The sequence below is a fragment of the Gorilla gorilla genome, chromosome 3 (assembly GCF_029281585.2).
Source record: "Gorilla gorilla gorilla isolate KB3781 chromosome 3, NHGRI_mGorGor1-v2.1_pri, whole genome shotgun sequence".
In the NCBI taxonomy this organism is placed as follows: Eukaryota; Metazoa; Chordata; class Mammalia; order Primates; family Hominidae; genus Gorilla; species Gorilla gorilla.
In genome coordinates, this window is record NC_073227.2 from 2,429,575 (window position 1) to 2,717,932 (window position 288,358).

Here is a 288,358-nt window from a genome sequence, read left to right on the forward strand (position 1 = left end):
ATAAACATGGAAATATCTACACCGCTATCTGTATGAACATGGAAATATCTACACCGATATCTTTTTGAACATGGAAATATCTACACCGCTATCTGCATGAAAATGGAAATATCTACACAGCTATCTGCATGAAAATGGAAATATCTACACAGCTATTTGCATATATATGGAAATATCTACACAGCTATCTCTTTACACATGGAAATAACTACACTGCTATCTGTATGAACATGGTAATATCTACACCGCCATCTGTATGAACATGGAAATATCTGCACCGCCATCTGAATGAACATATAAATATCTACACCGCCATCTGTATTAAGATGGAGATATCTACACCTCTATCTGTATAAACATGGAAATATCTACACCGCTATCTGTATAAACATGGAAATATCAGCAACGTTATCTGTATAAACATGGGAATATCTACACTGCTACCTGTATAAACATGGAAATATCAGCACCGCTATCTGTATGAACACGGAAATATCTACACCGCCATCTGTACGAACATGGAAATATCTTCACCGCCATCTGTACGAACATGGATATATCTACACAGCCATCTGGATGAAAATGGAAATATCTACACCGCTATCTGTATGAGCCTGGAAGTATCTACACCGCTATCTGTATAAACATGGAAATATCTACACCGCTATCTGTATAAACATGGAAATATCTACACCGCTATCTGTATGAGCCTGGAAGTATCTACACCGCTATTTGTATAAACATGGAAATATCAGCACCGCTATCTGTATGAACATGGAAATATCTACACCGCTGTCTGTTTGAACATGGAAATATCTACACCGCTATCTGCATGAAAATGGAAATATCTACACAGCTATCTGCATATACATGGAAATATCTACAAAGCTATCTCTTTACACATGGAAATAACTACACCGCTATCTCTATAAACATGGAAATATCTACACCGCCATCTGTATGAACATGGAAATATCTGCACCGCCATCTGAACATATAAATATCTACACCGCCATCTATATTAAGATGGAGATATCTACACCGCTATCTGTATAAACATGGAAATATATACACCGGTATCTGTATAAACATGGAAATATTTACATCGCTATCTGTATAAACATGGAAATATCTACAAAGCTACCTGTATAAACATGGAAATATCAGCACCGCTATCTGTTTGAACATGGAAATATCTACACCGCTATCTGTACGAACATGGAAATATGTACACCGCTATCTGTATGAACATGGAAATAGCTACACCGCTATCTGTATGAACATCGAAATATCTACAGCACTATCTGTATGAACATGGAAATATCTACACCGCTATCTGTATGAACATGGATATATCTACACAGCCATCAGGATGAACATGGAAATATCTACACCGATATCTGTATGAACATCGAAATATCTACACCGCTATCTGCGTGAAAATGGAAATATCTACACAGCTATCTGCATATACATGGAAATATCTACAAAGCTATCTCTTTAAACATGGAAATAACTACACCGCTATCTCTATAAACATGGAAATATCTACACCGCCATCTGTATGAACATGCAAATATCTGCACCGCCATGTTTATGAACATATAAATATCTACACCGCCATCTGTCTTAAGATGGTGATATATACACCGCTATCTGTATAAACATGGAAACATCTACACCGCTATCTGTATAAACATGTAAATATCTACACCGCTATCTGTATAAACATGGAAATATCTACACCGCTACCTGTATAAACATGGAAAAATCAGCACCGCTATCTGTATGAACATGGAAATATCTACACCGCCATCAGTATGAAACTGGAAATATCTACACCGCTATCAGTATGAACATGGAAATATCTTCACCGCCATCTGTATGAACATGGATATACCTACACAGCCATCTGGATGAACATGGAAATATCAGCACCGCTATCTGTATGCACATGGAAATATATACACCGCTGTCTGTATGAACATAGAAATATATACACCGCTATCTGTTTGAACATGGAAATATCTACACCGCTATCTGTATGCACATGGAAATATCTTCACCGCCATCTGAATGAACATGGATATCTCTACACCGCTACCTGTATAAACATGGAAATATCAGCACCGCTATCTGTACGAACATGGAAATATCTACACCACTATCTGTGTAAAGATGCATACATCTTCACCGCTATCTGTATAAACATGGAAATATCTACACCGATATCTGTATGAACTTGGAAATATCTACACCGCTGTTTGAACACGGAAATATCAACACCGCTATCTGCATGAAAATGGAAATATCTACACAGCTATCTGCATATACATGGAAATATCTACAAAGCTATCTCTTAACACATGGAAATAACTACACCGCTATCTCTATAAACATGGAAATATCTACACCGCCATCAATATGAACATGGAAATATCTGCACGGCCATCTGTATGAACATATAAATATCTAAACCGCCATCAGTATTAAGATGGAGATATCTACACCGCTATCTGTATAAACATGGAAATATCTACACCGCTATCTGTATAAACATGGAAATATCTACACCGCTACCTGTATAAACATGGAAATATCAGCACCGCTATCTGTATGAAAATGGAAATATCTACACCGCTATCTGTGTAAACATGCATACACCTTCACCGCTATCTGTATAAACATGGAAATATTTACACTGCTATCTGTATGAACATGCAAATATCTACACCGCTATCTGTTTTAACATGGAAATATCTACACAGCTATCTGCATATACATGGAATTATCTACAAAGCTATCTCTTTACACATGGAAATAACTACACTGCTATCTCTATAAACATGGAAATATCTACACCGCCATCTATATGAACATGGAAATATCTGCACCGCCATCTGTATGAACATATAAATATCTACACCGCCATCTGTATTAAGATGGAGATATCTACACCGCTATCTGTATAAACATGGAAATATCTTCACCGCTATCTGCGTGAAAATGGAAATATCTACACAGCTATCTGCATGAAAATGGAAATATCTACACAGCTATTTGCATATACATGGAAATATCTACACAGCTATCTCTTTACACATGGAAATAACTACACTGCTATCTGTATGAACATGGTAATATCTACACCGCCATCTGTATGAACATGGAAATATCTGCACCGCCATCTGAATGAACATATAAATATCTACACCGCCATCTGTATTAAGATGGAGATATCTAAACCTCTATCTGTATAAACATGGAAATATCTACACCGCTATCTGTATAAACATGGAAATATCAGCAACGCTATCTGTATAAACATGGGAATATCTACACTGATACCTGTATAAACATGGAAATATCAGCACCGCTATCTGTATGAACACGGAAATATCTACACCGCCATCTGTACGAACATGGAAATATCTTCACCGCCATCTGTACGAACATGGATATATCTACACAGCCATCTGGATGAAAATGGAAATATCTACACCGCTATCTGTATGAGCCTGGAAGTATCTACACCGCTATCTGTATAAACATGGAAATATCTACACCGCTATCTGTATAAACATGGAAATATCTACACCGCTACCTGTATAAACATGGAAATATCAGCACCGCTATCTGTATGAACATGGAAATATCTACACCGCTATCTGTATGAACACGGAAATATCTACACCGCAATCTGTTTGAACATGGAAATATCTACACCGCTATCTGCATGAAAATGGAAATATCTACACAGCTATCTGCATATACATGGAAATATCTACAAAGCTATCTCTTTACACATGGAAATAACTACACCGCTATCTCTATAAACATGGAAATATCTACACCGCCATCTGTATGAACATGGAAATATCTGCACCGCCATCTGAACATATAAATATCTACACCGCCATCTATATTAAGATGGAGATATCTACACCGCTATCTGTATAAACATGGAAATATATACACCGGTATCTGTATAAACATGGAAATATTTACATCGCTATCTGTATAAACATGGAAATATCTACAAAGCTACCTGTATAAACATGGAAATATCAGCACCGCTATCTGTTTGAACATGGAAATATCTACACCGCTATCTGTACGAACATGGAAATATGTACACCGCTATCTGTATGAACATGGAAATAGCTACACCGCTATATGTATGAACATCGAAATATCTACAGCACTATCTGTATGAACATGGAAATATCTACACCGCTATCTGTATGAACATGGATATATCTACACAGCCATCAGGATGAACATGGAAATATCTACACCGATATCTGTATGAACATCGAAATATCTACACCGCTATCTGCGTGAAAATGGAAATATCTACACAGCTATCTGCATATACATGGAAATATCTACAAAGCTATCTCTTTAAACATGGAAATAACTACACCGCTATCTCTATAAACATGGAAATATCTACACCGCCATCTGTATGAACATGCAAATATCTGCACCGCCATGTTTATGAACATATAAATATCTACACCGCCATCTGTCTTAAGATGGTGATATATACACCGCTATCTGTATAAACATGGAAACATCTACACCGCTATCTGTATAAACATGTAAATATCTACACCGCTATCTGTATAAACATGGAAATATCTACACCGCTACCTGTATAAACATGGAAAAATCAGCACCGCTATCTGTATGAACATGGAAATATCTACACCGCCATCAGTATGAAACTGGAAATATCTACACCGCTATCAGTATGAACATGGAAATATCTTCACCGCCATCTGTATGAACATGGATATACCTACACAGCCATCTGGATGAACATGGAAATATCAGCACCGCTATCTGTATGCACATGGAAATATATACACCGCTGTCTGTATGAACATAGAAATATATACACCGCTTTCTGTTTGAACATGGAAATATCTACACCGCTATCTGTATGCACATGGAAATATCTTCACCGCCATCTGAATGAACATGGATATCTCTACACCGCTACCTGTATAAACATGGAAATATCAGCACCGCTATCTGTATGAACATGGAAATATCTACACCACTATCTGTGTAAAGATGCATACACCTTCACCGCTATCTGTATAAACATGGAAATATCTACACCGATATCTGTATGAACTTGGAAATATCTACACCGCTGTTTGAACACGGAAATATCTACACCGCTATCTGCATGAAAATGGAAATATCTACACAGCTATCTGCATATACATGGAAATATCTACAAAGCTATCTCTTAACACATGGAAGTAACTACACCGCTATCTCTATAAACATGGAAATATCTACACCGCCATCAATATGAACATGGAAATATCTGCACCGCCATCTGTATTAACATATAAATATCTAAACCGCCATCAGTATTAAGATGGAGATATCTACACCGCTATCTGTATAAACATGGAAATATCTACACCGCTATCTGTATAAACATGGAAATATCTACACCGCTACCTGTATAAACATGGAAATATCAGCACCGCTATCTGTATGAACATGGAAATATCTACACCGCTATCTGTGTAAACATGCATACATCTTCACCGCTATCTGTATAAACATGGAAATATCTACACCGCTATCTGTATGAACATGTAAATATCTACACCGCTATCTGTTTGAACATGGAAATATCTACACCGCTATCAGCATGAAAATGGAAATATCTACACAGCTATCTGAATATACATGGAAATATCTACACAGTTATCTCTTTACACATGGAAATAACTACACCGCTACCTGTATGAACATGGAATTATCTACACAACTATCTGTATGAACATGGAAATATCTACTCCGCTATCTGTATGAACATGGAAATATCTTCACCGCCATCTGTATGAACATGGATATATCTACACAGCCATCTGGATGAACATGGAAATATCTACACCGCTATCTGCACGGACATGGAAATATCTACACCGCTATCTGTTTGAACATGGAAATATCTACACCGCTATCTGCATGAAAATGGAAATATCTACACAGCTATCTGCATATACATGGAAATATCTACAAAGCTATCTCTTTACACATGGAAATAACTACACCGCTATCTCTATAAACATGGAAATATCTACACCGCCATCTGTATGAACATGCAAATATCTGCACCGCCATGTGTATGAACGTATAAATATCTACACCGCCATCTGTATTAAGATGGTGATATCCACACCGCTATATGTATAAACATGGAAACATCTACACCGCTATCTGTATAAACATGTAAATATCTACACAGCTATCTGCATATACATGGAAATATCTACAAAGCTATCTCTTAACACATGGAAATAACTACACCGCTATCTCTATAAACATGGAAATATCTACACCGCCATCTATATGAACATGGAAATATCTGCACCGCCATCTGTATGAACATATAAATATCTAAACCGCCATCAGTATTAAGATGGAGATATCTACACCGCTATCTGTATAAACATGGAAATATCTACACCGCTATCTGTATAAACATGGAAATATCTACACCGCTACCTGTATAAACATGGAAATATCAGCACCGCTATCTGTATGAACATGGAAATATCTACACCGCTATCTGTGTAAACATGCATACACCTTCACCGCTATCTGTATAAACATGGAAATATTTACACTGCTATCTGTATGAACATGCAAATATCTACACCGCTATCTGTTTTAACATGGAAATATCTACACAGCTATCTGCATATACATGGAAATATCTACAAAGCTATCTCTTTACACATGGAAATAACTACACCGCTATCTCTATAAACATGGAAATATCTACACCGCCATCTATATGAACATGGAAATATCTGCACCGCCATCTGTATGAACATATAAATATCTACACCACCATCTGTATTAAGATGGAGATATCTACACCGCTATCTGTATAAACATGGAAATATCAGCACCGCTATCGGTATGAACATGGAAATATCAGCCCCTATATCTGTATGAACATGGAAATATCTACACCACTATATATATGAACATGGAAATATCTACACCGCTATCTGTATGAACATGGAATTACCTTCACCGCCATCTGTATTGACATGGATATGTCTACACAGCCATCTGTATGAACATGGAAATATCTACACTGCTATCAGTATGAACGCGGAAATAGCAACACCTCTATCTGTACGAACATGGAAATATCTATACCACTATCTGTATGAACATGGAAATATCTACACCGCTATCTGTATGAACATGGAAATAGCTACACCGCTATCTCTATAAACATGGAAATATCTACACCGCCATCTCTATGAACATGGAAATATCTGCACCGCCATCTGTATGAACATATAAATATCTACACCGCCAACTGTATTAAGATGGAAATATCTACACCGCTATCTGTATAAACATGGAAATATCTACACCGCTGTCTGTATAAACATGGAAATATCTACACCGCTATCTGTATAAACATGGAAATATCTACACCGCTACCTGTATAAACATGGAAATATCAGCAACGCTATCTGTATGAACATGGAAATATATACACCGCTATCTGTGTAAACATGCATACATCTTCACCGCTATATGTATAAACATGGAAATATCTACACCGCTATCTGTATGAACAAGGAAATATCTGCACCGCTATCTGTTTGAACATGGAAATATCTACACCGCTATCTGCATGAAAATGGAAATATCTACACAGCTATCTGAATATACATGGAAATATCTACACAGTTATCTCTTTACACATGGAAGTAACTACACCGCTATCTGTATGAACATGGAATTATCTACACCACTATCTGTATGAACATGGAAATATCTACACCGCTATCTGTATGAACATGGAAATATCTTCACCGCCATCTGTATAAAAATGGATATATCTAAACAGACATCTGGATGAACAAAGAAATATCTACACCGCTATCTGTATGAACATGGAAATAGATACACGGCTATCTGTATGAACATGGAAATATCTACACCACTATCTCTATGAACACGGAAATATCTACACCGCTATCTGTATGAACATGGAAATATCTTCACTGCCATCTGTATTAAGATGGAGATATCTACACCACTATCTGTATGAACATGGAAATAACTACACAGCCATCTGGATGAACATGGAAATATCTACACCGCTATTTGTGTAAACATGCATTCAACTTCTCCGCTATCTGTATAAACATGGAAATATCAGCACCGCTATCTGTATGAACATGGAAATATCAGCCCCTATATCTGTATGAACATGGAAATATCTACACCACTATCTGTATGAACATGGAAATATCTACACCACTATCTGCATGAACATGGAAATATCTACACCGCTATCTGTATGAACATGGAAATAGCTACACCGCTATCTCTATAAACATGGAAATTTCTACACCGCAATCTGTATGAACATGGAAATATCTGCACCGCCAACTGTATGAACATATAAATATCTACACCGCCAACTGTATTAAGATGGAGATATCTACACCGCTATCTGTATAAACATGGAAATATCTACACCGCTATCTGTATAAACATGGAAATATCTACACCACAATCTGTATAAACATGGAAATATCTACACCGCTACCTGTATAAAATGGAAATATAAGCACCGCTATCTGTATGAACATGGAAATATCTATACCGCTATCTGTACGAACATGGAAATATCTACACCACTATCTGTATGAACATGGAAATAGCTACACCGCTATCTGTATGAACATGGAAATATCTACAGCACTATCTGTATGAACATGGAAATATCTAAACAGCCATCTGGATGAACATGGAAATATCTACAACGCTATCTGTATGAACATGGAAATAGCTACACCGCTATCTGTATAAACAAGGAAATATCTTCACCGCCATCTGTATGATCATGGATATATCTACACAGCCGTCTGGATGAACATGGAAATATCTACACCGCTCTCTGTATGAACATGGAAATATGTTCGCCGCCATCTGTATGAACATGGAAATAGCTACACCGCTATCTGTTTGAAGATGGAAATATCTACACCGCTATCTTCGTGAAAATGGAAATATCTACACAGCTATCTGCATATACATGGAAATATCTACACAGCTATCTCTTTACACATGTAAATAACTACACCGCTATCTCTATAAACATGGAAATATCTACACCGCCATCTGTATGAACATGGAAATATCTGCACCGCCATCTGTATGAATATATAAATATCTACACCGCCATCTGTATTAAGATGGAGATATCTACACCGCTATCTGTATAAACATGGAAATATCTACACCGCTGTCTGTATAAACATGGAAATATCTACACCGCTATCTGTATAAACATGGAAATATCTACACCGCTACCTGTATAAACATGGAAATATCAGCAACGCTATCTGTATGAACATGGAAATATCTACACCGCTATCTGTGTAAACATGCATACATCTTCACCGCTATCTGTATAAACATGGAAATATCTACACCGCTATCTGTATGAACATGGAAATATCTACACCGCTATCTGTTTGAACATGGAAATATCTACACCGCTATCTGTTTGAACATGGAAATATCTACACCGCTATCAGCATGAAAATGGAAATATCTACACAGCTATCTGAATATACATGGAAATATCTACACAGTTATCTCTTTACACATGGAAATAACTACACCGCTATCTGTATGAACATGGAATTATCTACACAACTATCTGTATGAACATGGAAATATCTACTCCGCTATCTGTATGAACATGGAAATATCTTCACCGCCATCTGTATGAACATGGATATATCTACACAGCCATCTGGATGAACATGGACATATCTACACCGCTATCTGCACGGACATGGAAATATCTACACCGCTATCTGTTTGAACATGGAAATATCTACACCGCTATCTGCATGAAAATGGAAATATCTACACAGCTATCTGCATATACATGGAAATATCTACAAAGCTATCTCTTTACACATGGAAATAACTACACCGCTATCTCTATAAACATGGAAATATCTACACCTCCATCTGTTTGAACATGCAGATATCTGCACCGCCATGTGTATGAACGTATAAATATCTACACCGCCATCTGTATTAAGATGGTGATATCCACACCGCTATCTGTATAAACATGGAAACATCTACACCGCTATCTGTATAAACATGTAAATATCTACACAGCTATCTGCATATACATGGAAATATCTACAAAGCTATCTCTTAACACATGGAAATAACTACACCGCTATCTCTATAAACATGGAAATATCTACACCGCCATCTATATGAACATGGAAATATCTGCACCGCCATCTCTATGAACATATAAATATCTAAACCGCCATCAGTATTAAGATGGAGATATCTACACCGCTATCTGTATAAACATGGAAATATCTACACCGCTATCTGTATAAACATGGAAATATCTACACCGCTACCTGTATAAACAAGAAAATATCAGCACCGCTATCTGTATGAACATGGAAATATCTACACCGCTATCTGTGTAAACATGCATACACCTTCACCGCTATCTGTATAAACATGGAAATATTTACACTGCTATCTGTATGAACATGCAAATATCTACACCGCTATTTGTTTTAACATGGAAATATCTACACAGCTATCTGCATATACATGGAAATATCTACAAAGCTATCTCTTTACACATGGAAATAACTACACCGCTATCTCTATAAACATGGAAATATCTACACCGCCATCTATATGAACATGGAAATATCTGCACCGCCATCTGTATGAACATATAAATATCTACACCACCATCTGTATTAAGATGGAGATATCTACAACGCTATATGTATAAACATGGAAATATCAGCACCGCTATCGGTATGAACATGGAAATATCAGCCCCTATATCTGTATGAAGATGGAAATATCTACACCACTATATATATGAACATGGAAATATCTACACCGCTATCTGTATGAACATGGAATTACCTTCACCGCCATCTGTATTGACATGGATATGTCTACACAGCCATCTGTATGAACATGGAAATATCTACACTGCTATCAGTATGAACGCGGAAATAGCAACACCTCTATCTGTACGAACATGGAAATATCTATACCACTATCTGTATGAACATGGAAATATCTACACCGCTATCTGTATGAACATGGAAATAGCTACACCGCTATCTCTATAAACATGGAAATATCTACACCGCCATCTCTATGAACATGGAAATATCTGCACCGCCATCTGTATGAACATATAAATATCTACACCGCCAACTGTATTAAGATGGAAATATCTACACCGCTATCTGTATAAACATGGAAATATCTACACCGCTGTCTGTATAAACATGGAAATATCTACACCGCTATCTGTATAAACATGGAAATATCTACACCGCTACCTGTATAAACATGGAAATATCAGCAACGCTATCTGTATGAACATGGAAATATATACACCTCTATCTGTGTAAACATGCATACATCTTCACCGCTATATGTATAAACATGGAAATATCTACACCGCTATCTGTATGAACAAGGAAATATCTGCACCGCTATCTGTTTGAACATGGAAATATCTACACCGCTATCTGCATGAAAATGGAAATATCTACACAGCTATCTGAATATACATGGAAATATCTACACAGTTATCTCTTTACACATGGAAGTAACTACACCGCTATCTGTATGAACATGGAATTATCTACACCACTATCTGTATGAACATGGAAATATCTACACCGCTATCTGTATGAACATGGAAATATCTTCACCGCCATCTGTATGAACATTTATATATCTACACAGCCATCTGGATGAACATGGAAATATCTACACCGCTATCTGCATGGACATGGAAATAGCTACACCGCTATCTGTAGGAACATGGAAATATCTACACCACTCTCTGTATGAACTTGGATATATCTACACCGCTATCTGTATGAACATGGAAATACCTACACCGCTATCTGTTTGAAGATGGAAATATCTACACCGCTATCTGCATGAAAATGGAAATATCTACACAGCTATGTACATATACATGGAAATATCTACACAGCTATCTCTTTACACATGTAAATAACTACACCGCTATCTCTATAAACATGGAAATATCTACACCGCCATCTGTATGAACATGGAATTACCTGCACCGCCATCTGTATGAATATATAAATATCTACACCGCCATCTGTATTAAGATGGAGATATCTACACCGCTATCTGTATAAACATGGAAATATCTACACCGCTGTCTGTATAAACATGGAAATATCTACACCGCTATCTGTATAAACATGGAAATATCTACACCGCTACCTGTATAAACATGGAAATATCAGCAACGCTATCTGTATGAACATGGAAATATCTACACCGCTATCTGTGTAAACATGCATACATCTTCACCGCTATCTGTATAAACATGGAAATATCTACACCGCTATCTGTATGAACATGGAAATATCTACACCGCTATCTGTTTGAACATGGAAATATCTACACCGCTATCTGCATGAAAATGGAAATATCTACACAGCTATCTGAATATACATGGAAATATCTACACAGTTATCTCTTTACTCATGGAAATAACTACACCGCTATCTGTATGAACATGGAATTATCTACACAACTATCTGTATGAACATGGAAATATATACTCCGCTATCTTTATGAACATGGAAATAACTTCACCGCCATCTGTATGAACATGGATATATCTACACAGCCATCTGGATGAACATGGAAATATCTGCACCGCTATCTGCATGGACATGGAAATATCTACACCGCTATCTGTTTGAACATGGAAATATCTACACCGCTATCTGCATGAAAATGGAAATATCTACACAGCTATCTGCATATACATGGAAATATCTACAAAGCTATCTCTTTACACATGGAAATATCTACACCGCTATCTCTATAAACATGGAAATATCTACACCGCCATCTGTATGAACATGCAAATATCTGCACCGCCAAGTGTATGAACATATAAATATCTACACTGCCATCTGTATTAAGATGGTGATATCTACACCGCTATCTGTATAAACATGGAAACATTTACACCGCTATCTGTATAAACATGTAAATATCTACACCGGTATCTGTATAAACATGGAAATATCTACACCGCTACCTGTATAAACATGGAAAAATCAGCACCGCTATCTGTATGAACATGGAGATATCTACTCCGCTATCTGTATGAAACTGGAAATATCTACACCGCTATCTGTATGAACATGGAAATATCTTCACCGCCATCTGTATGAACATGGATATACCTACACAGCCATCTGGTTGAACATGGAAATATCAGCACCGCTATCTGTATGCACATGGAAATATATACACCGCTATCTGTATGAACATGGAAATATATACACCGCTATCTGTATGAACATGGAAATATCTACACCGCTATCTGTATGCACATGGAAATATCTTCACCGCCATCTGTAGGAACATGGATATATCTACACCGCTACCTGTATAAACATGGAAATATCAGCACCGCTATCTATATGAACATGGAAATATCTACACCACTATCTGTGTAAAGATGCATACATCTTCACCGCTATCTGTATAAACATGGAAATATCTACACCGCTATCTGTATGAACTTGGAAATATCTACACCGCTGTTTGAACACGGAAATATCTACACCGCTATCTGCATGAAAATGGAAATATCTACACAGCTATCTGCATATACATGGAAATATCTACAAAGCTATCTCTTAACACATGGAAATAACTACACCGCTATCTCTATAAACATGGAAATATCTACACCGCCATCTATATGAACATGGAAATATCTGCACCGCCATCTGTATGAACATATAAATATCTAAACCGCCATCAGTATTAAGATGGAGATATCTACACCGCTATCTGTATAAACATGGAAATATCTACACCGCTATCTGTATAAACATGGAAATATCTACACCGCTACCTGTATAAACATGGAAATATCAGCACCGCTATCTGTATGAACATGGAAATATCTACACCGCTATCTGTGTAAACATGCATACACCTTCACCGCTATCTGTATAAACATGGAAATATTTACACTGCTATCTGTATGAACATGGAAATATCTACACCGCTATCTGTTTTAACATGGAAATATCTACACAGCTATCTGCATATACATGGAATTATCTACAAAGCTATCTCTTTACACATGGAAATAACTACACCGCTATCTCTATAAACATGGAAATATCTACACCGCCATCTATATGAACATGGAAATATCTGCACCGCCATCTGTATGAACATATAAATATCTACACCGCCGTCTGTATTAAGATGGAGATATCTACACCGCTATCTGTATAAACATGGAAATATTAGCACCGCTATCTGTATGAACATGGAAATATCAGCCCCTATATATGTATGAACATGGAAATATCTACACCACTATATGTATGAACATGGAAATATCTACACCGCTATCTGTATGAACATGGAATTACCTTCACCGCCATCTGTATGAACATGGAAATAGCTACACCGCTATCTGTATAAACATGGAAATATCTACACAGGTATCTGTACAAACATGGAAATATCTACACCGCTACCAGTATAAACATGGAAATATCAGCACCGCTATCTGTATGAACATGGAAGTATCTACACAGCCATCTGTATGAACATGGAAATATCTACACTGCTATCTGTATGAACGCGGAAATAGCAACACCTCTATCTGTACGAACATGGAAATATCTACACCACTATGTGTATGAACATGGAAATATCTACACCGCTATCTGTATGAACATGGAAATAGCTACACCGCTATCTCTATAAACATGGAAATATCTACACCGCCATCTCTATGAACATGGAAATATCTGCACCGCCATCTGTATGTACATATAAATATCTACACCGCCAACTGTATTAGGATGGAGATATCTACACCGCTATCTGTATAAACTTGGAAATATCTACAACGCTATCTGTATAAACATGGAAATATCTACACCACTATCTGTATAAACATGGAAATATCTACACAGGTATCTGTACAAACATGGAAATATCTACACCACTACCAGCATAAACATGGAAATATCAGCACCGCTATCTGTATGAACATGGAAATAGCTACACCGCTATCTCTATAAACATGGAAATATCTACACCGCCATCTGTATGAACATGGAAATATCTGCAGCGCCATCTGTATGAACATATAAATATCTACACCGCCATCTGTATTAAGATGGAGATATCTAAACCACTATCTGCGTAAACATGGAAATATCTACACCGCTATCTGTAAAAACATGGAAATATCTACACCGCTATCTATATAAACATGGAAATATCTACACCGCTACCTGTATAAACATGGAAATATCAGCACCGCTATCTGTATCAACATGGAAATATCTACACCGCTATCTGTGTAAACATGCATACATCTTCACCGCTATCTGTATAAACATGGAAATATCTACACCGCTATCTGTAGGAACATGGAAATATCTACACCGCTATCTGTTTGAACATGGAAATATCTACACCGCTATCTGCATGAAAATGGAAATATCTACACAGCTATCTGCATATACATGGAAATATCTACAAATCTATCTCTTTACACATGGAAATAACAACACCGCTATATCTATAAACATGGAAATATCTACACCGCCATCTGTATGAACATGGAAATATCTGCACCGCCATCTGTATGAACATATAAATATCTACACCGCCATCTGTATTAAGATGGAGATATCTACACCGCTATCTGTATAAACATGGAAATATCTACACTGCTATCTGTATAAACATGGAAATATCTACACCGCTATCTGGATAAACATGGAAATATCAGCACCGCTATCTGTATGAACATGGAAATATCTACACCACTATCTGTATGAACATGGAAATATCTACACCACAATCTCTACGAACATGGAAATATCTACACAGCTATCTGTACGAACATGGAATTACCTTCACCGCCATCTGTATGAACATGGATATGTCTACACAGCCATCTGTATGAACATGGAAATATCTACACCGCAATCTGTATGAACATGGAAATAGCAACACCACTCTCTGTATGAACATGGAAATATCTACACCACTATCTGTATGAACATGGAAATATCTACACCGCTATCTGTATGAACTTGGAAATATCTGCTAGGCCATCTGTATGAACATATAAATATCTACACCGCCAACTGTATTAAGATGGAGATATCTACAACGCTATCTGTATAAACTTGGAAATATCTACACTGCTATCTGTATAAACATGGAAATATCTACACCACTATCTGTATAAACATGGAAATATCTGCACCGCTACCTGTATAAACATGGAAATATAAGCACCGCTCTCTGTATGAACTTGGAAATATCTACACCGCTATCTGTACGAACATGGAAATATCTACACCGCTATCTGTATGAACATGGAAATAGCTACACCGCTATCTGTATGAACATGGAAATATCTACAGCACTATCTGTATGAACATGGAAATATCTACACCGCTATCTGTATGAACATGGATATATCTACACAGCCATCTGGATGAACATGGAAATATCTACACCGATATCTGTATGAACATCGAAATATCTACACCGCTATCTGTGTAAACATGCATACATCTTCACCGCTATATGTATAAACATGGAAATATCTTCACCGCCATCTGTATGATCATGGATATATCTACACAGCCGTCTGGATGAACATGGAAATATCTACACCGCTATCTGTATGAACATGGAAATATCTTCACCGCCATCTGTATGAACATGGATATATCTACACAGCCATCTGGATGAACATGGAAATATCTACACCGCTATCTGCATGAACATGGAAATAGCTACACCGCTATCTGTATGAACATGGAAATATCTACACCACTATCTGTATGAACACGGAAATATCTACACCGCTATCTGTATGAACATGGAAATATCTACACCGCTCTCTGTATAAACACGGAAATGTCTACACCGCTATCTGTATAAACATGGAAATATCTACACCGCTATCTGTATAAACATGGAAATATCTACACCGCTGTCTGAATAAACAAGGAAATATCTACACCGCTACCTGTATAAACATGGAAATATCAGCACCGCTATCTGTATGAACATGGAAATATCTACACCGCTATCTGTGTAAACATGCATACACCTTCACCGCTATCTGTATAAACATGGAAATATTTACACTGCTATCTGTATGAACATGGAAATATCTACACCGCTATCTGTTTTAACATGGAAATATCTACACAGCTATCTGCATATACATGGAATTATCTACAAAGCTATCTCTTTACACATGGAAATAACTACACCGCTATCTCTATAAACATGGAAATATCTACACCGCCATCTATATGAACATGGAAATATCTGCACCGCCATCTGTATGAACATATAAATATCTACACCGCCGTCTGTATTAAGATGGAGATATCTACACCGCTATCTGTATAAACATGGAAATATTAGCACCGCTATCTGTATGAACATGGAAATATCAGCCCCTATATATGTATGAACATGGAAATATCTACACCACTATATGTATGAACATGGAAATATCTACACCGCTATCTGTATGAACATGGAATTACCTTCACCGCCATCTGTATGAACATGGAAATAGCTACACCGCTATCTGTATAAACATGGAAATATCTACACAGGTATCTGTACAAACATGGAAATATCTACACCGCTACCAGTATAAACATGGAAATATCAGCACCGCTATCTGTATGAACATGGAAGTATCTACACAGCCATCTGTATGAACATGGAAATATCTACACTGCTATCTGTATGAACGCGGAAATAGCAACACCTCTATCTGTACGAACATGGAAATATCTACACCACTATGTGTATGAACATGGAAATATCTACACCGCTATCTGTATGAACATGGAAATAGCTACACCGCTATCTCTATAAACATGGAAATATCTACACCGCCATCTCTATGAACATGGAAATATCTGCACCGCCATCTGTATGAACATATAAATATCTACACCGCCAACTGTATTAGGATGGAGATATCTACACCGCTATCTGTATAAACTTGGAAATATGTACAACGCTATCTGTATAAACATGGAAATATCTACACCACTATCTGTATTAACATGGAAATATCTACACAGGTATCTGTACAAACATGGAAATATCTACACCACTACCAGTATAAACATGGAAATATCAGCACCGCTATCTGAATGAACATGGAAATAACTACACCGCTATCTGTATGAACATGGAAATATCTACACCGCTATCTGTATCTACATGGAAATAGCTACACCGCTATCTCTATAAAGATGGAAATATCTACACCGCCATCTGTATGAACATGGAAATATCTGCACCGCCATCTGTATGAACATATAAATATCTACACCGCCATCTGTATTAAGATGGAGATATCTAAACCACTATCTGCGTAAACATGGAAATATCTACACCGCTATCTGTAAAAACATGGAAATATCTACACCGCTATCTATATAAACATGGAAATATCTACACCGCTACCTGTATAAACATGGAAATATCAGCACCGCTATCTGTATCAACATGGAAATATCTACACCGCTATCTGTGTAAACATGCATACATCTTCACCGCTATCTGTATAAACATGGAAATATCTACACCGCTATCTGTAGGAACATGGAAATATCTACACCGCTATCTGTTTGAACATGGAAATATCTACACCGCTATCTGCATGAAAATGGAAATATCTACACAGCTATCTGCATATACATGGAAATATCTACAAATCTATCTCTTTACACATGGAAATAACAACACCGCTATATCTATAAACATGGAAATATCTACACCGCCATCTGTATGAACATGGAAATATCTACATCGCAATCTGTTTGAACATGGAAATATCTACACCGCTATCTGCATGAAAATGGAAATATCTACACAGCTATCTGCATATACATGGAAATATCTACACAGCTATCTCTTTACACATGGAAATAACTACACCGCTATCTGTATGAACATGGAAATATCTACACCGCCATCTGTATGAACATGGAAATATCTGCACCGCCATCTGTTTGAAAAAATAAATATCTACACCGCCATCTGTATTAAGATGGAGATATCTACACCGCTATCTGTATAAACATGGAAATATAAGCACCGCAATCTTTATGAACATGGAAATATCTACACCGCTATCTGTACGAACATGGAAATATCTACACCGCTATCTGTATGAACATGGAAATAGCTACACCGCTATCTGTATGAACATGGAAATATCTACAGCACTATCTGTATGAACTTGGAAATATCTACACCGCTATCTGTATGAACATGGATATATCTACACTGCTATCTGGATGAACATGGAAATATCTACACGAATATCTGTATGAACATGGAAAAATCTACACCGCTATCTGTGTAAACATGCATACATATTCACCACTATCTGTATAAACATGGAAATATCTTCACCGCCATCTGTATGAACATGGATATATCTACACAGCCGTCTGGATGAACATGGAAATATCTACACCGCTATCTGAATGAACATGGAAATATCTTCACCGCCATCTGTATGAACATGGATATATCTACACAGCCATCTGGATGAACATGGAAATATCTACACCGCTATCTGTATGAACATGGAAATAGCTACACCGCTATCTGTATGCACATAGAAATACCTACACCACTATCTGTATGAACATGGAAATATCTACACCGCTATCTGTATGAACATGGAAATATCTACACCGCTATCTGTATAAACATGGAAATATCTACACCGCTATCTGTATAAACACGGAAATATCTACACTGCTATCTGTATAAACCCGGAAATATCTACACCGCTACCTGTATAAACATGGAAATATCAGCACCGCGATCGGTATGAACATGGAAATATCTACAGCGCTATCTGTATGGACATGGAAATATCTACACCGCTATCTGTTTGAACATGGGAATATCTACACCGCTATCTGCATGAAAATGGAAATATCTACACAGCTATCTGCATATACATGGAAATATCTACAAAGCTATCTCTTTACACATGGAAATAACTGCACCGCTATCTCTATAAACATGTAAATACCTACACCGCCATCTGTATGAACATGGAAATATCTGCACCGCCATCTGAACATATAAATATCTACACCGCCATCTATATTAAGATGGAGATATCTACACCGCTATCTGTATAAACATGGAAATATCTACACCGCTATCTGTATGAAAATGGAAATAGCTACACCGCTATCTGTATGAACATGGAAATATCTACAGCACTATCTGTATGAACATGGAAATATCTACACCGCTATCTGTATGAACATGGATATACCTACACAGCCATCTGGATGAACATGGAAATATCTACACCGATATCTGTATGAACATCGAAATATATACACCGCTATCTGTGTAAACATGCATACATCTTCACTGCTATATGTATAAACATGGAAATATCTTCACCGCCGTCTGTATGATCATGGATATATCTACACAGCCGTCTGGATGAACATGGAAATATCTACACCGCTATCTGTATGAACATAGAAATATCTTCACTGCCATCTCTATGAACATGGATATATCTACACAGCCATCTGGATGAACATGGAAATATCTACACCACTATCTGTATGAACATGGAAATAGCTACACCGCTATCTGTTTGAACATGGAAATATCTACACCACTATCTGTATGAACATGGAAATATCTACACCGCTATCTGTATGAACATGGAAATATCTACACCGTTCTCTGTATAAACACGGAAATGTCTACACCGGTATCAGTACAAACATGCATACATCTTCACCGCTATCTGTATAAACATGGAAATATCTACACCGCTATCTGTATGAACATGGAAATATCTACACCGCAATCTGTTTGAACATGGAAATATCTACACCGCTATCTGCATGAAAATGGAAATATCTACACAGCTATCTGCATATACATGGAAATATCTGCACAGCTATCTCTTTACACATGTAAATAACTACACCGCTATCTCTATAAACATGGAAATATCTACACCGCCATCTGTATGAACATGGAAATACCTGCACAGCCATCTGTATGAACATATAAATATCTACACCGCCATCTGTATTAAGATGGAGATATCTACACTGCTATCTGTATAAACATGGAAATATCTACACCGCTATCTGTATAAACATGGAAATATCTACACCGCTGTCTGTATAAACAAGGAAATATCTACACCGCTACCTGTATAAACATGGAAATATCAGCACCGCTATCTGTATGAACATGGAAATATCTACACCGCTATCTGTGTAAACATGCATACATCTTCACCGCTATCTGTATAAACATGGTAATATCTACACCGCTATCTGTATGAACATGGAAATATCTACACGGCAATCTGTTTGAACATGGAAATATCTACACCGCTATCTGCATGAAAATGGAAATATCTACACAGCTATCTGCATATACATGGAAATATCTACACAGCTATCTCTTTACACATGGAAATAACTACACCGCTATCTGTATGAACATGGAATTATCTACACCACTATCTGTATGAACATGGAAATATCTACACCGATATCTGTATGAACATGGAAATATCTTCACCGAAATCTATATGAAAATGGAATTATCTACACAACTATCTGTATGAACATGGAAATATCTACACCACTATCTGTATGAACATGGAAATACATTCACCGCCATCTGTATGAACATGGATATATCTACACAGCCATCTGGATGAACATGGAAATATCTACACCGCTATCTGCATGGACAAGGAAATAGCTACACCGCTATCTGTATGAACATGGAAATATCTACACCGCTATCTTTATGAACTTGGAAATATCTACACCGCTACCTGTATAAACATGGAAATATCAGCACAACTATCTGTATGAACATGGAAATATCTACACCGCTATCTGTATGAACATGGAAATATCTACACCGCTATCTATTTGAACATGGAAATATCTACACCGCTATCTGCGTGAAAATGGAAATATCTACACAGCTATCTGCATATACATGGAAATATCTACAAAGCTATCTCTTTACACATGGAAATATCTACACCGCTATCTCTATAAACATGGAAATATCTACACCGCCATCTGTATGAACATGGAAATATCTGCACCGCCATCTGAACATATAAATATCTACACCGCCATCTACATTAAGATGGAGATATCTACACCGCTATCTGTATAAACATGGAAATATATACACCGCTATCTGTATAAACATGGAAATATTTACATCGCTATCTGTATAAACATGGAAATATCTACAAAGCTACCTGTATAAACATGGAAATATCAGCACCGCTATCTGTTTGAACATGGAAATATCTACACCGCTATCTGTACGAACATGGAAATATGTACACCGCTGTCTGTATGAACAAGGAAATAGCTACACCGCTATCTGTATGAACATGGAAATATCTACAGCACTATCTGTATGAACATGGAAATATCTACACCGCTATCTGTATGAACATGGATATATCTACACAGCCATCAGGATGATCATGGAAATATCTATAACGATATCTGTATGAACATCGAAATATCTACACCGCTATCTGTGTAAACATGCATACATCTTCACCGCTATATGTATAAACATGGAAATATCTTCACCGCCATCTGTATGATCATGGATATATCTACACAGCCGTCTGGATGAACATGGAAATATCTACACCACTATCTGTGTAAAGATGCATACATCTTCACCGCTATCTGTATAAACATGGAAATATCCACACCGCTATCTGTATGAACTTGGAAATATCTACACAGCTGTTTGAACACGGAAATATCGACACCGCTATCTGCATGAAAATGGAAATATCTACACAGCTATCTGCATATACATGGAAATATCTACAAAGCTAACTCTTTACACATGGAAATAACTACACCGCTATCTCTATAAACATGGAAATATCTACACCGCCATCTGTATGAACATGTAAATATCTGCACCGCCATCTGTATGAACATATAAATATCTACACCGCCAACTGTATTAAGATGGAGATATCTACACCTCTATCTGTATAAACTTGGAAATATCTACACCGCTATCTGTATAAACATGGAAATATCTACACCACTATCTGTATGAACATGGAAATATCTACACCGCTACCTGTATAAACATGGAAATATAAGCAACGCTATCTGTATGAACATGGAAATATATACACCGCTATCTCTACGAACATGGAAATATCTACACCGCAATCTGTATGAACATGGAAATAGCTACACCGCTATCTGTATGAAGATGGAAATATCTACAGCACTATCTGTATGAACACGGAAATATCTACACCGCTATCTGTATGAACATGGATATATCTACAAAGCCATCTGGATGAACATGGAAATATCTTCACCGATATCTGTATGAACATGGAAATATCTACACCGCTATCTGTGTAAACATGCATACATCTTCACCGCTATCTGTATAAACATGGAAATATCTTCACCGCCATCTATATGATAATGGATATATCTACACAGCCGTCTGGATGAACATGGAAATATCTACACCGCTATCTGTATGAACATGGAAATATCTTCACCGCCATCTGTATGAAAATGGATATATCTACTCAGCCATCTGGATGAACATAGAAATATCTACACCGCTATCTGTATGAACATGGAAATAGATACACCGCTATCTGTATGAACATGGAAATATCTACACCACTATCTGTATGAACACGGAAATATCTACACCGCTATCTATATGAACATGGAAATATCTTCACCGCCATCTGTATTAAGATGGAGATATCTACACCGCTATCTGTATGAACATGGAAATAACTACACAGCCATCTGGATGAACAGGGAAATATCTACACCGCTATCTGTATGAACATGGAAATATCTACCACGCTATCTGTTTGAACATGGAAATATCTACACCACTATCTGTATGAACATGGGAATATATACACCACTATCTGTATGAACTTGGAAATATCTACACCGCTATCTGTATGAACATGGACATATCTACACAGCCATCTGGATGAACATGGAAATATCTACACCGCTATCTGTGTAAACATGCATACATCTTCACCGCTATCTGTATAAACATGGAAATATCTACACCGCTATCTGTATGAACATGGAAACATCTACACCGCTGTCTGTTTGAACATGGAAATATCTACACCGCTATCTGCATGAAAATTGAAATATCTACACAACTATCTGCATATACATGGAAATATCTACACAGCTATCTCTTTACACATGGAAATAACTACACCGCTATCTGTATGAACATGGTAATATCTACACCGCCATCTGTATGAACATGGAAATATCTGCACCGCCATCTGTATGAACATATAAATATCTACACCGCCATCTGTATTAAGATGGAGATATCTACACCTCTATCTGTATAAACATATAAATATCTACACCGCTATCTGTATAAACATGGAAATATCTACACCGCTATCTGTATAAACATGGAAATATCTACACCGCTACCTGTATAAACATGGAAATATCAGCACCGCTATCTCCATGAACACGGAAATATCTACACCGCCATCTGTATGAACATGGAAATATCTTCACCGCCATCTGTACGAACATGGATATATCTACACAGCCATCTGGATGAAAATGGAAATATCTACACCGCTATCAGCTTGAACATGGAAATATCTACACCGCTATCTGTATGAACATGGAAATATCTACACCGCTATCTATTTGAACATGGAAATATCTACACCGCTATCTGCGTGAAAATGGAAATATCTACACAGCTATCTGCATATACATGGAAATATCTACAAAGCTATCTCTTTACACATGGAAATAACTACACCGCTATCTCTATAAACATGGAAATATCTACACCGCCATCTGTATGAACATGGAAATATCTGCACCGCCATCTGAACATATAAATATCTACACCGCCATCTATATTAAGATGGAGATATCTACACCGCTATCTGTATAAACATGGAAATATATACACCGCTATCTGTATAAACATGGAAATATTTACATCGCTATCTGTATAAACATGGAAATATCTACAATGCTACCTGTATAAACATGGAAATATCAGCACCGCTATCTGTTTGAACATGGAAATATCTACACCGCTATCTGTACGAACATGGAAATATCTACACCGCTATCTGTATGAACATGGAAATAGCTACACCGCTATCTGTATGAACATGGAAATATCTACAGCACTATCTGTATGAACATGGAAATATCTACAACGCTATCTGTATGAACATGGATATATCTACACAGCCATCAGGATGAACATGGAAATATCTACAACGATATCTGTATGAACATCGAAATATCTACACCGCTATCTGTGTAAACATGCATACATCTTCACCGCTATATGTATAAACATGGAAATATCTTCACCGCCATCTGTATGATCATGGATATATCTACACAGCCGTCTGGATGAACATTGAAATATCTACACCACCATCTGTGTAAAGATGCATACATCTTCACCGCTATCTGTATAAACATGGAAATATCTACACCGCTATCTGTATGAACTTGGAAATATCTACACCGCTGTTTGAACACGGAAATATCGACACCGCTATCTGCATGAAAATGGAAATATCTACACAGCTATCTGCATATACATGGAAATATCTACAAAGCTATCTCTTTACACATGGAATTAACTACACCGCTATCTCTATAAACATGGAAATATCTACACCGCCATCTGTATGAACATGGAAATATCTGCACCGCCATCTGTATGAACATATAAATATCTACACCGCCAACTGTATTAAGATGCAGATATCTACACCTCTATCTGTATAAACTTGGAAATATCTACACTGCTATCTGTATAAACATGGAAATATCTACACCACTATCTGTATGAACATGGAAATATCTACACCGCTACCTGTATAAACATGGAAATATAAGCACCGCTATCTGTATGAACATGGAAATATATACACCGCTATCTCTACGAACATGGAAATATCTACACCGCAATCTGTATGAACATGGAAATAGCTACACCGCTATCTGTATGAACATGGAAATATCTACAGCACTATCTGTATGAACACGGAAATATCTACACCGCTATCTGTATGAACATGGATATATCTACAAAGCCATCTGGATGAACATGGAAATATGTTCACCGATATCTGTATGAACATGGAAATATCTACACCGCTATCTGTGTAAACATGCATACATCTTCACCGCTATCTGTATAAACATGGAAATATCTTCACCGCCATCTATAAGATAATGGATATATCTACACAGCCGTCTGGATGAACATGGAAATATCTACACCGCTATCTGTATGAACATGGAAATATCTTCACTGCCATCTGTATGAAAATGCATATGTCTACTCAGCCATCTGGATGAACATAGAAATATCTACACCGCTATCTGTATGAACATGGAAATAGATACACCGCTATCTGTATGAACATGGAAATATCTACAGCACTATCTGTATGAACACGGAAATATCTACACCGCTATCTGTATGAACATGGAAATATCTTCACCGCCATCTGTATTAAGATGGAGATATCTACACCGCTATCTGTATGAACATGGAAATAACTACACAGCCATCTGGATGAACATGGAAATATCTACACCGCTATCTGTATGAACATGGAAATATCTACCCCGCTATCTGTTTGAACATGGAAATATCTACACCACTATCTGTATGAACATGGGAATATCTACACCACTATCTGTATGAACTTGGAAATATCTACACCGCTATCTGTATGAACATGGATATATCTACACAGCCATCTGGATGAACATGGAAATATCTACACCGCTATCTGTGTAAACATGCATACATCTTCACCGCTATCTGTATAAACATGGAAATATCTACACCGCTATCTGTATGAACATGGAAATATCTACACCACTATCTGTTTGAACATGGAAATATCTACACCGCTATCTGCATGAAAATGGAAATATCTACACAGCTATCTGAATATACATGGAAATATCTACACAGTTATCTCTTTACACATGGAAATAACTACACCGCTATCTGTATGAACATGGAATTATCTACACCAATATCTGTATGAACATGGAAATATCTACACCGCTATCTGTATGAACATGGAAATATCTTCACCGCCATCTGTATGAACATGGATATATCTACACAGCCATCTGTGTGAACATGGAAATATCTACACCGCTATCTGCATGGACATGGAAATAGCTACACCGGTATCTGTAGGAACATGGAAATATCTACATCACTATCTGTATGAACTTGGATATATCTACACAGCTATCTGTATGAACATGGAAATACCTACACCGCTATCTTCGTGAAAATGGAAATATCTACACAGCTATGTGCATATACATGGAAATATCTACACAGATATCTCTTTACACATGTAAATAACTACACCGCTATCTCTATAATCATGGAAATACCTACACCGCCATCTGTATGAACATGGAAATATCTGCACCGCCATCTGTATGAATATATAAATATCTACACCGCCATCTGTATTAAGATGGAGATATCTACACCGATATCTGTATAAACATGGAAATATCTACACTGCTGTCTGTATAAACATGGAAATATCTACAGCACTATCTGTATGAACATGGAAATATCTACACGGCTATCTGTATGAACATGGATATATCTACACAGCCATCATGATGAACATGGAAATATCTACACCGATATCTGTATGAACATCGAAATATCTACACCGCTATCTGTGTAAACATGCATACATCTTCACCGCTATATGGATAAACATGGAAATATCTTCACCGCCATCTGTATGATCATGGATATATCTGCACAGCCGTCTGGATGAACATGGAAATATCTACACCACTATCTGTGTAAAGATGCATACATCTTCACCGCTATCTGTATAAACATGGAAATATCTACACCGCTATCTGTATGAACTTGGAAATATCTACACCGCTGTTTGAACACGGAAATATCTACACCGCTATCTGCATGAAAATGGAAATATCTACACAGCTATCTGCTTATACATGGAAATATCTACAAAGCTATCTCTTTACACATGGAAATAACTACACTGATATCTCTATAAACATGGAAATATCTACACCGCCATCTGTATAAACATGGAAATATCTGCACCGCCATCTGTATGAACATATAAATATCTACACCGCCAACTGTATTAAGATGGAGATATCTACACCGCTATCTGAATAAACTTGGAAATATCTACACCGCTATCTGTATAAACATGGAAATATCTACACCACTATCTGTATGAACATGGAAATATCTACACCGCTACCTGTATAAACATGGAAATATAAGCACCGCTATCTGTATGAACATGGAAATATATACACCGCTATCTCTACGCACATGGAAATATCTACACCGCTATCTGTATGAACATGGAAATAGCTACACCGCTATCTGTATGAACATGGAAGTATCTACAGCACTATCTGTATGAACACGGAAATATCTACACCGCTATGTGTATGAACATGGAAATATCTACACCGTTCTCTGTATAAACACGGAAATGTCTACACCGGTATCAGTATAAACATGCATACATCTTCACCGCTATCTGTATAAACATGGAAATATCTTCACCGCCATCTATATGATAATGGATATATCTACACTGCAGTCTGGATGAACATGGAAATATCTACACCGCTATCTGTATGAACATGGAAATATCTTCACCGCCATCTGTATAAAAATGGATATATCTACACAGACATCTGGATGAACAAAGAAATATCTACACCGCTATCTGTATGAACATGGAAATAGATACACCGCTATCTGTATGAACATGGAAATATCTACACCACTATCTCTATGAACACGGAAATATCTACACCGCTATCTGTATGAACATGGAAATATCTTCACTGCCATCTGTATTAAGATGGAGATATCTACACCACTATCTGTATGAACATGGAAATAACTACACAGCCATCTGGATGAACATGGAAATATCTACACCGCTATCTGTGTAAACATGCATACAACTTCTCCGCTATCTGTATAAACATGGAAATATCAGCACCGCTATCTGTATGAACATGGAAATATCAGCCCCTATATCTGTATGAACATGGAAATATCTACACCACTATCTGTATGAACATGGATATATCTACACCACTATCTGCATGAACATGGAAATATCTACACCGCTATCTGTATGAACATGGAAATAGCTACACCGCTATCTCTATAAACATGGAAATATCTACACCGCCATCTGTATGAACATGGAAATATCTGCACCGCCAACTGTATGAACATATAAATATCTACACCGCCAACTGTATTAAGATGGAGATATCTACACCGCTATCTGTATAAACTTGGAAATATCTACACCGCTATCTGTATAAACATGGAAATATCTACACCACAATCTGTATAAACATGGAAATATCTACACCGCTACCTGTATAAACATGGAAATATAAGCACCGCTATCTGTATGAACATGGAAATATCTACACCGCTATCTGTACGAACATGGAAATATCTACACCACTATCTGTATGAACATGGAAATAGCTACACCGCTATCTGTATGAACATGGAAATATCTACAGCACTATCTGTATGAGCATGGAAATATCTAAACAGCCATCTGGATGAACATGGAAATATCTACACCGCTATCTGTATGAACATGGAAATAGCTACACCGCTATCTGTATAAACAAGGAAATATCTTCACCGCCATCTGTATGATCATGGATATATCTACACAGCAGTCTGGATGAACATGGAAATATCTACACCGCTCTCTGTATGAACATGGAAATATGTTCGCCGCCATCTGTATGAACATGGAAATACCTACACCGCTATCTGTTTGAAGATGGAAATATCTACACCGCTATCTTCGTGAAAATGGAAATATCTATACAGCTATCTGCATATACATGGAAATATCTACACAGCTATCTCTTTACACATGTAAATAACTACACCGCTATCTCTATAAACATGGAAATATCTACACCGCCATCTGTATGAACATGGAAATATCTGCACCGCCATCTGTATGAATATATAAATATCTACACCGCCATCTGTATTAAGATGGAGATATCTACACCGCTATCTGTATAAACATGGAAATATCTACACCGCTGTCTGTATAAACATGGAAATATCTACACCGCTATCTGTATAAACATGGAAATATCTACACCGCTACCTGTATAAACATGGAAATATCAGCAACGCTATCTGTATGAACATGGAAATATCTACACCGCTATCTGTGTAAACATGCATACATCTTCACCGCTATCTGTATAAACATGGAAATATCTACACCGCTATCTGTATGAACATGGAAATATCTACACCGCTATCTGTTTGAACATGGAAATATCTACACCGCTATCAGCATGAAAATGGAAATATCTAAACAGCTATCTGAATATACATGGAAATATCTACACAGTTATCTCTTTACACATGGAAATAACTACACCGCTATCTGTATGAACATGGAATTATCTACACAACTATCTGTATGAACATGGAAATATCTACTCCGCTATCTGTATGAACATGGAAATATCTTCACCGCCATCTGTATGAACATGGATATATCTACACAGCCATCTGGATGAACATGGACATATCTACACCGCTATCTGCACGGACATGGAAATATCTACACCGCTATCTGTTTGAACATGGAAATATCTACACCGCTATCTGCATGAAAATGGAAATATCTACACAGCTATCTGCATATACATGGAAATATCTGCAAAGCTATCTCTTTACACATGGAAATAACTACACCGCTATCTCTATAAACATGGAAATATCTACACCGCCATCGGTTTGAACATGCAGATATCTGCACCGCCATGTGTATGAACGTATAAATATCTACACCGCCATCTGTATTAAGATGGTGATATCCACACCGCTATCTGTATAAACATGGAAACATCTACACCGCTATCTGTATAAACATGTACATATCTACACAGCTATCTGCATATACATGGAAATATCTACAAAGCTATCTCTTAACACATGGAAATAACTACACCGCTATCTCTATAAACATGGAAATATCTACACCGCCATCTATATGAACAAGGAAATATCTGCACCGCCATCTCTATGAACATATAAATATCTAAACCGCCATCAGTATTAAGATGGAGATATCTACACCGCTATCTGTATAAACATGGAAATATCTACACCGCTATCTGTATAAACATGGAAATATCTACACCGCTACCTGTATAAACATGGAAATATCAGCACCGCTATCTGTATGAACATGGAAATATCTACACCGCTATCTGTGTAAACATGCATACACCTTCACCGCTATCTGTATAAACATGGAAATATTTACACTGCTATCTGTATGAACATGCAAATATCTACACCGCTATCTGTTTTAACATGGAAATATCTACACAGCTATCTGCATATACATGGAAATATCTACAAAGCTATCTCTTTACACATGGAAATAACTACACCGCTATCTCTATAAACATGGAAATATCTACACCGCCATCTATATGAACATGGAAATATCTGCACCACCATCTGTATGAATATATAAATATCTACACCGCCATCTGTATTAAGATGGAGATATCTACACCGCTATCTGTATAAACATGGAAATATCAGCACCGCTATCGGTATGAACATGGAAATATCAGCCCCTATATCTGTAAGAACATGGAAATATCTACACCACTATATATATGAACATGGAAATATCTACACCGCTATCTGTATGAACATGGAATTACCTTCACCGCCATCTGTATGGACATGGATATGTCTACACAACCATCTGTATGAACATGGAAATATCTACACGGCTATCAGTATGAACGCGGAAATAGCAACACTTCTATCTGTACGAACATGGAAATATCTACACCACTATCTGTATGAACATGGAAATATCTACACCGCTATCTGTATGAACATGGAAATAGCTACACCGCTATCTCTATAAACATGGAAATATCTACACCGCCATCTCTATGAACATGGAAATATCTGCACCGCCATCTGTATGAACATATAAATATCTACACCGCCAACTGTATTAAGATGGAAATATCTACACCGCTATCTGTATAAACATGGAAATATCTACACCGCTGTCTGTATAAACATGGAAATATCTACACCGCTATCTGTATAAACATGGAAATATCTACACCGCTACCTGTATATACATGGAAATATCAGCAACGCTATCTGTATGAACATGGAAATATATACACCGCTATCTGTGTAAACATGCATACATCTTCACCGCTATCTGTATAAACATGGAAATATCTACACCGCTATCTGTATGAACAAGGAAATATCTACACCGCTATCTGTTTGAACATGGAAATATCTATACCGCTATCTGCATGAAAATGGAAATATCTACACAGCTATCTGAATATACATGGAAATATCTACACAGTTATCTCTTTACACATGGAAGTAACTACACCGCTATCTGTATGAACATGGAATTATTTACACCACTATCTGTATGAACATGGAAATATCTACACCGCTATCTGTATGAACATGGAAATATCTTCACCGCCATCTGTATGAACATGGATATATCTACACAGCCATCTGGATGAACATGGAAATATCTACACCGCTATCTGCATGGACATGGAAATAGCTACACCGCTATCTGTAGGAACATGGAAATATCTACACCACTCTCTGTATGAACTTGGATATATCTACACCGCTATCTGTATGAACATGGAAATACCTACACCGCTATCTGTTTGAAGATGGAAATATCTACACCGCTATCTTCGTGAAAATGGAAATATCTACACAGCTATGTGCATATACATGGAAATATCTACACAGCTATCTCTTTACACATGTAAATAACTACACCGCTATCTCTATAAACATGGAAATATCTACACCGCCATCTGTATGAACATGGAAATATCTGCACCGCCATCTGTATGAATATATAAATATCTACACCGCCATCTGTATTAAGATGGAGATATCTACACCGCTATCTGTATAAACATGGAAATATCTACACCGCTGTCTGTATAAACATGGAAATATCTACACCGCTATCTGTATAAACATGGAAATATCTACACCGCTACCTGTATAAACATGGAAATATCAGCAACGCTATCTGTATGAACATGGAAATATCTACACCGCTATCTGTGTAAACATGCATACATCTTCACCGCTATCTGTATAAACATGGAAATATCTACACCGCTATCTGTATGAACATGGAAATATCTACACCGCTATCTGTTTGAACATGGAAATATCTACACCGCTATCTGCATGAAAATGGAAATATCTACACAGCTATCTGAATATACATGGAAATATCTACACAGTTATCTCTTTACTCATGGAAATAACTACACCGCTATCTGTATGAAGATGGAATTATCTACACAACTATCTGTATGAACATGGAAATATATACTCCGCTATCTTTATGAACATGGAAATAACTTCACCGCCATCTGTATGAACATGGATATATCTACACAGCCATCTGGATGAACATGGAAATATCTGCACCGCTATCTGCATGGACATGGAAATATCTGCACCGCTATCTGTTTGAACATGGAAATATCTACACCGCTATCTGCATGGAAATGGAAATATCTACACAGCTATCTGCATATACATGGAAATATCTACAAATCTATCTCTTTACACATGGAAATAACTACACCGCTATCTCTATAAACATGGAAATATCTACACCGCCATCTGTGTGAACATGCAAATATCTGCAACGCCAAGTGTATGAACATATAAATATCTACACTGCCATCTGTATTAAGATGGTGATATCTACACCGCTATCTGTATAAACATGGAAACATCTACACCGCTATCTGTATAAACATGTAAATATCTACACCACTATCTGTATAAACATGGAAATATCTACACCGCTACCTGTATAAACATGGAAAAATCAGCACCGCTATCTGTATGAACATGGAAATATCTACACCGCTATCTGTATGAAACTGGAAATATCTACACCGCTATCTGTATGAACATGGAAATATCTTCACCGCCATCTGTATGAACATGGATATGCCTACACAGCCATCTGGTTGAACATGGAAATATCAGCACTGCTATCTGTATGCACATGGAAATATATACACCGCTATCTGTATGAACATGGAAATATATACACCGCTATCTGTATGAACATGGAAATATCTACACCGCTATCTGTATGCACATGGAAATATCTTCACCGCCATCTGTAGGAACATGGATATATCTACACCGCTACCTGTATAAACATGGAAATATCAGCACCGCTATCTATATGAACATGAAATATCTACACCACCATCTGTGTAAAGATGCATACATCTTCACCGCTATCTGTATAAACATGGAAATATCTACACCGCTATCTGTATGAACTTGGAAATATCTACACCGCTGTTTGAACACGGAAATATCTACACCGCTATCTGCATGAAAATGGAAATATCTACACAGCTATCTGCATATACATGGAAATATCTACAAAGCTATCTCTTTACACATGGAATTAACTACACCGCTATCTCTATAAACATGGAAATATCTACACCGCCATCTGTATGAACATGGAAATATCTGCACCGCCATCTGTATGAACATATAAATATCTACACCGCCAACTGTATTAAGATGCAGATATCTACACCTCTATCTGTATAAACTTGGAAATATCTACACCGCTATCTGTATAAACATGGAAATATCTACAAAGCTATCTGTATGAACATGGAAATATCTACACCGCTACCTGTATAAACATGGAAATATAAGCACCGCTATCTGTATGAACATGGAAATATATACACCGCTATCTCTACGAACATGGAAATATCTACACCGCAATCTGTATGAACATGGAAATAGCTACACCGCTATCTGTATGAACATGGAAATATCTACAGCACTATCTGTATGAACACGGAAATATCTACACCGCTATCTGTATGAACATGGATATATCTACAAAGCCATCTGGATGAACATGGAAATATGTTCACCGATATCTGTATGAACATGGAAATATCTACACCGCTATCTGTGTAAACATGCATACATCTTCACCGCTATCTGTATAAACATGGAAATATCTTCACCGCCATCTATATGATAATGGATATATCTACACAGCCGTCTGGATGAACATGGAAATATCTACACCGCTATCTGTATGAACATGGAAATATCTTCACTGCCATCTGTATGAAAATGGATATGTCTACTCAGCCATCTGGATGAACATAGAAATATCTACAGCGCTATCTGTATGAACATGGAAATAGATACACCGCTCTCTGTATGAACATGGAAATATCTACACCACTATCTGTATGAACATGGAAATATCTACACCACTATCTGTATAAACATGGAAATATCTACACCGCTATCTGTATAAACATGGAAATATCTACACCGCTATCTGTATAAACATGGAAATATCTACACCGCTACCTGTATAAACAAGGAAATTTCAGCACGGCTATCTGAATGAACATGGAAATATCTACACCGCTATCTGTGTAGACATGCTTACATCTTCACGGCTATCTGTATAAACATGGAAATATTTACACTGCTATCTGTATGAACATGGAAATATCTACACCGCTATCTGTTTGAACATGGAAATATCTACACCGCTATCTGCATGAAAATGGAAATATCTACACAGCTATCTGCATATACATGGAAATATCTACAAAGCTATCTCTTTACACATGGAAATAAGTACACGGCTATCTCTATAAACATGGAAATACCAGCACTGCTATCTGTATGAACATGGAAATATCAGCCCCTCTATCTGTATGAACATGGAAATATCTACACCACTATCTGTATGAACATGGAATATCAGCCCCTCTATCTGTATGAACATGGAAATATCTACACCACTATCTGTATGAACATGGAAATATCTACACCGCTATCTGTAAGAACATGGAATTACCTTCACCGCCATCTGTATGAAGATGGATATGTCTACACAGCCATCTGGATGAACATAGAAATATCTACACAGCTATCTGTATAAACATGGAAATATCTACACCGCTATCTGTATAAACATGGAAATATCTACACCACAACCTGTATAAACATGGAAAATCAGCACCGCGATCTGTATGAACCTGGAAATATCTACACCGCTATCTGTATGAACATGGAAATATCTACACCGCTATCTGTTTGAACATGGAAATAACTACACCGCTGTCTGCATGAAAATGGAAATATCTACACAGCTATCTGCATATACATGGAAATATCTACAAAGCTATCTCTTTACACATGGAAATAACTACACCGCTATCTCTATAAACATGGAAATATCTACACCGCCATCTGTATGAACATGGAAATACCTGCACCGCCATCTGTATGAACATATAAATATCTACACCGCCATCTGTATTAAGATGGAGACATCCACACCGGTATCTGTATAAACATGGAAATATCTGCACCGCTATCTGTATAAACATGGAAATAACTACACCGCTATCTGTATAAACATGGAAATATCTACACCGCTATCTGTGTAAACATGGTTACATCTTCACGGCTATCTGTATAAACATGGAAATATTTACACTGCTATCTGTATGAACATCGAAATATCTACACCGCTATCTGTTTGAACATGGAAATATCTACACCTCTATCTGCATAAAAATGGACATATATACACAGCTATCTGCATATACATGGAAATATCTACAAAGCTATCTCTTTACACATGGAAATAACTACACCGCTATCTCTATAAACATGGAAATATCTACACCGCCATCTGTATGAACATGGAAATATCTGCACCGCCATCTGTACGAACATATAAATATATACACCGCCATCCGTATTAAGATGGAGATATCTACACAGCTATCTGTATAAACATGGAAATATCTACACTGCTATCTGTATAAACATGGAAATATCTACACCGCTATCTGTATAAACATGGAAATATCTACACCGCTACCTGTATAAACAAGGAAATATCAGCACGGCTATCTGTATGAACATGGAAATATCTACACCGCTATCTGTGTAAACATGCTTACATCTTCACGGCTATCTGTATAAACATGGAAATATTTACACTGCTATCTATATGAACATGGAAATATCTACACCGCTATCTGTTTGAACATGGCAATATCTACACCGCTATCTGCATGAAAATGGAAATATCTACACAGCTATCTGCATATACATGGAAATATCTACAAAGCTATCTCTTTACACATGTAAATAACTTCACCGCTATCTCTATAAACATGGAAATATCTACACCGCCATCTGTATGAACATGGAAATATCTGCACCGCCATCTGTACGAACATGTAAATATCTACACCGCCATCCGTATTAAGATGGAGATATCTACACCGCTATCTGTATAAACATGGAAATATCTACACCGCTATCTGTATAAACATGGAAATATCTACACCGCTATCTGTATAAACATGGAAATATCTACACCGCTACCTGTATAAACAAGGAAATATCAGCACGGCTATCTGTATGAACATGGAAATATCTACACCGCTATCTGTGTAAACATGCTTACATCTTCACGGCTATCTGTATAAACATGGAAATATTTACACTGCTATCTGTATGAACATGGAAATACCTACACCGCTATCTGTTTGAACATGGAAATATCTACACCGCTATCTGCATGAAAATGGAAATATCTACCCAGCTATCTGCATATACATGGAAATATATACAAAGCTATCTCTTTACACATGGAAATAACTACACCGCTATCTCTATAAACATGGAAATATCTACACCGCCATCTGTATGAACATGGAAATATCTGCACCGCCATCTGTACGAACATATAAATATCTACACCGCCATCCGTATTAAGATGGAGATATCTACACCGCTCTCTGTATAAACATGGAAATATCTACACCGCTATCTGTATAAACATGGAAATATCTACACCGCTATCTGTATAAACATGGAAATATCAGCACTGCTATCTGTATGAACATGGAAATATCTACACCGCTATCTGAACATGGAAATATTTTCAACGCCATCTGTTAGAACATGCGTATATCTACATAGCCATCTGGTTGAACATGGAAATATCTACACCGCTATCTGTATTAACACGGAAATATCTACACCGCTATCTGTATAAACATGGAAATATCTACACCGCTATCTGTATAAACATGGAAATATCTACACCGCAACCTGTATAAACATGGAAATATCAGCACCGCTATCTGTATGAACCTGGAAATATCTACACCGCTATCTGTATGAACATGGAAATATCTACACCGCTATCTGTTTGAACATGGAAATAACTACACCGCTATGTGCATGAAAATGGAAATATCTACACAGCTATCTGCATATACATGGAAATATCTACAAAGCTATCTCTTTACACATGGAAATAACTACACCGCTATCTCTATAAACATGGAAATATCTACACCGCCATCTGTATGAACATGGAAATATCTGCACCGCCATCTGTACAAACATATAAATATCTACACCGCCATCCGTATTAAGATGGAGATATCTACACCGCTATCTGTATAAACATGGAAATATCTACACCGCTATCTGTATAAACATGGAAATATCTACACCGCTATCTGTATAAACATGGAAATATCTACACCGCTACCTGTATAAACAAGGAAATATCAGCACGGCTATCTGTATGAACATGGAAATATCTACACCGCTATCTGTGTAAACATGCTTACATCTTCACGGCTATCTGTATAAACATGGAAATATTTACACTGCTATCTGTATGAACATGGAAATATCTACACCGCTATCTGTTTGAACATGGAAATATCTACACCGCTATCTGCATGAAAATGGAAATATCTACACAGCTATCTGCATATACATGGAAATATCTACAAAGCTATCTCTTTACACATGGAAATAACTACACCGCTATCTCTATAAACATGGAAATATCTACACCGCTATCTGTATGAACATGGAAATATCAGCCCCTCTACCTGTATGAACATGGAAATATCTACACCACTATCTGTGAACATGGAAATATCTACACCGCTATCTGTAAGAACATGGAATTACCTTCACCGCCATCTGTATGAAGATGGATATGTCTACACAGCCATCTGGAAGAACATAGAAATATCTACACCGCTATCTGTATGAACATGGAAATAGCAACACCGCTATCTGTATGAACATGGAAATATCTACACCACTATCTGTATGAACATGGAAATATCTACACCGCTATCTGTATGAAAATGGAAATATCTACACCGCTATCTGTATAAACACGGAAATATCTACACCGCTACCTGTATAAACATGGAAATATCAGCACCGCTATCTGTATGAACATGGAAATATCTACACCGCTATCTGTATGAACATGGAAATATCTACACCACTATCTGTATGAACATGGAAATATCTACACCGCTATCTGAACATGGAAATATCTTCAACGCCAGCTGTTAGAACATGCGTATATCTACATAGCCATCTGGTTGAACATGGAAATATCTACACCGCTATCTGTATGAACACGGAAATATCTACACCGCTATCTGTATAAACATGGAAATATCTACACCGCTATCTGTATAAACATGGAAATATCTACACCGCAACCTGTATAAACATGGAAATATCAGCACCGCTATCTGTATGAACCTGGAAATATCTACACCGCTATCTGTATGAACATGGAAATATCTACACCGCTATCTGTTTGAACATGGAAATAACTACACCGCTATCTGCATGAAAATGGAAATATCTACACAGCTATCTGCATATACATGGAAATATCTACAAAGCTATCTCTTTACACATGGAAATAACTAAACCGCTATCTCTATAAACATGGAAATATCTACACCGCCATCTGTATGAACATGGAAATATCTGCACCGCCATCTGTATGAACATATAAATATCTACACCGCCATCTGTATTAAGATGGAGATATCCACACCGCTATCTGTATAAACATGGAAATATCTACACCGCTATCTGTATAAACATGGAAATATCTACACCGCTATCTGTATAAACATGGAAATATCTACACTGCTACCTGTATAAACAAGGAAATATCAGCACGGCTATCTGTATGAACATGGAAATATCCACACCGCTATCTGTGTAAACATGCTTACATCTTCACTGCTATCTGTATAAACATGGAAATATTTATACTGCTATCTGTATGAACATGGAAATATCTACACCGCTATCTGTTTGAACATGGAAATATCTACACCACTATCTGCATGAAAATGGAAATATCTACACAGCTATCTGCATATACATGGAAATATCTACAAAGCTATCTCTTTACACATGGAAATAACTACACCGCTATCTCTATAAACATGGAAATATCTACACCGCCATCTGTATGAACATGGAAATATCTGCACCGCCATCTGTACAAACATATAAATATCTACACCGCCAACCGTATTAAGATGGAGATATCTACACCGCTATCTGTATAAACATGGAAATATCTACACCGCTATCTGTATAAACATGGAAATATCTACACCGCTATCTGTATAAACATGGAAATATCTACACCGCTACCTGTATAAACAAGGAAATATCAGCACGGCTATCTGAATGAACATGGAAATATCTACACCGCTATCTGTGTAAACATGCTTACATCTTCACGGCTATCTGTATAAACATGGAAATATTTACACTGCTATCTGTATGAACATGGAAATATCTACACCGCTATCTGTTTGAACATGGAAATATCTACACCGCTATCTGCATGAAAATGGAAATATCTACACAGCTATCTGCATATACATGGAAATATCTACAAAGCTATCTCTTTACACATGGAAATAACTACACCGCTATCTCTATAAACATGGAAATATCTACACCGCCATATGTATGAACATGGAAATATCTGCACCGCCATCTGTACAAACATATAAATATGTACACCGCCATCCGTATTAAGATGGAGATATCTACACCGCTATCTGTATAAACATGGAAATATCTACACCGCTATCTGTATAAACATGGAAATATCTACACCGCTATCTGTATAAACATGGAAATATCTACACAGCTACCTGTATAAACAAGGAAATATCAGCACGGCTATCTGTATGAACATCGAAATATCTACACCGCTATCTGTGTAAACATGCTTATATCTTCACGGCTATCTGTATAAACATGGAAATATTTACACTGCTATCTGTATGAACATGGAAATATCTACACCGCTATCTGTTTGAACATGGAAATATCTACACCGCTATCTGCATGAAAATGGAAATATCTACACAGCTATCTGCATATACCTGGAAATATCTACAAAGCTATCTCTTTACACATGGAAATAACTACACCGCTATCTCTATAAACATGGAAATATCTACACCGCCATCTGTATGAACATGGAAATATCTGCACCGCCATCTGTACGAACATATAAATATCTACACCGCCATCCGTATTAAGATGGAGATATCTACACCGCTATCTGTATGAACATGGAAATATCTACACCGCTATCTGTATAAACATGGAAATATCTACACCGCTATCTGTATAAACATGGAAATATCAGCACTGCTATCTGTATGAACATGGAAATATCAGCCCCTCTATCTGTATGTACATGGAAATATCTACACCACTATCTGTATGAACATGGAAATATCTGCACCGCCATCTGTACGAACATATAAATATATACACCGCCATTCGTATTAAGATGGAGATATCTACACAGCTATCTGTATAAACATGGAAATATCTACACTGCTATCTGTATAAACATGGAAATATCTACACCGCTATCTGTATAAATATGGAAATAACTACACCGCTACCTGTATAAACAAGGAAATATCAGCACGGATATCTGCATGAACATGGAAATATCTACACCGCTATCTGTGTAAACATGCTTACATCTTCACGGCTATCTGTATAAACATGGAAATATTTACACTGCTATCTGTATGAACATGGAAATATCTACACCGCTATCTGTTTGAACATGGAAATATCTACACTGCTATCTGCATGAAAATGGAAATATCTACACAGCTATCTGCATATACATGGAAATATCTACAAAGCTATCTCTTTACACATGTAAATAACTTCACCGCTATCTCTATAAACATGGAAATATCTACACCGCCATCTGTATGAACATGGAAATATCTGCACCACCATCTGTACGAACTTATAAATATCTACACCGCCATCCGTATTAAGATGGAGATATCTAAACCGCTATCTGTATAAACATGGAAATATCTACACCGCTATCAGTGTAAACATGGAAATATCTACACCGCTATCTGTATAAACATGGAAATATCTACACCGCTACCTGTATAAAAAGGAAATATCAGCACGGGAATCTGTATGAACATGGAAATATCTACACCGCTATCTGTGTAAACATGCTTACATCTTCACGGCTATCTGTATAAACATGGAAGTATTTACACTGCTATCTGTATGAACATGGAAATATCTACACCGCTATCTGTTTGAACACGGAAATATCTACACCGCTATCTGCATGAAAATGGAAATATCTACACAGCTATCTGCATATACATGGAAATATCTACAAAGCTATCTCTTTACACATGGAAATAACTACACCGCTATCTCTATAAACATGGAAATATCTACACAGCCTTCTGTATGAACATGGAAATATCTGCACCGCCATCTGTACAAACATATAAATATCTACACCGCCATCCGTATTAAGATGGAGATATCTACACCGCTATCTGTATAAACATGGAAATATCTACACCGCTATCTGTATAAACATGGAAATATCTAAACCGCTATCTGTATAAACATGGAAATATCTACACCGCCACCTGTATAAACAAGGAAATATCAGCACGGCTATCTGAATGAACATGGAAATATCTACACCGCTATCTGTGTAAACATGCTTACATCTTCACGGCTATCTGTATAAACATGGAAATATTTACACTGCTATCTGTATGAACATGGAAATATCTACACCGCTATCTGTTTGAACATGGAAATATCTACACCGCTATCTGCATGAAAATGGAAATATCTACACAGCTATCTGCATATACATGGAAATATCTACAAAGCTATCTCTTTACACATGGAAATAACTACACCGCTATCTCTATAAACATGGAAATATCTACACCGCCATCTGTATGAACATGGAAATACCTGCACCGCCATCTGTATGAACATATAAATATCTACACCGCCATCTGTATTAAGATGGAGATATCCACACCGCTATCTGTATAAACATGGAAATATCTACACCGCTATCTGTATAAACATGGAAATATCTACACCGCTATCTGTATAAACATAGAAATATCTACACCGCTATCTGTGTAAACATGCTTACATCTTCACGGCTATCTGTATAAACATGGAAATATTTACACTGCTATCTGTATGAACATCGAAATATCTACACCGCTATCTGTTTGAAAATGGAAATATCTACACCTCTATCTGCATGAAAATGGAAATATATACACAGCTATCTGCATATACATGGAAATATCTACAAAGCTATCTCTTTACACATGGAAATAACTACACCGATATCTCTATAAACATGGAAGTATCTACACCGCCATCTGTATGAACATGGAAATATCTGCACCGCCATCTGTACGAACATATAAATATATACACCGCCATCCGTATTAAGATGGAGATATCTACACAGCTATCTGTATAAACATGGAAATATCTACACCGCTACCTGTATAAACAAGGAAATATCAGCACGGCAATCTGTATGCACATGGAAATATCTACACCGCTATCTGTGTAAACATGCTTACATCTTCACGGCTATCTGTATAAACATGGAAATATTTACACTGCTATCTGTATGAACATGGAAATATCTACACCGCTATCTGTTTGAACATGGAAATATCTACACCGCAATCTGCATGAAAATGGAAATATCTACACAGCTATCTGCATATACATGGAAATATCTACAAAGCTATCTCTTTACACATGTAAATAACTTCACCGCTATCTCTATAAACATGGAAATATCTACACCGCCATCTGTATGAACATGGAAATATGTGCACCGCCATCTGTACGAACATATAAATATCTACACCGCAATCCGTATTAAGATGGAGATATCTAAACCGCTATCTGCATAAACATGGAAATATCTACACCGCTATCAGTATAAACATGGAAATATCTACACCGCTATCTGTATAAACATGGAAATATCTACACCGCTACCTGTGTAAACATGCTTACAACTTCACGGCTATCTATATAAACATGGAAATATTTACACTGCTATCTGTATGAACATCGAAATATCTACACCGCTATCTGTTTGAACATGGAAATATCTACACCTCTATCTGCATGAAAATGGAAATATATACACAGCTATCTGCATATACATGGAAATATCTACAAAGCTATCTCTTTACACATGGAAATAACTACACCACTATCTCTATAAACATGGAAATATCTACACCGCCATCTGTATGAACATGGAAATATCTGCACCGCCATCTGAACGAACATATAAATATATACACCGCCATCCGTATTAAGATGGAGATATCTACACAGCTATCTGTATAAACATGGAAATATCTACACCGCTATCTGTATAAACATGGAAATATCTACACCGCTATCTGTATAAACATGGAAATATCTACACCACTATCTGTATGAACATGGAAATATCTACACCGCTATCTGAACATGGAAATATCTTCAACGCCATCTGTTAGAACATGCGTATATCTACATAGCCATCTGTTTGAACATGGAAATATCTACACCGCTATCTGTATGAACACGGAAATATCTACACCGCTTTCTGTATAAACCTGGAAATATCTACACCGCTATCTGTATAAACATGGAAATATCTACACCGCAACCTGTATAAACATGGAAATATCAGCACCGCTATCTGTATGAACCTGGAAATATCTACACCTCTATCTGTATGAACATGGAAATATCTACACCGCTATCTGTTTGAACATGGAAATAACTACACCGCTATGTGCATGAAAATGGAAATATCTACACAGCTATCTGCATATACATGGAAATATCTACAAAGCTATCTCTTTAAACATGGAAATAACTACACCGCTATCTCTATAAACATGGAAATATCTACACCGCCATCTGTATGAACATGGAAATATCTGCACCGCCATCTGTATGAACATATAAATATCTACACCGCCATCTGTATTAAGATGGAGATATCCACACAGCTATCTGTATAAACATGGAAATATCTACACCGCTATCTGTATAAACATGGAAATATCTACACCGCTATCTGTATAAACATGGAAATATCTACACCGCTACCTGTATAAACAAGGAAATATCAGCACGGCTATCTGTATGAACATGGAAATATCTACACCGCTATCTGTGTAAACATGCTTACATCTTCACGGCTATCTCTATAACCATGGAAATATTTACACTGCTATCTGTATGAACATGGAAATATCTACACCGCTATCTGTTTGAACATGGAAATATCTACACCGCTATCTGCATGAAAATGGAAATATCTACACAGTAATCTGCATATTCATGGAAATATTTACAAAGCTATCTCTTTACACATGGAAATAACTACACTGCTATCTCTATAAACATGGAAATATCTACACCGCCATCTGTATGAACATGGAAATATCTGCACCGCCATCTGTACGAACATATAAATATCTACACCGCCATCCGTATTAAGATGGAGATATCTACACCGCTATCTGTATGAACATGGAAATATCTACACCGCTATCTGTATAAACATGGAAATATCTACACCGCTATCTGTATAAACATGGAAATATCAGCACTGCTATCTGTATGAACATGGAAATATCAGCCCCTCTATCTGTATGAACATGGAAATATCTACACCACTATCTGTATGAACATGGAAATATCTGCACCGCCATCTGTACGAACATATAAATATATACACCGCCATCCGTATTAAGATGGAGATATCTACACAGCTATCTGTATAAACATGGAAATATCTACACCGCTATCTGTATAAACATGGAAATATCTACACCGCTATCTGTATAAATATGGAAATATCTACACCGCTACCTGTATAAACAAGGAAATATCAGCACGGATATCTGGATGAACATGGAAATATCTACACCGCTATCTGTGTAAACATGCTTACATCTTCACGGCTATCTGTATAAACATGGAAATATTTACACTGCTATCTGTATGAACATGGAAATATCTACACCGCTATCTGTTTGAACATGGAAATATCTACACTGCTATCTGCATGAAAATGGAAATATCTACACAGCTATCTGCATATACATGGAAATATCTACAAAGCTATCTCTTTACACATGTAAATAACTTCACCGCTATCTCTATAAACATGGAAATATCTACACCGCCATCTGTATGAACATGGAAATATCTGCACCGCCATCTGTACGAACTTATAAATATCTACACCGCCATCCGTATTAAGATGGAGATATCTAAACCGCTATCTGTATAAACATGGAAATATCTACACCGCTATCTGTATAAACATGGAAATATCTACTCCGCTATCTGTATAAACATGGAAATATCTACACCGCTACCTGTATAAACAAGGAAATATCAGCACGGCTATCTGTATGAACATGGAAATATCTACACCGCTATCTGTGTAAACATGCTTACATCTTCACGGCTATCTGTATAAACATGGAAGTATTTACACTGCTATCTGTATGAACATGGAAATATCTACACCGCTATCTGTTTGAACATGGAAATATCTACACCGCTATCTGCATGAAAATGGAAATATCTACACAGCTATCTGCATATACATGGAAATATCTACAAAGCTATCTCTTTACACATGGAAATAACTACACCGCTATCTCTATAAACATGGAAATATCTACACCGCCATCTGTATGAACATGGAAATATCTGCACCGCCATCTGTACGAACATATAAATATCTACACCGCCATCCGTATTAAGATGGAGATATCTACACCGCTATCTGTATAAACATGGAAATATCTACACCGCTATCTGTATAAACATGGAAATATCTACACCGCTATCTGTATAAACATGGAAATATCAGCACTGCTATCTGTATGAACATGGAAATATCAGCCCCTCTATCTGTATGAACATGGAAATATCTACACCACTATCTGTATGAACATGGAAATATCTACACCGCTATCTGTAAGAACATGGAATTACCTTCACCGCCATCTGTATGAAGATGGATATGTCTACACAGCCATCTGGATGAACATAGAAATATCTACACCGCTATCTGTATGAACATGGAAATAGCAACACCGCTATCTGTATGAACATGGAAATATCTACACCACTATCTGTATGAACATGGAAATATCTACACCGCTATCTGTATGAAAATGGAAATATCTACACCGCTATCTGTATAAACACGGAAATATCTACACCGCTACCTGTATAAACATGGAAATATCAGCACCGCTATCTGTATGAACATGGAAATATCTACACCGCTATCTGTATGAACATGGAAATAACTACACCACTATCTGTATGAACATGGAAATATCTACACCGCTATCTGAACATGGAAATATCTTCAACGCCATCTGTTAGAACATGCGTATATCTACATAGCCATCTGGTTGAACATGGAAATATCTACACCGCTATCTGTATGAACACGGAAATATCTACACCGCTATCTGTATAAACATGGAAATATCTACACCGCTATCTGTATAAACATGGAAATATCTACACCGCAACCTGTATAAACATGGAAATATCAGCACCGCTATCTGTATGAACCTGGAAATATCTACACCGCCATCTGTATGAACATGGAAATATCTACACCGCTATCTGTTTGAACATGGAAATAACTACACCGCTATCTGCAAGAAAATGGAAATATCTACACAGCTATCTGCATATACATGGAAATATCTACAAAGCTATCTCTTTACACATGGAAATAACTACACCGCTATCTCTATAAACATGGAAATATCTACACCGCCATCTGTATGAACATGGAAATATCTGCACCGCCATCTGTATGAACATATAAATATCTACACCGCCATCTGTATTAAGATGGAGATATCCACACCGCTATCTGTATAAACATGGAAATATCTACACCGCTATCTGTATAAACATGGAAATATCTACACCGCTATCTGTATAAACATGGAAATATCTACACCGCTACCTGTATAAACAAGGAAATATCAGCACGGCTATCTGTATGAACATGGAAACATCTACACCACTATCTGTGTAAACATGCTTACATCTTCACAGCTATCTGTATAAACATGGAAATATTTACACTGATATCTGTATGAACATGGAAATATCTACACCGCTATCTGTTTGAACATGGAAATATCTACACCTCTATCTGCATGAAAATGGAAATATCTACACAGCTATCTGCATATACATGGAAATATCTACAAAGCTATCTCTTTACACATGGAAATAACTACACCGCTATCTCTATAAACATGGAAATATCTACACCGCCATGTGTATGAACATGGAAATATCTGCACCGCCATCTGTACAAACATATAAATATCTACACCGCCATCCGTATTAAGATGGAGATATCTACACCGCTATCTGTATAAACATGGAAATATCTACACCGCTATCTGTATAAACATGGAAATATCTACACCGCTATCTGTATAAACATGGAAATATCTTCACCGCTACCTGTATAAACAAGGAAATATCAGCCCGGCTATCTGAATGAATATGGAAATATCTACACCGCTATCTGTGTAAACATGCTTACATCTTCACGGCTATCTGTATAAACATGGAAATATTTACACTGCTATCTGTATGAACATGGAAATATCTACACCGCTATCTGTTTGAACATGGAAATATCTACACCGCTATCTGCATGAACATGGAAATATCTACACCGCTATCTGCATGAAAATGGAAATATCTACACAGCTATCTGCATATACATGGAAATATCTACAAAGCTATCTCTTTACACATGGAAATAACTACACCGCTATCTCTATAAACATGGAAATATCTACACCGCCATCTGTATGAACATGGAAATATCTGCACCGCCATCTGTACGAACATATAAATATCTACACCGCCATCCGTATTAAGATGGAGATATCTACACCGCTATCTGTATAAACATGGAAATATCTACACCGCTATCTGTATAAACATGGAAATATCTACACAGCTACCTGTATAAACAAGGAAATATCTGCACGGCTATCTGTATGAACATCGAAATATCTACACCGCTATCTGTGTAAACATGCTTATATCTTCACGGCTATCTGTATAAACATGGAAATATTTACACTGCTATCTGTATGAATATGGAAATATCTACACCGCTATCTGTTTGAACATGGAAATATCTACACCGCTATCTGCATGAAAATGGAAATATCTACACAGCTATCTGCATATACATGGAAATATCTACAAAGCTATCTCTTTACACATGGAAATAACTACACTGCTATCTCTATAAACATGGAAATATCTACACCGCCAACTGTATGAACATGGAAATATCTGCACCGCCATCTGTACGAACATATAAATATCTACACCGCCATCCGTATTAAGATGGAGATATCTACACCGCTATCTGTATAAACATGGAAATATCTACACCGCTATCTGTATAAACATGGAAATATCTACACCGCTATCTGTATAAACATGGAAATATCAGCACTGCTATCTGTATGAACATGGAATTATCAGCCCCTCTATCTGTATGAACATGGAAATATCTACACCACTATCTGTATGAACATGGAAATATCTACACCGCTATCTGTAAGAACATGGAATTACCTTCACCGCCATCTGTATGAAGATGGATATGTCTACACAGCCATCTGGATGAACATAGAAATATCTACACCGCTATCTGTATGAACATGGAAATAGCAACACCGCTATCTGTATGAACATGGAAATATCTACACCACTATCTGTATGAACATGGAAATATCTACACCGCTATCTGTATGAACATGGAAATATCTACACCGCTATCTGTATAAACACGGAAATATCTACATCGCTATATGTATAAACGAGGAAATATCTACACCGCTATCTGTATAAACATGGAAATATCTAAACCGCTACCTGTATAAACATGGAAATATCAGCACCGCTATCTGTATGAACATGGAAATATCTACACCGCTATCTGTATGAACATGGAAATATCTACACCACAATCTGTATGAACATGGAAATATCTACACCGCTATCTGAACATGGAAATATCTTCAACGCCATCTGTTAGAAGATGCGTATATCTACATAGCCATCTGGTTGAACATGGAAATATCTACACCGCTATCTGTATGAACACGGAAATATCTACACCGCTATCTGTATAAACATGGAAATATCTACACCGCTATCTGTATAAACATGGAAATATCTACACCGCAACCTGTATAAACATGGAAATATCAGCACCGCTATCTGTATGAACCTGGAAATATCTACACCGCTATCTGTATGAACATGGAAATATCTACACCGCTATCTGTTTGAACATGGAAATAACTACACCGCTATCTGCATGAAAATGGAAATATCTACACAGCTATCTGCATATACATGGAAATAACTACACAGCTATCTCTTTACACATGGAAATAACTACACCGCTATCTCTATAAACATAGAAATATCTACACCGCCATCTGTATGAACATGGAAATATCTGCACCGCCATCTGTATGTACATATAAATATCTACACCGCCATCTGTATTAAGATGGAGATATCCACACCGCTATCTGTATAAACATGGAAATATCTACACCGCTATCTGTATAAACATGGAAATATCTACACCGCTATCTGTATAAACATGGAAATATCTACACCGCTACCTGTATAAACAAGGAAATATCAGCACGGCTATCTGTATGAACATGGAAATATCTACACCGCTATCTGTGTAAACATGCTTACATCTTCACAGCTATCTGTATAAACATGGAAATATTTACACTGATATCTGTATGAACATGGAAATATCTACACCGCTATCTGTTTGAACATGGAAATATCTACACCTCTATCTGCATGAAAATGGAAATATCTACACAGCTATCTGCATATACATGGAAATATCTACAAAGCTATCTCTTTACACATGGAAATAACTACACCGCTATCTCTATAAACATGGAAATATCTACACCGCCATCTGTATGAACATGGAAATATCTGCACCGCCATCTGTACAAACATATAAATATCTACACCGCCATCCGTATTAAGATGGAGATATCTACACCGCTATCTGTATAAACATGGAAATATCTACACCGCTATCTGTATAAACATGGAAATATCTACACCGCTATCTGTATAAACATGGAAATATCTACACCGCTACCTGAATAAACAAGGAAATATCAGCCCGGCTATCTGAATGAATATGGAAATATCTACACCGCTATCTGTGTAAACATGCTTACATCTTCACGGCTATCTGTATAAACATGGAAATATTTACACTGCTATCTGTATGAACATGGAAATATCTACACCGCTATCTGTTTGAACATGGAAATATCTACACCGCTATCTGCATGAACATGGAAATATCTACACCGCTATCTGCATGAAAATGGAAATATCTACACAGCTATCTGCATATACATGGAAATATCTACAAAGCTATCTCTTTACACATGGAAATAACTACACCGCTATCTCTATAAACATGGAAATATCTACACCGCCATCTGTATTAACATGGAAATATCTGCACCGCCATCTGTACGAACATATAAATATCTACACCGCCATCCGTATTAAGATGGAGATATCTACACCGCTATCTGTATAAACATGGAAATATCTACACCGCTATCTGTATAAACATGGAAATATCTACACAGCTACCTGTATAAACAAGGAAATATCAGCACGGCTATCTGTATGAACATCGAAATATCTACACCGCTATCTGTGTAAACATGCCTATATCTTCACGGCTATCTGTATAAACATGGAAATATTTACACTGCTATCTGTATGAATATGGAAATATCTACACCGCTATCTGTTTGAACATGGAAATATCTACACCGCTATCTGCATGAAAATGGAAATATCTACACAGCTATCTGCATATACATGGAAATATCTACAAAGCTGTCTCTTTACACATGGAAATAACTACACCGCTATCTCTATGAACATGGAAATATCTACACCGCCAACTGTATGAACATGGAAATATCTGCACCGCCATCTGTACGAACATATAAATATCTACACCGCCATCCGTATTAAGATGGAGATATCTACACCGCTATCTGTATAAACATGGAAATATCTACACCGCTATCTGTACAAACATGGAAATATCTACACCGCTATCTGTATAAACATGGAAATATCAGCACTGCTATCTGTATGAACATGGAAATATCAGCCCCTCTATCTGTATGAACATGGAAATATCTACACCACTATCTGTATGAACATGGAAATATCTACACCGCTATCTGTAAGAACATGGAATTGCCTTCACCGCCATCTGTATGAAGATGGATATGTCTACACAGCCATCTGGATGAACATAGAAATATCTACACCGCTATCTGTATGAACATGGAAATAGCAACACCACTATCTGTATGAACATGGAAATATCTACACCACTATCTGTATGAACATGGAAATATCTACACCGCTATCTGTATGAACATGGAAATATCTACACCGCTATCTGTGTAAACACGGAAATATCTACATCGCTATATGCATAAACGTGGAAATATCTACACCGCTATCTGTATAAACATGGAAATATCTAAACCGCTACCTGTATAAACATGGAAATATCAGCACCGCTATCTGTATGAACATGGAAATATCTACACCGCTATCTGTATGAACATGGAAATATCTACACCACTATCTGTATGAACATGGAAATATCTACACCGCTATCTGAACATGGAAATATCTTCAACGCCATCTGTTAGAACATGCGTATATCTACATAGCCATCTGGTTGAACATGGAAATATCTACACCGCTATCTGTATGAACACGGAAATATCTACACCGCTATCTGTATAAACATGGAAATATCTACACCGCTATCTGTATAAACATGGAAATATCTACACCGCAACCTGTATAAACATGGAAATATCAGCACCGCTATCTGTATGAACCTGGAAATATCTACACCGCTATCTGTATGAACATGGAAATATCTACACCGCTATCTGTTTGAACATGGAAATAACTACACCGCTATCTGCATGAAAATGGAAATATCTACACAGCTATCTGCATATACATGGAAATAACTACAAAGCTATCTCTTTACACATGGAAATAACTACACCGCTATCTCTATAAACATGGAAATATCTACACCGCCATCTGTATGAACATGGAAATATCTGCACCGCCATCTGTATGAACATATAAATATCTACACCGCCATCTGTATTAAGATGGAGATATCCACACCGCTATCTGTATAAAGATGGAAATATCTACACCGCTATCTGTATAAACATGGAAATATCTACACCGCTATCTGTATAAACATGGAAATATCTACACCGCTACCTGTATAAACAAGGAAATATCAGCACGGCTATCTGTATGAACATGGAAATATCTACACCGCTATCTGTGTAAACATGCTTACATCTTCACGGCTATCTGTATAAACATGGAAATATTTACACTGCTATCTGTATGAACATGGAAATATCTACACCGCTATCTGTTTGAACATGGAAATATCTACACCGCTATCTGCATGAAAATGGAAATATCTACACAGCTATCTGCATATACATGGAAATATCTACAAAGCTATCTCTTTACACATGGAAATAACTACACCGCTATCTCTATAAACATGGAAATATCTACACCGCCATCTGTATGAACATGGAAATATCTGCACCGCCATCTGTACAAACATATAAATATCTACACCGCCATCCGTATTAAGATGGAGATATCTACACCGCTATCTGTATAAACATGGAAATATCTACACCGCTATCTGTATAAACATGGAAATATCTACACCGCTATCTGTATAAACATGGAAATATCTACACCGCTACCTGTATAAACAAGGAAATTTCAGCACGGCTATCTGAATGAACATGGAAATATCTACACCGCTATCTGTGTAAACATGCTTACATTTTCACGGCTATCTGTATAAACATGGAAATATTTACACTGCTATCTGTATGAACATGGAAATATCTACACCGCTATCTGTTTGAACATGGAAATATCTACACCGCTATCTGCATGAAAATGGAAATATCTACACAGCTATCTGCATATACATGGAAATATCTACAAAGCTATCTCTTTACACATGGAAATAACTACACCGCTATCTCTATAAACATGGAAATATCTACACCGCCATCTGTATGAACATGGAAATATCTGCACCGCCATCTGTACGAACATATAAATATCTACACCGCCATCCGTATTAAGATGGAGATATCTACACCGCTATCTGTATAAACATGGAAATATCTACACCGCTATCTGTATAAACATGGAAATATCTACACTGCTATCTGTATAAACATGGAAATATCTACACCGCTACCTGTATAAATAAGGAAATATCAGCACGGCTATCTGTATGAACATCGAAATATCTACACCGCTATCTGTGTAAACATGCTTATATCTTCACGGCTATCTGTAGAAACATGGAAATATTTACACTGCTATCTGTATGAATATGGAAATATCTACACCGCTATCTGTTTGAACATGGAAATATCTACACCGCTATCTGCATGAAAATGGAAATATCTACACAGCTATCTGCATATACATGGAAATATCTACAAAGCTATCTCTTTACACATGGAAATAACTACACCGCTATCTCTATAAACATGGAAATATCTACACCGCCAACTGTATGAACATGGAAATATCTGCACCGCCATCTGTACGAACATATAAATATCTACACCGCCATCCGTATTAAGATGGATATATCTACACCGCTATCTGTATAAACATGGAAATATCTACACCGCTATCTGTATAAACATGGAAATATCTACACCGCTATCCGTATAAACATGGAAATATCAGCACTGCTATCTGTATGAACATGGAAATATCAGCCCCTCTATCTGTATGAACATGGAAATATCTACACCACTATCTGTATGAACATGGAAATATCTACACCGCTATCTGTAAGAACATGGAATTACCTTCACCGCCAACTGTATGAAGATGGATATGTCTACACAGCCATCTGGATGAACATAGAAATATCTACACCGCTATCTGTATGAACATGGAAATAGCAACACCGCTATCTGTATGAACATGGAAATATCTACACCACTATCTGTATGAACATGGAAATATCTACACCGCTATCTGTATGAACATGGAAATATCTACACCGCTATCTGTATAAACACGGAAATATCTACATCGCTATATGTATAAACGTGGAAATATCTACACCGCTATCTGTATAAACATGGAAATATCTAAACCGCTACCTGTATAAACATGGAAATATCAGCACCGCTATCTGTATGAACATGGAAATATCTACACCGCTATCTGTATGAACATGGAAATATCTACACCACTATCTGTATGAACATGGAAATATCTACACCGCTATCTGAACATGGAAATATCTTCAACGCCATCTGTTAGAACATGCGTATATCTACATAGCCATCTGGTTGAACATGGAAATATCTACACCGCTATCTGTATGAACACGGAAATATCTACACCGCTATCTGTATAAACATGGAAATATCTACAACGCTATCTGTATAAACATGGAAATATCTACACCGCAACCTGTATAAACATGGAAATATCAGCACCGCTATCTGTATGAACCTGGAAATATCTACACCGCTATCTGTATGAACATGGAAATATCTACACCGCTATCTGTTTGAACATGGAAATAACTACACCGCTATCTGCATGAAAATGGAAATATCTACACAGCTATCTGCATATACATGGAAATAACTACAAAGCTATCTCTTTACACATGGAAATAACTACACCGCTATCTCTATAAACATGGAAATATCTACACCGCCATCTGTATGAACATGGAAATATCTGCACCGCCATCTGTATGAACATATAAATATCTACACCGCCATCTGTATTAAGATGGAGATATCCACACCGCTATCTGTATAAACATGGAAATATCTACACCGCTATCTGTATAAACATGGAAATATCTACACCGCTATCTGTATAAACATGGAAATATCTACACCGCTACCTGTATAAACAAGGAAATATCAGCACGGCTATCTGTATGAACATGGAAATATCTACACCGCTATATGTGTAAACATGCTTACATCTTCACGGCTATCTGTATAAACATGGAAATATTTACACTGCTATCTGTATGAACATGGAAATATCTACACCGCTATCTGTTTGAACATGGAAATATCTACACCGCTATCTGCATGAAAATGGAAATATCTACACAGCTATCTGCATATACATGGAAATATCTACAAAGCTATCTCTTTACACATGGAAATAACTACACCGCTATCTCTATAAACATGGAAATATCTACACCGCCATCTGTATGAACATGGAAATATCTGCACCGCCATCTGTACAAACATATAAATATCTACACCGCCATCCGTATTAAGATGGAGATATCTACACCGCTATCTGTATAAACATGGAAATATCTTCACCGCTATCTGTATAAACATGGAAATATCTACACCGCTATCTGTATAAACATGGAAATATCTACACCGCTACCTGTATAAACAAGGAAATATCAGCACGGCTATCTGTATGAACATGGAAATATCTACACCGCTATCTGTGTAAACATGCTTACATCTTCACGGCTATCTGTATAAACATGGAAATATTTACACTGCTATCTGTATGAACATGGAAATATCTACACCGCTATCTGTTTGAACATGGAAATATCTACACCGCTATCTGCATGAAAATGGAAATATCTACACAGCTATCTGCATATACATGGAAATATCTACAAAGCTATCTCTTTACACATGGAAATAACTACACCGCTATCTCTATAAACATGGAAATATCTACACCGCCATCTGTATGAACATGGAATTATCTGCACCGCCATCTGTACAAACATATAAATATCTACACCGCCATCCGTATTAAGATGGAGATATCTACACCGCTATCTGTATAAACGTGGAAATATCTACACCGCTATCTGTATAAACATGGAAATATCTACACCGCTATCTGTATAAACATGGAAATATCTACACCGCTACCTGTATAAACAAGGAAATTTCAGCACGGCTATCTGAATGAACATGGAAATATCTACACCGCTATCTGTGTAAACATGCTTACATTTTCACGGCTATCTGTATAAACATGGAAATATTTACACTGCTATCTGTATGAACATGGAAATATCTACACCGCTATCTGTTTGAACATGGAAATATCTACACCGCTATCTGCATGAAAATGGAAATATCTACACAGCTATCTGCATATACATGGAAATATCTACAAAGCTATCTCTTTACACATGGAAATAACTACACCGCTATCTCTATAAACATGGAAATATCTACACCGCCATCTGTATGAACATGGAAATATCTGCACCGCCATCTGTACGAACATATAAATATCTACACCGCCATCCGTATTAAGATGGAGATATCTACACCGCTATCTGTATAAACATGGAAATATCTACACCGCTATCTGTATAAACATGGAAATATCTACACCGCTATCTGTATAAACATGGAAATATCTACACAGCTACCTGTATAAACAAGGAAATATCAGCACGGCTATCTGTATGAACATCGAAATATCTACACCGCTATCTGTGTAAACATGCTTATATCTTCACGGCTATCTGTATAAACATGGAAATATTTACACTGCTATCTGTATGAATATGGAAATATCTACACCGCTATCTGTTTGAACATGGAAATATCTACACCGCTATCTGCATGAAAATGGAAATATCTACACAGCTATCTGCATATACATGGAAATATCTACAAAGCTATCTCTTTACACATGGAAATAACTACACCGCTATCTCTATAAACATGGAAATATCTACACCGCCATCTGTATGAACATGGAAATATCTGCACCGCCATCTGTACGAACATATAAATATCTACACCGCCATCCGTATTAAGATGGAGATATCTACACCGCTATCTGTATAAACATGGAAATATCTACACCGCTATCTGTATAAACATGGAAATATCTACACCGCTATCTGTATAAACATGGAAATATCTACACAGCTACCTGTATAAACAAGGAAATATCAGCACGGCTATCTGTATGAACATCGAAATATCTACACCGCTATCTGTGTAAACATGCTTATATCTTCACGGCTATCTGTATAAACATGGAAATATTTACACTGCTATCTGTATGAACATGGAAATATCTACACCGCTATCTGTTTGAACATGGAAATATCTACACCGCTATCTGCATGAAAATGGAAATATCTACACAGCTATCTGCATATACATGGAAATATCTACAAAGCTATCTCTTTACACATGGAAATAACTACACCGCTATCTCTATAAACATGGAAATATCTACACCGCCAACTGTATGAACATGGAAATATCTGCACCGCCATCTGTACAAACATATAAATATCTACACCGCCATCCGTATTAAGATGGAGATATCTACACCGCTATCTGTATAAACATGGAAATATCTACACCGCTATCTGTATAAACATGGAAATATCTACACCGCTATCTGTATAAACATGGAAATATCAGCACTGCTATCTGTATGAACATGGAAATATCAGCCCCTCTATCTGTATGAACATGGAAATATCTACACCACTATCTGTATGAACATGGAAATATCTACACCGCTATCTGTAAGAACATGGAATTACCTTCACCGCCATCTGTATGAAGATGGATATGTCTACACAGCCATCTGGATGAACATAGAAATATCTACACCGCTATCTGTATGAACATGGAAATAGCAACACCGCTATCTGTATGAACATGGAAATATCTACACCACTATCTGTATGAACATGGAAATATCTACACCGCTATCTGTATGAACATGGAAATATCTACACCGCTATCTGTATAAACACGGAAATATCTACATCGCTATATGTATAAACGTGGAAATATCTACACCGCTATCTGTATAAACATGGAAATATCTAAACCGCTACCCGTATACACATGGAAATATCAGCTCCGCTATCTGTATGAACATGGAAATATCTACACCGCTATCTGTATGAACATGGAAATATCTACACCACTATCTGTATTAACATGGAAATATCTACACCGCTATCTGAACATGGAAATATCTTCAACGCCATCTGTTAGAACATGCGTATATCTACATAGCCATCTGGTTGAACATGGAAATATCTACACCGCTATCTGTATGAACACGGAAATATCTACACCGCTATCTGTATAAACATGGAAATATCTACACCGCTATCTGTATAAACATGGAAATATCTACACCGCAACCTGTATAAACATGGAAATATCAGCACCGCTATCTGTATGAACCTGGAAATATCTACACCGCTATCTGTATGAACATGGAAATATCTACACCGCTATCTGTTTGAACATGGAAATAACTACACCGCTATCTGCATGAAAATGGAAATATCTACACAGCTATCTGCATATACATGGAAATAACTACAAAGCTATCTCTTTACACATGGAAATAACTACACCGCTATCTCTATAAACATGGAAATATCTACACCGCCATCTGTATGAACATGGAAATATCTGCACCGCCATCTGTATGAACATATAAATATCTACACCGCCATCTGTATTAAGATGGAGATATCCACACCGCTATCTGTATAAACATGGAAATATCTACACCGCTATCTGTATAAACATGGAAATATCTACACCGCTATCTGTATAAACATGGAAATATCTACACCGCTACCTGTATAAACAAGGAAATATCAGCACGGCTATCTGTATGAACATGGAAATATCTACACCGCTATCTGTGTAAACATGCTTACATCTTCACGGCTATCTGTATAAACATGGAAATATTTACACTGCTATCTGTATGAACATGGAAATATCTACACCGCTATCTGTTTGAACATGGAAATATCTACACCGCTATCTGCATGAAAATGGAAATATCTACACAGCTATCTGCATATACATGGAAATATCTACAAAGCTATCTCTTTACACATGGAAATAACTACACCGCTATCTCTATAAACATGGAAATATCTACACCGCCATCTGTATGAACATGGAAATATCTGCACCGCCATCTGTACAAACATATAAATATCTACACCGCCATCCGTATTAAGATGGAGATATCTACACCGCTATCTGTATAAACATGGAAATATCTTCACCGCTATCTGTATAAACATGGAAATATCTACACCGCTATCTGTATAAACATGGAAATATCTACACCGCTACCTGTATAAACAAGGAAATATCAGCACGGCTATCTGTATGAACATGGAAATATCTACACCGCTATCTGTGTAAACATGCTTACATCTTCACGGCTATCTGTATAAACATGGAAATATTTACACTGCTATCTGTATGAACATGGAAATATCTACACCGCTATCTGTTTGAACATGGAAATATCTACACCGCTATCTGCATGAAAATGGAAATATCTACACAGCTATCTGCATATACATGGAAATATCTACAAAGCTATCTCTTTACACATGGAAATAACTACACCGCTATCTCTATAAACATGGAAATATCTACACCGCCATCTGTATGAACATGGAAATATCTGCACCGCCATCTGTACAAACATATAAATATCTACACCGCCATCCGTATTAAGATGGAGATATCTACACCGCTATCTGTATAAACGTGGAAATATCTACACCGCTATCTGTATAAACATGGAAATATCTACACCGCTATCTGTATAAACATGGAAATATCTACACCGCTACCTGTATAAACAAGGAAATTTCAGCACGGCTATCTGAATGAACATGGAAATATCTACACCGCTATCTGTGTAAACATGCTTACATTTTCACGGCTATCTGTATAAACATGGAAATATTTACACTGCTATCTGTATGAACATGGAAATATCTACACCGCTATCTGTTTCAACATGGAAATATCTACACCGCTATCTGCATGAAAATGGAAATATCTACACAGCTATCTGCATATACATGGAAATATCTACAAAGCTATCTCTTTACACATGGAAATAACTACACCGCTATCTCTATAAACATGGAAATATCTACACCGCCATCTGTATGAACATGGAAATATCTGCACCGCCATCTGTACGAACATATAAATATCTACACCGCCATCCGTATTAAGATGGAGATATCTACACCGCTATCTGTATAAACATGGAAATATCTACACCGCTATCTGTATAAACATGGAAATATCTACAACGCTATCTGTATAAACATGGAAATATCAGCACTGCTATCTGTATGAACATGGAAATATCAGCCCCTCTATCTGTATGAACATGGAAATATCTACACCACTATCTGTATGAACATGGAAATATCTACACCGCTATCTGTAAGAACATGGAATTACCTTCACCGCCATCTGTATGAAGATGGATATGTCTACACAGCCATCTGGATGAACATAGAAATATCTACACCGCTATCTGTATGAACATGGAAATAGCAACACCGCTATCTGTATGAACATGGAAATATCTACACCACTATCTGTATGAACATGGAAATATCTACACCGCTATCTGTATGAACATGGAAATATCTACACCGCTATCTGTATAAACACGGAAATATCTACATCGCTATATGTATAAACGTGGAAATATCTACACCGCTATCTGTATAAACATGGAAATATCTAAACCGCTACCTGTATAAACATGGAAATATCAGCACCGCTATCTGTATGAACATGGAAATATCTACACTGCTATCTGTATGAACATGGAAATATCTACACCACTATCTGTATGAACATGGAAATATCTACACCGCTATCTGAACATGGAAATATCTTCAACGCCATCTGTTAGAACATGCGTATATCTACATAGCCATCTGGTTGAACATGGAAATATCTACACCGCTATCTGTATGAACACGGTAATATCTACACCGCTATCTGTATAAACATGGAAATATCTACACCGCTATCTGTATAAACATGGAAATATCTACACCGCAACCGGATAAACATGGAAATATCAGCACCGCTATCTGTATGAACCTGGAAATATCTACACCGCTATCTGTATGAACATGGAAATATCTACACCGCTATCTGTTTGAACATGGAAATAACTACACCGCTATCTGCATGATAATGGAAATATCTACACAGCTATCTGCATATACATGGAAATAACTACAAAGCTATCTCTTTACACATGGAAATAACTACACCGCTATCTCTATAAACATGGAAATATCTACACCGCCATCTGTATGAACATGGAAATATCTGCACCGCCATCTGTATGAACATATAAATATCTACACCGCCATCTGTATTAAGATGGAGATATCCACACCGCTATCTGTATAAACATGGAAATATCTACACCGCTATCTGTATAAACATGGAAATATCTACACCGCTATCTGTATAAACATGGAAATATCTACACTGCTACCTGTATAAAGAAGGAAATATCAGCACGGCTATCTGTATGAACATGGAAATATCTACACCGCTATCTGTGTAAACATGCTTACATCTTCACGGCTATCTGTATAAACATGGAAATATTTACACTGCTATCTGTATGAACATGGAAATATCTACACCGCTATCTGTTTGAACATGGAAATATCTACACCGCTATCTGCATGAAAATGGAAATATCTACACAGCTATCTGCATATACATGGAAATATCTACAAAGCTATCTCTTTACACATGGAAATAACTACACCGCTATCTCTATAAACATGGAAATATCTACACCGCCATCTGTATGAACATGGAAATATCTGCACCGCCATCTGTACAAACATATAAATATCTACACCGCCATCCGTATTAAGATGGAGATATCTACACCGCTATCTGTATAAACATGGAAATATCTACACCACTATCTGTATAAACATGGAAATATCTACACCGCTATCTGTATAAACATGGAAATATCTACACCGCTACCTGTATAAACAAGGAAATATCAGCACGGCTATCTGTATGAACATGGAAATATCTACACCGCTATCTGTGTAAACATGCTTACATCTTCACGGCTATCTGTATAAACATGGAAATATTTACACTGCTATCTGTATGAACATGGAAATATCTACTCAGCTATCTGTTTGAACATGGAAATATCTACACCTCTATCTGCATGAAAATGGAAATATCTACACAGCTATCTGCATATACATGGAAATATCTACAAAGCTATCTCTTTACACATGGAAATAACTACACCGCTATCTCTATAAACATGGAAATATCTACACCGCCGTCTGTATGAACATGGAAATATCTGCACCGCCATCTGTACAAATATGTAAATATATACACCGCCATCCGTATTAAGATGGAGATATCTACACCGCTATCTGTATAAACATGGAAATATCTACACCGCTATCTGTATAAACATGGAAATATCTACACCGCTATCTGTACAAACATGGAAATACCTACACCGCTACCTGTATAAACAAGGAAATATCAGCATGGCTATCTGTATGAACATGGAAATATCTACACCACTAACTGTGTAAACATGCTTACATCTTCACGGCTATCTGTATAAACATGGAAATATTTACACTGCTATCTGTATGAACATGGAAATATCTACACCGCTATCTGAACATGGAAATATCTTCAACGCCATCTGTTAGAACATGCGTATATCTACAAAGCCGTCTGGTTGAACATGCAAATATCTACACCGCTATCTGTATGAACACGGAAATATCTACACCGCTATATGTATAAACATGGAAATATCTACACCGCGATCTGTATAAACATGGAAATATCTACACCGCAACCTGTATAAACATGGAAATATCAGCACCGCTATCTGTATGAACCTGGAAATATCTACACCGCTATCTGTATGAACATGGAAATATCTACACCGCTATCTGTTTGAACATGGAAATAACTACACCGCTATCTGCATGAAAATGGAAATATCTACACAGCTATCTGCATATACATGGAAATATCTACAAAGCTATCTCTTTACACATGGAAATAACTACACCGCTATCTCTATAAACATGGAAATATCTACACCGCCATCTGTATGAACATGGAAATATCTGCACCGCCATCTGTATGAACATATAAATATCTACACCGCCATCTGTATTAAGATGGAGATATCCACACCGCTATCTGTATAAACATGGAAATATCTACACCGCTATCTGTATAAACATGGAAATATCTACACCGCTATCTGTATAAACATGGAAATATCTACACCGCTACCTGTATAAACAAGGAAATATCAGCACGGCTATCTGTATGAACATGGAAATATCTACACCGCTATCTGTGTAAACATGCTTACATCTTCACGGCTATCTGTATAAACATGGAAATATTTACACTGCTATCTGTATGAACATGGAAATATCTACACCGCTATCTGTTTCAACATGGAAATATCTACACCGCTATCTGCATGAAAATGGAAATATCTACACAGCTATCTGCATATACATGGAAATATCTACAAAGCTATCTCTTTACACATGGAAATAACTACACCGCTATCTCTATAAACATGGAAATATCTACACCGCCATCTGTATGAACATGGAAATATCTGCACCGCCATCTGTACGAACATATAAATATCTACACCGCCATCCGTATTAAGATGGAGATATCTACACCGCTATCTGTATAAACATGGAAATATCTACACCGCTATCTGTATAAACATGGAAATATCTACACCGCTATCTGTATAAACATGGAAATATCAGCACTGCTATCTGTATGAACATGCAAATATCAGCCCCTCTATCTGTAAGAACATGGAAATATCTACACCACTATCTGTATGAACATGGAAATATCTACACCGCTATCTGTAAGAACATGGAATTACCTTCACCGCCATCTGTTTGAAGATGGATATGTCTACACAGCCATCTGGATGAACATAGAAATATCTACACCGCTATCTGTATGAACATGGAAATAGCAACACCGCTATCTGTATGAACATGGAAATATCTACACCACTATCTGTATGAACATGGAAATATCTACACCGCTATCTGTATGAACATGGAAATATCTACACCGCTATCTGTATAAACATGGAAATATCTACACCGCTATATGTATAAACGTGGAAATATCTACACCGCTCTCTGTATAAACTTGGAAATATCAGCACCGCTATCTGTATGAACATGGAAATATCTACACCGCTATCTGTATGAACATGGAAATATCTACACCGCTATCTGTATGAACATGGAAATATCTACACCACTATCTGTATGAACATGGAAATATCTACACCGCTATCTGAACATGGAAATATCTTCAACGCCATCTGTTTGAACATGCGTATATCTACATAGCCGTCTGGTTGAGCATGGAAATATCTACACCGCTATCTGTATGAACACGGAAATATCTACACCGCTATCTGTATAAACATGGAAATATCTACACCGCTATCTGTATAAACATGGAAATATCTACACCGCAACCTGTATAAACATGGAAATATCAGCACCGCTATCTGTATGAACCTGGAAATATCTACACCGCTATCTGTATGAACATGGAAATATCTACACCGCTATCTGTTTGAATATGGAAATAACTACACCGCTATCTGCATGAAAATGGAAATATCTACACAGCTATCTGCATATACATGGAAATATCTACAAAGCTATCTCTTTACACATGGAAATAACTACACCGCTATCTCTATAAACATGGAAATATCTACACCGCCATCTTTATGAACATGGAAATATCTGCACCGCCATCTGTATGAACATATAAATATCTACACCGCCATCTGTATTAAGATGGAGATATCCACACCGCTATCTGTATAAACATGGAAATATCTACACCGCTATCTGTATAAACATGGAAATATCTACACCGCTATCTGTATAAACATGGAAATATCTACACCGCTACCTGTATAAACAAGGAAATATCAGCACGGCTATCTGTATGAACATGGAAATATCTACACCGCTATCTGTGTAAACATGCTTACATCTTCACGGCTATCTGTATAAACATGGAAATATTTACACTGCTATCTGTATGAACATGGAAATATCTACAGAGCTATCTGTTTGAACATGGAAATATCTACACCGCTATCTGCATGAAAATGGAAATATCTACACAGCTATCTGCATATACATGGAAATATCTACAAAGCTATCTCTTTACACATGGAAATAACTACACCGCTATCTCTATAAACATGGAAATATCTACACCGCCATCTGTATGAACATGGAAATATCTGCACCGCCATCTGTACGAACATATAAATATCTACACCGCCATCCGTATTAAGATGGAGATATCTACACCGCTATCTGTATAAACATGGAAATATCTACACCGCTATCTGTATAAACATGGAAATATCTACACCGCTATCTGTATAAACATGGAAATATCTACACCGCTACCTGTATAAACAAGGAAATATCAGCACGGCTATCTGTATGAACATGCAAATATCAGCCCCTCTATCTGTATGAACATGGAAATATCTACACCACTATCTGTATGAACATGGAAATATCTACACCACTATCTGTATGAACATGGAAATATCTACACCACTATCTGAACATGGAAATATCTTCAAAGCCATCTGTTAGAACATGCGTATATCTACATAGCCATCTGGTTGAACATGGAAATATCTACACCGCTATCTGTATGAACACAGAAATATCTACACCGCTATCTGTATAAACATGGAAATATCTACACCGCTATCTGTATAAAAATGGAAATATCTACACTGCAACCTGTATAAACATGGAAATATCAGCACCGCTATCTGTATGAACCTGGAAATATCTACACCGCTATCTGTATGAACATGGAAATATCTACACCGCTATCTGTTTGAACATGGAAATATCTACACCGCTATCTGCATGAAAATGGAAATATCTACACAGCTATCTGCATATACATGGAAATATCTACACAGCTATCTCTTTACACATGGAAATAACTACACCGCTATCTCTATAAACATGGAAATATCTACACCGCCATCTGTATGAACATGGAAATATCTGCACCGCCATCTGTATGAACATATAAATATCGACACCGCCATCTGTATTAAGATGGAGATATCCACACCGCTATCTGTATGAACATGGAAATATCTACACCGCTATCTGTGTAAACATGCTTACATCTTCACGGCTATCTGTATAAACATGGAAACATTTACACTGCTATCTGTATGAACATGGAAATATCTACACCGCTATCTGTTTGAACATGCAAATATCTACACCTCTATCTGCATGAAAATGGAAATATCTACACAGCTATCTGCATATACTTGGAAATATCTACAAAGCTATCTCTTTACACATGGAAATAACTACACCGCTATCTCTATAAACATGGAAATATCTACACCGCCATCTGTATGAACATGGAAATATCTGCACCGCCATCTGTACGAACATATAAATATCTACACCGCCATCCGTATTAAGATGGAGATATCTACACCGCTATCTGAATAAACATGGAAATATCTACGCCGCTATCTGTATAAACATGGAAATATCTACACCGCTATCTGTATAAACATGGAAATATCAGCACTGCTATCTGTATGAACATGGAAATATCAGCCCCTCTATCTGTATGAATATGGAAATATCTACACCACTATCTGTATGAACATGGAAATATCTGCACCGCCATCTGTACAAACATATAAATATCTACACCGCCATCCGTATTAAGATGGAGATATCTACACCGCTATCTGTATAAACATGGAAATATCTACACCGCTATCTGTATAAACATGGAAATATCTACACCGCTATCTGTATAAACATGGAAATATCTACACCGCTACCTGTATAAACAAGGAAATTTCAGCACGGCTATCTGAATGAACATGGAAATATCTACACCGCTATCTGTGTAAACATGCTTACATTTTCACGGCTATCTGTATAAACATGGAAATATTTACACTGCTATCTGTATGAACATGGAAATATCTACACCGCTATCTGTTTGAACATGGAAATATCTACACCGCTATCTGCATGAAAATGGAAATATCTACACAGCTATCTGCATATACATGGAAATATCTACAAAGCTATCTCTTTACACATGGAAATAACTACACCGCTATCTCTATAAACATGGAAATATCTACACCGCCATCTGTATGAACATGGAAATATCTGCACCGCCATCTGTACGAACATATAAATATCTACACCGCCATCCGTATTAAGATGGAGATATCTACACCGCTATCTGTATAAACATGGAAATATCTACACTGCTATCTGTATAAACATGGAAATATCTACACCGCTATCTGTATAAACGTGGAAATATCTACACAGCTACCTGTATAAACAAGGAAATATCAGCACGGCTATCTGTATGAACATCGAAATATCTACACCGCTATCTGTGTAAACATGCTTATATCTTCACGGCTATCTGTATAAACATGGAAATAGTTACACTGCTATCTGTATGAATATGGAAATATCTACACCGCTATCTGTTTGAACATGGAAATATCTACACCGCTATCTGCATGAAAATGGAAATATCTACACAGATATCTGCATATACATGGAAATATCTACAAAGCTATCTCTTTACACATGGAAATAACTACACCGCTATCTCTATAAACATGGAAATATCTACACCGCCAACTGTATGAACATGGAAATATCTGCACCGCCATCTGTACGAACATATAAATATCTACACCGCCATCCGTATTAAGATGGAGATATCTACACCGCTATCTGTATAAACATGGAAATATCTACACCGCTATCTGTATAAACATGGAAATATCTACAACGCTATCTGTATAAACATGGAAATATCAGCACTGCTATCTGTATGAACATGGAAATATCAGCCCCTCTATCTGTATGAACATGGAAATATCTACACCACTATCTGTATGAACATGGAAATATCTACACCGCTATCTGTAAGAACATGGAATTACCTTCACCGCCATCTGTATGAAGATGGATATGTCTACACAGCCATCTGGATGAACATAGAAATATCTACACCGCTATCTGTAAGAACATGGAAATAGCAACACCGCTATCTGTATGAACATGGAAATATCTACACCACTATCTGTATGAACATGGAAATATCTACACCGCTATCTGTATGAACATGGAAATATCTACACCGCTATCTGTATAAACACGGAAATATCTACATCGCTATATGTATAAACGTGGAAATATCTACACCGCTATCTGTATAAACATGGAAATATCTAAACCGCTACCTGTATAAACATGGAAATATCAGCACCGCTATCTGTATGAACATGGAAATATCTACACCGCTATCTGTATGAACATGGAAATATCTACACCACTATCTGTATGAACATGGAAATATCTACACCGCTATCTGAACATGGAAATATCTTCAACGCCATCTGTTAGAACATGCGTATATCTACATAGCCATCTGGTTGAACATGGAAATATCTACACCGCTATCTGTATGAACACGGTAATATCTACACCGCTATCTGTATAAACATGGAAATATCTACACCGCTATCTGTATAAACATGGAAATATCTACACCGCAACCTGTATAAACATGGAAATATCAGCACCGCTATCTGTATGAACCTGGAAATATCTACACCGCTATCTGTATGAACATGGAAATATCTACACCGCTATCTGTTTGAACATGGAAATAACTACACCGCTATCTGCATGATAATGGAAATATCTACACAGCTATCTGCATATACATGGAAATAACTACAAAGCTATCTCTTTACACATGGAAATAACTACACCGCTATCTCTGTAAACATGGAAATATCTACACCGCCATCTGTATGAACATGGAAATATCTGCACCGCCATCTGTATGAACATATAAATATCTACACCGCCATCTGTATTAAGATGGAGATATCCACACCGCTATCTGTATAAACATGGAAATATCTACACCGCTATCTGTATAAACATGGAAATATCTACACCGCTATCTGTATAAACATGGAAATATCTACACCGCTACCTGTATAAACAAGGAAATATCAGCACGGCTATCTGTATGAACATGGAAATATCTACACCGCTATCTGTGTAAACATGCTTACATCTTCACGGCTATCTGTATAAACATGGAAATATTTACACTGCTATCTGTATGAACATGGAAATATCTACACAGCTATCTGTTTGAACATGGAAATATCTACACCGCTATCTGCATGAAAATGGAAATATCTACACAGCTATCTGCATATACATGGAAATATCTACAAAGCTATCTCTTTACACATGGAAATAACTACACCGCTATCTCTATAAACATGGAAATATCTACACCGCCATCTGTATGAACATGGAAATATCTGCACCGCCATCTGTACGAACATATAAATATCTACACCGCCATCCGTATTAAGATGGAGATATCTACACCGCTATCTGTATAAACATGGAAATATCTACACCGCTATCTGTATAAACATGGAAATATCTACACCGCTATCTGTATAAACATGGAAATATCTACACCGCTACCTGTATAAACAAGGAAATATCAGCACGGCTATCTGTATGAACATGCAAATATCAGCCCCTCTATCTGTATGAACATGGAAATATCTACACCACTATCTGTATGAACATGGAAATATCTACACCACTATCTGTATGAACATGGAAATATCTACACCACTATCTGAACATGGAAATATCTTCAAAGCCATCTGTTAGAACATGCGTATATCTACATAGCCATCTGGTTGAACATGGAAATATCTACACCGCTATCTGTATGAACACAGAAATATCTACACCGCTATCTGTATAAACATGGAAATATCTACACCGCTATCTGTATAAAAATGGAAATATCTGCACTGCAACCTGTATAAACATGGAAATATCAGCACCGCTATCTGTATGAACCTGGAAATATCTACACCGCTATCTGTATGAACATGGAAATATCTACACCGCTATCTGTTTGAACATGGAAATATCTACACCGCTATCTGCATGAAAATGGAAATATCTACACAGCTATCTGCATATACATGGAAATATCTACACAGCTATCTCTTTACACATGGAAATAACTACACCGCTATCTCTATAAACATGGAAATATCTACACCGCCATCTGTATGAACATGGAAATATCTGCACCGCCATCTGTATGAACATATAAATATCGACACCGCCATCTGTATTAAGATGGAGATATCCACACCGCTATCTGTATGAACATGGAAATATCTACACCGCTATCTGTGTAAACATGCTTACATCTTCACGGCTATCTGTATAAACATGGAAATATTTACACTGCTATCTGTATGAACATGGAAATATCTACACCGCTATCTGTTTGAACATGCAAATATCTACACCTCTATCTGCATGAAAATGGAAATATCTACACAGCTATCTGCATATACATGGAAATATCTACAAAGCTATCTCTTTACACATGGAAATAACTACACCGCTATCTCTATAAACATGGAAATATCTACACCGCCATCTGTATGAACATGGAAATATCTGCACCGCCATCTGTACGAACATATAAATATCTACACCGCCATCCGTATTAAGATGGAGATATCTACACCGCTATCTGAATAAACATGGAAATATCTACGCCGCTATCTGTATAAACATGGAAATATCTACACCGCTATCTGTATAAACATGGAAATATCAGCACTGCTATCTGTATGAACATGGAAATATCAGCCCCTCTATCTGTATGAACATGGAAATATCTACACCACTATCTGTATGAACATGGAAATATCTACACCGCTATCTGTAAGAACATGGAATTACCTTAACCGCCATCTGTATGAAGATGGATATGTCTACACAGCCATCTGGATGAACATAGAAATATCTACACCGCTATCTGTATGAACATGGAAATAGCAACACCGCTATCTGTATGAACATGGAAATATCTACACCGCTATCTGTATGAACATGGAAATATCTACACCGCTATCTGTATAAACACGGAAATATCTACACCGCTATCTGTATAAACGTGGAAATATCTACACCGCTATCTGTATAAACATGGAAATATCTACACCGCTACCTGTATAAACATGGAAATATCAGCACCGCTATCTGTATGAACATGGAAATATCTTCTCCGCTATCTGTATGAACATGGAAATATCTACACCACTATGTGTATGAACATGGAAATATCTACACCGCTATCTGAACATGGAAATATCTTCAACGCCATCTGTTAGAACATGCGTATATCTACATAGCCATCTGGTTGAACATGGAAATATCTACACCGCTATCTGCATGAACATGGAAATAGCTACACCGCTATAAGTATGAACATGGAAATATCTACACCACTATCTGTATGAACATGGAAATATCTTCACCGCTATCTGTATGAACATGGATATATCAAACAGCCATCTGGATGAACATGGAAATATCTACACCGCTATCTGTGTAAACATGCATATATCTTCACCGCTATCTGTATAAACATGGAAATATCTACACCGCTATCTGGATGAACATGGTAATATCTACAACGCTATCTGTTTGAACATGGAAATATCTACACTGCTATCTGCATGAAAATGGAAATATCTACACAGCTATCTGCATGTACATGGAAATATCTACACAGCTATCTCTTTACACATGGAAATAACTACACCGCTATCTGTATGAACATGGAAATATCTACACCACTATCTGTATGAACATGGAAATATCTACACCGCTATCTGAACATGGAAATATCTTCAACGCCATCTGTTAGAACATGCGTATATCTACATAGCCGTCTGGTTGAACATGGAAATATCTACACCGCTATCTGTATGAACACGGAAATATCTACACCGCTATCTGTATAAACATGGAAATATCTACACCGCTATCTGTATAAACATGGAAATATCTACACCGCAACCTGTATAAACATGGAAATATCAGCACCGCTATCTGTATGAACCTGGAAATATCTACACCGCTATCTGTATGAACATGGAAATATCTACACCGCTATCTGTTTGAACATGGAAATATCTACACCGCTATCTGCATGAAAATGGAAATATCTACACAGCTATCTGCATATACATGGCAATATCTACAAAGCTATCTCTTTACACATGGAAATAACTACACCGCTATCTCTATAAACATGGAAATATCTACACCGCCATCTTTATGAACATGGAAATAACTGCACCGCCATCTGTATGAACATATAAATATCTACACCGCCATCTGTATTAAGATGGAGATATCCACACCGCTATCTGTATAAACATGGAAATATCTACACCGCTATCTGTATAAACATGGAAATATCTACACCGCTATCTGTATAAACATGGAAATATCTACACTGCTACCTGTATAAACAAGGAAATATCAGCACGGCTATCTGTATGAACATGGAAATATCTACACCGCTTTCTGTGTAAACATGCTTACATCTTCACGGCTATCTGTATAAACATGGAAATATTTACACTGCTATATGTATGAACATGGAAATATCTACACCGCTATCTGTTTGAACATGGAAATATCTACACCGCTATCTGCATGAAAATGGAAATATCTACACAGCTATCTGCATATACATAGAAATATCTACAAAGCTATCTCTTTACACATGGAAATAACTACACCGCTATCTCTATAAACATGGAAATATCTACACCGCCATCTGTATGAACATGGAAATATCTGCACCGCCATCTGTACGAACATATAAATATCTACACCGCCACCCGTATTAAGATGGAGATATCTACACCGCTATCTGTATAAACATGGAAATATCTACACCGCTATCTGTAAGAACATGGAATTACCTTCACCGCCATCTGTATGAAGATGGATATGTCTACACAGCCATCTGGATGAACATAGAAATATCTACACCGCTATCTGTATGAGCATGGAAATAGCAACACCGCTATCTGTATGAACATGGAAATATCTACACCACTATCTGTATGAACATGGAAATATCTACACCGCTATCTGTATGAAAATGGAAATATCTACACCGCTATCTGTATAAACACGGAAATATCTACACCGCTACCTGTATAAACATGGAAATGTCAGCACCGCTATCTGTATGAACATGGAAATATCTACACCGCTATCTGTATGAAAATGGAAATATCTACACCGCTATCTGTATAAACACGGAAATATCTACACCGCTACCTGTATAAACATGGAAATATCAGCACCGCTATCTGTATGAACATGGAAATATCTACACCGCTATCTGTATGAACATGGAAATATCTACACCACTATCTGTATGAACATGGAAATATCTACACCGCTATCTGAACATGGAAATATCTTCAACGCCAGCTGTTAGAACATGTGTATATCTACATAGCCATCTGGTTGAACATGGAAATATCTACACCGCTATCTGTATGAACACGGAAATATCTACACCGCTATCTGTATAAACATGGAAATATCTACACCGCTATCTGTATAAACATGGAAATATCTACACCGCAACCTGTATAAACATGGAAATATCAGCACCGCTATCTGTATGAACCTGGAAATATCTACACCGCTATCTGTATGAACATGGAAATATCTACACCGCTATCTGTTTGAACATGGAAATAACTACACCGCTATCTGCATGAAAATGGAAATATCTACACAGCTATCTGCATATACATGGAAATATCTACAAAGCTATCTCTTTACACATGGAAATAACTACACCGCTATCTCTATAAACATGGAAATATCTACACCGCCATCTGTATGAACATGGAAATATCTGCACCGCCATCTGTATGAACATATAAATATCTACACCGCCATCTGTATTAAGATGGAGATATCCACACCGCTATATGTATAAACATGGAAATATCTACACCGCTATCTGTATAAACATGGAAATATCTACACCGCTATCTGTATAAACATGGAAATATCTACACCGCTACCTGTATAAACAAGGAAATATAAGCACGGCTATCTGTATGAACATGGAAATATCCACACCGCTATCTGTGTAAACATGCTTACATCTTCACTGCTATCTGTATAAACATGGAAATATTTATACTGCTATCTGTATGAACATGGAAATATCTACACCGCTATCTGTTTGAACATGGAAATATCTACACCACTATCTGCATGAAAATGGAAATATCTACACAGCTATCTGCATATACATGGAAATATCTACAAAGCTATCTCTTTACACATGGAAATAACTACACCGCTATCTCTATAAACATGGAAATATCTACACCGCCATCTGTATGAACATGGAAATATCTGCACCGCCATCTGTACAAACATATAAATATCTACACCGCCATCCGTATTAAGATGGAGATATCTACACCGCTATCTGTATAAACATGGAAATATCTACACCGCTATCTGTATAAACATGGAAATATCTACACCGCTATCTGTATAAACATGGAAATATCTACACCGCTACCTGTATAAACAAGGAAATATCAGCACGGCTATCTGAATGAACATGGAAATATCTACACCGCTATCTGTGTAAACATGCTTACATCTTCACGGCTATCTGTATAAACATGGAAATATTTACACTGCTATCTGTATGAAGATGGAAATATCTACACCGCTATCTGTTTGAACATGGAAATATCTACACCGCTATCTGCATGAAAATGGAAATATCTACACAGCTATCTGCATATACATGGAAATATCTACAAAGCTATCTCTTTACACATGGAAATAACTACACCGCTATCTCTATAAACATGGAAATATCTACACCGCCATCTGTATGAACATGGAAATATCTGCACCGCCATCTGTACGAACATATAAATATCTACACCGCCATCCGTATTAAGATGGAGATATCTACACCGCTATCTGTATGAACATGGAAATATCTACACCGCTATCTGTATAAACATGGAAATATCTACACCGCTATCTGTATAAACATGGAAATATCAGCACTGCTATCTGTATGAACATGGAAATATCAGCCCCTCTATCTGTATGAACATGGAAATATCTACACCACTATCTGTATGAACATGGAAATGTCTGCACCGCCATCTGTACGAACATATAAATATATACACCGCCATCCGTATTAAGATGGAGATATCTACACAGCTATCTTTATAAACATGGAAATATCTACACCGCTATCTGTATAAACATGGAAATATCTACACCGCTATCTGTATAAATATGGAAATATCTACACCGCTACCTGTATAAACAAGGAAATATCAGCACGGATATCTGCATGAACATGGAAATATCTACACCGCTATCTGTGTAAACATGCTTACATCTTCACGGCTATCTGTATAAACATGGAAATATTTACACTGCTATCTGTATGAACATGGAAATATCTACACCGCTATCTGTTTGAACATGGAAATATCTACACTGCTAACTGCATGAAAATGGAAATATCTACACAGCTATCTGCATATACATGGAAATATCTACAAAGCTATCTCTTTACACATGTAAATAACTTGACCGCTATCTCTATAAACATGGAAATATCTACACCGCCATCTGTATGAACATGGAAATATCTGCACCGCCATCTGTACGAACTTATAAATATCTACACCGCCATCCGTATTAAGATGGAGATATCTAAACCGCTATCTGTATAAACATGGAAATATCTACACCGCTATCTGTATAAACATGGAAATATCTACACCGCTATCTGTATAAACATGGAAATATCTACACCGCTACCTGTATAAACAAGGAAATATCAGCACGGCTATCTGTATGAACATGGAAATATCTACACCGCTATCTGTGTAAACATGCTTACATCTTCACGGCTATCTGTATAAACATGGAAGTATTTACACTGCTATCTGTATGAACATGGAAATATCTACACCGCTATCTGTTTGAACATGGAAATATCTACACCGCTATCTGCATGAAAATGGAAATATCTACACAGCTATCTGCATATACATGGAAATATCTACAAAGCTATCTCTTTACACATGGAAATAACTACACCGCTATCTCTATAAACATGGAAATATCTACACCGCCATCTGTATGAACATGGAAATATCTGCACCGCCATCTGTACGAACATATAAATATCTACACCGCCATCCGTATTAAGATGGAGATATCTACACCGCTATCTGTATAAACATGGAAATATCTACACCGCTATCTGTATAAACATGGAAATATCTACACCGCTATCTGTATAAACATGGAAATATCAGCACTGCTATCTGTATGAACATGGAAATATCAGCCCCTCTATCTGTATGAACATGGAAATATCTACACCACTATCTGTATGAACATGGAAATATCTACACCTCTATCTGTAAGAACATGGAATTACCTTCACCGCCATCTGTATGAAGATGGATATGTCTACACAGCCATCTGGATGAACATAGAAATATCTACACCGCTATCTGTATGAACATGGAAATAGCAACACCGCTATCTGTATGAACATGGAAATATCTACAACACTATCTGTATGAACATGGAAATATCTACACCGCTATCTGTATGAAAATGGAAATATCTACACCGCTATCTGTATAAACACGGAAATATCTACACCACTACCTGTATAAACATGGAAATATCAGCACCGCTATCTGTATGAACATGGAAATATCTACACCGCTATCTGTATGAACATGGAAATAACTACACCACTATCTGTATGAACATGGAAATATCTACACCGCTATCTGAACATGGAAATATCTTCAACGCCATTGTTTGAACATGCGTATATCTACATAGCCATCTGGTTGAACATGGAAATATCTACACCGCTATCTGTATGAACACGGAAATATCTACACCGCTATCTGTATAAACATGGAAATATCTACACCGCTATCTGTATAAACATGGAAATATCTACACCGCAACCTGTATAAACATGGAAATATCAGCACCGCTCTCTGTATGAACCTGGAAATATCTACACCGCCATCTGTATGAACATGGAAATATCTACACCGCTATCTGTTTGAACATGGAAATAACTACACCGCTATCTGCAAGAAAATGGAAATATCTACACAGCTATCTGCATATACATGGAAATATCTACAAAGCTATCTCTTTACACATGAAAATAACTACACCGCTATCTCTATAAACATGGAAATATCTACACCGCCATCTGTATGAACATGGAAATATCTGCACCGCCATCTGTATGAACATATAAATATCTACACCGCCATCTGTATTAAGATGGAGATATCCACACCGCTATCTGTATAAACATGGAAATATCTACACCGCTATCTGTATAAACATGGAAATATCTACACCGCTATCTGTATAAACATGGAAATATCTACACCGCTACCTGTATAAACAAGGAAATATCAGCACGGCTATCTGTATGAACATGGAAATATCTACACCGCTATCTGTGTAAAAATGCTTACATCTTCACAGCTATCTGTATAAACATGGAAATATTTACACTGATATCTGTATGAACATGGAAATATCTACACCGCTATCTGTTTGAACATGGAAATATCTACACCTCTATCTGCATGAAAATGGAAATATCTACACAGCTATCTGCATATACATGGAAATATCTACAAAGCTATCTCTTTACACATGGAAATAACTACACCGCTATCTCTATAAACATGGAAATATCTACACCGCCATCTGTATGAACATGGAAATATCTGCACCGCCATCTGTACAAACATATAAATATCTACACCGCCATCCGTATTAAGATGGAGATATCTACACCGCTATCTGTATAAACATGGAAATATCTACACCGCTATCTGTATAAACATGGAAATATCTACACCGCTATCTGTATAAACATGGAAATATCTACACCGCTACCTGTATAAACAAGGAAATATCAGCCCGGCTATCTGAATGAATATGGAAATATCTACACCGCTATCTGTGTAAACATGTTTACATCTTCACGGCTATCTGTATAAACATGGAAATATTTACACTGCTATCTGTATGAACATGGAAATATCTACACCGCTATCTGTTTGAACATGGAAATATCTACACCGCTATCTGCATGAACATGGAAATATCTACACCGCTATCTGCATGAAAATGGAAATATCTACACAGCTATCTGCATATACATGGAAATATCTACAAAGCTATCTCTTTACACATGGAAATAACTACACCGCTATCTCTATAAACATGGAAATATCTACACCGCCATCTGTATGAACATGGAAATATCTGCACCGCCATCTGTACGAACATATAAATATCTACACCGCCATCCGTATTAAGATGGAGATATCTACACCGCTATCTGTATAAACATGGAAATATCTACACCGCTATCTGTATAAACATGGAAATATCTACACAGCTACCTGTATAAACAAGGAAATATCAGCACGGCTATCTGTATGAACATCGAAATATCTACACCGCTATCTGTGTAAACATGCTTATATCTTCACGGCTATCTGTATAAACATGGAAATATTTACACTGCTATCTGTATGAATATGGAAATATCTACACCGCTATCTGTTTGAACATGGAAATATCTACACCGCTATCTGCATGAAAATGGAAATATCTACACAGCTATCTGCATATACATGGAAATATCTACAAAGCTATCTCTTTACACATGGAAATAACTACACCGCTATCTCTATAAACATGGAAATATCTACACCGCCAACTGTATGAACATGGAAATATCTGCACCGCCATCTGTACGAACATATAAATATCTACACCGCCATCCGTATTAAGATGGAGATATCTACACCGCTATCTGTATAAACATGGAAATATCTACACCGCTATCTGTATAAACATGGAAATATCTACACCGCTATCTGTATAAACATGGAAATATCAGCACTGCTATCTGTATGAACATGGAAATATCAGCCCCTCTATCTGTATGAACATGGAAATATCTACACCACTATCTGTATGAACATGGAAATATCTACACCGCTATCTGTAAGAACATGGAATTACCTTCACCGCCATCTGTATGAAGATGGATATGTCTACACAGCCATCTGGATGAACATAGAAATATCTACACCGCTATCTGTATGAACATGGAAATAGCAACACCGCTATCTGTATGAACATGGAAATATCTACACCGCTATCTGTATGAACATGGAAATATCTACACCGCTATCTGTATAAACACGGAAATATCTACATCGCTATATGTATAAACGTGGAAATATCTACACCGCTATCTGTATAAACATGGAAATATCTAAACCGCTACCTGTATAAACATGGAAATATCAGCACCGCTATCTGTATGAACATGGAAATATCTACACCGCTATCTGTATGAACATGGAAATATCTACACCACTATCTGTATGAACATGGAAATATCTACACCGCTATCTGAACATGGAAATATCTTCAACGCCATCTGTTAGAACATGCGTATATCTACATAGCCATCTGGTTGAACATGGAAATATCTACACCGCTATCTGTATGAACACGGAAATATCTACACCGCTATCTGTATAAACATGGAAATATCTACACCGCTATCTGTATAAACATGGAAATATCTACACCGCAACCTGTATAAACATGGAAATATCAGCACCGCTATCTGTATGAACCTGGAAATATCTACACCGCTATCTGTATGAACATGGAAATATCTACACCGCTATCTGTTTGAACATGGAAATAACTACACCGCTATCTGCATGAAAATGGAAATATCTACACAGCTATCTGCATATACATGGAAATAACTACAAAGCTATCTCTTTACACATGGAAATAACTACACCGCTATCTCTATAAACATAGAAATATCTACACCGCCATCTGTATGAACATGGAAACATCTGCACCGCCATCTGTATGAACATATAAATATCTACACCTACATCTGTATTAAGATGGAGATATCCACACCGCTATCTGTATAAACATGGAAATATCTACACCGCTATCTGTATAAACATGGAAATATCTACACCGCTATCTGTATAAACATGGAAATATCTACACCGCTACCTGTATAAACAAGGAAATAACAGCACGGCTATCTGTATGAACATGGAAATATCTACACCGCTATCTGTGTAAACATGCTTACATCTTCACGGCTATCTGTATAAACATGGAAATCTTTACACTGCTATCTGTATGAACATGGAAATATCTACACCGCTATCTGTTTGAACATGGAAATATCTACACCGCTATCTGCATGAAAATGGAAATATCTACACAGCTATCTGCATATACATGGAAATATCTACAAAGCTATCTCTTTACACATGGAAATAACTACACCGCTATCTCTATAAACATGGAAATATCTACACCGCCATCTGTATGAACATGGAAATATCTGCACCGCCATCTGTACAAACATATAAATATCTACACCGCCATCCGTATTAAGATGGAGATATCTACACCGCTATCTGTATAAACATGGAAATATCTACACCGCTATCTGTATAAACATGGAAATATCTACACCGCTATCTGTATAAACATGGAAATATCTACACCGCTACCTGTATAAACAAGGAAATATCAGCACGGCTATCTGTATGAACATGGAAATATCTACACCGCTATCTGTGTAAACATGCTTACATCTTCACGGCTATCTGTATAAACATGGAAATATTTACACTGCTATCTGTATGAACATGGAAATATCTACACCGCTATCTGTTTGAACATGGAAATATCTACACCGCTATCTGCATGAAAATGGAAATATCTACACAGCTATCTGCATATACATGGAAATATCTACAAAGCTATCTCTTTACACATGGAAATAACTACACCGCTATCTCTATAAACATGGAAATATCTACACCGCCATCTGTATGAACATGGAAATATCTGCACCGCCATCTGTACAAACATATAAATATCTACACCGCCATCCGTATTAAGATGGAGATATCTACACCGCTATCTGTATAAACATGGAAATATCTACACCGCTATCTGTATAAACATGGAAATATCTACACCGCTATCTGTATAAACATGGAAATATCTACACCGCTACCTGTATAAACAAGGAAATTTCAGCACGGCTATCTGAATGAACATGGAAATATCTACACCGCTATCTGTGTAAACATGCTTACATTTTCACGGCTATCTGTATAAACATGGAAATATTTACACTGCTATCTGTATGAACATGGAAATATCTACACCGCTATCTGTTTGAACATGGAAATATCTACACCGCTATCTGCATGAAAATGGAAATATCTACACAGCTATCTGCATATACATGGAAATATCTACAAAGCTATCTCTTTACACATGGAAATAACTGCACCGCTATCTCTATAAACATGGAAATATCTACACCACCATCTGTATGAACATGGAAATATCTGCACCGCCATCTGTACGAACATATAAATATCTACACCGCCATCCGTATTAAGATGGAGATATCTACACCGCTATCTGTATAAACATGGAAATATCTACACCGCTATCTGTATAAACATGGAAATATCTACACCGCTATCTGTATAAACATGGAAATATCTACACAGCTACCTGTATAAACAAGGAAATATCAGCACGGCTATCTGTATGAACATCGAAATATCTACACCGCTATCTGTGTAAACATGCTTATATCTTCACGGCTATCTGTATAAACATGGAAATATTTACACTGCTATCTGTATGAATATGGAAATATCTACACCGCTATCTGTTTGAACATGGAAATATCTACACCGCTATCTGCATGAAAATGGAAATATCTACACAGCTATCTGCATATACATGGAAATATCTACAAAGCTATCTCTTTACACATGGAAATAACTACACCGCTATCTCTATAAACATGGAAATATCTACACCGCCAACTGTATGAACATGGAAATATCTGCACCGCCATCTGTACGAACATATAAATATCTACACCGCCATCCGTATTAAGATGGAGATATCTACACCGCTATCTGTATAAACATGGAAATATCTACACCGCTATCTGTATAAACATGGAAATATCTACACCGCTATCTGTATAAACATGGAAATATCAGCACTGCTATCTGTATGAACATGGAAATATCAGCCCCTCTATCTGTATGAACATGGAAATATCTACACCACTATCTGTATGAACATGGAAATATCTACACCGCTATCTGTAAGAACATGGAATTACCTTCACCGCCATCTGTATGAAGATGGATATGTCTACACAGCCATCTGGATGAACATAGAAATATCTACACCGCTATCTGTATGAACATGGAAATAGCAACACCGCTATCTGTATGAACATGGAAATATCTACACCACTATCTGTATGAACATGGAAATATCTACACCGCTATCTGTATGAACATGGAAATATCTACACCGCTATCTGTGTAAACACGGAAATATCTACATCGCTATATGTATAAACGTGGAAATATCTACACCGCTATCTGTATAAACATGGAAATATCTAAACCGCTACCTGTATAAACATGGAAATATCAGCACCGCTATCTGTATGAACATGGAAATATCTACACCGCTATCTGTATGAACATGGAAATATCTACACCACTATCTGTATGAACATGGAAATATCTACACCGCTATCTGAACATGGAAATATCTTCAACGCCATCTGTTAGAACATGCGTATATCTACATAGCCATCTGGTTGAACATGGAAATATCTACACCGCTATCTGTATGAACACGGAAATATCTACACCGCTATCTGTACAAACATGGAAATATCTACACCGCTATCTGTATAAACATGGAAATATCTACACCGCAACCTGTATAAACACGGAAATATCAGCACCGCTATCTGTATGAACCTGGAAATATCTACACCGCTATCTGTATGAACATGGAAATATCTACACCGCTATCTGTTTGAACATGGAAATAACTACACCGCTATCTGCATGAAAATGGAAATATCTACACAGCTATCTGCATATACATGGAAATAACTACAAAGCTATCTCTTTACACATGGAAATAACTACACCGCTATCTCTATAAACCTGGAAATATCTACACCGCCATCTGTATGAACATGGAAATATCTGCACCGCCATCTGTATGAACATATAAATATCTACACCGCCATCTGTATTAAGATGGAGATATCCACACCGCTATCTGTATAAACATGGAAATATCTACACCGCTATCTGTATAAACATGGAAATATCTACACCGCTATCTGTATAAACATGGAAATATCTACACCGCTACCTGTATAAACAAGGAAATATCAGCACGGCTATCTGTATGAACATGGAAATATCTACACCGCTATCTGAGTAAACATGCTTACATCTTCACGGCTATCTGTATAAACATGGAAATATTTACACTGCTATCTGTATGAACATGGAAATATCTACACCGCTATCTGTTTGAACATGGAAATATCTACACCGCTATCTGCATGAAAATGGAAATATCTACACAGCTATCTGCATATACATGGAAATATCTACAAAGCTATCTCTTTACACATGGAAATAACTACACCGCTATCTCTATAAACATGGAAATATCTACACCGCCATCTGTATGAACATGGAAATATCTGCACCGCCATCTGTACAAACATATAAATATCTAAACCGCCATCCGTATTAAGATGGAGATATCTACACCACTATCTGTATAAACATGGAAATATCTACACCGCTATCTGTATAAACATGGAAATATCTACACCGCTATCTGTATAAACATGGGAATATCTACACCGCTACCTGTATAAACAAGGAAATATCAGCACGGCTATCTGTATGAACATGGAAATATCTACACCGCTATCTGTGTAAACATGCTTACATCTTCACGGCTGTCTGTATAAACATGGAAATATTTACACTGCTATCTGTATGAACATGGAAATATCTACACCGCTATCTGTTTGAACATGGAAATATCTACACCGCTATCTGCATGAAAATGGAAATATCTACACAGCTATCTGCATATACATGGAAATATCTACAAAGCTATCTCTTTACACATGGAAATAACTACACCGCTATCTCTATAAACATGGAAATATCTACACCGCCATCTGTATGAACATGGAAATATCTGCACCGCCATCTGTACGAACATATATATATCTACACCGCCATCCGTATTAAGATGGAGATATCTACACCGCTATCTGTATAAACATGGAAATATCTACACCGCTATCTGTATAAACATGGAAATATCTACACCGCTATCTGTATAAACATGGAAATATCTACACAGCTACCTGTATAAAAAAGGAAATATCAGCACGGCTATCTGTATGAACATCGAAATATCTACACCGCTATCTGTGTAAACATGCTTATATCTTCACGGCTATCTGTATAAACATGGAAATATTTACACTGTTATCTGTATGAATATGGAAATATCTACACCGCTATCTGTTTGAACATGGAAATATCTACACCGCTATCTGCATGAAAATGGAAATATCTACACAGCTATCTGCATATACATGGAAATATCTACAAAGCTATCTCTTTACACATGGAAATAACTACACCGCTATCTCTATAAACATGGAAATATCTACACCGCCAACTGTATGAACATGGAAATATCTGCACCGCCATCTGTACGAACATATAAATATCTACACCGCCATCCGTATTAAGATGGAGATATCTACACCGCTATCTGTATAAACATGGAAATATCTACACCGCTATCTGTATAAACATGGAAATATCTACACCGCTATCTGTATAAACATGGAAATATCAGCACTGCTATCTGTATGAACATGGAAATATCAGCCCCTCTATCTGTATGAACATGGAAATATCTACACCACTATCTGTATGAACATGGAAATATCTACACCGCTATCTGTAAGAACATGGAATTACCTTCACCGCCATCTGTATGAAGATGGATATGTCTACACAGCCTTCTGGATGAACATAGAAATATCTACTCCGCTATCTGTATGAACATGGAAATAGCAACACCGCTATCTGTATGAACATGGAAATATCTACACCACTATCTGTATGAACATGGAAATATCTACACCGCTATCTGTATGAACATGGAAATATCTACACCGCTATCTGTATAAACACGGAAATATCTACATCGCTATATGTATAAACGTGGAAATATCTACACCGCTATCTGTATAAACATGGAAATATCTAAACCGCTACCTGTATAAACATGGAAATATCAGCACCGCTATCTGTATGAACATGGAAATATCTACACCGCTATCTGTATGAACATGGAAATATCTACACCACTATCTGTATGAACATGGAAATATCTACACCGCTATCTGAACATGGAAATATCTTCAACGCCATCTGTTAGAACATGCGTATATCTACATAGCCATCTGGTTGAACATGGAAATATCTACACCGCTATCTGTATGAACACGGTAATATCTACACCGCTATCTGTATAAACATGGAAATATCTACACCGCTATCTGTATAAACATGGAAATATCTACACCGCAACCTGTATAAACATGGAAATATCAGCACCGCTATCTGTATGAACCTGGAAATATCTACACCGCTATCTGTATGAACATGGAAATATCTACACCGCTATCTGTTTGAACATGGAAATAACTACACCGCTATCTGCATGATAATGGAAATATCTACACAGCTATCTGCATATACATGGAAATAACGACAAAGCTATCTCTTTACACATGGAAATAACTACACCGCTATCTCTATAAACATGGAAATATCTACACCGCCATCTGTATGAACATGGAAATATCTGCACCGCCATCTTTATGAACATATAAATATCTACACCGCCATCTGTATTAAGATGGAGATATCCACACCGCTATCTGTATAAACATGGAAATATCTACACCGCTATCTGTATAAACATTTAAATATCTACACCACTATCTGTATAAACATGGAAATATCTACACCGCTACCTGTATAAACAAGGAAATATCAGCACGGCTATCTGTATGAAAATGGAAATATCTACACCGCTATCTGTGTAAACATGCTTACATCTTCACGGCTATCTGTATAAACATGGAAATATTTACACTGCTATCTGTATGAACATGGAAATATCTACACCGCTATCTGTTTGAACATGGAAATATCTACACCGCTATCTGCATGAAAATGGAAATATCTACACAGCTATCTGCATATACATGGAAATATCTACAAAGCTATCTCTTTACACATGGAAATAACTACACCGCTATCTCTATAAACATGGAAATATCTACACCGCCATCTGTATGAACATGGAAATATCTGCACCGCCATCTGTACAAACATATAAATATCTACACCGCCATCCGTATTAAGATGGAGATATCTACACCACTATCTGTATAAACATGGAAATATCTACACCGCTATCTGTATAAACATGGAAATATCTACACCGCTACCTGTATAAACAAGGAAATATCAGCACGGCTATCTGTATGAACATGGAAATATCTACACCGCTATCTGTGTAAACATGCTTACATCTTCACGGCTATCTGTATAAACATGGAAATATTTACACTGCTATCTGTATGAACATGGAAATATCTACACCGCTATCTGTTTGAACATGGAAATATCTACACCGCTATCTGCATGAAAATGGAAATATCTACACAGCTATCTGCATATACATGGAAATATCTACAAAGCTATCTCTTTACACATGGAAATAACTACACCGCTATCTCTATTAACATGGAAATATCTACACCGCCATCTGTATGAACATGGAAATATCTGCACCGCCATCTGTACAAACATATAAATATCTACACCGCCATCCGTATTAAGATGGAGATATCTACACCGCTATCTGTATAAACATGGAAATATCTACACCGCTATCTGTATAAACATGGAAATATCTACACCGCTACCTGTATAAACAAGGAAATATCAGCACGGCTATCTGTATGAACATGGAAATATCTACACCGCTATCTGTGTAAACATGCTTACATCTTCACGGCTATCTGTATAAACATGGAAATTTTTACACTGCTATCTGTATGAACATGGAAATATCTACACCGCTATCTGTTTGAACATGGAAATATCTACACCTCTATCTGCATGAAAATGGAAATATCTACACAGCTATCTGCATATACATGGAAATATCTACAAAGCTATCTCTTTACACATGGAAATAACTACACCGCTATCTCTATAAACATGGAAATATCTACACCGCCATCTGTATGAACATGGAAATATCTGCACCGCCATCTGTACAAACATGTAAATATATACACCGCCATCCGTATTAAGATGGAGATATCTACACCGCTATCTGTATAAACATGGAAATATCTACACCGCTATCTGTATAAACATGGAAATATCTACACCGCTATCTGTACAAACATGGAAATACCTACACCGCTACCTGTATAAACAAGGAAATATCAGCATGGCTATCTGTATGAACATGGAAATATCTACACCACTAACTGTGTAAACATGCTTACATCTTCACGGCTATCTGTATAAACATGGAAATATTTACACTGCTATCTGTATGAACATGGAAATATCTACACCGCTATCTGAACATGGAAATATCTTCAACGCCATCTGTTAGAACATGCGTATATCTACAAAGCCGTCTGGTTGAACATGGAAATATCTACACCGCTATCTGTATGAACACGGAAATATCTACACCGCTATCTGTATAAACATGGAAATATCTACACCGCTGTCTGTATAAACATGGAAATGTCTACACCGCAACCTGTATAAACATGGAAATATCAGCACCGCTATCTGTATGAACCTGGAAATATCTACACCGCTATCTGTATGAACATGGAAATATCTACACCGCTATCTGTTTGAACATGGAAATAACTACACCGCTATCTGCATGAAAATGGAAATATCTACACAGCTATCTGCATATACATGGAAATATCTACAAAGCTATCTCTTTACACATGGAAATAACTACACCGCTATCTCTATAAACATGGAAATATCTACACCGCCATCTGTATGAACATGGAAATATCTGCACCGCCATCTGTATGAACATATAAATATCTACACCGCCATCTGTATTAAGATGGAGATATCCACACCGCTATCTGTATAAACATGGAAATATCTACACCGCTATCTGTATAAACATGGAAATATCTACACCGCTATCTGTATAAACATGGAAATATCTACACCGCTACCTGTATAAACAAGGAAATATCAGCACGGCTATCTGTATGAACATGGAAATATCTACACCGCTATCTGTGTAAACTTGCTTACATCTTCATGGCTATCTGTATAAACATGGAAATATTTACACTGCTATCTGTATGAACATGGAAATATCTACACCGCTATCTGTTTCAACATGGAAATATCTACACCGCTATCTGCATGAAAATGGAAATATCTACACAGCTATCTGCATATACATGGAAATATCTACAAAGCTATCTATTTACACATGGAAATAACTACACCGCTATCTCTATAAACATGGAAATATCTACACCGCCATCTGTATGAACATGGAAATATCTGCACCGCCATCTGTACAAACATGTAAATATATACACCGCCATCCGTATTAAGATGGAGATATCTACACCGCTATCTGTATAAACATGGAAATATCTACACCGCTATCTGTATAAACATGGAAATATCTACACCGCTATCTGTACAAACATGGAAATACCTACACCGCTACCTGTATAAACAAGGAAATATCAGCATGGCTATCTGTATGAACATGGAAATATCTACACCACTAACTGTGTAAACATGCTTACATCTTCACGGCTATCTGTATAAACATGGAAATATTTACACTGCTATCTGTATGAACATGGAAATATCTACACCGCTATCTGAACATGGAAATATCTTCAACGCCATCTGTTAGAACATGCGTATATCTACAAAGCCGTCTGGTTGAACATGGAAATATCTACACCGCTATCTGTATGAACACGGAAATATCTACACCGCTATCTGTATAAACATGGAAATATCTACACCGCTATCTGTATAAACATGGAAATATCTACACCGCAACCTGTATAAACATGGAAATATCAGCACCGCTATCTGTATGAACCTGGAAATATCTACACCGCTATCTGTATGAACATGGAAATATCTACACCGCTATCTGTTTGAACATGGAAATAACTACACCGCTATCTGCATGAAAATGGAAATATCTACACAGCTATCTGCATATACATGGAAATATCCACAAAGCTATCTCTTTACACATGGAAATAACTACACCGCTATCTCTATAAACATGGAAATATCTACACCGCCATCTGTATGAACATGGAAATATCTGCACCGCCATCTGTATGAACATATAAATATCTACAACGCCATCTGTATTAAGATGGAGATATCCACACCGCTATCTGTATAAACATGGAAATATCTACACCGCTATCTGTATAAACATGGAAATATCTACACCGCTATCTGTATAAACATGGAAATATCTACACCGCTACCTGTATAAACAAGGAAATATCAGCACGGCTATCTGTATGAACATGGAAATATCTTCACCGCTATCTGTGTAAACTTGCTTACATCTTCACGGCTATCTGTATAAACATGGAAATATTTACACTGCTATCTGTATGAACATGGAAATATCTACACCGCTATCTGTTTCAACATGGAAATATCTACACCGCTATCTGCATGAAAATGGAAATATCTACACAGCTATCTGCATATACATGGAAATATCTACAAAGCTATCTCTTTACACATGGAAATAACTACACCGCTATCTCTATAAACATGGAAATATCTACACCGCCATCTGTATGAACATGGAAATATCTGCACCGCCATCTGTACGAACTTATAAATATCTACACCGCCATCCGTATTAAGATGGAGATATCTACACCGCTATCTGTATAAACATGGAAATATCTACACCGCTATCTGTATAAACATGGAAATATCTACACCGCTATCTGTATAAACATGGAAATATCAGCACTGCTATATGTATGAACATGCAAATATCAGCCCCTCTATCTGTATGAACATGGAAATATCTACACCACTATCTGTATGAACATGGAAATATCTACACCGCTATCTGTAAGAACATGGAATTACCTTCACCGCCATCTGTTTGAAGATGGATATGTCTACACAGCCATCTGGATGAACATAGAAATATCTACACCGCTATCTGTATGAACATGGAAATAGCAACACCGCTATCTGTATGAACATGGAAATGTCTACACCACTATCTGTATGAACATGGAAATATCTACACCGCTATCTGTATGAACATGGAAATATCTACACCGCTATCTGTATAAACATGGAAATATCTACACCGCTATATGTATAAACGTAGAAATATCTACACCGCTATCTGTATAAACCTGGAAATATCAGCACCGCTATCTGTATGAACATGGAAATATCTACACCGCTATCTGTATGAACATGGAAATATCTACACCGCTATCTGTATGAACATGGAAATATCTACACCGCTATCTGTATGAACATGGAAATATCTACACCGCTATCTGAACATGGAAATATCTTCAACGCCATCTGTTTGAACATGCGTATATCTACATAGCCGTCTGGTTGAACATGGAAATATCTACACCGCTATCTGTATGAACCTGGAAATATCTACACCGCTATCTGTATGAACATGGAAATATCTATACCGCTATCTGTTTGAATATGGAAATAACTACACCGCTATCTGCATGAAAATGGAAATATCTACACAGCTATCTGCATATACATGGAAATATCTACAAAGCTATCTCTTTACACATGGAAATAACTACACCGCTATCTCTATAAACATGGAAATATCTACACCGCCATCTTTATGAACATGGAAATATCTGCACCGCCATCTGTATGAACATATAAATATCTACACCGCCATCTGTATTAAGATGGAGATATCCACACCGCTATCTGTATAAACATGGAAATATCTACACCGCTATCTGTATAAACATGGAAATATCTACACCGCTATCTGTATAAACATGGAAATATCTACACCGCTACCTGTATAAACAAGGAAATATCAGCACGGCTATCTGTATGAACATGGAAATATCTACACCGCTATCTGTGTAAACATGCTTACATCTTCACGGCTATCTGTATAAACATGGAAATATTTACACTGCTATCTGTATGAACATGGAAATATCTACACAGCTATCTGTTTGAACATGGAAATATCTACACCGCTATCTGCATGAAAATGGAAATATCTACACAGCTATCTGCATATACATGGAAATATCTACAAAGCTATCTCTTTACACATGGAAATAACTACACCGCTATCTCTATAAACATGGAAATATCTACACCGCCATCTGTATGAACATGGAAATATCTGCACCGCCATCTGTACGAACATATAAATATCTACACCGCCATCCGTATTAAGATGGAGATATCTACACCGCTATCTGTATAAACATGGAAATATCTACACCGCTATCTGTATAAACATGGAAATATCTACACCGCTATCTGTATAAACATGGAAATATCTACACCGCTACCTGTATAAACAAGGAAATATCAGCACGGCTATCTGTATGAACACGGAAATATCTACACCGCTATCTGTGTAAACTTGCTTACATCTTCACGGCTATCTGTATAAACATGGAAATATTTACACTGCTATCTGTATGAACATGGAAATATCTACACCGCTATCTGTTTCAACATGGAAATATCTACACCGCTATCTGCATGAAAATGGAAATATCTACACAGCTATCTGCATATACATGGAAATATCTACAAAGCTATCTCTTTACACATGGAAATAACTACACCGCTATCTCTATAAACATGGAAATATCTACACCGCCATCTGTATGAACATGGAAATATCTGCACCGCCATCTGTACGAACTTATAAATATCTACACCGCCATCCGTATTAAGATGGAGATATCTACACCGCTATCTGTATAAACATGGAAATATCTACACCGCTATCTGTATAAACATGGAAATATCTACACCGCTATCTGTATAAACATGGAAATATCAGCACTGATATATGTATGAACATGCAAATATCAGCCCCTCTATCTGTATGAACATGGAAATATCTACACCACTATCTGTATGAACATGGAAATATCTACACCGCTATCTGTAAGAACATGGAATTACCTTCACCGCCATCTGTTTGAAGATGGATATGTCTACACAGCCATCTGGATGAACATAGAAATATCTACACCGCTATCTGTATGAACATGGAAATAGCAACACCGCTATCTGTATGAACATGGAAATGTCTACACCACTATCTGTATGAACATGGAAATATCTACACCGCTATCTGTATGAACATGGAAATATCTACACCGCTATCTGTATAAACATGGAAATATCTACACCGCTATATTTATAAACTTGGAAATATCTACACCGCTATCTGTATAAACTTGGAAATATCAGCACCGCTATCTGTATGAACATGGAAATATCTACACCGCTATCTGTATGAACATGGAAATATCTACACCGCTATCTGTATGAACATGGAAATATCTACACCACTATCTGTATGAACATGGAAATATCTACACCGCTATCTGAACATGGAAATATCTTCAACGCCATCTGTTTGAACATGCGTATATCTACATAGCCGTCTGGTTGAACATGGAAATATCTACACCGCTATCTGTATGAACCTGGAAATATCTACACCGCTATCTGTATGAACATGGAAATATCTATACCGCTATCTGTTTGAATATGGAAATAACTACAACGCTATCTGCATGAAAATGGAAATATCTACACAGCTATCTGCATATACATGGAAATATCTACAAAGCTATCTCTTTACACATGGAAATAATTACACCGCTATCTCTATAAACATGGAAATATCTACACCGCCATCTTTATGAACATGGAAATATCTGCACCGCCATCTGTATGAACATATAAATATCTACACCGCCATCTGTATTAAGATGGAGATATCCACACCGCTATCTGTATAAACATGGAAATATCTACACCGCTATCTGTATAAACATGGAAATATCTACACCGCTATCTGTATAAAAATGGAAATATCTACACAGCTACCTGTATAAACAAGGAAATATAAGCACGGCTATCTGTATGAACATGGAAATATCTACACCGCTATCTGTGTAAACATGCTTACATCTTCACGGCTATCTGTATAAACATGGAAATATTTACACTGCTATCTGTATGAACATGGAAATATCTACACAGCTATCTGTTTGAACATGGAAATATCTACACCGCTATCTGCATGAAAATGGAAATATCTGCACAGCTATCTGCATATACATGGAAATATCTACAAAGCTATCTCTTTACACATGGAAATAACTACACCGCTATCTCTATAAACATGGAAATATCTACACCGCCATCTGTATGAACATGGAAATATCTGCACCGCCATCTGTACGAACATATAAATATCTACACCGCCATCCGTATTAAGATGGAGATATCTACACCGCTATCTGTATAAACATGGAAATATCTACACCGCTATCTGTATAAACATGGAAATATCTACACGGGTATCTGTATAAACATGGAAATATCTACACCGCTACCTGTATAAACAAGGAAATATCAGCACGGCTATCTGTATGAACATGCAAATATCAGCCCCTCTATCTGTATGAACATGGAAATATCTACACCACTATCTGTATGAACATGGAAATATCTACACAACTATCTGTATGAACATGGAAATATCTACACCACTATCTGAACATGGAAATATCTTCAAAGCCATCTGTTAGAACATGCGTATATCTACATAGCCATCTGGTTGAACATGGAAATATCTACACCGCTATCTGTATGAACACAGAAATATCTACACCGCTATCTGTATAAACATGGAAATATCTACACCGCTATCTGTATAAAAATGGAAATATCTACACTGCAACCTGTATAAACATGGAAATATCAGCACCGCTATCTGTATGAACCTGGAAATATCTACACCGCTATCTGTATGAACATGGAAATATCTACACCGCTATCTGTTTGAACATGGAAATATCTACACCGCTATCTGCATGAAAATGGAAATATCTACACAGCTATCTGCATATACATGGAAATATCTACACAGCTATCTCTTTACACATGGAAATAACTACACCGCTATCTCTATAAACATGGAAATATCTACACCGCCATCTGTATGAACATGGAAATATCTGCACCGCCATCTGTATGAACATATAAATATCGACACCGCCATCTGTATTAAGATGGAGATATCCACACCGCTATCTGTATGAACATGGAAATATCTACACCGCTATCTGTGTAAACATGCTTACATCTTCACGGCTATCTGTATAAACATGGAAATATTTACACTGCTATCTGTATGAACATGGAAATATCTACACCGCTATCTGTTTGAACATGCAAATATCTACACCTCTATCTGCATGAAAATGGAAATATCTACACAGCTATCTGCATATACATGGAAACATCTACAAAGCTATCTCTTTACACATGGAAATAACTACACCGCTATCTCTATAAACATGGAAATATCTACACCGCCATCTGTATGAACATGGAAATATCTGCACCGCCATCTGTACGAACATATAAATATCTACACCGCCATCCGTATTAAGATGGAGATATCTACACCGCTATCTGTATAAACATGGAAATATCTACACCGCTATCTGTATAAACATGGAAATATCTACACCGCTATCTGTATAAACATGGAAATATCAGCACTGCTATCTGTATGAACATGGAAATATCAGCCCCTCTATCTGTATGAACATGGAAATATCTACACCACTATCTGTATGAACATGGAAATATCTACACCGCTATCTGTAAGAACATGGAATTACCTTCACCGCCATCTGTATGAAGATGGATATGTCTACACAGCCATCTGGATGAACATAGAAATATCTACACCGCTATCTGTATGAACATGGAAATAGCAACACCGCTATCTGTATGAACATGGAAATATCTACACCACTATCTGTATGAACATGGAAATATCTACACCGCTATCTGTATGAACAAGGAAATAACTACACCGCTATCTGTATAAACACGGAAATATCTACACCGCTATATGTATAAACATGGAAATATCTACACCGCTATCTGTATAAACATGGAAATATCTACACCGCTACCTGTATAAACATGGAAATATCAGCACCGCTATCTGTATGAACATGGAAATATCTACACCGCTATCTGTATGAACATGGAAATATCTACACCACTATCTGTATGAACATGGAAATATCTACACCGCTATCTGAACATGGAAATATCTTCAACGCCATCTGTTAGAACATGCGTATATCTACATAGCCATCTGGTTGAACATGGAAATATCTACACCGCTATCTGCATGAACATGGAAATAGCTACACCGCTATCTGTATGAACATGGAAATATCTACACCACTATCTGTATGAACATGGAAATATCTACACCGCTATCTGTATGAAAATGGATATATCAACACAGCCATCTGGATGAACATGGAAATATCTACACCGCTATCTGTGTAAACATGCATATATCTTCACCGCTATCTGTATAAACATGGAAATATCTACACCGCTATCTGGATGAACATGGTAATATCTACAACGCTATCTGTTTGAACATGGAAATATCTACACTGCTATCTGCATGAAAATGGAAATATCTACACAGCTATCTGCATATACATGGAAATATCTACACAGCTATCTCTTTACACATGGAAATAACTACACCGCTATCTGTATGAACATGGAAATATCTACACCACCATCTGTATGAACATGGAAATATCTGCACCGCCATCTGTATGAACATATAAATATCTACACCGCCATCTGTATTAAGATGGAGATATATACACCGCTTTCAGTATAAACATGGAAATATGTACACCGCTATCTGTATAAACATGGAAATATCTACACCGCAATCTGTATAAACATGGAAATACCTACACCGCTACTTGTATAAACATGGAAATATCAGCACAGCTATCTGTATGAACATGGAAATATCTACACCGCTATCTGTTTGAACTTGGAAATATCTACACCGCTATCTGCATGAAAATGGAAATCTCTACACAGCTATCTGCATATACATGGAAATAACTACAAAGCTATCTCTTTACACATGGAAATAACTACACCGCTATCTCTAAAAACATGGAAATATCTACACCGCCATCTGCATGAACATGGAAATAGCTGCACCGCCATCTGTAGGAACATATAAATATCTACACCGCTATCTGTATTAAGTTGGAGATACCTACACCGCTATCTGTATAAACATGAAAATATCTACACCGCTATCTGTATAAACATGGAAATATCTACACCGCTATCTGTATGAACATGGAAATATCTACACCGCTATCTTTATGAACATGGAAATATCTTCACCGCCATCTGTATGAACATGGATATATCTACACAGCCATCTGGATGAACATGGAAATATCAGCACCGCTATCTGTATGAACATAGAAATATCTACACCGCTATCTGTATGAACATGAAAATATCTACACCGCTATCTGTATGAACATGGAAATATCTTCACCGCCATCGGTGTGAACATGGAAATAACTACAGAGCCATCTGGATGAACATGGAAATATCTACACCCCTATCTGTATGAACATGGAAATATCTTCACCGCTATCTGTGTAAACATGCATACATCTTCTCCGCTCTCTGTATAAACATGGAAATATCCACACCGTTATCTGTATGAACATGGAAATATCTACACAGCTATCTGCATGAAAATGGAAATATCTACACAGCTATCTGAATATACATGGAAATATCTACACAGCTATCTCTTTACACATGGAAATAACTACACCGCTATCTCTATAAACATGGAAATATCTACACCGCCATCTGTATGAACATGGAAATATCTGCACCGCCATCTGTACGAACATATAAATATCTACACCGCCATCCGTATTAAGATGGAGATATCTACACCGCCATCTGTATAAACATGGAAATATCTACACCGCTATCTGTATAAACATGGAAATATCTACACCGCTATCTGTATAAACATGGAAATATCTACACCGCTACCTGTATAAACAAGGAAATATCAGCACGGCTATCTGTATGAACATGGAAATATCTACACCGTTATCTGTTTAAACATGCTTACATCTTCACTTCTATCTGTATAAACATGGAAATATTTACACTGCTATTTGTATGAACATGGAAATATCTACACCGCTATCTGCATGAAAATGGAAATATCTACACAGCTATCTGCATATGCATGGAAATATCTACAAAGCTATCTCTTTACACATGGAAATAACTACACCGCTATCTCTATAAACATGGAAATATCTATTCCGCCATCTGTATTAAGATGGAGATATCTACACCGCTATCTGTATAAAAATGGAAATATCTACACCGCTATCTGTTTAAACGTGGTAATATCTACACCACTATCTGTATAAACATGGAAATATCTACACCGCTATCTGTATGAACATGGAAATATCTACACGGCTATCTGTATGAACATGGAAATATCTACACCGCTATCTGTATGAACATGGAAATATCTTCACCGCCATCTTTATGAACATGGATATATCTACACAGCCATATGGATGAACATGGAAATAACTACACCGCTATCTGTATGAACATGGAAATATCTTCACCGCTATCTGTATGAACACGGAAATATCTAAACCGCTATCTGTATGAACATGGAAATACCTACAACGATATCTGTATGAACAGGGAAATATCTTCAACGCCATCTGTATGAACATGGATATATCTACACAGCCATCTGGATGATCATGGAAATATCTACACCGCTATCTGTATGAACATGGAAATACCTACACCGCTATCTGTTTGAACATGGAAATATCTACACCGCTATCTGCATGAAAATGGAAATATCTACACCGCTATCTGTATAAACATGGAAATATCTACACCGCTATCTGTATAAACATGGAAATATCTACACCGCTACCTGTATAAACATGGAAATATAAGCACCGCTATCTGTATTAAGATGGAAATATCTACACCGCAATCTGTACGAACATGGAAATATCTACACCCCTATCTGTATGAATATGGAAATAGCTACACCGCTTTCTGTTTGAACATGGAAGTATCTACAGCACTATCTATATGAACATGGAAATATCTACACCGCTATCTGTATGAACATGGATATATCTACACAGCCATCTTGATGAACATGGAAATATCTACACTGATATGTGTATGAACATTGAAATATATACAACGCTATCTGTGTAAACATGCATACATCATCACCGCTATCTGTATAAACATGGAAATATCTTCACCGCAATCTGTATGATCATGGATATATCTACACAGCCGTCTGGATGAACATGGAAATATCTACACCGCTCTCTGTATGAACATGGAAATATCTTCACCGCCATCTGTATGAACATGGAAATACCTACACCGCTATCTGTTTGAAGATGGAAATATCTACACCGCTATCTGCATGAAAATGGAAATATCTACACAGCTATCTGCATATACATGGAAATATCTACACAGCTATCTCTTTACACATGTAAATAACTTCACCGCTATCTCTATAAACATGGAAATATCTACACCGCCACTTGTATGAACATGGAAATATCTGCACCGCCATCTGTATGAACATATAAATATCTACACCGCCATCTGTATTAAGATGGAGTTATCTACACCGCTATCTGTATAAACATGGAAATATCTACACCGCTGTCTGTATAAACATGGAAATATCTACACCGCTATCTGTATAAACATGGAAATATCTACACCGCTACCTGTATAAACATGGAAATATCAGCAACGCTATCTGAATGAACATGGAAATATCTACACCGCTATCTGTGTAAACATGCATACATCTTCACCGCTATCTGTATAAACATGGAAATATCTACACCGCTATCTGTATGAACATGGAAATATCTACACCGCTGTCTGTTTGAACATGGAAATATCTACACCGCTATCTGCATGAAAATGGAAATATCTACACAGCTATCTGAATATACATGGAAATATCTACACAGTTATCTCTTTACACATGGAAATAACTACACCGCTATCTGTATGAACATGGAATTATCTACACCACTATCTGTATGAACATGGAAATATCTACACCGCTATCTGTATGAACATGGAAATATCTTCACCGCCATCTGTATGAACATGGATATATCTACACAGCCATCTGGATGAACATGGAAATATCTACACCGCTATCTGCATGGACATGGAAATATCTACAACGCTATCTGTTTGAACATGGAAATATCTACACCGCTATCTGCATGAAAATGGAAATATCTACACAGCTATCTGCATATACATGGAAATATCTACAAAGCTATCTCTTTACACATGGAAATAACTACACCGCTATCTCTATAAACATGGAAATATCTACACCGCCATCTGTATGAACATGGAAATATCTGCAGCGCCATGTGTATGAACATATAAATATCTACACCGCCATCTGTATTACGATGGTGATATCTACACCGCTATCTGTATAAACATGGAAATATCTACACCGCTATCTGTATAAACATGTAAATATCTACACCGCTATCTCTATAAACATGGAAATATCTACACCGCTACCTGTATAAACATGGAAAAATCAGCACCGCTATCTGTATGAACATGGAAATATCTACACCGCTATCTGTATGAAACTGGAAATATCTACACCGCTATCTGTATGAACATGGAAATATCTTCACCGCCATCTGTATGAACATGGATATACCTACACAGCCATCTGGATGAACATGGAAATATCAGCACCGCTATCTGTATGCACATGGAAATATATACACCGCTATCTGTATGAACATGGAAATATATACAACGCTATCTGTATGAACATGGAAATATCTACACCGCTATCTGTATGCACATGGAAATATCTTCACCGCCATCTGTACGAACATGGATATATCTACATCAATATCTGTATGAACATGGAAATATCTACACCACTATCTGTGTAAAGATGCATACATCTTCACCGCTATCTGTATAAACATGGAAATATCTACACCGCTATCTGTATGAACTTGGAAATATCTACACCGCTGTTTGAACACGGAAATATCTACACCGCTATCTGCATTAAAATAGAAATATCTACACAGCTATCTGCATATACATGGAAATATCTACAAAGCTATCTCTTAACACATGGAAATATCTACACCGCTATCTCTATAAACATGGAAATATCTACACCGCCATCTGTATGAACATGGAAATATCTGCACCGCCATCTGTATGAACATATACATATCTACACCACCATCAGTATTAAGATGGAGATATCTACACCGCTATCTGTATAAACATGGAAATATTTACACCGCTACCTGTATAAACATGGAAATATCAGCACCGCTATCTGTATGAACATGGAAATATCTACACCGCTATCTGTGTAAACATGCATACACCTTCACCGCTATCTGTATAAACATGGAAATATTTACACTGCTATCTGTATGAACATGGAAATAACTACACCGCTATCTGTTTTAACATGGAAATATCTACACAGCTATCTGCATATACATGGAAATATCTACAAAGCTATCTCTTTACTCATGGAAATAACTACACCGCTATATCTATAAACATGGAAATATCTACACCGCCATCTATATGAACATGGAAATATCTGCACCGCCATCTGTATGAACATATAAATATCTACACCGCCATCTGTATTAAGATGGAGATATCTACACCACTATCTGTATAAACATGGAAATATCAGCACCGCTATCTGTATGAACATGGAAATATCAGCCCCTATATCTGTATGAACATGGAAATATCTACACCACTCTCTGTATGAGCATGGAAATATCTACACCGCTATCTGTATGAACATGGAATTACTTTCACCGCCATCTGTATGAACATGGATATGTCTACACAGCCATCTGTATGAACATGGAAATATCTACACCGCTATCTGTATGAACATGGAAATAGCAACACCTCTATCTGTATGAACATGGAAATATCTACCCCACTATCTGTATGAACAAGGAAATATCTACACCGCTATATGTATGAACATGGAAATAGCTACACCGCTATCTCTATAAAAATGGAAATATCTACACCGCCATCTGTATGAACATGGAAATATCTGCACCGCCATCTGTATGAACATATAAATATCTACACCGCCAACTGTATTAAGATGGAGATATCTACACCGCTATCTGTATAATCTTGGAAATATCTACACCGCTATCTGTATAAACATGGAAATATCTACACCACTATCTGTATAAACATGGAAATATCTACACCACTACCTGTATAAACATGGAAATATAAGCACCGCTATCTGTATGAACATGGAAATATCTACACGGCTATCTGTACGAACATGGAAATATCTACCCCGCTATCTGTATGAACATGGAAATAGCTACACCGCTATCTGTATGAACATGGAAATATCTACAGCACTATCTGTATGAACATGGAAATATCTACACCGCTATCTGTATGAACATGGATATATCTAAACAGCCATCTGGATGAACATGGAAATATCTACACCGCTATCTGTATGAACATGGAAATATCAACACCACTATCTGTATGAACATGGAAATATCTACACCGCTATCTGTATGAACATGGAAATATCTTCACCGCCATCTGTATGAACATGGATATATCTACACAGCCATATGGATGAACATGGAAATAACTACACCGCTATCTGTATGAACATGGAAATATCTACACCGCTATCTGTATGAACATGGAAATATCTAAACCGCTATCTGTATGAACATGGAAATATCTACACCGCTATCTGTATGAACATGGAAATATCTAAACCGCTATCTGTATGAACATGGAAATATCTACCCCGATATCTGTATGAACATGGAAATATCTTCAACGCCATCTGTATGAACATGGATATACCTACACAGCCATCTGGATGATCATGGAAATATCTACACCGCTATCTGTATGAACATGGAAATATCTACACCGCTATCTGTGTAAACAGGATTACATCTTCACCGCTATCTGTATAAACATGGAAATTTCTACAACGCTATCTGTATGAACATGGAAATGTCTACACCGCTATCTTTTTGAACTTAGAAATATCTACACCGCTATCTGCATGAAAATGGAAATATCTACACACCTCTCTGAATATACATGGAAATATCTACACAGCTATGTCTTTACACATGGAAATAACTACACCGCTATCTGTATGAACATGGAATTATCTACATCACTATCTGTATGAACATGGAAATATCTACACCGCTATCTGTATGAATATGGAAATATCTACACCGCTATCTGCATGGACATGGAAATAGCTACACCGCTATCTGTAGGAACATGGAAATATCTACATCACTATCTGTATGAACTTGGAAATATCTACACCGCTATCTGTATGAACATGGATATATCTACACAGCCATCTTGATGAACATGGAAATATCTACACCGCTATCTGTGTAAACATGCATACATCTTCACCGCTATCTGTATAAACATGGAAATATCTACACCGCTGTCTGTATGAACATGGAAATATCTACACCAATATCTGTTAGAACATGGAAATATCTACACCGCTATCTGCATGAAAATGGAAATATCTACACAGCTATCTGCTTATACATGGAAATATCTACACAGCTATCCCTTTACACATGGAAAAAACTACCCCGCTATCAGTATGAACATGGTAATATCTACACTGCCATCTGTATGAACATGGAAATATCTGCACCGCCATCTGTATGAACATATAAATATCTACACCGCCATCTGTATTAAGATGGAGATATCTACACCTCTATCTGTATAAACATGGAAATATCTACACCGCTATCTGTATAAACATGGAAATATCTACACCGCTATCTGTATGAACATGGAAATATCTACACCGCTATCTGTTTGAACATGGAAATATCTACACCGCTATCTGCATGAAAATGGAAATATCTACACAGCTATCTGCATATACATGGAACTATCTACAAAGCTATCTATTTACACATGGAAATAACTACACCACTATATCTATAAACATGGAAATATCTACACCACCATCTGTATGAACATGAAAATATCTGCACCACCATCTGTATGAACATATAAATATCTACACCGCCATCTGTATTAAGACGGAGATAACTACTCCGCTATCTGTATAAACTTGGATATATCTACACCGCTATCTGTATAAACATGGAAATATCTACACCGCTACCTGTATAAACATGGAAATATCAGCACCGCTATCTGTATGAACACGGAGATATCTACACCGCCATCTGTATGAACATGGAAATCTCTTCACCGCCATCTGTACGAACATGGATATATCTACACAGCCATCTGGATGAAAATGGAAATATCTACATCGCTATCTGTATGAACATGGAAATATCTACACCACTATCTGTATGAACATGGAAATATCTTCACCGCCATCTGTATTAAGATGGAGATATCTACACCGCTCTCTGTATAAACATGGAAATATCTACACCGCTACCTGTATAAACATGGAAATATAAGCACCGCTATCTGTATGCACATGGAAATATCTACACCGCTATCGGTACGAACATGGAAATATCTACACCGCTATCTGTATAAACATGCATACATCTTCACCGCTATCTGTATAAACATGGAAATATCTTCACCGCCATCTGTATGAACGTGGATATATCTACACAGCCGTCTGGATGAACATGGAATTATCTACACTGCTATCTGTATGAACATGGAAATATCTTCATCGCCATCTCTATGAACATGGATATATCTACACAGCCATCTGGATGAACATGGAAATATCTACACCGCTATCTGTATGAACATGGAAATAGCTACACCGCTATCTGTATGAACAAGGAAATATCTGCACCACAATCTGTATGAACATATAAATATCTACACCACCATCTGTATTAAGATGGAGATAACTACACCGCTATCTGTATAAACTTGGAAATATCTACACCGCTATCTGTATAAACATGGAAATATCTACACCGCTATCTGTATAAACATAGAATTCTCTACACCGCTACCTGTATAAACATGGAAATATAAGCACCGCTATCTGTATTAAGATGGAAATATCTACACCGCAATCTGTACGAACATGGAAATATCTACACCGCTATCTGTATGAACATGGAAATAGCTACACCGCTATCTGTTAGAACATGGAAATACATACAGCACTATCTGTATGAACATGGAAATATCTACACCGCTATCTGTATGAACATGGATATATCTACACAGCCATCTGGATGAACATGGAAATATCTACACCGCTATCTCTGTAAACATGCATACATCTTCACCGCTATCTGTATAAACATGGAAATATCGACACCGCTATCTGTATGAACATGGAAATATATACACCGCTATCTGTTTGAACATGGAAATATCTACACCGCTATCTGCATGAAAATGGAAATATCTACACAGCTATCTGCATATACATGGAAATATCTACAAAGCTATCTCTTTACACATGGACATAACTACAACGGTATCTCTATAAACATGGAAATATCTACAACGCCATCTGTATTAAGATGGAGATATCTACACCGCTATCTGTATAAACATGGAAATATCTACACCGCTATCTGTTTAAACATGGTAATATCTACACCACTATCTGTATAAACATGGAAATATCTACACCGCTATCTGTATGAACATGGAAATATCTACACGGCTATCTGTATGAACATGGAAATATCTACACCGCTATCTGTATGAACATGGAAATATCTACACTGCTATCTGTATAAACATGGAAATATCTTCACCGCCATCTTTATGAACATGGATATACCTACACAGCCATCTGGATGATCATGGAAATATCTACACCGCTATCTGTATGAACATGGAAATACCTACACCGCTATCTGTTTGAACATGGAAATATCTACACCGCTATCTGCATGAAAATGGAAATATCTACACCGCTATCTGTATAAACATGGAAATATCTACACCGCTATCTGTATCAACATGGAAATATCTACACCGCTACCTGTATAAACATGGAAATATAAGCACCGCTATCTGTATTAAGATGGAAATATCTACACCGCAATCTGTACGAACATGGAAATATCTACACCCCTATCTGTATGAATATGGAAATAGCTACACCGCTTTCTGTTTGAACATGGAAATATCCACAGCACTATCTATATGAACATGGAAATATCTACACCGCTATCTGTATGAACATGGATATATCTACACAGCCATCTTGATGAACATGGAAATATCTACACTGATATGTGTATGAACATTGAAATATCTACAACGCTATCTGTGTAAACATGCATACATCATCACCGCTATCTGTATAAACATGGAAATATCTTCACCGCAATCTGTATGATCATGGATATATCTACACAGCCGTCTGGATGAACATGGAAATATCTACACCGCTCTCTGTATGAACATGGAAATATCTTCACCGCCATCTGTATGAACATGGAAATACCTACACCGCTATCTGTTTGAAGATGGAAATATCTACACCGCTATCTGCATGAAAATGGAAATATCTACACAGCTATCTGCATATACATGGAAATATCTACACAGCTATCTCTTTACACATGTAAATAACTTCACCGCTATCTCTATAAACATGGAAATATCTACACCGCCACTTGTATGAACATGGAAATATCTGCACCGCCATCTGTATGAACATATAAATATCTACACCGCCATCTGTATTAAGATGGAGTTATCTACACCGCTGTCTGTATAAACATGGAAATATCTACACCGCTATCTGTATAAACATGGAAATATCTACACCACTACCTGTATAAACATGGAAATATCAGCAACGCTATCTGAATGAACATGGAAATATCTACACCGCTATCTGTGTAAACATGCATACATCTTCACCGCTATCTGTATAAACATGGAAATATCTACACCGCTATCTGTATGAACATGGAAATATCTACACCGCTATCTGTTTGAACATGGAAATATCTACACCGCTATCTGCATGAAAATGGAAATATCTACACAGCTATCTGAATATACATGGAAATATCTACACAGTTATCTCTTTACACATGGAAATAACTACACCGCTATCTGTATGAACATGGAATTATCTACACCACTATCTGTATGAACATGGAAATATCTACACCGCTATCTGTATGAACATGGAAATATCTTCACCGCCATCTGTATGAACATGGATATATCTACACAGCCATCTGGATGAACATGGAAATATCTACACCGCTATCTGCATGGACATGGAAATATCTACAACGCTATCTGTTTGAACATGGAAATATCTACACCGCTATCTGCATGAAAATGGAAATATCTACACAGCTATCTGCATATACATGGAAATATCTACAAAGCTATCTCTTTACACATGGAAATAACTACACTGCTATCTCTATAAACATGGAAATATCTACACCGCCATCTGTATGAACATGGAAATATCTGCAGCGCCATGTGTATGAACATATAAATATCTACACCGCCATCTGTATTAAGATGGTGATATCTACACCGCTATCTGTATAAACATGGAAATATCTACACCGCTATCTGTATAAACATGTAAATATCTACACCGCTATCTGTATAAACATGGAAATATCTACACCGCTACCTGTATAAACATGGAAAAATCAGCACCGCTATCTGTATGAACATGGAAATATCTACACCGCTATCTGTATGAAACTGGAAATATCTACACCGCTATCTGTATGAACATGGAAATATCTTCACCGCCATCTGTATGAACATGGATATACCTACACAGCCATCTGGATGAACATGGAAATATCAGCACCGCTATCTGTATGCACATGGAAATATATACACCGCTATCTGTATGAACATGGAAATATATACAATGCTATCTGTATGAACATGGAAATATCTACACCGCTATCTGTATGCACATGGAAATATCTTCACCGCCATCTGTACGAACATGGATATATCTACATCAATATCTGTATGAACATGGAAATATCTACACCACTATCTGTGTAAAGATGCATACATCTTCACCGCTATCTGTATAAACATGGAAATATCTACACCGCTATCTGTATGAACTTGGAAATATCTACACCGCTGTTTGAACACGGAAATATCTACACCGCTATCTGCATTAAAATGGAAATATCTACACAGCTGTCTGCATAAACAGGGAAATATCTACAAAGCTATCTCTTAACACATGGAAATATCTACACCGCTATCTCTATAAACATGGAAATATCTACACCGCCATCTGTATGAACATGGAAATATCTGCACCGCCATCTGTATGAACATATACATATCTACACCACCATCAGTATTAAGATGGAGATATCTACACCGCTATCTGTATAAACATGGAAATATTTACACCGCTATCTGTATGAACATGGATATATCTACACAGCCATCTGGATGAACATGGAAATATCTACACCGCTATCTGTGTAAACATGCATACATCTTCACCGCTATCTGTATAAACATGGAAATATCGACACCGCTATCTGTATGAACATGGAAATATATACACCACTATCTGTTTGAACATGGAAATATCTACACCGCTATCTGCATGAAAATGGAAATATCTACACAGCTATCTGCATATACATGGAAATATCTACAAAGCTATCTCTTTACACATGGAAATAACTACAACGGTATCTCTATAAACATGGAAATATCTACACCGCCATCTGTATTAAGATGGAGATATCTACACCGCTATCTGTATAAACATGGAAATATCTACACCGCTATCTGTTTAAACATGGTAATATCTACACCACTATCTGTATAAACATGGAAATATCTACACCGCTATCTGTATGAACATGGAAATATCTACACGGCTATCTGTATGAACATGGAAATATCTACACCGCTATCTGTATGAACATGGAAATATCTTCACCGCCATCTTTATGAACATGGATATATCTACACAGCCATACGGATGAACATGGAAATAACTCCAAAGCTATCTGTATGAACATGGAAATATCTTCACCGCTATCTGTATGAACACGGAAATATCTAAACCGCTATCTGTATGAACATGGAAATATCTACACCGATATCTGAATGAACATGGAAATATCTTCAACGCCATCTGTATGAACATGGATATATCTACACAGCCATCTGGATGATCATGGAAATATCTACACCGCTATCTGTATGAACGTGGAAATACCTACACCGCTATCTGTTTGAACATGGAAATATCTACACCGCTATCTGCATGAACATCGAAATATCTACACCGCTATCTGTATAAACATGGAAATATCTACACCGCTATCTGTATAAACATGGAAATATCTACACTACTACCTGTATAAACATGGAAATATCAGCACCGCTATCTGTATGAACACGGAAATATCTACACCGCCATCTGTATGAACATGGAAATATCTTCACCGCCATCTGTACCAACATGGATATATCTACACTGCCATCTGGATGAAAATTGAAATATCTACACTGCTATATGTATGAACATGGGAATATCTACACCGCTATCTGTATGAACATGGAAATACCTACACGGCTATCTGTATGAACATGGAACTATCTACACCGCTATCTGTATGAACATGGAAATATCTTCACCGCCATCTGTATGAACATGGATATATCTACACAGCCATATAGATGAACATGGAAATAACTACACCGCTATCTGTATGAATATGGAAATATCTTCACCACTATCTGTATGAACACGGAAATATCTAAAGCGCTATCTGTATGAACATGGAAATATCTACACCGATATCTGTATGAACATGGAAATATCTTCAACGCCATCTGTATGAACATGGATATATCTACAAAGACATCTGGATGATCATGGAAATACCTACACCGCTATCTGTATGAACATGGAAATATCTACACCGCTATCTGTGTAAACAGGCATACATCTTCACCGTTATCTGTATAAACATGGAAATTTCTACACCGCTATCTGTATGAACATGGAAATGTCTACACCGCTATCTTTTTGAACTTAGAAATATCCACACCGCTATCTGCATGAAAATGGAAATATCTACACACCTATCTGAATATACATAGAAATATCTACACAGCTATCTCTTCACACAAGGAAATAACTACACCGCTATCTGTATGAACATGGAAATATCTACACCGCTATCTGTATGAACATGGAAATATCTACACCCCTATCTGTATGAACATGGAAATATCTACACCGCTATTTGTGTGAACATGGAAATATCTACACCGCTATCTGTATAAACACGGAAATATCTACACCGCTATCTGTATAAAGATGGAAATATCTACACCGCTACCTATATAAACATGGAAATATCAGCACCGCTATCTGTATGAACATTCAAATATCTACACCTCTATCTGTATGAACATGGAAATATCTACACCGCTATCTGTTTGAACATGGAAATATCTACACCGCTATCTGCATGAAAATGGAAATATCTACACAGCTATCTGCATATACATGGAAATATCTAAAAAGCTATCTCTTTACACATGGAAATATCTACACCGCTATCTCTATAAACATGGAAATATCTACACCGCCATCTGTATGAACATGGAAATATCTGCACCGCCATCTGTATGAACATATAAATATGTACACCGCCATCTGTATTAAGATGGAGATATCTACACGGCTATCTGTATAAACATGGAAATATCTACACCGCTATCTGTATAAACATGGAAATATCTACAGCGCTATCTGTATAAACATGGAAATATCTACACCGCTACCTGTATAAACATGGAAATATCAGCACCGCTATCTGTATGAACATGGAAATATCTACACCGCTATCTGTGTAAACATGCATACATCTTCACCGCTATCTGTATAAACATGGAAATATCGACACCGCTATCTGTATGAACATGGAAATATATACACCGCTATCTGTTTGAACATGGAAATATCTACACCGCTATCTGCATGAAAATGGAAATATCTACACAGCTATCTGCATATGCATGGAAATATCTACAAAGCTATCTCTTTACACATGGAAATAACTACACCGCTATCTCTATAAACATGGAAATATCTACTCTGCCATCTGTATTAAGATGGAGATATCTACACCGCTATCTGTATAAACATGGAAATATCTACACCGCTATCTGTTTAAACATGGTAATATCTACACAACTATCTGTATAAACATGGAAATATCTACACCGCTATCTGTATGAACATGGAAATATCTACACGGCTATCTGTATGAACATGGAAATATCTACACCGCTATCTGTATGAACATGGAAATATCTTCACCGCCACCTTTATGAACATGGATATATCTACACAGCCATATGGATGAACATGGAAATAACTACACCGCTATCTGTATGAACATGGAAATATCTTCACCGCTATCTGTATGAACACGGAAATATCTAAACCGCTATCTGTATGAACATGGAAATATCTACAACGATATCTGTATGAACATGGAAATATCTTCAACGCCATCTGTATGAACATGGATATATCTACACAGCCATCTGGATGATCATGGAAATATCTACACCGCTATCTGTATGAACATGGAAATACCTACACCGCTATCTGTTTGAACATGGAAATATCTACACCGCTATCTGCATGAAAATGGAAATATCTACACCGCTATCTGTATAAACATGGAAATATCTACACCGCTATCTGTATCAACATGGAAATATCTACACCGCTACCTGTATAAACATGGAAATATAAGCACCGCTATCTGTATTAAGATGGAAATATCTACACCGCAATCTGTTCGAACATGGAAATATCTACACCCCTATCTGTATGAATATGGAAATAGCTACACCGCTTTCTGTTTGAACATGGAAATATCTACAGCACTATCTATATGAACATGGAAATATCTACACCGCTATCTTTATGAACATGGATATATCTACACAGCCATCTTGATGAACATGGAAATATCTACACTGATATGTGTATGAACATTGAAATATCTACAACGCTATCTGTGTAAACATGCATACATCATCACCGCTATCTGTATAAACATGGAAATATCTTCACCGCAATCTGTATGATCATGGATATATCTACACAGCCGTCTGGATGAACATGGAAATATCTACACCGCTCTCTGTATGAACATGGAAATATCTTCACCGCCATCTGTATGAACATGGAAATACCTACACCGCTATCTGTTTGAAGATGGAAATATCTACACCGCTATCTGCATGAAAATGGAAATATCTACACAGCTATCTGCATATACATGGAAATATCTACACAGCTATCTCTTTACACATGTAAATAACTTCACCGCTATCTCTATAAACATGGAAATATCTACACCGCCACTTGTATGAACATGGAAATATCTGCACCGCCATCTGTATGAACATATAAATATCTACACCGCCATCTGTATTAAGATGGAGTTATCTACACCGCTATCTGTATAAACATGGAAATATCTACACCGCTGTCTGTATGAACATGGAATTATCTACACCGCTATCTGTATGAACATGGAAATATCTACACCGCTATCTGTATGAACATGGAAATATCTTCACCGCCATCTGTATGAACATGGATATATCTACACAGCCATCTGGATGAACATGGAAATATCTACACCGCTATCTGCATGAAAATGGAAATATCTACACAGCTATCTGAATATACATGGAAATATCTACACAGTTATCTCTTTACACATGGAAATAACTACACCGCTATCTGTATGAACAGGGAATTATCTACACCACTATCTGTATGAACATGGAAATATCTACACTGCTATCTGTATGAACATGGAAATATCTTCACCGCCATCTGTATGAACATGGATATATCTACACAGCCATCTGGATGAACATGGAAATATCTACACCGCTATCTGCATGGACATGGAAATATCTACAACGCTATCTGTTTGAACATGGAAATATCTACACCGCTATCTGCATGAAAATGGAAATATCTACACAGCTATCTGCATATACATGGAAATATCTACAAAGCTATCTCTTTACACATGGAAATAACTACACCGGTATCTCTATAAACATGGAAATATCTACACCGCCATCTGTATGAACATGGAAATATCTGCACCGCCATCTGTATGAACATATAAATATCTACACCGCCATCTGTATTAAGATGGAGATATCTACACCTCTATCTGTATAAACATGGAAATATCAGCACCGCTATCTGTATGAACATGGAAATATCAGCCCCTATATCTGTATGAACATGGAAATATCTACACCACTATCTGTATGAGCATGGAAATATCTACACCGCTATCTGTATGAACATGGAATTACTTTCACCGCCATCTGTATGAACATGGATATGTCTACACAGCCATCTGTATGAACATGGAAATATCTACACCGCTATCTGTATGAACATGGAAATAGCAACACCTCTATCTGTATGAACATGGAAATATCTACCCCACTATCTGTATGAACAAGGAAATATCTACACCGCTATCTGTATGAACATGGAAATAGCTACACCGCTATCTCTATAAACATGGAAATATCTACACCGCCATCTGTATGAACATGGAAATATCTGCACCGCCATCTGTATGAACATATAAATATCTACACCGCCAACTGTATTAAGATGGAGATATCTACAGCGCTATCTGTATAATCTTGGAAATACCTACACCGCTATCTGTATAAACATGGAAATATCTACACCACTATCTGTATAAACATGGAAATATCTACACGGCTATCTGTGTAAACATGGAAATATCTACACCGCTACCTGTATAAACATGGAAATATCAGCACCGCTAACTGTATGAACATGGAAATATCTACACCGCTATCTGTGTAAACATGCATACATCTTCACCGCTATCTGTATAAACATGGAAATATCGACACCGCTATCTGTATGAACATGGAAATATATACACCGCTATCTGTTTGAACATGGAAATATCTACACCGCTATCTGCATGAAAATGGAAATATCTACACAGCTATCTGCATATGCATGGAAATATCTTCAAAGCTATCTCTTTACACATGGAAATAACTACACCGCTATCTCTATAAACATGGAAATATCTACTCCGCCATCTGTATTAAGATGGAGATATCTACACCGCTATCTGTATAAACATGGAAATATCTACACCGCTATCTGTTTAAACGTGGTAATATCTACACCACTATCTGTATATACATGGAAATATCTACACCGCTATCTGTATGAACATGGAAATATCTACACGGCTATCTGTATGAACATGGAAATATCTACACCGCTATCTGTATGAACATGGAAATATCTTCACCGCCATCTTTATGAACATGGATATATCTACACAGCCATATGGATGAACATGGAAATAACTACACCGCTATCTGTATGAACATGGAAATATCTTCACCGCTATCTGTATGAACACGGAAATATCTAAACCGCTATCTGTATGAACATGGAAATATCTACAACGATATCTGTATGAACATGGAAATATCTTCAACGCCATCTGTATGAACATGGATATATCTACACAGCCATCTGGATGATCATGGAAATATCTACACCGCTATCTGTATGAACATGGAAATACCTACACCGCTATCTGTTTGAACATGGAAATATCTACACCGCTATCTGCATGAAAATGGAAATATCTACACCGCTATCTGTATAAACATGGAAATATCTACACCGCTATCTGTATCAACATGGAAATATCTACACCGCTACCTGTATAAACATGGAAATATAAGCACCGCTATCTGTATTAAGATGGAAATATCTACACCGCAATCTGTACGAACATGGAAATAACTACACCCCTATCTGTATGAATATGGAAATAGCTACACCGCTTTCTGTTTGAACATGGAAATATCTACAGCACTATCTATATGAACATGGAAATATCTACACCGCTATCTGTATGAACATGGATATATCTACACAGCCATCTTGATGAACATGGAAATATCTACACTGATATGTGTATGAACATTGAAATATCTACAACGCTATCTGTGTAAACATGCATACATCATCACCGCTATCTGTATAAACATTGAAATATCTTCACCGCAATCTGTATGATCATGGATATATCTACACAGCCGTCTGGATGAACATGGAAATATCTTCACCGCCATCTGTATGAACATGGAAATACCTACACCGCTATCTGTTTGAAGATGGAAATATCTACACCGCTATCTGCATGAAAATGGAAATATCTACACAGCTATCTGCATATACATGGAAATATCTACACAGCTATCTCTTTACACATGTAAATAACTTCACCGCTATCTCTATAAACATGGAAATATCTACACCGCCACTTGTATGAACATGGAAATATCCGCACCGCCATCTGTATGAACATATAAATATCTACACCGCCATCTGTATTAAGATGGAGTTATCTACACCGCTATCTGTATAAACATGGAAATATCTACACCGCTGTCTGTATAAACATGGAAATATCTACACCGCTATCTGTATAAACATGGAAATATCTACACCGCTACCTGTATAAACATGGAAATATCAGCAACGCTATCTGAATGAACATGGAAATATCTACACCACTATCTGTGTAAACATGCATACATCTTCACCGCTATCTGTATAAACATGGAAATATCTACACCGCTATCTGTATGAACATGGAAATAACTACACCGCTATCTGTTTGAACATGGAAATATCTACACCGCTATCTGCATGAAAATGGAAATATCTACACAGCTATCTGAATATACATGGAAATATCTACACAGTTATCTCTTTACACATGGAAATAACTACACCGCTATCTGTATGAACATGGAATTATCTACACCACTATCTGTATGAACATGGAAATATCTACACCGCTATCTGTATGAACATGGAAATATCTTCACCGCCATCTGTATGAACATGGATATATCTACACAGCCATCTGGATGAACATGGAAATATCTACACCGCTATCTGCATGGACATGGAAATATCTACAACGCTATCTGTTTGAACATGGAAATATCTACACCGCTATCTGCATGAAAATGGAAATATCTACACAGCTATCTGCATATACATGGAAATATCTACAAAGCTATCTCTTTACACATGGAAATAACTACACCGCTATCTCTATAAACATGGAAATATCTACTCCGCCATCTGTATTAAGATGGAGATATCTACAGCGCTATCTGTATAATCTTGGAAATACCTACACCGCTATCTGTATAAACATGGAAATATCTACACCACTATCTGTATAAACATGGAAATATCTACACGGCTATCTGTGTAAACATGGAAATATCTACACCGCTACCTGTATAAACATGGAAATATCAGCACCGCTAACTGTATGAACATGGAAATATCTACACCGCTATCTGTGTAAACATGCATACATCTTCACCGCTATCTGTATAAACATGGAAATATCGACACCGCTATCTGTATGAACATGGAAATATATACACCGCTATCTGTTTCAACATGGAAATATCTACACCGCTATCTGCATGAAAATGGAAATATCTACACAGCTATCTGCATATGCATGGAAATATCTTCAAAGCTATCTCTTTACACATGGAAATAACTACACCGCTATCTCTATAAACATGGAAATATCTACTCCGCCATCTGTATTAAGATGGAGATATCTACACCGCTATCTGTATAAACATGGAAATATCTACACCGCTATCTGTTTAAACATGGTAATATCTACACCACTATCTGTATATACATGGAAATATCTACACCGCTATCTGTATGAACATGGAAATATCTACACGGCTATCTGTATGAACATGGAAATATCTACACCGCTATCTGTATGAACATGGAAATATCTTCACCGCCATCTTTATGAACATGGATATATCTACACAGCCATATGGATGAACATGGAAATAACTACACCGCTATCTGTATGAACATGGAAATATCTTCACCGCTATCTGTATGAACACAGAAATATCTAAACCGCTATCTGTATGAACATGGAAATATCTACAACGATATCTGTATGAACATGGAAATATCTTCAACGCCATCTGTATGAACATGGATATATCTACACAGCCATCTGGATGATCATGGAAATATCTACACCGCTATCTGTATGAACATGGAAATACCTACACCGCTATCTGTTTGAACATGGAAATATCTACACCGCTATCTGCATGAAAATGGAAATATCTACACCGCTATCTGTATAAACATGGAAATATCTACACCGCTATCTGTATCAACATGGAAATATCTACACCGCTACCTGTATAAACATGGAAATATAAGCACCGCTATCTGTATTAAGATGGAAATATCTACACCGCAATCTGTACGAACATGGAAATAACTACACCCCTATCTGTATGAATATGGAAATAGCTACACCGCTTTCTGTTTGAACATGGAAATATCTACAGCACTATCTATATGAACATGGAAATATCTACACCGCTATCTGTATGAACATGGATATATCTACACAGCCATCTTGATGAACATGGAAATATCTACACTGATATGTGTATGAACATTGAAATATCTACAACGCTATCTGTGTAAACATGCATACATCATCACCGCTATCTGTATAAACATTGAAATATCTTCACCGCAATCTGTATGATCATGGATATATCTACACAGCCGTCTGGATGAACATGGAAATATCTTCACCGCCATCTGTATGAACATGGAAATACCTACACCGCTATCTGTTTGAAGATGGAAATATCTACACCGCTATCTGCATGAAAATGGAAATATCTACACAGCTATCTGCATATACATGGAAATATCTACACAGCTATCTCTTTACACATGTAAATAACTTCACCGCTATCTCTATAAACATGGAAATATCTACACCGCCACTTGTATGAACATGGAAATATCTGCACCGCCATCTGTATGAACATAAAAATATCTACACCGCCATCTGTATTAAGATGGAGTTATCTACACCGCTATCTGTATAAACATGGAAATATCTACACCGCTGTCTGTATAAACATGGAAATATCTACACCGCTATCTGTATAAACATGGAAATATCTACACCGCTACCTGTATAAACATGGAAATATCAGCAACGCTATCTGAATGAACATGGAAATATCTACACCGCTATCTGAGTAAACATGCATACATCTTCACCGCTATCTGTATAAACATGGAAATATCTACACCGCTATCTGTATGAACATGGAAATATCTACACCACTATCTGTTTGAACATGGAAATATCTACACCGCTATCTGCATGAAAATGGAAATATCTACACAGCTATCTGAATATACATGGAAATATCTACACAGTTATCTCTTTACACATGGAAATAACTACACCGCTATCTGTATGAACATGGAATTATCTACACCACTATCTGTATGAACATGGAAATATCTACACCGCTATCTGTATGAACATGGAAATATCTTCACCGCCATCTGTATGAACATGGATATATCTACACAGCCATCTGGATGAACATGGAAATATCTACACCGCTATCTGCATGGACATGGAAATATCTACAACGCTATCTGTTTGAACATGGAAATATCTACACCGCTATCTGCATGAAAATGGAAATATCTACACAGCTATCTGCATATACATGGAAATATCTACAAAGCTATCTCTTTACACATGGAAATAACTACACCGCTATCTCTATAAACATGGAAATATCTACACCGCCATCTGTATGAACATGGAAATATCTGCAGCGCCATGTGTATGAACATATAAATATCTACACCGCCATCTGTATTAAGATGGTGATATCTACACCGCAATCTGTATAAACATGGAAATATCTACACCGCTATCTGTATAAACATGTAAATATCTACACTGCTATCTGTATAAACATGGAAATATCTACACCGCTACCTGTATAAACATGGAAAAATCAGCACCGCTATCTGTATGAACATGGAAATATCTACACCGCTATCTGTATGAAACTGGAAATATCTACACCGCTATCTGTATGAACATGGAAATATCTTCACCGCCATCTATATGAACATGGATATACCTACACAGCCATCTGGATGAACATGGAAATATCAGCACCGCTATCTGTATGCACATGGAAATATATACACCGCTATCTGAATGAACATGGAAATATATACAACGCTATCTGTATGAACATGGAAATATCTACACCGCTATCTGTATGCACATGGAAATATCTTCACCACCATCTGTACGAACATGGATATATCTACATCAATATCTGTATGAACATGGAAATATCTACACCACTATCTGTGTAAAGATGCATACATCTTCACCGCTATCTGTATAAACATGGAAATATCTACACCGCTATCTGGATGAACTTGGAAATATCTACACCGCTGTTTGAACACGGAAATATCTACATCGCTATCTGCATTAAAATGGAAATATCTACACAGCTATCTGCATATACACGGAAATATCTACAAGGATATCTCTTAACACATGGAAATATCTACACCGCTATCTCTATAAACATGGAAATATCTACACCGCCATCTGTATGAACATGGAAATATCTGCACCGCCATCTGTATGAACATATACATATCTGCACCGCCATCAGTATTAAGGTGGAGATATCTACACCGCTATCTGTATAAACATGGAAATATCTACACCGCTACCTGTATAAACATGGAAATATCAGCACCGCTATCTGTATGAACATGGAAATATCTACACCGCTATCTGTGTAAACATGCATACACCTTCACCGCTATCTGTATAAACATGGAAATATTTACACTGCTATCTGTATGAACATGGAAATATCTACACCGCTATCTGTTTTAACATGGAAATATCTACACAGCTATCTGCATATACATGGAAATATCTACAAAGCTATCTCTTTACACATGGAAATAACTACACCGCTATATCTATAAACATGGAAATATCTACACCGCCATCTATATGAACATGGAAATATCTGCACCGCCATCTGTATGAACATATAAATATCTACACCGCCATCTGTATTAAGATGGAGATATCTACACCGCTATCTGTATAAACATGGAAATATCAGCACCGCTATCTGTATGAACATGGAAATATCAGCCCCTATATCTGTATGAACATGGAAATATCTACACCACTATCTGTATGAGCATGGAAATATCTACACCGCTATCTGTATGAACATGGAATTACTTTCACCGCCATCTGTATGAACATGGATATGTCTACACAGCCATCTGTATGAACATGGAAATATCTACACCGCTATCTGTATGAACATGGAAATAGCAACACCTCTATCTGTATGAACATGGAAATATCTACCCCACTATCTGTATGAACAAGGAAATATCTACACCGCTATCTGTATCAACATGGAAATAGCTACACCGCTATCTCTATAAACATGGAAATATCTACACCGCCATCTGTATGAACATGGAAATATCTGCACCGCCATCTGTATGAACATATAAATATCTACACCGCCAACTGTATTAAGATGGAGATATCTACATCGCTATCTGTATAATCTTGGAAATATCTACACCGCTATCTGTATAAACATGGAAATATCTACACCACTATCTGTATAAACATGGAAATATCTACACCACTACCTGTATAAACATGGAAATATAAGCACCGCTATCTGTATGAACATGGAAATATCTACACGGGTATCTGTACGAACATGGAAATATCTACCCCGCTATCTGTATGAACATGGAAATAGCTACACCGCTATCTGTATGAACATGGAAATATCTACAGCACTATCTGTATGAACATGGAAATATCTACACCGCCGTCTGTATGAACATGGATATATCTAAACAGCCATCTGGATGAACATGGAAATATCTACACCGCTATCTGTGTAAACATGCATGCATCTTCACCGCTATCTGTATAAACATGGAAATATCTTCACCGCCATCTGTATGATCATGGATATATCTACACAGCCGTCTGGATGAACATGGAAATATCTACACCGCTCTCTGTGTGAACATGGAAATATCTTCACCGCCATCTGTATGAACATGGAAATACCTACACCGCTATCTGTTTGAAGATGGAAATATCTACGCCGCTATCTGCATGATAATGGAAATATCTACACAGCTATCCGCATATACATGGAAATATCAGCAACGCTATCTGTATGAACATGGAAATATATACACCGCTATCTCTGTAAACATGCATACATCTTCACCGCTATCTGTATAAACATGGAAATATCTACACCGCTATCTGTATGAACATGGAAATATCTACACCGCTATCTGTTTGAACATGGAAATATATACACCGCTATCTGCATGAAAATGGAAATATCTACACAGCTATCTGAATATACATGGAAATATCTACACAGTTATCTCTTTACACATGGAAATAACTACACCGCTATCTGTATGAACATGGAATTATCTACACCACTATCTGTGTGAACATAGAAATATCTACACCGCTATCTGTATGAACATGGAAATATCTTCACCGCCATCTGTATGAACATGGATATATCTACACAGCCATCTGGATGAACATGGAAATATCTACACCGCTATCTGCATGGACATGGAAATAGCTACACCGCTATCTGTAGGAACATGGAAATATCTACACCACTATCTGTATGAACTTGGAAATATCTACACCGCTATCTGTATGAACATGTATATATCTACACAGCCATCTGGATGAACATGGAAATATCTACACCGCTATCTGTGTAAACATGCATACATCTTCACCGCTATCTGCATAAACATGGAAATATCTACACCGCTATATGTATGAACATGGAAACATCTACACCGATATCTGTTTGAACATGGAAATATCTACACCGCAATCTGCATGAAAATGGAAATATCTACACAAATATCTGCATATACATGGAAATATCTACACAGCTATCTCTTTACACATGGAAATTACTACACCGCTATCTGTATAAACATGGTAATATCTACACCGCCATCTGTATGAACATGGAAATATCTGCACCGCCATCTGTATGAACATATAAATATCTACACCGCCATCTGTATTAAGATGGAGATATCTACACCCCTATCGGTAAAAACATGAAAATATCTACACCGCTATCTGTATAAACATGGAAATATCTACACAGCTATCTGTATAAACATGGAAATATCTACACCGCTACCTGTATAAACATGGAAATATGAGCACCGCTATCTGTATGAACACGGAAATATCTACACCGCCATCTGTACGAACATGGAAATATCTTCACCGCAATCTGTACGAACATCGACATATCTACACAGCCATCTGGATGAAAATGGAAATATCTACACCGCTATCTGCTTGAACATGGAAATATCTACACCGCTATCTGTATGAACATGGAAATATCTTCTCTGCCATCTGTATTAAGATGGAGATATCTACACCGCTATCTGTATAAACATGGAAATATCTACACCGCTACCTGTATAAACATGGAAATATAATCACCGCTATCTTTATGAACATGGAAATATCTACACCGCTATCTGTGTAAACATGCATACACCTTCACCGCTATCTGTATAAACATGGAAATATCTACACCGCTATCTGTTTTAACATGGAAATATCTACACAGCTATCTGCATATACATGGAAATATCTACAAAGCTATCTCTTTACACATGGAAATAACTACACCGCTATATCTATAAACATGGAAATATCTACACCGCCATCTATATGAACATGGAAATATCTGCACCGCCATCTGTATGAACATATAAATATCTACACCGCCATCTGTATTAAGATGGAGATATCTACACCGCTATCTGTATAAACATGGAAATATCAGCACCGCTATCTGTATGAACATGGAAATATCAGCCCCTATATCTGTATGAACATGGAAATATCTACACCACTATCTGTATGAGCATGGAAATATCTACACCGCTATCTCTATGAACATGGAAATACTTTCACCGCCATCTGTATGAACATGGATATGTCTACACAGCCATCTGTATGAACATGGAAATATCTACACCGCTATCTGTATGAACATGGAAATAGCAACACCTCTATCTGTATTAACATGGAAATATCTACCCCACTATCTGTATGAACAAGGAAATATCTACACCGCTATCTGTATCAACATGGAAATAGCTACACCGCTATCTCTATAAACATGGAAATATCTACACCGCCATCTGTATGAACATGGAAATATCTGCACCGCCATCTGTATGAACATATAAATATCTACACCGCCAACTGTATTAAGATGGAGATATCTACAGCGCTATCTGTATAATCTTGGAAATATCTACACCGCTATCTGTATAAACATGGAAATATCTACACCACTATCTGTATAAACATGGAAATATCTACACCGCTACCTGTATAAACATGGAAATATAAGCACCGCTATCTGTATGAACATGGAAATATCTACACGGCTATCTGTACGAACATGGAAATATCTACCCCGGTATCTGTATGAACATGGAAATAGCTACACCGCTATCTGTATGAACATGGAAATATCTACAGCACTATCTGTATGAACATGGAAATATCTACACCGCTATCTGTATGAACATGGATATATCTAAACAGCCATCTGGATGAACATGGAAATATCTACACCGCTATCTGTGTAAACATGCATACATCTTCACCGCTATCTGTATAAACATGGAAATATCTTCACCGCCATCTGTATGATCATGGATATATCTACACAGCCGTCTGGATGAACATGGAAATATCTACACCGCTCTCTGTATGAACATGGAAATATCTTCACCGCCATCTGTATGAACATGGAAATACCTACACCGCTATCTGTTTGAAGATGGAAATATCTACGCCGCTATCTGCATGACAATGGAAATATCTACACAGCTATCCGCATATACATGGAAATATCAGCAACGCTATCTGTATGAACATGGAAATATATACACCGCTATCTGTGTAAACATGCATACATCTTCACCGCTATCTGTATAAACATGGAAATATCTACACCGCTATCTGTATGAACATGGAAATATCTACACCGCTATCTGTTTGAACATGGAAATATATACACCGCTATCTGCATGAAAATGGAAATATCTACACAGCTATCTGAATATACATGGAAATATCTACACAGTTATCTCTTTACACATGGAAATAACTACACCGCTATCTGTATGAACATGGAATTATCTACACCACTATCTGTGTGAACATAGAAATATCTACACCGCTATCTGTATGAACATGGAAATATCTTCACCGCCATCTGTATGAACATGGATATATCTACACAGCCATCTGGATGAACATGGAAATATCTACACCGCTATCTGCATGGACATGGAAATAGCTACACCGCTATCTGTAGGAACATGGAATTATCTACACCACTATCTGTATGAACTTGGAAATATCTACACCGCTATCTGTATGAACATGGATATATCTACACAGCCATCTGGATGAACATGGAAATATCTACACCGCTATCTGTGTAAACATGCATACATCTTCACCGCTATCTGTATAAACATGGAAATATCTACACCGCTATATGTATGAACATGGAAACATCTACACCGATATCTGTTTGAACATGGAAATATCTACACCGCAATCTGCATGAAAATGGAAATATCTACACAAATATCTGCATATACATGGAAATATCTACACAGCTATCTCTTTACACATGGAAATAACTACACCGCTATATGTATAAACATGGTAATATCTACACCGCCATCTGTATGAACATGGAAATATCTGCACCGCCATCTGTATGAACATATAAATATCTACACCGCCATCTGTATTAAGATGGAGATATCTACACCTCTATCGGTAAAAACATGAAAATATCTACACCGCTATCTGTATAAACATGGAAATATCTACACCGCTATCTGTATAAACATGGAAATATCTACACCGCTACCTGTATAAACATGGAAATATGAGCACCGCTATCTGTATGAACTCGGAAATATCTACACCGCCATCTGTACGAACATGGAAATATCTTCACCGCCATCTGTACGAACATGGATATATCTACACAGCCATCTGGATGAAAATGGAAATATCTACACCGCTATCTGCTTGAACATGGAAATATCTACACCGCTATCTGTATGAACATGGAAATATCTTCTCTGCCATCTGTATTAAGATGGAGATATCTACACCGCTATCTGTATAAACATGGAAATATCTACACCGCTACCTGTATAAACATGGAAATATAATCACCGCTATCTTTATGAACATGGAAATATCTACACCGCTATGTGTACGAAGATGGAAATATCCACACCGCTATCTGCATGAACATGGAAATAGCTACAACGCTATCTGTATGAACATGGAAATATCTACACTGCTATCTGTGTAAACATGCATACATCTTCACCGCTATCTGTATAAACATGGAAATATCTTCACCGCCATCTGTATGAACATGGATATATCTACACAGCCATCTGTATGAACATGGAAATATCTACACCGCTATCTGTATGAACATGGAAATATCTTCACCGCCATCTGTATGAACATGGATATATCTACACAGCCATCTGGATGAACATGGAAATATCTACACCGCTATCTGCATGGACATGGAAATAGCTACACCGCTATCTGTAGAAACATGGAAATATCTACACCACTATCTGTATGAACTAGGAAATATCTACACCACTATCTGTATGAACATGGATATATCTACACAGCCGTCTGGATTAACATGGAAATATCTACACCGCTATCTGTATGAACATGGAAATATCTTCACCGCCATCTGTATGAACATGGATATATCTACGCAGCCATCTGGATGAACATGGAAATATCTACACCGCTATCTGTATGAACACGGAAATATCTACACCGCTATCTGTATGAACATGGAAATATCTACACCGCTCTCTGTATAAACACGGAAATGTCTACACCGCTATCAGTATAAACATGGAAATATCTACACCGCTATCTGTATAAACATGGAAATATCTACACCGCTACCTGTATAAACATGGAAATATCAGCACTGCTATCTGAATGAACATGGAAATATCTACACCGCTATCTGTATGAACATGGAAATATCTACACCGCTATCTGTTTGAAGATGGAAATATCTACACCACTATCTGCATGAAAATGGAAATATCTACACAGCTATCTGCATATACATGGAAATATCTACACTGCTATCTCTTTACACATGTAAATAACTACACCGCTCTCTCTATAAACATGGAAATATCTACACCGCCATCTGTATGAACATGGAAATACCTGCACCGCCATCTGTATGAACATATAAATATCTACACGGCCATCTGTATTAAGATGGAGATATCTACACCGCTATCTGTATAAACATGGAAATATCTACACCGCTATCTGTATAAACATGGAAATATATACACCGCTGTCTGAATAAACAAGGAAATATCTACACCGCTACCTGTATAAACATGGAATTATCAGCACCGCTATCTGTATGAACATGGAAATATCTACACCGCTATCTGTGTAAACATGCATACATCTTCACCGCTATCTGTATAAACATGGAAATATCTACACCGCTATCTGTATGAACATGGAAATAAATACATCACAATCTGTTTGAACATGGAAATATCTACACGGCTATCTGCATGAAAATGGAAATATCTACAAAGCAATCTGCATATACATGGAAATATCTACACAGCTATCTCTTTACACATGGAAATATCTACACCGCTATCTGTATGAACATGGATATATCTACACAGCCATCTGGATGAACATGGAAATATCTACACCGCTATCTGTGTAAACATGCATACATCTTCACCGCTATCTGTATAAACATGGAAATATCTACACCGCTATCTGTATGAACATGGAAATATCTAAACCGATATCTGTTTGAACATGGAAATATCTACACCGCTCTCTGCATGAAAATGGAAATATCTACACAGCTATCTGCATGAAAATGGAAATATCTACACAGCTATCTGCATATACATGGTAATATCTACTCAGCTATCTCTTTAGACATGGAAATAACTACACTGCTATCTGTATGAACATGGTAATATCTACACCGCCATCTGTATGAACATGGAAATATCTGCACCGCCATCTGTATGAACATATAAATATCTACACCGCCATCTGTATTAAGATGGAGATATCTACACCTCTATCTGTATAAACATGGAAATATCTACACTGCTACCTGTATAAACATGGAAATATCCACACCGCTATCTGTATGAACACGGAATTATCTACACCGCCATCTGTACGAACATGGAAATATCTTCACCGCCATCTGTACGAACATGGATATATCTACACAGCCATCTGGATGAAAATGGAAATATCTACACCGCTATCTGTATGAACCTGGAAATATCTACACCGCTATCTGTATGAACATGGAAATATCTTCACCGCCATCTGTATTAAGATGGAGATATCTACACCGCTATCTATATAAACATGGAAATATCTACACCGCTACCTGTATAAACATGGAAATATAAGCACCGCAATCTGTCTGAACATGCAAATATCTACACCGCTATCTGTACGAACATGGAAATATCTACACCGCTATCTGTATGAACATGGAAATAGCTACACCGCTATCTGTATGAACATGGAAATATCTACAGCACTATCTGTATGAACTTGGAAATATCTACACCGCTATCTGTATGAACATGGATATATCTACACTGCTATCTGGATGAAAATGGAAATATCTACACCAATATCTGTATGAACATGGAAAAATCTACACCGCTATCTGTGTAAACATGCATACATCTTCACCACTATCTGTATAAACATGGAAATATCTTCACCGACATCTGTATGAACATGGATATATCTACACAGCCGTCTGGATGAACATGGAAATATCTACACCGCTATCTGTATGAACATGGAAATATCTTCACCGCCATCTGTATGAACATGGATATATCTACACAGCCTTCTGGATGAACATGGAAATATCTACACCTCTATCTGTATGAACATGGAAATAGCTACACCGCTATCTGTATGCACATGGAAATACCTACACCACTATCTGTGTGAACATGGAAATATCTACACCGCTATCTGTATGAACATGGGAATATCTACACGGCTATCTGTATAAACATGGAAATATCTACACCGCTATCTGTATAAACATGGAAATATCTACACCGCTGTCTGTATAAACACGGAAATATCTACACCGCTACCTGTATAAACATGGAAATATCAGCACCGCGATCTGTATGAACATGGAAATATCTACACCGCTATCTGCATGAAAATGGAAATATCTACACAGCTATCTGCATATGCATGGAAATATCTACAAAGCTATCTCTTTACACATGGAAATAACTACACCGCTATCTCTATAAACATGGAAATATCTACTCCGCCATCTGTATTAAGATGGAGATATCTACACCGCTATCTGTATAAACATGGAAATATCTACACCGCTATCTGTTTAAACATGGTAATATCTACACCACTATCTGTATAAACATGGAAATATCTACACCGCTATCTGTATGAACATGGAAATATCTACACGGCTATCTGTATGAACATGGAAATATCTACACCGCTATCTGTATGAACATGGAAATATCTTCACCGCCATCTTTATGAACATGGATATATCTACACAGCCATATGGATGAACATGGAAATAACTACACCGCTATCTGTATGAACATGGAAATATCTTCACCGCTATCTGTATGAACACGGAAATATCTAAACCGCTATCTGTATGAACATGGAAATATCTACAACGATATCTGTATGAACATGGAAATATCTTCAACGCCATCTGTATGAACATGGATATATCTACACAGCCATCTGGATGATCATGGAAATATCTACACCGCTATCTGTATGAACATGGAAATACCTACACCGCTATCTGTTTGAACATGGAAATATCTACACCGCTATCTGCATGAAAATGGAAATATCTACACCGCTATCTGTATAAACATGGAAATATCTACACCGCTATCTGTATAAACATGGAAATATCTACACCGCTACCTGTATAAACATGGAAATATAAGCACCGCTATCTGTATTAAGATGGAAATATCTACACCGCAATCTGTACGAACATGGAAATATCTAAACCCCTATCTGTATGAATATGGAAATAGCTACACCGCTTTCTGTTTGAACATGGAAATATCTACAGCACTATCTATATGAACATGGAAATATCTACACCGCTATCTGTATGAACATGGATATATCTACACAGCCATCTTGATGAACATGGAAATATCTACACTGATATGTGTATGAACATTGAAATATCTACAACGCTATCTGTGTAAACATGCATACATCATCACCGCTATCTGTATAAACATGGAAATATCTTCACCGCAATCTGTATGATCATGGATATATCTACACAGCCGTCTGGATGAACATGGAAATATCTACACCGCTCTCTGTATGAACATGGAAATATCTTCACCGCCATCTGTATGAACATGGAAATACCTACACTGCTATCTGTTTGAAGATGGAAATATCTACACCGCTATCTGCATGAAAATGGAAATATCTACACAGCTATCTGCATATACATGGAAATATCTACACAGCTATCTCTTTACACATGTAAATAACTTCACCGCTATCTCTATAAACATGGAAATATCTACACCGCCACTTGTATGAACATGGAAATATCTGCACCGCCATCTGTATGAACATATAAATATCTACACCGCCATCTGTATTAAGATGGAGTTATCTACACCGCTATCTGTATAAACATGGAAATATCTACACCGCTGTCTGTATAAACATGGAAATATCTACACCGCTATCTGTATAAACATGGAAATATCTACACCGCTACCTGTATAAACATGGAAATATCAGCAACGCTATCTGAATGAACATGGAAATATCTACACCGCTATCTGTGTAAACATGCATACATCTTCACCGCTATCTGTATAAACATGGAAATATCTACACCGTTATCTGTATGAACATGGAAATATCTACACCGCTATCAGTTTGAACATGGAAATATCTACACCGCTATCTGCATGAAAATGGAAATATCTACACAGCTATCTGAATATACATGGAAATATCTACACAGTTATCTCTTTACACATGGAAATAACTACACCGCTATCTGTATGAACATGGAATTATCTACACCACTATCTGTATGAACATGGAAATATCTACACCGCTATCTGTATGAACATGGAAATATCTTCACCGCCATCTGTATGAACATGGATATATCTACACAGCCATCTGGATGAACATGGAAATATCTACACCGCTATCTGCATGGACATGGAAATATCTACAACGCTATCTGTTTGAACATGGAAATATCTACACCGCTATCTGCATGAAAATGGAAATATCTACACAGCTATCTGCATATACATGGAAATATCTACAAAGCTATCTCTTTACACATGGAAATAACTACACCGCTATCTCTATAAACATGGAGATATCTACACCGCCATCTGTATGAACATGGAAATATCTGCAGCGCAAAGTGTATGAACATATAAATATCTACACCGCCATCTGTATTAAGATGGTGATATCTACACCGCAATCTGTATAAACATGGAAATATCTACACCGCTATCTGTATAAACATGTAAATATCTACACTGCTATCTGTATAAACATGGAAATATCTACACCGCTACCTGTATAAACATGGAAAAATCAGCACCGCTATCTGTATGAACATGGAAATATCTACACCGCTATCTGTATGAAACTGGAAATATCTACACCGCTATCTGTATGAACATGGAAATATCTTCACCGCCATCTGTATGAACATGGATATACCTACACAGCCATCTGGATGAACATGGAAATATCAGCACCGCTATCTGTATGCACATGGAAATATATACACCGCTATCTGTATGAACATGGAAATATATACAACGCTATCTGTATGAACATGGAAATATCTACACCGCTATCTGTATGCACATGGAAATATCTTCACCGCCATCTGTACGAACATGGATATATCTACATCAATATCTGCATGAACATGGAAATATCTACACCACTATCTGTGTAAAGATGCATACATCTTCACCGCTATCTGTATAAACATGGAAATATCTACACCGCTATCTGTATGAACTTGGAAATATCTACACCGCTGTTTGAACACGGAAATATCTACATCGCTATCTGCATTAAAATGGAAATATCTACACAGCTATCTGTATATACATGGAAATATCTACAAAGCTATCTCTTAACACATGGAAATATCTACACCGCTATCTCTATAAACATGGAAATATCTACACCGCCATCTGTATGAACATGGAAATATCTGCACCGCCATCTGTATGAACATATACATATCTACACCGCCATCAGTATTAAGGTGGAGATATCTACACCGCTATCTGTATAAACATGGAAATATCTACACCGCTACCTGTATAAACATGGAAATATCAGCACCGCTATCTGTATGAACATGGAAATATCTACACCGCTATCTGTTTTAACATGGAAATATCTACACAGCTATCTGAATATACATGGAAATATCTACAAAGCTATCTCTTTACACATGGAAATAACTACACCGCTATATCTATAAACATGGAAATATCTAGACCGCCATCTATATGAACATGGAAATATCTGCACCGCCATCTGTATGAACATATAAATATCTACACCGCCATCTGTATTAAGATGGAGATATCTACACCGCTATCTGTATAAACATGGAAATATCAGCACCGCTATCTGTATGAACATGGAAATATCAGCCCCTATATCTGTATGAACATGGAAATATCTACACCACTATCTGTATGAGCATGGAAATATCTACACCGCTATCTGTATGAACATGGAATTACTTTCACCGCCATCTGTATGAACATGGATATGTCTACACAGCCATCTGTATGAACATGGAAATATCTACACCGCTATCTGTATGAACATGGAAATAGCAACACCTCTATCTGTATGAACATGGAAATATCTACCCCACTATCTGTATGAACAAGGAAATATCTACACCGCTATCTGTATCAACATGGAAATAGCTACACCGCTATCTCTATAAACATGGAAATATCTACACCGCCATCTGTATGAACATGGAAATATCTGCACCGCCATCTGTATGAACATATAAATATCTACACCGCCAACTGTATAAAGATGGAGATATCTACAGCGCTATCTGTATAATCTTGGAAATATCTACACCGCTATCTGTATAAACATGGAAATATCTACACCACTATCTGTATAAACATGGAAATATCTACACCGCTACCTGTATAAACATGGAAATATAAGCACCGCTATCTGTATGAACATGGAAATATCTACACGGCTATCTGTACGAACATGGAAATATCTAACCCGCTATCTGTATGAACATGGAAATAGCTACACCACTATCTGTATGAACATGGAAATATCTACAGCACTATCTGTATGAACATGGAAATATCTACACCGCTATCTGTATGAACATGGATATATCTAAACAGCCATCTGGATGAACATGGAAATATCTACACCGCTATCTGTGTAAACATGCATACATCTTCAACGCTATCTGTATAAACATGGAAATATCTTCACCGCCATCTGTATGATCATGGATATATCTACACAGCCGTCTGGATGAACATGGAAATATCTACACCGCTCTCTGTATGAACATGGAAATATCTTCACCGCCATCTGTATGAACATGGAAATACCTACACCGCTATCTGTTTGAAGATGGAAATATCTACGCCGGTATCTGCATGATAATGGAAATATCTACACAGATATCCGCATATACATGGAAATATCAGCAACGCTATCTGTATGAACATGGAAATATATACACCGCTATCTGTGTAAACATGCATACATCTTCACCGCTATCTGTATAAACATGGAAATATCTACACCGCTATCTGTATGAACATGGAAATATCTACACCGCTATCTGTTTGTACATGGAAATATATACACCGATATCTGCATGAAAATGGAAATATCTACACAGCTATCTGAATATACATGGAAATATCTACACAGTTATCTCTTTACACATGGAAATAACTACACCGCTATCTGTATGAACATGGAATTATCTACACCACTATCTGTGTGAACATAGAAATATCTACACCGCTATCTGTATGAACATGGAAATATCTTCACCGCCATCTGTATGAACATGGATATATCTACACAGCCATCTGGATGAACATGGAAATATCTACACCGCTATCTGCATGGACATGGAAATAGCTACACCGCTATCTGTAGGAACATGGAAATATCTACACCACTATCTGTATGAACTTGGAAATATCTACACCGCTATCTGTATGAACATGGATATATCTACACAGCCATCTGGATGAACATGGAAATATCTACACCGCTATCTGTGTAAACATGCATACATCTTCACCGCTATCTGTATAAACATGGAAATATCTACACCGCTATATGTATGAACATGGAAACATCTACACCGATATCGGTTTGAACATGGAAATATCTACACCGCAATCTGCATGAAAATGGAAATATCTACACAAATATCTGCATATACATGGAAATATCTACACAGCTATCTCTTTACACATGGAAATAACTACACCGCTATCTGTATAAACACGGTAATATCTACACCGCCATCTGTATGAACATGGAAATATCTGCACCGCCATCTGTATGAACATATAAATATCTACACCGCCATCTGTATTAAGATGGAGATATCTACACCTCTATCGGTAAAAACATGAAAATATCTACACCGCTATCTGTATAAACATGGAAATATCTACACCGCTATCTGTATAAACATAGAAATATCTACACCGCTACCTGTATAAACATGGAAATATGAGCACCGCTATCTGTATGAACACGGAAATATCTACACCGCCATCTGTCTGAACATGGAAATATCTTCACCGCCATCTGTACGAACATGGATATATCTACACAGCCATCTGGATGAAAATGGAAATATCTACACCGCTATCTGCTTGAACATGGAAATATCTACACCGCTATCTGTATGAACATGGAAATATCTTCTCCGCCATCTGTATTAAGATGGAGATATCTACACCGCTATCTGTATAAACATGGAAATATCTACACCGCTACCTGTATAAACATGGAAATATAATCACCGCTATCTTTATGAACATGGAAATATCTACATCGCTATGTGTACGAAGATGGAAATATCCACACCGCTATCTGTATGAACATGGAAATAGCTACACCACTATCTGTATGAACATGGAAATATCTACAGCACTATCTGTATGAACATGGAAATATCTACACCGCTATATGAATGAACATGGATATATCTACACAGCCATCTGCATGAACTTGGAAATATCTACACTAATATCTGTATGAACATGGAAATATCTACACCGCTATCTGTGTAAACATGCATACATCTTCACCGCTATCTGTATAAACATGGAAATATCATCACCGCCATCTGTATGAACATGGATATATCTACACAGCCATCTGTATGAACATGGAAATATCTACACCGCTATCTGTATGAACATGGAAATATCTTCACCGCCATCTGTATGAACATGGATATATCTACACAGCCATCTGGATGAACATGGAAATATCTACACCGCTATCTGCATGGACATGGAAATAGCTACACCGCTATCTGTAGAAACATGGAAATATCTACACCACTATCTGTATGAACTTGGAAATATCTACACCGCTATCTGTATGAACATGGATATATCTACACAGCCGTCTGGATGAACATGGAAATATCTACACCGTTATCTGTATGAACATGGAAATATCTTCACCGCCATCTGTATGAACATGGATATATCTACGCAGCCATCTGGATGAACATGGAAATATCTACACCGCTATCTGTATGAACACGGAAATATCTACACCGCTATCTGTATGAACATGGAAATATCTACACCGCTCTCTGTATAAACACGGAAATGTCTACACCGCTATCAGTATAAACATGGAAATATCTACACCGCTATCTGTATAAACATGGAAATATCTACACCGCTACCTGTATAAACATGGAAATATCAGCACTGCTATCTGTATGAACATGGAAATATCTACACCGCTATCTGTATGAACATGGAAATATCTACACCGCTATCTGTTTGAAGATGGAAATATCTACACCACTATCTGCATGAAAATGGAAATATCTACACAGCTATCTGCATATACATGGAAATATCTACACTGCTATCTCTTTACACATGTAAATAACTACACCGCTCTCTCTATAAACATGGAAATATCTACACCGCCATCTGTATGAACATGGAAATACCTGCACCGCCATCTGTATGAACATATAAATATCTACACGGCCATCTGTATTAAGATGGAGATATCTACACCGCTATCTGTATAAACATGGAAATATCTACACCGCTATCTGTATAAACATGGAAATATATACACCGCTGTCTGAATAAACAAGGAAATATCTACACCGCTACCTGTATAAACATGGAATTATCAGCACCGCCATCTGTATGAACATGGAAATATCTACACCGCTATCTGTGTAAACATGCATACATCTTCACCGCTATCTGTATAAACATGGAAATATCTACACCGCTATCTGTATGAACATGGAAATAAATACATCGCAATCTGTTTGAACATGGAAATATCTACACCGCTATCTGCATGAAAATGGAAATATCTACAAAGCAATCTGCATATACATGGAAATATCTACACAGCTATCTCTTTACACATGGAAATAACTACACCGCTATCTGTATGAACATGGAATTATCTACACCATTATCTGTATGAACATGGAAATATCTACACCGCTATCTGTATGAACTTGGAAATATCTACACCGCTATCTGTATGAACATGGATATATCTACACAGCCATCTGGATGAACATGGAAATATCTACACCGCTATCTGTGTAAACATGCATACATCTTCACCGCTATCTGTATAAACATGGAAATATCTACACCGCTATCTGTATGAACATGGAAATATCTAAACCGATATCTGTTTGAACATGGAAATATCTACACCGCTCTCTGCATGAAAATGGAAATATCTACACAGCTATCTGCATGAAAATGGAAATATCTACACAGCTATCTGCATATACATGGAAATATCTACTCAGCTATCTCTTTAGACATGGAAATAACTACACTGCTATCTGTATGAACATGGTAATATCTACACCGCCATCTGTATGAACATGGAAATATCTGCACCGCCATCTGTATGAACATATAAATATCTACACCGCCATCTGTATTAAGATGGAGATATCTACACCTCTATCTGTAAAAACATGGAAATATCTACACTGCTACCTGTATAAACATGGAAATATCTACACCGCTATCTGTATGAACACGGAATTATCTACACCGCCATCTGTACGAACATGGAAATATCTTCACCGCCATCTGTACGAACATGGATATATCTACACAGCCATCTGGATGAAAATGGAAATATCTACACCGCTATCTGTATGAACCTGGAAATATCTACACCGCTATCTGTATGAACATGGAAATATCTTCACCGCCATCTGTATTAAGATGGAGATATCTACACCGCTATCTGTATAAACATGGAAATATCTCCACCGCTACCTGTATAAACATGGAAATATAAGCACCGCAATCTGTATGATCATGGAAATATCTACTCCGCTATCTGTACGAACATGGAAATATCTACACCGCTATCTGTATGAACATGGAAATAGCTACACCGCTATCTGTATGAACATGGAAATATCTACAGCACTATCTGTATGAACTTGGAAATATCTACACCGCTATCTGTATGAACATGGATATATCTACACTGCTATCTGGATGAACATGGAAATATCTACACCAATATCTGTATGAACATGGAAAAATCTACACCGCTATCTGTGTAAACATGCATACATCTTCACCACTATCTGTATAAACATGGAAATATCTTCACCGACATCTGTATGAACATGGATATATCTACACAGCCGTCTGGATGAACATGGAAATATCTACACCGCTATCTGTATGAACATGGAAATATCTTCACCGCCATCTGTATGAACATGGATATATCTACACAGCCTTCTGGATGAACATGGAAATATCTACACCTCTATCTGTATGAACATGGAAATAGCTACACCGCTATCTGTATGCACATGGAAATACCTACACCACTATCTGTGTGAACATGGAAATATCTACACCGCTATCTGTATGAACATGGGAATATCTACACGGCTATCTGTATAAACATGGAAATATCTACACCGCTATCTGTATAAACATGGAAATATCTACACCGCTGTCTGGATAAACACGGAAATATCTACACCGCTACCTGTATAAACATGGAAATATCAGCACCGCGATCTGTATGAACATGGAAATATCTACACCGCTATCTGTATGAACATGGAAATATCTACACCGCTATCTGTTTGAACATGGAAATATCTACACCGCTATCTGCATGAAAATGGAAATATCTACACAGCTATCTGCATATACATGGAAATATCTACAAAGCTATCTCTTTACACATGGAAATAACTACACCGCTATCTCTATAAACATGGAAATACCTGCCCCGCCATCTGTATGAACATGAAAATATCTGCACCGCCATCGGAACATATAAATATCTACACCGCCATCTATATTAAGATGGAGATATCTACACCGCTATCTGTATAAACATGGAAATATCTACACCGCTATCTGTATGAACATGGAAATATCTACAGCACTATCTGTATTAACATGGAAATATCTACACCGCTATCTGTATGAACATGGATATATCTACACAGCCATCTGGATGAACATGGAAATATCTACACCGATATCTGTATGAACATCGAAATATCTACACCGCTATCTGTGTAAACATGCATACATCTTCACCGCTATATGTATAAACATGGAAATATCTTCACCGCCATCTGTATGATCATGGATATATCTACACAGCCGTCTGGATGAACATGGAAATATCTACACCGCTATCTGTATGAACATGGAAATATCTTCACCGCCATCTGTATGAACATGGAAATACCTACACCGCTATCTGTTTGAAGATGGAAATATCTACGCCGGTATCTGCATGATAATGGAAATATCTACACAGCTATCCGCATATACATGGAAATATCAGCAACGCTATCTGTATGAACATGGAAATATATACACCGCTATCTGTGTAAACATGCATACATCTTCACCGCTATCTGTATAAACATGGAAATATCTACACCGCTATCTGTATGAACATGGAAATATCTACACCGCTATCTGTTTGTACATGGAAATATATACACCGCTATCTGCATGAAAATGGAAATATCTACACAGCTATCTGAATATACATGGAAATATCTACACAGTTATCTCTTTACACATGGAAATAACTACACCGCTATCTGTATGAACATGGAATTATCTACACCACTATCTGTGTGAACATAGAAATATCTACACCGCTATCTGTATGAACATGGAAATATCTTCACCGCCATCTGTATGAACATGGATATATCTACACAGCCATCTGGATGAACATGGAAATATCTACACCGCTATCTGCATGGACATGGAAATAGCTACACCGCTATCTGTAGGAACATGGAAATATCTACACCACTATCTGTATGAACTTGGAAATATCTACACCGCTATCTGTATGAACATGGATATATCTACACAGCCATCTGGATGAACATGGAAATATCTACACCGCTATCTGTGTAAACATGCATACATCTTCACCGCTATCTGTATAAACATGGAAATATCTACACCGCTATATGTATGAACATGGAAACATCTACACCGATATCGGTTTGAACATGGAAATATCTACACCGCAATCTGCATGAAAATGGAAATATCTACACAAATATCTGCATATACATGGAAATATCTACACAGCTATCTCTTTACACATGGAAATAACTACACCGCTATCTGTATAAACACGGTAATATCTACACCGCCATCTGTATGAACATGGAAATATCTGCACCGCCATCTGTATGAACATATAAATATCTACACCGCCATCTGTATTAAGATGGAGATATCTACACCTCTATCGGTAAAAACATGAAAATATCTACACCGCTATCTGTATAAACATGGAAATATCTACACCGCTATCTGTATAAACATAGAAATATCTACACCGCTACCTGTATAAACATGGAAATATGAGCACCGCTATCTGTATGAACACGGAAATATCTACACCGCCATCTGTCTGAACATGGAAATATCTTCACCGCCATCTGTACGAACATGGATATATCTACACAGCCATCTGGATGAAAATGGAAATATCTACACCGCTATCTGCTTGAACATGGAAATATCTACACCGCTATCTGTATGAACATGGAAATATCTTCTCCGCCATCTGTATTAAGATGGAGATATCTACACCGCTATCTGTATAAACATGGAAATATCTACACCGCTACCTGTATAAACATGGAAATATAATCACCGCTATCTTTATGAACATGGAAATATCTACATCGCTATGTGTACGAAGATGGAAATATCCACACCGCTATCTGTATGAACATGGAAATAGCTACACCGCTATCTGTATGAACATGGAAATATCTACAGCACTATCTGTATGAACATGGAAATATCTACACCGCTATATGAATGAACATGGATATATCTACACAGCCATCTGCATGAACTTGGAAATATCTACACTAATATCTGTATGAACATGGAAATATCTACACCGCTATCTGTGTAAACATGCATACATCTTCACCGCTATCTGTATAAACATGGAAATATCATCACCGCCATCTGTATGAACATGGATATATCTACACAGCCATCTGTATGAACATGGAAATATCTACACCGCTATCTGTATGAACATGGAAATATCTTCACCGCCATCTGTATGAACATGGATATATCTACACAGCCATCTGGATGAACATGGAAATATCTACACCGCTATCTGCATGGACATGGAAATAGCTACACCGCTATCTGTAGAAACATGGAAATATCTACACCACTATCTGTATGAACTTGGAAATATCTACACCGCTATCTGTATGAACATGGATATATCTACACAGCCGTCTGGATGAACATGGAAATATCTACACCGCTATCTGTATGAACATGGAAATATCTTCACCGCCATCTGTATGAACATGGATATATCTACGCAGCCATCTGGATGAACATGGAAATATCTACACCGCTATCTGTATGAACACGGAAATATCTACACCGCTATCTGTATGAACATGGAAATATCTACACCGCTCTCTGTATAAACACGGAAATGTCTACACCGCTATCAGTATAAACATGGAAATATCTACACCGCTATCTGTATAAACATGGAAATATCTACACCGCTACCTGTATAAACATGGAAATATCAGCACTGCTATCTGTATGAACATGGAAATATCTACACCGCTATCTGTATGAACATGGAAATATCTACACCGCTATCTGTTTGAAGATGGAAATATCTACACCACTATCTGCATGAAAATGGAAATATCTACACAGCTATCTGCATATACATGGAAATATCTACACTGCTATCTCTTTACACATGTAAATAACTACACCGCTCTCTCTATAAACATGGAAATATCTACACCGCCATCTGTATGAACATGGAAATACCTGCACCGCCATCTGTATGAACATATAAATATCTACACGGCCATCTGTATTAAGATGGAGATATCTACACCGCTATCTGTATAAACATGGAAATATCTACACCGCTATCTGTATAAACATGGAAATATATACACCGCTGTCTGAATAAACAAGGAAATATCTACACCGCTACCTGTATAAACATGGAATTATCAGCACCGCCATCTGTATGAACATGGAAATATCTACACCGCTATCTGTGTAAACATGCATACATCTTCACCGCTATCTGTATAAACATGGAAATATCTACACCGCTATCTGTATGAACATGGAAATAAATACATCGCAATCTGTTTGAACATGGAAATATCTACACCGCTATCTGCATGAAAATGGAAATATCTACAAAGCAATCTGCATATACATGGAAATATCTACACAGCTATCTCTTTACACATGGAAATAACTACACCGCTATCTGTATGAACATGGAATTATCTACACCATTATCTGTATGAACATGGAAATATCTACACCGCTATCTGTATGAACTTGGAAATATCTACACCGCTATCTGTATGAACATGGATATATCTACACAGCCATCTGGATGAACATGGAAATATCTACACCGCTATCTGTGTAAACATGCATACATCTTCACCGCTATCTGTATAAACATGGAAATATCTACACCGCTATCTGTATGAACATGGAAATATCTAAACCGATATCTGTTTGAACATGGAAATATCTACACCGCTCTCTGCATGAAAATGGAAATATCTACACAGCTATCTGCATGAAAATGGAAATATCTACACAGCTATCTGCATATACATGGAAATATCTACTCAGCTATCTCTTTAGACATGGAAATAACTACACTGCTATCTGTATGAACATGGTAATATCTACACCGCCATCTGTATGAACATGGAAATATCTGCACCGCCATCTGTATGAACATATAAATATCTACACCGCCATCTGTATTAAGATGGAGATATCTACACCTCTATCTGTAAAAACATGGAAATATCTACACTGCTACCTGTATAAACATGGAAATATCTACACCGCTATCTGTATGAACACGGAATTATCTACACCGCCATCTGTACGAACATGGAAATATCTTCACCGCCATCTGTACGAACATGGATATATCTACACAGCCATCTGGATGAAAATGGAAATATCTACACCGCTATCTGTATGAACCTGGAAATATCTACACCGCTATCTGTATGAACATGGAAATATCTTCACCGCCATCTGTATTAAGATGGAGATATCTACACCGCTATCTGTATAAACATGGAAATATCTCCACCGCTACCTGTATAAACATGGAAATATAAGCACCGCAATCTGTATGATCATGGAAATATCTACTCCGCTATCTGTACGAACATGGAAATATCTACACCGCTATCTGTATGAACATGGAAATAGCTACACCGCTATCTGTATGAACATGGAAATATCTACAGCACTATCTGTATGAACTTGGAAATATCTACACCGCTATCTGTATGAACATGGATATATCTACACTGCTATCTGGATGAACATGGAAATATCTACACCAATATCTGTATGAACATGGAAAAATCTACACCGCTATCTGTGTAAACATGCATACATCTTCACCACTATCTGTATAAACATGGAAATATCTTCACCGACATCTGTATGAACATGGATATATCTACACAGCCGTCTGGATGAACATGGAAATATCTACACCGCTATCTGTATGAACATGGAAATATCTTCACCGCCATCTGTATGAACATGGATATATCTACACAGCCTTCTGGATGAACATGGAAATATCTACACCTCTATCTGTATGAACATGGAAATAGCTACACCGCTATCTGTATGCACATGGAAATACCTACACCACTATCTGTGTGAACATGGAAATATCTACACCGCTATCTGTATGAACATGGGAATATCTACACGGCTATCTGTATAAACATGGAAATATCTACACCGCTATCTGTATAAACATGGAAATATCTACACCGCTGTCTGTATAAACACGGAAATATCTACACCGCTACCTGTATAAACATGGAAATATCAGCACCGCGATCTGTATGAACATGGAAATATCTACACCGCTATCTGTATGAACATGGAAATATCTACACCGCTATCTGTTTGAACATGGAAATATCTACACCGCTATCTGCATGAAAATGGAAATATCTACACAGCTATCTGCATATACATGGAAATATCTACAAAGCTATCTCTTTACACATGGAAATAACTACACCGCTATCTCTATAAACATGGAAATACCTGCACCGCCATCTGTATGAACATGAAAATATCTGCACCGCCATCGGAACATATAAATATCTACACCGCCATCTATATTAAGATGGAGATATCTACACCGCTATCTGTATAAACATGGAAATATCTACACCGCTATCTGTATGAAAATGGAAAGAGCTACACCGCTATCTGTATGAACATGGAAATATCTACAGCACTATCTGTATTAACATGGAAATATCTACACCGCTATCTGTATGAACATGGATATATCTACACAGCCATCTGGATGAACATGGAAATATCTACACCGATATCTGTATGAACATCGAAATATCTACACCGCTACCTGTGTAAACATGCATACATCTTCACCGCTATCTGTATAAACATGGAAATATCTACACCGCTATCTGTATGAACATGGAAATAAATACATCGCAATCTGTTTGAACATGGAAATATCTACACCGCTATCTGCATGAAAATGGAAATATCTACAAAGCAATCTGCATATACATGGAAATATCTACACAGCTATCTCTTTACACATGGAAATAACTACACCGCTATCTGTATGAACATGGAATTATCTACACCATTATCTGTATGAACATGGAAATATCTACACCGCTATCTGTATGAACTTGGAAATATCTACACCGCTATCTGTATGAACATGGATATATCTACACAGCCATCTGGATGAACATGGAAATATCTACACCGCTATCTGTGTAAACATGCATACATCTTCACCGCTATCTGTATAAACATGGAAATATCTACACCGCTATCTGTATGAACATGGAAATATCTAAACCGATATCTGTTTGAACATGGAAATATCTACACCGCTCTCTGCATGAAAATGGAAATATCTACACAGCTATCTGCATGAAAATGGAAATATCTACACAGCTATCTGCATATACATGGAAATATCTACTCAGCTATCTCTTTAGACATGGAAATAACTACACTGCTATCTGTATGAACATGGTAATATCTACACCGCCATCTGTATGAACATGGAAATATCTACACCGCCATCTGTATTAAGATGGAGATATCTACACCTCTATCTGTAAAAACATGGAAATATCTACACTGCTACCTGTATAAACATGGAAATATCTACACCGCTATCTGTATGAAAATGGAAATAGCTACACCGCTATCTGTATGAACATGGAAATATCTACAGCACTATCTGTATTAACATGGAAATATCTACACCGCTATCTGTATGAACATGGATATATCTACACAGCCATCTGGATGAACATGGAAATATCTACACCGATATCTGTATGAACATCGAAATATCTACACCGCTATCTGTGTAAACATGCATACATCTTCACCGCTATATGTATAAACATGGAAATATCTTCACCGCCATCTGTATGATCATGGATATATCTACACAGCCGTCTGGATGAACATGGAAATATCTACACCGCTATCTGTATGAACATGGAAATATCTTCACCGCCATCTGTATGAACATGGATATATCTACACAGCCATCTGGATGAACATGGAAATATCTACACCGCTATCTGTATGAACTTAGAAATACCTACACCGCTATCTGTTTGAACATGGAAATATCTACACCAGTATCTGTATGAACACGGAAATATCTACACCACTATCTGTATGAACATGGAAATATCTACACCGTTCTCTGTATAAACACGGAAAGGTCTACACCGGTATCAGTATAAACATGCATACATCTTCAACGCTATCTGTATAAAAATGGAAATATCTACCCCGCTATCTGTATGAACATGGAAATATCTACACCGCAATCTGTTTGAACATGGAAATATCTACACCGCTATCTGAATGAAAATGGAAATATCTACACAGCTATCTGCATATACATGGAAATATCTACACAGCTATCTCTTTACACATGTAAGTAACTACACCGCTATCTCTATAAACATGGAAATATCTACACCGCCATCTGTATGAACATGGAAATACCTGCACAGCCATCTGTATGAACATATAAATATCTACACGGCCATCTGTATTAAGATGGAGATATCTACACCGCTATCTGTATAAACATGGAAATATCTACACCGCTATCTGTATAAACATGGAAATATCTACACCGCTGTCTGAATAAACAAGGAAATATCTACACCGCTACCTGTATAAACATGGAATTATCAGCACCGCTATCTGTATGAACATGGAAATATCTACACCGCTATCTGTGTAAACATGCATACATCTTCACCGCTATCTGTATAAACATGGAAATATCTACACCGCTATCTGTATGAACATGGAAATAAATACATCGCAATCTGTTTGAACATGGAAATATCTACACCGCTATCTGCATGAAAATGGAAATATCTACAAAGCAATCTGCATATACATGGAAATATCTACACAGCTATCTCTTTACACATGGAAATAACTACACCGCTATCTGTATGAACATGGAATTATCTACACCACTATCTGTATGAACATGGAAATATCTACACCGCTATCTGTATGAACTTGGAAATATCTACACCGCTATCTGTATGAACATGGATATATCTACACAGCCATCTGGATGAACATGGAAATATCTACACCGCTATCTGTGTAAACATGCATATATCTTCACCGCTATCTGTATAAACATGGAAATATCTACACCGCTATCTGTATGAACATGGAAATATCTACACCGATATCTGTTTGAACATGGAAATATCTACACCGCTCTCTGCATGAAAATGGTAATATCTACACAGCTATCTGTATGAAAATGGAAATATCTACACAGCTATCTGCATATACATGGAAATATCTACTCAGCTATCTCTTTAGAAATGGAAATAACAACACTGCTATCTGTATGAACATGGTAATATCTACACTGCCATCTGTATGAACATGGAAATATCTGCACCGCCATCTGTATGAACATATAAATATCTACACCGCCATCTGTATTAAGATGGAGATATCTACACCTCTATCTGTATAAACATGGAAATATCTACACTGCTATCTGTATAAACATGGAAATATCAGCACCGCTATCTGTATAAACATGGGAATATCTACACTGCTACCTGTATAAACATGGAAATATCAGCACCGCTATCTGTATGAACACGGAATTATCTACACCGCCATCTGTACGAACATGGAAATATCTTCACCGCCATCTGTACGAACATGGATATATCTATACAGCCATCTGGATGAAAATGGAAATATCTACACCGCTATCTGTATGAACCTGGAAATATCTACACCGCTATCTGTATGAACATGGAAATATCTTCACCGCCATCTGTATTAAGATGGAGATATCTACACCGCTATCTGTATAAACATGGAAATATCTACACCGCTACCTGTATAAACATGGAAATATAAGCACCGCAATCTGTATGAACATGGAAATATCTACACCGCTATCTGTACGAACATGGAAATATCTACACCGCTATCTGTATGAACATGGAAATAGCTACACCGCTATCTGTATGAACATGGAAATATCTACAGCACTATCTGTATGAACTTGGAAATATCTACACCGCTATCTGTATGAACATGGATATATCTACACTGCTATCTGGATGAACATGGAAATATCTACACCAATATCTGTATGAACATGGAAAAATCTACACCGCTATCTATGTAAACATGCATACATCTTCACCACTATCTGTATAAACATGGAAATATCTTCACCGCCATCTGTATGAACATGGATATATCTACACAGCCGTCTGGATGAACATGGAAATATCTACACCGCTATCTGTATGAACATGGAAATATCTTCACCGCCATCTGTATGAACATGGATATATCTACACAGCCATCTGGATGAACATGGAAATATCTACACCTCTATCTGTATGAACATGGAAATAGATACACCGCTATCTGTTTTAACATGGAAATATCTACACAGCTATCTGCATATACATGGAAATATCTACAAAGCTGTCTCTTTACACATGGAAATAACTACACCGCTATATCTATAAACATGGAAATATCTACACCGCCATCTATATGAACATGGAAATATCTGCACCGCCATATGTATGAACATATAAATATCTACACCGCCATCTGTATTAAGATGGAGATATCTACACCGCTATCTGTATAAACATGGAAATATCTACACCGCTACCTGTATAAACATGGAAATATCAGCACCGCTATCTGTATGAACATGGAAATATCTACACCGCTATCTGTGTAAACATGCATACACCTTCACCGCTATCTGTATAAACATGGAAATATTTACACTGCTATCTGTATGAACATGGAAATATCTACACCGCTATCTGTTTTAACATGGAAATATCTACACAGCTATCTGCATATACATGGAAATATCTACAAAGCTATCTCTTACACATGGAAATAACTACACCGCTATATCTATAAACATGGAAATATCTACACCGCCATCTATATGAACATGGAAATATCTGCACCGCCATCTGTATGAACATATAAATATCTACACCGCCATCTGTATTAAGATGGAGATATCTACACCGCTATCTGTATAAACATGGAAATATCAGCACCGCTATCTGTATGAACATGGAAATATCAGCCCCTATATCTGTATGAACATGGAAATATCTACACCACTATCTGTATGAGCATGGAAATATCTACACCGCTATCTGTATGAACATGGAATTACTTTCACCGCCATCTGTATGAACATGGATATGTCTACACAGCCATCTGTATGAACATGGAAATATCTACACCGCTATCTGTATGAACATGGAAATAGCAACACCTCTATCTGTATGAACATGGAAATATCTACCACACTATCTGTATGAACAAGGAAATATCTACACCGCTATCTGTATGAACATGGAAATAGCTACACCGCTATCTCTATAAACATGGAAATATCTACACCGCCATCTGTATGAACATGGAAATATCTGCACCGCCATCTGTATTAGGATGGAGATATCTACACCGCTATCTGTATAAACATGGAAATATCTACACCGCTACCTGTATAAACATGGAAATATCAGCACCGCTATCTGTATGAACATGGAAATATCAGCCCCTATATCTGTATGAACATGGAAATATCTACACCACTATATGTATGAACATGGAAATATCTACACCGCTATCTGTATGAACATGGAATTACCTTCACCACCATCTGTATGAACATGGATATGTCTACACAGCCATCTGTATGAACATATAAATATCTACACTGCTATCTGTATGAACGCGGAAATAGCAACACCTCTATCTGTACGAACATGGAAATATCTACACCACTATCTGTATGAACATGGAAATATCTACACCGCTATCTGTATGAACATGGAAATAGCTACACCGCTATCTCTATAAACATGGAAATATCTACACCGCCATCTCTATGAACATGGAAATATCTGCACCGCCATCTGTATGAACATATAAATATCTACACCGCCAACTGTATTAAGATGGAGATATCTACACCGCTATCTGTATAAACTTGGAAATATCTACACCGCTATCTGTATAAACATGGAAATATCTACACCACTATCTGTATAAACATGGAAATATCTACACCGCTACCTGTATAAACATGGAAATATAAGCACCGCTATCTGTATGAACATGGAAATATCTACACGGCTATCTGTACGAACATGGAAATATCAACCCCGCTATCTGTATGAACATGGAAATAGCTACACCGCTATCTGTATGAACATGGAAATATCTACAGCACTATCTGTATGAACACGGAAATATCTACACCACAATCTGTATGAACATGGATATATCTAAACAGCCATCTGGATGAACATGGAAATATCTACACCGATATCTGTATGAACATGGAAATATCTACACCGCTATCTGTTTAAACATGCATACATCTTCACCGCTATCAGTATAAACATGGAAATATCTTCACCGCCATCTGTATGATCATGGATTTATCTACGCAGCCATCTGGATGAACATGGAAATATCTACACCGCTCTCTGTATAAACATGAAAATATCTTCACCGCCATCTGTATGAACATGGAAATACCTACACCGCTATCTGTTTGAAGATGGAAATATCTTCACCGCTATCTGCATGAAAATGGAAATATCTACACAGCTATCTGCATATACATGGAAATATCTACACAGCTATCTCTTTACACATGTAAATAACTACACCGCTATCTCTATAAACATGGAAATATCTACACCGCCATCTGTATGAACATGGAAATATCTCCACCGCCATCTGTTTGAAAAAATAAATATCTACACCGCCATCTGTATTAAGATGGAGATATCTACACCGCTATCTGTATAAACATGGAAATATCTACACCGCTGTCTGTATAAACATGGAAATATCTGCACCGCTATCTGTATAAACATGGAAATATCTACACCGCTACCTGTATAAACATGGAAATATCAGCAACGCTATCTGTATGAACATGGAAATATATACACCGCTATCTGTGTAAACATGCATACATCTTCACCGCTATCTGTATAAACATGGAAATATCTACACCGCTATCAGTATGAACATGGAAATATCTACACCGCTATCTGTTTGAACATGGAAATATCTACACCGCTATCTGCATGAAAATGGAAATATCTACACAGCTATCTGAATATACATGGAAATATCTACACAGTTATCTCTTTACACATGGAAATAACTACACCGCTATCTGTATGAACATGGAATTATCTACACCAATATCTCTATGAACATGGAAATATCTACACCGCTATCTGTATGAACATGGAAATATCTTCACCGCCATCTGTATGAACATGGATATATCTACACAGCCATCTGTATGAACATGGAAATATCTACACCGCTATCTGCATGGACATGGAAATAGCTACACCGCTATCTGTAGGAACATGGAAATATCTACACCACTATCTGTATGAACTTGGATATATCTACACAGCTATCTGTATGAACATGGAAATACCTACACAGCTATCTTCGTGAAAATGGAAATATCTACACAGCTATGTGCATATACATGGAAATATCTACACAGCTATCTCTTTACACATGTAAATAACTACACCGCTATCTCTATAAACATGGAAATATCTACACCGCCATCTGTATGAACATGGAAATATCTGCACCGCCATCTGTATGAATATATAAATATCTACACCGCCATCTGTATTAAGATGGAGATATCTACACTGATATCTGTATAAACATGGAAATATCTACACCGCTGTCTGTATAAACATGGAAATATCTACAGCACTATCTGTATGAACATGGAAATATCTACACGGCTATCTGTATGAACATGGCTATATCTACACAGCCATCATGATGAACATGGAAATATCTAAACCGATATCTGTATGAACATCGAAATATCTACACCGCTATCTGTATGAACATGGAAATATCTACACTGCTATCTGTATGAACATAGAAATATCTACACCGCTATCTGTACGAACATGGAAATATCTACACTGCTGTTTGAACACGGAAATATCTACACCGCTATCTGCATGAAAATGGAAATATCTACACAGCTATCTGCTTATACATGGAAATATCTACAAAGCTATCTCTTTACACATGGAAATATCTACACCGCTATCTCTATAAACATGGAAATATCTACACCGCCATCTGTATGAACATGGAAATATCTGCACCGCCATCTGTATGAACATATAAATATCTACACCGCCAACTGTATTAAGATGGAGATATCTACACCGCTATCTGTATAAACTTGGAAATATCTACAAGGCTATCTGTATAAACATGGAAATATCTACACCACTATCTGTATGAACATGGAAATATCAACACCGCTACCTGTATAAATATGGAAATATAAGCACCGCTATCTGTATGAACATGGAAATATATACACCGCTATCTCTACGAACATGGAAATATCTACACCGCTATCTGTATGAACATGGAAATAGCTACACCGCTATCTGTATGAACATGGAAATATCTACAGCACTATCTGTATGAACACGGAAATATCAACACCGCTATCTGTATGAACATGGATATATCTACACAGCCATCTGTATGAACATGGAAATATCTTCACCGATATCTGTATGAACATGGAAATATCTACACCGCTATCTGTGTTAACATGCATACATCTCCACCGCTATCTGTATAAACATGGAAATATCTTCACCGCCATCTGTATGATAATGGATATATCTACACAGCCGTCTGGATGTACATGGAAATATCTACACCGCTATCTGTATGAACATGGAAATATCTTCACCGCCATCTGTATAAAAAAGGATATATCTACACAGACATCTGGATGAACAAAGAAATATCTACACCGCTATCTGTATGAACATGGAAATAGATACACCGCTATCTGTATGAACATGGAAATATCTACACCACTATCTGTATGAACACAGAAATATCTACACCGCTATCTGTAAGACCATGGAAATATCTTCACTGCCATCTGTATTAAGATGGAGATATCTACACCACTATCTGTATGAACATGGAAATAACTACACAGCCATCTGGATGAACATGGAAATATCTACACCGCTATCTGTGTAAACATGCATACATCTTCTCCGCTATCTGTATAAACATGGAAATATCAGCACCGCTATCTGTATGAACATGGAAATATCAGCCCCTATATCTGTATGAACATGGAAATATCTACATCACTATCTGTATGAACATGGAAATATCTACACCACTATCTGCATGAACATGGAAATATCTACACCGCTATCTGTATGAACATGGAAATAGCTACACCGCTATCTCTATAAACATGGAAATATCTACACCGCCATCTGTATGAACATGGAAATATCTGCACCGCCAACTGTATGAACATATAAATATCTACACCGCCAACAGTATTAAGATGGAGATATCTACACCGCTATCTGTATAAACTTGGAAATATCTACACGGCTATCTGTATAAACATGGAAATATCTACACCACAATCTGTATAAACATGGAAATATCTACACCGCTACCTGTATAAACATGGAAATATAAGCACCGCTATCTGTATGAACATGGAAATATCTACACCGCTATCTGTACGAACATTGAAATATCTACACCGCTATCTGTATGAACATGGAAATAGCTACACCGCTATCTGTATGAACATGGAAATATCTACAGCACTATCTGTATGAACATGGAAATATCTAAACAGCCATCTGGATGAACATGGAAATATCTACACCGCTATCTGTATGAACATGGAAATAGCTACACCGCTATCTGTATAAACAATGAAATATCTTCACCGCCATCTGTATGATCATGGATATATCTACACAGCCGTCTGGATGAACATGGAAATATCTACACCACTCTCTGTATGAACATGGAAATATGTTGGCCGCCATCTGTATGAACATGGATATACCTACACCGCTATCTGTTTGAAGATGGAAATATCTACACCGCTATCTTCGTGAAAATGGAAATATCTACACAGCTATCTGCATATACATGGAAATATCTACACAGCTATCTCTTTACACATGTAAATAACTACACCGCTATCTCTATAAACATGGAAATATCTACACCGCCATCTGTATGAACATGGAAATATCTGCACCGCCATCTGTATGAATATATAAATATCTACACCGCCATCTGTATTAAGATGGAGATATCTACACCGCTATGTGTATAAACATGGAAACATCTACACCGCTATCTGTATAAACATGTAAATATCTACACAGCTATCTGCATATACATGGAAATATCTACAAAGCTATCTCTTAACACATGGAAATAACTACACCGCTATCTCTATAAACATGGAAATATCTACACCGCCATCTATATGAACATGGAAATATCTGCACCGCCATCTGTATGAACATATAAATATCTAAACCGCCATCAGTATTAAGATGGAGATATCTACACCGCTATCTGTATAAACATGGAAATATCTACACCGCTATCTGTATAAACATGGAAATATCTACACCGCTACCTGTATAAACATGGAAATATCAGCACCGCTATCTGTATGAACATGGAAATATCTACACCGCTATCTGTGTAAACATGCATACAACTTCACCTCTATCTGTATAAACATGGAAATATTTACACTGCTATCTGTATGAACATGCAAATATCTACACTGCTATCTGTTTTAACATGGAAATATCTACACAGCTATCTGCATATACATGGAAATATCTACAAAGCTATCTCTTTACACATGGAAATAACTACACCGCTATCTCTATAAACATGGAAATATCTACACCGCCATCTATATGAACATGGAAATATCTGCACCGCCATCTGTATGAACATATAAATATCTACACCGCCATCTGTATTAAGATGGAGATATCTACACCGCTATCTGTATAAACATGGAAATATCAGCACCGCTATCGGTATGAACATGGAAATATCAGCCCCTATATCTGTATGAACATGGAAATATCTAGACCACTATATGTATGAACATGGAAATATCTACACCGCTATCTGTATGAACATGGAATTACCTTCACCGCCATCTGTATGGACATGGATATGTCTACACAGCCATCTGTATGAACATGGTAATATCTACACTGCTATCAGTATGAACGCGGAAATAGCAACACCTCTATCTGTACGAACATGGAAATATCTACACCACTATCTGTATGAACATGGAAATATCTACACCGCTATCTGTATGAACATGGAAATAGCTACACCGCTATCTCTATAAACATGGAAATATCTACACCGCAATCTCTATGAACATGGAAATATCTGCACCGCCATCTGTATGAACTTATAAATATCTACACCGCCAACTGTATTAAGATGGAGATATCTACACCGCTATCTGTATAAACTTGGAAATATCTACACCGCTATCTGTATAAACATGCAAATATCTACACCACTATCTGAATAAACATGGAAATATCTACACCGCTACCTGTATAAACATGGAAATATAAGCACCGCTATCTGTATGAACATGGAAATATCTACACGGTTATCTGTACGAACATGGAAATATCTACCCCGCTATCTGTATGAACATGGAAATAGCTACACCGCTATCTGTATGAACATGGAAATATCTACAGCACTATCTGTATGAACTTGGAAATATCTACACCGCTATCTGTATGAACATGGATATATCTAAACAGCCATCTGGATGAACATGGAAATATCTACACCGATATCTGTATGAACATGGAAATATATACACCGCTATCTGTTTAAACATGCATACATCTTCACCGCTATCGGTATAAACATGGAAATATCTTCACCGCCATCTGTATGATCATGGATATATCTACGCAGCCGTCTGGATGAACATGGAAATATCTACACCGCTCTCTGTATGAACATGGAAATATCTTCACCGCCATCTGTATGAACATGGAAATACCTACACCGCTATCTGTTTGAAGATGGAAATATCTTCACCGCTATCTGCATGAAAATGGAAATATCTACACAGCTATCTGCATATACATAGAAATATCTACACAGCTATCTCTTTACACATGTAAATAACTACACCGCTATCTCTATAAACATGGAAATATCTACACCGCCATCTGTATGAACATGGAAATATCTGCACCGCCATCTGTTTGAAAAAATAAATATCTACACCGCCATCTGTATTAAGATGGAGATATCTACGCCGCTATCTGTATAAACATGGAAATATCTACACCGCTGTCTGTATAAACATGGAAATATCTACACCGCTATCTGTATAAACATGGAAATATCTACACCGCTACCTGTATAAACATGGAAATATCAGCAACGCTATCTGTATGAACATGGAAATATATACACCGCTATCAGTGTAAACATGCATACATCTTCACCGCTATCTGTATAAACATGGAAATATCTACACCGCTATCTGCATGAAAATGGAAATATCTACACAGCTATCTGAATATACATGGAAATATCTACACAGTTATCTCTTTACACATGGAAATAACTACACCGCTATCTGTATGAACATGGAATTATCTACACCACTATCTGTATGAACATGGAAATATCTACACCGCTATCTGTATGAACATGGAAATATCTTCACCGCCATCTGTATGAACATGGATATATCTACACAGCCATCTGGATGAACATGGAAATATCTACACCGCTATCTGCATGGACATGGAAATAGCTACACCGCTATCTGTAGGAACATGGAAATATCTACACCACTATCTGTATGAACTTGGATATATCTACACCGCTATCTGTATGAACATGGAAATACCTACACCGCTATCTGTTTGAAGATGGAAATATCTACACCGCTATCTTCGTGAAAATGGAAATATCTACACAGCTATGTGCATATACATGGAAATATCTACACAGCTATCTCTTTACACATGTAAATAACTACACCGCTATCTCTATAAACATGGAAATATCTACACCGCCATCTGTATGAACATGGAAATATCTGCACCGCCATCTGTATGAATATATAAATATCTACACCGCCATCTGTATTAAGATGGAGATATCTACACCGCTATCTGTATAAACATGGAAATATCTACACCGCTATCTGTATGAACATGGAAATATCTACACCGCTATCTGTTTGAACATGGAAATATCTACACCGCTATCTGCATGAAAATGGAAATATCTACACAGCTATCTGAATACACATGGAAATATCTACACAGTTATCTCTCTACACATGGAAAAAACTACACCACTATCTGTATGAACATGGAATTATCTACACAACTATCTGTATGAACATGGAAATATCTACTCCGCTATCTGTATGAACATGGAAATATCTTCACCGCCATCTGTATGAACATGGATATATCTACACAGCCATCTGGATGAACATGGAAATATCTGCACCGCTATCTGCATGGACATGGAAATATCTACACCGCTATCTGTTTGAACATGGAAATATCTACACCGCTATCTGCATGAAAATGGAAATATCTACACAGCTATCTGCATATACATGGAAATATCTACAAAGCTATCTCTTTACACATGGAAATAACTACACCGCTATCTCTATAAACATGGAAATATCTACACCGCCATCTGTATGAACATGCAAATATCTGCACCGCCATGTGTATGAACATATAAATATCTACACTGCCATCTGTATTAAGATGGTGATATCTACACCGCTATCTGTATAAACATGGAAACATCTAAACCGCTATCTGTATAAACATGTAAATATCCACACCGCTATCTGTATAAACATGGAAATATCTACACCGCTACCTGTATAAACATGGAAAAATCAGCACCGCTATCTGTATGAACATGGAAATATCTACACCGCTATCTGTATGAAACTGGAAATATCTACACCGCTATCTGTATGAACATGGAAATATCTTCACCGCCATCTGTATGAACATGGATATACCTACACAGCCATCTGGTTGAACATGGAAATATCAGCACCGCTATCTGTATGCACATGGAAATATATACACCGCTATCTGTATGAACATGGAAATATATACACCGCTATCTGTATGAACATGGAAATATCTACACCGCTATCTGTATGCACATGGAAATATCTTCACCGCCATCTGTAGGAACATGGATATATCTACACCGCTACCTGTATAAACATGGAAATATCAGCACCGCTATCTATATGAACATGGAAATATCTACACCACTATCTGTGTAAAGATGCATACATCTTCACCGCTATCTGTATAAACATGGAAATATCTACACCGCTATCTGTATGAACTTGGAAATATCTACACCGCTGTTTGAACACGGAAATATCTACACCGCTATCTGCATGAAAATGGAAATATCTACACAGCTATCTGCATATACATGGAAATATCTATACAGCTATCTCTTTACACATGGAAATAACTACACCGCTATCTCAATAAACATGGAAATATCTACACCTATATCTGTATAAACATGGAAATATCTACACCGCTACCTGTATAAACATGGAAATATCAGCACCGCTATCTGTATGAACATGGAAATATCTACACCGCTATCTGTATGAACATGGAAATATCTACACCGCTGTTTGAACACGGAAATATCTACACCGCTATCTGCATGAAAATGGAAATATCTACACAGCTATCTGCATATACATGGAAATATCTACAAAGCTATCTCTTTACACATGGAAATAACTACACCGCTATCTCTATAAACATGGAAATATCTACACCGCCATCTGTATGAACATGGAAATATCTGCACCGCCATCTGTATGAACATATAAATATCTACACCGCCAACTGTATTAAGATGGAGATATCTACACCGCTATCTGTATAAACTTGGAAATATCTACACCGCTATCTGTATAAACATGGAAATATCTACACCGCTATCTGTATAAAAATGGAAATATCTACACCGCTACCTGTATAAACATGGAAATATCAGCACCGCTATCTGTATGAACATGGAAATATCTACACCGCTATCTGTGTAAACATGCATACACCTTCACCTCTATCTGTATAAACATGGAAATATTTACACTGCTATCTGTATGAACATGCAAATATCTACACCGCTATCTGTTTTAACATGGAAATATCTACACAGCTATCTGCATATACATGGAAATATCTACAAAGCTATCTCTTTACACATGGAAATAACTACACCGCTATCTCTATAAACATGGAAATATCTACACCGCCATCTATATGAACATGGAAATATCTGCACCGCCATCTGTATGAACATATAAATATCTACACCGCCATCTGTATTAAGATGGAGATATCTACACCGCTATCTGTATAAACATGGAAATATCAGCACCGCTATCGGTATGAACATGGAAATATCAGCCCCTATATCTGTATGAACATGGAAATATCTAGACCACTATATGTATGAACATGGAAATATCTACACCGCTATCTGTATGAACATGGAATTACCTTCACCGCCATCTGTATGGACATGGATATGTCTACACAGCCATCTGTATGAACATGGTAATATCTACACTGCTATCAGTATGAACGAGGAAATAGCAACGCCTCTATCTGTACGAACATGGAAATATCTACACCACTATCTGTAAGAACATGGAAATATCTACACCGCTATCTGTATGAACATGGAAATAGCTACACCGCTATCTCTATAAACATGGAAATATCTACACCGCCATCTCTATGAACATGGAAATATCTGCACCGCCATCTGTATGAACATATAAATATCTACACCGCCAACTGTATTAAGATGGAGATATCTACACCGCTATCTGTATAAACTTGGAAATATCTACACCGCTATCTGTATAAACATGGAAATATCTACACCACTATCTGAATAAACATGGAAATATCTACACCGCTACCTGTATAAACATGGAAATATAAGCACCGCTATCTGTATGAACATGGAAATATCTACACGGCTATCTGTACGAACATGGAAATATCTACCCCGCTATCTGTATGAACATGGAAATAGCTACACCGCTATCTGTATGAACATGGAAATATCTACAGCACTATCTGTATGAACTTGGAAATATCTACACCGCTATCTGTATGAATATGGATATATCTAAACAGCCATCTGGATGAACATGGAAATATCTACACCGATATCTGTATGAACATGGAAATATATACACCGCTATCTGTTTAAACATGCATACATCTTCACCGCTATCGGTATAAACATTGAAATATCTTCACCGCCATCTGTATGATCATGGATATATCTACGCAGCCGTCTGGATGAACATGGAAATATCTACACCGCTTTCTGTATGAACATGGAAATATCTTCACCGCCATCTGTATGAACATGGAAATACCTACACCGCTATCTGTTTGAAGATGGAAATATCTTCACCGCTATCTGCATGAAAATGGAAATATCTACACAGCTATCTGCATATACATGGAAATATCTACACAGCTATCTCTTTACACATGTAAATAACTACACCGCTATCTCTATAAACATGGAAATATCTACACCGCCATCTGTATGAACATGGAAATATCTGCACCGCCATCTGTTTGAAAAAATAAATATCTACACCGCCATCTGTATTAAGATGGAGATATCTACGCCGCTATCTGTATAAACATGGAAATATCTACACCGCTGTCTGTATAAACATGGAAATATCTACACCGCTATCTGTATAAACATGGAAATATCTACACCGCTACCTGTATAAACATGGAAATATCAGCAACGCTATCTGTATAAACATGGAAATATATACACCGCTATATGTGTAAACATGCATACATCTTCACCGCTATCTGTATAAACATGGAAATATCTACACCGCTATCTGTATGAACAAGGAAATATCTACACCGCTATCTGTTTGAACATGGAAATATCTACACCGCTATCTGCATGAAAATGGAAATATCTACACAGCTATCTGAATATACATGGAAATATCTACACAGTTATCTCTTTACACATGGAAATAACTACACCGCTATCTGTATGAACATGGAATTATCTACACCACTATCTGTATGAACATGGAAATATCTACACCGCTATCTGTATGAACATGGAAATATCTTCACCGCCATCTGTATGAACATGGATATATCTACACAGCCATCTGGATGAACATGGAAATATCTACACCGCTATCTGCATGGACATGGAAATAGCTACACCGCTATCTGTAGGAACATGGAAATATCTACACCACTATCTGTATGAACTTGGATATATCTACACCGCTATCTGTATGAACATGGAAATACCTACACCGCTATCTGTTTCAAGATGGAAATATCTACACCGCTATCTTCGTGAAAATTGAAATATCTACACAGCTATGTGCATATACATGGAAATATCTACACAGCTATCTCTTTACACATGTAAATAACTACACCGCTATCTCTATAAACATGGAAATATCTACACCGCCATCTGTATGAACATGGAAATATCTGCACCGCCATCTGTATGAATATATAAATATCTACACCGCCATCTGTATTAAGATGGAGATATCTACACCGCTATCTGTATAAACATGGAAATATCTACACCGCTGTCTGTATAAACATGGAAATATCTACACCGCTATCTGTATAAACATGGAAATATCTACACCGCTACCTGTATAAACATGGAAATATCAGCAACGCTATCTGTATGAACACAGAAATATCTACACCGCTATCTGTGTAAACATGCATACATCTTCACCGCTATCTGTATAAACATGGAAATATCTACACCGCTATCTGTATGAACATGGAAATATCTACACCGCTATCTGTTTGAACATGGAAATATCTACACCGCTATCTGCATGAAAATGGAAATATCTACACACCTATCTGAATATACATGGAAATATCTACACAGTTATCTCTTTACACATGGAAATAACTACACCGCTATCTGTATGAACATGGAATTATCTACACAACTATCTGTATGAACATGGAAATATCTACTCCGCTATCTGTATGAACATGGAAATATCTTCACCGCCATCTGTATGAACATGGATATATCTACACAGCCATCTGGATGAACATGGAAATATCTGCACCGCTATCTGCATGGACATGGAAATATCTACACCGCTATCTGTTTGAACATGGAAATATCTACACCGCTATCTGCATGAAAATGGAAATATCTACACAGCTATCTGCATATACATGGAAATATCTACAAAGCTATCTCTTTAAACATGGAAATAACTACACCGCTATCTCTATAAACATGGAAATATCTACACCGCCATCTGTATGAACATGCAAATATCTGCACCGCCATGTGTATGAACATATAAATATCTACACTGCCATCTGTATTAAGATGGTGATATCTACACCGCTATCTGTATAAACATGGAAACATCTAAACCGCTATCTGTATAAACATGTAAATATCCACACCGCTATCTGTATAAACATGGAAATATCTACACCGCTACCTGTATAAACATGGAAAAATCAGCACCGCTATCTGTATGAACATGGAAATATCTACACCGCTATCTGTATGAAACTGGAAATATCTACACCGCTATCTGTATGAACATGGAAATATCTTCACCGCCATCTGTATGAACATGGATATACCTACACAGCCATCTGGTTGAACATGGAAATATCAGCACCGCTATCTGTATGCACATGGAAATATATACACCGCTATCTGTATGAACATGGAAATATATACACCGCTATCTGTATGAACATGGAAATATCTACACCGCTATCTGTATGCACATGGAAATATCTTCACCGCCATCTGTAGGAACATGGATATATCTACACCGCTACCTGTATAAACATGGAAATATCAGCACCGCTATCTATATGAACATGGAAATATCTACACCACTATCTGTGTAAAGATGCATACATCTTCACCGCTATCTGTAGAAACATGGAAATATCTACACCGCTATCTGTATGAACTTGGAAATATCTACACCGCTGTTTGAACACGGAAATATCTACACCGCTATCTGCATGAAAATGGAAATATCTACACAGCTATCTGCATATACATGGAAATATCTATACAGCTATCTCTTTACACATGGAAATAACTACACCGCTATCTCAATAAACATGGAAATATCTACACCTATATCTGTATAAACATGGAAATATCTACACCGCTACCTGTATAAACATGGAAATATCAGCACCGCTATCTGTATGAACATGGAAATATCTACACCGCTATCTGTATGAACATGGAAATATCTACACCGCTGTTTGAACACGGAAATATCTACACCGCTATCTGCATGAAAATGGAAATATCTACACAGCTATCTGCATATACATGGAAATATCTACAAAGCTATCTCTTTACACATGGAAATAACTACACCGCTATCTCTATAAACATGGAAATATCTACACCGCCATCTGTATGAACATGGAAATATCTGCACCGCCATCTGTATGAACATATAAATATCTACACCGCCAACTGTATTAAGATGGAGATATCTACACCGCTATCTGTATAAACTTGGAAATATCTACACCGCTATCAGTATAAACATGGAAATATCTACACCACTATCTGTATGAACATGGAAATATCTACACCGCTACCTGTATAAACATGGAAATATAAGCACCGCTATCTGTATGAACATGGAAATATATACACCGCTATCTCTACGAACATGGAAATATCTACACCGCTATCTGTATGAACATGGAAATAGCTATACCGCTATCTGTATGAACATGGAAATATCTACAGCACTATCTGTATGAACACGGAAATATCTACACCGCTATCTGTATGAACATGGATATATCTACACAGCCATCTGTATGAACATGGAAATATCTTCACCGATATCTGTATGAACATGGAAATATCTACACCGCTATCTGTGTAAACATGCATACATCTTCACCGCTATCTGTATAAACATGGAAATATCTTCACCGCCATCTATATGATAATGGATATATCTACACAGCCGTCTGGATGAACATGGAAATATCTACACCGCTATCTGTATGAACATGGAAATATCATCACCGCCATCTGTATGAAAATGGATATATCTACACAGCCATCTGGATGAACAAAGAAATATCTACACCGCTATCTGTATGAACATGGAAATAGATACACCGCTATCTGTATGAACATGGAAATATCTACACCACTATCTGTATGAACACGGAAATATCTACACCGCTATCTGTATGAACATGGAAATATCTTCACCGCCATCTGTATTAAGATGGAGATATCTACACCACTATCTGTATGAACATGGAAATAACTACACAGCCATCTGGATGAACATGGAAATATCTACACCGCTATCTGTGTAAACATGCATACATCTTCTCCGCTATCTGTATAAACATGGAAATATCAGCACCGCTATCTGTATGAACATGGAAATATCAGCCCCTATATCTGTATGAACATGGAAATATCTACAATACTATCTGTATGAACATGGAAATATCCACACCACAATCTGTATAAACATGGAAATATCTACACCGCTACCTGTATAAACATGGAAATATAAGCACCGCTATCTGTATGAACATGGAAATATCTACACAGCTATCTGTACGAACATGGAAATAGCTACACCGCTATCTGTATGAACATGGAAATAGCTACACCGCTATCTGTATGAACATGGAAATATCTACAGCACTATCTGTATGAACATGGAAATATCTACACCGCTATCTGTATGAACATGGATATATCTAAACAGCCATCTGGATGAACATGGAAATATCTACACCGATATCTGTATGAACATGGAAATATCTACACCGCTATCTGTGTAAACATGCATACATCTTCACCGCTATCTGTATAAACAAGGAAATATCTTCACCGCCATCTGTATGATCATGGATATATCTACACAGCCGTCTGGATGAAAATGGAAATATCTACACCGCTCTCTGTATGAACATGGAAATATGTTCACCGCCATCTGTATGAACATGGAAATACCTACACCGCTACCTGTTTGAAGATGGAAATATCTACACCGCTATCTTCGTGAAAATGGAAATATCTACACAGCTATCTGCATATACATGGAAATATCTACACAGCTATCTCTTTACACATGTAAATAACTACACCGCTATCCCTATAAACATGGAAATATCTACACCGCCATCTGTATGAACATGGAAATATCTGCACCGCCATCTGTATGAATATATAAATATCTACACCGCCATCTGTATTAAGATGGAGATATCTACACCGCTATCTGTATAAACATGGAAATATCTACACCGCTGTCTGTATAAACATGGAAATATCTACACCGCTATCTGTATAAACATGGAAATATCTACACCGCTACCTGTATAAACATGGAAATATCAGCAACACTATCTGTATTAACATGGAAATATCTACACCGCTATCTGTGTAAACATGCATACATCTTCACCGCTATCTGTATAAACATGGAAATATCTACACCGCTATCTGTATGAACATGGAAATATCTACACCGCTATCTGTTTGAACATGGAAATATCTACACCGCTATCAGCATGAAAATTGAAATATCTACACAGCTATCTGAATATACATGGAAATATCTAAACAGTTATCTCTTTACACATGGAAATAACTTCACCGCTATCTGTATGAACATGGAATTATCTACACAACTATCTGTATGAACATGGAAATATCTACTCCGCTATCTGTATGAACATGGAAATATCTTCACCGCCATCTGTATGAACATGGATATATCTACACAGCCATCTGGATGAACATGGAAATATCTACACCGCTTTCTGCACGGATATGGAAATATCTACGCCGCTATCTGTTTGAAAATGGAAATATCTACACAGCTATCTGCATATACATGGAAATATCTACAAAGCTATCTCTTTAAACATGGAAGGAACTACACCGCTATCTCTATAAACATGGAAATATCTACACCGCCATCTGTATGAACATGCAAATATCTGCACCGCCATGTTTATGAACATATAAATATCTACACCGCCATCTGTCTTAAGATGGTGATATCTACATCGCTATCTGTATAAACATGGAAACATCTACACCGCTAGCTGTATAAACATGTAAATATCTACACCGCTATCTGTATAAACATGGAAATATCTACACCGCTACCTGTATAAACATGGAAAAATCAGCACCGCTATCTGTATGAACATGGAAATATCTTCACCGCCATCTGTATGAACATGGATATACCTACACAGCCATCTGGATGAACATGGAAATATCAGCACCGCTATCTGTATGCACATGGAAATATATACACCGCTGTCTGTATGAACATGGAAATATATACACCGCTATCTGTTTGAACATGGAAATATCTACACCTATATCTGTATGCACATGGAAATATCTTCACCGCCATCTGAATGAACATGGATATATCTACACCGCTAGCTGTATAAACATGGAAATATCAGCACCGCTATCTGTATGAACATGGAAATATCTACACCACTATCTGTGTAAAGATGCATACATCTTCACCGCTATCTGTATAAACATGGAAATATCTACACCGATATCTGTATGAACTTGGAAATATCTACACCGCTGTTTGAACACGGAAATATCTACACCGCTATCTGCATGAAAATGGAAATATCTACACAGCTATCTGCATATACATGGAAATATCTACAAAGCTATCTCTTAACACATGGAAATAACTACACCGCTATCTCTATAAACATGGAAATATCTACACCGCCATCAATATGAACATGGAAATATCTGCACCGCCATCTGTATGAACATATAAATATCTAAACCGCCATCAGTATTAAGATGGAGATATCTACACCGCTATCTGTATAAACACGGAAATATCTACACCGCTATCTGTATGAACATGGAAATATCTACACCGCTACCTGTATAAACATGGAAATATCAGCACCGCTATCTGTATGAACATGGAAATATCTACACCGCTATCTGTGTAAACATGCATACACCTTCACCGCTATCTGTATAAACATGGAAATATTTACACTGCTATCTGTATGAACATGGAAATATCTTCACCGCTATCTGTTTCAACATGGAAATATCTACACAGCTATCTGCATATACATGGAATTATCTACAAAGCTATCTCTTTACACATGGAAATATCTACACTGCTATCTCTATAAACATGGAAATATCTACACCGCCATCTATATGAACATGGAAATATCTGCACCGCCATCTGTATGAACATATAAATATCTACACCGCCAACTGTATTAAGATGGAGATATCTACACCGCTATCTGTATGAACATGGAAATAGCTACACCGCTATCTCTATAAACATGGAAATATCTACACCGCCATCTCTATGAACATGGAAATATCTGCACCGCCATCTGTATGAACATATAAATATCTACACCGCCAACTGTATTAAGATGGAGATATCTACACCGCTATCTGTATAAACTTGGAAATATCTACACCGCTATCTGTATAAACATGGAAATATCTACACCACTATCTGTATAAACATGGAAATATCTACACCGCTACCTGTATAAACATGGAAATATAAGCACCGCTATCTGTATGAACATGGAAATATCTACACGGCTATCTGTACGAACATGGAAATATCTACCCCGCTATCTGTTTGAACATGGAAATAGCTACACCGCTATCTGTATGAACATGGAAATATCTACAGCACTATCTGTATGAACATGGAAATATCTACACCGCTATCTGTATGAACATGGATATATCTAAACAGCCATCTGGATGAACATGGAAATATCTACACCGATATCTGTATGAACATGGAAATATCTACACCGCTATCTGTTTAAACATGCATACATCTTCACCGCTATCAGTATAAACATGGAAATATCTTCACAGCCATCTGTATGATCATGGATATATCTACGCAGCCGTCTGGATGAACATGGAAATATCTACACCGCTCTCTGTATGAACATGGAAATATCTTCACCGCCATCTGTATGAACATGGAAATACCTACACCGCTATCTGTTTGAAGATGGAAATATCTTCACCGCTATCTGCATGAAAATGGAAATATCTACACAGCTATCTGCATATACATGGAAATATCTACACAGCTATCTCTTTTCACATGTAAATAACTACACCGCTATCTCTATAAACATGGAAATATCTACACCGCCATCTGTATGAACATGGAAATATCTGCACCGCCATCTGATTGAAAAAATAAATATCTACACCGCCATCTGTATTAAGATGGAGATATCTACACCGCTATCTGTATAAACATGGAAATATCTACACCGCTGTCTGTATAAACATGGAAATATCTACACCGCTACCTGTATAAACATGGAAATATCAGCAACGCTATCTGTATGAACATGGAATTATCTACACCGCTATCTGTGTAAACATGCATACATCTTCACCGCTATCTGTATAAACATGGAAATATCTACACCGCTATCTGTTTGAACATGGAAATATCTACACCGCTATCTGCATGAAAATGGAAATATCTACACAGCTATCTGAATATACATGGAAATATCTACACAGTTATCTCTTTACACATGGAAATAACTACACCGCTATCTGTATGAACATGGAATTATCTACACCACTATCTGTATGAACATGGAAATATCTACACCGCTATCTGTATGAACATGGAAATATCTACACCGCTATCTGTACGAACATGGAAATATCTACACCGCTATCTGTATGAACATGGAAATAGCTACACCGCTATCTGTATGAACATGGAAATATCTACAGCAATATCTGTATGAACATGGAAATATCTACACCGCTATCTGTATGAACATGGATATATCTAAACAGCCATCTGGATGAACATGGAAATATCTACACCGATATCTGTATGAACATGGAAATATCTACACCGCTATCTGTGTAAACATGCATACATCTTCACCGCTATCTGTATAAACAAGGAAATATCTTCACCGCCATCTGTATGATCATGGATATATCTACACAGCCGTCTGGATGAACATGGAAATATCTACACCGCTCTCTGTATGAACATGGAAATATGTTCACCGCCATCTGTATGAACATGGAAATACCTACACCGCTACCTGTTTGAAGATGGAAATATCTACACCGCTATCTTCGTGAAAATGGAAATATCTACACAGCTATCTGCATATACATGGAAATGTCTACACAGCTATCTCTTTACACATGTAAATAACTACACCGCTATCCCTATAAACATGGAAATATCTACACCGCCATCTGTATGAACATGGAAATATCTGCACCGCCATCTGTATGAATATATAAATATCTACACCGCCATCTGTATTAAGATGGAGATATCTACACCGCTATCTGTATAAACATGGAAATATCTACACCGCTGTCTGTATAAACATGGAAATATCTACACCGCTATCTGTATAAACATGGAAATATCTACACCGCTATCTGTATAAACATGGAAATATCAGCAACGCTATCTGTATGAACATGGAAATATCTACACCGCTATCTGTGTAAACATGCATACATCTTCACCGCTATCTGTATAAACATGGAAATATCTACACCGCTATCTGTATGAACATGGAAATATCTACACCGCTATCTGTTTGAACATGGAAATATCTACACCGCTGTCAGCATGAAAATTGAAATATCTACACAGCTATCTGAATATACATGGAAATATCTAAACAGTTATCTCTTTACACATGGAAATAACTACACCGCTATCTGTATGAACATGGAATTATCTACACAACTATCTGTATGAACATGGAAATATCTACTCCGCTATCTGTATGAACATGGAAATACCTTCACCGCCATCTGTATGAACATGGATATATCTACACAGCCATCTGGATGAACATGGAAATATCTACACCGCTTTCTGCACGGATATGGAAATATCTACACCGCTATCTGTTTGAAAATGGAAATATCTACACAGCTATCTGCATATACATGGAAATATCTACAAAGCTATCTCTTTAAACATGGAAGGAACTACACCGCTATCTCTATAAACATGGAAATATCTACACCGCCATCTGTATGAACATGCAAATATCTGCACCGCCATGTGTATGAACATATAAATATCTACACCGCCATCTGTCTTAAGATGGTGATATCTGCATCGCTATCTGTATAAACATGGAAACATCTACACCGCTAGCTGTATAAACATGTAAATATCTACACCGCTATCTGTAAAAACATGGAAATATCTACACCGCTACCTGTATAAACATGGAAAAATCAGCACCGCTATCTGTATGAACATGGAAATATCTACACCGCTATCTGTATGAAACTGGAAACATCTACACCGCTATCTGTATGAACATGGAAATATCTTCACCGCCATCTGTATGAACATGGATATACCTACACAGCCATCTGGATGAACATGGAAATATCAGCACCGCTATCTGTATGCACATGGAAATATATACACCGCTGTCTGTATGAACATGGAAATATATACACCGCTATCTGTTTGAACATGGAAATATCTACACCTCTATCTGTATGCACATGGAAATATCTTCACCGCCATCTGAATGAACATGGATATATCTACACCGCTAGCTGTATAAACATGGAAATATCAGCACCGCTATCTGTATGAACATGGAAATATCTACACCACTATCTGTGTAAAGATGCATACATCTTCACCGCTATCTGTATAAACATGGAAATATCTACACCGATATCTGTATGAACTTGGAAATATCTACACCGCTGTTTGAACACGGAAATATCTACACCGCTATCTGCATGAAAATGGAAATATCTACACAGCTATCTGCATATACATGGAAATATCTACAAAGCTATCTCTTAACACATGGAAATAACTACACCGCTATCTCTATAAACATGGAAATATCTACACCGCCATCAATATGAACATGGAAATATCTGCACCGCCATCTGTATGAACATATAAATATCTAAACCGCCGTCAGTATTAAGATGGAGATATCTACACCGCTATCTGTATAAACACAGAAATATCTACACCGCTATCTGTATGAACATGGAAATATCTACACCGCTACCTGTATAAACATGGAAATATCAGCACCGCTATCTGTATGAACATGGAAATATCTACACCGCTATCTGTGTAAACATGCATACACCTTCACCGCTATCTGTATAAACATGGAAATATTTACACTGCTATCTGTATGAACATGGAAATATCTTCACCGCTATCTGTTTCAACATGGAAATATCTACACAGCTATCTGCATATACATGGAATTATCTACAAAGCTATCTCTTTACACATGGAAATAACTACACTGCTATCTCTATAAACATGGAAATATCTACACCGCCATCTATATGAACATGGAAATACCTGCACCGCCATCTGTATGAACATATAAATATCTACACCGCCAACTGTATTAAGATGGAGATATCTACACCGCTATCTGTATGAACATGGAAATAGCTACACCGCTATCTCTATAAACATGGAAATATCTACACCGCCATCTCTATGAACATGGAAATATCTGCACCGCCATCTGTATGAACATATAAATATCTACACCGCCAACTGTATTAAGATGGAGATATCTACACCGCTATCTGTATAAACTTGGAAATATCTACACCGCTATCTGTATAAACATGGAAATATCTACACCACTATCTGTATAAACATGGAAATATCTACACCGCTACCTGTATAAACATGGAAATATAAGCACCGCTATCTGTATGAACATGGAAATATCTACACGGCTATCTGTACGAACATGGAAATATCTACCCCGCTATCTGTATGAACATGGAAATAGCTACACCGCTATCTGTATGAACATGGAAATATCTACAGCACTATCTGTATGAACATGGAAATATCTACACCGCTATCTGTATGAACATGGATATATCTAAACAGCCATCTGGATGAACATGGAAATATCTACACCGATATCTGTATGAACATGGAAATATCTACACCGCTATCTGTTTAAACATGCATACATCTTCACCGCTATCAGTATAAACATGGAAATATCTTCACCGCCATCTGTATGATCATGGATATATCTACGCAGCCGTCTGGATGAACATGGAAATATCTACACCGCTCTCTGTATGAACATGGAAATATCTTCACCGCCATCTGTATGAACATGGAAATACCTACACAGCTATCTGTTTGAAGATGGAAATATCTTCACCGCTATCTGCATGAAAATGGAAATATCTACACAGCTATCTGCATATACATGGAAATATCTACACAGCTATCTCTTTTCACATGTAAATAACTACACCGCTATCTCTATAATCATGGAAATATCTACACCGCCATCTGTATGAACATGGAAATATCTGCACCGCCATCTGTTTGAAAAAATAAATATCTACACCGCCATCTGTATTAAGATGGAGATATCTACACCGCTATCTGTATAAACATGGAAATATCTACACCGCTGTCTGTATAAACATGGAAATATCTGCACCGCTATCTGTATAAACATGGAAATATCTACACCGCTACCTGTATAAACATGGAAATATCAGCAACGCTATCTGTATGAACATGGAAATATCTACACCGCTATCTGTGTAAACATGCATACATCTTCACCGCTATCTGTATAAACATGGAAATATCTACACCGCTATCTGTATGAACATGGAAATATCTACACCGCTATCTGTTTGAACATGGAAATATCTACACCGCTATCTGCATGAAAATGGAAATATCTACACAGCTATCTGAATATACATGGAAATATCTACACAGTTATCTCTTTACACATGGAAATAACTACACCGCTATCTGTATGAACATGGAATTATCTACACCACTATCTGTATGAACATGGAAATATCTACACCGCTATCTGTATGAACATGGAAATATCTTCACCGCCATCTGTATGAACATGGATATATCTACACAGCCATCTGTATGAACATGGAAATATCTACACCGCTATCTGCATGGACATGGAAATAGCTACACCGCTATCTGTAGGAACATGGAAATATCTACACCACCATCTGTATGAACATATAAATATCTACACCGCCAACTGTATTAAGATGGAGATATCTACACCGCTATCTGTATAAACTTGGAAATATCTACACCGCTATCTGTATAAACATGGAAATATCTACACCACTATCTGTATGAACATGGAAATATCTACACCGCTACCTGTATAAACATGGAAATATAAGCACCGCTATCTGTATGAACATGGAAATATATACACCGCTATCTCTACGCACATGGAAATATCTACACCGCTATCTGTATGAACATGGAAATAGCTACACCGCTATCTGTATGAACATGGAAGTATCTACAGCACTATCTGTATGAACACGGAAATATCTACACCGCTATCTGTATGAACATGGATATATCTACACAGCCATCTGTAAGAACATGGAAATATCTTCACCGATATCTGTATGAACATGGAAATATCTACACCGCTATCTGTGTAAACATGCATACATCTTCACCGCTATCTGTATAAACATGGAAATATCTTCACCGCCATCTATATGATAATGGATATATCTACACTGCCGTCTGGATGAACATGGAAATATCTACACCGCTATCTGTATGAACATGGAAATATCTTCACCGCCATCTGTATGAAAATGGATATATCTACACAGACATCTGGATGAACAAAGAAATATCTACACCGCTATCTGTATGAACATGGAAATAGATACACCGCTATCTGTATGAACATGGAAATATCTACACCACTATCTCTATGAACACGGAAATATCTACACCGCTATCTGTATGAACATGGAAATATCTTCACTGCCATCTGTATTTAGATGGAGATATCTACACCACTATCTGTATGAACATGGAAATAACTACACAGCCATCTGGATGAACATGGAAATATCTACACCGCTATCTGTGTAAACATGCATTCAACTTCTACGCTATCTGTATAAACATGGAAATATCAGCACCGCTATCTGTATGAACATGGAAATATCAGCCCCTATATCTGTATGAACATGGAAATATCTACACCACTATCTGTATGAACATGGAAATATCTACACCACTATCTGCATGAACATGGAAATATCTACACCGCTATCTGTATGAACATGGAAATAGCTACACCGCTATCTCTATAAACATGGAAATATCAACACCGCCATCTGTATGAACATGGAAATATCTGCACCGCCAACTGTATGAACATATAAATATCTACACCGCCAACTGTATTAAGATGGAGATATCTACACCGCTATCTGTATAAACTTGGAAATATCTACACCGCTTTCTGTATAAACATGGAAATATCTACACCACAATCTGTATAAACATGGAAATATCTACACCGCTACCTGTATAAACATGGAAATATAAGCACCGCTATCTGTATGAACATGGAAATATCTACACCACTATCTGTATGAACATGGAAATACATTCACCGCCATCTGTATGAACATGGATATATCTACACTGCCATCTGGATGAACATGGAAATATCTACACCGCTATCTGCATGGACATGGAAATAGCTACACCGCTATCTGTATGAACATGGAAATATCTACACCGCTATCTTTATGAACTTGGAAATATCTACACCGCTACCTGTATAAACATGGAAATATCAGCACCGCTATCTGTATGAAGATGGAAATATCTACACCGCTATCTGTATGAACATGGAAATATCTACACCGCTATCTATTTGAACATGGAAATATCTACACCGCTATCTGCGTGAAAATGGAAATATCTACACAGCTATCTGCATATACATGGAAATATCTACAAAGCTATCTCTTTACACATGGAAATATCTTCACCGCCATCTGTATGATCATGGATATATCTACACAGCCGTCTGGATGAACATGGAAATATCTACACCACTATCTGTGTAAAGATGCATACATCTTCACCGCTATCTGTATAAACATGGAAATATCTACACCGCTATCTGTATGAACTTGGAAATATCTACACCGCTGTTTGAACACGGAAATATCGACACCGCTATCTGCATGAAAATGGAAATATCTACAAAGCTATCTGCATATACATGGAAATATCTACAAAGCTAACTCTTTACACATGGAAATAAATACACCGCTATCTCTATAAACATGGAAATATCTACACCGCCATCTGTATGAACATGTAAATATCTGCACCGCCATCTGTATGAACATATAAATATCTACACCGCCAACTGTATTAAGATGGAGATATCTACACCTCTATCTGAATAAACTTGGAAATATCTACACCGCCATCTGTATAAACATGGAAATATCTACACCACTATCTGTATGAACATGGAAATATCTACACCGCTACCTGTATAAACATGGAAATATAAGCACCGCTATCTGTATGAACATGGAAATATATACACCGCTATCTCTACGAACATGGAAATAACTACATCGCAATCTGTATGAACATGGAAATAGCTACACCGCTATCTGTATGAACATGGAAATATCTACAGCACTATCTGTATGAACACGGAAATATCTACACCGCTATCTGTATGAACATGGATATATCTACAAAGCCATCTGGATGAACATGGAAATATCTTCACCGATATCTGTATGAACATGGAAATATCTACACCGCTATCTGTGTAAACATGCATACATCTTCACCGCTATCTGTATAAACATGGAAATATCTTCACCGCCATCTATATGATAATGGATATATCTACACAGCCGTCTGGATGAACATGGAAATATCTACACCGCTATCTGAATGAACATGGAAATATCTTCACCGCCATCTGTATGAAAAAGGATATATCTACTCAGCCATCTGGATGAACATAGAAATATCTACACCGCTATCTGTATGAACATGGAAATAGATACACCGCTATCTGTATGAACACGGAAATATCTACACCGCTATCTGTATGAACATGGAAATAGATACACCACTATCTGTATGAACACGGAAATATCTACACCGCTATCTGTATGAACATGGAAATATCTTCACCGCCATCTGTATTAAGATGGAGATATCTACACCGCTATCTGTATGAACATGGAAATAACTACACAGCCATCTGGATGAACATGGAAATATCTACACCGCTATCTGTATGAACATGGAAATATCTACCCCGCTATCTGTTTGAACATGGAAATATCTACACCACTATCTGTATGAACATGGGAATATATACACCACTATCTGTATGAACTTGGAAATATCTACACCGCTATCTGTATGAACATGGATATATCTACACAGCCATCTGGATGAACATGGAAATATCTACACCGCTATCTGTGTAAACATGCATACATCTTCACCGCTATCTGTATAAACATGGAAATATCTACACCGCTATCTGTATGAACATGGAAACATCTACACCGCTATCTGTTTGAACATGGAAATATCTACACCGCTATCTGCATGAAAATGGAAATATCTACACAACTATCTGCATATACATGGAAATATCTACACAGCTATCTCTTTACACATGGAAATAACTACACCGCTATCTGTATGAACATGGTAATATCTACACCGCCATCTGTATGAACATGGAAATATCTGCACCGCCATCTGTATGAACATATAAATATCTACACCGCCATCTGTATTAAGATGGAGATATCTACACCTCTATCTGTATAAACATATAAATATCTACACCGCTATCTGTATAAACATGGAAATATCTACACCGCTATCTGTATAAACATGGAAATATCTACACCGCTACCTGTATAAACATGGAAATATCAGCACCGCTATCTCTATGAACACGGAAATATCTACACCGCCATCTGTATGAACATGGAAATATCTTCACCGCCATCTGTACGAACATGGATATATCTACACAGCCATCTGGATGAAAATGGAAATATCTACACCGCTATCAGCTTGAACATGGAAATATCTACACCGCTATCTGTATGAACATGGAAATATCTACACCGCTATCTATTTGAACATGGAAATATCTACACCGCTATCTGCGTGAAAATGGAAATATCAACACAGCTATCTGCATATACATGGAAATATCTACAAAGCTATCTCTTTACACATGGAAATAACTACACCGCTATCTCTATAAACATGGAAATATCTACACCGCCATCTGTATGAACATGGAAATATCTGCACCGCCATCTGAACATATAAATATCTACACCGCCATCTATATTAAGATGGAGATATCTACACCGCTATCTGTATAAACATGGAAATATATACACCGCTATCTGTATAAACATGGAAATATTTACATCGCTATCTGTATAAACATGGAAATATCTACAATGCTACCTGTATAAACATGGAAATATCAGCACCGCTATCTGTTTGAACATGGAAATATCTACACCGCTATCTGTACGAACATGGAAATATGTACACCGCTATCTGTATGAACATGGAAATAGCTACACCGCTATCTGTATGAACATGGAAATATCTATAGCACTATCTGTATGAACATGGAAATATCTACACCGCTATCTGTATGAACATGGATATATCTACACAGCCATCAGGATGAACATGGAAATATCTACAACGATATCTGTATGAACATCGAAATATCTACACCGCTATCTGTGTAAACATGCATACATCTTCACCGCTATATGTATAACATGGAAATATCTTCACCGCCATCTGTATGATCATGGATATATCTACACAGCCGTCTGGATGAACATGGAAATATCTACACCACTATCTGAGTAAAGATGCATACATCTTCACCGCTATCTGTATAAACATGGAAATATCTACACCGCTATCTGTATGAACTTGGAAATATCTACACCGCTGTTTGAACACGGAAATATCGACACCGCTATCTGCATGAAAATGGAAATATCTACACAGCTATCTGCATATACATGGAAATATCTACAAAGCTATCTCTTTACACATGGAATTAACTACACCGCTATCTCTATAAACATGGAAATATCTACACCGCCATCTGTATGAACATGGAAATATCTGCACCGCCATCTGTATGAACATATAAATATCTACACCGCCAACTGTATTAAGATGCAGATATCTACACCTCTATCTGTATAAACTTGGAAATATCTACACCGCTATCTGTATAAACATGGAAATATCTACACCACTATCTGTATGAACATGGAAATATCTACACCGCTACCTGTATAAACATGGAAATATAAGCACCGCTATCTGTATGAACATGGAAATATATACACTGCTATCTCTACGAACATGGAAATATCTACACCGCAATCTGTATGAACATGGAAATAGCTACACCGCTATCTGTATGAACATGGAAATATCTACAGCACTATCTGTATGAACACGGAAATATCTACACCGCTATCTGTATGAACATGGATATATCTACAAAGCCATCTGGATGAACTTGGAAATATCTTCACCGATATCTGTATGAACATGGAAATATCTACACCGCTATCTGTGTAAACATGCATACATCTTCACCGCTATCTGTATAAACATGGAAATATCTTCACCGCCATCTATATGATAATGGATATATCTACACAGCCGTCTGGATGAACATGGAAATATCTACACCGCTATCTGTATGAACATGGAAATATCTTCACTGCCATCTGTATGAAAATGGATATGTCTACTCAGCCATCTGGATGAACATAGAAATATCTACACCGCTATCTGTATGAACATGGAAATAGATACACCGCTATCTGTATGAACATGGAAATATCTACAGCACTATCTGTATGAACACGGAAATATCTACAACGCTATCTGTATGAACATGGAAATATCTTCACCGCCATCTGTATTAAGATGGAGATATCCACACCGCTATCTGTATGAACATGGAAATAACTACACAGCCATCTGGATGAACATGGAAATATCTACACCGCTATCTGTATGAACATGGAAATATCTACCCCGCTATCTGTTTGAACATGGAAATATCTACACCACTATCTGTATGAACTTGGAAATATCTACACCGCTATCTGTATGAACAGGGATATATCTACACAGCCATCTGGATGAACATGGAAATATCTGCACCGCTATCTGTGTAAACATGCATACATCTTCACCGCTATCTGTATAAACATGGAAATATCTACACCGCTATATGTATGAACATGGAAACATCTACACCGCTAACTGTTTGAACATGGAAATATCTACACCGCTATCTGCATGAAAATGGAAATATCTACACAACTATCTGCATATACATGGAAATATCTACACAGCTATCTCTTTACACATGGAAATAACTACACCGCTATCTGTATGAACATGGTAATATCTACACCGCCATCTGTATGAACATGGAAATATCTGCACCGCCATCTGTATGGACATATAAATATCTACACCGCCATCTGTATTAAGATGGAGATATCTACACCTCTATCTGTATAAACATATAAATATCTACACCGCTATCTGTATAAACATGGAAATATCTACACCGCTATCTGTATAAACATGGAAATATCTACACCGCTACCTGTATAAACATGGAAATATCAGCACCGCTATCTCTATGAACACGGAAATATCTACACCGCCATCTGTATGAACATGGAAATATCTTCACCTCCATCTTTACGAACATGGATATATCTACACAGCCATCTGGATGAAAATGGAAATATCTACACCGCTATCAGCTTGAACATGGAAATATCTACACCGCTATCTGTATGAACATGGAAATATCTTCTCCGCCATCTGTATTAAGATGGAGATATCTACACCGCTATCTGTATAAACATGGAAATGTCTACACCGCTACCTTTATAAACATGGAAATATAAGCACCGCTATCTTTATGAACATGGAAATATCTACACCGCTATCTGTACGAACATGGAAATATCTACACCGCTATCTGTATGAACATGGAAATAGCTACACCGCTATCTGTATGAACATGGAAATATATACACTGCTATCTCTACGAACATGGAAATATCTACACCGCAATCTGTATGAACATGGAAATAGCTACACCGCTATCTGTATGAACATGGAAATATCTACAGCACTATCTGTATGAACACGGAAATATCTACACCGCTATATGTATCAACATGGATATATCTACAAAGCCATCTGGATGAACATGGAAATATCTTCACCGATATCTGTATGAACATGGAAATATCTACACCGCTATCTGTGTAAACATGCATATATCTTCACCGCTATCTGTATAAACATGGAAATATCTTCACCGCCATCTATATGATAATGGATATATCTACACAGCCGTCTGGATGAACATGGAAATATCTACACCGCTCTCTGTATGAACATGGAAATATCTTCACTACCATCTGTATGAAAATGGATATGTCTACTCAGCCATCTGGATGAACATAGAAATATCTACACCGCTATCTGTATGAACATGGAAATAGATACACCGCTATCTGTATGAACATGGAAATATCTACAGCACTATCTGTATGAACACGGAAATATCTACACCGCTATCTGTATGAACATGGAAATATCTTCACCGCCATCTGTATTAACATGGAAATATCTACACCGCTATCTGTATGAACATGGAAATATCTACCCCGCTATCTGTTTGAACATGGAAATATCACCACCACTATCTGTATGAACTTGGAAATATCTACACCGCTATCTGTATGAACATGGATATATCTACACAGCCATCTGGATGAACATGGAAATATTTAAACCACTATCTGTGTAAACATGCATACATCTTCACCGCTATCTGTATAAACATGGAAATATCTACACCGCTATCTGTATGAACATGGAAACATCTACACCGCTATCTGTTTGAACATGGAAATATCTACACCGCTATCTGCATGAAAATGGAAATATCTACACAACTATCGGCATATACATGGAAATATCTACACAGCTATCTCTTTACACATGGAAATAACTACACCGCTATCTGTATGAACATGGTAATATCTACACCGCCATCTGTATGAACATGGAAATATCTGCACCGCCATCTGTATGAACATATAAATATCTACACCGCCATCTGTATTAAGATGGAGATATCTACACCTCTATCTGTATAAACATGGATATATCTAAACCGCTATCTGTATAAACATGGAAATATCTACACCGCTATCTGAACATGGAAATATCTTCACCGCCATCTGTATGATCATGGATATATCTACACAGCCGTCTGGATGAACATGGAAATATCTACACCGCTATCTGTATGAACATGGAAATATCTTCACCGCCATCTGTATGAACATGGATATATCTACACAGCCATCTGGATGAACATGGAAATATCTACACCGCTATCTGTATGAACAAGGAAAGATGTACACCGCTATCTGCATGAACATGGAAATATCTACACCACTATCTGTATGAACATGGAAATATCTACACTGCTATCTGTATGAACATGGAAATATCTACACCGCTATCTGTATAAACATGGAAATATCTACACAGGTATCTGTACAAACATGGAAATATCAACACCGCTACCAGTATAAACATGGAAATATCAGCACCGCTATCTTTATGAACATGGAAATATCTACACCGCTATCTGTATGAACATGGAAATATCTACACCGCTATCTGTTTGAACATGGAAATATCTTCACCGCTATCTGCATGAAAATGGAAATATAAGCACCGCTATCTGTATGAACATGGAAATATCTATAAAGCTATCTCTTTACACATGGAAATAACTATACCGCTATCTCTATAAACATGGAAATAACTACACCGCCATCTGTATGAACATGGAAATATCTGCACCGCCATCTGTATGAACATATAAATATCTACACCGCCATCTGTATTAAGATGGAGATATCTAAAACACTATCTGTATAAACATGGAAATATCTACACCGCTATCTGTATAAACATGGAAATATCTAAACCGCTATCTGTATAAACATGGAAATATCTACACCGCTACCTGTATAAACATGGAAATATCAGCACCGCTATCTGTATCAACATGGAAATATCTACACCGCTATCTGTGTAAACATGCATACATCTTCACCGCTATCTGTATAAACATGGAAATATTTACACTGCTATCTGTATGAACATGGAAATATCTACACCGCTATCTGTTTGAACATGGAAATATCTACACCGCTATCTGCATGAAAATGGAAATATGTACACAGCTATCTGCATGTACAAGGAAATATCTACAAATCTATCTCTTTACACATGGAAATAACAACACCGCTATCTCTATAAACATGGAAATATCTACACCGCCATCTGTATGAACATGGAAATAGCAACACCGCTCTCTGTATGAACATGGAAATATCTACACCACTATCTGTATGAACATGGAAATATCTACACCGCTATCTGTATGAACATGGAAATATCTGCTAGGCCATCTGTATGAATATATAAATATCTACACCGCCAACTGTATTAAGATGGAGATATCTACAACGATATCTGTATAAACTTGGAAATATCTACACTGCTATCTGTATAAACATGGAAATATCTACACCACTATCTGTATAAACATGGAAATATCTACACCGCTACCTGTATAAACATGGAAATATAAGCACCGCTCTCTGTATGAACATGGAAATACCTACACCGCTATCTGTACGAACATGGAAATATCTACACCGCTATCTGTATGAACATGGAAATAGCTACACCGCTATCTGTATGAACATGGAAATATCTACAGCACTATCTGTATAAACATGGAAATATCTACACCGCTATCTGTATGAACATGGATATATCTACACAGCCATCTCTATGTACATGGAAATATCTACACCGATATCTGTATGAACATCGAAATATCTACACCGCTATCTGTGTAAACATGCATACATCTTCACCGCTATATGTATAAACATGGAAATATCTTCACCGCCATCTGTATGATCATGGATATACCTACACAGCCGTCTGGATGAACATGGAAATATCTACACCGCTATCTGTATGAACATGGAAATATCTTCACCGCCATCTGTATGAACATGGATATATCTACACAGCCATCTGGATGAACAAGGAAATATCTACACCACTATCTGTATGAACATGGAAATAGCTACACCGCTATCTGTATGAACATGGAAATATCTACACCGCTCTCTGTATTAACACGGAAATGTCTACACCGCTATCAGTATAAACATGGAAATATCTACACCGCTATCTGTATAAACATGGAAATATCTACACCGCTACCTGTATAAACATGGAAATATCAGCACCGCTATCTGTATGAACATGGAAATATCTACACCGCTATCTGTATGAACATGGAAATATCTACACCGCTATCTGTTTGAAGATGGAAATATCTACACCGCTATCTGCATGAAAATGGAAATATCTACACAGCTATCTGCATATACATGGAAATATCTACACAGCAATCTCTTCACACATGTAAATAACTACACCGCTATCTCTATAAACATGGAAATATCTACACCGCAATCTGTATGAACATGGAAATACCTGCACCGCCATCTGTATGAACATATAAATGTCTACACCGCCATCTGTATTAAGATGGAGATATCTACACCGCTATCTGTATAAACATGGAAATATCTACACCGCTATCTGTATAAACATGGAAATATCTACACCGCTGTCTGAATAAACAAGGAAATATCTACACCGCTACCTGTATAAACATGGAAATATCAGCACCACTATCTGTATGAACATGGAAATATCTACACCGCTATCTGTGTAAACATGCATACATCTTCACCGCTATCTGTATAAACATGGAAATATCAACACCGCAATCTGTATGAACATGGAAATATCTACATCGCAATCTGTTTGAACATGGAAATACCTACACCGCTATCTGCATGAAAATGGAAATATCTACACAGCTATCTGCATATACATGGAAATATCTACACAGCTATCTCTTTACACATGGAAATAACTACACCGCTATCTGTATGAACATGGAATTATCTACACCACTATCTGTATGAACATGGAAATATCTACACCACTATCTGTATGAACATGGAAATATCTTCACCGCCATCTGTATGAACATGGATATATCTACACAGCCATCTGGATGAACATGGAAATATCTACACCGCTATCTGCATGGACATGGAAATAGCTACACCGCTATCTGTATGAACATGGAAATATCTACACCGCAATCTGTATGAACATGGATATATCAACACAGCCATCTGGATGAACATGGAAATATCTACACCGCTATCTGTGTAAACTTGCAAACATCTTCACCGCTATCTGTAAAAACATGGAAATATCTACACCGCTATCTGTATGAACATGGAAATATCTACACCGATATCAGTGTGAACATGGAAATATCTACACCGCCATCTGCATGAAAATGGAAATATCTACACAGCTATCTGCATGAAAATGGAAATATCTACACAGCTATCTGTATGAACATGGAAATATCTACACCACTATCTGTATGAACATGGAAATATCTACACCGCTATCTGAACATGGAAATATCTTCAACGCCATCTGTTAGAACATGCGTATATCTACATAGCAATCTGGTTGAACATGGAAATATCTACACCGCTATCTGAATGAACACGGAAATATCTACACCGCTATCTGTATAAACATGGAAATATCTACACCGCTATCTGTATAAACATGGAAATATCTACACCGCAACCTGTATAAACATGGAAATATCAGGACCGCTATCTGTATGAACCTGGAAATATCTACACCGCTATCTGTATGAACATGGAAATATCTACACCGCTATCTGTTTGAACATGGAAATTACTACACCGCTATCTGCATGAAAATGGAAATATCTACACAGCTATCTGCATATACATGGAAATATCTACAAAGCTATCTCTTTACACATGGAAATAACTACACCGCTATCTCTATAAACATGGAAATATCTGCACCGCCATCTGTATGAACGTGGAAATACCTGCACCGCCATCTGTATGAACATATAAATATCTACACCGCCATCTGTATTAAGATGGAGATATCCGCACCGCTATCTGTATAAACATGGAAATATCTACACCGCTATCTGTATAAACATGGAAATATCTACACCGCTATCTGTATAAACATGGAAATATCTACACCGCTATCTGTGTAAACATGCTTACATATTCACGGCTATCTGTATAAACATGGAAATATTTACACTGCTATCTGTATGAACCTGGAAATATCTACACCGCTATCTGTTTGAACATGGAAATATCTACACCGCTATCTGCATGAAAATGGAAATATCTACACAGCTATCTGCATATACATGGAAATATCTACAAAGCTATCTCTTTACACATGGAAATAACTACACCGCTATCTCTATAAACATGGAAATATCTACACCGCCATCTGTATGAACATGGAAATATCTGCACCGCCATCTGTATGAACATATAAATATCTAAACCGCCATCAGTATTAAGATGGAGATATCCACACCGCTATCTGTATAAACATGGAAATATCTACACCGCTATCTGTATAAACATGGAAATATCTTCACCGCTATCTGTATAAACATGGAAATATCTACACCGCTACCTGTATAAACAAGGAAATTTCAGCACGGCTATCTGAATGAACATGGAAATATCTACACCGCTATCTGTGTAAACATGCTTACATCTTCACGGCTATCTGTATAAACATGGAAATATTTACACTGCTATCTGTATGAACATGGAAATATCTACACCGCTATCTGTTTGAAGATGGAAATATCTACACCGCTATCTGCATGAAAATGGAAATATCTACACAGCTATCTGCATATACATGGAAATATCTACAAAGCTATCTCTTTACACATGGAAATAACTACACCGCTATCTCTATAAACATGGAAATATCTACACCGCCATCTGTATGAACATGGAAATATCTGCACCGCCATCTGTACGAACATATAAATATCTACACCGCCATCCGTATTAAGATGGAGATATCTCCACCGCTATCTGTATAAACATGGAAATATCTACACCGCTATCTGTATAAACATGGAAATATCTACACCGCTATCTGTATAAACATGGAAATATCTACACCGCTACCTGTGTAAACATGCTTACAACTTCACGGCTATCTGTATAAACATGGAAATATGTACACTGATATCTGTATGAACATCGAAATATCTACACCGCTATCTGTTTGAACATGGAAATAGCTACACCTCTATCTGCATGAAAATGGAAATATATACACAGCTATCTGCATATACATGGAAATATCTACAAAGCTATCTCTTTACACATGGAAATAACTACACCGCTATCTCTATAAACATGGAAATATTTACACCGCCATCTGTATGAACATGGAAATATCTGCAACGCCATCTGTACGAACATATAAATATATACACCGCCATCCTTATTAAGATGGAGATATCTACACAGCTATCTGTATAAACATGGAAATATCTACACCGCTATCTGTATAAACATGGAAATATCTACACCGCTATCTGTATAAACATGGAAATATCTACACCGCTACCTGTATAAACAAGGAAATATCAGCACGGCTATCTGTATGAACATGGAAATATCTACACCGCTATCTGTGTAAACATGCTTACATCTTCACGGCTATCTGTATAAACATGGAAATATGTACACTGCTATCTGTATGAACATGGAAATATCTACACCGCTATCTGTTTGAACATGGAAATATCTACACCGCTATCTGTATAAACATGGAAATATCAGCACTGCTATCTGTATGAACATGGAAATATCAGCCACTCTATCTGTATGAACATGGAAATATCTACACCACTATCTGTATGAACATGGAAATATCTACACCGCTATCTGTATGAACACGGAATTATCTAAACCGCTATCTGTATGAACATGGAAATATCTTCACCGCCATCTGTATGAACATGGATATATCTACACAGCCATATGTATGAACATGGAAATAACTACACCGCTATCTGTATGAACATGGAAATATCTACACCGCTATCTGTATGAACACGGAATTATCTAAACCGCTATCTGTATGAACATGGAAATATCCACACCGATATCTGTATGAACATGGAAATATCTTCAACGCCATCTGTATGAACATGGATATATCTACACAGCCATCTGGATGATCATGGAAATATCTACACCGCTATCTGTATGAACATGGAAATATCTACACCGCTATCTGTGTAAACAAGAATACATCTTCACCGCTATCTGTATAAACATGGAAATTTCTACACCGCTATCAGTATGAACATGGAAATGTCTACACCGCTATCTTTTTGAAGTTAGAAATATCTACACCGCTATCTGCATGAAAATGGAAATATCTACACACCTATCTGAATATACATGGAAATATCTACACAGCTATCTCTTTACACAAGGAAATAACTACACCGCTATCTGTATGAACATGGAATTATCTACGCCACTATCTGTATGAACATGGAAATATCTACACCGCTATCTGTATGAATATGGAAATATCTACACCGCTATCTGCATGGACATGGAAATAGCTACACCGCTATCTGTAGGAACATGGAAATATCTACACCACTATCTGTAGGAACTTCGAAATATCTACACCGCTATCTGTATGAACATGGATGTATCTACACAACCATCTGGATGAACATGGAAATATCTACACCGCTATCTGTGTAAACATGCATACATCTTCACCGCTATCGGTATAAACATGGAAATATCTACACCGCTATCTGTATGAACATGGAAATATCTACACCGATATCTGTTTGAACATGGAAATATCTACACCGCTATCTGCATGAAAATGGAAATATCTACACAGCTATCTGCATATACATGGAAATATAAGCACCGCTATCTGTATGAACATGGAAATATCTACACCGCTATCGGTACGAACATGGAAATATCTACACCGCTATCTGTATGAACATGGAAATAGCTACACCGCTATCTGTATGAACATGGAAATATCTACAGCACTATCTGTATGAAAATGGAAATATCTACATCGCTATATGTATGAACATGGATATATCTACACTGCCATCTGGATGAACATGGAAATATCTACACCAATATCTGTATGAACATGGAAATATCTACACCGCTATCTATGTAAACATGCATACATCTTCACCGCTATCTGTATAAACATGGAAATACCTTCACCGCCATCTGTATGAACATGGATATATCTACACTGCCGTCTGGATGAACATGGAATTATCTACACTGCTATCTGTATGAACATGGAAATATCTTCAACGCCATCTGTATGAACATGGATATATCTACACAGCCATATGGATGAACATGGAAATAACTACACCGCTATCTGTATGAACATGGAAATATCTACACCGCTATCTGTATGAACATGGAAATATCTACACCGCCATCTGTATGAACATGGAAATATCTGCACCGCCATCTGTATGAACATATAAATATCTACACCGCCATCTGTATTAAGATGGAGATATCTACACGGCTATCTGTATAAACATGGAAATATCTACACCGCTATCTGTATAAACATGGAAATATCTACAGCGCTATCTGTATAAACATGGAAATATCTACACCGCTACCTGTATAAACATGGAAATATCAGCACCGCTATGTGTATGAACATGGAAATATCTACACCGCTATCTGTGTAAACATGCTTACATCTTCACCGCTATCTGTATAAACATGGAAATATCGACACCGCTATCTGTATGAACATGGTAATATCTACACCCCTATCTGTATGAACATGGAAATATCTACACCGCTATTTGTATGAACATGGAAATATCTACACCGCTATCTGTATACACATGGAAATATCTACACCGTTATCTGTATAAACATGGAAATATCTACACCGCTATCTGTATAAACATGGAAATATCTGCAGCGCTATCTGAATAAACATGGAAATATCTACACCGCTACCTGTATAAACATGGAAATATCAGCACCGCTATCTGTATGAAGATGGAAATATCTACACCGCTATCTGGGTAAACATGCATACATCTTCACCGCTATCGGTATAAACATGGAAATATCGACACCGCTATCTGTATGAACATGGAAATATATACACCGCTATCTGTTTGAACATGGAAATATCTACACCGCTATCTGCTTGAAAATGGAAATATCTACACAGCTATCTGCATATACATGGAAATATCTAAAAAGCTATCTCTTTACACATGGAAATAACTACACCGCTATCTCTATAAACATGGAAATATCTACACCGCTATCTGTTTAAACATGGTAATATCTACACCACTATCTGTATAAACATGGAAATATCTACACCGTTATATGTATGAACATGGAAATATCTATACGGCTATCTGTATTAACATGGAAATATCTACACCGCTATCTGAACATGGAAATATCTTCACCGCCATCTGTATGATCATGGATATATCTACACAGCCGTCTGGATGAACATGGAAATATCTACACCGCTATCTGTATGAACATGGAAATATCTTCACCGCCATCTGTATGAACATGGATATATCTACACAGCCATCTGGATGAACATGGAAATATCTACACCGCTATCTGTATGAACAAGGAAAGATGTACACCGCTATCTGCATGAACATGGAAATATCTACACCACTATCTGTATGAACATGGAAATATCTACACTGCTATCTGTATGAACATGGAAATATCTACACCGCTATCTGTATAAACATGGAAATATCTACACAGGTATCTGTACAAACATGGAAATATCAACACCGCTACCAGTATAAACATGGAAATATCAGCACCGCTATCTGTATGAACATGGAAATATCTACACCGCTATCTGTATGAACATGGAAATATCTACACCGCTATCTGTTTGAACATGGAAATATCTTCACCGCTATCTGCATGAAAATGGAAATATCTACACAGGTATCTGCATATACATGGAAATATCTATAAAGCTATCTCTTTACACATGGAAATAACTATACCGCTATCTCTATAAACATGGAAATAACTACACCGCCATCTGTATGAACATGGAAATATCTGCAAAGCCATCTGTATGAACATATAAATATCTACACCGCCATCTGTATTAATATGGAGATATCTAAAACACTATCTGTATAAACATGGAAATATCTACACCGCTATCTGTATAAACATGGAAATATCTAAACCGCTATCTGTATAAACATGGAAATATCTACACCGCTACCTGTATAAACATGGAAATATCAGCACCGCTATCTGTATCAACATGGAAATATCTACACCGCTATCTGTGTAAACATGCATACATCTTCACCGCTATCTGTATAAACATGGAAATATTTACACTGCTATCTGTATGAACATGGAAATATCTACACAGCTATCTGTTTGAACATGGAAATATCTACACCGCTATCTGCATGAAAATGGAAATATGTACACAGCTATCTGCATGTACAAGGAAATATCTACAAATCTATCTCTTTACACATGGAAATAACAACACCGCTATCTCTATAAACATGGAAATATCTACACCGCCATCTGTATGAACATGGAAATAGCAACACCGCTCTCTGTATGAACATGGAAATATCTACACCACTATCTGTATGAACATGGAAATATCTACACCGCTATCTGTATGAACATGGAAATATCTGCTAGGCCATCTGTATGAATATATAAATATCTACACCGCCAACTGTATTAAGATGGAGATATCTACAACGATATCTGTATAAACTTGGAAATATCTACACTGCTATCTGTATAAACATGGAAATATCTACACCACTATCTGTATAAACATGGAAATATCTACACCGCTACCTGTATAAACATGGAAATATAAGCACCGCTCTCTGTATGAACATGGAAATACCTACACCGCTATCTGTACGAACATGGAAATATCTACACCGCTATCTGTATGAACATGGAAATAGCTACACCGCTATCTGTATGAACATGGAAATATCTACAGCACTATCTGTATAAACATGGAAATATCTACACCGCTATCTGTATGAACATGGATATATCTACACAGCCATCTCTATGTACATGGAAATATCTACACCGATATCTGTATGAACATCGAAATATCTACACCGCTATCTGTGTAAACATGCATACATCTTCACCGCTATATGTATAAACATGGAAATATCTTCACCGCCATCTGTATGATCATGGATATACCTACACAGCCGTCTGGATGAACATGGAAATATCTACACCGCTATCTGTATGAACATGGAAATATCTTCACCGCCATCTGTATGAACATGGATATATCTACACAGCCATCTGGATGAACAAGGAAATATCTACACCACTATCTGTATGAACATGGAAATAGCTACACCGCTATCTGTATGAACATGGAAATATCTACACCGCTCTCTGTATTAACACGGAAATGTCTACACCGCTATCAGTATAAACATGGAAATATCTACACCGCTATCTGTATAAACATGGAAATATCTACACCGCTACCTGTATAAACATGGAAATATCAGCACCGCTATCTGTATGAACATGGAAATATCTACACCGCTATCTGTATGAACATGGAAATATCTACACCGCTATCTGTTTGAAGATGGAAATATCTACACCGCTATCTGCATGAAAATGGAAATATCTACACAGCTATCTGCATATACATGGAAATATCTACACAGCTATCTCTTCACACATGTAAATAACTACACCGCTATCTCTATAAACATGGAAATATCTACACCGCAATCTGTATGAACATGGAAATACCTGCACCGCCATCTATATGAACATATAAATGTCTACACCGCCATCTGTATTAAGATGGAGATATCTACACCGCTATCTGTATAAACATGGAAATATCTACACCGCTATCTGTATAAACATGGAAATATCTACACCGCTGTCTGAATAAACAAGGAAATATCTACACCGCTACCTGTATAAACATGGAAATATCAGCACCGCTATCTGTATGAACATGGAAATATCTACACCGCTATCTGTGTAAACATGCATACATCTTCACCGCTATCTGTATAAACATGGAAATATCTACACCGCAATCTGTATGAACATGGAAATATCTACATCGCAATCTGTTTGAACATGGAAATACCTACACCGCTATCTGCATGAAAATGGAAATATCTACACAGCTATCTGCATATACATGGAAATATCTACACAGCTATCTCTTTACACATGGAAATAACTACACCGCTATCTGTATGAACATGGAATTATCTACACCACTATCTGTATGAACATGGAAATATCTACACCACTATCTGTATGAACATGGAAATATCTTCACCGCCATCTGTATGAACATGGATATATCTACACAGCCATCTGGATGAACATGGAAATATCTACACCGCTATCTGCATGGACATGGAAATAGCTACACCGCTATCTGTATGAACATGGAAATATCTACACCGCAATCTGTATGAACATGGATATATCAACACAGCCATCTGGATGAACATGGAAATATCTACACCGCTATCTGTGTAAACTTGCATACATCTTCACCGCTATCTGTAAAAACATGGAAATATCTACACCGCTATCTGTATGAACATGGAAATATCTACACCGATATCAGTGTGAACATGGAAATATCTACACCGCCATCTGCATGAAAATGGAAATATCTACACAGCTATCTGCATGAAAATGGAAATATCTACACAGCTATCTGTATGAACATGGAAATATCTACACCACTATCTGTATGAACATGGAAATATCTACACCGCTATCTGAACATGGAAATATCTTCAACGCCATCTGTTAGAACATGCGTATATCTACATAGCAATCTGGTTGAACATGGAAATATCTACACCGCTATCTGAATGAACACGGAAATATCTACACCGCTATCTGTATAAACATGGAAATATCTACACCGCTATCTGTATAAACATGGAAATATCTACACCGCAACCTGTATAAACATGGAAATATCAGGACCGCTATCTGTATGAACCTGGAAATATCTACACCGCTATCTGTATGAACATGGAAATATCTACACCGCTATCTGTTTGAACATGGAAATTACTACACCGCTATCTGCATGAAAATGGAAATATCTACACAGCTATCTGCATATACATGGAAATATCTACAAAGCTATCTCTTTACACATGGAAATAACTACACCGCTATCTCTATAAACATGGAAATATCTGCACCGCCATCTGTATGAACGTGGAAATACCTGCACCGCCATCTGTATGAACATATAAATATCTACACCGCCATCTGTATTAAGATGGAGATATCCGCACCGCTATCTGTATAAACATGGAAATATCTACACCGCTATCTGTATAAACATGGAAATATCTACACCGCTATCTGTATAAACATGGAAATATCTACACCGCTATCTGTGTAAACATGCTTACATATTCACGGCTATCTGTATAAACATGGAAATATTTACACTGCTATCTGTATGAACATCGAAATATCTACACCCCTATCTGTTTGAACATGGAAATATCTACACCTCTATCTGCATGAAAATGGAAATATATACACAGCTATCTGCATATACATGGAAATATCTACAAAGCTATCTCTTTACACATGGAAATAACTACACCGCTATCTCTATAAACATGGAAATATCTACACCGCCATCTGTATGAACATGGAAATATCTGCACCGCCATCTGTACGAACATATAAATATATACACCGCCATCCGTATTAAGATGGAGATATCTACACAGCTATCTGTATAAACATGGAAATATCTACACCGCTATCTGTATAAACATGGAAATATCTACACCGCTATCTGTATAAACATGGAAATATCTACACCGCTATCTGTATAAACAAGGAAATATCAGCACGGCTATCTGTATGAACATGGAAATATCTACACCGCTATCTGTGTAAACATGCTTACATCTTCACGGCTATCTGTATAAACATGGAAATATTTACACTGCTATCTGTATGAACATGGAAATATCTACACCGCTATCTGTTTGAACATGGAAATATCTACACCGCTATCTGCATGAAAATGGAAATATCTACACAGCTATCTGCATATACATGGAAATATCTACAAAGCTATCTCTTTACACATGTAAATAACTTCACCGCTATCTCTATAAACATGGAAATATCTACACCGCCATCTGTATGAACATGGAAATATCTGCACCGCCATCTGTACGAACATATAAATATCTACACCGCCATCCGTATTAAGATGGAGATATCTAAACCGCTATCTGTATAAACATGGAAATATCTACACCGCTATCTGTATAAACATGGAAATATCTACACCGCTATCTGTATAAACATGGAAATATCAGCACTGCTATCTGTATGAACATGCAAATATCAGCCCCTCTATCTGTATGAACATGGAAATATCTACACCACTATCTGTATGAACATGGAAATATCTACACCGCTATCTGTAAGAACATGGAATTACCTTCACCGCCATCTGTATGAAGATGGATATGTCTACACAGCCATCTGGATGAACATAGAAATATCTACACCGCTATCTGTATGAACATGGAAATAGCAACACCGCTATCTGTATGAACATGGAAATATCTACACCACTATCTGTATGAACATGGAAATATCTACACCGCTATCTGTATGAACATGGAAATATCTACACCGGTATCTGTATAAACACTAAAATATCTACACCGCTACCTGTATAAACATGGAAATATCAGCACCGCTATCTGTATGAACATGGAAATATCTACACCGCTATCTGTATGAACATGGAAATATCTACACCACTATCTGTATGAACATGGAAATATCTACACCGCTATCTGAACATGGAAATATCTTCAACGCCATCTGTTAGAACATGCGTATATCTACATAGCCATCTGGTTGAACATGGAAATATCTACACCGCTATCTGTATGAACACGGAAATATCTACACCGCTATCTGTATAAACATGGAAATATCTACACCGCTATCTGTATAAACATGGAAATATCTACACCGCAACCTGTATAAACATGGAAATATCAGCACCGCTATCTGTATGAACCTGGAAATATCTACACCGCTATCTGTATGAACATGGAAATATCTACACCGCTATCTGTTTGAACATGGAAATAACTACACCGCTATCTGCATGAAAATGGAAATATCTACACAGCTATCTGCATATACATGGAAATATCTACAAAGCTATCTCTTTACACATGGAAATAACTACACCGCTATCTCTATAAACATGGAAATATCTACACCGCCATCTGTATGAACATGGAAATATCTGCACCGCCATCTGTATGAACATATAAATATCTAAACCGCCATCAGTATTAAGATGGAGATATCCACACCGCTATCTGTATAAACATGGAAATATCTACACCGCTATCTGTATAAACATGGAAATATCTTCACCGCTATCTGTATAAACATGGAAATATCTACACCGCTACCTGTATAAACAAGGAAATTTCAGCACGGCTATCTGAATGAACATGGAAATATCTACACCGCTATCTGTGTAAACATGCTTACATCTTCACGGCTATCTGTATAAACATGGAAATATTTACACTGCTATCTGTATGAACATGGAAATATCTACACCGCTATCTGTTTGAACATGGAAATATCTACACCGCTATCTGCATGAAAATGGAAATATCTACACAGCTATCTGCATATACATGGAAATATCTACAAAGCTATCTCTTTACACATGGAAATAACTACACCGCTATCTCTATAAACATGGAAATATCTACACCGCCATCTGTATGAACATGGAAATATCTGCACCGCCATCTGTACGAACATATAAATATCTACACCGCCATCCGTATTAAGATGGAGATATCTCCACCGCTATCTGTATAAACATGGAAATATCTACACCGCTATCTGTATAAACATGGAAATATCTACACCGCTATCTGTATAAACATGGAAATATCTACACCGCTACCTGTGTAAACATGCTTACAACTTCACGGCTATCTGTATAAACATGGAAATATGTACACTGATATCTGTATGAACATCGAAATATCTACACCGCTATCTGTTTGAACATGGAAATAGCTACACCTCTATCTGCATGAAAATGGAAATATATACACAGCTATCTGCATATACATGGAAATATCTACAAAGCTATCTCTTTACACATGGAAATAACTACACCGCTATCTCTATAAACATGGAAATATTTACACCGCCATCTGTATGAACATGGAAATATCTGCAACGCCATCTGTACGAACATATAAATATATACACCGCCATCCTTATTAAGATGGAGATATCTACACAGCTATCTGTATAAACATGGAAATATCTACACCGCTATCTGTATAAACATGGAAATATCTACACCGCTATCTGTATAAACATGGAAATATCTACACCGCTACCTGTATAAACAAGGAAATATCAGCACGGCTATCTGTATGAACATGGAAATATCTACACCGCTATCTGTGTAAACATGCTTACATCTTCACGGCTATCTGTATAAACATGGAAATATGTACACTGCTATCTGTATGAACATGGAAATATCTACACCGCTATCTGTTTGAACATGGAAATATCTACACCGCTATCTGTATAAACATGGAAATATCAGCACTGCTATCTGTATGAACATGGAAATATCAGCCCCTCTATCTGTATGAACATGGAAATATCTACACCACTATCTGTATGAACATGGAAATATCTACACCGCTATCTGTATGAACACGGAATTATCTAAACCGCTATCTGTATGAACATGGAAATATCTTCACCGCCATCTGTATGAACATGGATATATCTACACAGCCATATGTATGAACATGGAAATAACTACACCGCTATCTGTATGAACATGGAAATATCTACACCGCTATCTGTATGAACACGGAATTATCTAAACCGCTATCTGTATGAACATGGAAATATCCACACCGATATCTGTATGAACATGGAAATATCTTCAACGCCATCTGTATGAACATGGATATATCTACACAGCCATCTGGATGATCATGGAAATATCTACACCGCTATCTGTATGAACATGGAAATATCTACACCGCTATCTGTGTAAACAGGAATACATCTTCACCGCTATCTGTATAAACATGGAAATTTCTACACCGCTATCAGTATGAACATGGAAATGTCTACACCGCTATCTTTTTGAACTTAGAAATATCTACACCGCTATCTGCATGAAAATGGAAATATCTACACACCTATCTGAATATACATGGAAATATCTACACAGCTATCTCTTTACACAAGGAAATAACTACACCGCTATCTGTATGAACATGGAATTATCTACGCCACTACCAGTATGAACATGGAAATATCTACACCGCTATCTGTATGAATATGGAAATATCTACACCGCTATCTGCATGGACATGGAAATAGCTACACCGCTATCTGTAGGAACATGGAAATATCTACACCACTATCTGTAGGAACTTCGAAATATCTACACCGCTATCTGTATGAACATGGATGTATCTACACAACCATCTGGATGAACATGGAAATATCTACACCGCTATCTGTGTAAACATGCATACATCTTCACCGCTATCTGTATAAACATGGAAATATTTACACTGCTATCTGTATGAACATGGAAATATCTACACCGCTATCTGTTTGAACATGGAAATATCTACACCGCTATCTGCATGAAAATGGAAATATCTACACAGCTATCTGCATATACATGGAAATATAAGCACCGCTATCTGTATGAACATGGAAATATCTACACCGCTATCGGTACGAACATGGAAATATCTACACCGCTATCTGTATGAACATGGAAATAGCTACACCGCTATCTGTATGAACATGGATATATCTACAGCACTATCTGTATGAAAATGGAAATATCTACATCGCTATATGTATGAACATGGATATATCTACACTGCCATCTGGATGAACATGGAAATATCTACACCAATATCTGTATGAACATGGAAATATCTACACCGCTATCTATGTAAACATGCATACATCTTCACCGCTATCTGTATAAACATGGAAATACCTTCACCGCCATCTGTATGAACATGGATATATCTACACTGCCGTCTGGATGAACATGGAATTATCTACACTGCTATCTGTATGAACATGGAAATATCTTCAACGCCATCTGTATGAACATGGATATATCTACACAGCCATATGGATGAACATGGAAATAACTACACCGCTATCTGTATGAACATGGAAATATCTACACCGCTATCTGTATGAACATGGAAATATCTACACCGCCATCTGTATGAACATGGAAATATCTGCACCGCCATCTGTATGAACATATAAATATCTACACCGCCATCTGTATTAAGATGGAGATATCTACACGGCTATCTGTATAAACATGGAAATATCTACACCGCTATCTGTATAAACATGGAAATATCTACAGCGCTATCTGTATAAACATGGAAATATCTACACCGCTACCTGTATAAACATGGAAATATCAGCACCGCTATCTGTATGAACATGGAAATATCTACACCGCTATCTGTGTAAACATGCTTACATCTTCACCGCTATCTGTATAAACATGGAAATATCGACACCGCTATCTGTATGAACATGGTAATATCTACACCCCTATCTGTATGAACATGGAAATATCTACACCGCTATTTGTATGAACATGGAAATATCTACACCGCTATCTGTATACACATGGAAATATCTACACCGTTATCTGTATAAACATGGAAATATCTACACCGCTATCTGTATAAACATGGAAATATCTGCAGCGCTATCTGTATAAACATGGAAATACCTACACCACTATCTGTATGAACATGGAAATAACTACACCGCTATCTGTATGAACATGGAAATATCTACAACGCTATCTGTATAAACATGGAAATATCTACACCGCTATCTGTATAAACATGGAAATATGTACACCGCTATCTGTATAAACACGGAAATATCTACACTGCTACCTGTATAAACATCTAAATATCAGCACCGCTATCTGTATGAACATGGAAATATCTACACTGCTATCTGTATGAACATGGAAATATCTACACCGCTATCTGTTTGAACATGGAAATATCTACACCGCTATCTGCATGAAAATGGAAATATCTACACAGCTATCTGCATATACATGGAAATATCTACAAAGCTATCTTTTTACACATGGAAATAACTACACCGCTATCTCTATAAACATGGAAATATCTACACCGCCATCTGTATGAACATGGAAATATCTGCACCGCCATCTGAACATATAAATATCTACACCGCCATCTATATTAAGATGGAGATATCTACACCACTATCTGTATAAACATGGAAATATCTACAAAGCTACCTGTATAAACATGGAAATATCAGCACCGCTATCTGTTTGAACATGGAAATATCTACACCGCTATCTGTACGAACATGGAAATATCTACACCGCTATCTGTATGAACATGGAAATAGCTACACCGCTATCTGTATGAACATGGAAATATCTACAGCACTATCTGGATGAACGTGGAAATATCTACACCGCTATCTGTATGAACATGGATATATCTACACAGCCATCTGGATGAACATGGAAATATCTACACCGATATCTGTATGAACATATAAATATCCACACCGCTATCTGTATGAACATGGAAATATCTACACCGCTATCTGTACGAACATGGAATTACCTTCACCGCCATCTGTATGAACATGGATATGTCTGCACAGCCATCTGGATGAACATGGAAATATCTACACCGCAATCTGTATGAACATGGAAATAGCAACACCGCCCTCTGTATGAACATGGAAATATCTACACCACTATCTGTATGAACATGGAAATATCTACACCGCTATCTGTATGAACATGGAAATATCTGCTCCGCCATCTGTATGAACATATAAATATCTACACCGCCAACTGTATTAAGATGGAGATATCTGCAACGCTATGTGTATAAACATGGAAATATCTACACCGCTATCTGTTTAAACATGGAAATATCTACACCACTATCTGTATAAACATGGAAATATCTACACCGCTACCTGTATAAACATGGAAATATAAGCACCGCTCTCTGTATGAACATGGAAATATCTACAACGCTATCTGTACGAACATGGAAATATCTACACCGCTATCTGTATGAACATGGAAATAGCTACACCGATATCTGTATGAACATGGAAATATCTACAGCACTATCTGTATGAACATGGAGATACCTACACCGCTATCTGTATGAACATGGGTATATCTACACAGCCATCTGGATGAACATGGAAATATCTACACCGATATCTGTATGAACATCGAAATATCTACACCACTATCTGTGTAAACATGCATACATCTTCACCGCTATATGTATAAACATGGAAATATCTTCACCGCCATCTGTATGATCATGGAAATATCTACACAGCCGTCTGGATGAACATGTAAATATCTACACCGCTATCTGTATGAACATGGAAATATCTTCACCGCCATCTGTATGAACATGGATATATCTACACAGCCATCTGGATGAACATGGAAATATCTACACCGCTATCTGTATGAACATGGAAATATCTACACCACTATAAGAATGAACACGGAAATATCTACACCGCAATCTGTATGAACATGGAAATATCTACACCGATCTCTGTATAAACACGGAAATGTCAACACCGCTATCAGTATAAACATGGAAATATCTACACCGCTATCTGTATAAACATGGAAATATCTACACCGCTACCTGTATAAACATGGAAATATCAGCACCGCTATCTCTATGAACATGGAAATATCTACACCGCTATCTGTATGAACATGGAAATATCTACACCGCTATCTGTTTGAAGATGGAAATATCTACACCGCTATCTGCATGAAAATGGAAATATCTACACAGCTATCTGCATATACATGGAAATATCTACATAGCTATCTCTTTACACATGTAAATAACAACACCGCTATCTCTATAAACATGGAAATATCTACACCGCCATCTGTATGAACCTGGAAATACCTGCACCGCCATATGTATGAACATATAAATATCTACACGGCCATCTGTATTAAGATGGAGATATCTACACCGCTATCTGTATAAACATGGAAATACCTACACCGCTATCTGTATAAACATGGAAATATCTACACCGATGTCTGAATAAACAAGGAAATATCTACACCGCTACCTGTATAAACATGGAATTATCAGCACTGCTATCTGTATGAACATGGAAATATCTACACCGCTATCTGTGTAAACATGCATACATCTTCACCGCTATCTGTATAAACATGGAAATATCTACACCGCTATCTGTATGAACATGGAAATATCTACATCGCAATCTGTTTGAACATGGAAATATCTATAGCGCTATCTGCATGAAAATGGAAATATCTACACAGCTATCTGCATATACATGGAAATATGTACACAGCTATCTCTTTACATATGGAAATAACTACACCGCTATCTGTATGAACATGGAATTATCTACACCACTATCTGTATGAACATGGAAATATCTACACCGCTATCTGTATGAACACGGAAATATCTTCACCGCCATCTGTATGAACATGGAATTATCTACACCACTATCTGTATGAACATAGAAATATCTACACCGCTATATGTATGAACATGGAAATATCTTCACCGCCATCTGTATGAACATGGATATATCTACACAGCCATCTGGATGAACATGGAAATATCTACACCGCTATCTGCATGGACATGGAAATAGCTACACCGCTATCTGTATGAACATGGAAATATCTACACCGCTATCTGTATGAACTTGGAAATATCTACACCGCTATCTGTATGAACTTGGAAATATCTACACCGCTATCTGTATGAACATGGATATATCTACACAACCATCTGGATGAACATGGAAATATCTACACCGCTATCTGTGTAAACATGCATACATCTTCACCGCTATCTGTATAAACATGGAAATATCTACAACGCTATCTGTTTGAACATGGAAATATCTACACCGCTATCTGCATGAAAATGGAAATATCTACACAGCTATCTGCATGAAAATGGAAATACCAACACAGCTATTTGCATATACATGGAAATATCTACTCAGCTATCTCTTTAGACATGGAAATAACTACACTGCTATCTGTATGAACATGGTAATATCTACACCGCCATCTGTATGAACATGGAAATATCTGCACCGCCATCTGTATGAACATATAAATATCTACACCGCCATCTGTATTAAGATGGAGATATCTACACCTCTATCTGTATAAACATGGAAATATCTACACCGCTATCTGTATAAACATGGAAATATCAACACCGCTATCTGTATAAACATGGGAATATCTACACTGCTACCTGTATAAACATGGAAATATCAGAACCGCTATCTGTATGAACACGGAAATATCTACACTACCATCTGTACGAACATGGAAATATCTTCACCGCCATCTGTACGAACATGGATATATCTACACAGCCGTCTGGATGAAAATGGAAATATCTACACCGCTATATGTATGAACCAGGAAATATCTACACCGCTATCTGTATGAACATGGAAATATCTTCTCCGCCATCAGTATTAAGATGGAGATATCTACATCGCTATCTGTATAAACATGGAAATATCTACACCGCTACCTGTATAAACATGGAAATATAAGCACCGCAATCTGTATGAACATGGAAATATCTACACCGCTATCTGTACGAACATTTAAATATCTACACCGCTATCTGTATGAACATGGAAATAGCTACAACGCTATCTGTATGAACATGGAAATATCTACAGCACTATCTGTATGAACTTGGAAATATCTACACCGCTATCTGTATGAACATGGATATATCTACACTGCTATCTGGATGAACATGGAAATATCTACACCAATATCTGTATGAACATGGAAAAATCTACACCGCTATCTGTGTAAACATGCATACATCTTCACCACTATCTGTATAAACATGGAAATATCTTCACCGCCATCTGTATGAACATGTATACATCTACACAGCCGTCTGGATGAACATGGAAATATCTACACCGCTATCTGTATGAACATGGAAATATCTTCACCGCCATCTGTATGAACATGGATATATCTAAACAGCCATCTGGATGAACATGGAAATATCCTACACCTCTATCTGTATGAACATAGAAATAGCTACACCGCTATCTGTATAAACATGGAAATATCTACACCGCTATCTGTATAAACATGGAAATATCTACACCGCTATCTGTATAAACAAGGAAATATCTACACCGCTACCTGTATAAACATGGAAATATCAGCACCGCGATCTGTATGAACATGGAAATATCTACACCGCTATCTGTATGAACATGGAAATATCTACACCGCTATCTGTTTGAACATGGAAATATCTACACCGCTATCTGCATGAAAATGGAAATATCTACACAGCTATCTGCATATACATGGAAATATCTACAAAGCTATCTCTTTACACATGGAAATAACTACACCGCTATCTCTATAAACATGGAAATACCTACACCGCCATCTGTATGAACATGGAAATATCTGCACCGCCATCTGAACATATAAATAACTACACCGCCATCTATATTAAGATGGAGATATCTACACCGCTATCTGTATAAACATGGAAATATCTACACCGCTATCTGTATGAAAATGGAAATAGCTACACCGCTATCTGTATGAACATGGAAATATCTACAGCACTATCTGTATGAACATGGATATATCTACATCGCTATCAGTATGAACATGGATATATCTACACAGCCATCTGGATGAACATGGAAATATCTACACCGCTATCTGTATGAACATGGAAATAGCTACACCGCTATCTGTTTGAACATGGAAATATCTACACCAGTATCTGTATGAACACGGAAATATCTACACCGCTATCTGTATGAACATGGAAATATCTACACCGTTCTCTGTATAAACACAGAAATGTCTACACAGGTATCAGTATAAACATGCATACATCTTCACCGCTATCTGTATAAACATGGAAAATCTACACCGCTATCTGTATGAACATGGAAATATCTACACCGCAATCTGTTTGAACATGGAAATATCTACACCGCTATCTGCATGAAAATGGAAATATCTACACAGCTATCTGCATATACATGGAAATATCTACACAGCTATCTCTTTACACATGTAAATAACTACACCGCTATCTCTATAAACATGGAAATATCTACACCGCCATCTGTATGAACATGGAAATACCTGCACAGCCATCTGTATGAACATATAAATATCTACACCGCCATCTGTATTAAGATGGAGATATCTACACCGCTATCTGTATAAACATGGAAATATCTACACCGCTATCTGTATAAGCATGGTAATATCTACACCGCTGTCTGTATAAACAAGGAAATATCTACACCGCTACCTGAATAAACATGGAAATAGCACCGCTATCTGTATGAACATGGAAATATCTACACCGCTATCTGTGTAAACATGCATACATCTTCACCGCAATCTGTATAAACATGGAAATATCTACACCGCTATCTGTATGAACATGGAAATATCTACACCGCAATCTGTTTGAACATGGAAATATCTACACCGCTATCTGCATGAAAATGGAAATATCTACACAGCTATCTGCATATACATGGAAATATCTACACAGCTATCTCTTTACACATGAAAATAACTACACCGCTATCTGTATGAACATGGAATTATCTACACCACTATCTGTATGAACATGGAAATATCTACACCGCTATCTGTATGAACATGGAAATATCTTCACCGAAATCTGTATGAACATGGAATTATCTACACCGCTATCTGTATAAACATGGAAATATCTACAACGCTATCTGCATGAAAATGGAAATATCTACACAGCTATTTGCATATACATGGAAATATCTACACAGCTATCTCTTTACACATGGAAATAACTACACTGCTATCTGTATGAACATGGTAATATCTACACCGCCATCTGTATGAACATGGAAATATCTGCACCGCCATCTGTATGAACATATAAATATCTACACCGCCATCTGTATTAAGATGGAGATATCTACACCTCTATCTGTATAAACATGGAAATATCTACACCGCTATCTGTATAAACATGGAAATATCAGCACCGCTATCTGTATAAACATGGGAATATCTACACTGCTACCTGTATAAACATTGAAGTATCAGCACCGCTATCTGTATGAACACGGAAATATCTACACCGCCTTCTGTACGAACATGGAAATATCTTCACCGCCATCTGTACGAACATGGATATATCTACACAGACATCTGGATGAAAATGGAAATATCTACACCGCTATCTGTATGAGCCTGGAAGTATCTACACCGCTATCTCTATAAACATGGAAATACCTACACCGCTATCTGTATAAACATGGAAATATCTACACCGCTACCTGTATAAACATGGAAATATCAGCACCGCTATCTGTATGAACATGGAAATATCTACACCGCTATCTGTATGAACATGGAAATATCTACACCGCTATCTGTTTGAACATGGAAATATCTACACCGCTATCTGTGTAAACATGCATACATCTCCACCGCTATATGTATAAACATGGAAATATCTTCACCGCCATCTGTATGATCATGGATATATCTACACAGCCGTCTGGATGAACATGGAGATATCTACACCACTATCTGTGTAAAGATGCATACATCTTCACCGCTATCTGTATAAACATGGAAATATCTACACCGCTATCTGTATGAACTTGGAAATATCTACACCGCTGTTTGAACACGGAAATATCTACACCACTATCTGCATGAAAATGGAAATATCTACACAGCTATCTGCATATACATGGAAATATCTACAAAGCTATCTCTTTACACATGGAAATAACTACACCGCTATCTCTATAAACATGGAAATATCTACACCGCCATCTGTATGAACATGGAAATATCTACACCGCCATCTGTATGAACATGGAAATATCTACACCGCTATCTGTTTGAACATGGAAATATCTACACCGCTATCTGCATGAAAATGGAAATATCTACACAGCTATCTGCATATACATGGAAATATCTACACAGCTATCTCTTTACACATGTAAATAACTACACCGCTATCTCTATAAACATGGAAATATCTACACCGCCATATGTATGAACATGGAAACATCTGCACCGCCATCTGTATGAACATATAAATATCTACACCGCCATCTGTATTAAGATGGAGATATCTACACCGCTATCTGTATAAACATGGAAATATCTACACCACTATCTGTATAAATATGGAAATATCTACACCGCTATCTGTATAAACATAGAAATATCTACACTGCTACCTGTATAAACATGGAAATATCAGCACCGCTATCTGTATGAACATGGAAATATCTACACCGCTATCTGTATAAATATGGAAATATCTACACCGCTATCTGTATAAACATGGAAATATCTACACCGCCATCTGTATGAACATGGAAATATCTGCACCGCCATCTGTATGAACATATAAATATCTACACCGCCCTCTGTATTAAGATGGAGATATCTACACCGCTATCTGTATAAACATGGAAATATCTACACCGCTATCTGTATAAACATGTAAATATCTACACCGCTATCTGTATAAACATGGAAATATCTACACCGCTACCTGTATAAACATGGAAAAATCAGCACCGCAATCTGTATGAACATGGAAATATCTACACCGCTATCTGTATGAAACTGGAAATATCTACACCGCTATCTGTATGAACATGGAAATATCTTCACCGCCATCTATATGAACATGGATATACCTACACAGCCATCTGAATGAACATGGAAATATCAACACCGCTATCTGTATGCACATGGAAATATCTTCACCACCATCTGTATGAACATGGATATATCTACACCGCTACCTGTATAAACATGGAAATATCAGCACCGCTATCTGTATGAACATGGAAATATCTACACCACTATCTGTGTAAAGATGCATACATCTTCACCGCTATCTGTATAAACATGGAAATATCTACACCGCTATCTGTATGAACTTGGAAATATCTACACCGCTGTTTGAACACGGAAATATCTACACCGCTATCTGCATGAAAATGGAAATATCTACACAGCTATCTGCATATACATGGAAATATCTACAAAGCTATCTCTTTACACATGGAAATAACTACACCGCTATCTCTATAAACATGGAAATATCTACACCGCCATCTGTATGAACTTGGAAATATCTGCACCGCCATCTGTATGAACATATAAATATCTACACCGCCATCAGTATTAAGATGGAGATATCTACACCGCTATCTGTATAAACATGGAAATATCTACACCGCTATCTGTATAAACATGGAAATATCTACACCGCTACCTGTATAAACATGGAAATATCAGCACCGCTATCTGTATGAAGATGGAAATATCTACACCGCTATCTGCGTAAACAGGCATACATCTTCACCGCTATCTGTATAAACATGAAAATATCTACACCGCTATCTGTATAAATATGGAAATATCGACACCGCTATCTGTATAAACATAGAAATATCTACACTGCTACCTGTATAAACATGGAAATATCAGCACCGCTATCTGTATGAACATGGAAATATCTACACGGCTATCTGTGTAAACATGCATACATATTCACCGCTATCTGTATAAACATGGAAATATCTACACCTCTATCTGTATGAACATGGAAATATCTACACCGCTATCTGTTTATACATGGAAATATCTACACCGCTATCTGCATGAAAATGGAAATATCTACACAGCTATCTGCATATACATGGAAAGATCTACAAAGCTATCTCTTTACACATGGAAATAACTACACCGCTATCTCTATAAACATGGAAATATCTACACCGCCATCTGTATGAACATGGAAATATCTGCACCGCCATCTGTATGAACATATAAATATCTACACCGCCATCTGTATTAAGATGGAGATATCTACACCGCTATCTGTATAAACATGGAAATATCTACACCGCTATCTGTATAAACATGTAAATATCTACACCGCTACCTGTATAAACATGGAAATATCTACATCGCTACCTGTATAAACATGGAAAAATCAGCACCGCAATCTGTATGAACATGGAAATATCTACACCGCTATCTGTATGAAACTGGAAATATCTACACCGCTATCTGTGTGAACATGGAAATATCTTCACCGCCATCTATATGAACATGGATATACCTAAACAGCCATCTGAATGAACATGGAAATATCAACACCGCTATCTGTATGCACATGGAAATATCTTCACCACCATCTGTATGAACATGGATATATCTACACCGCTACCTGTATAAACATGGAAATATCAGCACCGCTATCTGTATGAACATGGAAATATCTACACCACTATCTGTGTAAAGATGCATACATCTTCACCGCTATCTGTATAAACATGGAAATATCTACACCGCTATCTGTATGAACTTGGAAATATCTACACCGCTGTTTGAACACGGAAATATCTACACCGCTATCTGCATGAAAATGGAAATATCTACACAGCTATCTGCATATACATGGAAATATCTACAAAGCTATCTCTTTACACATGGAAATAACTACACCGCTATCTCTATAAACATGGAAATATCTACACCGCCATCTGTATGAACATGGAAATACCTGCACCGCCATCTGCATGAACATATAAATATCTACACCGCCATCAGTATTAAGATGGAGATATCTACACCGCTATCTGTATAAACATGGAAATATCTACACCGCTATCTGTATAAACATGGAAATATCTACACCGCTACCTGTATAAACATGGAAATATCAGCACCGCTATCTATATGAAGATGGAAATATCTACACCGCTATCTGCGTAAACAGGCATACATCTTCACCGCTATCTGTATAAACATGGAAATATTTACACTGCTATCTGTATGAACATGGAAATATCTACACCGCTATCTGTTTTATCATGGAAATATCTACACAGCTATCTGCATATACATGGAAATATCTACAAAGCTATCTCTTTACACATGGAAATAACTACACCGCTATCTCTATAAACATGGAAATATCTACACCGCCATCTATATGAACATGGAAATATCTGCACCGCCACCTGTATGAACATATAAATATCTCCACCGCCATCTGTATTAAGATGGAGATATCCACACCGCTATCTGTATAAACATGGAAATATCAGCACCGCTATCTGTATGAACATGGAAATATCAGCCCCTATATCTGTATGAACATGGAAATATCTACACCACTATCTGTATGAACATGGAAATATCTACACCGCAATCTGTACGAACATGGAAATATCTACACCGCTATCTGTACGAACATGGAATTACCTTCACCGCCATCTGTATGAACATGGATATGTCTACACAGTCATCTGGATGAACATGGAAATATCTACACCGCTATCTGTATGAACATGGAAATAGCAACACCGCTATCTGTATGAACATGGAAATATCTACACCACTATCTGTATGAACATGGAAATATCTACACCGCTATCTGTATGAACATGGAAATAGCTACACCGCTATCTCTATAAACATGGAAATATCTACACCGCCATCTGTATGAACATGGAAATATCTGCACCGCCAACTGTATGAACATATAAATATCTACACAGCCAACTGTATTAAGATGGAGATATCTACACCGCTATCTGTATATACTTGGAAATATCTACACCGCTATCTGTATAAACATGGAAATATCTACACCACTATCTGTATAAACATGGAAATATCTACACCGCTACCTGTATAAACATGGAAATATAAGCACCGCTATCTGTATGAACATGGAAATATCTACACCGCTATCTGTACGAACATGGAAATATCTACACCGCTATCTGTATGAACATGGAAATAGCTACACCGCTATCTGTATGAACATGGAAATATCTACAGCACTATCTGTATGAACATGGAAATATCTACACCGCTATCTGTATGAACATGGATATATTTAAACAGCCATCTGGATGAACATGGAAATATCTAAACCGATATCTGTATGAACATGGAAATATCTACACCGCTATCTGTGTAAACATGCATACATCTTCACCGCTCTCTGTATAAACATGGAAATATCTTCACCGCCATCTGTATGATCATGGATATATCTACACAGCCGTCTGGATGAACATGGAAATATCTACACCGCTCTCTGTATGAACATGGAAATATCTTCACCGCCATCTGTATGAACATGGAAATACCTACACCGCTATCTGTTTGAAGATGGAAATATCTACACCGCTATCTTCGTGAAAATGGAAATATCTACACAGCTATCTGCATATACATGGAAATATCTACATAGCTATCTCTTTACACATGTAAATAACAACACCGCTATCTCTATAAACATGGAAATATCTACACCGCCATCTGTATGAACCTGGAAATACCTGCACCGCCATATGTATGAACATATAAATATCTACACGGCCATCTGTATTAAGATGGAGATATCTACACCGCTATCTGTATAAACATGGAAATACCTACACCGCTATCTGTATAAACATGGAAATATCTACACCGATGTCTGAATAAACAAGGAAATATCTACACCGCTACCTGTATAAACATGGAATTATCAGCACTGCTATCTGTATGAACATGGAAATATCTACACCGCTATCTGTGTAAACATGCATACATCTTCACCGCTATCTGTATAAACATGGAAATATCTACACCGCTATCTGTATGAACATGGAAATATCTACATCGCAATCTGTTTGAACATGGAAATATCTATAGCGCTATCTGCATGAAAATGGAAATATCTACACAGCTATCTGCATATACATGGAAATATCTACACAGCTATCTCTTTACATATGGAAATAACTACACCGCTATCTGTATGAACATGGAATTATCTACACCACTATCTGTATGAACATGGAAATATCTACACCGCTATCTGTATGAACACGGAAATATCTTCACCGCCATCTGTATGAACATGGAATTATCTACACCACTATCTGTATGAACATAGAAATATCTACACCGCTATATGTATGAACATGGAAATATCTTCACCGCCATCTGTATGAACATGGATATATCTACACAGCCATCTGGATGAACATGGAAATATCTACACCGCTATCTGCATGGACATGGAAATAGCTACACCGCTATCTGTATGAACATGGAAATATCTACACCGCTATCTGTATGAACTTGGAAATATCTACACCGCTATCTGTATGAACTTGGAAATATCTACACCGCTATCTGTATGAACATGGATATATCTACACAACCATCTGGATGAACATGGAAATATCTACACCGCTATCTGTGTAAACATGCATACATCTTCACCGCTATCTGTATAAACATGGAAATATCTACAACGCTATCTGTTTGAACATGGAAATATCTAAACCGCTATCTGCATGAAAATGGAAATATCTACACAGCTATCTGCATGAAAATGGAAATACCAACACAGCTATTTGCATATACATGGAAATATCTACTCAGCTATCTCTTTAGACATGGAAATAACTTCACTGCTATCTGTATGAACATGGTAATATCTACACCGCCATCTGTATGAACATGGAAATATCTGCACCGCCATCTGTATGAACATATAAATATCTACACCGCCATCTGTATTAAGATGGAGATATCTACACCTCTATCTGTATAAACATGGAAATATCTACACCGCTATCTGTATAAACATGGAAATATCAACACCGCTATCTGTATAAACATGGGAATATCTACACTGCTACCTGTATAAACATGGAAATATCAGAACCGCTATCTGTATGAACACGGAAATATCTACACTACCATCTGTACGAACATGGAAATATCTTCACCGCCATCTGTACGAACATGGATATATCTACACAGCCGTCTGGATGAAAATGGAAATATCTACACCGCTATATGTATGAACCAGGAAATATCTACACCGCTATCTGTATGAACATGGAAATATCTTCTCCGCCATCAGTATTAAGATGGAGATATCTACATCGCTATCTGTATAAACATGGAAATATCTACACCGCTACCTGTATAAACATGGAAATATAAGCACCGCAATCTGTATGAACATGGAAATATCTACACCGCTATCTGTACGAACATTTAAATATCTACACCGCTATCTGTATGAACATGGAAATAGCTACAACGCTATCTGTATGAACATGGAAATATCTACAGCACTATCTGTATGAACTTGGAAATATCTACACCGCTATCTGTATGAACATGGATATATCTACACTGCTATCTGGATGAACATGGAAATATCTACACCAATATATGTATGAACATGGAAAAATCTACACCGCTATCTGTGTAAACATGCATACATCTTCACCACTATCTGTATAAACATGGAAATATCTTCACCGCCATCTGTATGAACATGTATACATCTACACAGCCGTCTGGATGAACATGGAAATATCTACACCGCTATCTGTATGAACATGGAAATATCTTCACCGCCATCTGTATGAACATGGATATATCTAAACAGCCATCTGGATGAACATGGAAATATCCTACACCTCTATCTGTATGAACATAGAAATAGCTACACCGCTATCTGTATAAACATGGAAATATCTACACCGCTATCTGTATAAACATGGAAATATCTACACCGCTATCTGTATAAACAAGGAAATATCTACACCGCTACCTGTATAAACATGGAAATATCAGCACCGCGATCTGTATGAACATGGAAATATCTACACCGCTATCTGTATGAACATGGAAATATCTACACCGCTATCTGTTTGAACATGGAAATATCTACACCGCTATCTGCATGAAAATGGAAATATCTACACAGCTATCTGCATATACATGGAAATATCTACAAAGCTATCTCTTTACACATGGAAATAACTACACCGCTATCTCTATAAACATGGAAATACCTACACCGCCATCTGTATGAACATGGAAATATCTGCACCGCCATCTGAACATATAAATAACTACACCGCCATCTATATTAAGATGGAGATATCTACACCGCTATCTGTATAAACATGGAAATATCTACACCGCTATCTGTATGAAAATGGAAATAGCTACACCGCTATCTGTATGAACATGGAAATATCTACAGCACTATCTGTATGAACATGGATATATCTACATCGCTATCAGTATGAACATGGATATATCTACACAGCCATCTGGATGAACATGGAAATATCTACACCGCTATCTGTATGAACATGGAAATAGCTACACCGCTATCTGTTTGAACATGGAAATATCTACACCAGTATCTGTATGAACACGGAAATATCTACACCGCTATCTGTATGAACATGGAAATATCTACACCGTTCTCTGTATAAACACAGAAATGTCTACACAGGTATCAGTATAAACATGCATACATCTTCACCGCTATCTGTATAAACATGGAAAATCTACACCGCTATCTGTATGAACATGGAAATATCTACACCGCAATCTGTTTGAACATGGAAATATCTACACCGCTATCTGCATGAAAATGGAAATATCTACACAGCTATCTGCATATACATGGAAATATCTACACAGCTATCTCTTTACACATGTAAATAACTACACCGCTATCTCTATAAACATGGAAATATCTACACCGCCATCTGTATGAACATGGAAATACCTGCACAGCCATCTGTATGAACATATAAATATCTACACCGCCATCTGTATTAAGATGGAGATATCTACACCGCTATCTGTATAAACATGGAAATATCTACACCGCTATCTGTATAAGCATGGTAATATCTACACCGCTGTCTGTATAAACAAGGAAATATCTACACCGCTACCTGAATAAACATGGAAATAGCACCGCTATCTGTATGAACATGGAAATATCTACACCGCTATCTGTGTAAACATGCATACATCTTCACCGCAATCTGTATAAACATGGAAATATCTACACCGCTATCTGTATGAACATGGAAATATCTACACCGCAATCTGTTTGAACATGGAAATATCTACACCGCTATCTGCATGAAAATGGAAATATCTACACAGCTATCTGCATATACATGGAAATATCTACACAGCTATCTCTTTACACATGAAAATAACTACACCGCTATCTGTATGAACATGGAATTATCTACACCACTATCTGTATGAACATGGAAATATCTACACCGCTATCTGTATGAACATGGAAATATCTTCACCGAAATCTGTATGAACATGGAATTATCTACACCGCTATCTGTATAAACATGGAAATATCTACAACGCTATCTGCATGAAAATGGAAATATCTACACAGCTATTTGCATATACATGGAAATATCTACACAGCTATCTCTTTACACATGGAAATAACTACACTGCTATCTGTATGAACATGGTAATATCTACACCGCCATCTGTATGAACATGGAAATATCTGCACCGCCATCTGTATGAACATATAAATATCTACACCGCCATCTGTATTAAGATGGAGATATCTACACCTCTATCTGTATAAACATGGAAATATCTACACCGCTATCTGTATAAACATGGAAATATCAGCACCGCTATCTGTATAAACATGGGAATATCTACACTGCTACCTGTATAAACATTGAAGTATCAGCACCGCTATCTGTATGAACACGGAAATATCTACACCGCCTTCTGTACGAACATGGAAATATCTTCACCGCCATCTGTACGAACATGGATATATCTACACAGACATCTGGATGAAAATGGAAATATCTACACCGCTATCTGTATGAGCCTGGAAGTATCTACACCGCTATCTCTATAAACATGGAAATATCTACACCGCTATCTGTATAAACATGGAAATATCTACACCGCTACCTGTATAAACATGGAAATATCAGCACCGCTATCTGTATGAACATGGAAATATCTACACCGCTATCTGTATGAACATGGAAATATCTACACCGCTATCTGTTTGAACATGGAAATATCTACACCGCTATCTGTGTAAACATGCATACATCTCCACCGCTATATGTATAAACATGGAAATATCTTCACCGCCATCTTTATGATCATGGATATATCTACACAGCCGTCTGGATGAACATGGAAATATCTACACCACTATCTGTGTAAAGATGCATACATCTTCACCGCTATCTGTATAAACATGGAAATATCTACACCGCTATCTGTATGAACTTGGAAATATCTACACCGCTGTTTGAACACGGAAATATCTACACCACTATCTGCATGAAAATGGAAATATCTACACAGCTATCTGCATATACATGGAAATATCTACAAAGCTATCTCTTTACACATGGAAATAACTACACCGCTATCTCTATAAACATGGAAATATCTACACCGCCATCTGTATGAACATGGAAATATCTACACCGCCATCTGTATGAACATGGAAATATCTACACCGCTATCTGTTTGAACATGGAAATATCTACACCGCTATCTGCATGAAAATGGAAATATCTACACAGCTATCTGCATATACATGGAAATATCTACACAGCTATCTCTTTACACATGTAAATAACTACACCGCTATCTCTATAAACATGGAAATATCTACACCGCCATATGTATGAACATGGAAACATCTGCACCGCCATCTGTATGAACATATAAATATCTACACCGCCATCTGTAATAAGATGGAGATATCTACACCGCTATCTGTATAAACATGGAAATATCTACACCACTATCTGTATAAATATGGAAATATCTACACCGCTATCTGTATAAACATAGAAATATCTACACTGCTACCTGTATAAACATGGAAATATCAGCACCGCTATCTGTATGAACATGGAAATATCTACACCGCTATCTGTATAAATATGGAAATATCTACACCGCTATCTGTATAAACATGGAAATATCTACACCGCCATCTGTATGAACATGGAAATATCTGCACCGCCATCTGTATGAACATATAAATATCTACACCGCCCTCTGTATTAAGATGGAGATATCTACACCGCTATCTGTATAAACATGGAAATATCTACACCGCTATCTGTATAAACATGTAAATATCTACACCGCTATCTGTATAAACATGGAAATATCTACACCGCTACCTGTATAAACATGGAAAAATCAGCACCGCAATCTGTATGAACATGGAAATATCTACACCGCTATCTGTATGAAACTGGAAATATCTACACCGCTATCTGTATGAACATGGAAATATCTTCACCGCCATCTATAAGAACATGGATATACCTACACAGCCATCTGAATGAACATGGAAATATCAACACCGCTATCTGTATGCACATGGAAATATCTTCACCACCATCTGTATGAACATGGATATATCTACACCGCTACCTGTATAAACATGGAAATATCAGCACCGCTATCTGTATGAACATGGAAATATCTACACCACTATCTGTGTAAAGATGCATACATCTTCACCGCTATCTGTATAAACATGGAAATATCTACACCGCTATCTGTATGAACTTGGAAATATCTACACCGCTGTTTGAACACGGAAATATCTACACCGCTATCTGCATGAAAATGGAAATATCTACACAGCTATCTGCATATACATGGAAATATCTACAAAGCTATCTCTTTACACATGGAAATAACTACACCGCTATCTCTATAAACATGGAAATATCTACACCGCCATCTGTATGAACTTGGAAATATCTGCACCGCCATCTGTATGAACATATAAATATCTACACCGCCATCAGTATTAAGATGGAGATATCTACACCGCTATCTGTATAAACATGGAAATATCTACACCGCTATCTGTATAAACATGGAAATATCTACACCGCTACCTGTATAAACATGGAAATATCAGCACCGCTATCTGTATGAAGATGGAAATATCTACACCGCTATCTGCGTAAACAGGCATACATCTTCACCGCTATCTGTATAAACATGAAAATATCTACACCGCTATCTGTATAAATATGGAAATATCGACACCGCTATCTGTATAAACATAGAAATATCTACACTGCTACCTGTATAAACATGGAAATATCAGCACCGCTATCTGTATGAACATGGAAATATCTACACCGCTATCTGTGTAAACATGCATACATCTTCACCACTATCTGTATAAACATGGAAATATCTACACCTCTATCTGTATGAACATGGAAATATCTACACCGCTATCTGTTTATACATGGAAATATCTACACCGCTATCTGCATGAAAATGGAAATATCTACACAGCTATCTGCATATACATGGAAAGATCTACAAAGCTATCTCTTTACACATGGAAATAACTACACCGCTATCTCTATAAACATGGAAATATCTACACCGCCATCTGTATGAACATGGAAATATCTGCACCGCCATCTGTATGAACATATAAATATCTACACCGCCATCTGTATTAAGATGGAGATATCTACACCGCTATCTGTATAAACATGGAAATATCTACACCGCTATCTGTATAAACATGTAAATATCTACACCGCTACCTGTATAAACATGGAAATATCTACATCGCTACCTGTATAAACATGGAAAAATCAGCACCGCAATCTGTATGAACATGGAAATATCTACACCGCTATCTGTATGAAACTGGAAATATCTACACCGCTATCTGTGTGAACATGGAAATATCTTCACCGCCATCTATATGAACATGGATATGCCTAAACAGCCATCTGAATGAACATGGAAATATCAACACCGCTATCTGTATGCACATGGAAATATCTTCACCACCATCTGTATGAACATGGATATATCTACACCGCTACCTGTATAAACATGGAAATATCAGCACCGCTATCTGTATGAACATGGAAATATCTACACCACTATCTGTGTAAAGATGCATACATCTTCACCGCTATCTGTATAAACATGGAAATATCTACACCGCTATCTGTATGAACTTGGAAATATCTACACCGCTGTTTGAACACGGAAATATCTACACCGCTATCTGCATGAAAATGGAAATATCTACACAGCTATCTGCATATACATGGAAATATCTACAAAGCTATCTCTTTACACATGGAAATAACTACACCGCTATCTCTATAAACATGGAAATATCTACACCGCCATCTGTATGAACATGGAAATACCTGCACCGCCATCTGCATGAACATATAAATATCTACACCGCCATCAGTATTAAGATGGAGATATCTACACCGCTATCTGTATAAACATGGAAATATCTACACCGCTATCTGTATAAACATGGAAATATCTACACCGCTACCTGTATAAACATGGAAATATCAGCACCGCTATCTATATGAAGATGGAAATATCTACACCGCTATCTGCGTAAACAGGCATACATCTTCACCGCTATCTGTATAAACATGGAAATATTTACACTGCTATCTGTATGAACATGGAAATATCTACACCGCTATCTGTTTTATCATGGAAATATCTACACAGCTATCTGCATATACATGGAAATATCTACAAAGCTATCTCTTTACACATGGAAATAACTACACCACTATCTCTATAAACATGGAAATATCTACACCGCCATCTATATGAACATGGAAATATCTGCACCGCCATCTGTATGAACATATAAATATCTCCACCGCCATCTGTATTAAGATGGAGATATCCACACCGCTATCTGTATAAACATGGAAATATCAGCACCGCTATCTGTATGAACATGGAAATATCAGCCCCTATATCTGTATGAACATGGAAATATCTACACCACTATCTGTATGAACATGGAAATATCTACACCGCAATCTGTACGAACATGGAAATATCTACACCGCTATCTGTACGAACATGGAATTACCTTCACCGCCATCTGTATGAACATGGATATGTCTACACAGTCATCTGGATGAACATGGAAATATCTACACCGCTATCTGTATGAACATGGAAATAGCAACACCGCTATCTGTATGAACATGGAAATATCTACACCACTATCTGTATGAACATGGAAATATCTACACCGCTATCTGTATGAACATGGAAATAGCTACACCGCTATCTCTATAAACATGGAAATATCTACACCGCCATCTGTATGAACATGGAAATATCTGCACCGCCAACTGTATGAACATATAAATATCTACACAGCCAACTGTATTAAGATGGAGATATCTACACCGCTATCTGTATATACTTGGAAATATCTACACCGCTATCTGTATAAACATGGAAATATCTACACCACTATCTGTATAAACATGGAAATATCTACACCGCTACCTGTATAAACATGGAAATATAAGCACCGCTATCTGTATGAACATGGAAATATCTACACCGCTATCTGTACGAACATGGAAATATCTACACCGCTATCTGTATGAACATGGAAATAGCTACACCGCTATCTGTATGAACATGGAAATATCTACAGCACTATCTGTATGAACATGGAAATATCTACACCGCTATCTGTATGAACATGGATATATTTAAACAGCCATCTGGATGAACATGGAAATATCTAAACCGATATCTGTATGAACATGGAAATATCTACACCGCTATCTGTGTAAACATGCATACATCTTCACCGCTCTCTGTATAAACATGGAAATATCTTCACCGCCATCTGTATGATCATGGATATATCTACACAGCCGTCTGGATGAACATGGAAATATCTACACCGCTCTCTGTATGAACATGGAAATATCTTCACCGCCATCTGTATGAACATGGAAATACCTACACCGCTATCTGTTTGAAGATGGAAATATCTACACCGCTATCTTCGTGAAAATGGAAATATCTACACAGCTATCTGCATATACATGGAAATATCTACACAGCTATCTCTTTACACATGTAAATAACTACACCGCTATCTCTATAAACATGGAAATATCTACACCGCCATCTGTATTAAGATGGAGATATCTACACCGATATCTGTATAAACATGGAAATATCTACACCGCTATCTGTATAAACATGTAAATATCTACACCGCTATCTGTATAAACATGGAAATATCTACACGGCTACCTGTATAAACATGGAAAAATCAGCACCGCAATCTGTATGAACATGGAAATATCTACACCGCTATCTGTATGAAACTGGAAATATCTACACCGCTATCTGTATGAACATGGAAATATCTTCACCGCCATCTATATGAACATGGATATACCTACACAGCCATCTGAATGAACATGGAAATATCAACACCGCTATCTGTATGCACATGGAAATATCTTCACCACCATCTGTATGAACATGGATATATCTACACCGCTACCTGTATAAACATGGAAATATTAGCACCGCTATCTGTATGAACATGGAAATATCTACACCACTATCTGTGTAAAGATGCATACATCTTCACCGCTATCTGTATAAACATGGAAATATCTACACCGCTATCTGTATGAACTTGGAAATATCTACACCGCTGTTTGAACACGGAAATATCTACAACGCTATCTGCATGAAAATGGAAATATCTACACAGCTATCTGCATATACATGGAAATATCTACAAAGCTATCTCTTTACACATGGAAATAACTACACCGCTATCTCTATAAACATGGAAATATCTACACCGCCATCTGTATGAACATGGAAATATCTGCACCGCCATCTGTATGAACATATAAATATCTACACCGCCATCAGTATTAAGATGGAGATACCTACACCGCTATCTGTATAAACATGGAAATATCTACACCGCTATCTGTATAAACATGGAAATATCTACACCGCTACCTGTATAAACATGGAAATATCAGCACCGCTATCTGTATGAAGATGGAAATATCTACACCGCTATCTGCGTAAACAGGCATACATCTTCACCGCTATCTGTATAAACATGGAAATATCTACACCGCTATCTGTATAAATATGGAAATATCGACACCGCTATCTGTATAAACATAGAAATATCTACACTGCTACCTGTATAAACATGGAAATATCAGCACCGCTATCTGTATGAACATGGAAATATCTACACCGCTATCTGTGTAAACATGCATACATCTTCACCGCTATCTGTATAAACATGGAAATATCTACACCTCTATCTGTATGAACATGGAAATATCTACACCGCTATCTGTTTAAACATGGAAATATCTACACCGCTATCTGCATGAAAATGGAAATATCTACACAGCTATCTGCATATACATGGAAAGATCTACAAAGCTATCTCTTTACACATGGAAATAACTACACCGCTATCTCTATAAACATGGAAATATCTACACCGCCATCTGTATGAACATGGAAATATCTGCACCGCCATCTGTATGAACATATAAATATCTACACCGCCATCTGTATTAAGATGGAGATATCTACACCGCTACTTGTATAAACATGGAAATATCTACACCGCTATCTGTATAAACATGTAAATATCTACACCGCTATCTGTATAAACATGGAAATATGTACATAGCTACCTGTATAAACATGGAAAAATCAGCACCGCAATCTGTATGAACATGGAAATATCTACACCGCTATCTGTATGAAACTGGAAATATCTACACCGCTATCTGTATGAACATGGAAATATCTTCACCGCCATCTATATGAACATGGATATACCTACACAGCCATCTGAATGAACATGGAAATATCAACACCGCTATCTGTATGCACATGGAAATATCTTCACCACCATCTGTATGAACATGGATATATCTACACCGCTACCTGTATAAACATGGAAATATCAGCACCGCTATCTGTATGAACATGGAAATATCTACACCACTATCTGTGTAAAGATGCATACATCTTCACCGCTATCTGTATAAACATGGAAATATCTACACCGCTATCTGTATGAACTTGGAAATATCTACACCGCTGTTTGAACACGGAAATATCTACACCGCTATCTGCATGAAAATGGAAATATCTACACAGCTATCTGCATATACATGGAAATATCTACAAAGCTATCTCTTTACACATGGAAATAACTACACCGCTATCTCTATAAACATGGAAATATCTACACCGCCATCTGTATGAACATGGAAATATCTGCACCGCCATCTGTATGAACATATAAATATCTACACCGCCATCAGTATTAAGATGGAGATATCTACACCGCTATCTGTATAAACATGGAAATATCTACACCGCTATCTGTATAAACATGGAAATATCTACACCGCTACCTGTATAAACATGGAAATATCAGCACCGCTATCTGTATGAAGATGGAAATATCTACTCCGCTATCTGCGTAAACAGGCATACATCTTCACCGCTATCTGTATAATCATGGAAATATTTACACTGCTATCTGTATGAACATGGAAATATCTACACCGCTATCTGTTTTATCATGGAAATATCTACACAGCTATCTGCATATACATGGAAATATCTACAAAGCTATCTTTTTACACATGGAAATAACTACACCGCTATCTCTATAAACATGGAAATATCTACACCGCCATCTATATGAACATGGAAATATCTGCTCCGCCATCTGTATGAACATATAAATATCTCCACCGCCATCTGTATTAAGATGGAGATATCCACACCGCTATCTGTATAAACATGGAAATATCAGCACCGCTATCTGTATGAACATGGAAATAGCCCCTATATCTGTATGAACATGGAAATATCTACACCACTATCTGTATGAACATGGAAATATCTACACCGCAATCTGTACGAACATGGAAATACCTACACCGCTATCTGTACGAACATGGAATTACCTTCACCGCCATCTGTATGAACATGGATATGTCTACACAGTCATCTGGATGAACATGGAAATATCTACACCGCTATCTGTATGAACATGGAAATAGCAACACCGCTATCTGTATGAACATGGAAATATCTACACCACTATCTGTATGAACATGGAAATATCTACACCGCTATCTGTATGAACATGGAAATAGCTACACCGCTATCTCTATAAACATGGAAATATCTACACCGCCATCTGTATGAACATGGAAATATCTGCACCGCCAACTGTATGAACATATAAATATCTACACCGCCAACTGTATTAAGATGGAGATATCTACACCGCTATCTGTATAAACTTGGAAATATCTACACCGCTATCTGTATAAACATGGAAATATCTACACCACTATCTGTATAAACATGGAAATATCTACACCGCTACCTGTATAAACATGGAAATATAAGCACCGCTATCTGTATGAACATGGAAATATCTACACCGCTATCTGTACGAACATGGAAATATCTACACCGCTATCTGTATGAACATGGAAATAGCTACACCGCTATCTGTATGAACATGGAAATATCTACAGCACTATCTGTATGAACATGGAAATATCTACACCGCTATCTGTATGAACATGGATATATCTAAACAGCCATCTGGATGAACATGGAAATATCTACACCGATATCTGTATGAACATGGAAATATCTACACCGCTATCTGTGTAAACATGCATACATCTTCACCGCTATCTGTATAAACATGGAAATATCTTCACCGCCATCTGTATGATCATGGATATATCTACACAGCCGTCTGGATGAACATGGAAATATCTACACCGCTCTCTGTATGAACATGGAAATATCTTCACCGCCATCTGTATGAACATGGAAATACCTACACCGCTATCTGTTTGAAGATGGAAATATCTACACCGCTATCTTCGTGAAAATGGAAATATCTACACAGCTATCTGCATATACATGGAAATATCTACACAGCTATCTCTTTACACATGTAAATAACTACACCGCTATCTCTATAAACATGGAAATATCTACACCGCCATCTGTATGAACATGGAAATATCTGCACCGCCATCTGTATGAACATATAAATATCTACACCGCCATCTGTATTAAGATGGAGATATCTACACCGCTACCTGTATAAACATGGAAATATCAGCACCGCTATCTGTATGAACATGGAAATATCTACACCACTATCTGTGTAAAGATGCATACATCTTCACCGCTATCTGTATAAACATGTAAATATCTACACCGCTATCTGTATGAACTTGGAAATATCTACACCGCTGTTTGAACACGGAAATATCTACACCGCTATCTGCACGAAAATGGAAATATCTACACAGCTATCTGCATATACATGGAAATATCTACAAAGCTATCTCTTTACACATGGAAATAACTACACCGCTATCTCTATAAACATGGAAATATCTACACCGCCATCTGTATGAACATCTAAATATCTGCACCGCCATCTGTATGAACATATAAATATCTACACCGCCATCAGTATTAAGATGGAGATATCTACACCGCTATCTGTATAAACATGGAAATATCTACACCGCTATCTGTATAAACATGGAAATATCTACACCGCTACCTGTATAAACATGGAAATATCAGCACCGCTATCTGTATGAAGATGGAAATATCTACACCGCTATCTGCGTAAACAGGCATACATCTTCACCGCTATCTGTATAAACATGGAAATATTTACACTGCTATCTGTATGAACATGGAAATATCTACACCGCTATCTGTTTTATCATGGAAATATCTACACAGCTATCTGCATATACATGGAAATATCTACAAAGCTATCTCTTTACACATGGAAATAACTACACCGCTATCTCTATAAACATGGAAATATCTACACCGCCATCTATATGAACATGGAAATATCTGCACCGCCATCTGTATGAACATATAAATATCTCCACCGCCATCTGTATTAAGATGGAGATATCCACACCGCTATCTGTATAAACATGGAAATATCAGCACCGCTATCTGTATGAACATGGAAATATCAGCCCCTATATCTGTATGAACATGGAAATATCTACACCACTATCTGTATGAACATGGAAATATCTACACCGCAATCTGTACGAACATGGAAATATCTACACCGCTATCTGTACGAACATGGAATTACCTTCACCGCCATCTGTATGAACATGGATATGTCTACACAGTCATCTGGATGAACATGGAAATATCTACACCGCTATCTGTATGAACATGGAAATAGCAACACCGCTATCTGTATGAACATGGAAATATCTACACCACTATCTGTATGAACATGGAAATATCTACACCGCTATCTGTATGAACATGGAAATAGCTACACCGCTATCTCTATAAACATGGAAATATCTACACCGCCATCTGTATGAACATGGAAATATCTGCACCGCCAACTGTATGAACATATAAATATCTACACCGCCAACTGTATTAAGATGGAGATATCTACACCGCTATCTGTATAAACTTGGAAATATCTACACCGCTATCTGTATAAACATGGAAATATCTACACCACTATCTGTATAAACATGGAAATATCTACACCGCTACCTGTATAAACATGGAAAAATAAGCAACGCTATCTGTATAAACATGGAAATATCTACACCGCTATCTGTACGAACATGGAAATATCTACACCGCTATCTGTATGAACATGGAAATAGCTACACCGCTATCTGTATGAACATGGAAATATCTACAGCACTATCTGTATGAACATGGAAATATCTACACCGCTATCTGTATGAACATGGAAATATCAGCCCCTATATCTGTATGAACATGGAAATATCTACACCACTATCTGTATGAACATGGAAATATCTACACCGCAATCTGTACGAACATGGAAATACCTACACCGCTATCTGTACGAACATGGAATTACCTTCACCGCCATCTGTATGAACATGGATATGTCTACACAGTCATCTGGATGAACATGGAAATATCTACACCGCTATCTGTATGAACATGGAAATAGCAACACCGCTATCTGTATGAACATGGAAATATCTACACCACTATCTGTATGAACATGGAAATATCTACACCGCTATCTGTATGAACATGGAAATAGCTACACCGCTATCTCTATAAACATGGAAATATCTACACCGCCATCTGTGTGAACATGGAAATATCTGCACCGCCAACTGTATGAACATATAAATATCTACACCGCCAACTGTATTAAGATGGAGATATCTACACCGCTATCTGTATAAACTTGGAAATATCTACACCGCTATCTGTATAAACATGGAAATATCTACACCACTATCTGTATAAACATGGAAATATCTACACCGCTACCTGTATAAACATGGAAATATAAGCACCGCTATCTGTATGAACATGGAAATATCTACACCGCTATCTGTACGAACATGGAAATATCTACACCGCTATCTGTATGAACATGGAAATAGCTACACCGCTATCTGTATGAACATGGAAATATCTACAGCACTATCTGTATGAACATGGAAATATCTACACCGCTATCTGTATGAACATGGATATATTTAAACAGCCATCTGGATGAACATGGAAATATCTAAACCGATATCTGTATGAACATGGAAATATCTACACCGCTATCTGTGTAAACATGCATACATCTTCACCGCTCTCTGTATAAACATGGAAATATCTTCACCGCCATCTGTATGATCATGGATATATCTACACAGCCGTCTGGATGAACATGGAAATATCTACACCGCTCTCTGTATGAACATGGAAATATCTTCACCGCCATCTGTATGAACATGGAAATACCTACACCGCTATCTGTTTGAAGATGGAAATATCTACACCGCTATCTTCGTGAAAATGGAAATATCTACACAGCTATCTGCATATACATGGAAATATCTACACAGCTATCTCTTTACACATGTAAATAACTACACCGCTATCTCTATAAACATGGAAATATCTACACCGCCATCTGTATTAAGATGGAGATATCTACACCGATATCTGTATAAACATGGAAATATCTACACCGCTATCTGTATAAACATGTAAATATCTACACCGCTATCTGTATAAACATGGAAATATCTACACGGCTACCTGTATAAACATGGAAAAATCAGCACCGCAATCTGTATGAAACTGGAAATATCTACACCGCTATCTGTATGAACATGGAAATATCTTCACCGCCATCTATATGAACATGGATATACCTACACAGCCATCTGTATGAACATGGAAATATCAGCCCCTATATCTGTATGAACATGGAAATATCTACACCACTATCTGTATGAACATGGAAATATCTACACCGCAATCTGTACGAACATGGAAATATCTACACCGCTATCTGTACGAACATGGAATTACCTTCACCGCCATCTGTATGAACATGGATATGTCTACACAGTCATCTGGATGAACATGGAAATATCTACACCGCTATCTGTATGAACATGGAAATAGCAACACCGCTATCTGTATGAACATAGAAATATCTACACCACTATCTGTATGAACATGGAAATATCTACACCGCTATCTGTATGAACATGGAAATAGCTACACCGCTATCTCTATAAACATGGAAATATCTACACCGCCATCTGTATGAACATGGAAATATCTGCACCGCCAACTGTATGTACATATAAATATCTACACCGCCAACTGTATTAAGATGGAGATATCTACACCGCTATCTGTATAAACTTGGAAATATCTACACCGCTATCTGTATAAACATGGAAATATCTACACCACTATCTGTATAAACATGGAAATATCTACACCGCTACCTGTATAAACATGGAAATATAAGCACCGCTATCTGTATGAACATGGAAATATCTACACCGCTATCTGTACGAACATGGAAATATCTACACCGCTATCTGTATGAACATGGAAATAGCTACACCGCTATCTGTATGAACATGGAAATATCTACAGCACTATCTGTATGAACATGGAAATATCTACACCGCTATCTGTATGAACATGGATATATCTAAACAGCCATCTGGATGAACATGGAAATATCTACACCGATATCTGTATGAACATGGAAATATCTACACCGCTATCTGTGTAAACATGCATACATCTTCACCGCTATCTGTATAAACATGGAAATACCTTCAGCGCCATCTGTATGATCATGGATATATCTACACAGCCGTCTGGATGAACATGGAAATATCTACACCGCTCTCTGTATGAACATGGAAATATCTTCACCGCCATCTGTATGAACATGGAAATACCTACACCGCTATCTGTTTGAAGATGGAAATATCTACACCGCTATCTTCGTGAAAATGGAAATATCTACACAGCTATCTGCATATACATGGAAATATCTACACAGCTATCTCTTTACACATGTAAATAACTACACCGCTATCTCTATAAACATGGAAATATCTACACCGCCATCTGTATGAACATGGAAATATCTGCACCGCCATCTGTATGAACATATAAATATCTACACCGCCATCTGTATTAAGATGGAGATATCTACACCGCTATCTGTATAAACATGGAAATATCTACACCGCTGTCTGTATAAACATGGAAATATCTACACCGCTCTCTGTATGAACATGGAAATATCTTCACCGCCATCTGTATGAACATGGAAATACCTACACCGCTATCTGTTTGAAGATGGAAATATCTACACCGCTATCTTCATGAAAATGGAAATATCTACACAGCTATCTGCATATACATGGAAATATCTACACAGCTATCTCTTTACACATGTAAATATCTACACCGCTATCTCTATAAACATGGAAATATCTACACCGCCATCTGTATTAAGATGGAGATATCTACACCGCTATCTGTATAAACATGGAAATATCTACACCGCTATCTGTATAAACATGTAAATATCTACACCGCTATCTGTATAAACATGGAAATATCTACACGGCTACCTGAATAAACATGGAAAAATCAGCACCGCAATCTGTATGAACATGGAAATATCTACACCGCTATCTGTATGAAACTGGAAATATCTACACAGCTATCTGTATGAACATGGAAATATCTTCACCGCCATCTATATGAACATGGATATACCTACACAGCCATCTGAATGAACATGGAAATATCAACACCGCTATCTGTATGCACATGGAAATATATTCACCACCATCTGTATGAACATGGATATATCTACACCGCTACCTGTATAAACATGGAAATATCAGCACCGCTATCTGTATGAACATGGAAATATCTACACCACTATCTGTTTAAAGATGAATACATCTTCACCGCTATCTGTATAAACATGGAAATATCTACACCGCTATCTGTAGGAACTTGGAAATATCTACACCACTGTTTGAACACGGAAATATCTACACCGCTATCTGCATGAAAATGGAAATATCTACACAGCTATCTGCATATACATGGAAATATCTACAAAGCAATCTCTTTACACATGGAAATAACTACACCGCTATCTCTATAAACATGGAAATATCTACACCGCCATCTGTATGAACATGGAAATATCTGCACCGCCATCTGTATGAACATATAAATATCTACACCGCCATCAGTATTAAGATGGAGATATCTACACCGCTATCTGTATAAACATGGAAATATCTACACTGCTATCTGTATAAACATGGAAATATCTACACCGCTACCTGTATAAACATGGAAATATCAGCACCGCTATCTGTAAAAAGATGGAAATATCTACACCGCTATCTGCGTAAACAGGCATACATCTTCACCGCTATCTGTATAAACATGGAAATATCTACACCGCTATCTGTATAAATATGGAAATATCGACACCGCTAACTGTATAAACATAGAAATATCTACACTGCTACCTGTATAAACATGGAAATATCAGCACCGCTATCTGTATGAACATGGAAATATCTACACCGCTATCTGTGTAAACATGCATACATCTTCACCGCTATCTGTATAAACATGGAAATATCTACACCTCTATCTGTATGAACATCGAAATATCTACACCGCTATCTGTTTAAACATGGAAATATCTACACCGCTATCTGCATGAAAATGGAAATATCTACACAGCTATGTGCATATACATGGAAAGATCTACAAAGCTATCTCTTTACACATGGAAATAACTACACCACTATATCTATAAATATGGAAATATCTACACTGCTATCTGTATAAACATGGAAATATCTACACCGCTACCTGTATAAACATGGAAATATCAGCACCGCTATCTGTATGAACACGAAAATATCTACACCGCCATCTGTATGAACATGGAAATATCTTCACCGCCATCTGTACGAACATGGATATATCTACACAGCCATCTGGATGAAAATGGAAATATCTACACCGCTATCAGCTTGAACATGGAAATATCTACACCGCTATCTGTATGAACATGGAAATATCTTCACGGCCATCTGTATTAAGATGGAGATATCTACACCGCTATCTGTATAAACATGGAAATATCTACACCGCTACCTGTATAAACATGGAAATATGAGCACTGCAATCTGTATGAACATGGAAATATCTACACCGCTATCTGTACGAACATGGAAATAGCTACACCGCTATCTGTATGAACATGGAAATATCTACAGCACTATCTGTATGAACTTGGAAATATCTACACTGCTATCTGTATGAACATGGATATATCTACACTGCCATCTGGATGAACATGGAAATATCTACACCAATATCTGTATGAACATGGAAAAATCTACACCGCTATCTGTGTAAATATGCATACATCTTCACCGCTATCTGTATAAACATGGAAATATCTTCACCGCCATCTGCATGAACATGGATATATCTTCACAGCCGTCTGGATGAACATGGAAATATCTACACCGCTATCTGTATGAACATGGAAATATCTTCACCGCCATCTGTATGAACATGGATATATCTACACAGCCATCTGGATGAACATGGAAATATCTACACCGCTTTCTGCATGGACATGGAAATAGCTACACCGCTATCTGTATGAACATGGAAATATCTACACCGCTATCTGTATGAACTTGGAAATATCTACACTGCTATCTGTATGAACATGGATATATCTACACAGCCATCTGGATGAACATGGAAATATGTACACCGCTATCTGTGTAAACATGCATACATCTTCACCGCTATCTGTAAAACATGGAAATATCTACACCGCTATCTGTATGAACATGGAAATATCTACACCGATATCTGTTTGAACATGGAAATACCTACACCGCTATCTGCATGAAAATGGAAATATCTACACAGCTATCTGCATGAAAATGGAAATATCTACACAGGTATTTGCATATACATGGACATATCTACTCAGCTATCTCTTTAGACATGGAAATAACTACACTGCTATCTGTATGAACATGGTAATATCTACACTGCCATCTGTATGAACACGGAAATATCTGCACCGCCATCTGTATGAACATATAAATGTCTACACCGCCATCTGTATTAAGATGGAGATATCTACACCTCTATCTGTATAAACATGGAAGTATCTACACCGCTATCTGTATAAACATGGAAATATCAGCACCGCTATCTGTATAAACATGGGAATATCTACACTGCTACCTGTATAAACATGGAAATATCAGCACAGCTATCTGTATGAACACGGAAATATCTACACCGCCATCTGTACGAACATGGAAATATCTTCACCGCCATCTGTACGAACATGGATATATCTACACAGCCATCTGGATGAAAATGGAAATATCTACACCGCTATCAGTATGAACCTGGAAATACCTACACCGCTATCTGTGTGAACATGGAAATATCTTCACCGCCATCTGTATTAAGATGGAGATATCTACACCGCTATCTGTATAAACATGGAAATATCTACACCGCTACCTGTATAAACATGGAAATATAAGCACCGCAATCTGTATGAACATGGAAATATCTACACCGCTATCTGTACGAACATGGAAATAACTACACCGCTATCTGTATGAACATGGAAATAGCCACACCGCTATCTGTATGAACATGGAAATATCTACAGCACTATCTGTATGAACTTGGAAATATCTACACCGCTATCTGTATGAACATGGATATATCTACACTGCTATCTGGATGAACATGGAAATATCTACACCAATATCTGTATTAACATGGAAAAATCTACACCGCTATCTGTGTAAACATGCATACATCTTCACCACTATCTGTATAAACATGGAAATATCTTCACCGCCATCTGTATGAACATTGATATATCTACACAGAAGTCTGGATGAACATGGAAATATCTACACCGCTATCTGTATAAACATGGAAATATCTTCCCCGCTTCTGTATGAACATGGATATATCTACACAGCCATCTGGATGAACATGGAAATATCTACACCTCTATCTGTATGAACATGGAAATAGCTACACCGCTATCTGTATGCAGATAGAAATACCTACACCACTATCTGTATGAACATGGAAATATCTACACCGCTATCTGTATGAACATGGAAATATCTACACCGCTATCTTTATAAACATGGAAATATCTACACCGCCATCTGTATTAAGATGGAGATATCTACACCGCTATCTGTATGAACATGGAAATATCTACACAGCTATCTGCATGAAAATGGAAATATCTACACAGCTATCTGCATATACATGGAAATATCTACAAAGCTATCTCTTTACACATGGAAATAACTACACTGCTATCTCTATAAACATGGAAATACCTACACCGCCATCTGTATGAACATGGAAATATCTGCACCGCCATCTGAACATATAAATATCTACACCGCCATCTATATTAAGATGGAGATATCTACACCGCTATCTGTATAAACATGGAAATATCTACACCACTATCTGTATTAAAATGGAAATAGCTACACCGCTATCTGTATGAACATGGAAATATCTACAGCACTATCTGTATGAACATGGAAATATCTACACCGCTATCTGTATGAACATGGATATATCTACACAGCCATCTGGATGAACATGGAAATATCTACACCGATATCTGTATGAACATCGAAATATCTACACCGCTATCTGTGTAAACATGCATACATCTTCACCGCTATATGAATAAACATGGAAATATCTTCACCGCCATCTGTATGATCATGGATATATCTACACAGCCGTCTGGATGAACATGGAAATATCTACACCGCTATCTGTATGAACATGGAAATACCTTCACCGCCATCTGTATGAACATGGATATATCTACACAGCCATCTGGATGAACATGGAAATATCTACCCCGCTATCTGTATGAACATGGAAATAGCTACACCGCTATCTGTTTGAACATGGAAATATCTACACCAGTATCTGTATGAACATGGAAATATCTACACCGCTACCTGTATGAACATGGAAATATCTATACCGTTCTCTGTATAAACACGGAAATGTCTACGCCGGTATCAGTATAAACATGCATACATCTTCACCGCTATCTGTATAAACATGGAAATATCTACACCGCTATCTGTATGAACATGGAAATATCTACACCGCAATCTGTTTGAAAATGGAAATATCTACACCGCTATCTGCATGAAAATGGAAATATCTACACAGCTATCTGCATATACATGGAAATATCTACACAGCTATCTCTTTACACATGGAAATAACTACACCGCTATCTCTATAAACATGGAAATATCTACACCGCCATCTGTATGAACATGGAAATACCTGCACAGCCATCTGTATGAACATATAAATATCTACACCGCCATCTGTATTAAGATGGAGATATCTACACCGCTATCTGTATAAACATGGAAATATCTACACCGCTATCTGTATAAACATGGAAATATCTACACCGCTGTCTGTATAAACAAGGAAATATCTACACCGCTACCTGTATAAACATGAAATATCAGCACCGCTATCTGTATGAACATGGAAATATCTACACCGCTATCTGTGTAAACATGCATACATCTTCACCGCTATCTGTATAAACATGGAAATATCTACACCGCTATCTGTATGAACATGGAAATATCTACACCGCAATCTGTTTGAACATGGAAATATCTACAACGCTATCTGCATGAAAATGGAAATATCTACACAGCTATCTGCATATACATGGAAATATCTACACAGCTATCTCTTTACACATGGAAATAACTACACCGCTATCTGTATGAACATGGAATTATCTAAACCACAATCTGTATGAACATGGAAATATCTACACCAATATCTGTATGAACATGGAAACATCTACACCGCTATCTGTGTAAACATGCATACATCTTCACCGCTATCTGTATGAACATGGATATATCTACACAGCCGTCTGGATGAACATGGAAATATCTACACCGCTATCTGTATGAACTTGGAAATATCTTCACCGACATCTGTATGAACATGGATATATCTACACAGCCATCTGGATGAACATGGAAATATCTACACCGCTATCTGCATGGACATGGAAATAGCTACACCGCTATCTGTATGAACATGGAAATATCTACACCACTATCTGTATGAACTTGGAAATATCTACACCGCTATCTGTATGAACATGGATATATCTACACAGCCATCTGGATGAACATGGAAATATCTACACCGCTATCTGTCTAAACATGCATACATCTTCACCGCTATCTGTATAAACATGGAAATATCTACACCGCTATCTGTATGAACATGGAAATATCTACACCGATATCTGTTTGAACATGGAAATATCTACACCGCTATCTGCATGAAAATGGAAATATCTACACAGCTATCTGCATGAAAATGGAAATATCTACACAACTATTTGCATATACATGGAAATATCTACACAGCTATCTCTTTAGACATGGAAATAACTACACTGCTATCTGTATGAACATGGTAATATCTACACCGCCATCTGTAAGAACATGGAAATATCTGCACCGCCATCTGTATGAACATATAAATATCTACACCGCCATCTGTATTAAGATGGAGATATCTACACCTCTATCTGTATAAACATGGAAATATCTACACCGCTATCTGTATAAACATGGAAATATCAGCACCGCTATCTGTATAAACATGGGAATATCTACACTGCTACCTGTATGAACACGGAAATATCTACACCGCCATCTGTACGAACATGGAAATATCTTCACCGCCATCTGTACGAACATGGATATATCTACACAGCCATCTGGATGAAAATGGAAATATCTACACCGCTATCTGTGTAAACATGCATACATCTTCACCGCTCTCTGTATAAACATGGAAATATCTTCACCGCCATCTGTATGATCATGGATATATCTACACAGCCGTCTGGATGAACATGGAAATATCTACACCGCTCTCTGTATGAACATGGAAATATCTTCACCGCCATCTGTATGAACATGGAAATACCTACACCGCTATCTGTTTGAAGATGGAAATATCTACACCGCTATCTTCGTGAAAATGGAAATATCTACACAGCTATCTGCATATACATGGAAATATCTACACAGCTATCTCTTTACACATGTAAATAACTACACCGCTATCTCTATAAACATGGAAATATCTACACCGCCATCTGTATTAAGATGGAGATATCTACACCGATATCTGTATAAACATGGAAATATCTACACCGCTATCTGTATAAACATGTAAATATCTACACCGCTATCTGTATAAACATGGAAATATCTACACGGCTACCTGTATAAACATTGAAAAATCAGCACCGCAATCTGTATGAACATGGAAATATCTACACCGCTATCTGTATGAAACTGGAAATATCTACACCGCTATCTGTATGAACATGGAAATATCTTCACCGCCATCTATATGAACATGGATATACCTACACAGCCATCTGAATGAACATGGAAATATCAACACCGCTATCTGTATGCACATGGAAATATCTTCACCACCATCTGTATGAACATGGATATATCTACACCGCTACCTGTATAAACATGGAAATATTAGCACCGCTATCTGTATGAACATGGAAATATCTACACCACTATCTGTGTAAAGATGCATACATCTTCACCGCTATCTGTATAAACATGGAAATATCTACACCGCTATCTGTATGAACTTGGAAATATCTACACCGCTGTTTGAACACGGAAATATCTACACCGCTATCTGCATGAAAATGGAAATATCTACACAGCTATCTGCATATACATGGAAATATCTACAAAGCTATCTCTTTACACATGGAAATAACTACACCGCTATCTCTATAAACATGGAAATATCTACACCGCCATCTGTATGAACATGGAAATATCTGCACCGCCATCTGTATGAACATATAAATATCTACACCGCCATCAGTATTAAGATGGAGATATCTACACCGCTATCTGTATAAACATGGAAATATCTACACCGCTATCTGTATAAACATGGAAATATCTACACCGCTACCTGTATAAACATGGAAATATCAGCACCGCTATCTGTATGAAGATGGAAATATCTACACCGCTATCTGCGTAAACAGGCATACATCTTCACCGCTATCTGTATAAACATGGAAATATCTACACCGCTATCTGTATAAATATGGAAATATCGACACCGCTATCTGTATAAACATAGAAATATCTACACTGCTACCTGTATAAACATGGAAATATCAGCACCGCTATCTGTATGAACATGGAAATATCTACACCGCTATCTGTGTAAACATGCATACATCTTCACCGCTATCTGTATAAACATGGAAATATCTACACCTCTATCTGTATGAACATGGAAATATCTACACCGCTATCTGTTTAAACATGGAAATATCTACACCGCTATCTGCATGAAAATGGAAATATCTACACAGCTTTCTGCATATACATGGAAAGATCTACAAAGCTATCTCTTTACACATGGAAATAACTACACCGCTATCTCTATAAACATGGAAATATCTACACCGCCATCTGTATGAACATGGAAATATCTGCACCGCCATCTGTATGAACATATAAATATCTACACCGCCATCTGTATTAAGATGGAGATATCTACACCGCTACTTGTATAAACATGGAAATATCTACACCGCTATCTGTATAAACATGTAAATATCTACACCGCTATCTGTATAAACATGGAAATATCTACATCGCTACCTGTATAAACATGGAAAAATCAGCACCGCAATCTGTATGAACATGGAAATATCTACACCGCTATCTGTATGAAACTGGAAATATCTACACCGCTATCTGTATGAACATGGAAATATCTTCACCGCCATCTACATGAACATGGATATACCTACACAGCCATCTGAATGAACATGGAAATATCAACACCGCTATCTGTATGCACATGGAAATATCTTCACCACCATCTGTATGAACATGGATATATCTACACCGCTACCTGTATAAACATGGAAATATCAGCACCGCTATCTGTATGAACATGGAAATATCTACACCACTATCTGTGTAAAGATGCATACATCTTCACCGCTATCTGTATAAACATGGAAATATCTACACCGCTATCTGTATGAACTTGGAAATATCTACACCGCTGTTTGAACACGGAAATATCTACACCGCTATCTGCATGAAAATGGAAATATCTACACAGCTATCTGCATATACATGGAAATATCTACAAAGCTATCTCTTTACACATGGAAATAACTACACCGCTATCTCTATAAACATGGAAATATCTACACCGCCATCTGTATGAACATGGAAATATCTGCACCGCCATCTGTATGAACATATAAATATCTACACCACCATCAGTATTAAGATGGAGATATCTACACCGCTATCTGTATAAACATGGAAATATCTACACCGCTATCTGTATAAACATGGAAATATCTACACCGCTACCTGTATAAACATGGAAATATCAGCACCGCTATCTGTATGAAGATGGAAATATCTACACCGCTATCTGCGTAAACAGGCATACATCTTCACCGCTATCTGTATAAACATGGAAATATTTACACTGCTATCTGTATGAACATGGAAATATCTACACCGCTATCTGTTTTATCATGGAAATATCTACACTGCTATCTGCATATACATGGAAATATCTACAAAGCTATCTCTTTACACATGGAAATAACTACACCGCTATCTCTATAAACATGGAAATATCTACACCGCCATCTATATGAACATGGAAATATCTGCACCGCCATCTGTATGAACATATAAATATCTCCACCGCCATCTGTATTAAGATGGAGATATCCACACCGCTATCTGTATAAACATGGAAATATCAGCACCCCTATCTGTATGAACATGGAAATATCAGCCCCTATATCTGTATGAACATGGAAATATCTACACCACTATCTGTATGAACATGGAAATATCTACACCGCAATCTGTACGAACATGGAAATATCTACACCGCTATCTGTACGAACATGGAATTACCTTCACCGCCATCTGTATGAACATGGATATGTCTACACAGTCATCTGGATGAACATGGAAATATCTACACCGCTATCTGTATGAACATGGAAATAGCAACACCGCTATCTGTATGAACATGGAAATATCTACACCACTATCTGTATGAAAATGGAAATATCTACACCGCTATCTGTATGAACATGGAAATAGCTACACCGCTATCTCTATAAACATGGAAATATCTACACCGCCATCTGTATGAACATGGAAATATCTGCACCGCCAACTGTATGAACATATAAATATCTACACCGCCAACTGTATTAAGATGGAGATATCTACACCGCTATCTGTATAAACTTGGAAATATCTACACCGCTATCTGTATAAACATGGAAATATCTACACCACTATCTGTATAAACATGGATATATCTACACCGCTACCTGTATAAACATGGAAATATAAGCACCGCTATCTGTATGAACATGGAAATATCTACACCGCTATCTGTACGAACATGGAAATATCTACACCGCTATCTGTATGAACATGGAAATAGCTACACCGCTATCTGTATGAACATGGAAATATCTACAGCACTATCTGTATGAACATGGAAATATCTACACCGCTATCTGTATGAACATGGATATATCTAAACAGCCATCTGGGTGAACATGGAAATATCTACACCGATATCTGTATGAACATGGAAATATCTACACCGCTATCTGTTTAAACATGCATACATCTTCACCGCTATCTGTATAAACATGGAAATATCTTCACCGCCATCTGTATGATCATGGATATATCTACACAGCCGTCTGGATGAACATGGAAATATCTACACCGCTCTCTGTATGAACATGGAAATATCTTCACCGCCATCTGTATGAACATGGAAATACCTACACCGCTATCTGTTTGAAGATGGAAATATCTACACCGCTATCTTCGTGAAAATGGAAATATCTACACAGCTATCTGCATATACATGGAAATATCTACACAGCTATCTCTTTACACATGTAAATAACTACACCGCTATCTCTATAAACATGGAAATATCTACACCGCCATCTGTATGAACATGGAAATATCTGCACCGCCATCTGTATGAACATATAAATATCTACACCGCCATCTGTATTAAGATGGAGATATCTACACCGCTACCTGTATAAACATGGAAATATCAGCACCGCTATCTGTATGAACATGGAAATATCTACACCACTATCTGTGTAAAGATGCATACATCTTCACCGCTATCTGTATAAACATGTAAATATCTACACCGCTATCTGTATGAACTTGGAAATATCTACACCGCTGTTTGAACACGGAAATATCTACACCGCTATCTGCATGAAAATGGAAATATCTACACAGCTATCTGCATATACATGGAAATATCTACAAAGCTATCTCTTTACACATGGAAATAACTACACCGCTATCTCTATAAACATGGAAATATCTACACCGCCATCTGTATGAACATGGAAATATCTGCACCGCCATCTGTATGAACATATAAATATCTACACCGCCATCAGTATTAAGATGGAGATATCTACACCGCTATCTGTATAAACATGGAAATATCTACACCGCTATCTGTATAAACATGGAAATATCTACACCGCTACCTGTATAAACATGGAAATATCAGCACCGCTATCTGTATGAAGATGGAAATATCTACACCGCTATCTGCGTAAACAGGCATACATCTTCACCGCTATCTGTATAAACATGGAAATATTTACACTGCTATCTGTATGAACATGGAAATATCTACACCGCTATCTGTTTTATCATGGAAATATCTACACAGCTATCTGCATATACATGGAAATATCTACAAAGCTATCTCTTTACACATGGAAATAACTACACCGCTATCTCTATAAACATGGAAATATCTACACCGCCATCTATATGAACATGGAAATATCTGCACCGCCATCTGTATGAACATATAAATATCTCCACCGCCATCTGTATTAAGATGGAGATATCCACACCGCTATCTGTATAAACATGGAAATATCAGCACCGCTATCTGTATGAACATGGAAATATCAGCCCCTATATCTGTATGAACATGGAAATATCTACACCACTATCTGTATGAACATGGAAATATCTACACCGCAATCTGTACGAACATGGAAATATCTACACCGCTATCTGTACGAACATGGAATTACCTTCACCGCCATCTGTATGAACATGGATATGTCTACACAGTCATCTGTATGTACACGAAAATATCTACACCGCCATCTGTATGAACATGGAAATATCTCCACCGCCATCTGTACTAACATGGATATATCTACAAAGCCATCTGGATGAAAATGGAAATATCTACACCGCTATCAGCTTGAACATGGAAATATCTACACCGCTATCTGTATGAACATGGAAATATCGACACCGCTATCTGTATAAACATAGAAATATCTACACTGCTACCTGTATAAACATGGAAATATCAGCACCGCTATCTGTATGAACATGGAAATATCTACACCGCTATCTGCGTAAACATGCAAACATCTTCACCGCTATCTGTATAAACATGGAAATATCTACACCTCTATCTGTATGAACATCGAAATATCTACACCGCTATCTGTTTAAACATGGAAATATCTACACCGCTATCTGCATGAAAATGGAAATATCTACACAGCTATCTGCATATACATGGAAAGATCTACAAAGCTATCTCTTTACACATGGAAATAACTACACCACTATATCTATAAATATGGAAATATCTACACCGCTATCTGTATAAACATGGAAATATCTACACCGCTACCTGTATAAAGATGGAAATATCAGCACCGCTATCTGTATGTACACGAAAATATCTACACCGCCATCTGTATGAACATGGAAATATCTCCACCGCCATCTGTACTAACATGGATATATCTACAAAGCCATCTGGATGAAAATGGAAATATCTACACCGCTATCAGCTTGAACATGGAAATATCTACACCGCTATCTGTATGAACATGGAAATATCTTCACGGCCATCTGCATTAAGATGGAGATATCTACACCGCTATCTGTATAAACATGGAAATATCTACACCGCTACCTGTATAAACATGGAAATATGAGCACTGCAATCTGTATGAACATGGAAATATCTACACCGCTATCTGTACGAACATGGAAATAGCTACACCGCTATCTGTATGAACATGGAAATATGTACAGCACTATCTGTATGAACTTGGAAATATCTACACTGCTATCTGTATGAACATGGATATATCTACACTGCCATCTGGATGAACATGGAAATATCTACACCAATATCTGTATGAACATGGAAAAATCTACACCGCTATCTGTGTAAACATGCATACATCTTCACCGCTATCTGTATAAACATGGAAATATCTTCACCGCCATCTGCATGAACATGGATATATCTTCACAGCCGTCTGGATGAACATGGAAATATCTACACCGCTATCTGTATGAACATGGAAATATCTTCACCGCCATCTGTATGAACATGGATATATCTACACAGCCATCTGGATGAACATGGAAATATCTACACCGCTTTCTGCATGGACATGGAAATAGCTACACCGCTATCTGTATGAACATGGAAATATCTACAACGCTATCTGTATGAACTTGGAAATATCTACACTGTTATCTGTATGAACATGGATATATCTACACAGCCATCTGGATGAACATGGAAATATCTACACCGCTATCTGTGTAAACATGCATACATCTTCACCGCTATCTGTATAAACATGGAAATATCTACACCGCTATCTGTATGAACATGGAAATATCTACACCGATATCTGTTTGAACATGGAAATACCTACACCGCTATCTGCATGAAAATGGAAATATCTACACAGCTATCTGCATGAAAATGGAAATATCTACACCGCTATTTGCATATACATGGACATATCTACTCAGCTATCTCTTTAGACATGGAAATAACTACACTGCTATCTGTATGAACATGGTAATATCTACACTGCCATCTGTATGAACACGGAAATATCTGCACCACCATCTGTATGAACATATAAATGTCTACACCGCCATCTGTATTAAGATGGAGATATCTACACCTCTATCTGTATAAACATGGAAGTATCTACACCGCTATCTGTATAAACATGGAAATATCAGCACCGCTATCTGTATAAACATGGGAATATCTACACTGCTACCTGTATAAACATGGAAATATCAGCACAGCTATCTGTATGAACACGGAAATATCTACACCGCCATCTGTACGAACATGGAAATATCTTCACCGCCATCTGTACGAACATGGATATATCTACACAGCCATCTGGATGAAAATGGAAATATCTACACCGCTATCAATATGAACCTGGAAATATCTACACCGCTATCTGTGTGAACATGGAAATAGCCACACCGCTATCTGTATGAACATGGAAATATCTACAGCACTATCTGTATGAACTTGGAAATATCTACACCGCTATCTGTATGAACATGGATATATCTACACTGCTATCTGGATGAACATGGAAATATCTACACCAATATCTGTATGAACATGGAAAAATCTACACCGCTATCTGTGTAAACATGCATACATCTTCACCACTATCTGTATAAACATGGAAATATCTTCACCGCCATCTGTATGAACATTGATATATCTACACAGAAGTCTGGATGAACATGGAAATATCTACACCGCTATCTGTATAAACATGGAAATATCTTCCCCGCTTCTGTATGAACATGGATATATATACACAGCCATCTGGATGAACATGGAAATATCAACACCTCTATCTGTATGAACATGGAAATAGCTACACCGCTATCTGTATGCAGATAGAAATACCTACACCACTATCTGTATGAACATGGAAATATCTACACCGCTATCTGTATGAACATGGAAATATCTACACCGCTATCTTTATAAACATGGAAATATCTACACCGCCATCTGTATTAAGATGGAGATATCTACACCGCTATCTGTATGAACATGGAAATATCTACACAGCTATCTGCATGAAAATGGAAATATCTACACAGCTATCTGCATATACATGGAAATATCTACAAAGCTATCTCTTTACACATGGAAATAACTACACTGCTATCTCTATAAACAAGGAAATACCTACACCGCCATCTGTATGAACATGGAAATATCTGCACCGCCATCTGAACATATAAATATCTACACCGCCATCTATATTAAGATGGAGATATCTACACCGCTATCTGTATAAACATGGAAACATCTACACCACTATCTGTATTAAAATGGAAATAGCTACACCGCTATCTGTATGAACATGGAAATATCTACAGCACTATCTGTATGAACATGGAAATATCTACACCGCTATCTGTATGAACATGGATATATCTACACAGCCATCTGGATGAACATGGAAATATCTACACCGATATCTGTATGAACAACGAAATATCTACACCGCTATCTGTGTAAACATGCATACATCTTCACCGCTATATGAATAAACATGGAAATATCTTCACCGCCATCTGTATGATCATGGATATATCTACACAGCCGTCTGGATGAACATCGAAATATCTACACCGCTATCTGTATGAACATGGAAATACCTTCACCGCCATCTGTATGAACATGGATATATCTACACAGCCATCTGGATGAACATGGAAATATCTACCCCGCTATCTGTATGAACATGGAAATAGCTACACCGCTATCTGTTTGAACATGGAAATATCTACACCAGTATCTGTATGAACATGGAAATATCTACAGCGCTACCTGTATGAACATGGAAATATCTATACCGTTCTCTGTATAAACACGGAAATGTCTACACCGGTATCAGTATAAACATGCATACATCTTCACCACTATCTGTATAAACATGGAAATATCTACACCGCTATCTGTATGAACATGGAAATATCTACACCGCAATCTGTTTGAAAATGGAAATATCTACACCGCTATCTGCATGAAAATGGAAATATCTACACAGCTATCTGCATATACATGGAAATATCTACACAGCTATCTCTTTACACATGGAAATAACTACACCGCTATCTCTATAAACATGGAAATATCTACACCGCCATCTGTATGAACATGGAAATAACTGCACAGCCATCTGTATGAACATATAAATATCTACACCGCCATCTGTATTAAGATGGAGATATCTACACCGCTATCTGTATAAACATGGAAATATCTACACCGCTATCTGTATAAACATGGAAATATCTACACCGCTGTCTGTATAAACAAGGAAATATCTACACCGCTACCTGTATAAACATGGAAATATCAGCACCGCTATCTGTATGAACATGGAAATATCTACACCGCTATCTGTGTAAACATGCATACATCTTCACCGCTATCTGTATAAACATGGAAATATCTACACCGCTATCTGTATGAACATGGAAATATCTACACCGCAATCTGTTTGAACATGGAAATATCTACAACGCTATCTGCATGAAAATGGAAATATCTTCACAGCTATCTGCATATACATGGAAATATCTACACAGCTATCTCTTTACACATGGAAATAACTACACCGCTATCTGTATGAACATGGAATTATCTAAACCACAATCTGTATGAACATGGAAATATCTACACCGCTATCTGCATTAACATGGAAATATCTTCACCGAAATCTGTATGAACATGGAATTATCTACACCACTATGTGTATGAACATGGAAATATCTACACCGCTATCTGTATGAACATGGATATATCTACACAGCAATCTGGATGAACATGGAAATATCTACACCGCTATCTGCATGGAGATGGAAATATCAGCACCGCTATCTGTATAAACATGGGAATATCTACACTGCTACCTGTATAAACATGGAAATATCAGCACCGCTATCTGTATGAACACGGAAATATCAACACCGCCATCTGTACGAACATGGAAATATCTTCACCGCCATCTGTACGAACATGGATATATGTAAACAGCCATCTGGATGAAAATGGAAATATCTACACCGCTATCAGTATGAACCTGGAAATATCTACACCGCTACCTGTATGAACATGGAAATATCTTCACGGCCATCTGTATTAAGATGGAGATATCTACACCTCTATCTGTATAAACATGGAAATATCTACACCGCTACCTGTATAAACATGGAAATATGAGCACCGCAATCTGTATGAACATGGAAATATCTACACCGATATCTGTACGAACATGGAAATAGCTACACCGCTATCTGAATGAACATGGAAATATCTACAGCACTATCTGTATGAACTTGGAAATATCTACACCGCTATCTGTATGAACATGGATATATCTACACTGCCATCTGGATGAACATGGAAATATCTACACCAATATCTGTATGAACATGGAAAAATCTACACCGCTATCTGTGTAAACATGCATACATCTTTACCGCTATCTGTATGAACATGGATATATCTACACAGCCGTCTGGATGAACATGGAAATATCTACACCGCTATCTGTATGAACTTGGAAATATCTTCACCGACATCTGTATGAACATGGATATATCTACACAGCCATCTGGATGAACATGGAAATATCTACACCGCTATCTGCATGGACATGGAAATAGCTACACCGCTATCTGTATGAACATGGAAATATCTACACCACTATCTGTATGAACTTGGAAATATCTACACCGCTATCTGTATGAACATGGATATATCTACACAGCCATCTGGATGAACATGGAAATATCTACACCGCTATCTGTCTAAACATGCATACATCTTCACCGCTATCTGTATAAACATGGAAATATCTACACCGCTATCTGTATGAACATGGAAATATCTACACCGATATCTGTTTGAACATGGAAATATCTACACCGCTATCTGCATGAAAATGGAAATATCTACACAGCTATCTGCATGAAAATGGAAATATCTACACAACTATTTGCATATACATGGAAATATCTACACAGCTATCTCTTTAGACATGGAAATAACTACACTGCTATCTGTATGAACATGGTAATATCTACACCGCCATCTGTAAGAACATGGAAATATCTGCACCGCCATCTGTATGAACATATAAATATCTACACCGCCATCTGTATTAAGATGGAGATATCTACACCTCTATCTGTATAAACATGGAAATATCTACACCGCTATCTGTATAAACATGGAAATATCAGCACCGCTATCTGTATAAACATGGGAATATCTACACTGCTACCTGTATGAACACGGAAATATCTACACCGCCATCTGTACGAACATGGAAATATCTTCACCGCCATCTGTACGAACATGGATATATCTACACAGCCATCTGGATGAAAATGGAAATATCTACACCGCTATCAGTATGAACCTGGAAATATCTACACCGCTATCTGTATGAACATGGAAATATCTTCACCGCCATCTGTATTAAGATGGAGATATCTACACCGCTATCTGTATAAACATGGAAATATCTACACCGCTACCTGTATAAACATGGAAATATAAGCACCGCAATCTGTATGAACATGGAAATATCTACACCGCTATCTGTACGAACATGGAAATATCTACACCGCTATCTGTATGAACATGGAAATAGCTACACCGCTATCTGTATGAACATGGAAATATCTACAGCACTATCTGTATGAACTTGGAAATATCTACACCGCTATCTGTATGAACATGGATATATCTACACTGCTATCTGGATGAACATGGAAATATCTACACCAATATCTGTATGAACATGGATAAATCTACACCGCTATCTGTGTAAACATGCATACATCTTCACCACTATCTGTATAAACATGGAAATGTCTTCACCGCCATCTGTATGAACATGGATATATCTACACAGCCGTCTGGATGAACATGGAAATATCTACACCACAATCTGTATGAACAAGGAAATATCTTCACCACCATCTGTATGAACATGGATATATCTACACAGCCATCTGGATGAACATGGAAATATCTACACCTCTATCTGTATGAACAGGGAAATAGCTACACCGCTATCTGTATGCACATAGAAATACCTACACCACTATCTGTATGAACATGAAATATCTACACCGCTATCTGTATGAACATGGAAATATCTACACCGCTATCTGTATAAACATGGAAATATCTACACCGCCATCTGTATTAAGATGGAGATATCTACACCGCTATCTGTATAAACATGGAAATATCTACACCGCTATCTGTTTGAACATGGAAATATCTACACCGCTATCTGCATGAAAATGGAAATATCTACACAGCTATCTGCAAATACATGGAAATATCTACAAAGCTATCTCTTTACACATGGAAATAACTACACCGCTATCTCTATAAACATGGAAATACCTACACCGCCATCTGTATGAACATGGAAATATCTGCACCGCCATCTGAACATATAAATATCTACACCGCCATCTATATTAAGATGGAGATATCTACACCGCTATCTGTATAAACATGGAAATATCTACACCGCTATCTGTATGAAAATGGAAATATCTACACCGCCATCTGTACGAACATGGAAATATCTTCACCGCCATCTGTACGAACATGGATATATCTACACAGCCATCTGGATGAAAATGGAAATATCTACACAGCTATCAGTATGAACCTGGAAATATCTACACCGCTATCTGTATGAACATGGAAATATCTTCACCGCCATCTGTATTAAGATGGAGATATCTACACCGCTATCTGTATAAACATGGAAATATCTACACCGCTACCTGCATAAACATGGAAATATAAGCACCGCAATCTGTATGAACATGGAAATATCTACACCGCTATCTGTACGAACATGGATATATCTACACCGCTATCTGTATGAACATGGAAATAGCCACACCGCTATCTGTATGAACATGGAAATATCTACAGAACTATCTGTATGAACTTGGAAATATCTACACCGCTATCTGTATGAACATGGATATATCTACACTGCTATCTGGATGAACATGGAAATATCTACACCAATATCTGTATGAACATGGAAAAATCTACACCGCTATCTGTGTAAACATGCATACATCTTCACCACTATCTGTATAAACATGGAAATATCTTCACCGCCATCTGTATGAACATGGATATATCTACACAGCCGTCTGGATGAACATGGAAATATCTACACCGCAGTCTGTATGAACATGGAAATATCTTCACCGCCATCTGTATGAACATGGATATATCTACACAGCCATATGGATGAACATGGAAATATCTACACCTCTATCTGTATGAACAGGGAAATAGCTACACCGCTACCTGTATGCACATAGAAATACCTACACCACTATCTGTATGAACATGAAATATCTACACCGCTATCTGTATGAACATGGAAATATCTACACCGCTATCTGTATAAACATGGAAATATCTACACCGCCATCTGTATTAAGATGGAGATACCTACACCGCTATCTGTATAAACATGGAAATATCTACACCGCTATCTGTTTGAACATGGAAATATCTACACTGCTATCTGCATGAAAATGGAAATATCTACACAGCTATCTGCATATACATGGAAATATCTACAAAGCTATCTCTTTACACATGGAAATAACTACACCGCTATCTCTATAAACATGGAAATACCTACACCGCTATCTGTATGAACATGGAAATATCTGCACCGCCATCTGAACATATAAATATCTACACCGCCATCTATATTAAGATGGAGATATCTACACCGCTATCTGTATAAACATGGAAATATCTACACCGCTATCTGTATGAAAATGGAAATAGCTACAACGCTATCTTTATGAACATGGAAATATCTACAGCACTGTCTGTATGAACATGGAAATATCTACACCGCTATCTGTATGAACATGGATATATCTACACAGCCATCTGGATGAACATGGAAATATCTACACCGATATCTGTATGAACATCGAAATATCTACACCGCTATCTGTGTAAACATGCATACATCTTCACCGCTATTTGCATAAACATGGAAATATCTTCACCGCCATCTGTATGATCATGGATATATCTACACAGCCGTCTGGATGAACATGGAAATATCTACACCGCTATCTGTATGAACATGGAAATATCTTCACCGCCATCTGTATGAACATGGATATATCTACACAGCCATCTGGATGAACATGGAAATATCTACACCGCTGTCTGTATGAACATGGAAATAGCTACACCGCTATCTGTTTGAACATGGAAATATCTACACCACTATCTGTATGAACACGGAAATATCTACACCGCTATCTGTATGAACATGGAAATATCTACACCGTTCTCTGTATAAACACGGAAATGTCTACACCGGTATCAGTATAAACATGCATACAACTTCACCGCAATCTGTATAAACATGGAAATATCTACACCGCTATCTGTATGAACATGGAAATATCTACACCGCAATCTGTTTGAACATGGAAATATCTACACCGCTATCTGCATGAAAATGGAAATATCTACACAGCTATCTGCATATACATGGAAATATCTACACAGCTATCTCTTTACACATGTAAATAACTACACTGCTATCTCTATAAACATGGAAATATCTACACCGCCATCTGTATGAACATGGAAATACCTGCACATCCATCTGTATGAACATATAAATATCTATACCGCCATCTGTATTAAGATGGAGATATCTACACCGCTATCTGTATAAACATGTAAATATCTACACCACTATCTGTATAAACATGGAAATATCCACACCGCTGTCTGTATAAACAAGGAAATATCTACACCGCTACCTGTATAAACATGGAAATATCAGCACCGCTATCTGTATGAAGATGGAAATATCTACACCGCTATCTGTGTAAACATGCATACATCTTCACCGCTATCTGTATAAACATGGAAATATCTACACCGCTATCTGTATGAACATGGAAATATCTACACCGCAATCTGTTTGAACGTGGAAATATCTACACCGCTATCTGCATGAATATGGAAATATCTACACAGCTATCTGCATATACATGGAAATATCTACACAGCTATCTCTTTACACATGGAAATAACTACACCGCTATCTGTATGAACATGGAATTATCTACACCACTATCTGTATGAACATGGAAATATCTACACCGCTATCTGTATGAACATGGAAATATCTTCACCGAAATCTGTATGAACATGGAATTATCTACACCACTATGTGTATGAACATGGAAACATCTACATCGCTATCTGTATGAACATGGAAATACCTTCACCGCCATCTGTATGAACATGGATATATCTACACAGCCATCTGGATGAACATGGAAATATCTACACCGCTATCTGCATGGAAATGGAAATACCTACACCGCTATCTTTATGAACATGGAAATATCTACACCGCTACCTGTATGAACTTGGAAATATCTACACCGCTATCTGTATGAACATGGATATATCTACACAGCCATCTGGATGAACATGGAAATATCTACTCCGCTATCTGTGTAAACATGCATACATCTTCACCGCTATCTGTATAAACATGGAAATATCTACACCGCTATCTGTATGAACATGGAAATATCTACACCGATATCTGTTTGAACATGGAAATATCTACACCGATATCAGCATGAAAATGGAAATATCTACACAGCAATCTGCATGAAAATGGAAATATCTACACAGCTATTTGCATATACATGGAAATATCTACACATCTATCTCTTTACACATGGAAATAACTACACTGCTATCTGTATGAACATGGTAATATCTACACCGCCATCTGTATGAACATGGAAATATCTGCACCACCATCTGTATGAACATATAAATATCTACACCGCCATCTGTATTAAGATGGAGATATCTACACCTCTATCTGTATAAACATGGAAATATCTACACCGCTCTCTGTATAAACATGGAAATATCAGCACCGCTATATGTATAAACATGGGAATATCTACACTGCTACCTGTATAAACATGGAAATAACAGCACCGCTATCTGTATGAACACGGAAATATCTACACCGCCATCTGTACGAACATGGAAATATCTTCACCGCCATCTGTACGAACATGGATTTATCTACACAGCCATCTGGATGAAAATGGAAATATCTACACCGCTATCTGTATGAGCCTGGAAGTATCTACACCGCTATCTGTATAAACATGGAAATATCTACACCGCTATCTGTATAAACATGGAAATATCTACACCGCTACCTGTATAAACATGGAAATATCAGCACCGCTATCTGTATGAACATGGAAATATCTACATCGCTATCTGTATGAACATGGAAATATCTACACCGCTATCTGTTTGAACATGGAAATATCTACACCGCTATCTGCATGAAAATGGAAATATCTACACAGCTATCTGCATATACATGGAAATATCTACAAAGCTATCTCTTTACACATGGAAATAACTACACCGCTATCTCTATAAACATGGAAATATCTACACTGCCATCTGTATGAACATGGAAATATCTGCACCGCCATCTGAACATATAAATATCTACACCGCCATCTATATTAAGATGGAGATATCTACACCGCTATCTGTATAAACATGGAAATATATACACCGCTATCTGTATAAACATGGAAATATTTACATCGCTATCTGTATAAACATGGAAATATCTACAAAGCTACCTGAATAAACATGGAAATATCAGCACCGCTATCTGTTTGAACATGGAAATATCTACACCGCTATCTGTACGAACATGGAAATATGTACACCGCTATCTGTATGAACATGGAAATAGCTACACCGCTATCTGTATGAACATGGAAATATCTACAGCACTATCTGTATGAACATGGAAATATCTACACCGCTATCTGTATGAACATGGATATATCTACACAGCCATCAGGATGAACATGGAAAAATCTACACCGATATCTGTATGAACATCGAAATATCTACACCGCTATCTGTGTAAACATGCATACATCTTCAGCGCTATATGTATAAACATGGAAATATCTTCACCGCCATCTGTATGATTATGGATATATCTACACAGCCGTCTGGATGAACATGGAAATATCTACACCACTATCTGTGTAAAGATGCATACATCTTCACCGCTATCTGTATAAACCTGGAAATATCTACACCGCTATCTGTATGAACTTGGAAATATCTCCACCGCTGTTTGAACACGGAAATATCTACACCGCTATCTGCATGAAAATGGAAATATCTACACAGCTATCTGCATATACATGGAAATATCTACACAGCTATCTCTTTACACATGGAAATAACTACACCGCTATCTCTATAAACATGTAAATATCTACACCGCCATCTGTATGAACATGGAAATATCTGCACCGCCATCTGTATGAACATATAAATATCTACACCGCCAACTGTATTAAGATGGAGATATCTACACCGCTATCTGTATAAACTTGGAAATATCTACACCGCTATCTGTATAAACATGGAAATATCTACACCACTATCTGTATGAACATGGAAATATCTACACCGCTACCTGTATAAACATGGATATATAAGCACCGCTATCTGTATGAACATGGAAATATATACACCGCTATCTCTACGAACATGGAAATATCTTCACCGCTATCTGTATGAACATGGAAATAGCAACACCGCTCTCTGTATGAACATGGAAATATATGCAGCACTATCTGTATGAACACGGAAATATCTAAACCGCTATCAGTATGAACATGGATATATCTACACAGCCATCTGGATGAACATGGAAATATCTTCACCGATATCTGTATGAACATGGAAATATCTACACCGCTATCTGTGTAAACATGCATACATCTTCACCGCTATCTGTATAAACATGGAAATATCTTCACCGCCATCTGTATGAAAATGGATATATCTACACAGCCATCTGGATGAACATAGAAATATCTACACCGCTATCTGTATGAACATGGAAATATCTACACCACTATCTGTATGAACATGGAAATATCTACACCACTATCTGTATGAACACGGAAATATCTACACCGCTATCTGTATGAACATGGAAATATCTTCACCGCCATCTGTATTAAGATGGAGATATCTACACCTCTATCTGTATAAACATGGAAATATCTACACCGCTCTCTGTATAAACATGGAAATATCAGCACCGCTACATGTATAAACATGGGAATATCTACACTGCTACCTGTATAAACATGGAAATAACAGCACCGCTATCTGTATGAACACGGAAATATCTACACCGCCATCTGTACGAACATGGAAATATCTTCACCGCCATCTGTACGAACATGGATATATCTACACAGCCATCTGGATGAAATTGGAAATATCTACACCGCTATCTGTATGAGCCTGGAAGTATCTACACCGCTATCTGTATAAACATGGAAATAACTACACCGCTATCTGTATAAACATGGAAATATCTACACCGCTACCTGTATAAACATGGAAATATCAGCACCGCTATCTGTATGAACATGGAAATATCTACATCGCTATCTGTATGAACATGGAAATATCTACACCACTATCTGTTTGAACATGGAAATATCTACACCGCTATCTGCATGAAAATGGAAATATCTACACAGCTATCTGCATATACATGGAAATATCTACAAAGCTATCTCTTTACACATGGAAATAACTACACCGCTATCTCTATAAACATGGAAATATCTACACTGCCATCTGTATGAACATGGAAATATCTGCACCGCCATCTGAACATATAAATATCTACACCGCCATCTATATTAAGATGGAGATATCTACACCGCTATCTGTATAAACATGGAAATATATACACCGCTATCTGTATAAACATGGAAATATTTACATCGCTATCTGTATAAACATGGAAATATCTACAAAGCTACCTGAATAAACATGGAAATATCAGCACCGCTATCTGTTTGAACATGGAAATATCTACACCGCTATCTGTACGAACATGGAAATATGTACACCGCTATCTGTATGAACATGGAAATAGCTACACCGCTATCTGTATGAACATGGAAATATCTACAGCACTATCTGTATGAACATGGAAATATCTACACCGCTATCTGTATGAACATGGATATATCTACACAGCCATCAGGATGAACATGGAAAAATCTACACCGATATCTGTATGAACATCGAAATATCTACACCGCTATCTGTGTAAACATGCATACATCTTCACCGCTATATGTATAAACATGGAAATATCTTCACCGCCATCTGTATGATTATGGATATATCTACACAGCCGTCTGGATGAACATGGAAATATCTACACCACTATCTGTGTAAAGATGCATACATCTTCACCGCTATCTGTATAAACCTGGAAATATCTACACCGCTATCTGTATGAACTTGGAAATATCTCCACCGCTGTTTGAACACGGAAATATCTACACCGCTATCTGCATGAAAATGGAAATATCTACACAGCTATCTGCATATACATGGAAATATCTACACAGCTATCTCTTTACACATGGAAATAACTACACCGCTATCTCTATAAACATGTAAATATCTACACCGCCATCTGTATGAACATGGAAATATCTGCACCGCCATCTGTATGAACATATAAATATCTACACCGCCAACTGTATTAAGATGGAGATATCTACACCGCTATCTGTATAAACTTGGAAATATCTACACCGCTATCTGTATAAACATGGAAATATCTACACCACTATCTGTATGAACATGGAAATATCTACACCGCTACCTGTATAAACATGGATATATAAGCACCGCTATCTGTATGAACATGGAAATATATACACCGCTATCTCTACGAACATGGAAATATCTTCACCGCTATCTGTATGAACATGGAAATAGCTACACCGCTCTCTGTATGAACATGGAAATATATGCAGCACTATCTGTATGAACACGGAAATATCTAAACCGCTATCAGTATGAACATGGATATATCTACACAGCCATCTGGATGAACATGGAAATATCTTCACCGATATCTGTATGAACATGGAAATATCTACACCGCTATCTGTGTAAACATGCATACATCTTCACCGCTATCTGTATAAACATGGAAATATCTTCACCGCCATCTGTATGAAAATGGATATATCTACACAGCCATCTGGATGAACATAGAAATATCTACACCGCTATCTGTATGAACATGGAAATATCTACACCACTATCTGTATGAACATGGAAATATCTACACCACTATCTGTATGAACACGGAAATATCTACACCGCTATCTGTATGAACATGGAAATATCTTCACCGCCATCTGTATTAAGACGGAGATATCTACACCACCATCTGTATGAACATGGAAATAACTACACAGTCGTCTGGATCAACATGGAAATATCTACACCGCTATCTGTGTAAACATGCATACATCTTCACCGCTATCTGTATAAACATGGAAATATCGACACCACTATCTGTATGAACATGGAAATATCTACACCGCTATCTGTTTTAACATGGAAATATCTACACCGCTATCTGCATGAAAATGGAAATATCTACACAGCTATCTGCATATACATGGAAATATCTACATAGCTATCTGTTTACACATGTAAATAACTACACCGCTATCTCTATAAACATGGAAATATCTACACCGCCATATGTATGAACATGGAAACATCTGCACCGCCATCTGTATGAACATATAAATATCTACACCGCCATCTGTATTAAGATGGAGATATCTACACCGCTATCTGTATAAACATGGAAATATCTACACTGCTACCTGTATAAACATGGAAATATCAGCACCGCTATCTGTATGAACATGGAAATATCTACACCGCTATCTGTGTAAACATGCATACATCTTCACCGCTATCTGTATAAACATGGAAATATCTACACCTCTATCTGTATGAACATGGAAATATCTACACCGCAATCTGTTTGAACATGGAAATATCTACACCGCTATCTGCATGAAAATGGAAATATCTACACAGCTATCTGCATATACATGGAAAGATCTACAAAGCTATCTCTTTACACATGGAAATAACTACACCGCTATCTCTATAAACATGGAAATATCTACACCGCCATCTGTATGAACACGGAAATATCTGCACCGCCATCTGTATGAACATATAAATATCTACACCGCCATCTGTATTATGATGGAGATATCTACACCGCTATCTGTATAAACATGGAAATATCTACACCGCTATCTGTATAAACGTGTAAATATCTACACCGCTATCTGTATAAACATGGAAATATCTACACCGCTACCTGTATAAACATGGTAAAATCAGCACCGCTATCTGTATGAACATGGAAATATCTACACCGCTATCTGTATGAAACTGGAAATATCTACACCGCTATCTGTATGAACATGGAAATATCTTCACCGCCATCTATATGAACATGGATATACCTACACAGCCATCTGAATGAACATGGAAATATCAACACCGCTATCTGTATGCACATGGAAATAACTTCACCACCATCTGTATGAACATGGATATATCTACACCGCTACCTGTATAAAAATGGAAATATCAGCACCGCTATCTGTATGAACATGGAAATATCTACACCACTATCTGTGTAAAGATGCATACATCTTCACCGCTATCTATATAAACATGGAAATATCTACACCGCTCTCTGTATGAACTTGGAAATATCTACACCGCTGTTTGAACACGGAAATATCTACACCGCTATCTGCATGAAAATGGAAATACCTACACAGCTATCTGCATATACATGGAAATATCTACAAAGCTATCTATTTACACATGGAAATAACTTCACCGCTATCTCTATAAACATGGAAATATCTACACCGCCATCTGTATGAACATGAAAATATCTGCACCGCCATCTGTCTGAACATATAAATATCTACACCGCCATCAGTATTAAGATGGAGATATCTACACCGCTATCTGTATAAACAAGGAAATATCTAAACCGCTATCTGTATAAACATGGAAATATCTACACCGCTACCTGTATAAACATGGAAATATCAGCACCGCTATCTGTATGAAGATGGAAATATCTACACCGCTATCTGCGTAAACAGGCATACATCTTCACCGCTATCTGTATAAACATGGAAATATTTACACTGCTATCTGTATGAACATGGAAATATCTACACCGCTATCTGTTTTATCATGGAAATATCTACACAGCTATCTGCATATACATGGAAATATCTACAAAGCTATCTCTTTACACATGGAAATAACTACACCGCTATCTCTATAAACATGGAAATATCTACACCGCCATCTATATGAACATGGAAATATCTGCACCGCCATCTGTATGAACATATAAATATCTACACCGCCATCTGTATTAAGATGGAGATATCCACACCGCTATCTGTATAAACATGGAAATATCAGCACCGCTATCTGTATGAACATGGAAATATCAGCCCCTATATCTGTATGAACATGGAAATATCTACACCACTATCTGTATGAACATGGAAATATCTACACCACTATCTGTATGAACATGGAAATATCTACACCGCTATCTGTATGAACATGGAAATAGCTACACCGCTATCTCTATAAACATGGAAATATCTACACCGCCATCTGTATGAACACGGAAATATCTGCACCGCCATCTGTATGAACATATAAATATCTACACCGCCATCTGTATTATGATGGAGATATCTACACCGCTATCTGTATAAACATGGAAATATCTACACCGCTATCTGTATAAACGTGTAAATATCTACACCGCTATCTGTATAAACATGGAAATATCTACACCGCTACCTGTATAAACATGGAAAAATCAGCACCGCTATCTGTATGAACATGGAAATATCTACACCGCTATCTGTATGAACATGGAAATATCTACACCGCTATCTGTATGAACATGGAAATATCTTCACCGCCATCTATATGAACATGGATATACCTACACAGCCATCTGAATGAACATGGAAATATCAACACCGCTATCTGTATGCACATGGAAATAACTTCACCACCATCTGTATGAACATGGATATATCTACACCGCTACCTGTATAAAAATGGAAATATCAGCACCGCTATCTGTATGAACATGGAAATATCTACACCACTATCTGTGTAAAGATGCATACATCTTCACCGCTATCTATATAAACATGGAAATATCTACACCGCTCTCTGTATGAACTTGGAAATATCTACACCGCTGTTTGAACACGGAAATATCTACACCGCTATCTGCATGAAAATGGAAATACCTACACAGCTATCTGCATATACATGGAAATATCTACAAAGCTATCTATTTACACATGGAAATAACTACACCGCTATCTCTATAAACATGGAAATATCTACACCGCCATCTGTATGAACATGAAAATATCTGCACCGCCATCTGTCTGAACATATAAATATCTACACCGCCATCAGTATTAAGATGGAGATATCTACACCGCTATCTGTATAAACAAGGAAATATCTACACCGCTATCTGTATAAACATGGAAATATCTACACCGCTACCTGTATAAACATGGAAATATCAGCACCGCTATCTGTATGAAGATGGAAATATCTACACCGCTATCTGCGTAAACAGGCATACATCTTCACCGCTATCTGTATAAACATGGAAATATTTACACTGCTATCTGTATGAACATGGAAATATCTACACCGCTATCTGTTTTATCATGGAAATATCTACACAGCTATCTGCATATACATGGAAATATCTACAAAGCTATCTCTTTACACATGGAAATAACTACACCGCTATCTCTATAAACATGGAAATATCTACACCGCCATCTATATGAACATGGAAATATCTGCACCGCCATCTGTATGAACATATAAATATCTACACCGCCATCTGTATTAAGATGGAGATATCCACACCGCTATCTGTATAAACATGGAAATATCAGCACCGCTATCTGTATGAACATGGAAATATCAGCCCCTATATCTGTATGAACATGGAAATATCTACACCACTATCTGTATGAACATGGAAATATCTACACCACTATCTGTATGAACATGGAAATATCTACACCGCTATCTGTATGAACATGGAAATAGCTACACCGCTATCTCTATAAACATGGAAATATCTACACCGCCATCTGTATGAACATGGAAATATCTGCACCGCCAACTGTATGAACATATAAATATATACACCGCCAACTGTATTAAGATGGAGATATCTACACCGCTATCTGTATAAACTTGGAAATATCTACACCGCTATCTGTATAAACATGGAAATATCTACACCACTATCTGTATAAACATGGAAATATCTACTCCGCTACCTGTATAAACATGGAAATATAAGCACCGCTATCTGTTTGAACATGGAAATATCTACACCGCTATATGTACGAACATGGAAATATCTACACCGCTATCTGTATGAACATGGAAATAGCTGCACCGCTATCTGTATGAACATGGAAATATCTACAGCACTATCTGTATGAACATGGAAATATCTACACCGCTATCTGTATGAACATGGATATATCTAAACAGCCATCTGGATGAACATGGAAATATCTACACCAATATCTGTATGAACATGGAAATATCTACACCGCTATCTGTGTGAACATGCATACATCTTCACCGCTATCTGTATAAACATGGAAATATCTTCACCGCCATCTGTATGATCATGGATATATCTACACAGCCGTCTGGATGAACATGGAAATATCTACACCGCTCTCCGTATGAACATGGAAATATCTTCACCGCCATCTGTATGAACAAGGAAATACCTACACCGCTATCTGTTTGAAGATGGAAATATCTACACCGCTATCTGCATGAAAATGGAAATATCTACACAGCTATCTGCATATACATGGAAATATCAACAAAGCTATCTCTTAACACATGGAAATAACTACACCGCTATCTCTATAAACATGGAAATATCTACACCGCCATCTATATGAACATGGAAATATCTGCACCGCCATCTGTATGAACATATAAATATCTACACCGCCATCAGTATTAAGATGGAGATATCTACACCGCTATCTGTATAAACATGGAAATATCTACACCGCTGTCTGTATAAACATGGAAATATCTACACCGCTATCTGTATAAACATGGAAATATCTACACCGCTACCTGTATAAACATGGAAATATCAGCAACGGTATCTGTATGAACATGGAAATATCTACACCGCTATCTGTGTAAACATGCATACATCTTCACCGCTATCTGTATAAACATGGAAATATATACACCGCTATCTGTATGAACATGGAAATATCTACACCGCTATCTGTTTGAACATGGAAATATCTACACCGCTATCTGCATGAAAATGGAAATATCTACTCAGCTATCTGAATATACATGGAAATATCTACAGAGTTATCTCTTTACACATGGAAATAACTACTCCGCTATCTGTATGAACATGGAATTATCTACACAACTATCTGTATGAACATGGAGATATCTACTCCGCTATCTGTATGAACATGGAAATATCTTCACCGCCATCTGTATGAACATGGATATATCTACACAGCCATCTGGATGAACATGGAAATATCTACACCGCTATCTGCATGGACATGGAAATATCTGCACCGCTATCTCTTTGAACATGGAAATATCTACACCGCTATCTGCATGAAAATGGAAATATCTACACAGCTATCTGCATATACATGGAAATATCTACAAAGCTATCTCTTTACACATGGAAATAACTACACCGCTATCTCTATAAACATGGAAATATCTACACCGCCATCTGTATGAACATGCAAATATCAGCACCGCCATGTGTATGAACATATAAATATCTACACCGCCATCTGTATTAAGATGGTGATATCTACACCGCTATCTGTATAAACATGGAAACATATACACCACTATCTGTATAAACATGTAAATATCTACACCGCTATCTATATAAACATGGAAATATCTACACCGCTACCTGTATAAACATGGAAAAATCAGCACCGCTATCTGTATGAACATGGAAATATCTACACCGCTATCTGTATGAAACTGGAAATATCTACACCGCTATCTGTATGAACATGGAAATATCTTCACCGCCATCTGTATGAACATGGATATACCTACACAGCCATCTGGACGAACATGGAAATATCAGCACCGCTATCTGTATGCACATGGAAATATATACACCGCTATCTGTATGAACATGGAAATATATACACCGCTATCTGTATGAACATGGAAATATCTACACCGCTATCTGTATGCACATGGAAATATCTTCACCGCCATCTGTATGAACATGGATATATCTACACCGCTACGTGTATAAACATGGAAATATCAGCACCGCTATCTGTATGAACATGGAAATATCTACACCACTATCTGTGTAAAGATGCATACATCTTCACCGCTATCTGTATAAACATGGAAATATCTACACCGCTATCTGTATGAACTTGGAAATATCTACACCGCTGTTTGAACACGGAAATATCTACACCGCTATCTGCATGAAAATGGAAATATCTACACAGCTATCTGCATATACATGGAAATATCTACAAAGCTATCTCTTAACACATGGAAATAACTACACCGCTATCTCTATAAACATGGAAATATCTACACCGCCATCTATATGAACATGGAAATATCTGCACCGCCATCTGTATGAACATATAAATATCTATACCGCCATCAGTATTAAGATGGAGATATCTACACCGCTATCTGTATAAACATGGAAATATCTACACCGCTATCTGTATAAACATGGAAATATCTACACCGCTACCTGTATAAACATGGAAATATCAGTACCGCTATCTGTATGAACATGGAAATATCTACACCGCTATCTGTGTAAACATGCATACACCTTCACCACTATCTGTATAAACATGGAAATATTTACACTGCTATCTGTATGAACATGGAAATATCTGCACCGCTATCTGTTTTAACATGGAAATATCTACACAGCTATCTGCATATACATGGAAATATCTACAAAGCTATCTCTTTACACATGGAAATAACTACACCGCTATCTCTATAAACATGGAAATATCTACACCGCCATCTATATGAACATGGAAATATCTGCACCGCCATCTGTATGAACATATAAATATCTACACCGCCATCTGTATTAAGATGGAGATATCTACACCGCTATCTGTATAAACATGGAAATATCAGCACCGCTATCTGTATGAACATGGAAATGTCAGCCCCTATATCTGTATGAACATGGAAATATCTACACCACTATTTGTATGAACATGGAAATATCTACACCGCTATCTGTATGAACATGTAATTACATTCACCGCCATCTGTATGAACATGGATATGTCTACACAGCCATCTGTATGAACATGGAAATATCTACACTGCTATCTGTATGAATGCGGAAATAGCAACACCTCTATCTGTACGAACATGGAAATATCTACACCACTATCTGTATGAACATGGAAATATCTACACCGCTATCTGTATGAACATGGAAATAGCTACACCGCTATCTCTATAAACATGGAAATATCTACACCTCCATCTCTATGAACATGGAAATATCAGCACCGCCATCTGTATGAACATATAAATATCTACACCGCCAACTGTATTAAGATGGAGATATCTACACCGCTATCTGTATAAACTTGGAAATATCTGCACCGCTATCTGTATAAACATGGAAATATCTACACCACTATCTGTATAAACAAGGAAATATCTACACCGCTACCTGTATAAACATGGAAATATAAGCACCGCTATCTTTATGAACATGGAAATATCTACACGGCTATCTGTACGAACATGGAAATATCTACCCCGCTATCTGTATGAACATGGAAATAGCTACACCGCTATCTGTATGAACATGGAAATATCTACAGCACTATCTGTATGAACATGGAAATATCTACACAGCTATCTGTATGAACATGGATATATCTAAACAGCCATATGGATGAACATGGAAATATCTACACCGGTATCTGTATGAACATGGAAATATCTACACCGCTATCTGTTTAAACATGCATACATCTTCACCGCTATCAGTATAAACATGGAAATATCTTCACCGCCATCTGTATGATCATGGATATATCTACACAGCCGTCTGGATGAACATGGAAATATCTACACCGCTCTCTGTATGAACATGGAAATATCTTCACCGCCATCTGTATGAACATGGAAATACCTACACCGCTATCTGTTTGAAGATGGAAATATCTACACCGTTATCTGCATGAATATGGAAATATCTACACAGCTATCTGCATATACATGGAAATATCTACACAGCTATCTCTTTACACATGGAAATAACTACACCGCTATCTCTATAAACATGGAAATATCTACACCGCCATCTGTATGAACATGGAAATATCTGCACCGCCATCTGTTTGAAAAAATAAATATCTACACCGCCATCTGTATTAAGATGGAGATATCTACACCGCTATCTGTATAAACATGGAAATATCTACACCGCTGTCTGTATAAACATGGAAATATCTACACCGCTATCTGTATAAACATGGAAATATCTACACCGCTACCTGTATAAACATGGAAATATCAGCAACGCTATCTGTATGAACATGGAAATACATACACCGCTATCTGTGTAAACATGCATACATCTTCACCGCTATCTGTATAAACATGGAAATATCTACACCGCTATCTGTTTGAACATGGAAATATCTACACCGCTATCTGCATGAAAATGGAAATATCTACACAGATATCTGCATATACATGGAAATATCTACACAGCTATCCCTTTACACATGGAAATAACTACACCGCTATCTGTATGAACATGGAATTATCTACACCACTATCTGTATGAACATGGAAATATCTACACCGCTATCTGTATGAACATGGAAATATCTTCACCGCCATCTGTATGAACATGGATATATCTACACAGCCATCTGGATGAACATGGAAATATCTACACCGCTATCTGTACGAACATGGAAATATCTACACCGCTATCTGTATGAACATGGAAATAGCTACACCGCTATCTGTATGAACATGGAAATATCTACAGCACTATCTGTATGAACATGGAAATATCTACACCGCTATCTGTATGAACATGGATATATCTACACAGTCATCTGGATGAACATGGAAATATCTACACTGATATCTGTATGAACATCGAAATATCTACTCCGCTATCTGTGTAAACATGCATACATCTTCACCGCTATATGTATAAACATGGAAATATCTTCACCGCCATCTGTATGATCATGGATATATCTACACAGCCGTCTGGATGAACATGGAAATATCTACACCGCTATCTGTATGAACATGGAAATATCTTCACCGCCATCTGTATGAACATGGATATATCTACACAGCCGTCTGGATGAACATGGAAATATCTACACCGCTATCTGTATGAACATATAAATATCTACACCGCTATCTGTATAAACATGGAGATATCTACAAAGCTACCTGTATAAACATGGAAATATCAGCACTGCTATCTGTTTGAACATGGAAATATCTACACCGCTATCTGTACGAACATGGAAATATCTACACCGCTATCTGTATGAACATGGAAATATCTACACCGCTATCTGTATGAACATGGAAATATCTACACCGCTATCTGTTTGAACATGGAAATATCTACACCGCTATCTGCATGAAAATGGAAATATCTACACAGCTATCTGCATATACATGGAAATATCTACAAAGCTATCTCTTTACACATGGAAATAACTACCCCGCTATCTGTATAAACATGGAAATATCTACACCGCCATCTGTATGAACATGGAAATATCTGCACCGCCATCTGAACATATAAATATCTCCACCACCATCTATATTAAGATGGAGATATCTACACCGCTACCTGTATAAACATGGAAAGATCAGCACCGCTATCTGTATGAACACGGAAATATCTACACCGCCATCTGTATGAACATGGAAATACCTTCACCGCCATCTGTACGAACATGGATATATCTACACAGCCATCTGGATGAAAATGGAAATATCTACACCGCTATCAGCTTGAACATGGAAATATCTACACCGCTATCTGTACGAACATGGAAATATCTACACCGCTATCTGTATGAACATGGAAATAGCTACACCGCTATCTGTATGAACATGGAAATATCTACAGCACTATCTGTATGAACATGGAAATATCTACACCGCTATCTGTATGAACATGGATATATCTACACAGTCATCTGGATGAACATGGAAATATCTACACTGATATCTGTATGAACATCGAAATATCTACTCCGCTATCTGTGTAAACATGCATACATCTTCACCGCTATATGTATAAACATGGAAATATCTTCACCGCCATCTGTTTGATCATGGATATATCTACACAGCCGTCTGGATGAACATGGAAATATCTACACCGCTATCTGTATGAACATGGAAATATCTTCACCGCCATCTGTATGAACATGGATATATCTACACAGCCATCTGGATGAACATGGAAATATCTACACCGCTATCTGTATGAACATGGAAAGAGCTACACCGCTATCTGCATGAACATGGAAATATCTACACCACTATCTGTATGAACATGGAAATATCTACACCGCTATCAGTATGAACATGGAAATATCTTCACTGCTATCTGTATAAACATGGAAATATCTACGCAGGTATCTGTACAAACATGGAAATAGCTACACCGCAACCAGTATAAACATGGAAATATCAGCACCGCTATCTGTATGAACATGGAAATATCTACACCGCTATCTGTTTGAACATGGAAATATCTACACCGCTATCTGTTTGAACATGGAAATATCTTCACCGCTATCTGCATGAAAATGGAAATATCTACACAGCTATCTGCATATACATGGAAATATCTACAAAGCTATCTCTTTACACATGGAAATAACTATACCGCTATCTCTGTAAACAAGGAAATAACTACACCGCCATCTGTATGAACATGGAAATATCTGCACCGCCATCTGTATGAACATATAAATATCTACACCGCCATCTGTATTAAGATGGAGATATCTAAACCACTGACTGTATAAACGTGGAAATATCAACACCGCTATCTGTATAAACATGGAAATATCTACACCGCAATCTGTATAAACATGGAAATATCTACACCGCTACCTGTATAAACATGGAAATATCAGCACCGCTATCTGTATCAACATGGAAATATCTACACCGCTATCTGTGTAAACATGCATACATCTTCACAGCTATTTGTATAAACATGGAAATATTTACACTGCTATCTGTATGAACATGGAAATATCTACACCGCTATCTGTTTGAACATGGAAATATCTACACCGCTATCTGCATGAAAATGGAAATATCTACACAGCTATCTGCTTATACATGGAAATATCTACAAATCTATCTCTTTACACATGGAAATAACAACACCGCTATCTCTATAAACGTGGAAATATCTACACCGCCATCTGTATGAACATGGAAATATCTGCACCGCCATCTGTATGAACATATAAATATCTACACCGCCATCTGTATTAAGATGGAGATATCTACACCGCTATCTGTATAAACATGGAAATATCTACACCGCTATCTGTATAAACATGGAAATATCTACACCGCTACCTGTATATACATGGAAATATCAGCACCGCTATCTGTATGAACATGGAAATATCAACCCCTCTATCTGTATGAACACGGAAATATCTACACCACTATCTGTATGAACATGGAAATATCTACACCGCAATCTGTACGAACATGGAAATATCTACACCGCTATCTGTACGAACATGGAATTACCTTCACCGCCATCTATATGAACATGGATATGTCCACACAGCCATCTGGATGAACATGGAAATATCTACACCGCAATCTGTGTGAACATGGAAATAGCAACACCACTATCGGTATGAACATGGAAATATCTACACCGCTATCTGTATGAACATGGAAATATCTGCTAGGCCATCTATATGAACATATAAATATCTACACCGCCAACTGTATTAAGATGGAGATATCTACAACGCTATCTGTATAAACTTGGAAATATCTACACTGCTATCTGTATAAACATGGAAATATCTACACCACTATCTGTATAAACATGGAAATATCTACACCGCTACCTGTATAAACATGGAAATATAAGCACCGCTCTCTGTATGAACATGGAAATATCTACACCGCTATCTGTACGAACATGGAAATATCTACACCGCTATCTGTATGAACATGGAAATAGCTACACCGCTATCTGTTTGAACATGGAAATATCTACACCACTATCTGTATGAACATGGAAATATCTAAACCGCTATCTGTATGAACATGGAAATATCTACACCGCTATCTGTTTGAAGATGGAATTATCTACACCGCTATCTGTATGAACATGGAAATAGCTACACCGCTATCTGTGAACATGGAAATATCTACAGCACTATCTGTATGAACATCGAAATATCTACACCGCTATCTGTGTAAACATGCATACATCTTCACCGCTGTATGTATAAACATGGAAATATCTTCACCGCCATCTGTATGATCATGGATATATCTACACAGCCGTCTGGATGAACATGGAAATATCTACACCGCTATCTGTATGAACATGGAAATATCTTCACCGCCATCTGTATCAACATGGATATATCTACACAGCCGTCTGGATGAACATGGAAATATCTACACCGCTATCTGTATGAACATATAAATATCTACACCGCTATCTGTATAAACATGGAGATATCTGCAAAGCTAACTGTATAAACATGGAAATATCAGCACCGCTATCTGTTTGAACATGGAAATATCTACACCGCTATCTGTACTAACATGGAAATATCTACACCGCTATCTGTATGAACATGGAAATATCTACACCGCTATCTGTATGAACATGGAAATATCTACACCGCTATCTGTTTGAACATGGAAATATCTACACTGCTATCTGCATGAAAATGGAAATATCTACACAGCTATCTGCATATACATGGAAATATCTACAAAGCTATCTCTTTACACATGGAAATAACTACCCCGCTATCTCTATAAACATGGAAATATCTACACCGCCATCTGTATGAACATGGAAATATCTGCACCGCCATCTGAACATATAAATATCTCCACCACCATCTATATTAAGATGGAGATATCTACACCGCTATCTGTATAAACATGGAAATATCTACACCGCTATCTGTATAAACATGGAAATATTTACATCGCTATCTGTATAAACATGGAAATATCTACAAAGCTACCTGTATAAACATGGAAATATCAGCACCGCTATCTGTTTGAACATGGAAATATCTACACCGCTATCTGTACGAACATGGAAATATCTACACCGCTATCTGTATGAACATGGAAATAGCTACACCGCTATCTGTATGAACATGGAAATATCTACAGCACTATCTGTATGAACATGGAAATATCTGCACCGCTATCTGTATGAACATGGATATATCTACACAGCCATCTGGATGAACATGGAAATAGCTACACCGATATCTGTATGAAGATCGAAATATCTACACCGCTATCTGTGTAAACATGCATACATCTTCACCGATATATGTATAAACATGGAAATATCTTCACCGCCATCTGTATGATCATGGATATATCTACACAGCCGTCTGGATGAACATGGAAATATCTACACCGCTATCTGTATGAACATGGAAATATCTTCACCGCCATCTGTATGAACATGGATATATCTACACAGCCATCTGGATGAACATGGAAATATCTACACCGCTATCTGTATGAACATGGAAATAGCTACAACGCTATCTGTTTGAACATGGAAATATCTACACCACTATCTGTATGAACACGGAAATATCTACACCGTTATCTGTATGAACATGGAAATATCTACACCGCTCTCTGTATAAACACGGAAATGTCTACACCGGTATCAGTATAAACATGGAAATATCTACACCGCTATCTGTATAAACATGGAAATATATACACCGCTACCTGTATAAACATTGAAATATCAGCACCGCTATCTGTATGAACATGGAAATATCTACACCGCTATCTGTATGAACATGGAAATATCTACACCGCTATCTGTTTGAAGATGGAGATATCTACACCGCTATCTGTATAATCATGGAAATCTCTACACCGCTACCTGTATAAACATGGAAATATCAGCACCGCTATCTGTATGAACACGGAAAATCTACACCGCCATCTGTACGAACATGGAAATACCTTCACCGCCATCTGTACGAACATGGATATATCTACACAGCCATCTGGATGAAAATGGAAATATCTACACCGCTATCTGTATGAACATGGAAATATCTACACCGCTATCTGTATGAACATGGAAATATCTTCACTGCCATCTGTATTAAGATGGAGATATCCACACCGCTATCGGTATAAACATGGAAATATCTACACCGCTACCTGTATAAACATGGAAATATAAGCACCGCAATCTGTATGAACATGGAAATATCTACACAGCTATCTGTACGAACATGGAAATATCTACACCGCTATCTGTATGAACATGGAAATAGCTACATCGCTATCTGTATGAACATGGAAATAGCTACAGCACTATCTGTATGAACTTGGAAATATCTAAACCGCTATCTGTATGAACATGGATATATCTACACTGCCATCTGGATGAACATGGAAATATCTACACCAATATCTGTATGAACATGGAAATATCTACACCGCTATCTGTGTAAACATGAATACATCTTCACCGCTATCTGTATAAACATGGAAATATCCTCACCGCCATCTGTATGAACATGGATATATCTACACAGCCGTCTGGATGAACATGGAAATATCTACACCGCTATCTGTATGAACATGGCAATATCTTCACCGCCATCTGTATGAACATGGATATATCTACACAGCCATCTGGATGAACATGGAAATATCTACACCGCTATCTGTATGAACATGGAAATAGCTACACCGCTATCTGTATGAACATGGAAATACCTACACCGCTATCTGTATGAACATGGAAATATCTACACCGCTATCTGTATGAACATGGAAATATCTACACCGCTATCTGTATGAACATAGAAATATCTACACCGCTATCTGTATAAACATGGAAATATCTACACCGCTATCTGTATAAACATGGAAATATCTACACCGCTACCTGTATAAACATGGAAATATCAGCACCGCTATCAGTATGAACATGGAAATATCTACACCGCTATCTGTATGAACATGGAAATATCTACACCGCTATCTGTTTGAACATGGAAATATCTACACCGCTATCTGCATGAAAATGGAAATATCTACACAGCTATCTGCATATACATGGAAATATCTACAAAGCTCTCTCTTTACACATGGAAATAACTACACCGCTATCTCTATAAACATGGAAATATCTACACCGCCATCTGTATGAACATGGAAATATCTGCACCGCCATCTGAACATATAAATATCTACATCGCCATCTATATTAAGATGGAGATACCTACACCTCTATTTGTATAAACATGGAAATATCTACACCGCTATCTATATAAACATGGAAATATTTATATCGTTATCTGTTTAAACATGGAAATATCTACAAAGCTACCTGTATAAACATGGAAATATCAGCACCGCTATCAGTATGAACATGGAAATATCTACACCGCTATCTATGTAAACATGCATACATCTTCACCGCTATCTGTATAAACATGGAAATATCTACACTGCTATCTGTATGAACATGGAAATTGCTACACCGCTATCTGTATGAACATGGAAATATTTGCACCACTATCTGTATGAATACGGAAATATCTACACAGCTATCTGTATTAACATGGATATATCTACGCAGCCATCTGGATGAACATGGAAATATCTACACCGATATCTCTATGAACATGGAAATATCTACACCGCTATCTGTGTAAACATGCATACATCTTCACCGCTATCTGTATAAACATGGAAATATCTTCACCGCCATCTATATGATAAAGGATATATCTACACAGCCGTCTGGATGAACATGGAAATATCTACACCGCTATCTGTATGAACATGGAAATATCTTCACCGCCATCTGTATGAACACGGATATATCTACACAGCCATCTGTATGAACATGGAAATATCTACACCGCTATCTGTATGAACATGGAAATATCTACACCGCTATCTGTTTGAACATGGAAATGTCTACAACGCAATCTGCATTGAAATGGAAATATATACACAGCTATCTGCATATACATGGAAATATCTACACAGCTATCTCTTTACACAAGTAAATAACTACAACCCTATCTCTATAAACATGTAAATATCTACACCGCCATCTGTATGAACATGGAAATATCTGCACCGCCATCTGTATGAACATATAAATATCTACACCGCCATCTATATTAAGATGGAGATATCTACACCACTATCTGTATAAACATGGAAATATCAGCACCACTATGTGTTTGAACATGGAAATATCTACACCGCTATCTGTGTAAACATGCGTACATCTTCACCGCTATCTGTATAAACATGGAAATATCTACACCGCTATCTGTATGAACATGGAAATATCTCCACCGCAATCTGTTTGAACATGGAAATATCTACACCGCTATCTGCATGAAAATGGAAATATCTACACAGCTATCTGCATATACATGGAAATATCTACACAGCTATCTCTTTACACATGGAAATAACTACACCGCTATCTGTATGAACATGGAATTATCTACACCACTATCTGTATGAACATGGAAATATCTACACCGCTATCTGTATGAACATGGAAATATCTTCACCGCCATCTGTATGAACATGGAATTATCTACACCACTATCTGTAAGAACATGGAAATATCTACACCGCTATCTGTATGAACATGGAAATATCTTCACAGCCATCTGTATGAACATGGATATATCTACACAGCCATCTGGATGAACATGGAAATATCTACACCGCTATCTGCATGGACATGGAAATAGCTACACCATTATCTGTATGAACATGGAAATATCTACACCGCTATCTGTATGAACTTGGAAATATCTACACCGCTATCTGTATGAACATGGATATATCTACACAGCCATCTGGATGAACATGGAAATATCTACACCGCTATCTGTGTAAACATGCATACATCTTCACCGCTATCTGTATAAACATGGAAATATCTACACCGCTATCTGTATGAACATGGAAATATCAACACCGATATCTGTTTGAACATGGAAATATCTACACCGCTATCTGCATGAAAATGGAAATATCTACACAGCTATCTGCATGAAAATGGAAATATCTACACAGCTATTTGCATATACATGGAAATATCTACACAGCTATCTCTTTACACATGGAAATAACTACACTGCTATCTGTACGAACATGGATATATCTACACAGCCATCTGGATGAAAATGGAAATATCTACACCGCTATCTGTATGAACATGGAAATATCTACACCGCTATCTGTATGAACATGGAAATATCTTCACTGCCATCTGTATTAAGATGGAGATATCTACACCGCTATCTGTATAAACATGGAAATATCTACACCGCTACCTGTATAAACATGGAAATATAAGCACCGCAATCTGTATGAACATGGAAATATCTACACAGCTATCTGTACGAACATGGAAATATCTACACCGCTATCTGTATGAACATGGAAATAGCTACATCGCTATCTGTATGAACATGGAAATATCTACACCGCTATCTGTGTAAACATGCATACATCTTCACCGCTATCTGTATAAACATGGAAATATCCTCACCGCCATCTGTATGAACATGGATATATCTACACAGCCGTCTGGATGAACATGGAAATATCTACACCGCTATCTGTATGAACATGGCAATATCTTCACCGCCATCTGTATGAACATGGATATATCTACACAGCCATCTGGATGAACATGGAAATATCTACACCGCTATCTGTATGAACATGGAAATAGCTACACCGCTATCTGTATGAACATGGAAATACCTACAACGCTACCTGTATGAACATGGAAATATCTACACCGCTATCTGTATGAACATGGAAATATCTACACCGCTATCTGTATGAACATGGAAATATCTACACCGCTATCTGAATAAACATGGAAATATCTACACCGCTATCTGTATAAACATGGAAATATCTACACGGCTACCTGTATAAACATGGAAATATCAGCACCTCTATCAGTATGAACATGGAAATATCTACACCGCTATCTGTATGAACATGGAAATATCTACACCGCTATATGTTTGAACATGGAAATATCTACACCGCTATCTGCATGAAAATGGAAATATCTACACAGCTATCTGCATATACATGGAAATATCTACAAAGCTCTCTCTTTACACATGGAAATAACTACACCGCTATCTCTATAAACATGGAAATATCTACACCGCCATCTGTATGAACATGGAATTATCTGCACCGCCATCTGAACATATAAATATCTACATCGCCATCTATATTAAGATGGAGATATCTACACCGCTATCTGTATAAACATGGAAATATCTACACCGCTATCTGTATAAACATGGAAATATTTATATCGCTAACTGTTTAAACATGGAAATATCTACAAAGCTACCTGTATAAACATGGAAGTATCAGCACCGCTATCAGTATGAACATGGAAATATCTACACCGCTATCTATGTAAACATACATACATCTTCACTGCTATCTGTATAAACATGGAAATATCTACACTGCTATCTGTATGAACATGGAAATTGCTACACCGCTATCTGTATGAACATGGAAATATTTGCACCACTATCTGTATGAATACGGAAATATCTACACAGCTATCTGTATTAACATGGATATATCTACGCAGCCATCTGGATGAACATGGAAATATCTACACCGATATCTGTATGAACATGGAAATATCTACACCGCTATCTGTGTAAACATGCATACATCTTCACCGCTATCTGTATAAACATGGAAATATCTTCACCGCCATCTATATGATAATGGATATATCTACACAGCCGTCTGGATGAACATGGAAATATCTACACCGCTATCTGTATGAAAATGGAAATATCTTCACCGCCATCTGTATGAACACGGATATATCTACACAGCCATCTGTATGAACATGGAAATATCTACACCGCTACCTGTGTAAACATGCATACATCTTCACCGCTATCTGTATAAACATGGAAATATCTACACCTCTATCTGTATGAACATGGAAATATCTACACCGCTATCTGTTTGAACATGGAAATATCTACACCGCTATCTGCATGAAAATGGAAATATCTACACAGCTATCTGCATATACATGGAAAGATCTACAAAGCTGTCTCTTTACACATGGAAATAACTACACCGCTATCTCTATAAACATGGAAATATCTACACCGCCATCTGTATGAACATGGAAATATCTGCATCGCCATCTGTATGAACATATAAATATCTACACCGCCATCTGTATTAAGATGGAGAAATCAGCACCACTATCTGTATGAACATTTAAATATCTACACCGCTATCTGTATGAAACTGGAAATATCTACACCGCTATCTGTATGAAAATGGAAATATCTTCACCGCCATCTGTATGAACATGGATATACCTACACAGCCATCTGGATGAACATGGAAATAACAGCACCGCTATCTGTATGAACATGGAAATATATACACCGCTATCTGTATGAACATGGAAATATCTACACCGCTATCTGTATGCACATGGAAATATCTTCACCGACATCTGTAAGAACATGGATATATCTACACCGCTACCTGTATAAACATGGAAATATCAGCACCGCTAGCTGTATGAACATGGAAATATCTACACCACTATCTGTGTAAAGATGCATACAACTTCACCGCTATCTGTATAAACATGGAAATATCTACACCGCTATCTGGATGAACTTGGAAATATCTACACCGCTGTTTGAACACGGAAATATCTACACCGCTATCTGTATGAACATGGAAATAGCTACACCGCTATCTGTATGAACATGGAAATATCTACAACACTATCTGTATAAACATGGAAATATCTTCACCGCTATCTGTATGAACATGGATATATCTACACAGCCATCTGGATGAACATGGAAATATCTACACCGCTATCTGTATGAACATGGAAATATCTACACCGCTGTCTGTGTAAACATGCATACATCTTCACCGCTATCTGTATAAACATGGAAATATCTACACCGCTATCTGTATGAACATGGAAATATCTACACCGCTATCTGTTTGAACATGGAAATATCTAAACCGCTATCTGCATGAAAATGGAAATATCTACACAGCTATCTGCATATACATGGAAATATCTACACAGCTATCTCTTTATACATGGAAATAACTACACCGCCATCTGTATGAACATGGAAATATCTACACGGCCATCTGTATGAACATATAAATATCTACACCGCCATCTGTATTAAGATGGAGATATCTACACCGATATCTGTATAAACAAGGAAATATCTACAACGCTACCTGTATAAACATGGAAATATCAGCACCGCTATCTGTATGAACATGGAAATATCAGCCCCTCTATCTGTATGAACATGGAAATATCTACACCACTATCTGTATGAACAAGGAAATATCTACACTGCTATCTGCATGAACATGGAATTATCTTCACCGCCATCTATATGAACATAGATATGTATACACAGCCATCTGGATGAACATGGAAATATCTACACAGCTATCTGTATGAACATGGAAATAGCTAGACCGCTATCTGTATGAACATGGACATATCTACACTGCTTTCTGTATGAACATGGATATATCTACACAGCCATCTTTATGAACATGGAAATATCTACACCGCTATCTGTATGAACATGGAAATATCAGCCCCTCTATCTGTATGAACATGGAATTATCTACACCACTATCTGTATGAACATGGAAATATCCACACCGCTATCTGTATGAACATGGAAATACCTTCACCGCCATCTGTATGAACATGGATATATCTACACAGCCATCTGGATGAACATGGAAATATCTACACCGCTATCTGTGTAAACATGCATACATCTTCACCGCTATCAGTATAAACATGGAAATATCTACACCGCTACCTGTATGAACATGGAAATATCTACACCTCTATCTGTTTGAACATGGAAATCTCTAAACCGCTATCTGCATGAAAATGGAAATATCTACACAGCAATCTGCATATACATGGAAATATCTACACAGCTATCTCTTTACACATGGAAATAACTACACCGCTATCTGTATGAACATGGAAATAGCTACACAGCCATCTGAATGAACATGGATATTTCTAAACAGCCATCAGGTTGAACATGGAAATATCTACACCGCTATCTGTATGAACATGGAAATAGCTACACCGCTATCTGTAAGAACATGGAAATATCTACAACACTATCAGTATGAACATGGAAAAATCTACACCGCTATCTGTATGAACATGGAAATATCTTCACCGCCATGTGTATGAACATGGATATATCTACACAGCCATCTGGTTGAACATGGAAATATCTACATCGCTATCTGCATGAACATGGAAATGTCTACACCGCTATCTGTATGAACATGGAAATATCTACACCACTATCTGTATGAGAATGGAAATATCTACACCGCTATCTGTATGAACATGGATATATCAACACAGCCATCTGGATGAACATGGAAATATCTACTCCGCTATCTGTGTAAACATGCATACATCTTCACCGCTATCTGTATAAGCATGGAAATATATACACCGCTATCTGGATGAACTTGGAAATATCTACACCGCTATCTGCATGAAAATGGAAATATCTACACAGCTATCTGCATATACATGGAAATATCTACACAGCAATCACTTTACACATGGAAATAACTACACCGCTATCTGTATGAACATGGAAATATCTGCACGGCCATCTGTATGAACATATAAATATCTACACCACCATCTGTATTAAGATGGAGATATCTACACCGCTATCTGTATAAACTTGGAAATATCTACACCGCTATCTGTATAAACATGGAAATATCTACACCGCTATCTGTATAAACATGGAAATACCTACAATGCTACCTGTTTAAACATGGAAATATAAGCATCGCTATCTGTAATAACATGGAAATATCTACACCGCAATCCGTAAGAACTTGGAAATATCTACACCGCTATCTGTATGAACATGGAAATAGCTACACCGCTATCTGTTTGAAGATGGAAATATCTGCAGCACTATCTGTATGCACATGGAAATATCTACACCGCTATCTGTTTGAACATGGAAATATCTAAACCGCTATCTGCATGAAAATGGAAATATCTACACAGGTATCTGTGTATACATGGAAATATCTACACAGCTATCTCATTCCACATGGAAATAACTACACCGCTATCTGTATGAACATGGAAATATCTACACCGCCATCTGTATGAACATGGAAATATCTGCACGGCCATCTGTATGAACATATAAATATCTACACCACCATCTGTATTAAGATGGAGATATCTACACCGCTATCTGTATAAACATGGAAATATCTACACCGCAATCTGTATAAACATGGAAATATCTACACCGCTACCTGTATAAACATGGAAATATCAGCACCGCTATCTGTATGAACATGGAAATATCAGCCCCTCTATCTGTATGAACCTGGAAATATCTACACCACTATCTGTATGAACATGGAAATATCTACACCGCTATCTGTATGAACATGGAATTATCTTCACCGCCATCTGTAGGAACATGGATATGACTACACAGCCATCTGGATGAACACGGAAATATCTACACCACAATCTGTATGAACATGGAAATAGCTACACCGCTATCTGTATGAACATGGAAATATCTACACCACAATCTGTATGAACATGGAAATATCTACAACGCTATATGTATGAACATGGAAATATCTTCACCGCTATTTGTATGAACATGGATATATCTACACAGCCATCTGGATGAACATGGAAATATCTACACCGCTATCGGTATGAACATGGAAATAGCTACACCGCTATCTGTATGAACATGGAAATATAAGCACCGCTACCTGTATGAACATGGAAATATCTACACCGCTATCTGTACGAACATGCAAATATCTACACCGCTATCTGTATGAACATGGAAATAGCTACACCGCTATCTGTATGAACATGGAAATATCTACAGCACTATCTGTATGAACATGGAAATATCTACACCGCTATCTATATGAAAATGGATATATCTACACAGCCATCTGGATGAACATGGAAATATCTACACCGCTATCTGTATGAACATGGAAATATCTACACCGCTATCTGTGTAAAAATGCATACAACTTCACCGCTATCTGTACAAACATGGAAATATCTACACCGCTATCTGTATGAACATGGAAATATCTACACCGCTATCTGTTTGAACATGGAAATATCTAAACCGCTATCTGCATGAAAATGTAAATATCTACACAGCTATGTGCATATACATGGAAATATCTACACAGCTATCTCTTTACACATGGAAATAACTACACCGCTATCTGTATGAACATGGAAATATCTACACCGCCATCTGTATGAACATGGAAATATCTGCAAGGCCATCTGTATGAACAGATAAATATCTACACTGCCATCTGTATTAAGATGGAGATATCTACACCGCTATCTGCATAAACATGGAAATATCTACACCGCTATCTGTATAAACATAGAAATATCTACACCGCTATCTGTATAAACATGGAAATATCTACACCGCTACGTGTATAAACATGGAAATATCAGCACCGCTATCTGTATGAACATGGAAATATCAGCCCCTCTATCTGTATGAACATGGAATTATCTACACCACTATCTGTATGAACATGGAAATATCCACACCGCTATCTGTATGAACATGGAAATATCTTCACCGCCATCTGTATGAACATGGATATATCTACACAGCCATCTGGATGAACATGGAAATATCTACAACGCTATCTGTGTAAACATGCATACATCTTCACCGCTATCAGTATAAACATGGAAATATCTACACCTCTACCTGTATAAACATGGAAATATCTACACCGCTATCTGTATGAACATGGAAATCTATTCACCGCCGTCTGTATGAAGATGGATATATCTACACAGCCATCTGGATGAACATGGAAATATCTACACTGCTATATATATGAACATGGGAATATCTACACCGTTATCTGTATGAACATGGAAATAGCTACACCGCTATCTGTATGAACATGGAAATATCTACACCACTACCTGTATGAACACGGAAATATCAACACCACTATCTGTATGAACATGGAAATATCTACACCGCTTTCTGTATGAAGATGGAAATATCTTCACTGCCATCTGTATGAACATGGATATATCTACACAGCCATCTGGATGATCATGGAAATATCTACACCGCTATCTGTATGAACATGGAAATTGCTACACCGCTATCTGTTTGAACATGGAAATATCTACACCGCTATCTGTATGAACATCGAGATATCTACACCGCTATCTGTATGAACATGGATATAACTACACAGCCATCTGGATGAACATGGAAATATCTACACCGCTATCTGTGTAAACATCCATACATCTTCACCGCTATCTGTATAAACATGGAAATATCTACACCACTATCTGTATAAACATGGAAATATCTACACCGCTATCTGTATGAACAAGGAAATAACTACACCGCTATCTGTTTGAACATGGAAATATCTACACCGCTATCTGCATGAAAATGGAAATATCTACACAGCTATCTGCATATACATGGAAATATCTACACAGCTATCTCTTTACACATGGAAATAACTACACCGCTATCTGTATGAACATGGTAATATCTACACCGCCATCTGTATGAGCATGGAAATATCTGCACCGCCATCTGTATGAACATATAAATATCTACACCGCCATCTGTATTAAGATGGAGATATCTACACCTCTATCTGTATAAACATGGAAATATCTACACCGCTATCTGTATAAACATGGAAATATCTACACCGCTATCTGTATAAACATGGAAATATCTACACCGCTACCTGTATAAACAGGGAAATATCATCAACGCTATCTGTATGAACATGGTAATATCCACACCGCCATCTGTGTGAACATGGAAATAACTTCACCGCCATCTGTACGAACATGGATATACCTACACAGCCATCTGGATGAACATGGAAATATCAGCACCGCTATCTGTATGAACATGGAAATATCTACACCACTATCTGTATGAACATGGAAATATCTACACCGCTATCTGTTTGAACATGGAAATATCTACACCGCTATCTGAATGAAAATGGAAATATCTACAAAGCTATCTGCATATACATGGAAATAACTACAAAGCTATCCCTTTACACATGGAAATAACTACACCACTATATCTATAAACATGGAAATATCTACACCGCCATCTGTATGAACATGGAAATATCTGCACCACCATCTGTATGAACATATAAATATCTACAACGCCATCTGCATTAAGATGGAGATATCTACACCGCTATCTGCATAAACATGGAAATATCTACACCGCTATCTGTATGAACATGGAAATTGCTACACCGCTATCTGTATGAACATGGAAATATCTACACCACTATCTGTATGAACATGGAAATATGTACACCGCTATCTGTATGAACATGGAAATATCTTCACCGCCATCTGTATGAACATGGATATATCTACACAGCCATCTGGATGAGCATGGAAATATCTACACCGCTATCTGTGTAAACATGCATACATCTTCACCGCTATCAGTATAAACATGGAAATATCTACACCGCTATCTGTATGAACATGGAAATATCTACACCTCTATCTGTTTCAACATGGAAATCTCTAAACCGCTATCTGCATGAAAATGGAAATATCTACACAGCAATCTGCATATACATGGAAATATCTACACAGCTATCTCTTTACACATGGAAATAACTACACCGCTATCTGTATGAACATGGAAATAGCTACACCGCCATCTGAATGAACATGGATATTTCTAAGCAGCCATCTGGTTGAACATGGAAATATCTACACCGCTATCTGTATGAACATGGAAATAGCTACACCGCTATCTGTAAGAACATGGAAATATCTACAACACTATCAGTATGAACATGGAAAAATCTACACCGCTATCTGTATGAACTTGGAAATATCTTCACCGCCATCTGTATGAACATGGATATATCTACACAGCCATCTGGATGAACATGGAAATATCTACACCGCTATCGGCCTGAACATGGAAATGTCTACACCGCTATCTGTATGAACATGGAAATATCTACACCACTATCTGTATGAACATGGAAATATCTACACCGCTATCTGTATGAACATGGATATATCAACACAGCCATCTGGATGAACATGGAAATATCTACTCCGCTATCTGTGTAAACATGCATACATCTTCACCGCTATCTGTATAAACATGGAATTATATACACCGCTATCAGGATGAACATGGAAATATCTACACCGCTATCTGTTTGAACATGGAAATATCTACACCGCTATCTGCATGAAAATGGAAATATCTACACAGCTATCTGCATATACATGGAAATATCTACACAGCTATCACTTTACACATGGAAATAACTACACCGCTATCTGTATGAACATGGAAATATCTGCACGGCCGTCTGTATGAACATATATATATCTACACCGCCATCTGTATTAAGATGCAGATATCTACACCGCTATCTGTATAAACTTGGAAATATCTACACCGCTATCTGTATAAACATGGAAATATCTACACCGCTATCTGTATAAACATGGAAATACCTACACCGCTACCTGTTTAAACATGGAAATATAAGCATCACTATCTGTATTAACATGGAAATATCTACACCGCAATCCGTAAGAACATGGAAATATCTACACCGCTATCTGTATGAACATGGAAATAGCTACACCGCTATCTGTTTGAAGATGGAAATATCTACAGCACTATCTGTATGAACATGGAAATATCTACACCGCTATCTGTTTGAAGATGGAAATATCTAAACCGCTATCTGCATGAAAATGGAAATATCTACACAGGTATCTGCGTATACATGGAAATATCTACACAGCTATCTCATTGCACATGGAAATAACTACACCGCTATCTGTATGAACATGGAAATATCTACACCGCCATCTGTATGAACATGGAAATATCTGCACGGCCATCTGTATGAACATATAAATATCTACACCTCCATCTGTATTAAGATGGAGATATCTACACCGCTATCTGTATAAACATGGAAATATCTACACCGCTATCTGTATAAACATGGATATATCTACACCGCTACCTGTATAAACATGGAAATATCAGCACCGCTATCTGCATGAACATGGAAATATCAGCCCCTCTATCTGTATGAACCTGGAAATATCTACACCACTATCTGTATGGACATGGAAATATCTACACCGCTATCTGTATGAACATGGAATTATCCTCACCGCCATCTGTATGAACATGGATATGTCTACACAGCCATCTGGATGAACACGGAAATATCTACACCACAATCTGTATGAACATGGAAATAGCTACACCGCTATCTGTATGAACATGGAAATATCTACACCACAATCTGTATGAACATGGAAATATCTACACCGCTATCTGTATGAACATGGAAATATCTGCACCGCCATCTGTAGGACCATATAAATATCTACACCGCCATCTGTATTAAGATGGAGATATCTACACCTCTATCTGTATTAACATGGAAATATCTACACCGCTATCTGTATAAACATGGAAATATCTACACCGCTATCTGTATAAACATGGAAATATCTACACTGCTACCTGTATAAACATGGAAATATCACCACCGCTATCTGTATGAACACGGAAATATCTACACCGCCATCTGTATGAACATGGAAATATCTTCACCGCCATCTGTATGAACATGGATATATCAACACAGCCATCTGGATGAAAATGGAAATATCTACACCGCTATATATATGAACATGGGAATATCAACACCGCTATCTGTACGAACATGGAAATATCTACACCCCTATCTGTATGAACATGGAGATATCAACACCGCTATCTGTATGAGCATGGAAATATCTTCACCGCCATCTGTATTAAGATGGAGATATCTACAACGCTATCTGTACAAACGTGGAAATATCTACACAGCTATCTGTATAAACATGGAAATAACAACACCGCTATCTGTATAAACATGGAAATAACTGCACCGCTATCTGTATAAACATGGAAATATCTACACCTCTACCTGTATAAACATGGAAATATCTACACCGCTATCTGTATGAACATGGAAATCTATTCACCGCCGTCTGTATGAAGATGGATATATCTACACAGCCATCTGGATAAACATGGAAATATCTACACTGCTATATATATGAACATGGGAATATCTACACCGTTATCTGTATGAACATGGAAATAGCTACACCGCTATCTGTATGAACATGGAAATATCTACACCACTACCTGTATGAACATGGAAATATCTACACCTCTATCTGTATGAAGATGGAAATATCTTCACTGCCATCTGTATGAACATGGATATATCTACACAGCCATCTGGATGAACATGGAAATATCTACACCGCTATCTGTATGAACATGGAAATTGCTACACCGCTATCTGTATGAACATGGAAATATCTACACCACTATGTGTATGAACATGGAAATATCTACACCGATATCTGTATAAACATGGATATATCTACACCGCTACCTGTATAAACATGGAAATATCAGCACCGCTATCTGTATGAACATGGAAATATCAGCCCCTCTATCTGTATGAACCTGGAAATATCTACACCACTATCTGTATGAACATGGAAATATCTACACCGCTATCTGTATGAACATGGAATTATCTTCACCGCCATCTGTATGAACATGGATATGTCTACACAGCCATCTGGATGAACACGGAAATATCAACACCACAATCTGTATGAACATGGAAATAGCTACACCGCTATCTGTATGAACATGGAAATATCTACACCACAATCTGTATGAACATGGAAATATCTACACCGCTATCTGTATGAACATGGAAATATCTGCACCGCCATCTGTAGGACCATATAAATATCTACACCGCCATCTGTATTAAGATGGAGATATCTACACCTCTATCTGTATTAACATGGAAATATCTACACCGCTATCTGTATAAACATGAAAATATCTACACCGCTATCTGTATAAACATGGAAATATCTACACTGCTACCTGTATAAACATGGAAATATCACCACCGCTATCTGTATGAACACGGAAATATCTACACAGCCATCTGTATGAACATGGAAATATCTTCACCGCCATCTGTATGAACATGGATATATCAACACAGCCATCTGGATGAAAATGGAAATATCTACACCGCTATATATATGAACATGGGAATATCTACACCGCTATCTGTACGAACATGGAAATATCTACACCCCTATCTGTATGAACATGGAGATATCAACACCGCTATCTGTATGAGCATGGAAATATCTTCACCGCCATCTGCATTAAGATGGAGATATCTACACCGCTATCTGTACAAACATGGAAATATCTACACAGCTATCTGTATAAACATGGAAATAACTACACCGCTATCTGTATAAACATGGAAATAACTGCACCGCTATCTGTATAAACATGGAAATATCTACACCTCTACCTGTATAAACATGGAAATATCTACACCGCTATCTGTATGAACATGGAAATCTATTCACCGCCGTCTGTATGAAGATGGATATATCTACACACCCATCTGGATGAACATGGAAATATCTACACTGCTATATATATGAACATGGGAATATCTACACCGTTATCTGTATGAACATGGAAATAGCTACACCGCTATCTGTATGAACATGGAAATATCTACACCACTACCTGTATGAACACGGAAATATCAACACCACTATCTGTATGAACATGGACATATCTACACCGCTATCTGTATGAAGATGGAAATATCTTCACTGCCATCTGTATGAACATGGATATATCTACACTGCCATCTGGATGAACATGGAAATATCTACACCGCTATCTGTATGAACATGGAAATTGCTACACCGCTATCTGTATGAACATGGAAATATCTACACCACTATCTGTATGAACATGGAAATATCTACACCGCTATCTGTTTGAACATGGAAATATCTACACCGCTATCTGCATGAAAATGGAAATATCTAAACAGCTATCTGCATATACATGGAAATATCTACAAAGCAATCCCTTTACACATGGAAATAACTACACCACTATCTCTATAAACATGGAAATATCTACACCGCCATCTGTATGAACATGGAAATATCTGCACCACCATCTGTATGAACATATAAATATCTACAACGCCATCTGTATTAAGATGGAGATATCTACACCGCTATCTGCATAAACATGGAAATATCTACACCGCTATCTGTATGAACATGGAAATTGCTACACCGCTATCTGTATGAACATGGAAATATCTACACCACTATCTGTATGAACATGGAAATATTTACACCGCTATCTGTTTGAACATGGAAATATCTACACCGCTATCTGCATGAAAATGGAAATATCTTCACAGCCATCTGCATATACATGGAAATATCTACACAGCTATCTCTTTACACATGGAAATAACTACACCACTATATCTATAAACATGGAAATATCTACACCGCCATCTGTATGAACATGGAAATATCTGCACCACCATCTGTATGAACATATAAATATCTACAACGCCATCTGTATTAAGATTGAGATATCTACACCGCTATCTGGATAAACATGGAAATATCTACACCGCTATCTGTTTAAACATGCATACATCTTCACCGATATCTGTATAAAGATGGATATATCTACACTGCTATCTGTATGAACATGGAAATATCTACACCGCTATCTGTTTGAACATGGAAATATCTACATCGCTATCTGCATGAAAATGGAAATATCTACACAGCTATCTGCATATACATGGAAATATCTACAAAGCTATCTCTTTACACATGTAAATAACTACACCGCTATCTCTATAAACATGGAAATATCTACACCGCCATCTGTATGAACATGGAAATATCCCCACCGCCATCTGTATGAACATATAAATATCTACACTGCCATCTGTATTAAGATGGAGATATCTACACCACTATCTGTATAAACATGGAAATATCTACTCCGCAGTCTGTATCAACATGGAAATATCTACACCGCTATCTGTATGGACATGGAAATATCTACACCGCTATCTGTATGAACATGGAAATATTTTCACCGCCATCTGTATGAACATGGATATATCTACACAGCCATATGGATGAACATGGAAATAACTACACCGCTATCTGTAAACATGGAAATATCTACACCGCTATCTGTATGAACATGGAAATATCTAAACCGCTATCGGTATGAACATGGAAATATCTACACCGCTATCTGTATGAACATGTAAATATCTTCAACGCCATCTGTATGAACATGGATATATCTACACAGCCATCTGGATGAACATGGAAATATCTACACCGCTATCTGCATGGACTTGGAAATAGCTACTTCGCTATCTGTAGGAACATGGAAATATCTACAACGCTATCTGTATGAACATGCAAATATCTTCAACGCCATCTGTATGAACATGGATATATCTACACAGCCATCTGGATGAACATGGAAATATCTACACCGCTATCTGTATGAACATGGAAATATCTACACCGATATCTGTGTAAACAGGCATACATCTTCAACGCTATCTGTATAAACATGGAAATTTCTACACCGCTATCTGTATGAACATGGAAATATTTACAGCGCTATCTTTTTGAACTTAGAAATATCTACACCGCTATCTGCATGAAAATGTAAATATCTACACAGCTATCTGAATATACATGGAAATATCTACAC